This window comes from Cyrtonyx montezumae, unplaced genomic scaffold (genome assembly GCF_038088225.1).
Source record: "Cyrtonyx montezumae isolate F1298 unplaced genomic scaffold, pur_monq_1.0 scaffold_9, whole genome shotgun sequence".
Lineage (NCBI taxonomy): Eukaryota > Metazoa > Chordata > Aves > Galliformes > Odontophoridae > Cyrtonyx > Cyrtonyx montezumae.
In genome coordinates, this window is record NW_027072100.1 from 8,603,539 (window position 1) to 8,890,079 (window position 286,541).

At 43.5% G+C, this 286,541-nt stretch overlaps 9 protein-coding genes across 12 annotated transcripts; 6 read left to right on the forward strand and 3 right to left on the reverse strand.

Annotated features, from left to right (window-relative positions):
- The first annotated feature begins 4,023 nt into the window (after positions 1 to 4,023).
- On the forward strand, positions 4,024 to 48,204 carry NTSR1 (neurotensin receptor 1). Its single transcript, XM_065754249.1, has 4 exons — positions 4,024 to 4,680; positions 35,392 to 35,593; positions 44,857 to 44,947; positions 47,281 to 48,204. The coding sequence occupies exons 1-4, from the start codon at positions 4,024 to 4,026 to the stop codon at positions 47,528 to 47,530; spliced, it is 1,200 nt and encodes a 399-aa protein (XP_065610321.1). The 3' UTR covers positions 47,531 to 48,204.
- Positions 48,205 to 96,874: 48,670 nt separating this feature from the next.
- MRGBP (MRG domain binding protein) lies at positions 96,875 to 99,971 on the forward strand. Its single transcript, XM_065754267.1, has 5 exons — positions 96,875 to 97,151; positions 97,499 to 97,620; positions 98,140 to 98,221; positions 99,230 to 99,304; positions 99,778 to 99,971. Exons 1-5 carry the CDS (start codon positions 96,929 to 96,931, stop codon positions 99,966 to 99,968), a joined length of 693 nt encoding a protein of 230 aa, XP_065610339.1. The 5' UTR covers positions 96,875 to 96,928; the 3' UTR covers positions 99,969 to 99,971.
- A 1,323-nt stretch (positions 99,972 to 101,294) lies between these two features.
- On the forward strand, positions 101,295 to 111,347 carry OGFR (opioid growth factor receptor). Of its 2 annotated transcripts, XM_065754603.1 has the most exons (9): positions 101,295 to 101,575; positions 103,361 to 103,414; positions 105,682 to 105,729; positions 106,293 to 106,355; positions 106,657 to 106,741; positions 107,018 to 107,096; positions 107,538 to 107,604; positions 107,837 to 107,985; positions 109,053 to 111,347. In XM_065754603.1, exons 1-9 carry the CDS (start codon positions 101,360 to 101,362, stop codon positions 110,416 to 110,418), a joined length of 2,127 nt encoding a protein of 708 aa, XP_065610675.1. In that variant the 5' UTR covers positions 101,295 to 101,359; the 3' UTR covers positions 110,419 to 111,347. The 2 variants fall into 2 exon arrangements, with proteins under 2 accessions (XP_065610675.1, XP_065610676.1); XM_065754604.1 differs by lacking the exon at positions 103,361 to 103,414.
- A 2,678-nt stretch (positions 111,348 to 114,025) lies between these two features.
- Positions 114,026 to 145,592, forward strand: COL9A3 (collagen type IX alpha 3 chain). The gene is made up of 32 exons (XM_065754605.1): positions 114,026 to 114,198; positions 115,400 to 115,468; positions 119,823 to 119,858; positions 120,465 to 120,536; positions 121,309 to 121,362; positions 125,131 to 125,166; positions 126,320 to 126,343; positions 126,792 to 126,845; positions 127,503 to 127,556; positions 128,291 to 128,332; positions 129,643 to 129,699; positions 130,261 to 130,314; positions 130,781 to 130,834; positions 131,393 to 131,446; positions 132,120 to 132,173; positions 132,767 to 132,820; positions 133,393 to 133,446; positions 133,726 to 133,779; positions 134,428 to 134,481; positions 135,220 to 135,264; positions 135,895 to 135,948; positions 136,182 to 136,235; positions 137,745 to 137,798; positions 138,289 to 138,360; positions 140,468 to 140,503; positions 141,234 to 141,278; positions 141,773 to 141,805; positions 141,916 to 142,062; positions 142,685 to 142,739; positions 143,169 to 143,351; positions 143,574 to 143,651; positions 145,035 to 145,592. The coding sequence occupies exons 1-32, from the start codon at positions 114,133 to 114,135 to the stop codon at positions 145,208 to 145,210; spliced, it is 2,028 nt and encodes a 675-aa protein (XP_065610677.1). The 5' UTR covers positions 114,026 to 114,132; the 3' UTR covers positions 145,211 to 145,592.
- A 985-nt stretch (positions 145,593 to 146,577) lies between these two features.
- Positions 146,578 to 151,630, reverse strand: TCFL5 (transcription factor like 5). Its single transcript, XM_065754509.1, has 6 exons — positions 151,074 to 151,630; positions 149,523 to 149,706; positions 149,247 to 149,409; positions 148,380 to 148,623; positions 147,839 to 147,980; positions 146,578 to 147,147 (listed from the first exon to the last, which is right to left on the reverse strand). The coding sequence occupies exons 1-6, from the start codon at positions 151,628 to 151,630 to the stop codon at positions 147,001 to 147,003; spliced, it is 1,437 nt and encodes a 478-aa protein (XP_065610581.1). The 3' UTR covers positions 146,578 to 147,000.
- A 3,093-nt stretch (positions 151,631 to 154,723) lies between these two features.
- Positions 154,724 to 201,152, reverse strand: DIDO1 (death inducer-obliterator 1). 3 transcript variants are annotated; one of them, XM_065754601.1, is made up of 17 exons: positions 201,046 to 201,152; positions 188,965 to 189,163; positions 187,505 to 187,615; positions 186,308 to 187,217; positions 185,701 to 186,019; positions 183,064 to 183,276; positions 182,173 to 182,398; positions 171,257 to 171,716; positions 168,429 to 168,588; positions 167,663 to 167,779; positions 167,335 to 167,442; positions 166,966 to 167,101; positions 166,298 to 166,844; positions 165,313 to 165,466; positions 164,527 to 164,616; positions 163,670 to 163,865; positions 154,724 to 158,109 (listed from the first exon to the last, which is right to left on the reverse strand). In XM_065754601.1, the coding sequence occupies exons 2-17, from the start codon at positions 189,059 to 189,061 to the stop codon at positions 154,736 to 154,738; spliced, it is 7,218 nt and encodes a 2,405-aa protein (XP_065610673.1). In that variant the 5' UTR covers positions 189,062 to 189,163; positions 201,046 to 201,152; the 3' UTR covers positions 154,724 to 154,735. The 3 variants fall into 3 exon arrangements, with proteins under 3 accessions (XP_065610673.1, XP_065610669.1, XP_065610670.1); XM_065754597.1 differs by lacking the exon at positions 201,046 to 201,152 and adding an exon at positions 190,268 to 190,453; XM_065754598.1 differs by lacking the exon at positions 201,046 to 201,152 and adding an exon at positions 190,268 to 190,453 and having other exon boundaries at positions 182,173 to 182,394; positions 183,060 to 183,276.
- A 4,405-nt stretch (positions 201,153 to 205,557) lies between these two features.
- GID8 (GID complex subunit 8 homolog) lies at positions 205,558 to 211,797 on the forward strand. The gene is made up of 5 exons (XM_065754596.1): positions 205,558 to 205,640; positions 206,762 to 206,891; positions 207,780 to 207,976; positions 208,485 to 208,682; positions 208,953 to 211,797. The coding sequence occupies exons 2-5, from the start codon at positions 206,774 to 206,776 to the stop codon at positions 209,124 to 209,126; spliced, it is 687 nt and encodes a 228-aa protein (XP_065610668.1). The 5' UTR covers positions 205,558 to 205,640; positions 206,762 to 206,773; the 3' UTR covers positions 209,127 to 211,797.
- A 3,233-nt stretch (positions 211,798 to 215,030) lies between these two features.
- Positions 215,031 to 228,795, forward strand: SLC17A9 (solute carrier family 17 member 9). The gene is made up of 13 exons (XM_065754056.1): positions 215,031 to 215,159; positions 220,604 to 220,801; positions 221,662 to 221,801; positions 222,139 to 222,238; positions 222,792 to 222,922; positions 223,640 to 223,736; positions 224,414 to 224,510; positions 226,076 to 226,163; positions 226,444 to 226,478; positions 226,564 to 226,679; positions 227,026 to 227,081; positions 227,372 to 227,401; positions 227,483 to 228,795. The coding sequence occupies exons 1-13, from the start codon at positions 215,047 to 215,049 to the stop codon at positions 227,644 to 227,646; spliced, it is 1,365 nt and encodes a 454-aa protein (XP_065610128.1). The 5' UTR covers positions 215,031 to 215,046; the 3' UTR covers positions 227,647 to 228,795.
- Positions 228,796 to 260,898: 32,103 nt separating this feature from the next.
- Positions 260,899 to 262,463, reverse strand: BHLHE23 (basic helix-loop-helix family member e23). The gene has a single exon (XM_065754287.1). It carries the CDS (start codon positions 262,461 to 262,463, stop codon positions 261,801 to 261,803), a length of 663 nt encoding a protein of 220 aa, XP_065610359.1. The 3' UTR covers positions 260,899 to 261,800.
- Positions 262,464 to 286,541: the final 24,078 nt, after the last annotated feature.

Here is a 286,541-nt window from a genome sequence, read left to right on the forward strand (position 1 = left end):
GTTGAGTAATGCAATGTTTGTAAGTAATGATGCGGTCAGTATTATAGTCAACAAAGCTGATATACACTCACTTTTCTATCACTTCTTTCTTCCTCACTTTCTTGAATTAGTTTTCCTTCTGCTGCCCAGGATTGTATCCTAGTAACCCACCTTAGACAACCTTGACTTTCAGGAATGTTTGAATAAGGGAGTACCTGTCCCAGTGATTTCACCGGGATCTGACTTTATAGGTTTGAATCAGGAACCTGGTCTAAAAGATATTTAGTGTGGGGAGCTGTGACCTCAGCAAAAGGCTGACACTGTCTTTCAGTGTCTGCTTTTAGCACAGAGCTTTCTCTTTGCTGCTTTCAGTGTCCTTCAGAAAAATCCCACCTGGAGAAATGAGACTGCAAGAGGGTTAACACAAAAAATTCCTACTGGTCCGAGCTGCAAGGGGAAAAGCAAAGAAGAAAAACACTTGGGTCAACATAAAAGGAAGTAAGGCAACCTGTGGGCCTTGTATCCTGGTCACTGTGGGACCCTCAGCTCACAGTCCAGGAAGTTTTAATAGGCAAGGTCTTTAGATGATATTTTCCTGCAAGATTTTAAGTAAATGCCTTGCCGTAACATTTGAGATCAGGAGCCTGTTGGTTTCCATGAATCTTTCCCTTTCTAAGCCACAGACACACACATACAAAATATATTAAAACGAGCCCAGCTTAGCTAAAAGGTCGGCTAGTTCAGAAACAAACAGCAGGGATTTAGGCTGGAAGCTTTAGCGCACAAGAAGAAAACGATGCACCTCTGGTTCTGCTTTTGCTTGGAGGAGAATATGGATTACATCCCTGCAGGGAACAGAGGCAAAGGCAAGAAGACATAGTTTGGCATTCATTTCAGTACCCCACACAAGAAAGGGGACTGCACGTAATCCTCAGGTCATGTCCAAGCAATAGGGACACTAATGGTGCGTTGGGAGATGTTCTCCATGAGCTGGTGACTTCACTTGGCACTACAGCTCCACACATTCCAAGGGAAAGGTTTTCAGGGATCAGTTCTGGACCAGAGCTAGGTGTCCAGCTTTGTAAAAGTGTTGCAAGGAAAGAAGATAGAACGGAAAGCTTCTGTAAAGGCAAAGGGACCAACAAAGAGATGTTACAAAAGGAAGGAAAATAATGCTCACCCATCTCCAAAGATTTAGGTGCACAGGGAAAGAACTCCAAGAGGGAGGGCCTCTAACAAGGAACTCTCACTTAGTGGCAGTCAGCCCTTTAATGAGGCCTAAGAGAGGTTGAGTCTGGCTCCAGCCCTTCTGGTCACACAGGTGAATTGCTTTCACCTATGCTTCCAGGGCTGACCATGTTTTTCCTTCAGGTGCTCTATCAGTGGTTCAGGCCGTGACCCAGCAGTCCCCATACAGCTTCCAATAGAGATATGAGGGAGGTTGACCCTTTTCCATCTGGTGATATGCTAAGGCTTTTGTTTATTTTCTTTGTTATCAAGTGACCCATGTTTCTGCGTGGGGAATTGCAAGGCTGTATGTCAGCAGGCAGACTCTGGGAAGCCAGAGCACTCAGGCTCAGCTAGGGAAAACAGTGATCAATTTGCCAGCACCGGTGTATATTGGAAAGCCATACTGTGATTTCAAATCTTGTCATGCACTCATGCTCTCTGATGACTCTGCAAGAGGTGCAAGCTAGCTAGTTGGGTTTATAGAGGAGTAATGTGTTGTCATCCTTCCTAATTAGCCTCATCTGCTAGGAAGAGCTGAAAAAGAGGTACCCTTGCAATGGGCTTTTAAGAAAGCAGAGATTTGGCAGTTGACACAAACTGCACCAGCCTGCTGAAGTGCTGATTGTAAATCAATAGCTACACTGATTCCTGGTAGCTGATATTTCAGATTGTAATTAGAATTCTCATTTAACTATATCTCTGGGTATTCTCTGCCAGCATTTGACACAGAGGAAAAGTGGAGGATGTAGTACCTGGAGCACTCTGGAACAGCTGCTGGGACAGAGCTAGATGCGATTTCTTCCTTGTCAGCAGCCGTGCCTGCATTGTCTGTGTGCAGAAACACGAGGCAACAGAATCCAAAACAGAGCATTTCTAGAGACAGCTATTGATATAAACGTGCGCACACATGCTGTAAAATTAGACCAGCAGATGGGTATCTAGTTTATGGCTACAGCAATTGCTTTCCACAAGGCCAAAATGAAGTTACAGGGCCAGGGAGGGACAATAACTCTTTGTTATGTACAAGGATCCCAAAGGAACACTTTCACTGCCTCAGGGTGAAGTGCTTTAGTGTAGGAGCATGGGTTTGGGCTTGGACCATAAGCTCCTGCAAATGGGGGGGGGGGGGGGGTAAGAAATAGAAAGACTGGGAACCTGGGAAAAGAGCATACCCCTAAACTGCAGCTCTACTTGAGACAGCAGCCCAAGGACCTGGATCAAGGGCTGAGAGCAGCTGGGGACCCCAGCCCTGGCAAACTCCTCTCTGCTGACAGAGACCTCATAACAAAAGCTTGTAGATAAAAGGAACATTGATGCTAAGAGATTATTAGTCATTCTTTAAACCAGTGTGGGATGAACGCTGGAAAACATTTCTCTCCGTATTTGTATGACTACATGAGACTAAAGAAATCTGATTTTGGTCAGCTTTCTGTGGTGATCCTGTCAGCTGGATTCAAGACAAATTTGGGGGAATGTTGGCTCTTGGTGTTTGGCAGTGTAAAGTTCACTATATGCATGCAGAGATTATTCGATTGGCTGCGGGATTAGATATCTTCTTGCATCAAATAGATAAGTGGTCTGCAGGACATCAGTACACTCAGAGCCCACCTGTGTTTGGAAACACATCTGCCAACAAATAAATTCAGACAAGTGATGGCTGCCTCAGCCAAATCAGTGGATGGGAAATCACTGGATGAGATTTCCTAGATCTCTGTGCAATAGTAAAGAGGTTTATCATAAAGACAAGTGAGTAAACAGCTCACTGAGGTTTTAGAATGCAGGAGCCAGATCAGCACCATGAACCTGAGAAAGTTACCCTCAGTTACCCCCATCCTGGGTGTCCATTGCTGTTGGGGATCCCTTTATCACCCTCAGCATCTCTGTGGCTTCTTCGTGCCCCCTGCAACAGAGCAGCTCAGGGAAGAGCACTCATCCCCAAACTGGAGGACATGGAGATAAGTGAAAAGTGACATATGGGGATCAAAGCAAAGCAGCTCGCTGCTGATGCTGCTGAGCTGTAGGGCTGAGAAGTCTTAGGGTGGAGGTAGATATTTTTATGTATTTTAAATGTATTTCTCCTAGAAGCAGCAGAGATTGTGGGCATTTGGAGGCTAGCAGGTCACGGGGATGTCCAAGAGCATGTTGCTGGTCTCTCTTGACTGAGGGACCGAGGTGAGGGGGTAATAGGGCTAGGGCCCCTTCCCACCCCCCTGCCGGCCCTAACCTTACAGCCCTGCCTCACGTGACTTTACATAGGATGGAGAAGCGGGGCTCCAACGGGAGGAAGGGGACCCAGTCCCAGACCCCGGGGCTCCGCAGCCTCCTCTCCCCAGCCCAGCCGCTCCTTCCCATGGCTCGAGTTCGGGCTACGAGCTGGGGCTGCAAAAGCGTCTTGGCGGCGGGGATGGGGCAGGGGGAGCGGGTGGGGGGGTAGGGGGAAAGGCAGCGCTGGGGGCGGCGGTGCAGCGTCTGCCGGCGGTGCTGTGCGAGGCGGCGGCGGTGTGCGCGCGTGTGTGTGTGCGTGTGCGTGTGCGTGCGTGTGCAGAGAAGCTCCTGCCGTGCCCGGACACATCTGGGCTCCGGGGAGCAGCGGGGAGGAGATTCCAGAGCTGCGGGCTGCACACAACGCGGCGAGGCTGCTCCGGTGCGTGTGTATCTGTGTGACACGCTCACACGCGCACAGCAGCCCGGCAGCGGCAGGCACCTCCTCCCCGCAGCATTAAAACGAGCCAAGTTTCCTTGCTGGGGGCAGCGGCACTTCGGGGCGGGCGGTGGCTCAGAGCTGCAGCCCCGGCGGGGCGGATCGGCCTCGGGATGCACCCCAACGCCACGGCCCCGGCCGTGCCCGGCGGCTCCCAGCACCTCCACCCCAACGCCTCCAACCGCTCCGACTTGCTCTCCAAAGGACCCGACGAGGAGGATCTGGACGTCAACACCGATATCTACTCCAAAGTCATGGTGACCGTCATCTACCTGGCTCTCTTTTTGGTGGGCACCGTGGGGAACTCCATCACGGCGTACACGTTGGTGCGCAAGAAGTCCCTGCAAAACCTGCAGAGCACCGTGCACTACCACCTGGCTAGCCTCGCCTTCTCCGACCTCCTCATCTTCCTCCTCTGCATGCCCATCGAGCTCTACAACTTCATCTGGGTCCATCATCCCTGGGCTTTCGGGGGGGCTGTCTGCAAGGGCTACTACTTCCTCCGGGACGCCTGCACCTACGCTACGGCGCTCAACATCGCCAGCCTCAGCGTGGAGCGCTACATGGCCATCTGCCACCCCTTCAAAGCCAAGAGCATCATGTCCCGCAGCCGCACCAAGAAGTTCATCAGCTGCATCTGGATTGCCTCCTTCCTCCTCGCCATCCCCATGATCTTCACCATGGGGGAGATTTATGCTAAGAATCAGGATCCGGATTCCATCATCTGCACCACCATCGTGGACGCCTCCACCCTGAAGACGGTCATCCAGGTGAGGACCCCGAGCAGCCGGGGCCGGGCAGCCGCCTCCTTCCCTGAGCTGGAAAAACCCAAACTTTGCCGAGAGAAGGGCGGGGGGGGTGTAGGGAGATGAGGCGGAGGAGCCGGCTTTGCGAAGCGGGGGAGCGGAGCAGCCCCGGCGGGACGGGATGGCCCGGGGTGCGGATGGGCGGGGGGGTTTGGGGAGTGGGGGGATGTCGTCTCTGTTTGCTGTGCCCCATGCTCCTCCTGCCCACCAGCGCCGGGCTGCGAGCCCGCACTGGGGTGAATCCCACAGCGGGGTAAATCCGGCCCCGGGCTGGCGCAGCCCCCCCGGAGCAGCTGTCCCCACTGCCCGCAGCCCGCCCTGTCTCGGAGCGGAGCCCTGTGTCCCGCACCTCTGGGAGTTAATTGCAGAGATCCTCAGCCTTTCTTTACATCTCCCCTTCGGCTGGAAAGGGACCGGCAGCATCGGGACAAATAAACCCATCTTTCTGCTCTCCTCCCCATCTCAGCTTCTTGGGATGACCAGCAGCTCATTTCATCTGTGAAGGAACAGACTGATGCCAGAAAGTTTTGGGCAGCATAGGCAGCCAGAAAGAACAGCAGCTGCAAAGCTAGCGGCTGCTATTCCGGCTGTCTGGGGAAAGCCATGGCTGGTTTAACTGGCAGCCCCCCCTCCTGACTTCAGGAAGGCTTTGCTGGTCTCCATGCACTGCTTAATCTAACACTCCCATGCGTGGAAAGGATTTCAGCATCACCACTCACAGCGCTCTGAGTTGGTGAGGCATTTGTTCACTGGAGCATTAGGCTTGAAAAATGTAAGAGAAGTGGAAGGAAAGGCAGACAGAGCAAGACACCAATCTCCGTAGCTCCTTTGCTGCCAGGCTTACATGTGATAGCTTCTCAATCCCCTGTTTGGAACTTGAATTTCAGGTGGGTCTCATCTGTAGGGTTCAAAACTGCAAGTGTACTAAAGCCTTCAAAATGTTCCTCCAGTTAGAGGAAAAGAACTTAAATGGGAACAGAATGATTTCTCTCAGTAAAAGCATGTGAGGGTACAGACAGGAGAAAGCCCAGAGCCTTCAGATGTTATGGGATATCTCTCCAAGTTTCCCACTGCACTGCTGCTCCAGTAACCAAAATCCAGCCCGCACATAAGCACTGAATTCCCTCCATATTTTGTCTCCACACATAACTTTCACTTTCAGATCATGGAGGCTGTTCCTCCTGAAGCTTTTTAGCTTTTCTTAGTAGCAGCCCAGCGTGCTTAACCCAAATTCTCTATTCTCTAAGGAGGTGTGAGCCATCTGATTCAAGAACAATGTGGCTGGAGTGCATTATTTCCACTTATCTTCCTTTAAGGATTAAACCAATGCTTTGTGTTAACACGATAGGGCTAAGGAGAGCAGATTATTTCCTAGCCATATCTACAGAGATTGAACAATTCTCAATGTATTTTACAGCCTTGCAGTTATTCAGGAGCTAACTCATCGTGTTATCTGAGTAAAAGATGGGCAGACGTGAATGCATTGTGCATGAAGTTTGCCTGTGGCCTCTTCCTTACATTTTTATTATCATTTCACTTGTGAATATACTGAAAAGTAGAAGGAAGGAGGCAGCTGTGTGGGCAGTGGGGGATCAGCATACCTTTCCTTCTTGGGGTACCTGGTTGTGAACATAGATATTGCTAAGATAGGAGCTAATTTCATGGCTGGGGGCTCATTCCTCCATACCCAGAAGCAGCACCCAACATGAAGCAGGGCCCTGGGTTGGGGAGGGCTGCAGTGAGTAAGCAAAGCAGCTGCAAGTCAGGTTTGAAGTGCATTAAGGGAAACCACTGCCCAGTGTGTGATCAGGCATTCTCACGTTGTGAGCTGTGCAGGGGTTTAAAAACATGAAACGAATAATGGAAGACCTGTGAAAGAAAGGGCAACAGTAATGTGCGAGAGTGATGCACAAAGGTCCCACAGTTCAGAAATCCAGAGCCCTTGGGTTCTGCAGAGGACTGAGGCTGCTTCAGAGCAGGTCTCTACATCTCTTTCGTTCATTTTCTGCTTTTAAATTAATCAGAGCAATGATACATTTGCTCGAGCTGGCAAATCTCTTGTATTAAATCACTCAACATATTTTACTCTTCCTGTTTGGCCAACTGCCTGAAGTAAATTGGGATTATTATTTTTTTAATTATTTTTTATTTTTTGTCACCATCGGTTCTCCGAGAGGTTTCATTTGGTGACTAATTGCAAGCCAGGCCCTGAACAAAGCCAGTGCAACCATTTATAGACTCAGAGCCCAAGGGTGCACTCTGCTGAGCCCAGGAGGATGCTCCTCTGGGCTGGAGCTGCCTGCCCACGCTGAGTATTGGGTGCTCTCCCTGAAGGCTCTTTCTGGTGGAGTTCCTCACTCTTAGCTTTCCTTAAGTTCTGATGGACACTCCCAAAGGAAACTGTACTGTGTGAGCAACCAGAGAAAAAGAATGAACCATTCAAACCACACGCCGCACATTCCATTTTTTCTCATATTACTTAACGTGTGTGGCTCAAATCGTGCAACTCTGAGAAGTAATTAGCAGCATTCCTCTAGTAATTACAGATGGCTCAGTGAGGAGCACGCTGCTAGGCGGGCGGAGCGACACATGAGTGTTCTGTGGGGTGTCACCCATCAGCACCACGGGGTGCTGAGCATCTGGCCTCGTGCCATCACAGCGTGAGCTCCGTGCGACCCCTGGTATTTAATTCCTTACAGCAGCACCGCTTCCCAGCTCTGTTTATCAGCAGCCTTGCAGCTGCTGAAGTCAGGCTGTGAACCTGCTTCATGATGTTCTCCTCGGTGCCAAGCTTGCCTGTTCCTTCTGTCTGTTAGAGGCATCTGGTTTGGATGTTGGCATCGTTTTGGGATCTGGTCGCAGGAATAAGTCCATTATAGTACATCATTTAGGTCTAGTTAACACTTTAACTGGCACACATCCTCTAACACACACTGCAGCCAATTTTATGTTTTCTTTTCTTTTTTTTCCCATACAAATTAAGCACCTCTCAAAGCCATTTCCATACAAGTAAATTAATGTTTTCATGCCACTTCAGCTGGAGGAGGTTATAACAGCTGCTTGTTGTGGCACCACTAGATAAAGAGCTGCGAGGCAGAGCGACACGTGTGCTCCGTTCCCCTGCGGGTCAGCCCTTGTGCTTTTGGCTGCTCGTGATTTTGCTCTCAAAACAGAGTGACTGCCCCACATCCACCAGCGTGCATTGTTCATCCTGTTCCAAAAAGATTAAAATTTTAATGTCTGGGCAGCAGCACAAATACTGTTTTCTTTCAGTGCCACAGTGTGGGACAACCTGGGCTTGGTGGCCTTGCTGCAGAACATCCCCCAGGCTCTGACTGGGCAGTTCACGTTCCCCCTTTCCAAACCCTGGCTATTTGTATGCCTGTGTGGGATGTCTGACAGACACTGATGGTTTATTGATGCAGATGGTGCGAACCCATTTATTGAAACACATGGCAGTAGGCCCTGAGCCTCCATAAACCGTCAGTGCCATGGTCTCCAGGTTGATTTCTTGCTGGGGGATCCTCTTGGCAAGCACAGTGGGAGCTGTAAATCTCTCACTGTTTTGGGTGGACATTTTCCATGCTCTGCTGTGCGTCATCCCACTCTTGTGTGGCTGCAGCTCTCCCACCCTACAGGTCCATTATTTGTTTTATGAAGGCTGCTCATGGTGGAATAAATAACACTGCACATGAAACAACTGTTTGCCTGAGTAGGTACTCTGCTTTATTTCTTCTTGCATTGAAGTAATGTGCTGAAGGGCTTCAGATCTGATGGGGTGGGAAGGACACGGGCTGGGGATGGAGGAGCTCTTTCTTGTGTGCAAGATCCCTCACACAAGGCAGCTGGCCTGAACACTTCCCTGGACCTAAGCATGCTTCCAAGTTCATCTATTCAACCCTAATTTATCCAAGGGGCCCAGCATCCCATGCACGATGTTGCAAACACTCCCTTACACCTCCTGCAGTGATGACATGTGGCAGGATGCCTGGCAGGTCCATGGGGCCCTGCAAATAAACCTAGCAAAGGTCTCTCCACAGCACATGAAAAACAGTAATGAGTAAAACCAAAGGGCTGAATTCTCTCCGTGTTTGCTTGCATGTCGTATCCAGGATTAGTTGGTGGCTTCAGTTCAGGAATTCTGCTTTTATACTAACATTGGCTTAGAGGAACTGAGGCTGGTTTCTTTTCCTTAAGTCACAGCCAAATTCCTGCTATGGCTTTTAGAAGCAGGGCTGTTTTCAGTCACTCGCACGGTGATAATCCTACCCCTGGAGCCTGGCTGATAAAACTATTTTGGATAGAGGCACAGGGTCTCTGCCCACCAGGGGAGCCCATTTAGTAGCAGAGTGGGTCAGCTCCTTTAGGACAGGTCTGTGTCCGATGCAAGATTCTAAAGGTCTGCCTTTTTCCACAGTCCATGATTCTTTAATCCAGTAGACACAGCCCACCCAGTCCCAGCCCATTTACACATGGTCCATCGTACAGCTAGATCTGACTTGAGTAAGCCCCCGTGTTTGCTGCTTTACATAACTGCTTGGCCTGCTGTGTTCTGCCAGATCTTACATAATTTCTTCTCTTTTCCCCCCCCCAGTTGATTTTAATTCGCTTGATATTTCTTCCTCCCCCAGCCCCCTTCTCGAGATGTCAGCTGGAGGGAATCAAAAGCGAGGAAATGTGGCCGATCAATTCAGCTCTTACGTTTTCCTCTTAACAGCACTTTGTAAAAGCAGATGAAGGTATTCTAGAGGCTCCTCTTCCCAGAGAAAAAAAAATGCAGCTGCCTTTAATCTCCTTCCAGATCACTTAAAGCAGCTATTTAATTGTCTTCTCCCTGCTTCCCCCTCCTTTCCCTTAAAGGCTTTTTCTATCGTCTCCACGCAGCATCTGCTGGAGATGTGCAGATGGCACTTGAGCTGCCTGTGTCCTGCCCAGCACACCTGATGGCTGTGTCTGCCATGGGACACTGGGCACGGATGGGGGCTCTGGGCACCAGTGGTGTGACCATCCCATTTCCCAGCTGTGAAATCACAGCTTGGTAAGGGACACGTTGGGATGGGTGCTGTAGTCAGGAGGGCACAGCAGCTGAGCGGTGTCCAGAGAGGTTGGGAACATGGTAAGACCCTGAGCTGGTGAGGTCTGAGGCATTGAGCCCTAAAGCAGGCATTGTTATATGCCAACACAGCGAGCCCTGGTCCTGGCATTCATCCTTTCACTGCACAAAGCAGGTAAAGCCCTGTTATTGCACTCCCAATCCACCTGGTCGCTCTCCCACCATGTGAAGCTGGAGGTGCTTTCAACACCCGCGCTCCCTTATCTCCACACCCCACATCCCTCTCACTGTTCAGTCTGGTGTGGCAGAGAAAAGCAGATTATAAGCTCTGAGCTTCCCCAGCCTTTTTTTCTACCTTCATATGCACGTGAGCACCCTGTGGTCTCCCATCTGGTCCCTGTCACCCTCTGCAAGGACACCCCCGAGCAGAGGGTTTCACAGAGACCTTCCCCTTCCCCAAGTGATGCATTTGGCAAATTCAGTAACATCAGCCCACAGGTTTTGCCTCCTGTGGGTGCCATTTCTTCAATCTAATTTCAAAGCATCATAGGTGTGGGATTAAGAAAAAAAAAAGCTGACAATACATCAGTCGAGCTGATGAGTTATTCAAGAAACAAGAGCCAGGGGTTGGGTTCAAATAAATAGGTGTACCAGCCCTCTCTGGGAGGCAGAAATTTCCAAGCCACTGGTTCAGTCCCAGTATTTCCCTGCATTCAGAGTGTCAGCTGTTGAATTTTCTGTGGGTGGGAGGGCAACAGCAGTGAGACACTTTTGTATCCTGTGCTCAATCCCTGTGAGTGCGCTGTGTGTCCATAGGCCTCCTCCCTTCTGGGCCACCACAAACCTGTCCCTCCTGATCCTATGGGGCAGAGGATGCTGCAGGACAGGGCTGGACATGGCTGTGTGGTGTGCAGACATTGTTTGCTTCTTGTCTCCTGTGGCTTTCCCACGTCAACATTTGCCAGTGCAAGAAGTGTGCTGCATGGCACGGCTCCATGGCAGCTCATCTCTACCAAGGAAATAAAATAACAGAGTGGTCTTTTTAAATGAACTCTTGTTTGTGAGAGGAAGGTAAGTTTCTTTGAAACTTTTAGGTGATTGTCAGCTGAAGACAGGCAATAAGATTTTCTAGTTTAAATTTTTAAAGCATAACTTCTCACAAAGTCTTCCATGCCCGAGCAGGAGGCATCTCTTCTGTACAAAGCACTCACCTCTAAACTGTAAAGCCACACATAGTGAAAAGCCCTTTACATCTCAGTAATTCAGGGGTGTCAGAACAGCTGCTGGGCTGGGGCTGTGCCTTGGGGGCAGCACTAACCCCCCCCCCCAATCAGTGCCCACCCTCACCCCATACTCCTTGCCCACCATTTGCAGCCAGCCTGCAGGTTTACATCTCCCCAGATACTGCACCCTGTGCTGTAAATCTCCCTTTTATAAAGTTGTCTCCTTGCCAAGCGGATTTCTAAATATACAGAAGAGGAACAGGCAGCCTAGACAGGGCTGGGGATATAATCTGATTTCAGCAGTGTGTTCCCTTCTCTTTGCAAATACCCTCTAGTACTTCCTGCCAACTACTACTCCCTCTAGATAATAAAGAATAAATTTGAGGCTGTTGCTGCTGGAGCCAACTTGTGCTCCTGAAGCAAACCCATTATCTTGCTCTTGGGGATCGGTTCCTCCTTCAAGGAGCTCTTCTGTTGCAGAAGCTGTTTTGAAAGGAAGGAGATGAGGACCCTGGAACTCTCTGTGGGCCTTCGATGCAGCCACTTGGAGGAACTTGATGACCACATTGGTTCCCTTCCCGTGGCAGGCTGGTGTCTCCCTCCTGCCCTGAGCGATGCTCACCTGCTGGGCTCACTTCTGCTGCTCAACCATCTCACTGCCTTCCTCCTTCAGCCTTGAGGCACGAGGTCTGCTCTACCAACTCATCTTCTCCAAGCAGATCTCTGCAGCACAGACTGCACAGCAGCAGGGAGCACTTTGACACAGGGTGACATATAGCCCTGGTTTTGAGCCCAAGCAGCTACTTAATGGGGTTGTTGAGATGCCACGTCCCAGTCACTGCAATATAATTAAGAACAAAGCAGGTCTGTGGAGCTGAACTGCATGAATGTGGTCTCAGTCAGTGGTAGGACAGCAGCACCCTGCTCTCCCAGAGAATGGGTTTTGTAAGCCCTCAGGTATCTGGGAATGTTCAATACCAATTTCATATTAATTTGCTTTTCACTCCTCTTCTGTGATTGTTTCGAAACCATCTCATTAAAATGCAACACATGCAACCACTGTTAAAGTTTAGCTCATTGCTTACATCATTCTATTGATTGCTTCTTACATTTTATCCTCAAGAGGACAATTTATACATTTAATTTACTCGTTTCATTCAAAAGAGAAACTCACAGATATGTCCCTCCCTGCAGCCCACACTTCGCTCTTTTCATCGCTGTCAGTTACAGTCTTACGACACTGCCAGTGTTCCTCATCCTCCAGCTCCAAGTGTGTGGTGAAGCACTGTGGGAGAAAGGGTTCACACCAGAGCAGAGATATCTGACAGCACTCACCATCCCACAGGGCTGTGTGAAGAACTGGAAGATCCCTTGAGATGTTACAGAGTTGGGTCCCATCAGTGCCACTGTGCAAAATGAGGTGCATGCGTTGCGCCGTGGCTGCATGGTTTCCATGAGGAAAGTCTGCCAGCAGAGCATGGGGAAAGCAGAGGGCCCGAGGGTCGTGTTTCTGTAGCAGGTTGGTCAGCAGTAAGCTCTGAAAGCAGCTCAGGGGTTTAAGGATGGATTAGCAGCAGGGCAGCGGCCAGGAGGGCACCGGGACATGGCACAGCACTGCTCCGAGGTCTGTCCTGACCTCGGAGCTCCGGAGGGAGCATCTCCGTGTGCCAGGTCTGAATCTCACACCACTGCCCAAATTCTCCCCTGGGCCTCAGCCCTGCTGCTGTAGTAGAGCCACACCACCCAGCTCTACTGTCCCCATGAAGTGGGTTAATGTCCCCAGATTGAGTTTCTCAAAGCTTTGAGGGCAGAACTTGCTTCTACCGTTTCCTCCAGCGCTGCATCTGTGCTTTTTGTTGTAAAAAGAGCTCACACCAGAGTCTGCTGTCAGCAGTGGGACAGTATTTGACTTAGCTGTGGCCTTTTATTTATTTATAACTGCATATCCAGCAGTTGGTATCATATTTAATGCAAACAACATTCAAGTGAAATCCCCACCGAGAGGCACATTATGAAGATTAACAGCCTGGCTTTTCTGTTACTCCGATTAATACAGTGCTGATTTGTGCCTGGTACTTCACAGACAAGTGATAAGGATAGCTGAGTGAGGGAACCTGAACTTGAAGCTGTCGTTCTGCAAAATCAGTGCCTGACATCCTGCTCAACAGCTGGAGGAAAGGGCCCAGAGCATAAGGGCCTCTGGGAAACACTGGCATCCACAAAAGGAGGAGAAAAAGAGTGCTGGGACCTGCAAGGTACAGCACGAGGAGAGCAGGTGGGCACTGCACAAAGTCACAGTGGGGGAATGTTACGTTTTGCAGCCCTCACCCAGGGGACAGCCCCTCAGCCTCATGTCCCCAGCTGCCCCCAGAAAGGTAAAGGTGAGCCCTGCTGACCATGCAGCATGCCGTCTGCGTGGGTTTTATTTCTTTTAATTGCACAGCCTGTTTCCATTTTAAACAAGCTGTCAGGAAAATTAATTTCGCCAAGCTTAAGATGCCATTGAACAAGTTCTCGTGCCCTGCAATTATCTGGAGCTGTTTTATTCCTTAATGTATTCATGTGATGAATTTGTCAGGTGCAACGCTGCAGGCTCAGCACCTCTTTAGGAACTTTATTAATAGGTTTTTGTCTCGTCTTCTGTCTGAATACTTCAGCCTCCTTCCCACCCTTTGTAATCAGATTACTCCTTCCCCCAAATTCTTGTCCCATTCTCCTGTGCATGTGCATGTGTCATGGAGGAGAACTGTGGCCAAACCCCTGACTGCTGCCAGGACAGGGATCTGTTCTGCTTTGTTTTCTACTGTGGATCAGGCTCATGTTCCAGCTCTGCAGAGAAGCTGCTGCGGGCTCCACGGTGCTGAATAATGCAAAGGGGCTCTTGCAGGATCTTGGCTCTGGTCTCAGCATCTCTTCCAGCAAACAAGGTCTCCCCTCGTCACTGCCTGTGTGCTCTGAGCTCCTCTGAAACGGATTGGAAAGATATCTTCCCCAGGGGATGGCTGTGTCACAAGGAGACCATGCAGGAGGTCTTCCACTTCCACGAGTGCTCCCCTTCCCTTCTTCCTTCCTCCCATTTTATCAATGGAGACTTCTCAGGAAAGGTCACCCACATTCAGTGATGTTACAGCAGGAAGAAAGCTGCCTTCTGCCTTCATTATTCCGAAACAATTCTGGTTGGGAAAGGGAAAATTACCAGGCACACTCTAGAGGTTTTCTTATATCCTACATTGCTGTGTTCAATTCCATCCCTTAAATATTACCCAGGCAAAAATTGCTTTGGGGGCTCTCAGGGCTGCCCCCATGCTGCAGAGGTCTGCCTGCTGCTCCTTCATGGAGGACAGTCAGAGCGACATCTCTGTTTCCTGACATGAAGGTTGCTGATGTCTTCTGTATGCAGTAAAGGAAACTTTGGTTAAACTCATCAAATGCTTACATGAAAAAAAGTAATTTTCTCTGCTTCCATTAAAAATAAATAAATTTAAGCAATAAGGAAACCACTGCCTGTCTGAAAAAAATAAAATAAAATAGAAGTAGAGACAAGGACAGAAGCATGGCAAGAAGTGACAGCTTTATAGACCCTGCTGGCTAGTGATAGAAGAGCACTTTCTGCCTGCAGAACAAAGCTGGCTCTGAGGGCAGCTGGTGGCTGTAGCACGGCACTGAGGCCACAGCCTGCAGCCAGGGCTTGTGCTCTTCCCAGTGTTATGGGGAAAGTTTCTCCCTCTCTGAATGTCACGCAGGAGCTGTTTGAGGCTCTGCCATGAGCTCCATGGGGATCATGGGTGCTGTATGTGTCCCTTTTCATTGCAGGGGACTTGGGCTAGATGATGTTTAAAGATCACTTCCGACTTGAGCAATTCTATGATTCTATGATTCCTTGCTTCCCTGCCCAGCCTTTGGACAACTATTGCAGAAAGCTCCAGGGAAACTCACCCTGATGTCAGGGTGCAAGACTTTGCAAGCACATTTGGCTGCATCACACAGAGCCATGACTCTACCTGCTGGTCCTTGCTCTCTAAATGCAGCATCCCCTTAAGAAGTTGTGCTGTGCTTCTGCCAAAATGAGCTGGGGCATTTCAGGTCAGCAGGAAAGCAGTTGGGTGGAGAATGGGTTATTCTGCCTGATTGCCTCTACTTATCAACAACACAGGGCTGGTGGTGTGCTGGGCAGAGCTGGGTGTCTGCATGTGCCCACTGCTTCCACCACTGACCCCAAATGGAGCCAGACATGCTGTCATCATGTCGCACCACTTCGTTTGCTGGTACAAAAGAAGGAGCTGCACCGTGGGGAGATGGGCTGCTGATGGGGAGGAAATCCCTTTGCAGAGGGAGAGCCTCCTGGAAATTGCTGGCAGCCTTGGAAAATGACTCTGCAGCCCAGGACCAGGGATGCTTTGATGGAGTTTTCATACCTTACTCAGTATTCCTGTGAAGTTTTGTTGGAAAGAAGTGGTCTTGTAGTGAGCAGGCTTTTGTGTCCAGTCAAAAAAAAAAAGAATTGTCAAGACTGTTGAAGAAAGAATAATTAGCCAGGGGGAGATAAAATTCAGCTGAAAATACACATGGCTTTGTCATTAACAGTTCTAGCTATAGACTGTCACAAATCTGGCTCCAACAGGGACTTAGAGATGGAAAAGGGGGGGGACTTAGTGATGAAATGTACATTTGTCACCCGTAAAACAACAGTTTGCTCCAGGACATAACCACCAAAAGTTTCCAGTTTCTTCTGCTCACAGTATTCAGCAGAACTTGTGCTGTTCATGCTGACCCTCCCCCCCACACCCCTTTCCAGCCTCTCCCAGCTGCTGGCCAAAGTCTTGTGTTTAAATTGCTTGGAGTTGCAAGAGACAACTTTGTCTGGAGCACCAGCATCAATCCTATGGCAAAGACGGACTGATAAAATAAACAGAGATTTCCCTGGTTTTAATGATGTTTAGATAATTTTGAAATGCTTATTATTCAAATAAATGAATTACACAGCCTTTTCCCCCAGTTTTGGCTCAAGAAGGAGTGAGTGAATTTCCTTTTTCAGAGCAGAACATTTGTGCTTTTTGCTGTGATTCAGGGAACAGCGTTGTACTTTGAAACCAGGCCCTTCACAGCAACACATTTTGTGTTGGCAGAGTGCTGCATCTTCAGAGCCTGTGTGCACCGTGTGGTCCAGGCTGTGCCTCCCCAGAACCTGTGTGTGCAGCTGGAGCATCCCAGGGGGAAGCAGCTGCAAGGAGCTGGGCCCTGCAGCACACCGCTCTGTGCCTTGCAGTGATTTCAGGTCCATCATGGCTAGCAGACTCCATTATCTTTTTCTCTCTTTCATTTTTTTTTTTAATTAATTAAAGCAGTTTGGAGCTGTAGGGCTTTTCTGTTTTTCCATTTTAAAGCAAGGCAGGTGATGCAGCAGGAAGGCAGGAGCATAAGTCCCTTCTGTTCTCCTTCTGCACTGCTAGGAAAGTCATTTCCCAGAGGAGCTGTTCCTGGGTTATATCACTGTAAGTGAGAAGAGACACAGAGTAGTGCTTAAAGTGCTCTGGAAACTGCTGCTCAGCTCTCCCTTTAGGGCCTCATCCACCCAAGTAATTACATGTGGCTCAGGAACCTCACTGTCCTCTAGCATTTCTGTTTTCATTTACTTAAAGCATTCATGGTCAAGTACTGGCACAGCTGCTCAGGGACGTGGGGGGGTCACCATCCCTGGAGGTGTTCAAGAACAGTGGAGATGTGGCATTGAGGGATGTGATCAGTGGGTGTGGTGGGGTGGGATGGGGTTGGACGTGGGGACCTCAATGAACCCGTGGTTCTATGTCATTTTGGACTTGAAATAAGGAGACAAGGACAGAGAGCATTTGATTGGTAACTTGTTTTATGCATGAGTGAAGGTAGGCATGAATCACCATGTCACAGTCATGCCTTCTCCCTCCTTATGCATATCTGGCATTTAACTGAAGATAAAGGGGAGAAAAAGCTTGGGTGTCAATGACAGCTGGTTGCTTCCTCTGTTGGGTCTCTCAGAGGGACGGTGACATGCCCTTGGCACTTTGAGAAATGAGGGAAATTTAGTCCCCAAACGATGCTCTGCTTTGGAACTCAGTGGTGAGTTGAGCACATGAAATGAGAGTGGTGGTGCAGCGGGGAGCGTGGCTGGGTTTTTGGGGCAGAAAGCTGCAAGCTAACCATCCCAAATCTGCCCTGCTCCAGGTGTTTCCCCAGCTCTGAAGCATGTGCTTTGCAGGGGATTGTTGCAGGATATTTTTAGCATGCTTCAGTTTAGTGCAGGTTGCAGAGAAATAGAGCATCAGTACGTGGAAGAGCTGTCATTCCACTTCCAGTCTAGCAGGAGTAACACATTGACTTATTTATGAGAGCAGTCAGCTCCCTTCTCTCTGTGCCTAAAAATCTGCTTTACCACTCCCAGCACGGAACAATAATGTTACTGTCAACATTTCTGCCATCATAATAAAACCTTAAATCAGGCTAAGCAGGATTTGAGGGAAGTGGACATGTTCCCAGTTTATTATATTTTTCACTCTTTCCAAAATATTCCACTCTTTCACTGTCTAAACCATCGGGCAGCAAATCACTGAGCTGGCCAAAAGGAGGGAGAGGAAATGATTTTTCAAAGCATGAAGACTGCTGGATAAACCAGTGGCTGTGACAGTTCCCAGTGGCTTCACAAGCCTTTGGGCATTCACACTATGCTCACTTTCACTGATTTCCTCCTGGTGTGGATGTTGCACCACCTTCCATCTTGGAGGGAGGGCTGGCAGGAGCCCAGCATCCTCCCCTTCCCCTCCATCCCCCTTAGCTGCACTTCCTTGCAGGAGAGGAGCCTGAGTGCACAGTAAACATCAAAATATTCATTAAATCTCAAAAGACAACATCCCGATGCTTTGTGCTCAATAGGAGAGGCATAATCTGTTAGCTGGAAAATGCCCACATTGAGAACAACTGATTTTGTACCTGGAGAATGAAGATATTTAATGCTCCCTGCAGCAAAGAAGCAGGTGGACGCCTCTCAGTGGCACACTGCACAGAAAGAAGGCATGAAGAGCTGCAGGGGAGCCAATGTAGGCGGCCATGAAGGCTTGCAATGCCCACCTGCAATGTCCAAAGTCATTCTGAAGTTTGATGTGAATTTTCTGCCTGAAGTGGAGATTTGGGGACTTGTGTTTCTGGGGATTCCAGATTGATCTCATGGATTAGATTTTGGTGGTGCATCAAATGATGCCTGCCGTGGGTATGAACAGTTCAGGATGAGTTACTAAGGGTGATGCAGATGGGGCTGATGAACAGAAAAAAAGGGCTTGGCTGGAACAATGGAGATCCTAAGTTGAAATGTCCCCACTCTTTGTCAATGTAATAATTTTCATGAAAAATGCCAGTTCTTACTAAACAATTGTCTGTCATAATTGTCTCCAAAGCTGTCATTGCCAAGGAGTCAGCTGTCATTTGCAAAGATTCGCTTCTGGAAATGTCTCCGCCTATTTCCAATGAGGTGACCCCGCAGAGCACTGCTGCAGAATACAGAAATCACACTGGGGTGCAGCAAGGGTGGAATAGCTCCATCCCAGTGCTCCCCAGATGATGCTCTGGTGTCTTGAGGCTGTGGCAGCAGAGCCTGATCCTCAGTACTGCTCTTCCTTAGTGCTTGTCACGGGAAAGCCAGAGTCAAAGGCTGCAGAGATGTGTCCGCTCCTGCTGGCCAGAGCCACGACTTCTCCTCCACCCTCTCTTTTCCAATGGAGATGTTCCTTCTCCACTCAGCAGAACAACGGGGTTTGTGGTTTTGTAGTTAAATGGTTCACTCTCACAGGAAAAAAATGTGTTTGGGTCGAGATGAGAAAAAAAAAGAGGTGAGGAATTTATCAGGGATGAGATAAACAAAGCAATTAGTTTGGGGTCAACCTGCAGCACTCTGTGAATCTTTATTCACAGTACTGAGTTTGAGCTGAGGTGAAACACTTCATTTCCCCTTTGACTTATAACCATCTTTGTTTTTTATCTCAGAACAATTCTGAAAGAAGATGGAAGGTCAGTGTGGCTTTTTTTCTTTAATATGTTAAAAATAAATGTGCTAGCACTTCTGAAAAGAAGTTTGTGTTTAAAAACACTGGCACTGTTCACCAGTTTCCCCATTTTCTTGGTCCATTCACTGCCTTACAACAGTGTGCAGTATACCCCTACATGCACAAAGCTTTTAAACTACACAAACTTTCTGGTTATATTTTTCGTACAGCTTTTACAGTTTCACTGCACTGAGTCAAAGCATTTCTGGTCTGGCTTCATCTCACACTGAGCCAGGTTCCACTTCTTTGAAGCATTTCAATTAATGCATAATAGATAAGTAAACAAAGGCATAAATTGTCCCCTAGAAGTTAGGTGCTGTCTTCTTGGCATTCTCTCCTGATGCATTTTGTTTCAAGTATCTCTCCTCTAGCATGCCTGTGTTTTAGCCTGCTAAAGATCAGATGTCTTCCCTAGTCTGTGCTGGGTATTCACCAGGGAGATGCTGGAGGATGAGTATTTAATAAGCTTTCTAATAGGCCGTAAAGATAATAAACCAAATAGCAATCAAATGGTGGTACCTCTCCCTTTTTACATTTGGTTTGGGTCTTTTCTTTTTGTTCTGAGGTTGTACATGGACTCAGTGCCATTAAACACCAGAAATCCCCTTTTCTATTGGTGCAATCACCAGCAGCTGTGCAGCAGAGCATGGCACACTTCACAGCCAGCTCCAGACAGGTCCCCACCTGTGAAATGCTTTGACACACCAGTTGGGTGGCATAACACCATCACTGGGGCTATGCTTCTCCAAATTAAGCAGCGCAGGAAATAGAAGTTTAGATGAATGAGAGCTGTAAGTACAGGAGAAGAGGTGGCAGTGCAGTTGTGGCTGGCAGTAGAAAGTTCCTATTCAACAAATAAAAAAAATAATTAAAAATATACTATTAAATAGAGCTGGTTAGAGAGAAATTAAGGCAACCAACAGCCAACACAGTAAGATGCAAAGAATCAAGGAAGGCAGCAAATAGAAGGCAAGAGAAACATGCCTTGATGGGGAGCTGGGCAGGTGACCAGCTGCGATGCCTTCTCTGTGCAAGCAGGGAGGCAGCAGCGTGCCTGAAAAGTCTCCAAGGAAAAACATTTGCAGCTGTGATTAAGTAATGCTCAGCAAATTCCCTGGGCTGGCTGAGGTCTGGCTCTGCTTTGGCGATTGTCCTCCTTGCTGGCGATCACTCACATGTTGATTGTACACAACTCCCAGCAGGGAGCTGAATCTTGCAAATGTTTAATTTCTATCTTAAAATCAAGTAATGCTTCCCTGAGCTGGGAATTAAGTACAAGCCAAGCAGAAGGAGTGACTCATAGGAGTGTTTCCCAGTGCCACAAGTTTTACCTGCAGAGGTTTATCTTTACCAGCTCCCTTTAAGTGCATTAAATGTGAAGAATGCAACATTCACATCTTTGGTTACACCGTTTTTTGAAGCCATGTAGACAGCAAGAGTGTACCAGAAGAGCAAAGTGCTTTCACCCTTGCTCCTTTGCTCATGGTGTCCTTGGCTGAACCTTGCTTGGCTGTTACACTACAGCTCATTGCCTCATGAGATCAGACTGGTGTGCAAAGAGCACCTCACTTCATCCTTGCACACTCTGCTCCAACATCCCTGCTCCTCCATCATCACTCTCAGTGCCAGTGGAATAATCAAGGACACAGATGTTTAATTCCCATAACTTGGTTTCAGAGTGCATTACATAAGCCAAGTAGAAGAGTCACTCTTCCAGGCTTCCAAGAATTCATTTAAAAAACAGACATTGCTAGCAGGCTAATTTCTCCCTGTCTTGGTGGAGTGGGGTACTTCTTTTCCTGAAGTCTATATATTGCTTTATTCATTTATAATATCCATGTATTCAGTCTGCTAGTCTGGCATTTCAGCTCCCCTGTGCTTATTTTTATTGCTTTTTGTCAAAGCAATATTACGTGGGAGTTAGAGTGAAGAATGGAAAGTCAGACTTCACAGGTCAATTTAGGGCTTTATTTTAAAATAGACTTTGCTAGAAAACAGAGAAATTCATTGTGAAAATGCTCGTGAAGAAGAGGTTTAGATCAGAACTCATTGTTTTCTGCCTCAGTTTATTAACTAGAAAAACAGGAATAAAAAAATCTTTCTTGTACCCAGAAGGGAATGGACGGTTTTGCTTAATGAACAGCATAATGGTTTTGTCCATAAAATGCTGAATAAATTCAACTTTTTTCCACCAGTTCAGCACTACACATGCTATTCTATTCCCTCCCATGAAAATTCATCACAGTACCCGAATACTGAGAGATAATGAGAATTCTCTGCACTTAAAGGGATAAATTAAAGTATCGCAATTACCAAACTGTCTTCCATTAGATGGAATTATTTATGAGAACTTGTCACTTAAAAGACTCTGGGTTTTTACTGAATCAGAAATCAAGAGGTTTAAGGCTGCTGTCATTTTTTTTTCTACCAGCTTTGCACAAGAGCGCTTCTTCCTGTATTGCAATGAATTGTTTGAGAGAGCAGAGTTTAGGATTTCTGGTGTCTTCTCTACCCACTGTGGCTCAGGTGGAACCTCTCAAAACAGCTCAGAGCTGTGGAGATTCATCCTCACACATTCTGGTGCTCACCCTTCTCATGACCAACTGGAGGGTCCTTCATAGAGGGTGAACCTGGGAAGATTTAAATTGTTTTGAGATTGGATTCAAATCTCAAATTGTTTTGAGATTGGATTCAAATCCCCTGACCACAGGCAATAATTACATTTCTCAGTATTTTTGAAATTGAAATCTCAGATCTTTTGTGCCCCTTTTCACATACTCAAAACTTGAAGACACAATTTCTTTCCATCTGGAAGAGGAAAATAATATTAGAAGTGCTTCTGTAATCCACTCTGAGGCAGGATTTTAGATGCAGAGAGAACACCTTTTGTGAGCACAGCAAACAGAGCAACAAGCAAGCAGACACAAATCTGGGCTACGAGGTTCTTTTATTTCACATAGAGCAGACACCTCAGTTCCACATCAGATGATGCTGGGATTATGGCAGCAGCACTGTCCAATATCTTCTAAGTAGCTTTTTGCAAATAAACATAAGGAAAAGAATCAAATGATGATTTCACCATCAAATCTTTGTCACGTGGGCTGTTACATAGCACTGTCAGACACAAACGTGGTGTGTCAGCCTGCTTGCTGCAGCAGAGCCAGGTGCTCTATTTCCCTGTGCTTGTTCTGAAACCGGTTTCTAAGGAGTGAATTAAAAGTTAGAAAAAAAATTAAGGACTAAATACTCAATTGTTGGCTATGAATATGTATGACAATATTGGACTTGCAAATCTAAGGTAATTTAAATGTCAAAACCAGTGTAAAGTCCTACCTTTAGTGGATAAGTCAGAGAAAATTTATCTTGATTACAAGTCATAACATAAGGAAATTAGCATCCTAGGCATCAGTGATAAACACTTCTGCACTACCCTCTTTATGAGCCGTGTGCTCTACAAAGATGAGAATTAACTTTAATAAAAAAATCACCCCTTCATTAAACAGTTAGATAATTAACAGGGAAATCCTGGTTGCATTCATGACACTGTGATTATTCCATCTAGCTAAATCACCTCCTCTCCTGCACAGGAGCTGTTTGAAGAAGAAGGGTTTCTATTTGAGTCATGTTGTGTCTGAGAAACTTACTTCAGGGATAAATACAGAGATTTTTACAACTAATTACTTATATTTAAAAAGGAAATTATTTTAATTAATGCATAGGAAAGACCAGCACAAGCAGAGTCCACCTGCAAGCATGGGAAGTGGCTGCTGTCATCCTCCACAGCCACACACCCTGAGCAGGACCAGGAGCTGCTGGGCATCTGCAGGGACTCCACTCCTGATTCCTGCACTGAAGAAGTCAGAGCATCAGGAGGAGGTTCCTGTTACAGCTTATAGGTCAGCATGTTTTTCCATCCCTCCATGGATTTTTTGGTTTTGAGAAAGGCAAATCTGAAAAACACCCCTACTGTTAGCAGGCTGCAACTTGCTATACAGGAGGCTGAGCTGACACAGGGAAATGGGGAGTTTTCTAAACCTGCAATCAGAATCTGAATTTAAGGAAGAGCAGTTTATTACTTTGCAGGCAGCTGAGCCCCATACAGCCCCCAAAGAGTTAACTGACCCAGCAACTCACACTGGCCTCATCCATCAGACTTATAGCCAATCTCCAACACTGGCTACAGCCAGCTGCTTTGGGATAAGGTTCAAAGAAATTAAGAGCAGCAAAGAAACCAAGCCACTGGCAGAATATCTGCCTCCCACCACTCATCTGGTGGCTGGATTAAGCCTCAAAGCAGAGGTTACATAAAGTCTGTATTCAGTAATGACTCCTCAGCAGCTGCACCAGAAACGTATCTGACATTTGCCCTATTAGTCTCATTTGTAGTCTTATCCTGTAGCATTTAATTCCACATGTTCATTTTGCACTTTAAATAATACAAAAAAAAAAAAAAAGAAAAAAAGAAAAAAATTCAATTCTGAGAAATGGATGTGCAACTGGGACTTGGTTTGCAGCAGAGTGCCATGACCTTCTTGGTACACATTGTTCTGGGATCGTTTCCTGAAGAGCTGTGTGGATTTGGAGTTCTGGTGGTGTTGCAGATCCCCACTGATGCTTAGGACCTGCAGATCAGAGACCAGCTGGGGCACGCTGGGGCCTGATCTGCTCAGTACAGTACATTTTAATTGCCAACAGAAGCACTACCAGAAAAGGAAGGCTCCTCTGTCTGCTCTCCTCTCCAACCACATTAGGTTTGCAATTGCTTTCCCTGCTCCCACCTTGAGCCATCATGTACTTTCTCTACTCTATGCATATTTACCTCTGTGGTTTCTGAGGTGGCAGATCCCCTGAGATCGGTGGAGCTGTCAGATTTCCTACAGCTCCTCCATTTGCTTCATCTCCCCCACAGAATGGCAAAACGTTCCCCTCCCTCTTCATCATGACATGTGTAATTCTACAGTAAGAGCTGCAGTTTGCACAGTATTACTGTAAAAATATTGAGTAGGCCCCTTTTCAAGTAGTCTGTACACCTGTGTGTGAATAGTCACCCCATCTTTCTTAGGGAAGTTTATGGTTTCTGACATTTCAAGATCTAAAGCAACGATGCTACAGCAGCCCCACATCCTCACTGCAGCACAAACATCCCTCTCAGCAGCATTTAATGCTTCTGGAGGGATTGGCTTGGGGTGGAGACATCCAAGATAACCAAGTCCACCTGGGAACCTCTTGCAGCTGCTCTTATTTGTTAAATCCCTTCATTTGTAGTGCTGAGCAAACGTTCCCCAATGATCTCTTGTGCCTGGCTGTGGCTACAGTTCCCAGCCAGGTCAGCCTTTGTGCCTGTTTTACACAGAGTGACCTGGCTCAAACCTCCAGGTGTGGAACCTATTCACTCAAATTTAAATGCACAATTGTTCCCGGTTCTCAAAGTTGCCTTGAAAAAAATAGCTCTGAGCATCTCTGCTTATCTTTCTTTCATTTTTGTCCCTTTCTGCCTTTATCTGAGCTATTTGTGTGGTATCTTCACACAAGCAAAGAAAAAAAGAAGGTGATACACACATTGATAGAGAGTGAATGGGATATTTCTCTCTCACTGGACAGATTTCTTTTTCTTCCTTCTCCAGCACTTCGCATCCTCAGCTCTCCACCTCTCCCTAGCTGCAAATATCTTTAGCAATGGATGGATAGTACAAATGTGCTGAGGAACGCACAGTAGAAAAAAACCAACAGCCACATTCAGGCCACACAAGCAGGGCAGAGAAAACGCCTGCAAATCATGCAGGTCATCAAAGAATGAGAAGCTGTCTGTGCTTGAGGCTGCTGCTCCCCATGTAGACAAGGCTTCCTCTGCTAGGGCAGGAGAAAAGCAGCCAGGGCCACCAGCTCCACTGAGTGAAGGAGACAAGGTCCTGGTCCCCTGCTTCCCCAGGAACAGCCCCTGAATTCAAGCACTGTGACTGCAGTGTGCACAAATTCCATGCTGCTCTGTTTGTTCAACAGTGGCCACTGTATGTACTCTGGAGGAAAGACACTTTATCTCAGTTGCTCCCAGACTAGCAGGAACAGACCTACAAAAATTGACTATGATATAACAGCAAGGTGACACATGTGGTCATTCAGACTGCCTGACAATGGCATATGTGCCAATGCACTCCTATTCATGCTGGGAACATGGGAAGTCACTCCCAGTTCACTCTGTATTCCTATTCTTGTCTCTTTGGCATTCAGCTTGTGACGTGGGGGAGGAAATGTAATTAATGGAGGACACAGACTGTGGCAAAGGAGCACAAATCTGGTTGTGTATTCTATTTAGGCTTTACCCATGGCAAGAGTGGGAAAAAAATGTATTTGGCCAGCATGAAGGTGGTGTTCCACAAAATACAAATGTACTTTCCTCCTTCAAAAATAGAAACTGCACAGAAATGATTGAAGTTTTCTCAGGTCTAGCAAGATCATAAAAGCCCCAAGAGCTTCCTGAATAGTCCCGTGATCACAAATCAGGGAATTAAGCCTACCAAAAAAAAAAAAAAGTGCTGCTTGATTTGCCTTGGTCGTGCAGTTCAAGCGCAGCAGAAAAAGATAATTTTAGACTTCCTAAAGATAATACCTAGTCGGCACTTCTTCCTGGTAACTCATCCAATCACCCTGATTAAAAGCTGCATAGCTATGTCTCTCGGAGCAGCAGGGAGATGCAGGAGAGCCACGCACACATGGTGCTTCTTGACCTTGCTGAGTTTTGAGAGGTCAGCCACATTTCTGAGGCAGCAACGCATCTTGAAGGAGATGGAGATCTCTCCATCCCACTTCAAAGCCTGATGAGAAGAGGGATGAGTACTGCCTCCTGGGAAGGACTGCCATAGAAATGGGGATTTCAAGAGGGTGTTAACAGCTTTAACTTACTCAAATGAGAGCCCAGCACTCTGCTGGATGTAATGATTGAAATCACAGCTTCCCCAATCACCTTTTCCCATCCCTATTCCAGAAAAGATTTAATTTCCTCAGTGCAGAGACCCAACCTTCTGGAAAGGCCTCATGGCAAAGTCCTGCTGTTACAATAATGCTGAAAATCCACACTGCCAAATGTCATCACTGTACCAGGGTCTGCTTTTATGTGGATTAGGCATTGCTTTGTGCCTCATCTGCTGGCACTGCTTCTAACTGTAATTAATTTGTGTAAACTGGAAAAAATATAGATAAATTATCCGCCACAGCTTAATATTACGATTTGGGGAGGAACTGACATATTTTCTTAGTAAACTGAGGAATGTTCCAAACTTCTGAAGTTCAGACCCCCAGAGAGATTGTTAGATTTTAATTGCTACCTTAATCAACATTTATTAGTGCTAACCAAAGCTCCTCGTGGATTTGAATTTCAACCCATTTGTCAACTACTGATTATTTTAAGTAGACAAGCTGTTATTTTACCAGCTATTTTAAATGTGACTTTTCAACACATATGAAATATTACTAAAAGCTTCAGGAATTTTGTTTATGAAACATAAATCAACAGACAAAGCATTCTTTGCCATGACCTCACTTGTCTCTCAGACATCTATAATATCTCTTACCCTCTTCTATCTCCATCTCACCTGGTGGAGATTGTAAAAGCAGTATCAGGTCCCATGTGTTTCAGGAGGAGAATGATTTGTTCTTTCTATTTGATTCTAAATTAACTCTCCTTTGAATCCCTCTGTGGCCTGTGTGCCTCATGCATCAACAAAAAGGGTTGGCGTGGTTTATAGCAAAGTTTCTTCCTCAAATCTTCAGGATTATCTGGGGGCTGGAGCTGATTTATTAATTGCTGTACTCTCACTCTGAGCGCGTGCCTGCCTGTCACCTAGCTCGTTTCACCTTGGCCTGCATCCCTTCACTGTGGGCTGCAACTCCACTTCCCTACCTTGCCTCCAGCAGCAGATGTGTCCCCACCCCTCCTGCATGGAGCAAGACCCCAGTGTTCAGTGCTCACACCACGAGCTGGTGGCCCCTGTGAGAGCAGAACAGTCCCATGTGTTTCCCTAGCATAATCCATCTGCCATACATTGCCACAAGAGTGTAGGAAGAGAGAAAGAAACGACCCCTTGATTTAACTCTTCTCTGATTTTGCAGCTAGAAATCCTTGCTTCTTACATATGCTGCCATGCTCCTGCCTTTTGCTTACTTTCAAAACTCTGGCTAGAAATTCCCAAGCTGGCCTGGTCCCTTTAATTGATTTATTGTATACAGAGGCTAAAACCATCCATTTTGATTATCAGGGCTGAAATGACTCAATATTACCAAATGACAGAACAAGAAAAGTTGGGAGATAATTGACTGTTGCCATGGTTTGGTTATTTTTTGACATGCTCTGTGTGAGACAGTATCCAAGTATAATAGTCTCATTCATTACGATGACTATCCCAAGCGTGAACTGAAGAAATACAGAATAACAAGCAGACATTAGGGAAGCAAGGCTTGCAAAAACAGCTGCTGTGATTTATTTACATGGCGATACACCAGCAAGACATAGGCGTAGCCTGCACCCTCATTACGTCTGCAGCAGCTGCTTCTGCTCCTGTCCCAGCTACAAAACCTACACTGCAGGAGCAGGAGCACTGGATATATTGAGTACTTGCACTCATGGCTAACGACATGGGAAAGAGAATGATTTTCTTGGTTTTGACAAGGATTTCATTAGACACCCCCAACAGGGAGCAGAATGCTGGGGAGGCACTTCCCATGGATGAACATCCACCACGTGAGCACCACTGGTGTGCACTGCAATGTAGAAGGGTTATGCAAGGAGATGGACAGCAAATAATGGCAAAATTTGGATTACTGTGACTCAGATGTCAGAAGCATGAAGCACTACATGAACATTCATTGAAATATTTAGAGGGCTGACAAGCTGCAGGGCTGGAGGAAAAGAGATGTATTGTGATAGGTGCTATAGGGCAATATCCCTTTGGCAAAAGCCCAGGGATATAGGAGCCCAGATACCAGCAGATAGCAAGAACCAAAATCCAAATGCACTGGTAAATAATTTAAAGCATATTTCCAACCTGTCATCTGAAGCTGAAGTATTACTTCCCCTTCAGTAGGATATAGCTTGAGAGGAGGGTGAGAGGGAAGGAGTAACAGCGACCTGCACATTCAAAGGGAAAATCGTGAACATTATTCACTGAGCTTTTGTTCAACCAAAAATATTGGCCTAAATAGTGTAATGGGTAACGAGATCTGAGAAGCAAAGCTGAGGCCAGTAGGCATTTTGACAGCAGACAAATTGACTTTATTATTGTTGCAAGTAAACCAAGTAAATTTAATTAATTTACCTTGTAGCTCAATGCACACAATGGAAGGAAAATAAGAAGGCCTGAAGGAGGAAGGGCACAATATTTGAATCTTTCAGGTTAATGATGATGTGACAGAGGAGCAGCAGTGCTGCCCTTTCACTTCTTTCCTCCTCAGTGGGAACAGGGAAGAGCAGCCATGCTGTGCCAAGACCTTCTACACATCCTTCAAGTCAGCGGCAGTAGGCCTCAAACCTATCTTCATCATCTTCATCAAGTGTCACCCTAGGGAGGTCGTTTAGGTTGGTTGAGGGGTTTTCTTTTGGTAAACGTCTTATTTTGTCTCATTTTCCTAAAAAGATGTTCTTCTGTCCTTCAGTTTTACAGAGAGGTGAATGGTACAACAAAGCATCCTGCAACACACTTGGCAAACCTTAAAACTTTCCCATGTGCCCAGTTCTCCAGCATGTTATTTTCAGGATTTCCTGAATTTCATAGCTTTTCTCTACCTTTGGGAGCCAGAACCACAAGAGCCATTCAGATATAAGATTGGTGTCCCAAAGATTAGGAGAGGTGGAAATTTTCTCTTATGAATATTTATAATGAAGGTTTTCTGACATTTAGCAAAGTAATGAGGAGCTCTGAGGTCCCCAGGGGCTTTCATACTTGGATATTACCCTTGTGTACAATTAGGAATAATAAGCCTTATATCAAACACTTATGTGTGAATCATACCTTTCAGCTATTACTTATCATAAGTCTGAAAATAACTGAGGTCACAGGATTAAAACTATGCATAGAAACGGGGTTAAATTACCTTATCAGGTATCCAGTCAAGCTCAGGAATGCCACCATCACTCAGTGCTGTGACATCTTTGCCATCCCATCATAGGCAAGAGACATGTCTAAGTTGTTCTGCATCAGATGTTGTTTTTATGAACAAGTGATTTCTCCATGGAGGGAGATTTATGAATGGGAAAGCTGGAGGAATGTTTTTGCCATGGAGATATGATGGATTTTTTGTCAGTATGCAATTTATTTCCATCTGTTCTGTATCTGATTAATTCCTGCAGAGTGTGTGATTAAGTTCATTTCTCAAGATCATTAGCTGCTCTGCATTCCTGTTATAGTTCATCAGTGCAGGACCCCACACAGGCTTGAAAATCTTACACATTGATTGTTTTTAATGTTCTGTTCCACATTGACTGGTTGTTCTCTCATGGTGTCCTTGGATCCAAAGAGTGCAGGCATGTCACCACACCACCGCTCTGGAGCAAGCACAAGATGCTAACGATAATAGATTTTAGGTGGAGTGAGATATAATATAAACTGAAAACAGTCCATGCTATCACTGTTAGCCATGTGGTAATGTGTTTTATTCTGATTGAAATATCTACCCATACAAAGCCTATAATTTCTTAATAGGGGCGAGCAGCCACAGCTCACATACAGGTCTTCTGTATCACCCTCTGAGCTGCTTTGGAGTAGTGGATAGAATAAAACCCATGAATAGATGCATCAGTAACTGAGGCTCATGTGTCCTTGTCACACAATTAATTCAGTCCCATTGATATGAACGGATGCAGAGCAGTAGCATCATGGGGACAAGACCCCGTCTGTTTGCTTGGGAGCATCAATCAGATCCATCTGACAGTGTATTCAGGCTTGTGTGCACTTTCCCTTTACCTAATCACCATTACCTGCAGCCTCCTATTTCCAGACTATATCCGAAACAAGAAGAAAGCAGACAAGAAGAAAGAGATTTCTGCAGAGCTCTAAAAAAGAGAGGTTTGGCCAATTTGAGCTCCTGCAGCTGATTCCAGCTAAGCTCAGCAAAACCTGCTGAGTTATTTAATGAAAAGTGTATTGAGCAGGATGTGTCTGTATTTGAGGTTTACTTGTTGTCTTTTCCCCTGAAGGACACATTTGAAGGCTTCCACACCTTCAGTCCCAAAAGTAGAGCAGTTTGAGATGAGATTAGAGCAAATCACACAATCACACTGTCACCTTGGGCATGAGATATAGAGTCCATACCCCCCTATATCTGAACAGAAATACAGAGCTTGAGGTGTGACAATAACCAGAGGTTTCTATGGCCATGTCTTGTCTTTGGCCATCTGCTACGGTGATGATGAGATATAACATCCCACCACCCAGACTGACATTGGATTTTTACATGCTCATTGTGCTCATTTCACATGGCTGAGAAAGTGCCGGCAGGTGACGATGGTGTCACACTGCATCACACTGTCAGGGCTGTTTCACATTGCAGCACCAGAAATAAAACATGACAGGCAAGCCTGCTCAAGTTAAAAGAGAAATATGCAAAGATAAATTCCTGCTTAAGTGCCCTGTTAGAGCTCCAAACCTGCCCAGCATTCAGCACCTAGCCCTGCTCCTGTTTTCCTATCATTCATGTTTCTGTGCCTGGATGCGCTCCCTGGGATAAGGCTGCACTGCACATACCTCAGTGTGAGGCACCTGCTCCAGCAGTTCTGGTTCCTTCCTTTCCCTCAATTTCATACACTTTTAGGCTTCGTCTTTAGTGTGTAGATTTAATTTAGATATGTATTGAATTAATGATCCAAGAGAAGAAAGACTGGGAATACTCTGTACTAAAATCTAATGCTAAATAGTATGCTCTGAACCAAGCCATGCTGAAATTACTGAAATGCCTCCAGATTTTTAGAAGATCTGAACTCCCCTTCTCAGCTGTTTTCCAGCTTTCACATTCCTTTTTGTCCCAGGTAGTGGCTGTGAAAATAGCTGTTGCTCTGTCACCACTTACACAGTCTCTCCTCCCCCATTGTATCTAAGGAATGGCACAGAGCTGCTCACTGTGAAACACTTAGCATGCATGTTTGGAAAGCTGTGCAAAGATAGGATTTAACTAGATAGCAACTTACTTATGAGGGGATAAAAAGATGGGATTGTTTAATCAGATATGTCCTGTGAACATCAAACACAAGTGCCAAAGCCAAATGCTTCTTTTGGCGTGCCAGCATCACGCACACCTCCTGGTTCTGCTTTGTATTCCACAGGTTTCTGCACCCATAAATGGGGCAGTGTGATCATCAGTGCTGAAGTTATTCACTAAGTGGTTAAAAAATGTGAATTCCATCCACCAAGTGAGAAAACTAGTAATTTTTCAACTATACATAGTCAAATAGGATTGTTTGGCAGCCAAATGTTGAAGGATGTGCTTTTCTGATTGATATATGCTAACAATACAGCCTCCACAGCCAGGAGGAGGAGAATTTGCTTTTCATTTCCATTAGGAATGAGGTGAACCATAATGTAGTAGATTGTTAAATCCCAGAGACGTTTAATTGATGTGCTCAAGAGCATAACACCCTGCATCCTCAGCTACTCCATCATCACTGCCAGGAAACCAGCAAGGCAAATCTGAGATGCTTGCCAGCTCCTTTGGGGCCTCACAGACATCTTCCTGGTGTGTCCTCAGGGTTTGAGGGGTCTCTGCGACAGCTGAAGATCTCTGCACTGAGAATCCCAAGCATCTCAGCTCTCTGCCATGAATCAGGTGTCATATACAAGGGCTAAAGCTGCCCCAAATCTCAGCTGTCCCTTCATCCGCTCTGGGGTCTCATCTGTGCTGGTAGGGACCTTGGCTCTGTTCCTTGGGACCCCTGGCTGCTGCCTACATTTCAAGCTTTGTTTGCTTTATGTGACTGTTTATTTAGAGAATAAGCCCACCTGTACAAAAGAAAAAGAAAAAAAAAGAAAGGCAATTTCAAAAACATTACTCTTTTATTATCATTGAAGGTGCTTTTTCAGATAAAAACTCTTTCAGTGGAAATATTATGAACCATTCTTGTTCCTGGCTTGAAATATTTGCAGTGGATGTGTTTTATTCACTACCATCTCTCCATAGTTTATATCATTTAATCACTTGAGTGGTCTAAGACCTAGTCAAACAACTTCTAATACCTGCTAACAGCTTCAAAGCAGTGCTGGACCACAGAGGCAGCCAATAACTGCAGCACAGGGCTCAGAAGATTGGATTTTGCTGGCAGCAGAGATTATTTGCTGGAAAAAAAAACTTCCTTTTGGTTTCCCTTGGCTTGATAAGCAGGAGGGGAAAACTCCTTCCAAAGAGGCCTTATCTATATATATAATTTTTAATGGAGAGGAGAAACTGCCTGAAATCAGTGGCAGCTGAGATGTGGCCAGAGCACTGTGCTTTTGCATTGTAACAGCCCTGAATACAGCAGTTCTGAAGTGGTATTGCACAAGGTGTCATTTCTGTGGTAAACCAGCACATAGCCTACGATTTTCAGATGAAAAATGAAGCTGGATGCCATCTAAATCCTCCTTCCCAGTGCTAGCCTGGTCTGTAAAGGTATGCAGGAAACCAAACGAATGAACAGCCATAGGTGTTCACTGGCAGCTATTGTTCCACTGATCTGAAGAGAGTCAGCACTAATGAAAATCCCATTAAACACCTATACAAGTCCTCCTGCTCCTGAAGACTGTTCAGTATGTAGTCTTGGGATCCCAGTCCAGCTCCTCCTGACGAAGAAGGGAAATTGGCTTCAAAGTGCTGTTGGAGGCAAACCAGCAGCACTGCTGTGCCTGGTGCACAGCCCAGAGAGAGCCAGGGAGAGCACTGAGCACAAGGGCTGCGCTGGGCGGAGATCTGCTTCTCTGGCTCTTATTGTCAGGGAGAGTTTGCATTTGAAACTAATTTTTTCCACAAATTAAAACTTTCCATCTCTTTGAATTTTGTTAACTACAGGAGGGTTTCAGTGCAAATCAGGACCAGATAGAAATCTTTAAATGGAGCCTTTCATAGGATGCATGCAATTTTAGCACTTCTACCGTAGCAATTCATAAAAGTCAGTGCTATTCTTGACAGTTTCTCAAGCTCTTTAAAAACTTCACAGTACTGGTAGGGAATGAATCAAAACTTTAAAGAAAGCTCAGAATAGGCTTTTTGGTTTCTCTGTGATTCTATTAGGCAAGACTAATTTTTAGCTAGGGCAAAGCTATTGAGTTAAATTCAATAATCTCTGAATCTTAGGTGACAGAGTCAAGAACTTCCTTTTGCTCATTTGCAAATGCTGCTCAGTGGTGACACTGGACATTCAGCAGCTAATGCAGACAGAGAGCTATGTGGGACTGCAGGGCTCGTTTCCATCGGGTAAGCATGAGGAAGGCTTTTCATCCCTGTGTGTGCCAGCTCAGCACAGCTGCATTGCAAAGGTTAAGTAAAGCAGGTTCTTTACAAGAACAGATCACTGCTCTCACTGTGAAAATGTGTTATTTTGTGCCAGCTGAGAACGTGCTGCCTACCACTTAATGATCTTTTTTAACATCTTGAAGCGACTCCAAAAGATAACTCTACTTTCTATGCAGCAGGCTGTGAGAAGTGCTATCTTTTAGAAGACAAGGGGAGCTTAGAATGCTATATATTTAATAAAGAGTCCATTAACAGTTTTCAATGGGGGAGTATATCTAGGAATTTCCTCTGGAAATTGTCCATGATGTAGCTCTATTATTATTACAAAGTATAAACCAAGTCAGTGCTCTCACAATGTGGACTGCTGGAGATGAAACCCAGCTGGTACTTTTGCTAAATGCATCAAGCTCTGGAGCATAGAGCTGCACAGAGACTAGGTCTAAAAAAGAAAACTTTGGCAACAACGGCACTGCCTGTCTTCACCAAAAGACAAGTTGCATCTTGCTTAGATTTATGAGCATAGAAACTTAAGTGCTTTTGATCGTCAGTGCACCTGTTACCCGTATGCTTATGTTCTTTGTTTTATGCATCTCATGTTGCATTAAGGGAGTTTGGAGATTCTTCGTTTTTCAATTTACCTCTCTATTTCTGAATCCTTCCAGAGCAAAGAGTACATACATCTGAACTAGGTATTGGGGGCAGAACAGAAACCTGGGCAGTGTGGTGATCTTGATGTGTTGGAGAAGGGATGTCTCTTCTCAAGCTGATGAAGGACTCATTGGTAGATGAGTTTTCCTGGCCTTCGCTCTGCAGAGGAACATGGGTTTGTCTCAGGGTGAGGGGTCACTTCTGTGTTTTAAGGCACTGATCTGCAAGAGATGTGCCCATTTGAGTGGACAATGATTGCATGCCTCACAGCCTTACCACAGGGCAAGGGTCCCTATTGCTTTTTGTGTTTTATTGTTGTGGCTGTTCGTTTGCTTCTAATAAAATTGCTTCCACAATGATTTGCAGCACACAGTTCAATTCTTGTTAATATTATGACATTTTAAAGCTTCAAGGCTTTAAGGGAGTTTTGCTCTTTCACCCACTGATGTCAGTGATGTGCTGAGCCCCCTCCCAAGCCACCCAGCAGTGAGGATGTGCCCCAGGAACACCCAGCTAATCCTATCCCCAGGATGTATTGCTAAACTGAGCTCCAGTGAGTTTCGAGGCAGAAGGAGGCCCTCTGCTTTTAGTTGACACAAACAGTGACTTCCACTTGATTCAATCACTGCTTAATTTGATCCTCCATTTAATTTTATCAAAACCGTAGTAATCAAATAATTTGTACTAAAACCATTATAACTTCCACTTGTTTATTCTGATCAATTTTAATCTTTTAAGGCACAAGGTTTATTGGACAATTTGATTACTGGCTAACAAAAAGCTGTCATTAAATCTACAAAGGAAGGCCAGAGCTGAAATATCCCGAGTAGAGCTCATAATAAAGAAAAAGTATAACAACATACATTTAGAAGTCATGCTCTGTGCAATGAAAGCTACGAAGCATCCTGCCACTGGCAAGATGAAAAGATAACTATGTCTTGACACTTCTGGCAACGAGCCGCCCTGAAAAGGGAAAGACACTGTAATTGGATGTGAGTGAATTTGCCTTTTTTGAGTGTTGACACCTCTAAATGAACACATGTCAGTGGTGTCTGAGCTTTCCCTCTGTGTAGCAAGCCTTCAAAACCAAAGGCAAAGACCAAGAGAAAGGAAAATATTTCCACTGCAAGCTGCTACTCTTGCAGTGAGAAACGAATCACAATCTCCTTCCTCTCTGACCATTCCAGTCCCTTGACCGTGCCTCATTTCTTCTCCACAGGTCAACACGTTCATCTCCTTCGTGTTTCCCATGGTCGTCATTTCTGTGCTCAACACCATCATCGCCAACCAGCTCATGATCATGTTCAAGCAGGCTGCCCAGGAAAACCAGGTGTGCACCATCGGTGGGCAGCAGACGATGCTCAGCATGTCCATGGAGCCCGGCCGCGTGCAAGCCCTGAAGCACGGCGTCAGGGTCCTGCGTAAGTAGTGACGTGTTTGGACACTGAACTGTCTAGAAGTGCCTCTGTAAATATGATTTGAAGGGCTAGGTTGAAAGTGGTGAAGGCTTTATCAACACAAATGAAAAGGAAGGCTTTTTTGAAATTCAGATTATCCCTGAGAAATGCTTTGAAATTTGCCATTGTTGTCCAGTTCTCAGCTCAAAGCCCCACATTTTGGGAAATGAATTTGTTTCTTCTCTTGGTCTCTTTCCTTCTTTCTCTTGCTGAGACAACAAGAGTTTCTTAGGGAATTTCATCTTTTATTTTCCTTTGTTTTCTTTTTCTCCCAGAGACACTTTTCTGAGTCTTAATCTTCCTTTAAAGGATGAAAAAATTCATTATAGAGAAAGGAAGCTAGAGAGAGATTTAAGTATTATTTAATTCACTGTTCTCAATGGAGAAGAATTTGAGAAATGAACATTCCAACTTTAAGGAAAAACTATATATTCTCTGAGATGGAATGAACTTGCTAACATAAAGCTCTTCCTCTCCTTTTTATGTCCCTGGCCACCTCCAGCCTGTGCACCTCTCTTCCAGCTGGTGCTGGCTTTGGGGTCTGTATACTATGGGGGAACTGGTGTAGTTTGAAAACCAAAAGTATTTTGTGGGGTTGGGTTTGAACAGATCATTCCATGGCTCACGGCCACGTAGGTGTGCAAATCCCTCTCAGCTGCTAGAAGCAAAGCATTGGTCTCCTCCCCTTTCCCTGCAGGCAAAAGTAGGGGCTGCTCTGATGATCTCTGCTTCACCAGAGGGGTGTGGAAAATTGGTTTTCCCCTGATGGCACACACACAGAAATTAGTTTCTTGCAGTCACAGCTTTGATTCAGATTTCAGTTTTGCTTATTTTGATGGGAAAAATTCAAATAGCTGAGATTTAAAGAAAAAAGATTCTTAATCAAATCAGACTATTTTTTCTCTTCAAAACGCTGACTTCCAATTTTAATTATGAAGCAGTGTTAAAATGTCACTATTTCTGATGATGAGATAGCAAAACGTTTCTCACTTCATCCAAACCTGAAGCAAGGCAGTGAGGCAGTGACAGACAACTGCTGTATTATCTGCAGAGAGAGCTTTCCTTGTTCCTGTGCTGCACACAGCCAGGGTCAGCCAAGTCTTCCCTGGTGCTCTGCTTATTACAGCAACAGACGATGCATCACCTTTCCCCTCAACTTCAAAAACCAACCTATAGAGCACTGTATAAACACACTGCTCTGAAGATTATATCAAACAGGGCTAAATATGGAGCCCTATTGACTGCTGGTTCTGCTGGGAGTGGCCCCTGCATCTCCTAAAGTGTGCATCTCTGGGGGAAGGTGAGTCTCATCCATATGCTTTCCTGGGGTCCAAGGTCCCACTGTCACCTGAGAAGTGTTCCCAAGTGTCACATGTGCACTCCTTCATGAACTGCATTTTGTCTGCTCCCTGCCAGATTTTGCATCTGGTGTTTTGCAAACTTTGGCCAAGCTATTTGTGATATCAGAACGAAGACATTGCATTCCATCCCAAGCCAGATTAGAGATTTAGAGTGCAATAGAAATTAAAAAAAAAATAAAAAAGAGTCTCACAGGATTTTTATTAAATTTTGCAGGCCTCAAAGGGGCTGCAAACTTATTTTGGATGAATTCCTAAGTCCAGTTATTGAAAATGCCTCTATCCATATTTCACATGCAATAAAGGGTTCACCTTTGTACTCATAATTAATGCAGTCTCTCAAACAACATTTATAGCTGTGAGCACAAATGGCCGTTTATGAACTGATGGATGAGAACTACCATCACAGAGAAATGAGGCAGAATTGTGATCTCCCTGGATGAAGACAGAAAGAGATTCAGTATTTTATTCTTCTTCCAAACAACCACAATTAGAGTGGTAACAAATAATCCTTTTCTTTTGCCTTTGCTTGCCGATATGTAAAGCTAAAGAATAGACCTGCTCTCACACACAGGCTCTCTGAGGAAGAGCTTTTGAATGGGTTCAAAAGCGAAACTGGCTCAGCATTTTAATGACTCCTTCAGCAGCAACTTAAGGCTTAAATATCTGGCTTTATTCCCTTCCTTTTTTTTTTTTCCTCGGAGGTTTGGTTCAGACAAAGGTTAAATAAAAGATCCTGCACCCAGGAACCGAGCAGTGCTGTGAAATTTGGGACGCCTTAATTAAGCAATCTGAGGAAAAACCAAAGAATCTGGTAGCTTAAACTGACAGATGATAAAGCAAAAGCAGTTCAAAAATAGCACCCTAAAAATCTATTAAAATATGGCAGTTCAGGTCTTATGCTGCGAGGGCCCTCATGCACATGAAAAAGCCTTCCAGGTGTTGCTTTTCATGGCAAGGTTCTTGGTGGCTGAAGTGCTTTGGCCAAGTCCACCTTTTTCATAGGGAAGGAAATCCAGGCCCTAGAGAACCCACCAAAAATCCCACTCCCTATAGTGTAAGTGCATCCCTCTCCAATGGGTCTGGGTTAATTCTTGGGCACTGGTGGCAGCCATTCCTTCTACAGGGGTGCATATCATCTGTGCTGGGCTCCACGGCAGCCAAAATCATCTATCCAGATTATGGGACAAGAAAAAATGGCACTTGTCCACACTAATAAAGCTGTTGGTACAAAATTAGACTTTATGAGGATTAAGGTATTTTCCATTTTCAAAGGTAAACTTTGGCCTGAAGCACAGAAATCTTGGTTACGTTTGAAGGGTGAAATGTTTCAGAACACATACATCTAGTGCTTAGGAAACAAATTTTTGCATTTCATGGTGTGCAGAGTTGGATGGGAGCAAAGCAGCAAACACTTTCCTTCCTCCTTCCAAATCTAGAGTTTGTACTTATTTACATTAAAATAGGAGCCAAAATTGTCAGGCCAACAGCTTCCTTCAAATGTCCACAGCATCACTCTCTTCCTCTTTGCTAGCATGTATTTGTTTTCTTGGCTCTGTCTGACTCTGGTCATGCACAAAACAATTAAGGAGGTCAGGATCGAGGAACACGTCAGCCCTGCTTCCTGTGAGCCAGTTCATTAATTCATTAAGTGTGGGATTTCTGATTGTAATTCCCTCCCTGCTGTCAGCTTGCTGTAGGTGTGAGGATCCACATTCCGAGAGCTCCAGGAACTGGTGGCTGTCCAGCTCCTTTGTGAGGATAACTGGGCCTTATCTGATCAGTGCTGCTGCTAGGGTGAATCTGCTGGTTATGTATCCCAGCACACCAATCATGCGATAAGGAAGAAAGCTACCTACGTAAATCTGAACTACACACAAATTCTCAGACACACACACAGATACACACCCTTGATAATAAGCAGCTTTCATCAGATAAAACCTTGTACGTGCTGCCCAGACTATTGCATACTTCATCCAATATAAGTCTTTCTGGGGGCATATTATTGAGCTTGGCTCAGTTTGGAGGCGCTTTTTGGCCAACATCTCTTCTTAAAAGGAGACAGTTCTGCTACAAAGACTAATTGTCTCCATCAAAGCAGCAGCCTGCAGCCCGTTCAGCAACTGCAGATAGGAACGGCCGTTCTTCCAGCAGCCCTCACTGCCTCCATGACTGGAGTGAACTGGAATGGAGTTACTGAAGGGCACAGCCAAGTAATGACAGCAACACCAAAGCAAACTGATGGACAGCGAGGGCAGGCTCTGTGCGTCCCTGGGTGGATGTTGGTTAAGCTCATTAAAGTGTGAGCATTCCCAGGTAGCATTTGCTCTGTTACAGAAGCTGCTTATCTGAAGCAATTACAGAGCATTTAGAGAGGTTTAAAGAATTAAAAGAATATCCCTCAGCCTCCCACAGTTGGCTGGTGGATGCCTCAGTATGATAGGTTTTAGGAAATGAAGTCGCACCGTATTTGTTTACTGAAAGACTGAGAGCATTATAATTATGGTTCTGGGGCCTCTACATTTCTTCAAGTAATGCCAGGAAAATGCCAACTATTAACAAAGCATCCGTGCATCCTATGCGTTTCATTACTTTGTGTGTGAACAATTCCCCTCCAGAACAAACGTGCTGAAGAATTCGTCCATTTCTTTTTTCAGATGTTCCAAATTTGAGGAGAATAATGCTATGAGATGTAGTGTAAGTGTCCCACAAACAGGAGTAATAAATAGCAAATACTCTGCAGCCACAAAGGTCTACAGAAGAACCACAGTCTGAAAGTCTGCTCCTTCAAGACTTGTCCTTCCTAATTCCTGTGCTCCAAGGAAATCAGACCTGTGCATGAATCACTTTGGTTGCAAGAAAGGAACTAAGTTCACAACAGTCTGTATCCCTAACAAAAATCTGAGTGGCTGAAAATGGAGTCCAGCAAGACTCCATTGACGTTAAGCACGGATAGATGTTGTGGATAACAGCTGAAGTGTCACACTGAAATTCAGGAGGATAAATGAGCTACATAACAGCTGTATATGTTTCTTGGAGGTGTTTGTATGTGTAGGTTTACTTTACAGACTGCCAAGTTTCATAAAGAGAGTTGTACAGAGCACTCTGTAAACAGCCTCTGAGGAGCAGAAATGCAGCAGGGCTGTGCCTGTTGGGAGATCTGTGCACCAGTTCTGAAGCTGCTGGGCACGGCTGCAGGGATTTGGGCTCCTAGGGCTATGGGAATTCAGGTTCCCACTGCTGCATCTCCAAAAACAGCACTAGGGCTGGCCAGGCACAGCAAGCAGATTTTCCAGGTATTAGGTCCTGCCTGTATGAGTGTTTAAATACCAACTGATGCATTTTTTAGATATGAATTCTGGCTAGGCCTCTGTGACTTCAGAATGGGATCCCCACAGCAAGCAGAAACAGCTCAGGGAGGATTAAAGGACATGTAAGACTAAAAACAAGAGGAGAATGAAGAAGGTGGCTGCAAAGGATGTCACCGTGGGTTATACCCAACCATAGTGAGTAGAAAGAGTATCAAATGGTGTGAGGAGAAGCCTAGAGCCCTCATCTATCCTTTGAAGGGGAAAATTTCTTCTTCTTTCTCCTCTAAACACCCTGACACCCTTAGGGGGAATGACATGAATGAAGCCTAGATTGAATCTAGCAACATCTTTCTTTTCACAAAGACTAATTATCTTAGAAGGGAACTTGGGAAGAGTCCCTGGTTTGCAGCATGTTGGCAGGGATGGGCTGCTTGCTGAGCCCCGTTCTTTGGTTGTCTTTTAACCTTCATATTCTGCCTTGCTCCTTTTGGATGAAGCCAGGTCTCACTGGTGCCAGCGGATGTTTTAATCACACTGCTCAGCATGAATAGGGCCAGGAATTCACATTCATTTTCAGATCTGTCAACTGAATCCACTGAACATCAAGTCTGGCGAATATAGTCAGAGTACAATACTTCGGGGCTTTTTTGTGCTGAAAAGGTTTCTCTGCTGTTTGCAAATAATACAGGAAAATAAAAGCAGATCTCTGGCTTCAGAGAATGGAAAGTAAGGAGTCAAAACTAATGATTACACTGCTCTGTAACATGTACAAGAGAACAGGAGGACTGCACCCAGCAAATGCTATTCAGCAGTTTCTGAAGGAGTTGAGGGCCCCCTGGGTCCCTTCTGTTCCTGGTTTCTCCTTGTTTTACTCTTCTGGGCAATACTGGGGCATACTGGTTGTCTCCACACTCTGCTGGTACTTATCGACTTTTATGGAAATGCTTTCTTCTGCAGCCTTGTGACCCAAATACCAGCACAAGAAGTTTTACTTTTACTAGGCTCCTACTTACGTTGTAAGTGGCACAACCCCTAGTTTGGGGCCTGCTGGTGTAAATATTGCCAACAACCTGTCAGGTACTGCATCACTTCGCATAAACAGCGGCCTGAGGTTTAGCCAGGCACTGCCAGCTGCATCTACACTTGGCCCAACTTTCTCCATCTCTCACATCAAACCTCACAGTGACACTTGTTCACCGTTGTGATGGATTCTCTTGTAATGACATCAACTAAATAAGTGTACAAAACCCCCAGGGCTTTGAGTGCTCAGGGACTGCTTCCCTAGAAATCAATATCAATACAAATTACTGAACCCCGTTACTCTGCTTTATACTTGATTCAATACCCCACTTTGTTCACATCTTGCTGCTGTGGAAGGTATTAATAACACTGAGGGACAAACAGCCTGAAAATATCTAAAAACACAAGAGAAATGATAAAAAAGAATAGCTATAAGCTGGGCACAGAGAAATTATGAACAAAATAAGATATAACAGCGATAAGGAACTGTTGATGTCTGGATCAGATGATCAGATGAAATGTGCATTCCTTGAGCAGCATGGGAGATGAACAGCTGTTGATACGCTGAAACTCAGAAAAGGATGAGAGATTTTGTTCTGCTCCGTCCTCCCAGACACAGACAGCTCCTGTCTTTGCTCCAAGCTTATGACATGCTGTCTGTTTTTCAGCTCCCTTTGAAACACAAAGAAAGAAGTTGGCCAAAACTGTCTGAACAAAGCTATTGAAGGCTGGATTTGAGCTTTTCTGAGCAGCATTTCTCTTCTCTCTGTTCACCAGGCACTGCCAGGGCTCATGTGCAGGTAATGTACTACGTGCACATTGCCAAATTACTGAGACCTTGGCCCTGGAAAATGGCCACTTTCCAGCCACAACCGCAGGATATACACATGATGAAATAAAATACTCAGTGCAATCTAATAAAATTTAGCTTCCTGGTTTCTTCCACATCCAGTTAAGTCTGAAAATCAAGACTGGCACAGTTTAAATATTCTCTTGCACAATGAAGAAGGCATCGCTCAAGGTTTTTGTTTCCCTCTGCAGACTTCCTGTGTGGTATATGGGCTCACTCCTCAGCTCCTTGGGATGCTGTTCCAACAGGCAGGGAATTGAGTGACAAGACAAAATAGAAAATCACAGGATGCAGTAATTCAGGTTTACACTTTTAAATTATAAGTTTGATTTAGAAGTTAAACAAAGGCCCATTCTGCCTTGTTTTGAATCCTTTCTCAGTTGGTGCTCGGCTCCACCAGGCTGTCCTGCTCCATCTTACAACACCAAAGAAATCTGTGTGAAGACTCAGATGATGAAGAATAGGCTCTAGGAGTACAACAGTAATAAAAAATTATTTTGGCAGCAAAGTTGCCCTCAATATATCAGGGTTAAGGCTGACAAACTCAGGTCAGGGCCTTCTAACCCATGCTGCACAGAGCCTCGCAGCACGCTGCCCAGCCAGGATTTCAAAATCAGCCCCTAAGTGCCTCTGTTGCACTTAGCCATGTGTTTAATACACTTCTGATTGCAGAATGATTGCTTGGGATATTACAGAATTACCACAGATTATTTAATTGATTATCTGTTTGCTGAGGTCAAGTGGTTATTTCTCTCAGTGTGTGTTTTTGTTGGTATAGACCCCCACCTCTGAGCTATCTGGCACAGCACTGTCTGAGCCACAGAAGCAGAGCTCCTTTACAAGGAGGAAAACACTATCAATTAACATGTTGGGAGATTTAATGGGCAGATGTGCAGCACCATTGAAGTTGGCTTTAGAAAGAATCCAGGCCCTGCAGTGCTTGAAGAGCTGCACGCAGAGGCAACACCTGGGGCCTGTCAGTAGATGTAGGTTTCTGCAATATCTGGATGTGATGCAGGTCAAATTCATCCACTTGGTGGTGTCTTTTAGACTGCTGAAGAGGTGCAGACCCTATAGCAACGACTTACATCTGTGATCACAATGACACTATAGCAGCCAAAAAATACTCAGAGTGAAATAATGAATTCACTTAGACAAGAGAATAAAACCAGCCCCTCTTGCCTCCTTTCCAAAACATGTTCTTTCAGATTTTATTTTTCAAATTTTAATCCACAAATGACTTCTGCAGTGTTCCTGCTTTCGTACATCACACAGACTGATTCTAAAACAATTTAGCCATCTCCATTGTTTGTGATGTGTACAGTATATGAGAAAACCCGCAGGGTTGAAATAACACTGTGAGTACAGATCTGGACACCAGGAAATATTGAATTTCTTGCCCCATTGAGGGGATCCATTTACCAGAGCCTCTGCTGTGCCTCTGTGCTGTATAACAGTGATGGGAGGGTGCAGCTGCAATCAGCCTTGCTCCCCATGGACTGTTTTTTTGAGAGATGCTCATCATCTGCATCTCTCCTCTCATAGAGCTGCTGAGAGCTGCTGAGTTTGGGACACAGCTTCCTAAATATTTTCAATATGAAAGCAGAAGGAAAAGCAGCCTCCAAATCCACATTGCACTGGTGGTACATAGCTCGGCGAGAGAGCACTGCTGCTTCCTAGTCCTTACAGGTCACATAAAGGACAAGAGTGATGAGGCCCTTACTGTCTGTAGAGCAAATCTGGGATAAAAAATTTAACATAATTATTTTATTTAGTCTTAATTTTCTTATTGGCTTTTATTATGTTATGTTTTAACCGAGATTTCTTTATTTCCTGCTGGGATTCTGCCAGAACGTTGTCATTTCATACAGAGGTTGAAATACATATTGCAAAAGGAAACAAATCTTTCTCTTGATTGCCTGATGTATCTCCTTTTTAATTTTGACTGATAATTCCTCAGCACCAACAGAGCTTTTATCCTCCAGACTTGTTATGTTCTCTTTTTCATTGTTTGATATTCTTTGGCTAGAATCTTGAAAGGAAAAAGATATATATAATCTTCCTCTTTTTAACTTAGAATTTTTATTATAGAAATGTCCAGACCCAAGAATCTCGTAATCGTTGTCTCAGGTACTGCAGAAATGTAGAATAAAAGGACAAACTCTACCACCAGAAAGCAGCTCCTGAGGCTGTTTAATGATCCCCAGCACTGTGGGGACTGTGGCCAGTGGCTCCACGTAACAAACTAATGAGATTACTGTGTCCCTGCTTTCCTGTCTACCTGGATGAAAAACACACACTAGCTGCCTCTGTGAGTATTGTAGACAAAACTCCCAGTGCCATAAGGGCATAAAAGGCAAGGATAGGTGCAAATACAGTCTGATTTCATGTGGCCTCCATCTGATCCAGGCATCGACAGTTCCTTATCGCTGTTATGTCTTATTTTGTTCTTAATTTCTCTGTGCCTAGCTTATAGCTATTTTTTTTTCTATTATTTCTGTTGTGTTTATAGATATTTTCAGGCTGTTTGTCCCTCAGGGTTATTAATACCTTCCACAGCAGCAAGATGTGAACAAAGCGGGGCTTTAAGAAAGAAGTTTACAGTGATAAACACCCACACAGACAGGTTCCTTTTCACCCTTGAGGAAGAACTCACAAAAAGTAATAGGATTCTTTTATTTCTTACAGGTGCTGTGGTGATTGCCTTCGTGGTCTGTTGGCTCCCTTACCACATACGGCGCCTCATGTTTTGCTACGTCCCCTCCAACCACTGGACAGAGTGAGTTGTGATGTGGGAGATCTCCCTGTGCCGGGGTGGGGCATGGGGCCAGGCTGGAGCTCAACTCTGGGTGATAGCAGGCTGGGGATGGAGGTGGGGACTGGAGAGAAAAGGAAGGTAAAGCCTCCTCTTCCTGATTGTAGTGTTGTTCTTCTTTCCGGATTTCTTACCATGATTAACAGCCAAATTAAGAGTCATTGCTTTGTCATCTAACTCCCCCTGATGTGGCTGAAGGAAGCATTAGTTTGAAGCAGAATGAGCATCAGCAGCCCTTCTTTCTGTGGCTACAACCACAGAATCATCCCTGTTGACAACAGCAGTGGATATTCACTTCTGACAGCCCTTGATGAAATGACATTTCACAGAGGGGTTTATGCAACCAAAGGGGATTGCTGTCTCTGTGGTGGAGATATCGATCACCATCCCTAAGATAGAGCAGCTCCTGTCAACACCCAATTTAGCTGCACAGTGCCACATTTCCTTAGTGAGAGGAGAGATTTCTCCACTGGGAAAATATCTGTGCTGCTCAGAGTCTGGGGTAGGATGTTCACTGGGTTTTATAGGGAGTGCAACTAAATTAAACACTAGCGGTTTTCACCGATTAGAAAATGTCCAGGCTCACAGACAGCGTAGGGATACATACCTGCATGCAGCTGCACACCTACACTGAGCACACCTCTGGTGTTCACAGATGAGCAAAGGCACACAGACAGCTACTTGCAGCTTCTCTGCTGCATCAGGCCAGGTTCCTTGGCAAGGCAGCTGCAGAGCTGATTATTCCTTTTAAATATGCATAGCACTAACACTGCCTAGGGATCTAAACACAGGTAACCCAAGAGAGAGAGGTAACATAAGAGGCTCTCGGTGTAAGATGTCTCTCTCCTCCCACAGCATTATGCCCCTGTTCACTCCTGGTCTGGATCAGCTTACTGCAGTGAACAGGAAAAGAAAAATTCTACGATACCAATAAGCAGAGAAACAGTGAGACATTAAAATTTCATGAATACCAAGCATAAATAATAGTAGTTTATCATACAGCAGATTGCTGAATGGAAATGTACATAGTAAAATCCAAAATCTTAGATCGTGAAAACAGAGCTCTAGCAACACACTAGGGCAAACTGATGTTTGTTTCTTATTTGCTTTCCTATATGTAAAGCACTTCAAGCAGCAATCAATTATGTAATGGCTGCATTTGCTTTGAGCCAAAGAGGTCGAGAATTCTGCTAGCAGTTAGTGTGAATTTATGCATTCTGGTTGCATTTGCTTTTTTTCTTCTTCTTTTAAAACTGAGTGACTTCAGGGAAATGTTGAATTTACAGGCATATTATGAATGGTGAATGATCTGTATGGAAGCTAATCAAGAGCTTGCAGCAGCTCAACATAATCATTTATAAATGCATGTGTCTGCCCCTGAAGAAATCTGTGCTAAGTTAATTTTTCACAACTACACTGAGAAACTTGGCTTGTAAGAGCTGGATGGGCCACACGGTACTTGGCATTGCTGAGGGGGCCATGGGGAGCTAATGATGTACTCCAGCACTCGTCTATTTATCTTTTGTTAGACAGTGCTCAGACTAACAAAAAGGTCTGCGGTTTCCACTGAGATAAATGAACCTGGGGAACATCTTCCTGAAAATGAGATCTATGTTGTTTATAAACCCTTTACCAGCCCAGAGCTGATGATCTCAGTTTTCCCAAGGAAAGATATTTCCAAAAGAAAAGAAATAAAGCCAAACATTCTAGTTGAAAACATCATCTTGTGATGAGGTTATGTTCCAAAAGCATACTATTACCAGCTTGCCCCCAGAGTTGAGAACACCATCCCAGAGTACAGGCGAATCCCAACCCAGGGACCCATTGAATGGGGGTGATGTAGCTCTCACTGCCCACGGGAGGAGATATCTGGATCTGTTACAAGATCTTGGCTCTTCTGCAGGTTCTGTATACCAGAACTGCAGCCAGAAAAGTCAAACTAATGTATATGCATTACACAGAAGCAAATTTCCATCTGGTTTCTCAGTTTCAAGCATGTCTATTTTTAAAGGAAAAATGAACACAAGGAAAATATCCCCTCCAGTCTCAGTCCAGTCCCAGAGTATAAATCAGTTTCTATCTGGCAGCGACTGGGAAAGACCTTTGTAAAGACATTTGACCTACACTTGCCCAGTCTCAGCTGAAACCAGCGGGTGTCTGCATTGACTCCCACTGTCAAGATCATGTCCCTAACAGAGAAAGGTTAGCAGCAAGAAAAACTTATGTTTTCCTCACACTTGTGTCTTTTATTTCAGTTCTTTACACTCTACTTAGAATTCTTTCATTTCTTCTTCTAGTTTCCTTTACAACTTCTATCACTACTTCTACATGCTGACAAATGTCCTCTTCTACGTCAGTTCGGCAATTAACCCCATCCTATACAACCTGGTGTCTGCAAATTTCCGACAGATCTTCCTTTCTACGCTCACACTCGTGTGCCTGCCATGGAGGAAGAAGAAAAAGCGACTTGCCTTCACCAGGAAATCCAACAGCATTTCCAGCAACCACACTTTTTCCAGCCAGGTCACAAGGGAAACCACATACTGAAGCCAAAGGAGGAAGAGAAATGTATTTCATGGAGTCTGAACTTGAGAGAGGCCTCCATGACCTTCATGCATGGTCTCTGAATTCATGTAACACAAAGCAAGTTTAGCAAAGTCATTTTTGTTGGAGAAATAGGCTTTATTCTGCCAGTAACTTTGAGGTTATTTTAAAGCATTGGCCTTGCCTTCTGTGAGTGATGTCTACACGATTTGTAAGTTGTCTGGTGTAAATCCAGGTACAGTGTTAACTGGGAAGCCAATACATGTTAAATTTAGACTACTTCAACTGTATTTCATCCTTCTCTCAATGCAGAGATGCCATGTTCACATCCAAAGGTTTGAGATCATGCCTCTTGGTGGCACTGAGCTGAGTCTAAGGAGGAGAAAGCAGTTTCAGGGTTGTTTTTGGCAAATAGACGTGCTCATCTATGGGACACTCAATGAGCAAGGAGTGAAAACTCAGGGAGTCAGGTTGTTGTTTTAGAATTACATCTAAATTCTTATGAATAAGATTTGGGTGCTCAAGAGAGCCATTCTGGCTCCTTGAACTTAAATACCAACAGATGATGCCTTATTTAGAATAGAGTGAGGGTAGCCTGAGGGAATTGGGATCATCTTTCACTTTAGAGCATGCATAGTGCCTGGCCCAGGGAGCCCCACTCTCTGATATTGGTATATTGCAACACCTATAAGTAACAGTCTCTGGCAAAGTCAAGAATGTAGACATTGTGCCCAGCTGGAGTGTTAAAAAAGATCAGAAACAGAAACAGAAAATTTTACTTAAGCCACACAGCCAAACTCTGTTTCTCTTGCCAGGGAAAACAGTTAGCTGGTCTGCATTAAAGAGGCAAGAAAACAGCAGGCTGCTGAAGGCTCCAGTCTGATGATACAAGAGCAACTGGCCCAGTTCTGTAGGACTTTGAGATTTTTCCCGTTATTTTCACAAGCTGATATCTCGTAGTCTACTGGCTGTAGGCACCTGGGCCTCTTTTTCTACCTTTCATTTCTTTTTGCTACCAAAACTGTTGGCACACCGATCTGTACACACAAATCTTCAGATGGTGCAAATGAAGAATACAAGGTTTAAGCTGGGGAGTTTCAGCTCTAAAACAATTTTCTCTTAACAAGGCAGAAGAACAGGGCTGAGACCTGCTCATGGCAAAAAGTTTGGCTCAGTCAGGGTTGTTCTGAACAAAAATCAGGATCAGAATAAGAGGACATAAAGTGTATCTTCTCTTCCCTGTATTTTTCCCCTTGATTTTTGCTTTGAATTTGAAATTTCCCATCTGGACATAATAGGTAGCATGATGTATTTTCCCTATATTGTTCCACCTCTAACAGCCAACTATGAGATGTAACAAATTGCCCAAGAGCCTTTGGCACCAGAAATCAAGGGCCTTTGGGACAAGCTAAAGGGCTTTCCCTTCTGTCACAGCACCAGATGGTGACCTGCGTGAACCTGGGAACCAACCCATCATCTTATGCAACCTGCTGTGATTTTGCTGTTAGTGACCTTATGTCCCTCTTCACACCAAGGCAGAAAGTAAATCAAAGCTGTCCCTGCTTACATCCTCCTTGCCAGAGGCATTCCTCAAGAGCCAATTATGCTCTCACAAAGGTGAGCCAAACACATCCTATCAGGGAAAGCATGCATTTTGTTAAAGGTCTGGCCTTTACAAAGTGATGCAGTCACAAACCATTAGGATGAATTCAAACATACTCTAAAATAGAGGTGAGCCATGTCAGGGGCATGGGGCAGACTGGAGAGCGTTGGTAATAAGGTTAGGTTTTAGTCTTATCTGCAGTTGCTGTGAGAAGGGTTACTCTCCATTGTGGCAGACATTGCTGTTTCTTTCTGCTGCTCGGAATGGCTGTGGGAAAGGAAATGTGGATCATTCCTGTTGAAAAGCACAGAAATGAAGAGATTCTCCATAAAGAGAGTTCTAGTGGGAGTTCTGGTGAAAGGAGGCTCTTTGCAAATCCCTGCACACTTGCATGTCTCATTAACAGAGGGAGTTTGCTTCTTTATGATGACAAACTAGAAATGATCCTTGGCTCCATTCAGCTCTCCAGCTTTGCCTATCCCCTGTCACTCTGCAACTACTGAGCACTCATGGAAGATAGGACTAGTCTCAATGCGGGACACGTGCTGCTGGCCCCATGGGCATCTGTGTGGGCCTGCAGATCTCCACAGGGTCCTCTATCACACAGCAATGCAGACCAGTTCCTGATTTGTTCAGTACCAGCAGCATCTCATGAGTTAGGCTCTGCTGGGCTCAGGACATAGAGATAACATCTCTGGGGCATTTGCTGTTTGCTGTGAGTGACAGCTCTCTGCTCCTGGGGCACTTATAACTGGCGGTGGTACAGAGCTAGGTGCATGGTACATCTGCCTGCTGCCAGCCATGACCTCCAACCACACCTAACAGGGACAGGAGATTATTTTAATGCCTACTACAGAACTACTGCAAAGGAAAGGGCTCAAAACAAAAATCAGTCGGACTTTAGTTCCTTCTGATTCTGCCAAACTACAGGCTCCGTCCTGTCATGCCTTCTCTTAATTTCTCGCCCTAGTTGTACAAAACATAGGGCAGAGTTTACAACTGACAAAGCACTTTTGTTGCTCATGTGCAGTTGATTCCTCTTTGACAAGGAAAAGTGGTAATGGGACACACACACACAAAGGAAAAGAAAAAGAACAGAGGAGACTGGCTTCTCTTTGCAAGGAAATCTGTGAGGAACCAGTAAAGGTTGTCATTGTGTGTGTTAGAAATGGCTTGGGCAGATTGGAAGTTATAGAGGATCAGTACATCCTGCATCATGGACTGTGTAAAACACATAAGAATAGCAGCAGAACCATGTATAGACCTGTATATTCTTGGTTTATTCACTGTTACTACCTTCATCTAATACCTGTCCATTACAGCTCAGTCAAACTTTTATGATGTTTGTAGGGGACTGTAACTGAGGGCAGCAGTCCTAAGGAGATGCAGATTTGCACAGGCACAGGGGGACACAGCACTTGTGGCACCTTGAGAGCTTCCAGCTGAGGAAGGTGAGCTGCAAACAAATTAAATAATTCATGGACATCATTCATAATAGACCCTACAAACCAATCATCTCCACTGCTCTCACTCCTCCTGCACTAGCGAAGTCCAGGTACAATGAGAAGAGGAAGAGAAGTCTTTATGTCACACACTTAGTGCTGGCCTTCCAGGCAAGACAACCTTTAAATAGTTCCAGAGAGGACCTAAACTTTTTAACTGTACTTCTAAGTAGAGTCAACAGCTGCAAGGTGGTTTCTGAAGCCTCCCATGTTGGCTGTAACTGTGTGTTGCTTTGTCTTTCATTAGGATTTAACATCCTGTGTTGCTTTTCAGTATTCACCTTTGAAATGTTTAAGGCTATCTATATGCTCATTGAACACCAATCTGCTGAAATGTACGTGGTTATCTTAGGAAACACGGTATAAAAATAGTCTCACATAAGATGTTTGGCTTTGATTTTTATCACTGAGACACACTGGCAGCTTATGGAACTTCTGATCACAGCTCAGTGAAGGTGGTGGTTTCATTTTTGATTTGACACGAAAATGGGAACAAGTTGGAGGGAAAATGAACTCATCATAAAGTTTTTCAGCAGTGTTTGTTGGACTGATCAAGTCCTGAAGAGCTGCCTGCAATGGGAGATATATCCAAGCAGTTTTCTGGCTTCTATAGCCCTGTTCCTGCAGTTTAATGTGGGAGCAGGCCAGAGTCTCTGGCCTTAACTTGGGACTGCAGCTCAAAGCTACCTCTTCCACTAGGCAAATCTGATTTCCCGAGTTCAGAATTGGAAGTTACAGCAGATTTCATCTTCATTCCCCTCTTTGCCTAATTTTGCTATACTCAAAATGGAGTTTTCATTTCCCTGAGCTAAAAGAAATAATGATGTCACTATAAGACCTGATGGTTTTGTAAAGAAAAGCATGGTACTCTCCTGAAGAAAAAGGTACCTAATACCCAGTATATACCTAGGACATGGTTCTCTTTCTTTCCACACCTTCTAACAGTGGTTGAACTGCTAACCCAACAGGGTTTAGCTTCAAATCTAGTGGAGTATAATTGGCTTTTGCCATTAAACAAAATGCATCCTCCCACCTTGGTATTCCTGTCTTGTCTGAATTTTCTTTTAGGGCAGAGGGGTGAGCATTCATGCAGCATGCTGTTAACCTATGCAAATTTCCTGTAAGTGATTAAAACAGTTTGTTTCGACTAAAAAAATCTGCAGAACCCACAGATGTGAAGTGCTGCCAGATGGATTCAGAGCGATTCTCATCTAAGGAGAGTTTATCAAGTGACCTCTTCAAATACACTTCTGTGGTTTCGTTTATCTTCACAGTCTTCATGTCAGGGCCGTCTATTTGGCAGTGTGTGAAATTAGATTTCCAAAGTCATTATGCTGTTCAGAAATCTCCCCCAGACAGGACTTTCTCACCGCAGGCCCCACACACAGCGGCGTTTGAACGCTCTGCTGAGCTTGTCTTGTTGTGAAGCGCATGAGGTCTCGCTTCAGTGACTGCGCCTGTAAAGAAGAAAACTAAAGGGAAAAATTGGTGAGGAGGGTTAGCAGGGCACGTGCTAGAAACACAGCAATCACAGGACCTTTGCATTTACAGCATCAAACATTCAGTGAAATAAAAATCTGCTATTGCTGAGGACAGCTTGTGTTGTGGACTTGAGCTGAGCATCTGTGCAGCTACCATTCGTGCATGCCCTCAGTGGGGGCTGAGAGCATCGGAGTTTTCCTGTGCAACGCGTTGAGTGTTAGTCTGATATCTTCCTGGTTTTGCTGTTCGGTAGCTGTTTAAACAAAGCTTTATCTGCTGGAGCTCTGTCTGAGTCTTTAATTTACAGATGAACAACTTCTGTTTTCGGGTCGTACTCACTGAGTAGGGAAACAGAAGTTGCTAAAATTATTGGTGCTGTGTCCTGGCTTTGCGATCAAGAGTCCTTCCCCAGCCGTGCCACCTGGTAGTCCTGCACATACTGTGTTTATGGAAAACATTTCTTAAAGTGCACCTTTTGTTTGTTTGTTTTTTTCTGATGTGCTTTATTTTCTGTGGCCTGTTGTGCAATGGGAAAAAAATGAATGTTCAAAGTGTGTCAGCGTCTTCTTTGTAAGATTTTCTGTGACAAAGGGAAGGAAAAGGGTGTGGAATCCTTTTGTATAGCAATGGGAAACACTCTTTTGATGTAACATGCTATTATTGGTACTGTGTTTACTGATCAAACTGCAATGAAATGATTACTTCCTGATATTAGCCTTTGTACTGTACGGTATTTTATTTTATTTTATTTTCTCATTAACTGAACTTAAGAAATAAATATCCAAATATAAGTCTTGGTTTGATTTTCCTTGATCTGGTGGTGGCTGTGCCTTGGGTCACACACGCTGCTCACCAGAACAGGCTGCTGGCTGTGCTCCAGCCATGTGAAAACTCCTGAGATCTGATAAAAGCAAAGAGAGTCTGTGCAGGTTCACAGCCCAACCTGCTGCAGCATTAGGAGCAGCAGCACAGAACATCCAGCTCCATCCAGCTGAACCCCGGTGCTTTGAGAGTGTGACAGGCCTGAGGGATGGGAGTGGAGATCTTCCAGCCTTCAAGACAGGCCTGTGCGGCAGAGACAGATGCTGTGCTGAGATCCAGCTGTTCTGCAAGCATCCCACTGTTTTCTGAACTCCTTTGTTTCTCTTTCCTGCTTGTTTTCCTCTATTGTAGGGCAAGCACTAAAAACACTGAATCTGGGCCATTATTTCTACAGCAGCCCTGCCTAGAGCACTGAACAGATCAGGGCTTTATTGCACAAAAAGGCGTGGGTACACTGTGAGAGAGACAGACCTTCACCCCAGAGAATGTACTGCTGAAAGACCTTAACTCTGAAATCTCCTTTCCTATTTCTTTCTTCCTCCTTTTTCTTTGGCATGACCCACTTCCTCCTGGCACTGATTTTTCTAGCACAGATGTAATACTGTAGGAACAGGATACTAAGGTCTTGTCTGTTGTATTAAAGCATCTTTACACTTCATGTGCAAAAAATGAGGCACCTCCATTCTCCCTGCAGCTCCCCATTAAATCTGTCATAAAGTAGCTCAGCTGAGCAGCAGAACAACCCACATCTTTGTAATTTTTTGACCATTCCACATGATCATTCTGATCTCTAGCAGCACGAAAAGTTGCTTGGAAAGCAACACCAAAATATCATTTAAGTATTTGGAGCCATTCACGGATACAAAATCCATCTTTTAAAACCTCTCTGAGATGTGCTACCTCTCCAAAAGCATTTTGGTGCTGCACTCAGATGAGAAGAGCAGGATTTCTCTTGTCCCTACATCATCAATTATTGAAGAATCCGACCATTTATTTGATAGATCTTTTTATTTGGTCTTTAGCCCTGCCCTGTTAAAAGGTGCATTTTCAGTCAGCTGCCCACAGAGCTGGAGTTTAACTCTTCAGCAGTGAAAATCCACAATATGCAGCAATGTCCTTTTTTCTGCATGAGGTTTTCATGCAGAGCAGGATGCTCCCAGCGGAGTCTCCATTGCTCATGCAGAATACTCAGACCTGGTTCAAACTGAGGTGAAAAATGTTGCCCTATACTCATAAATTGTCTTGTTCAGAACAATTCTTTGAAAAAGCAAAACGCTCAGAAACCAGTGAGCCGTGCTCCACTGATGAAACCTTCCCTGCCAGTCTCGTGCAATCAGAGCACACCCCACTAATGCAAAGGAAAGCAGAACTCTGAGGATAGTCAGTGAGTTTCTTCCTGTTTTAGAAAAGGAAAAGGGCTGTTCTTCAGTCAAGGATGAATGCTTTCAGTTTGGCCTGTATTTCTCATTTCAATTATAAAGGTTCCATAGTTCACAGAAGGAATATTTCAGGTGCTTTTTGAAATAAACATTGCAGTTGAGTAAATGGCTTCATAAAACTTAATAAACATCCACCCAGGAGTTAATTTATTTAAAATGTCTTTAAATCCTCCTCTGCCTTATTGAATTCATTTGAACTGTAGATCAGGTTGGAGTATATCCATGAGGGTATTTAAGCAGTAAGGCAGAGCATCCTGGCTATTGATGTGAGCCCCATGTGGGCTGTGAAGTATGAAGCAAAGTGTGAAGAGACCATGGGCACTCACATGCAAAATCCTTCCTGCAGTGCATGAGCACAGATACAGCACCGAGTGCTGCTGGTGGCTGCACCCAGAAAAGCTGGAGAAAAGCTGGTGTCAGCAAGCTTAGGATGAGACATCACAGCCCACTGGGGACTGTGGTTGGTAAGGAGTGATGGAAGGAGCACAAAAAACTTATGTTTGCCTCAGAGATTGTCAGAATACTGTCACAGGTGTGAATACCACAGCCACACGCTTGTCCAAGCATACACTCACCAATTTTCAGTCTTTCCAGTTTAGGCTTCTTAGTCTTGCTTGAAAGCTCAGCTGGTTTGTGTTACCAGTGACATGACATTTCATTACACTTGGCTGCTTCCTCACAAAATCCTGAAGAAACAGGAAGCGATATCTTCCACTCTTTTAACACAAAAATGTAAAACCACCTTGTAAAGCAGGAACAGTCCACTTCTTCTCCTTTCACACTGCTGCTGTTCTGCTGTACACAGCTGACATGGGTAGTGTAAAATCTCAGCTTCACTGTAAACTGAAGTACAAAAGGGAATGATTATGAACACGTGGCCCTGTTGATGATCTGTTTCAAGATCTCCAAAGGTACAGAAAGAATAAAGAACTCCTCATTTGTGAGTAACATCAGTATCTCAGATGCATGTTTCATCCTCCTTCATCCCAATGATACTCAGTATGATGTTGAAAGGATGGACACACTGTACATTGCCATGGCCCCAGCTTCAATCACATTAAAGGCTGAACCTTCTTTGTCCTTTTCTTCTTGTTGTTCTTCTGTCTTTGGAAGATATTTGTTAGGAAGAGTATGTCCAACATGTACACGATGACACATTCAGCCTCAGGCACTCAAACACATCACAATTAATCAGATCTGAGCCCTCTGCAACTCATCACTGTTACTTAACTGCATAAATTCCAGGGAAAGCATTTGCATACCATTTTCTTCCTATAAATGTCTCAGGACAGCGTAGGTATTTGCACTAGGTAGCTCAGGTCCATGGTTTGTGTCCTTGTCAATGAGAAATGTGCAAGGGAAGAGTCCCAGAGTCAGAGCTCCATGGGAGCTTTGTAAAACTACTTTTTTTTCTGTGTGAAGGGAAAGATGCTACCCAGCCAAGTCTGTGTTAACGTCATAGGTACTCTTAATAACCAGAGTTCAGACTGTACAATTTAAGCTCCTCAAAATCATTTTTGCTGATGAATAGACTGCTGGGATCAGCTGAGAACAAACACTCCATGGGTTTTGCTATCCAGTACCTGCACACTGTCCACAGTCACTTGTGGACTTGCCAACACCTGAGCATTTCAGGAACGTAACTGAGTTGTAATGGCAGTCATTAGCAAGGTTTAACAGTGTTAGCACAATGCTAACAACCTAGCAGACTCCATCTCTTTGCTGTTGCAAGGGGCGCTCTTATTTTATAGATATGGATTTCAGGAACAGAGAACATAATAAGATTCACTCAGGGTCCCTAACAAGATCTTCCTGCACACCAGCGATTCAAACCCCAGTGTTTCCAGCCCAGTCAACTCTGATTCATCTTTTCCTTCATTCAGCATAAACATAGTCTGAGAGCTATATTTAGCCTCCATTCCAAGAGGTGTATCAGCCAAACATGCCAACGTTCAACCATTTAAAAGCAACTCCTGAGGCTGTCATCAACAGCAACAACCTTGGCATTGCACTTGACAGCTTTCAAAGTACTCTTGCTGGAATAGTACTACAGTGCTCAGTGTCTGCTTCCTTACAGAAAACATATGCACTTCAACAGGTGAAGCACTGTATTCTAAATCACAAAATATCCAAACAGAAACATACTCTATTAAATAGGAATGGCCTCAGCAGCGCCACGGAGAACTATTAAAGAATTTGTGATACCTGACATTTCCAGAGGTCTACCTCTTCTGCTTTAATTGTCAGCAGCATTCTCAGTACTGCTCCCACACAGATTATGCATTCTTACGAAGTTCCACACTACTGCAACAAATTATTGTTTGTCTTCCTTCAGACAAGCAATTGGGATAAGATTTATGCATTCTTTACCATCATCACCAGCATGAAATTAGATTTTTCAGGACCATTCCAGAAAAATATTTTAAGTAGCCAGTGGTGTTCACTGTCTCAGAGTTTTTTACCCTCCTGCTTCCTCTGAGCTTGATCTGGATTGGGACAAGCAAAGGTAGAGGGATATTGAAGCTGGTCACTGATGACACCACAGCAAGGTAGCCAATATTCTTGTCCAGACTATGACTGTCCTTCCTGGGGAGGGCAAACACAAACCTATGCACTTTTGATATAAAATCAAATACAGATTTGGGAAGCATTTGTAAACCCAGATGAAGGATCATGTACACAAGCGGTATAAATCAGCTTGGACCTGAAAAGAAATGCAGTTTGTGTTCATAAGTGACCCAGTCTAGCTTTGTTTCTCATTTCTACGGCTTTCTTTTTTTAAAATAACATTTAGCAGGGGAAAAATAAAACAGTTCATTATGTTAGCAGCTCCACAGCCAATCTTAAATGCCAGAGGCACTGATCAGATTAAAACAAAAATCACATTTTGTAGCTGATGTGTGGAAGGAACAAAGACTCTGGTCCTCATTTTGATTGAATACTGGATGATATCTATTGCTTACTGTATATATTACAACTGCAAGGAAGGAGGTCGTTTATCACAGCATGCTTCAGTGCTTTTTAATATACTGTTTACCATAAGGAGCTCACAGAGCATCCTTGCAGATTTCACTTTGTATCTTAATAAGTTTTTATGGACTTGTGAAGACAGAGAAAAATATTTGTTCCCAAGCTGTCACCCTCGCTCCATTCACGTGCAGTCAAAACCAGCTCTGCACCAAAGCCAGAGTTTTACTGAAAGAAAAACGCATGTAATGGTGAACCACCATTTCACCAAAACATTTCATCAGCAAGCTTGAGAAAGAATTTGACTATTAGTGGGAGCTCCACAGCTGTAGTGAACAGGAAAAGCAAAGCTGCCTACAGATGAACACCAAAACTGAAATTATGGAACACTGTCTTTGCTCCACCCCTCATTCTGAAAGGCAGATACAAAATTAATGAACCTCTGTAAACGGAAACAGAGCTAGAGAAGTTCTCTGCAGGGAGATTTTGATTTGGTCTCCATTGAAATGCATGCCAGCCCCAAAGCTAATGACTTAACAGTGCTCAGCTTAAAGGAAGGTTGTGTTCTATCAGTTTAATATGTAGGATAAAAGGTTCAGTGAATTCCAACTATCATCAGAAAGAGTGGGAGAAATAAATGTACAGTCATTATTCTATTTGCTTTCACTGTCTCGATATGCATCATGTCATCAAAAGGATTTGCAGACATTTTAGCAGCACCATCATCTAGTGAATAACACTGGAAAAGGAAAAGAAAGCAAACAAAACTCGTATTCTTTTCATGTCTGATTTTCACATATTCACAAATCAGTCAAAAGCCTTTCCTTCAGCCACAATTTCACTCCTTGTTGTTTATAACAATTCATCCCTCTGTGATGTTCATTTTCCTTACGGATTGCCTCAGGGCTCAGGGTCTGTCCATTTTTTATATCCATCTCTCCAGGAGGCACCGTAGGGTTTGAAGATCGGTTGTCTTGATCAACATGAAAAGGCTTTTTTATGTAAGAAGGGGCTGTGAGTCACAGCAAGACTCTGATGAGCCCAATAAACTTTCTTAGCAGCTAGCACCAGGGTAATAGAGAATTAGGAGCTACAGGAGTTAAATGAAATACTGAATCAGATAGGATGGGAAAGCTGTTTTGTTGGGGTGACAAATGATAAACCTGAGGACACTGCATGTTCATTTGAAATGGAGCCCGTTTCTTGTGAGGGATAATACAGATTTCTCAGGAGGCTGTTTATTTGTGCAAAGACAAAGAAACAAAGAAGAGGACAATAATCAAAATGAACTGGAGGGGAAAGAGGGCTGATCTCTGTCCAGTGCACTGGGATGAAGGCAGGATGTGGGCACAGCCCTGCTAACCTGCTGCCAAAGAAAGCTTCAGAGCTTGTCTAGCTCTGTCCAGTACCCCCCAAATCACATCTATCTTTTCAATCACAGATATTTTCAGTCATCCCTTTGTAACATTTGGGGAAAAAAAAAACGTGTGCTTCAGGCACTTAAAATTAGAGTTTAAGAGGCACTTAAAAATCCCCCTTGCAAATATTCACATCTTTCCAACCAGATCCTGTTTTGGGTGATCAAGTAGAAGTTTCACGTGAGCAGCTGTTGTTACGTGCCATGGATGTTTATATTGAAGATAATTTGTTTTCCTCTTCGTAGTAAAGTATCTGTTCTATAACATGGCTTGAGTCAATTCTGTATGTTTATTCTTTGTGAACAGAAATACTTCTGGCTTATTGGCCTTGCGGATTTATTCCTACCTTCATTTCCTTTAATAAGATTGTTACTTTAGAAAGATTTAAATACCGAGAGTAACCGTACACAGATTTCAAATAAATTTGCTCACCAATCGAGGCACAAAGGAGAAAATTTATCAATTAAATTAAATATTATTTTCTATTCTCTGTTCTACCAGCAGTAATGAATAGTAGTCAGAAATACAATTCAACTCTAACCATAAATATTCATAGCTAAAAGTCCTTATTTTCCCTTAAACTGTTCTGTGCTGCTAGCAAATGAGAGCTCATCATAACTAGATGTACCCAGAAAAACTGAGATGCAGTAAAGTGTATTTCATTTCAAATAAATCATGAACTGTGGAGGAAGCAATACTATATACTATGAGTTAATGCATGAAATTTGCATAGATTCATAGAAAGCCAATCCAAGACAAGCAAAACTGGGAACATACATTCAGGATTAGGTGAAGACACAGATCTGCAGCCAGATAGTCTAGCCATATCTTGGGGATCATGAGCAGTGAAGCGTGATCTAACTTTTGCATTTCATCCAAAGGACAGCAGAATGCTAAGTAGAGTTCAGCTTCCCTTTAAGCATGATTTTGGACAAGGAGCTCACTTTTCAAGTGAAGATGTTGCCTTCTCTAACACCCCAACTAGCCTCCAGCCCTGGTTTCATGCAAGAGCTGACTGTGGCAGGCACCACTTAGATGGTATGTAAGCAGCCCAGATGTATTGTGACAGAAGAGTTTCATTGCTGCCAATGAACTTACATCTCCCCAAGGGCCAGTTGTGCAGATAACCATTAGTAGTTTTTTTATAAATAGGGATTAAGTTCAAACAGCCAGGTTTTTGGCAATGCACTCAAAACTGCACCAGACTGCTACAACTGGAAACCATGAGCTTTTACTGCCTGAGCAGTTTAAGGCCAAAGGCAGCACAAGCTAACACATCCTGCAGCATTATTCCGTCCTGATGGCTTGCTAGCACAGAGGCTGAGGATTGAAGGTGTGATGCCAAGCAGGTGTGCCAAGCTAGCTACTGTCTGTGTGGAGCCTGAGCAACGGAAAAACAACTAGAAAAAAACCTGGTCTAGCTCTGTAGGACAACAAAATTAAAGAGGTGATTTAGGATACTGGTGCAGAAACGTTATATTTACCCCTCTCTGCCCCCATTCACTTGACCAGAAGCTTACCATTCCCAGAAATAAGGTAGCCTGGGATAAACACACATTGAAACAATACTCACACTTTAGATCTAGAGGCAGAGGTTATTTGTTGTGTTCATGTTCACAACTACAAGAGGAGGGGGAAAGGAAGAAAGAGTCTCATAAACCTTCAGACAAACGGGAAGACAAAGCTAATTCAGTTAGTCTGCACAATGATGTTACCAAAAACAATGAAGAACTTAAGTAGATAATAGTTGATTCTTTATTTTCATTGTTGATTCAAAGTTAATACGATTATTTTGGTAGGTGATGTCTCAGATCTAGTTTACATGAGGGAACAGTCACTCTTGTCTTTTACAAACTTTTAATTCAACATGACAGGTTTTACCTGAGAACACAGATCATGTCATCTCAGCTGACAGTTAGCACAAGGCTGGACCAATACATTCTGTTTCACTAGTTGAGGCAATTGTGTGGAAGCAGATCTCAATCAGGTGACAACGGTACACAAGGGGAATTTCTTCCCTTTTTGTTTTCTTTTTGTTGTAAGATAAGTAAGTTGCACTTTCCCTGTAACTTGAAGTTATGATTCCATTTTAGTTTAGTTTCAACTCTTAATGTCTTTCTTCTATTACAGCTACTGTAAGGGAAAAGATATGAGAGGAGATGACATCTGCAGAGAGAACATTGGAGTACAGTTAGACAGCATGGCTGTGGTTGGGCTTGTCACTCATCTGCTTCTGTTCTTCTACAGTTAGCTGAAAATAATTGTTTCCTTTCTTCTTTAATTGCATCTGACTCTCAGTTGGGAATATGCCCGTTCATGCTTGGATCCCAGCTGCCTCTTTCCATGAGAAGAAGCAGAGGCTGTACCAAGAACACTCATTCCGTTTTAGGGAGTCATGTTTAAATTTCTGGATATTCTCACACAGACCCTGACAGAGGATCCCTTTGGACATGAGCCACAGCTACCTGTGCTCCATGGTTTTGGGGTCCAGAAAGTACATACAAGAACTTTTGCTCTTACCTGAGCAAGCCTCCAGAGCTGCATGACCTCAAAGACAGGACCCCTCAGGGACAGGGTGGCTCAACTCTTTCTTCCCTGTATCCTCCTCTGATTTGATTTGATTGTAACTGCTTTGCAATTTTTCCCAATTGTCTGTGCTATATTATTCCACTAGAGAGAGAGACATAGTTAAAAGAGATGATTGTTAACACAGATGCTGTGGGTTGCAGTGCTGAATTCATAGAGGTCCACATACTGCTATCCTCAAACTGCCTGAGAAATGAAACATTGCTGCAGGGGCCATGTTCAAACACTTGAAGCTTTCAAGATGGGTCTCTCTGAAGGAAAACTGGAAATAACAAATGTTGGGTGTTATCAGCCACTGTGTACCCTCAGTAAACAATTCCTTTGCCTTATCAAACTTTATGGATCCATCTCATCACCTTTTTTATCTTCATGGACTGACTGTAGAGCATCAGCTAAATGAAACTACCTTCGTTAAAAGAAAAACATGTAGAATAAAAAGAGAATTCACTTCACTTTAAGAGCTCTCTATTGACATCTTTTCTTAGTAGTCCCACTCGCTGGTAGAGATGAGCATACACTTGTTTATGGAGTACAAGGGAGAGGAAATATAAGCTCTCTGTGTTACAACTGCTGCTTCATGGTCTTCACTTCTGAGAACAGCATCATTTTATGAGGTTTCACACTTTCCCTTTTATCCATTATTGTAGTAAGCACATTGGCTTGTTCTCTTTTCTATCTGACAACCATCGTGCACAAACAAATACAGCGGTACCTAGGACTTTTTGTAGAAAGATAGATCATCCTGATCATCCCAGCCTATCTTCTCAGATGCATGAAGTCATAAAGCACCTGCACATCTCAGAAGCTACTTGAACCTAAAGGCTTAGAGCATCATTGCAGACTCTCAACAGTATCCAAAGGAAATTATTCCCAAGCACAGATCAGACACAAAATATCCGCTAGTAATCAGGGCTGTGGGATGCCTCTTCTCACAACTCCTCCACTCCTGCTGACAGCGGATGCTGAAATAAACTTGCTCATGTACCACATTGGAGTCTGGAGACAAACCAGCAGGAAGGGAGGAGGTGTTGGGGGTGGATGAGGGGGAAGGATTTTTTCTCTCTGTGCAAACATCCAATTTCACCACTGACAAGTCTGACAGATGGAAACCAATTAAAAAAAAAAAAACCTTCTGCTTGCAGGTGCCAGCTTCTTCAGTGAAGTTCAGCAGTTCTCTCCGCTCATTTGTAGTAAGTGCTGGGTGCTCACACACAGCAAGTGAGTTAAGCAGTCTTGCAACCCAGTGTCACTGGCTTCTTGCTTAAATGGGGAGTGTGCTGAGGTAGACGTCAGCGCATGGGTAACACAGCCACAGTCCCTCTGCTTCCACAGCTTGTGGGGACACACACCAATAATGCTACTGTCCAGATGCTGGAATAAGGTAGCACGCAGTTTGGTTCCAGTCTTTTGTTCCCATTTTCCCATGAGATACTAATGAAGTGTCTCAGAAGAATAGAAGACATTTTATCAGAAATGATACTATGAGTTGGTCCTCCTCAAGAAAACATTACCACTGTCAACAGCAACAACAGAAAGAAGTAACTGAATTTCCTCAGCCCACAGAGGTCTCACCTCAGTAATGTCGTCCAGATTCAAGTACAGAAGGCTTTTTATCTCCCTCCTATGGAACTGTCAGCTCTTTTTACTTAGCATTTGTTCAGGGATGCTCAACAGGGCTCTCTGAGGCTGCTTCTCACTCGTCCTTGCTCACATGAGGTTTGATGAGAAACCTCATGCTGTGAAACCTTTTGAAAGATTTCCCTCTTAATGAGATCCACTTCTCTGCAAGGAGCCACTGTGGCCTGGTGATCAACATCCATCATCTTGGGTAGAGCTACTTCATTGCTATACTCCCACCTTGCTGCAGTGCAAAGCTCATTAATACAACTTGCATTCATCACTGGCCATTACATGTAGGGTTGACATTTTGAAATGCCTGGCAAATCACACAGCAAGGTCCCCTAGCCCCAGCTTACTCATTCCTTCCCTAAAAAGGATCTGCAGAATAATGACAGACAGAAGGTCTTATTCACCAATCTCTCTTCATCTGCACTCATAAATTTTTATACTAGCACCTTCCTCACAGGGCTTTCAGAATGCTAAACTGATTTTATTAAATGTGACAGGAGATAACAGCACCTTATAATAATTGCTTATTCTTTTCCATCATGAAAACTGTATAATGTGGCAATCTCAAGCTCACTGATGAGCAAAGGGATATCTTCCTGATTCACAGGCTATAATGTCAGCAAGTCTACTAATACTCACTATGTCCCACACAAAATGGATGGCTCAGGAGGTTAGCAGTGGCATCCAAATTATCTTATGATTCAATTAGTCCCCTTATGGGCAACAAAGGAGAAAATAGGATAGCAGCAGAAACACACTGAAGTGCATCTCCCTCCTGAGGAACATCCTGCTAAGATGGACAATGAGGAAAATGGCTTGCCCTACCTTGTAATTCTAATCTGTTCTTGGAGATGGGCTATTAACTACTGGATAATGCTAACAAGGGAATTTTCTCTCCATGGCAAGGAAAAAGCCTGACTTCATTTGGGAGACTCCAAAAAAATTAGTTGCTGAAAAGTCATCCAAAGCCAAAGAGAAGTCTTGTGAATGCAACATCTGCCTCCCTGAGATGGGCATCACTACCAGCAAGGTATCAAAAGGGCAGGAGATATAGCAAGTTGAAACATGGAAGGCTCGAGAACAGAGGAGCTAGTTCCATTTATATTTGAGTTGTGTGCCAATTACCACAATTGTAAGTGTTGATCAGGCACTTAGATACACAGCAGCTCCTGGGAATGTCTGCAATTCACGCTACAAGCACAGAATAAACTGCTGCAAAATGTGTTATAAGAAAGAAGGTTGGGCAACTTGTTGAAAATTAAAGCCAGACCAGCAAGCAATATCATTCATGAGCTCTTCTTTTTACACAAAACCATTGGTGTGGAGCTATCAGTATCCTAAAAGAATGTGTGCGTACTTCATTACCTCTTTTCATTTTCATCATTCTCCAATGACTCACAGTTTGCCCCAGTCATTGTTTTTTTTCATTCAACAATAATGAATTTTATGCTATTATCCTTTAATTTGCTGCACATTCTAAATACATTCTTGGAAACTGATACAGAGAGTGTGCTGCTGTCATCTGGAAGCAAGAAATGGCTAAGGGGCTTATAGCAAGTCCTGAAATTCAATTCCCTGGCTTAGCGCAGGGAATTCATTCATTCAATTCTTGAATGAAGAATTACAATTGCAATGGGAAGACAGAAATCTTTCCTGCAGCCTGTGGTACTCTAAGCTCTAAGGAGACCATTAGAGACTTGCACATATGAACACACTGTATATGCATACAGGTACGCATTTTGTTACACCATGGTACAGGTTTCATGTATTGAATAATCAATAAGTGTGCATGGAGGCTTGGAAATGCATGTGGCAGATTGGCTTTCTGACTCACAGCCCATGCCAAACTTTGGTCTATTTGTGCTGCCCAGTTTGGTGTTCTTTGTTAGAGATGCTGTTCTCAGAAAGATGAGCTTGATGTTTTATCCTCATGACGTCATTCTGCACATTTGACAGTGGGAAACCACAGCAAAGGAGATGCAAAATTGTGTTAATGCTTTCTTTTCTTAGCCAATAAGAATTCAAGCTTCTGGAAAAAACTCTATGTCTCACTTGATTTTATCATGTGTCCTGGATTTGACTGCAAACATCCTTTGCCATCTCTGTTCATCCTCCTCATCAGACTCCAGATGCACATGTAAGAACATACATCAGTCTTTCCCTGCTATTTTGGCTATTCCTTAGAAGGCACCAGTTTTTAGGGAAGCATCGATGATTGCTGAGATGCCAGAGGGCTGCTTAAATGAAGCTGGACAAAAATATACATCCAGTTAAAAAATATTATGCTGTAGCTATATTAATTAAGATGTAGTGGTTGGAAGAACATGTCCTAACATCAGGATTTAAAGAGATGAGAGAAGGATTTTCTTCTGAGAAGTTGTTCTGGGGAAATGATCCCCAGTTTTGTGTACCTACAATTGTCTACAGATTTTCTGTATCTTTGCCTATTTATTGAAGTCAGCTCCATTACGTATTTGCTGAGCCTCCATGTTTTGCTGCCTATTCAATTGGTCTGTGATTTTTCTTCTCTCTTTCTCAGTGGTTCTACAATCCACTTTTTGAAGTTCCCATCATGGGTTGGAACCAAATGCGAGTGACAGCATGATTTTGTAACACACAATTACATAATGAGCTTCTTTCCCCACACCATTTCATTTCAAGCATGTTCATTCAGAAGTGGAAGCCTCAAAATAGCACTACTGCCACAAGTTCATACTGAAAACTGAGGCCAAATGCACAAGGAGTCTTTACAAGTTTCCTTAAGTGTTAGCAAGCATAGCCTAGGTTTTGAATCCAGGATAGAAGGAGGGGACTAGGAATACATAATAACTGTTGGTCAGTGACACTGAATATAGTACAAATATTGTTGTGAGAGACCAGCTTGCAATTTTGACACTGAGCCAGTTGAACTCAAAGGGTGATTTCCTATCACTGCCAACAGGTTTTGGGATCAGGCCCAATTTGCCTTAAATCAGGCATCTGGCACTTAAATAATTAGAATTAGTTCAATTGGAAGGGGCCTACAAAGACCATCAAGTCCTGTCACCTGACCACTTCAGTGCTAACCAAAAATTAAAGCATATTATTAAGGGCATTATCCTAATGCCACTTGAACACTGGCAGGCATAGGGCATCAACGATCTCTCGAAAGCCTGTTCTGGAAATTGTTCCTGATATCTAGCCTGAATATTCCATGGTGAAGCTTTGTGTCATTCCCGTGTGTCCAGTTTGGGTCAATAATATGGCAGAAGGAATTTGATGCATAAAAGCTTTGGATATTAGCTAGAAAAGGCTGTCCTTACTATTTACTCTGTTTCATGACTATCTTCAGCTTTCACAACCTCTTCATTCTCAGTGACACAAACAGTTCCTGTCATGTCTTGTTGATAATCTGGCTGGGATAAAACCCCTTTTACTGTTATTAATCTCTCATGTGGAACAATGCAAGCAGAGCTCACAACTTCACCGAAGTTTGTTTCAAAAGCCTGTGAAAGCAGCTCTCTTGTTTGATCTGGTCCCATAACCGGGTTTCAAATACAAGAACAAAATGTCAAGTTCATGTTAATATGCATAGATTTACTACAAATTACATATACTAATATAAGCTATGTGGTTATCAATTACTATTACATCAATAACACCTGCAATATCTTCAGCTCTAATTACTTTGAATAAACAGCACAGAAACAAAGAAAAAAAATCAGTTGCTGAATACAATGAAAGACTTCTTCCATTTCACAAATGTGGTTGTATGTAATTATAAAGATACAAGTTGGCCCATAGTGGCCAGATTGTATTAGGGCAGTGAGCTGCCCTTTGCAATTTCTATCATCTATTAGTCCTGTCTCCCTCTGCTCATGCCTCTACCAGATTTATAGCAACAGCCGCAGAAAGAGCTGCAGAATCCTTGAGCTTTCTGCCATTCACTTTCTTCTTCTGACAAGAATTGGCTGTATCAGACAAACCTGGCGGAAGGTTCAGGACAGAGAGGCAATTAGCAGTCAATCTCATGCAATGATGAAGCCATTTAAACTTAAGCAGTTGTGTGGAGGCAGCTGGAAGTAGTACTGTATTTTTTATTTTTTATTTTTTCTCCTTTAGAGGAAACAAAATCTCTCCATGTGTTCGTATCTTTTTTCAGCATCTGTGCTTGAGTCTTTTGGCAAAACAGCTGGGTCTCCTGGCACCGTTTCTCCCTCCCCACTCTTGACGAGGGTGTTTTTCTAGTAGTAGCTTGTTTCATGGGTTTTGTATTGGCTCTGTTCTGTGTAAAACTGGCATCTCAGTCAGACGTGAAAGCATTGCTGTTATCTTTGGAAAGCAGAGACTTGAAATGCATATAAGCTGTGGAAATTTGATGTGTCCCTCCTGCCACACCTAATTAATAAGAAAAACTGGAAGAACTCTTGTACTATGTATGTCTAACTGCTGGTAGGATTTATTCCTTGCCAATATTATTTAGATTACGATAGATTTGGAGATAGCTTCAAAGCCAGAGTGACTCTGGGTTTGTTGTAGCTCCAAGTCAGACAGTCCCTTGCCTACATTTAGAACATCTGGATTTCCTTGTCCCCAAGACATAGAAGCATTAGATTAAAAGTTTTGTTTTGTGCTCATCACTGTGACAAGCAGGCAACATTTCTTCCATGGTCTGAAGAAAAGTCAATTTTTATCTCAAGTGTCAGCGTAACTTTTACTGAGACTTCACAATACAGATTCTATTGTTTAGTTGTTGTTGTTTCTAGAAAAGGAGTGATTGTCAGTGCTGATGTGCACTGGCATCTCCTCCAGACTTGAATTGAATGACAAATCTAAATTAACAGTTTGCTATAAAAATGAAGAGATTGCTGCAGCTGTCATAAATCTGTCTTTCTGTGAAAAGCAAAGAGAGGTTTGCTCTGATTTGCAGATGGTAGATCTGAGTTTCAGACCAGTACATGAAATGGAGCTATGCTGAAGTCCAATGAATTAAACAGCAGTAACAGCACTGGCAAGAGGATACAAACCTATTCCCAGACAAAAAATCCCCTTTTATAATCTAAAATTTACCAGCCGAACTATTTCCACCTTGTTATTTCTTCTGTCTCTTTGTCTTGCCTTACTCTTAGGAGGCTGCCCCGTGAAGTTGTGGAGTCTAATCCTCCAGAGACATTAAAGAACCACTTGGACGCCTACCTGTGCAACCTGGTCTAGGGAGCAGCTTTGGCAGGGGGGTTGGACTCGATGATCTCTAGAGGTCCCTTCCAACCCCTACAATTCTGTGATTCTAAGGAATAACAGGATGAAAGATGATGGTCAGTATGGCCCTAGGAGGTTGCTTGGAACAGTACTGAATCACTTCTCATGGCCTCCTTTGCTGTCAGACCAAAACACATGGGGGGAAAATCCCCCATTGTAGAGAGACATAAAGGTGCCATAGATGAAAATGACTTGCAGAAAGCTGCCAAAATCTAGAGATAGTTTACTGTTACCACACTAGGGAGCCATGAGTAATGCATTTCTATCCCAAATAGAGATACGATGTGGAGACTGTGAATTAATGAGCAATCAAGACCCTGCAATTCTAAATACAGTGGGGCATGTCATATAGAAGATATAGGCACCCAGATTTTCCAGGTAGAGTTGTGCCTCACTTAAACTTTATGTTTAAAGGAAAAAGGAATATAAAATTAAAGGAGCTGCTGACAGATTGAAATTCAGAGGAACCAGGTGGTCCATCAGTGTTTTCTACCAGGCCTACAACACAAAGAGTACATCTTTGCCTGGTATTTCCTCTGCAGGAGGAGAACAAGGGAAAAAAAAAAGATAGAAATGCTGTTCTACTATTGTATAACATCTCATAAAATATTACATCTGATGTGATAGCTAGGAATGAAACTGGGTCACTCTGCAACAGCAAGTGGCTTTAATTAAACTTCTTGGCAGAATCCATGCAGACTCTGTGCTCACACCTCTAATTTAATCTTGTTTGTGTGGCTTCATTCAGCCAGAGAAACTCCCCTTTCTCCCTGGCATCCTCCATGACCTCCTACTCAAGCAATCCATTTCCATGTAAAAGAAGTTAACAGAAGTTCAATGACCTCATTGGCAAGGGGCTGGATTGGTGGCATCTGGGGTACTCAGGATAGCCCTTCTTCCCTCTGTGCTCTCCTGATAGATGACCAAGAGAGAGGGTGGCACAGAAGCAAGCAGCTGCCCAGCTGATACCATCAGGCACTTAAATCCATTCTGCAGGCAATAGACAGCCTCTATTCATTCCCCTAAGATATTCTGGTGGAGAATGGGCGCTTTCCAATAAGCCCTCTACAAAATTTTCCAGGATCATTTATCGTGGTATTAAATACTGAGTTGTGTCACGGTGCCTCCTACATCACGTTGTATTAGATTTAGCTCAGCTGCAGGACAGTGTGTTACACAGTATTATTGTGTATTAACTTGAGTTTGTACTTAGTGTATGTGCATCATATGGTAATGATTTGCTGTTAGCAAAGGTTGTTTGAAAGGCGAAGGCTATTAATGCAGGCATAATGAAAACAGAGACAGAGGGAATAATTACAAGCCTTAGTTCTTGTCATAGGTCATCTGGGGCTTAGAGAGTGGCATGTACAGCCTGATCAAAGCAAGAAAGGATCAATTATTGGGATTTAGAATGGTGGGATAAAGGAAACGCTACAGAAGTTGAAACAGGTTTTCTTCTTTTTATGTTAGGAAGGGTCATACTTTGCTTTCCTGAAATCACATACCATCAAGTAAATAACTATTCATCAAGATGCTTTTTGGAAATTGCCTCACTGAGAAGCTCTGTCCCTGCTAACAAAAAAAGCTTTTACTGGGTTTATAGGAAGACCACAGTGTTTCTTGACAAAGTTCTTAAATTTCAACCATCTTATTTCTCCTGTGTCTTCTAGGTTTCTCATCAGATGAACAAAACTTGATTTACTGTTCAGTCACTGTCTATGAATCACCTATAATTTAGCAATCACTGATTTACAGAGACATCAAGCATAAATGGACATGGAGTAATAGCCAACATACAACTAAAATTTTTTAGAGACGATTTATAATACTGGAAACAGGACACAGCTGATTTTAAAGTGATCTCACTCCAAGAAGCAGCGAAAAACCTGTTGATCTGTATTTTCTGCAGATACATTTTTGATATACATATTCAGAAGAACCTGGAGAAACTGAGAAAATAGAACAGGTTCTTAGTATGCTACCTGACAAGAGAGTCTTAAGGTCAAGATATTTGACTATGAGCTAGTTCCTGGCTCTGCAAGAACTGCTCTCTTTGACCTTTAACATCTCATTTATTCTTCTGTCTCCAGAATAAATAAAATAAGAAAAATCTTAATATTATTTCCTGGTCTGCAAAGGGTACTATAATAACAAATGCCTTCCTGCCTCTAAGGCGCTGAACTAATGCCATGACTGCAGCCATATTAAAACAAAGACGGATGGTTTGTGCTTCAGCCCACCACTCACCTACAGGGCACCAAGTTAATCTGTACCCTATAGATGGAAGTGACAGTTGCACGATAAATTGCAAGGCTGTAGGAAATATGGATGTGTCATGTGCTTTCACCCCTATCACCCAGCCTCTGTCCACGAATACACCTATTTTAAATTTATATCCTTCCCCATCTTTTCAAGCTCCAAACTGACAGCATTTGACAACTGAATCTTGATTTTGGTAAGAAATATCTAGGAAACTGTTCTGTAATAGCTGCAAGAAGAGCACTATTCAAATTCAGCAGATATCAGTGCAGCAGGGTGGGAAGTGTCTCTTGTCTTCTCTGTAATTCTACCTAAATTATTGCTTTGCATCTAAAGAATATTCAAATGACAACCCAACAACCAATTTCATTTCCAGTGGAATGGACTAAGTTGCTGTACACTGTCAATAAATGGAAAGAGAACACAGTAGTGTAGACAGAAACATTATTCAAAAGGAATCCAAGTAGACTCAAATGGAATAATACAGCACAAAAAGATCACTGCATCTGCTCCCATCACCAGACATTTGTCGCAAGCTCAGCATCAACCACACTACCCCAAGGCACCTATCAGGATCAATGACATCTTTAATTAATCCAGTCAAGATAAAAACATAACACAAACAATTCTGCCTTCAATATTTTCTTTGAACACTGTGTATCCCGCTGACTTTTGTAAAACCTCAGAGATGAGAGCATTGTGATGCATTCTGCTACCCAGACATTCATCCCTGCCCCACTCTGAGCTCAGACTTACAAACCCCATATGTCCCACCAGCTGAGTGACCAACATGGGAAGCAGTTTTCTGCACCGTACAGGTTGTATTCATGCCTCTTCACAGATCTCAAGATTTCAGGTTCCAGTCATTTAAGAGTCTGAATGATTAACCAATATTTTATCAATCCTTTGTCGAGACTCCCTGAAGTTTGTCTTACCTTTCTGCTGAGGACATTCGTGTGCTCTCAGTAGCCAAACCGTGCTTCAGTTTCTCTGAAGCAATCCAATGAAACATATTAATCTCTCAGTCTCTAGTCTTTAGCTTTTGTCTTTATTTATCTCCTTTATTTTGTATTTCACATGAGAAAAGAAACCACCAGAGGCTGAAAATTTAATTTGAGTGGATCGTGCACCTAAATAGACCTAATAAGCCAGTGTGTTGGCAACACTACCAGCCTGGAGACAACGCTGCAGATGACTGAATGACCTCAGGTAAACCAAATTGCTATTAAGCATGATCTCAGAGCAGCTAATTCTTCAGAAAGTAGAAGTTAATCAGGTTCTATATTGATATTCCAATCTCCAGCAGTTGACAGAACAAACATAAATTCATCTTCTGCCTGACTGGGTAACCCTATGCTCCTCTCATGTTGACAGATCTCATCTGAAACACATTTTCAATTTTCTTGGCAGATACGTCAAGGATTTTTGCCATCTGAGCTCTCTCAGTCCAAATTAATTCCCTGCCATATATGTACATGCTCAGCTGATGTCCCTGGACACACTACCTCCACGCTGGGAAACACGTGCTAACTGGTAGGCAAAAGAGGACCCTCCTAAAATCTAGGTAACCCCATCACCTAAAACCTAGGTAACCCTATCACTCAGCTCCAGAGTGTGGCTCCAGTTGCGGGCACTGAAAGAGCAAGAAATTTTATTCATTTTTCCTTATACATGTCTGTGGATGCAAAGTTATGTATAAACTCCGACATACACATAAGCAGATGTTTGGCTTTGTGTGCTGGTGCACATCCACACAAAATCAGCCTTAACTGAGTACTACATGAAAGTGATTGGATTAAAAAGTACATGATTGAAATTAAAAAAAAAAAGTAAAAAAAAGTAAAGATTAATAGAAGGCACTCAACAGCCCCATCTTCCCCACATGCATTTTGCTATTCTCATGGGAATTTTTCATGCTATATTTGGAGTTGCTGATGACTTCAGATGGTTTTCTGCCTGAACATGAAGAGAATGGAAAGTCTCTGTGCCCCTGCACCATGGGGTTTCATGAGTGCAGCAATGAAGACCATTCAGGTACTCAATGGCTTCAAGCAATGAGCAGATTACCCAAGGTACTTGGTGAATTGGAGATGGTCTAAGGGACTTGAGGAGCTTCTTGGATTTAAAATGTGATAATAATGTTTTGACAGAAGTATCACCTTGTGCTTGCTCTTAGCAAGACTCTGTCTTGAAGAACCTCTTGCTGCTTCCTCTTCACACATAGTTCTCACATTGTACAAAAGCAGGGCTTACTCAGACTGCTTGGTTTTCTGTGGTTATAAGAATACACAGAAAAGCAGATGTCAGTGGAGAGCACTAGCAGAAGGGGCAGAAAAGGGGTTTCTTATCAAGGGAACTGTCTGTTCAGTGTTTCTGCTATATTCACTGGGATTTTGTGTATACTGCTAGTATATTAATATAACCAAACACAAGGCAGGCATCTCATCTCAAGGCTTCTCATCTTAATGGAAAGAACTCTAAAAAGCTGTGAGTATTAGCTGGTCACACAAGTGGAATTGGCAGCAACTCTATTAGCTAACCCATTGTTATCTTTGTGTTAGTTCCCTCACACCTGATGAAACACTGCAAAACACTATGATAAAATCAAAACTAATGTCAAAGGCAATCCTTGGGTGTGTTTTTATTGAGACTTCTTTTTTTTAAAGTTTGTATAGATCTGCCTTCTATAAGAAACAAAGTCCTTGTAAGAATCTGAGTTTTTGAATCAGTGAATCCCCCATGAGGGACTTTCATCCTGCACAGCATTGGTGCGTGGCAGCCACTAAAGCTGGGTCAGTTTCCAAACACTTGCTAGTGGTTGCAACACTACTGTTTTGTTAACTTCATTTTGGATCCCGTTCTGTTAACTTTTGTGATATGGGATATAATTTAACTCCATATATCATCTCATTCATACTCAGAGAGCCCTATGCAAAGAGCAAGTCACTAATTAACTGGAGAGCAAAGATGAAATCTGGCCTTTAGAAGGAGATGGAATTAAAACGGGAAAACATGGGATCTCCAGAGAGTTTAAAGTGTCTGTCAAACACAAACTAAAGCTCCAGTTAAGTGGGCTGTGGAAAGTTTAATCGGGTGGCATTAACCCAAACTGAATTCATTTGCTTCTGTGTAATGTTAATGAACCTCGGCTGCTCTTGCTGAAAGTAGGCTGTGAATGCACACTATTTGGAGTGCACGCATTAGCCACCACTAGTTCCTTAATTAGTTTTTCAAAGGCGGTGTCTGAATGGAGAGGTTATGGAATAATAAGTGATAAGTGGATTCTCATTTTACTTAGAGCTCTTTCCTGGTTTATGGTACACTAAATAGTGGTAAAGAGAAATAATTTCTTCTCATCACAAGGGTCTATGCTGTGGGCAAGAAGAAGTACGTATGGTTTCCACTAACTTAGATCCAGATGAGATTGGCTTTGATGGAACTCTCTTTTCTAGGGGCTATTTGTCTACTAAAGAGGAGTGTATTTTTCATAAAGCCAGCCTCACTGCAATCCACTTGACTGATGCTCCAGTTCTCTCTAAAGAGCAGATCTGCATCTAAGCTACTTCAGATGCTGGACAATAGAAACAGTGAAATTCCAAGAACTGAAAAACCACTGAGGCACTGGCAAAGGCTCTGATAATTATGAAAAGACATGGATCAGAGCTACAGGGCAGGCTTTAGTGGAGAAAGAGGATGGCTTGGTGGAAACACAAGAACAGGGTTTTAAACAAAGGCAGTGTCCGACTTCCTGTAGAAAACAGGAACAGTTCTTGTAAGCAGTTGTTTATTGTTTAAAAAAAAAAAAACACAAAAAAACCCAAGACTATTTATCTGTATTCACAAAAGCAGAAATAATGAAATACCCAAAAGAGGGAACACAGTCTCTCCCCACTGAGTGATCTCCTGACAAAGGGATGATTTCCAGGCCGGTTTCAGACTCATGAATGGCACTTTGCAAAATAACACAATGACAATCAGCTTCCACTGACATGGTTTATGCCTTGAGAATAAATGACTTAATAAAATGGTAGCAGTCATTTCTGTTTGTATGAATCACTTTTCTGCATAAGAGATCCCTGAGAACATTCTCACAACAGAAACAGATGAAGTGCAGGCCTGCTCCTTCTGATATGTTGTTGCTGTTCTGTTCACAGCCATTTCCTTCACCTGCATATACATCCTCTTTTACCTTCTCTTCCTTTGCCATCACTTCCTTATTACAAACTCCCAACGAAGCAAAGCATATTTTCACTGAATGCATTAAAAAAATACATAATTGTGCCTCTATATAACTGTGCTGTAGCTGTGCCAGGCTCACTTCTGCTTGTAAGGGATCTATTTGCACAAAAAGGCTTTCCACATCTTTGCTATTTCTTTTTGGTTTGTTTTATCACTTAGAATGAAATGTAAACACCAAAGCCTCTGTGTGATTAAGTATTTCATTGTATCTCATTTCTGCACTTCAGATTTCCTAGCAATTCATTCTCTCTGATTTATAGCATTAGAAAAAATAATTGAGACAAATCTGTCAGCTCTGTCACTGAAAAACTGACATGTTATAATGTCCAGAGAGTTGCCCTTAATCAAACAAGTAGTTCAATTGCAGTGTATTTAATTATTGGTAAATTTGCCAGATAACAGTAGCACAGAACAGTTGAGATCCCTTCAGAAGTAATTTTCCCTGGGAAGCTCTTTTCTTCTGCCAGGATAATATTATTTGCCATGTTCAAACTTCCCACTCTAGTTTAGTAGAGCCTCTAATGTAGACAAGGATTACTGTAATATTCGAAAATGTATTCACCAAATGCTGATGCATATATAAAGCAATATATAAAGCAATATTTTTTTTTGAATGTCTGTGATATACATTAAACCCTGAAGGTGATGAATATCATCCCTGTTCTGAAAGTCATGAAGGGACAGATGCTCTTTCACTTGAAACATAAATTAACTTTTTTAGAGCCCTGGAAACACTCTCTGGTAAAAGTTTCATTCAAACTGTTGTTTGTTTGTTTGTTTATCTGCATTCTTTCACACACACAAAAAAATAATAATCTGTGTTTTCCAACAAAAAAATCCTGATCAGTTGTGCTCACACATGTCCCAAACATGCATAAGAAGCCAGAATATTCACAACAGTGGCCAGTCTGTCAACTCAAAAAATGCCCCAGCTATTCCAGTGTTTGCCTTTAAACTCAGTAGAACCATACTGTGGTCCTATGACCATAAAGTAGTTCTGGGCCAGAGCTTCTAGTGTAATACCATGGTGGTGTCCAAAGGGCATGGTGAATTTGTCGTGAGAGAGAAATTTGGTTCCAAAGACCTTCTTTGTGAGCTCCTGTTCAGTAAATTTTCTTTCCCAGAAAATAAATTTCTTCTTCTGAAAACTAACTGCTGTACGTTTCTGGCATCCAACGCAGAGAAGGAAGGAAACATATGGAAATTTCATGTAACAAACTTTAGAAGAAAGACTGTTTTTTTTGGTGCTGGATGTTCTCACTGGAACACCTCCAGCTCCTCACTCAAGGCTCTTTTTGTCTCTTCGGTGGAAACATTACAGCAGTACTGATGTCCTGGTGGATTAGACTCAATTTCTTAATAATTAATGACAATTTCCCTGTGCAGCTTGGTCAGCAACCCACTAAATAGCACAAAAACCTCACAAATGAGGTATCAACAACAAAACAGTTAACCAGTGGGCAATGCAGGGCAATAACTCTGAGTGTTGTTTAATTTCACCATGTACTTTCAGATTGCTAGAGCAGGAAGACTGTTGCATTTTTAAAGTAGGCTATTAAAGACTATCACGAAAATAAGCTTAAAATTTCACTATCAATATTATCCCCTGAAGCACTGTAAGTTATGTTTCTTGAGTGCAATATCCTGTATCAAATCTGCAGAGACTTCATCACTGCAGTGTACTACTCATGAAGAAAATACATAGATGGGGCAGACCTGACAGTATTTCTCACGTACCTTCTGCAGTCGGTTCACTTCTGCAGGGCTCTTGGTCGGTGGGAAGAGATAAGCAAGAGGGCAAGCTGTAGGGAAAGACTAATCAGTAGGTTGAACACAAATTTCACTAGTTCAAATTGCTCTCTCAACTGAGTATATGGAGACATAGGGTTGGTCTTCCAACTGAAATGCTCTTTACAGACACCTAAAGAGAATATGCCCTAAAGCCTTCCCTAAAGCCTGTAAAAAGTCCAAAGCAGTCATCCCCTCCACGCTGCCCTCAGGCCTCATCTCCACTGCTTCAGATCTCCCTCAACAGACAAGAGTATTCGGGATTGACAAGGAGATGAAGAGACATTACGTTGCCATTAGGGAGGCAATGCCTTATTAAATTATTAATACACCGCTGTTTTTTTCTGAATGATATTGAGAAATTATTGTTTGGATAATTTAGGATAAAATATTAGGAAAAAAAATCAGAATCATGAGGAGTTTGTTCCCACAGACTTTGGTTACTCATTTTCACTCTTCTACTTAAGTGCTCGAAGCTATTATTCCAAACTTTGTAGTCTTCCTGAATATAGAAGCAGAAGAAAATTATAAATACTGAAGACATCAAAGCCACATACTGCAGGAGGTAAACATACGAGGAAAAAAAGAAAAAAGAAGAAGGGAGAGTTGGATTTGGAAATACTTATATTCTGTTGCAGCTTAAAACCTCATTCTTTGCTTCACACAAAAGATCAACATTGGGTTCTGTTTCAGCAGAAAGAAGTCTTCTAAACCTGGCAACAAACTGTGTGCTGAGTGAAAATTTTTGTTACTTCAGAGATGCACAGGGCTGGAAAAATATAGATTTGAGATCTGCCTCAGATCAGTGTATTTAAACTTCTTACACTGTGATCAAGTTCAGCCCCGAGTTTAGGATTAAGGTTATGAAATGTTAAAATTATGTAATCAGAAATGACGGCAGCAGATAAAGTACCAAGCTGTTAGGGTAAGAGGGCTTTTCCGTCTACATCATATTTGCCTTCATTTTATATATTCTCCATGCAGAATTAAAAGATCTCTGTATCTGGAGATGCTAATAAAAAATCATAGGCTAGATCCCAGACTTGGAAGAATAGGGCTCTTCAGAGCTGCTGTTACTGCAAACTGAGATTGATGCTCTCAGTTTGGCTAAGTCCTATGGGATTTTTGACTCCCAGTCCCAAGTAGTTTTTGCAGTATGACCACTACAGCCAGAAAGACTGGCCACCCTTTTCTACTGAGTGCGAGAATTACAATGAAGAGAACTGCCTTTTTTTTCCCTTGAAAATTCTCCAATTCTCATGCATTGCAGGTGCCTACATTGCCATTTCACGAATAAGTAAATGTGGTCATTGATTAAATAGGAATTTCATGCTGTTGTTTTGACAAAAAATAGTTGAAACCTTTGCTTTGGCAAAACTTGGGCTGTTGTGAGTTAGATTAAACTGTAAGTGAAAAGCCTGAGTGCTACCACTGCTGCTGCAGCCCCAAGTAGCACTCAATCATCTGCAGGTATTATAATTAATAAGAATTACGGAATTGCTTGATCAAAATCAGAATTCCTTGATTCCAAGCAATACTCTGAGCTTTCATACACAGGGGACAAAGAGGCAGATCCATCTGCATACAGAAAGATACGTGGCACTGAGGGCCAGTACCATGTGTGCTGTATAAAGACTTGATTGTCATTAAAATGCTCAAGTACCACGACGACTATGAAGCTCACTGAGGGCTGGAAAATCTCCCTGTGGAAGTTAAGTAAGCGTTTGAGCTGTCAAGTAAATTATATATTTGGGCAATGCCTCCAATTACTCCTGATTTAACTAGTTAAAAAGTAATCTGGTTAGAACTGTATAACCTGACAATTTTTGTAGTCTAAATATAATTAGACATAATTAGGAAAAGATGACAGCTGGTAGATAAGATTTAAGCATAGGTATCAGTTAGAACCATTTCGAACAAGAAGGGGGCAGTTAATGTCAGTCAGTTAGTTGTTCACAATTAACTGTTTTCTCTCCATATGCATTCATCTCTGCAGTGCATGGAAATTTCATACTCCAGTTCATCCAGTGTTTACCTTTTGAGGCTTGCCAGTTCTGCTATAGCTAACTAACTTCATAGGTTCTTAAGGCTGTCCTTATCTATTTCTGTTCTCGAGACGAATCCTGGCTGGTAGATGCCATATAAAGATAGAAAAGAAGATGAAGCACTGAAATAAATAGCATTGCCCCAGGCTTTCAATTTGCCATAGCCTTCCTGCCATTGCAGTGCTCTGCTCTTGGACAGTTGCCTGCACTGCTCTGCAAGCTTTGCCTTGATTGATGACTCTTGCACTCTTCTCTCTGGGACAGAAGATGCACAGACACGTGCCCAGCACTAGCCAAAATGGCTAGAGGGGTTAACTCACGTCACTTAACAGCCTTCCGCTTGGCTGACTCAGGAGTGATGCTGAGAGGTTTGGAATGTGGCTTGGACCAGCCATCCCAAGCCCGAAAGACATGAATTCTGGGAAAAAGTCATAAATTGGAGCCATGGAGTACAGCAGGGAGGAGATTCCCAGGTTACAGAGCCCTGCAGGAGATCCTGAAGGAGCAGGGAAAAAGTGAAAGTTTCTATTGCTGTTCATCAAGCAGAATAATCAGCCAGCAAGCTGAAGAGAAAAAACTATGCCATGTTCCCCTGTTCAGTAAGATACCTGCTTCATAATTAAAGACTTTCACAGCAAGTAACATCGCACTGTGGATTTTATAGCAGTCTATAAAGATGCAGAAAGTTTTGCCTTTCAAGCTCAGCTGGGAAGCATGTACTCAGACAGGAAAGATGTTTAACTCAGCCTGCTTACTTCTTCCTCCACCTAACACCTCTGCTATGAGGAGCTCACTTACAAAACAAAGCCTCTTATTGGTCAAGGCATATGATGAGAGCTAGGGAGAAGAAAACTGGATGCTCCTAGGATACTCATAAACACACTCCTCTGTGAGCAATGAATCCCTACAAACCAGTGTTTCATGCCTGAGTTTTCTACATTTATTTAGGTATGTTTTCTATTTGAAGTCTTCCACAAAGATGTCAGTATTTATAATCACCCTTGCATATCTTCTCCATTGTCAGCTGTGCTCATACTACAGCTGTCCCTTCATTAAGAGCCCTAATAAAATACATCCTCCTTACCAGCTACCTTTTGCTGAGAGATTTGTCAGACTCGCTTCTTCAGGAATGTTTCCTGACTTCTAAAATCCAAAATGGATCATTTGGGAAACAAATGAGATTCAGCAAGGCCTAGTGCAAGGTGCTGTACCTGGGCCAGGGCAATCCTAGGTATTCATACTGACTGGGGGAAGCGCTCGTAGAGAACAGTCTTGCAGAGAAAGACTTGGGGTGGGGGGAGTTGGGGGGGATGAGAAGCTGGACATGAATCAGCAGTGCTCGTGTGCAGGCTGGAGGGGCAACTATATCCTGGGCTGCATTAAAAAAGAGGTGGCTAGCAGAGGGAGAGAGGTGACTGTCCCCCTCTACTCAGCTCTTGTGAGGCCCCATCTGGATTACCATGTGAAGGCCTGGGAATCCCAGGACAAGAAAGATGCAGAGTTCTTGAAACAGGCAGAAGAGCCACTGAAATGATCAGAGGGCTGGAGCACCTATCCTATGAGGAAAGGTTGAGGGAACTGGGTGATTGTTTAGCTACTGTATAGAAAGGGACACTCCTCGTACTGAATCCATGACTGCATTGTATAGATAACTTAAGTATCACTTATTAAGTTGTCAAAAGGAATGAAGGTTTTCCTTTCTGTAGGCCAGTGTTAGTATGTGCCAGTACATCACTGAAGAACCACTGGATTTTTTGGGATTTTTTTATCCAGAAAGAAACAATCAGAAAAGGTAGGCAGAATAAATACTGTCTAAAACCAATACAGAATGGAGTTTAGGATAAATGAAGGGATAAAAAAACCAAAAGCTCATCCTAAGGACACTCTAGCTACTGAAGAAACATGTTAATATAACAATTCTGGGCTCAGATACACATGGAATATTTTTGCCAACTATCTCTACGGGTGTACTTCACAGAAACTGTGAAGTACACAGGCGTAGCACCCAGTGGGACAGTATTTACTCAGAAAATGTTTCTCACAGGAAGCCAAATCACATTTCTTCATTTAACCCAGACTAGTTAAATTGGTATTTGCAAAATGAGTACCTGTTTTGTCATGATTTTTTGATCTTCTAATACAAATGTTTTATGGTATGACACATTTCCATCTCATGCACAGATTCCCCATTCAGAATGGTATATTACAGTATGTATAATATATATATTGCCTTAAGCATGCATATATGTTACCATGAACATATATAATATCTTAAGCATGTAAACTTACTTATAAATATGCATGTTTCAGATTCATAATTTGCCTGTACCAGTAATTTTAATGAAAACAAAGGCAACCTACTTTAGTGCAAGTCCTCTTCCTTGATACTAGATGGTACTTGCAAGATTTTATTTTTTATCTAGTGTAGAGATTAATCTTCAATACACAGGTGTGACTATGGACCTACTTAGGTGACTGCAGCAACTATCACATTGATCCCAATAAGAAGATCTGGACTGTACTGACTTGCCCAATGTGTCACAGTGGATTTGTGACACAGATGAAAAGAAAATCCATAAGTCCTGATGCACACCCTGCTGTTCTCCCCATTACACAACACTTTGTTATGTAAAACTTTATTTTTTGTTTGTTTTAAAGAGGAGGGAAAGAGAAAGATGGAAAAAAATAACATAATTTTGATCGGAAGCCAGTTTTCTGTATCAAGATGGCAGCAGCGTGTGAAGTGAAGCAAGATTTCCTTATAGCACCATGTGACAAGGCTAATCAAAATAAACATCCAAAAAAATAAAGAAATTAAGGATGAGGTAGCAGACTGTGGGGAGAGCAGATGGTTATTTAAAACAACAGCAAAATTCCGCATGCCGAGTTCAGCTCTAGCTCTTGTCACAAAATATAGCTGTTAATGGCAAAAAAGAAGGCAGAAACATCATCAGGGTATTTTGTGAAGCTGGCAAAAGCAGAATGATGAAAACTAAATGGAGAAGAGGGCATTTTAGCCTTCTGTAAAATCTACCCCAAATATTGAGAGTGCTACAGCAGAAGACAGGGAAAAAGAAGTGCAGTAGCTGGAAAAAAAAGCATCACATGAATTGAATTTGTCACACAACATAGAAAGTCTCTCACAAGCACAGAAATCAGATACTGAGATAAATACGAAACTTTTGTTTTTGTAGATATAGAAAAATGTATCATCTGTAGTTTATAATAGTTTGAAATCCAGGAAAGAGAGCTCAGTCCCATAGAGAGGTGTGCCAGGTTATTTTAGATTATTCTAGAGGATTATTCTTATTCCTTAGGGCAGGGCAGCAATCACACCTGACAGATGAATTACTGCCATAGTCTCTCACAACTGCCACTCCATTCAGGTGTTACTCTGAGCTACTGCTGCAATGCAGACTGCCCCTTGGTTTTGCAGTGATGCATGGCAAAGAGAGGCAGAGATTACTGCTAGACTGCAAATAACATTAAATAATAATTAAAAAAAAATAAAAGCTGACCTCCTTCTGCAACAATTTTTAAGACAAATTGAACTGCATGAAAAGTACTTCCCTCTGTACAACTAACTGCTCAAAAACTGTAGGCAGGTGGGTGGGAAAGGGAGAGGAAGCTATCTTAAGTAGTCCAGGAATACCTGTAACTTCCTTGCTGATCCTCTGGTACAGAGTGCAAGCAGAGTGCTGCACCTTGAGATTAGCCATCCAAGTGGGGCCAGCTGGGCAATGACATTAACTCAACAAAAGACATATATGCTTTTCTAAGTACACAGAAAATACCTGTTTTCTCCCAAGGCTCAAACTCCGAACTGCTTTTTACTCTCCCCTTCCAAAGCAAAATAATAAAAATAATAATCACAGGCTGCAGGCAAATTGCTTCATTTCTCCAGTTAAAACTTTCAGAAGTGAGCTGTCAGCACATTGAAAGAATGGAAGGCAGCCGGCTCTGCTCTGCACTATTAAGTGTTTTTAGCACACCAGACACTTTAGGATCTTGGCACAGTGAGAAATAAATGCAAAGAAGCATTTTTTTCTGTCTCTTGCAGAGGAGGGGGAAGTAGAAGGACATACTCTAAAGCCTCAAAATCTGGAGATGACAGTGACATAGAGGATGCAGCTGTATGCTTTTTCCAAGAATGATGGGTTTCCATGGAGTTCACACCACACATCATCTGCTCTTTTGTTGGCCATGTGTGGTACCCACCCCTGTCTGGCCTTCTGGATGCAGGAAACCCTGCCAAGACTGAGTACATGTTAAAGATGTAGGTAGAGCCACACAGCCCTCTCTCTGACACCTGTGCTCTGATTTTGTAATTGTATCTGTCAAAAATGTGAAAACTGCCTGGTTGGATCACCCCCAAGGTCCATTTAATCCACTCTCTTTCACCAACAGCTGCTTTGGAAGAAAGTGAAAAAAAATGCCTTGAGTATGGCAGGCTGGGCAGAGACCCTCCGATCTGGGAAAACGCCATCTGCCTTATTATCCAAATGTTCCTATCCTTCCTGTGGGTTTTCTGCCCTAATAAAAATGGCTGTGCTTTCCAGGGCTGTGAGACAGCTTTTCCATGAGTTGTTTCACTCCTTTGCTGGGGGGAGGGGGTGGAGAAGGAATAAGTTCAATTTTTATTTTATTTTTAGATGTTTCTATTCCCTTATTTAATATTGCCTGATTAAAAGGGATTTACTGAGTAGAAATACTGTTTCGTAAAGCTGATCGTATCTGCTGGGACCGAGAGCAGGGTGAATCTCATCACTGACAAACAGAATAAGGATATTTCCAGGGTTATGATATGCAGGTGGTGAAAAAGATGCAGGTAATCCAGATCACCATCCCACAACCCTGGTCTGTAAGGCAAGTAAGCATCGTTAGAACAACCCAGGACAGAAAAGAATAAGGAAAGCTGTAGGAGAGCTGACAGAGCCAGTACTCAATGCACACAGGAAGCTCTGTCTCCTATGTTTCACAGGGAAATGCAGTGAGTCATACTGCTGTTGGAAAAGCAGAATTATAGATACATACACATGTATAATAATAGCCAATTTTCCAGTTCCTGCCAGGGCATTTGACTAGAGCTCTTTAGTCTGTTTAATTCAGTTTTGCAAATATATCCTACCTCAGTAGTCTAATGAAACAAAATATTATAGATTTCTTCATTGCCCCAGTCCTTGAAATTCAGCACAGAAACTTCACCACAGAACCAACTTACCAGATTTCATGAGAGTCCTTCAGATTTAAACAATGGGCACCTGGTGAGCTGCTATATTAGATTTACAAAACTTATTGCACTTAGCAACATTTTGAATAAGTCTATTTGCAAATTAATTGGCATTGTGATTAATTTCTTATTCCTGTGCTCTACACAATGATTCAAGCACCCATGTGAATACGGAATGAAGCATAGGATCACACTAAATATAAAAGCAGAACAGGAGCAACAACCGGCGGTGTTTTTGTGTTTTGTTTTGTTTTTTATTTTTCTTCTGAGATTACTGTTCTTGCCAAGTTCTAAAGCTCAAAAAAAAAAAAATACATCTATGCCTCTAATGCCCTAATAAACATTCGCTTTGCAAAACATCCAGACTTGAAGATTAAACTAATAAGTGTAACACTGGATGATGTTATGGAGGCTACTGCCTTGTTTACAGGTTTTGAGGGGTTTTTTTGGAAAAGCAGAAAATCTCTCCATCAGTGGTTGTCTGTCTGTAGGCTGCTGGCTTGCCCAGGTAAGTACCAGCCAGGTTTCAGGTAACATTCAAACTGCTTTCAAACCATTTGGCTTCAGGGGGCCTGAGTGCTTAAAATATCTTGCCCACTCAGGCACTGTTCTCTCCTCTACCTAGAGGACTCAAAAAAAGGAAATGACCAAGTAAATTTCCCTCTCTAAATTAGCATGGGTTCCTTCTGCACAGTACCACATCACTAATCCATCACAGGAAATATTAGGACTGGAATTAGAGGACCTTCTGAAAGGAAGTGCCCAAATTAGCAGGTATCATACTGTGCCTGCTTTAGAAACATACACAGAAGTGCCCCCTGCCATCTGGCTGGTAAATAAAACCACCTAATCTGCAGACACCTTCCTCATAAACAGCCTGATCAACAGTTCTACTGAGGTTTTGATCCCAAGCTTGGAGGCGATGTGGCCCCTTCTGAAATTTGGCATATTGTGCTCATACCAGTGCTAGCTGCCTAACATTACAAAGCATCACCAGCATTTCTGTTCCAGCAGTGATGGCAGTGCGAATGTAGATACAAATCATCAGTGTCAGACAACACAATAAAAACAAGTGATGTTAACTGCCCACTTAGCCTGATGAGCAGCACTTATCTTGCTCATCATTAAGGGAATAATAAAGCAGATTTGGATTTGATGATTTTTACCAGCTGCCTGCCAAAAACATCATTTTATGTAAAGTCAGCAATTGTTGTCAGTGCTCAGGTGCCTGGTCTGAGCAAAGCCTCCTCTTGGTGTCCATCTCCAGACACCTGAACTGGAAGCACGTTTCTCATTCACCTTCCTGCTGCCCACACAGAGCTGCTGTCACTGATTCCACTCAGTACCAGCCATCCAGGTGTGGGAAAGCAAATGTAGAACAACTGTTGCCATGCCAAGGCTCTAGATTTGCCTAGTGAGCTTCCAGCAAAAAGTTACTGTCATTAAAGCCTGCTGTTTTCACAACACATCTAGGCACTGCACTTTGTCATTTCCCTCTGAGTACTGAAATTGTCACTCGGTGCTCTGTCTGTCTGACTCGTGTGGATTCTGGTGTATGGTTTGTTAGCCATAGGAACAGAGAACGCAAAAGCAGTGTCTGAGAGGGATTTACAGCCGAAACAGAAACACTGTGTTCTCAGCAAGGAAATGGAGGAGATGCAAGAATGAAAACGGGGGTTGTGGGAATACCTAAATCCTGTCTCACTTGAATACTTGGTGTGGTATTAAAAAGGCAGTTAGGTGTTTTCTTGTGTTTGCTCAATTATACAATACTGAGATGTTCCTATCTGTGAAGCATTTGAAGCTTCCCTATTATTCCATTGTTATGAATTTTTACTGCGATTTATTTTAAAATCCTGTGAGGAAGTTTTTTCATCTACAGTTCATCTGTGGTAAAAACTGGAGAAGGTATTTTAGATCAGACTTCTTCCCAGTAACAGTCCAGCAGCACCAGGAATACAGCCCATTGCTACTGCAGTGTACAAAACTGCAACACTCTAAGAAACACAACTCAGAATCCAGATCCTTCTCCTTTCTGCAGAAGCTCTAATGCCTTTTTTATAAGGTGTCACATTCAGTATGCAGCAGGAAGGCAGCTGTCACCTCCAAGTTTGCAGAAGTCCCAGCTAAATCCATCAGCCAGGGCAAGGTGTGAGGAGCTAGCCCATAGGCAGGTAACACTCAATGCTGCAAAGCCTGCTGTTATGGAAGCAATTACACCTCTAAGGCTGTTTCCAAATGATTGCTAATGCAATAAAGGACACTAAAAATAAGTGTTTTGTTTGTAAAACAGCAGTCGCAGGCAGTTCCAATTAAACACTGTGAAGCCAAATATTTTCCAGTTATGATTACAGCCAATAATGGCACTTCCTGATGTTGAAGAAATTGGAGTCCACATTCAGCCTGCATTACTAAAATCTATTCTAGCAAGAATAAAAACCAGAGCATAACTCCAGTAAACGAAGCTCACAACATCCCTGGGGTGATTCCTACCCTCATTACCATTTGCACTGCAATCACATCCCTTAAAATCCATTAATAATCATATCTGTGTGGGTAAGCCAGAGTGGACGGAGACTGGAGACAATATACACACACAAAAAAATGGACTGATTTAACAGCTGTGGGGCAGTGGTCACCTTTGAAAAGATTAGAGAACTAAAACATCCAGATTAGAAAATATTACTCCTTTGCTCTATCATACACAACAGTACCACAGAAAGGACAAGTACAAATTAATGTAAAGCTATGCAATTGGTGCTGCTAGTGCAAATTCCTCAGTCAGGAGAGATATGGTATCAGAGAAAGAAAGAAAGAAATCTTGTGAGAACTTTAAAATGCACTGAAATTCGGGTATGCAGGTACCCAGCACCCATTATCATCTTAGCAGCCAGAGCATTCTTAAAAGAAAGCCACTTTTACATTACAAAGTCAGAGCTATGTTTAATTACTCACAAAATTAAAATGTGGAATCTTGAAAGAAGGGAGGAATTGTCAGGGAGTAGAAAAAGACAAGTAATCAGTTTGTATTAAGCTTTGGTTGCCCTCATTTCCTAAGAGGACCTGAATTTGTAAGTCATGTGAGCTCTGAAATCCATGTAAACACTGGGTCAGGCCATGTGGATTACAGAGCGAGGCTGAATGCAAATGCACAAAAATGCTTGTAATGATTGTAACATTCAGGTTTTCAGTTGTTGACATCAACAGAGCCTATAAAGCAGCAAAAAGGCATCTCTTCTGTCAAGCAGAATCCATTTGATACCTGATGCTTGATCTCAATTACCTTAGTTATAAATTTCAATTAATGTTCTAAAGAAAAAAACAAGTATAATACAGTATCTCTTGGCAGAAGACTCAATTCAACAGTAAATTGAGGAAAAAATTCAGACTCACAATGCAATAATAGTCATAATGAAAAGCTTTTTTCCCTCAGCTGCCCTCTAGTTATAATAGGTCGCATCGTTTTAAAATTACATTATCTTAAATGAACAGTGGTGTTGGTTTTTTTTCTTTGCAATGTAAATAGCAATTTTTATTCCAAGACAAAAGGAAGCATTGTGTATATAAAAAACTAACTATAGGTTATGAACTGTGCTGCCACATAGACACAGTGTCTCTTTCTGAATCAAGAGAAATTCCAGTCACTGAATTTACTACCTTTAGTTCAGTGTCATAAAATAGAAGATCATCATCATGTTCAGTGGTCTGTTGATTAATGTACTGTATGTTTCCAACAAAAGAGTAAAGAGGCATATATAGTATATTTGTTGTTTCAGTAAGACTGATTTTAAAATTCATTTTCTGGAAACATGTCCATCACTGAAATGAATTATGAACCTGAATTTTATTTGTTTTGGACTCAGAAGTTTCAAATAGCTGTTGTTAGAATTAGTTTTATAAATTAGTCTGGAAGACAAGTACGAAGCCAACTAATCAGCAATTCTATGCAATAAAACTGATTAGAAGAGCATGGTTTTGCATATGTCTGCCTTGGTCATGGTGAGAGCAAACAGAAACTGTTCTGAATTTGAACAATGTAGAAATAATCCCATCAAGACATAGAAATGAGTTAAAACACTAAAGTGAATAGCAGCAATGAAAGGTAGGAGAAGAGAGGGAGAGGGAAAGGAAGGGAAAAAAGAAAGAGGATTGTTTTTCTTAACAACCCAGCTAAACTGACCCAAAGAAGAATTACTTTTTAAATTTCAAGTGGTGAGTGCACCTTATTCTGTCTCAGGTTCTGACTGCAGGTGTAGAGGAAAGATCATCAGCACTGCCTGCCATTCCTACCTGTGTTGAAGGACATTTCCATAAGGAGGTACAGAAACTGCTGAATACTTTTCACTAAGGGTGGAAATATGCCTCTAACAACCCACCTTTGATCATGGAGAATATTCAGATGGAATCAATTAGACTCCCTTTAAGTGGAAATAAGTCAGATGATTGTAGCAGAAAGAATCTTTAAAACAATTTCAGAAACTCCTTTACACAAAATGGGGGGAAGCTGCCACTTTTGTGCTGTGCCCTTGTTGAAAGCCACCATAGATCATCACAGCTGGACATAGTCAGAAAGGCAGTAGCAGATTAAACGTTCTGTACAAGACCAGAACTTCTGAAATGAGAATAACATCAAAATAGCCTCTGAGGATGAAAGTCAGGCAGCTGTAAAAGGACAGCAGTCATGCTAGTCCCAGACCTTACTCTATATTCATGTTCTAACACTGAGGAAAATTCTTCCCCCAAAAAAACACCAATTATGAGAGCAGTTTGTAGGGGATCCTTTAACAAAGGCAGTAAATGACCTAGCATTTTAAATTTGCTGCAAACCTTTTTTTTCCACTCCTCATTTTAGATCTTTGTCCTTCTTGGCTGCTGAGCATTTGGCCTTCAGATTAAGAAATAAAACGAACAACTGCAGAGCCAGATACAGGGGGAAAAATGACAGAATAAAAAGGGAATTTCAGAGAAAATAAACAGGTTTTGTGGAAGGCTCCTGTACTCAGCAGAGCTGGATGACTTCACCCCTTGACCAAGGACAGGTGATTGTTCTAAGGTCATACAACTCTTCGTTTAAAAGCATCAAAAAACGTTAGCAGATATAAATTCTATTCTAAAATTAACACAATTGTAAATATTTTCTAGTGGAGGCTTAGTCACTGGATTGAAAAATTGCAGTGATTATGTTTAACATCACCAAAAGTAGAAAGCACTTCAGGTAATGGCTTCCAAGGAGGATAAATAAAACACTGGGAATAAAGCCTTTCTTTTCATCTTGTAAATATTTATCATCATTGCAGGAGAAATTCAGCATTCTGTTGTGCAATGTTAATAGGACCCATTATAGTTCACCTGAGCCCCAAATTCCCTACTGTTGTAGCAAAATGGCTTTTTTATTATTATTATTATTTTCCTAAATTACACTGTACTCTATTATATGGCAAGATGTGTAGATTCCAAATGAAGTTTCATTTGCTTCTAATAGTGAATAAGAAGAACTTTTGAAAGACAGAAATCGATTGGGAGTGCTAGTAAACCTAGGGCCTAATTTAGTGTCTCTGAAGTTGCTGGGAAAAAAAGCCCACCATGAAAAACAACTGTTTCTTTCAGGTTTTGTTATCTCTTAGAAGCAAAGAGAGCTGGGAAAAGAGCTGTGTTCTGAAATACCTGGAGTTAGCTCTGAATGTAAATTTCACGAATGTAAATTAAAGACATCACATTTCCCTTCACAGATATACAGCCTCTAAAATACAAATGCACAGATACCTGATGTGAGGCATGTGACTTCACAAAACATCCTTCAACCAGGATGATGTTAGTAGTTAATGAATGCACTGATATTGTGTGGAAGAAGGGTCAGCTTTGCCATTATCTCATCCAGATAGAGGGACCTTGGCCAATAAGAAAACTAGCCAGTAAAGGCAGATTAGAAAAAAAAAAAGGAGATTTGTATCCTCTCTAATTCTTTGCCCATGCAGTACTATCTCTTGTATGCTAAATGACCTTCAGGGCCTGAGATTTACAGATAAATACAATGTGGTTGAGGGAAGCACAAAGCTTAGTGTTGCCTAGGAAATTCTTAAATTACTTATATCTTTCAACAGTAAGAGGACAATATGTAGCAAACACTTCTCCTTTATCTCCCATTCCTAATGGCTTCCTGAGGGCTGATCTAAAGTCTCCTGAAGCCAGAAGAATGACACCCACAGGTATCAGTACATTCTGTATCAGCATTTCTTTTGGACAGGAGGTCTTTTTCTAATGAGAATGTAAGAAAAATGCAAGTTTTATGAATGAGGTAAGAGAAAGAGGTATTTGATTACTCTTACCTGAACTGCAGAATGAGTCAGTAGCACCAGGATGTGTGGGTGGGATCCAAAGCCAGCCTAAGCGTAGTCTTTCATGTGTCAACGTCATTGCTGCAATCTACAAAGAATAACTGAACTTTTAAACGTATGCCCAACACATATGAAACAAAATCAAATAGATAATTTTTGTAAATGTATCACAGAGCTAAATGATAAAGTTACAGATTGTGAAGGAAACTGGGGCCTTCCTATCATTTAGAAAATTGCTTAAATGTGATACTTTACCTCTGATATTGTGTCAAGGAACATAAAACCAGTGTGAATGGCTGAGGCAATTGAGAAATCCTAAATAGGAGAAGTTCTGTCTCCTTCCAAAAAGCTTACAGTCACAGCTTGCTGGGAAAAGCTGTCAAAAGTGCTAACTGGCTTTGTTGCTAACGTGATTATGCAAAGTAGATGATAGTAAGAGTGCTACCCTGTCATCACTTACAATGGCATCTGCTCTCTTTCAATTTTATGTAATTTTCATTGAATCTGGGTCCGTCAGGTTGCCCTGCCATAGAATTTGTGTGAAAATGAGATCCTTTTTCTAAGCAACTGATGCAGTTGAAGGAACAGGATGTGTTAAGGCTGCTATCCATTATGCAAAGGGAGGAAGATTATTCCAAAAATGTAAAAAGATTAAATGTATTTAAATGTGCAAGGTTTCGGTTACTTTCATTCCAGAAGAAAACTGAGGCAACTCTAAAGAAGAGGTCTGTAAATCACAGCTGGTCCCAAAATACTCAATATATGAGTTCACATGGGAATTATTATACATACATAAAACTGCTTATGGCCCTGGCCCTGAACATAATGCTTTTGGTAGGAATCTTAGATGGAGGTTGGAGTTAATGTAATTGCTGCTATCTTTAAGTAGCAATTTTGGGGTAGGGAACGCTGAGAAAATAAACAATTGGTAAAGCAGGACCAGTAATTTGAAGACAGTGATCACAGCAAAGCAGTAGAGCACTATGGCCAAGTCAGTGTGTATCAATCCACTGTAAGTTCTTCCAAGACCAAAGACAGGATTTAATTATGTAGTGCTTCTTGTAGTATGAATAAGTGCAGAAGGCGATAACTGAAATTTTGGAAATGAAGTAAGAAGCTACTGATCCAATGAGAGGCTTATGCAATTAAGCCTCTCACAAAGGTAACACAGAATTTGCCAGACTTCTTAAGCAATAGCTTATTGGCATCACTGACTTTTACATCAGCTTATATCGTCTCTGTACAGTTTATAAAATCACTGATTTCACATACAAGCAGCAAAGCACAGGAATAAAGTTCTGCTTGCTAAATCAGAAAACAAACAAATGAAAAAAAAGTGATGTTCTCTTAGTGAAGGCACTGTAGAAGACAGGATATCTTCCAGTTCTTCCTCTACCACCATTTTGCACACTGGCAGAGAGGGCCAGAAACAGAGCAGGAGTAAGTATGCATTTTACTGTCTACTGACTTGCTAAATACAGCTATAACCAACAGGAACGACACGGTAGGCTTCTCTAATACAAATAAATCCCTCATGTCATGGGTGCTGCAAACCCAAGGTCTTCTAGCCATAGGAGGTGCTGGGGAACCACAGGCAGGTAAAGGCTGTAATAGCTTCTGTTTTGTTCTACAAATGACAACTGGATAACACATTGGATGACAGACCATCTTTGCTTTGAAAGATGGGATTTAAGAATGATCTCCTTGTATTTCAGTAATATTTTCATACAGTGATATCAGTCACGACAGTGTTGACTGCAGCTTTTCTTTAAACCTGTTTATTTATTCGAGGGTTTTTTCTTCCTGAGATGCCCTAGGCATGCACATGGTGCAAAATGACATTTCATTGGCTGTGAAGATGGAAACACTTCTATGCTTCAAATCTAATCCAAATACTTAAATTACTGCTATGGTTTATCTGGCATTTCCGTGCTGTTTTAGAAGGAATAACTGGCTTTGAAATATGTGCTATAAATTACAAGAACAAAAAAGTAAGAGCTGCTTGCCTGGAATATAGTAAACTGTCTCTTGTCTCGCCTTACTAATGTCCCCTTAACAGCTGACTAAGTAGAGACAAGAATACAGCCTATATGAAATTACACCTTTGCTAATATCAATGGATTTAAGTCCCCTTAACACCTAAGCATATATTTTGCAGTTGGTTTTAGTATTCATTAAAGACAGTGGTGGATTCATTGGCAATAATGAAAGCCAAAACTCAAAGACCTTAGGCAACTCCAACTGAAGCTCTCCCAGTCTGAGACAGTAGCACCTGTCTGCTTGAAAACAAGCTCTGACCTATGTTAGAGCACCTCCTACCAACAGAACCACTGTAGATATTTCTTGGAATCCAATTCATTCTCCATGTGATGGACTTTATTTCATATACAGTGAGGAATTTGCTTCAACAGGTCAAGCCCCATTATCAAATATACTGATTGATCAAGTATTCACTTCTGTAGGTAGCTGTATTCTTCGCATACGAGGAAAATATGAGAATTATACAGCTCTAGCTTGGGTCTGTAAATAAGACATCAGGTTTAAAATTTTGGAATCAAAATGGAAGTGTTTGTGAAACAAGAAATAGGACAGGTCCATTCTCTATAACTAATGAAGAACTCTTGTTCCTAAGACACGTTAAATCTAGAGCCATATTTCTACACACTGGGTAAGCTCAGACTTTCCTTGAAAAATCAACTTGTGTTAGTCCTGGATGGTGCTACTGACATCATCATGGCAAGCCAAATTTCAAACTAACCTGCAGTTTCCACGGATTTCTGTAACAGCATTGCCTGTCCTGCTGCAGCTGGAGCCTGACACATCATTGCTTCCCAATGCACTGGATTTATTCTCGGAAGCAATCATAGCAATGTTTATCACCCAGATCACCCACTAACATGCTGCTGAAGGGTGGTTGAGAATGTCCTCAGGTTTTCAAAGTTGAAACACAAAAAAGGGCCTTAACACAATCCACTAAATCCCTGAGTTGCATATTCCCATACAGGCTTGTGTGTGCCTATAGGAGTACATGTACTTTGTGAAAATCTGCTGCCACCCTTTGCCACAGCATAAGCCTGAGTATGAAGTGCTGTTGTTTTATTGTGAGCTGGTCAGGTTTAGTATTTGTCTGTTGTACTTCTGAAGATTTTTTAAAGTTTATGCAAGCTCTTTTTTTCAGTTTATTTTAAAGCAGTAATTCTGTTTTGAAAGATGGATAAAAAATAGTGCCTCAAAGAAGAAAATGGTTATTAGAACAATCCCAATTGCAGCACTGTAACTGTCAAGGAAACAAATGTCCTTAAATTTATACTGACCAGATTGGATAGTGTGAGTTTAGCTTGGCAGACAATTTAGGCACTATCAGTAAAAATCACCTTCCGTAAATTGTGCTGTGAAGTCTTTTAATGTTGGCTTGAGACATCCAGGCATTCATGAATTGATTCTTGTGCTCTCCTTGAATTGGTTTATGCAAAATTCTCTGGTTCTTTTTTTGTGCCTCTTTGTAAGCCTGGGACACGATGTATGTTTTAAACTGAAAAATAAGTAAGATGGCTTTTCTTTTCCCACTCCTCACTCTGCTCCGTGATGTTTCAAAGCATAACAGTAGCAATAATGAATGCCTCTGTGCGTGCTTAGAGATAATTATTTGTGCTGTTTTCAATCTATTTTTCTAAGGCTTGCCATCTGATGCCCATCTAATATGTAGCCTCTCTCTGCTGGGAGAATGAGCACAACAGATCACAAGGGAAAAGTTCAACTAAAGAACATATGTCTCATCAAACAGAATGTATCCTCTGTCTGACAGCTGCTTCTCTTTTTTACACTGCTTCCCCATCAACACCTTATTTTGAACCTAATGCTGTATTTTTGCCCCTGTGAGAAGATTGGTAGGCCAAGTCTAAGAGTGCACTCCCTGTTCAATATTCCTGTTTGAAACAACCAAACACACCTTTTTGCTGAGAACTTGGGTAATTGGAAGAAACCCAGGGAGCATCTTCTTGCCTCTTGACTGGAAGAAGCAGTGCTCCTCTGAAGTGCTCTGTGTGATAGGACTCTAACAACACATAGGCTTCTCATCTTTCTCATTCTTCCTTCTTGACAGGTCTGATGGGAGAAAAGCAGATCTATTTCAAACTACCACCACCGATAGTTCCAAGTCCCTATCCAGTTCTGCTAAAGCAAAACTTCCCACACATTTCACACTGAAATAACAGATTTTGAAAGTACAGGAAAAGCTTACAAATCAGATCAGGACTCTTCAGGAGGTCCTTATCAGAAAGAATATTTTATTGGGAAAATATTGAAAGATGTCAAGGCACTGAGATTACTTGTCTTGTTTGAGGGTATACTGGCCCCTGAGTGATTTGGGCCAGTTCTGGTCCCAAATGCATGCATTTCTGCATGTAAAAATCTATGTATGTGATGAAAATTGGCATAATATTGTAGATAATTACCCACTCTGTCAAAACTGAAGAACAGCTATGGCCAGTAACACCCACTCAACATTACACAGAAATTTCTGAGCACGTACCTCAGTTTTGGCAGTGAGACCTGTCCATGGTCTTCAGCAAAATGCAGTACTTCTTCTCAGTATCTACAGAATAAATGGTAGTGTTCACTAAGGGTCTCAAGAGGTTTCATTCACTTATATTAGAAAAATTACATTAGATTCAATACCAAAGATACACTAAAATCAATAAGCAAAGGTTTAACTAACTGATTTTAATACAAAACTATCAAATGTTATTCCTTTTACAAATGTCCATGTGACATACCAAAAGTTACCGGGTATTCAGAGTGAAATTCTTATTACAAGCACTAACACAAGGTGATCAAAAATAACAACAGAAGAAGTTGTAGCCATACTGCTTGTCCCAGAAATCTTATTCTTCTATGGAGAATGCCGAACTCTACATATAATTGTCACTTGTTCAGACTTCAGTGCCTTATGACATATCATGTTTCTCTGGGGGCTGAGCACCCTTAGTTGGTATAACAGTAAGCTGTATTTCTAAGAACAAAAATGGCCTAAATTTTGGGAAGAAAAGGAGAAAATCTAAATTACCCATGTCTTATATTGCTGATGCCTACTTAAAACCTCAAGCAAGATTTAAACCTGAACAATCAAAGGGTAAAACTGTCAGAACCTGAAAAATCTGTTCAAGGAAGGGAAAAAAAATAAACATCTATAATATAGAAAGAGAGAAATTTAACTCTGGTCCCAAGCCATGCAGTTGCTGTAAATGTCATAATTATATGCTCCCTTTTGTTTCCTAGAGGCATTTGAAGAAACAAGGAAATTTAGACACAGGGAAATGTAATTATTTGTGATTGAAACAAAATAGCAACCAATTTATGTATATACTCTTCCTGTTGAATTAACGTTATTCTACTGAATCAAATTACTCTCATATGCTATTGTACTTTCAGAGGTAGCCATATGTTTTTCACATTCTGTTTCACATTCTACTTTTTTTTAATCATCAGAACTCAGTGACATAAAAATTGCTATCTGAGTTAATATAGTTATTCCCTCTTGATGATAGCATTTAAGCAGAAGCACAATTTGACAGATGAGAGTGCTGAAGCTCAGCATTTCACACAGCCTTAAAAAATATATATATATATTCCTGTAAAACTTGGAAAAATACTCTATTGGGGGACAATTTTTCTTCTCTGTAATTTACTTTCATTTCTTTCATCCTTCACTTTTCTGTGCCTAGAAACGTGTATGAAAGCAGGAATTTAGTTGTTCAGGAACTCGTTTCCTCCTGCTGTGCAGTCATCGCAGGAAATCATAACCCCCTCTTGATAGCAGATTAAGACTAGGTAGCAGCAGAGATCAAATAAACACTGGAAGTTTAAACAGGTCTGAGAGCTTTATTGGATTTAGGGCTGGATTTAACAGGAAAGTACGTGGATTTCTACTGAAGATCTGCAAATTCTAGTTGAGATATAATTATGGCTCGAAATCAGGAAACAATTGTGAAGGCAAAACCACGTGAAGGCAGATTCATCACAATCACGACATGGGTACAGGGCCAACAAGCAGACAAGAAAGGGAATTTCTGGAGAATTCTGTTGCCCTGATGTGCAACAGCCATTCCTGTACAATCTCTGTCACTGTGATTCAGGCTGTCAGAAACACTGATTCCTGGAAAACTTCAACACCATCTGAACAGGACTGAGTGAGAGATTCCTCTCATTTTCCACCTGATCTCAGGTAGGAACTGGAATTTGTATCCAGGCATTCATATACAGAGTCATGGAATGATGGAATCAGAACGGCTTGGGTTGGAAGGAGTATCAATGATCATCCATTCCCAACCTCACCCTTACCTCTGGACTTCCCAGGGCTCACATATTTTGGGTTTAACTCATTTCAGACGTTTCTCGAATGTTAATCTGCTTGAGGTATGAGCATGGCATCAGGCCCCAAAGAACTACACGAATTAGTTAATTCTTTGAGTACCAAACATACAGAAAATTCCCATTCCTGAAAGTCGCTTTTTCACCTTCTTACTGCCTATCATTTGGACAATTTGCATGAAGATGTCTTTTCGCTTGTCAGTTTCTGCCCACACTATTTTATTACCGACTCAGTGCGGTCTTTCTTTACATATACCATCGCCATTTGTTGTTGAACTCGTTTATAATGTCACCAAAAGGATTAAGATGAGCAACTAGAAAACCCTCCGGCCGCCAGGAGCCGCTGCAGGAGGCGGCGCGGGGAACGGCTGACGGCGCCGCGCGGCGGTACGGCCCGGCCCGGCCCGGCCCGGCTCGGCTCGGCTCGGCTCGGCTCGGCTCGGCCCGGCCATGGGCGAGGCGGAGGGCGGCGCGGCCGCCGCTTCGGAGAAGCCGCCGCTGCCCGCGGGCGGCCCCGGGACCGCCGCGGCGGTAGCCGCCGCCGTTGCGGCCGCCGCGGCGGCGGCTGCCTCCGCCCCGGAGCCAGGCGTGCCGACGGAGGAGGCGGTGGTGGTGTGGAGTCCCGAAGTGGAGGTTTGCCTCTTCCACGCCATGCTGGGCCACAAGCCCGTAGGTGAGAGCAGGCCGCGCCGAGCCTCGGCCTCGAGTAGCGGCGTTGGCCGGGGAGGAGAACCAGGCGCCGGGGCCGCGCGGGCGCTGCGTGGCATTGCTGCCCATTGCGGCCTCCACGGCCCGGGCGGCACCGACCCCTCCCGGCCCCCGCTCTTCGAGACGCGGAGCCCGCCCTCCTCGCACCCTTTCGGTGCCCCGTTTTCCTTCGGCTGTTCATCTCTCTGTACGGCATGGTTTCTGTGCGATTATACGTGTTTCTTTTAATGATGATTGATATTATTTTGCAGCACAAATAAAGCTGTTAGTGGTGTTAACTGCACTGAGTTCTTTCCCCCCCCCCCATCCCAGGTGTGAATCGCCATTTTCACATGATATGTATCCGAGATAAATTCAGTCAGAATATTGGACGGCAGATTTCTTCCAAAGTGATTTGGGACCATCTGAGCACCATGTATGACATGCAGGCCCTTGTGAGTATAAGGCAGCAGGGGTTCTGATTGGTCATCGTCTCTGGAACCTGACAACTCTCAAGTTACAAAATGTTATGTGTGTTTCAGTGAGATGATGCAGTTTTTCCTGTTGGAAATTGTGTTAGGTGGGAGGCAGTAAAACTCCTAGTGTTTCAGCTTTCATTTTCTCTTGCCTTTTCAGGGATTTTATTTTACTTTTATGTTTAATTGCCTAAAAGCCGATTCAGCCAATGTTTACAAATGTACTTAGACACCAAGCAGACAGCTTATATATATTTAAGAATTTGCTATGATCTGGTTCCAGAAATGATCTTTTATGGTCATGAGTCGTGATCTCAATTAACTTAGGAACCAGTTTGACATCAGGAGCATCCTTACTCTGTAGTGTCCCACTATCTTGTTAAGAGTTATTTAGCTACTATGTGCACTTAAAATAGAGCTTGAGTTTCTATTTCAATTATGTATGTTTGGTTTTTTTTTACCAAATCAATCATAAAAATCTTTTATTTTCTTACAAAGCATGAATCTGAGATTCTTCCATTTCCTAATATAGAGAAGAATTTTATTCTTCCTGATGAACTGATTCAAGAAGTGAGAGAAGGTAAGATATGTTAGCAGTCTTCTATTTTTTTGTTGCTCTAGTCCCATCACAGAACAAGTAGCTCCCAGAAAAGAACATAACAATGTACCCTATTAACATAAATACTCAGCTGTTCTTTCGGACTGGTATATTGGGTGTACTGATGAAAAAGAAGAGAACAGATACATCTTTTGAGTCTGCTGGCAGAAGGAAATTACCAGGGAGAGGATCACTCTGCTGATGTTGTTCGTATTCCCCATGTATTGGCCTCTGATTCTCCACTGTAGAAAATAGGCTAGTGGGCAAGACAGACCTTTGGTCAAATTCCACACAGTGTTTGTTTTCTTAAATATAATACAGATGAATGCTAATATGGCACAAACAGTTTCTATTTATGGCTTGTAGATCCATCTTGCAGGGGCAGACAAAAGATACCCATGCTTCACTGATACCTGTTTGCAGAGTGAAAACCAAAATGTGTTTCTTTGCAGTGATTAGTCATTTATTCTGAGTTTTTTGCATTTTGTTGAGACTTCTGTAGGGTTAAGTTGGACTTTTTTGCTGAAATTGATAGTCTGTGCACTTCATGAAGTTCATTTTAAAGCAAGATCTTTTTCAAAGAGGCTGTGGGGCAGACTGGAGCATAACAACATTTCTCTGTATACTTTGTGTATAATATTTCTGTGACTGTATGTTGAATGTGAATGATTAAGGCAGTTGAATAGCACTTCAGCTAATGTTTCAAAGGGTACACGAGGAATATACTTTTACTGTATAGCTGTCGTTTCAGTAGTAGAAGAAACTTCCAATACTTGTACCAAATGCCTGCTGCTGGTGTAACCATTGCATTTTTATTGCTAGGATATGCTTAATTATAGTATGGTTTATATGTTTTAATTCTAAGAGTATTACTGTTTCATTGTGTCTGATGGCTGTGCACACTGCACATATGCTGAGGCTGCTAGTGGAGAAAACCTACGTATGGTTCTTCCAGACTATCTAACCATTACTTGATGGCCATGTCTGTAGGAAAAGTGATGATTGAAGAAGAAGTGAAAGAGGAGATAAAAGAAGAGATGGAAACACATGCAGGTCCAGAGGAAGGTAAATTTGTAACACTGTGCTGTGAAATGAGATTAAAAAACAACTGTAATTCTGAACTAATTAATTAACTAATAAACTGAATTAATGTTAAAATCTAAATATCATATATGGTGTATTTTGTGATTTCTGCTCAGACTGAGCATGTGCTTATTGTAAAGAACTAGAGTAATGTAGGAATGCACAGAATAAGCAGTTGCCAGTATCTGGTTCTGCAGATTTCTCCCTTGCTCCTAATTCATGTGTGCAGTTGTACAGCTTTGTTGTTTTAGCATGTTTGGTTTCTTTATGAGAAATTAAGGCCTATAAATCCAAAATTGAGATGCTTAAATGAGAAGGAGAGCAGAGGGGGGGGTTGGGTTTTGTCTGTGCTTGTTTGTTTGTTTTGCATTATCTCGCCTCTTTAAATGAGTGAGAATCTTACTTAATATTTTGCACGAGTCTGATCTGGACTCATTCCTTTGCTCCTATTTCAGTATTTGCACCCTCTGGAAGTTTAGGAAAAACAAGTGAGAAGCCGAGCAGCAAAGAGAAAGAGAAGACTTCATCAGATTCTGGATCCAAAGAGGGATCTGATAAGAGGAAGCGCAACAGAGTCACTGAAAAAGTCCTCAATGCAAACAGCAACCCATCGAGCCCCAGCGCTGCGAAGCGGCGCAGAACATAAAGCTGGGAAGACAGAAGTAACTCCCTGTGGAATGCGAGGAGGGAGTATTAGAAACAGATAGGAAGAGTGTCATGATGTGAAGGCTTTTCAGAAAGGAAATGGCATCTGAGCCACGTATTTGAAGGAGCTGCACGTTGCCTGTATGCGTGCAGGACTTCCTGCCTGTCGTCCTTGATTAGTTCGTACCGTGGCACCGAGGAGCTGGGTGGTGGCATCCTGCTCAGGGCATTCAGGGGTTGTGCAGTGTTCATGTTTCCAATAGCTCCTGAAACAAGTGTTCAGTTGGAACGACCTCAAGTCGTGGAAGGTAGAGGTTGTTTCTATAAATTCTGAACTGGTTGTTTTCGCCGTTGCTTTGTTGCTGTCTTTGGATGTTACAGACCCTCTGTGGGTAATGTTGTTTGGTCATTTATCCAAACATTTGTATCAAATGTCTGATTCCGTCGGTTCAGTAAAACCAACACTTTTAAATACAACTTCTGCCTGAGGTGTTCTTTCACGCCGTTTGCTGGAGGAAAGTTTACTTCTTTTCCCTTTTACTGATGTCACTTTCTTTCCATCCTGCTAAGCTTATATACCTTAACTGAAGTGAAACCGATAATGCCTGGAGGGAGGAGGACTATTAACAAGTGGCCTAAATTAAATAGCTGCTGGTGTCATGTGGTTTTAAAAGAGATCAGAGCTATGCCTGAATTTGGAGTTGTCACCTCATCCATTTTCACGGCAGCAGTGTGTATCAGCAGGTTTTGTCCTTCACTGTTTGTTTTGTAAGCAGTTTTAGGTGCAGAAATGCTGCTGCAAAGCGTTGTTCCTGTTCTACGATTTAAAATTTTTACTGAGATTTGGTAGACGTCGCTGCTTTTGAGTTGTGAAAAGATGGGCAGCAGCCAACCGACCTGTGGAGTGGTGACTGAAACAGGCTGAAACACTGCTGAATCCATCTCACCCCATTAACCAGCAGAATTTATCAGCATTGCCTTTGAGGTGAGGAACCAACCACCTCTTAGCTTCCTTTTCACCCCTCTTGTGTGGGGGTTCACATGCACTCCTGCTGCTGCAGCAGCGGTGTTTTTGCCGTGCCGGGGACACTTAAACACCGCATCCCGTTGCCACCACCAACCTTTTAACGAGGTTGGGAAGAGCGAAGGGGCGTAACCTTCTCGGGCTGCCCTGCTCTTGCTCGGCGCCTGCAGCGTGCTGTTCCCGCTTCACTTCCTCCAGGCGGACTCAGTGGCGGCGGGCGGGCGCTAGGACCGCGCGGAGCCGGCTGCTGCAGGAGGGGGCGGGGTGTGCCGGGTCTCCTCCTCCTCCGCCCCGACCCACGTGTTCCGGCTTTGTGCGGGCCCGGCCCGGCGTTCCTTTCGCTTTCCCTTTCCCCTGCCCTGCTGCCAATGGCGACCTGGTTCAGTTTCAGGGCGGAGGAGGACGACGATGGGGACGAGGCGTGCTTCTGGAGGTACGACTCCACCTGGGAGGAAGACGACGATGACGACGAGGAGAATGGCGATGAAGGCCAGCCCGAGGGAGCGGAGGCGGCCACCGGGGAGGAGCCGGAGGATGCGGAGAAGTCGGTGCTGAGCTCGCCGCCGGAGTCCCGGCAGGGCCAGGTGGGTGCCGGCTGGCACGGCGGGGCTCCTCAGCCCGCTCGTTCCTGGGTGGGAGGCACTGGGGCCCAGCTGCTTTTTGTACTGCCTGTATTTTTTTGGGGCCCCTTTCCCCTCCCTGTCACGATTTGCAACCGGGGACTGGAGCAGCTTGAAACGTTTAGACACTCGTGTGTCCTGGCAGCGATCGTTAGCACGTCTGTCCTCATCTTGAAACCAATCTTCTGACTTCAAAGAGAAGAGGCAGTCCGAGGCCCATTTAGAAATAATGCCTTTGCAGCTCTTAGTGATGGCAGAGGGCTGTTGGAGCTTTCTCACTGCCTACCTTTCAGCCTGCCCTGTGCAGGGCTCTCACATTTTCTTTGACACCATACCCCGTGATATGGCTGCTTTACCCCATAGATGACATTTTGTCTTCTATATGGTGCCAGCGTGTGTACTCCATTTCTTATGGATGCCAGTTTTTGATGCAATAAGACCATGTCTTCATCAGTTCCTTGCTTTTTGCTGATGTCCTCTGCAGCGTCCTTTCTCTTTCATGCCATTGAGAACTGTCAAACCTGTTCACTTACAGAAATGAGCTGTAAGTTTTTCTTTCCTTTAGCCTGTTCTTTTTTTTTTTTTCTTGTGGGGAAAATTATATAGTAACTCTGAAAAGATCCATTGATGTTTTCAGAACTGCAGTTGTATTCTGCAGAGTGTGAACACTTGTCTCCATTTTCTTACGTGGAACCAACTTTATGAGGAACCTGCCTTATCTGAAGCTCCTATCCTTAGCATGGGTGTTCTTGTTGGACAATGAGTGTCAGTAATTTCTTCTACAACAGTGCTTTGCAAATGCAGAACTGCCACTTTTTCAGCCTTCTATGGATCGGCTGAAATCTGTTGTCTGTTAACTCCTCCTCTTTTGGGAAAATGAAAACTGGTATTTTGCTTTTAGTTTCATTTCAAGGATGCATCCATATCCTCAGAGTGGAAACAAGCAGATAAAGCTTTCTAATCAGTATCTTTAAAGTAGTTCAGTATTAAACTTTTAACATTTTTTCTTCTATAAATGCTACATGAATAACCTTTTTTCTTTTTTTTTTTAATTCTATGCAGTGCAATATTCCAAAATTAATGACTTTGAACAAAACCACACCCTCTGTACTTCGCAAACAAAGTTGAAGTATAAATAGAGCAGATGGGAATGCACATCTTCATGGGGTTGTCTGCAGGGAAGGTAGTGAGGCCTTCAGCTATGTATGCAGGTCTTTTAGAGATTGCAGGTGTTGTAGGTGGAAGGAAAGACCCTTGCCTGTTCTTTTGAGTGGTTTATATTGTTTGATGGCACACTATCGATTTTCTGTTGCTTGTGATTAGAGCTCTGGTTTTGTTTACAAGTTTTAGAACCTGATAAAATTCCTTGAACTTTCAGATCATGCTTTTTCAATGTTTGTTCTTCAGATTTTTTCCCTTAGAACAACTTCTGGATCGTGGCAACAGTAAAAGCAAGGACTCTTTTTTTCACTTTGCCTTGAGGAGGATGCTGTCTCTGTGACCTGTGCTCATGGAACATTGTTCTTCACCTTTAAAGTGGAGTTCTTCCTTCAGTGATGAATGTGCAGTCACCTCTGTCTTACAGTGCCTGATCCCTTTTTAAAGGCAGTGAGAATGGGTACAAAAAGAAACAAAGCATCTTCGGGTATAAGTCTCTGCCCTTGCAACTTGCCAAAGTCATGAGCCAGTTTGCAAAATAAGTTCCTATTTCTGCTTATATTATACTAACACTAATTCTTCTTCCCTCAGCCTAGATGGTATACTATATTCCTGAAGCTGCTAATGTGTTTATTCAATACTGAGGTTAGAGGTGTTTTTTTTTTTATTATTTTCACTACATGCTTTAAAAACCTTTTTCAAATTCTTATGCCTGCATGCCACTTGTTTCTCTGCAAATAGTCCCATATTTGTAATTAAAAATCTCTGCAGGTGTCTTTTTAACTCTTTTGCACTCCAGTCCTTTAAGCTTCATCTTAGAGTGAGAACATCTGGGGGCTTATGCTCATTTCCAAAGATTACTTCTTCATTTGCTGTAGTGAATGGGGTTTGTGCTGCGTTGCTCAGGGCCACATAACAAGCCCTGTTGTTCTGCCATCTCCGAACTATCCCCAAGTGGAAGTCTCCCATCACTCCTCTAAAGCTGTCTTCTTTCTTGTTGATAATCTATGCATTCTTTCAACCCTTTCAGTTGGATTTGATTTCCAGTTTCCAGCCAAACACAGTTACCCTCTTCAGCTTTGTTCTCTGCTCTCCTCACGCTCATTGTAAAGCAGTGAACGTTCTGGTTGATGCATGGCAGTGCTGGAGATGAAAACCCACCTGAAATTGTTTGAGTGTTATGAGAAATAAGGTTTGATTTTTATATGTGCAAGTTTGTCTCTCTAATCTGGAAAAAAAGTGGAAAGTCACATTTCTGTGTGGCTTGAACTGAAGTTTGTAGGGACCCAGGAACAATGCCTCCATGGGCAGAGGGCTGAGTTCTTGCTCTTTGCTTTCCTGTCTTGTTCCTCATGCTGTGCTCCAGTTTGCTTGCTTTTTATTCCAGCTTCTTTCTGAAGCAGCCTGATGGCACCTTACACCGCTGTGTTGTGTCTGTCTCTGTATCTATGCTTATTCTTCAGCAAACCAGTCGTTTTTTCAGAATTAAAACTAGTTTGCTGTTAGTTCAGCCCAGCTAACTGTTAAAGGGTGTTATTTTTGATTCTTAAGTGTAAATAATGTCTGAAAAATGATTCCTCTGTATTTGGCTGTGAAGTTCTCATTAATTCTTCATGTATCATGATTTAACTTGTGGAGCTCCAAACTTACAGTTAGAAGTACTGATGAAAGTGCTACATCTTGGTCAGTGCTTACATCTTGAATGAAAGAATAATATTGACCTGCTCTGGCTGAGTAGATATCTCAGTCTTTTGTTTGCAGCCACGTTTATTTTCCAAATATGAGCTGCATAGCACAGCTTTTTACAGGGATGTGCATCCCCAGCTGTTGCACTAGCAGGGGAGGTTACAGTGATGGGATACCAGTGCTTGATTTCTAATCCTGTGCAGAGTATGTGGCTGTGGGAAATGTATGGCAAGGTAGACAGGCATTACTTCAGGTCACATTGCAGGCTGTTACATTAAAACAAACAAACAACAAAACCACAAAATGCTGGAGCTTTGGAGGGTTGCTTGTTTGTTGTTTTTAATTCCTGTCACTCGGATATGTAGGGACCCTAGTGTGTAAATGAGTATTTAAATGTAATTTTAAAAATCCTTTGTTGATCATCTCCCCACTGCTGTGCATGCTCCCTGATTTTAAGTGCTAACAGTGGACAGAATAGCTGAAGGCATTACAAGGACGTGTTAGGAAATCCAGTACTGCTCCTGCATTAGTGGAACCAGTTAAGGGTGTTCATGGCTCGATTCAAAGTGGTTTTCCTTTTATTTTTCTCGAGGCAAAGGAAGTTAAGAAGTAGTGGATGAAGCTTACAAATAACTTGAGAGACCAATTACTGCTTCTTTCCTTTAAGTTTCTTAGAAGGTTATTGTGCAGCATGCTGCACACCTCATCCCTGTCTGCAAAGGCTCAGCTCTTGTTGGCTACTGCTGAACCCTCTTGCTCCTGTGTGCTTTGCATTGGGCGGATCCTTTTATTCACAAGTAATCTTGCTTGTTTTGATGGTTGTGCCTTGACCTTTGAGAGTGCTTGTCAGTGTTCTCATGGTTTGAGACAAGATGGTGCAGCACTTGGCAAGATTCAGCCTCTGTTGCTTGTGAGTTGTAACAATCTCTTACCATGGAAGTGACCCACTGAAATACAAATAAATGTTTTTAAATGACATTATGTTTGCAACTTGCACTTCCATGAAGTTCAGAAGAGGAAATAAGAGTGTTCTTTGTGATTTCTTTGTAAATGTCACAAGAAAAATGAATCCAGCATACATGTGTCATGTTAATTCAGTTGTAACTAGGTAAATCTGTCTCTTGGCAACTAACAGGGATTGTGTGAATTACTGCTGTGGGTATCTTTGTTCAGTGTTATTTTGTTCAGTTTCAGTATGCTTCCTCCTAAATGCCTTCTCTTTGTAGGGACAAAGAAGATCAAATTCGTCACCATTGTTTCAGAGGACTTTTAAGGTAGGCTTGATGGACAGTTGGGTTACTTAGGAGACATGAGCAGCAGTGAAAATGATGATTGTTATGGGAATAAAATCAATGCCTAATGTTGACCATGTGATTGTCGTTATCTAAATGAGCACAGTGCCAAATCAGCAAGACTGCTCTAGAGTGGAAAGCAAAAATGAAGAAAATGCTACCTTAATAATGTCTAGAGCAAGCAAGAGTCATGAACTTAAATGATCTTTATGCATTTGAATTCTACAATTTAAACTGTGATCTCTCTGATGACTGAAGCACGTAATGATTCAGAGACAGGCAGGTAGAGCTTAATTTGTCTACTTAAAACTTTGAGTTAACAAACAAAATGACATTTTATCATTCAGGGACTTTCCAGCTAGCTCTGACCATTTCTGTAGGAAAACCTGTCTGGGGTAGAAGTTAGGCATCAAGCATGAGGAGCCCAGTAAAACTGGAAAGAAACAAACTGGTGGTTCTTGGGTGAGAGATGCTGAGTTCAGACTGGATTTTTATTTTCAGAAAACCACATTATCCTGGGTGTCTGATCTGTCACTTTTCTCTAGTTTTCAGGCAGACGCAACTGGAATGCAGCAAGAGACTTGCAGAGATACAGGCATCACTACCCGGTATGGCCTGCATCGTAGTGCACGTGCTCTTGTGGCTGTTCCTCATTGCATGCTAAGTTTAGGAATGTGTTCTAGGTTTGAAGACACCCTTTTATCTTTATATTGAATCTCACAGCTTTAAAGGATTTATTTATGAGGGGAAGGGGTAATGTGCATGTGGGTGCATCAAAAAGAAAGCTGTTATTTCCTGGAGGTTTCAAGTACTTAGCCTGTGCTCCGATCTTGAGGGAAGGAGAAGTGCTGAGATGAATACTGCATTTTGAAACTCTGGTGCTTGTTGAATTCTCATTATCATCTCCAGGGTTTGATAGAATCGGAAACTGATGAGGAAGAAGATATGTGGAACTTGAGCTTCTACAAAAATGAGATTGCTTTTTTGCCCCATGGTGAGTACCTTGCTTGACTACTGCTCAGTGCAGCTCCACAGCAGCTGTTGGGGTTGGTGGAAGAATAGCATGGTCCATGTGGGATAACCATTACAACAAACAAACAAAAAAAAAAACCCTCAACAGTTTCCATTTTAAAATACTTTTTAATTTTTCTCCCTTCTCAGTGTATTTGTCCAGTAGATAAACTAATGCCTAATGAACTGTCTTGGATGACTGGCTAACTTCAGTTTTTGTTTGTTGACGTTTATTCTTGCCTCACTCTTATGTTTTCAGGTTTGCATATTGAAGAGCTGCTTGAATCTTGGTGGGACAACTTTGAAGTTCTGGAAGAAAACCACTCATACATACAATGGTAAAATACCTGTCAGTTGTATTTGTGTTGTTGAGTTCACTTTCCCAAAAGCCTGGAAGTGAAACTTGCCTTTTTTTTTTTCATTTTTTCTATACCTTTGGAAGCAATGCTTTGGAAATCCTGAAGACACAGGTTCCCAGTGCAGCTGTGATAATAGGTCTCAGTAATGCGTGATCTTCTAATGTACTGCAGAACAAAGCTTTATTGCGCTGAGGGGTGGAAATAAGTGAAGTGTGCTGTTAGTTATCACCTCTGTGGGCAGTTCTTTTATGGGACGGATTTGTCTTCTAATTAACTATTTCTGTGTTCATAGGAATATGAACTCTGCGTGAGATTCCTATGATCTCACAATTTCTGGAATCTTTTGAGTTTTAAGAAAGTGGGTTCCCTGGGTTGGATGTCACCTTTGCTCATCAGGGCTGACAACTTTTTTCTTCTTAGGCTATTCCCTTTACGTGAACATGGGATGAATTTGCGTGCAAAGCCACTCACGTGTCAAGAAATTGAGGTACTTAAAGCTTATGTGCTTTTTTCTTTGAAATCTGAAGAATGTTAGAATTTTCCCTATCAGTGTAGCATTAAAAAGCATTTGTCTGTCTTGTGTGTCTTCCAGTTGCTATCAGCAGCAAATGAAGTGAGGAGTGACATAATTAACCTTTGCTTAAAATTCAAAATGCCACTTATGGATGTGGGTCACTAGGGAATTGCAGCTTGTACTCATTGGTCTCTCTTGTTTTCAGGCCTTTAAGAAGTCCAAGGAAGTTATGGAAAGGTTTATACGTGCTTATCAGCTCATGTTGAGATTTTATGGAATAATTCTAGTGAATCAAAGAACTGGAGAACTTGAGAGAGCAGAGAATTGGACTGAAAGATTTCTAAACTTGAACCGGTGAGTCTTTGTACAACTTTTTATCTACTACAGCCATGTACTTGTTTGAGAAGGAAAAAAAAGCAAAGTCAAGAAAATCTTCAGTCCCTGATGAATGAAGGCATTTGTTGACACATTAGCTAGCTGATATATAAGGAACTCTGACTGTGGGTGGTCACACGCTCTGCCACTTAAAGTGGTAGGTATAATCATTAAACCAGTTGAGGATGTGTGAGTTGTGCTTTTTGCATCTGATGCAGCTGTTAACAGCAGGCTTTTTTCCAATTGTCTCCTAAAGAAGTCTTAGGCTTAGAGATGCTGTTGCTCTGCAAGAACTTGTGTTTAAAACTGTTACTTTAAGCAGAAACCACTGAAACAATTTAAAAGGCAGTCAAATCACCTTTCTGTTAAGCTACAAAGTAGGAACATACACATTTCCCTTGTTGTCTATAAGGCTGTCTTATGTTATGTGAAAGACTTTGACTCCTTGGTTGAAAGGCATTCTGCCAATCAGCTGTAGTGTCATATTACTGCAGATCGTATCATAGTGATAGTAATGGCCCTTAATATTCCTGTGTCCTTACTGATGTTAAAAATGTCTCTAAAAAGGGCGTTCCCATGGAAGGAAAATCGATTTTTAAATGTCAAGTGTTTAAAAAACAACAACAACAAAAAACCCAAACATTGAGTTTGTCTTAGGTCATGAATCTCTGGCAGCATTCTTACATGCCTGTGCTCTCATGTTTTTGTACAGGCTTACCAGTCAGGGACAGTGTATTGGGCTGCATGGGCTTGTATGTGTGACCCAGAATGGTGGCTGTTTTCTACTGGTGGGTGATGCAGGAAGTCAGAAAGTTTCCAAGCAATTTAGTTATTACCAAGAAGTCCAAGAAGGGTTAGAAAGGTACTGCTGAAGATAGATGTCTGCTGTGAGTGCATTAAAAGTAGAACAGCCTGTATTTCCATCTGCATTGTGAAATTACCATTTCTCAAAATGTACACAAAACATTCTGCAGGTGCCCCAGAGGTTCATTATGACTTCAGGCTTGTAAAGGCTTCTCTTAACTTCGATCATCTCTTTGTCTCAGGTTTAGCCACAACAATTTACGGATTACTCGCATCCTGAAGTGCCTGGGGGAGATGGGTTATGAACACTATCAAGTGCACTTGGTGAAGTTTTTCCTAACAGAAACTCTTGTTAATGAGACATTATCAAATGTCAAGAGAAGTGCCTTGGATTACTTCCTGTTCACCATCAGAAGCAAGCGGAAGAGAAGAGAACTAGTCCACTATGCTTGGCAGCACTACAAACCTCAAGGGAGCTTTGTATGGGGGCCCCATGACAAACTCTTGAAGTACAGGCCCTGCTCCACTAAGTCACAGCTGCACCAAAAGGCTGAAAATAGACAGGGAACACCTGCTAAAAAGATTGATGATTTAGTGGAAGAGGGTCAGAATCAGTCTCTGGAAGAGGAACATGAGGCTGGAGATGCTGCAGACTTGCAGCCTGAAACAAATGAAGAGGACGTGAGAGAGAAGTTAAGTGACTGTATTACAAAAGGAGGGGATGGTGAAGATGAGAAAAAGACTTCATTTGCCCAAAAGGAGAAGGATTGCAACAGTGACGCTGAGGTGCAAGGTGCACCAGAGAATGACTGTGCAAAGGAAAGCAAGAAGAGAAAACTGGGTGCAAATGTGGCAGACACCAACAAGAGTGGGCCATTGAAAAGCCCTTCTGACATTGAAAAAATCTCTCATAATCTGGGGGAATGTGCAATTGATGCAGAAATCACTTTGGGTCCACTCTTAAAAGCAGGCCAGGACCAAGAAACACCAAAAGAAGAAAATGCAAACGCCAAAGATTTAACGGTGCCAGAGACTGGTGATGCTGCCATAAAAAGGAGGAAAGTTGATAAAAGAACACAAAGAAATAAAACATTCAACTTGGCCATAAATCTGAGCATGGCTCCACCTGCCCACCGTGCCCAGGTGCATCCATCTGTTTCAAACACTAAGACTGAAGATGGAAACGTCAGTGAGAAAAAGGCAGCTGTGGAGGAGATGAGTGAAAAGGCTGAGGACAATGAAAATGGTGGGGCTCTGAGCTCTTCAGATGTCTCCGTGCTTCCCAGTACTGCCCAAACTTCTCCACTGAGTGATGGTGTGGAGCCAAGTGCAGATCAAGTCACAGCAAAGAGTGATGAGCTGCACTGCAACAGCACCCTCCTGGAAAGCAACACTGAGTCAGATGGGGTAGAACAGCATAAAGATGCAGCAAATGTGAGTGAAAATGAGGGTGTGAATGCCACAGGCAACAAAGCAGTTCCAGGGAGGCCTGAGCAGAGCATTGCATTCACTTGTCCTGAACAAGATGGTGCTGAGGTTGCAATACAAAGAACAATTAGCTCTGAGAGTGTGGCAGAACTTGGTGAAGAGCACGTAGCAACAGTGTGAGAGGAGCATGGTGAGCACTCAAGTAAGCAGAGATGCACTGCCCTAACTGCTGAGAGCCAGCTTCCATGAGCTGTACTCTATGGAGAAAATAAACTCTGACTGGACTGATCCTGCTCCTAGGGACTAGCCCCTGTCTCTCATTTTTACCCTCCTTCACTTTGATAAAATCATCAGTAGTGACTTTGCTGAGAACCAGCGCTTCATTACCCTAAAGAGGAAAACTTCAGTGATCTTCCTAGACAAGCTGTGTTGTTTGTGTTCCTGGTTTTTATCTGATATTCGGAATTCTCTTGGAGCAACAGGGATTTTTGCACTTTGCTTTGGTTCTGGTATGTCCCTTTTTAATGAAGAAGAATGTTAATTAGTTTCCTTGTTTGAACTAGTGAAGTATTTAATAAATACATGAATTTTAATGTAAGATAGCATGATCTCATTTGCCAGAACTTTCTGTTACCATATGAATTCTTGGTTATTTTGGATGGCAGCACCTTCCCAGAAGACTGCAGAGGTGTCTCTCCTGGAGCATTTGCCTGAAAGAGATGAGAGTATCATTTTGCATCATGTAAGAGTGTTGTTGCCTCTCCTCCTGTAAAAATGAGTTTGATTTAAGATTGGGATAAAATGTATAATATCTGTGTGTCTCTGACCAGAATTAACCTTTGTGTACAGATGGTGTTCTCCAGGGTGCAAAAACATTGGATTACTTGTTTTCTTTATCCTCTGCAGATGTTGTTTCGTAGTGCTTGTTGAATTTATTGAGAATACAAATTGTCTACGGGTTTCTAAGAAAGAAGCTGTGTGGAGCTCCTCTTCTCCCACTTATTCCACTGTGTTCAGGACCTTGGTAGTCTTCCACATAAACTCACACCACTGCCGATTCAAAGGCCTTTCTTCCTCAATTGCTAAAATGGAAACGAATATTTCTGTCATTGTATCTTGGCTGAATTTATTGCTATTTGCAGTGACCTGAGGGGCCCTTCTGCTGGTTGAAGCTAGGTGTCTCGAATCTAACCTGCATCCCAGTTGTGGCAGGATCACTGTACCATAAATGATCAGCTTGTCAGACTGTGAGGTCGTGCTGGAGTGCAGCGTGTCTGGAAACCACTGGAGCTTTGTTGTGGGGCACTTAATTGAAGCTTTAATTGGAGGGGGATATGCTTGTCTGGTTCATTCATTTACAGCCATCAATTTACTTTCAGACCTCACTCACTGTTCTCCTGCCTTTATGTTACTGACCTCTCTGCTAGCTGTTCTTCCTGACTTGGGTAGAGTTCAACCAAATCTGAGGGGATATGAAATGATTTAGCACTTCTGCTCACAGAGATTTACAACAGAGGACCCGTTTCATGAAGCAGAGGGAGCACATTCAACAGCAGCTGAGCAGAAAAGTCCAACATGCTGTTTGCTCAGATTGTTTTAGTTTGGGGGGTTTTGGGTGGTGTTTGTTTTGTGTAGGAGACGGCTAGGAGCTTGCCCACCTCACCAGAGAGCGTGTGCAGCAGCCCGTGCAATGTTTGCTGGCCTCTCTGCTACGGCATTTGTTTGTTTGTTTCTTAGAAGCTTTATCTTTCAAGGAATTTGATCTGTGATTTGCCTTCCCAAGGCTGTAGGCCCTGCTTCGGCACGTCATACCCACATGTGTGGGAATAGAAGTCTGCAGGCTTAGTATTCAATGGTGATGGTCACACATGTGCTGGAAAAAGGCTTCAGTAGTTTTAAAACATTTTCTTTCTTATGAAAAGATGATGTTAAATAGCCCATAAGAATGCACTTAGCTACAGATAGAAAAACTTGAAGATGTTGAGTGAAAATTATTTCATAAAAGAGTTGTAATGAGTTGTTAATCATGGCTTTTTGTACAGAGTCACAGTATTTTGTTATTTAGTGCCATTTTCATTGTGAATGTATGCTCAGTTGGGGCATAGATCATGAATCTCGTGCAGTGATGTGCAGTTTGCTTTCTGTTTAATGTCACTGTGAGCCCAGTCTGGATTGCTCAAAACAAACCATTCTCTGTTGTGTTCAGTTTAGAGTTTTGGCTGTAGGTGTTTGCAGTGAGTTCACAGGATGTATTTTCCAGCACTCAGAGCTGTGCGACGATCTGTTGCGTTAACATCACCTATTAAAGCATGTCTTTAATACATACCGGTTTCCACTTATGTTTTTTGCCTTTGAGGGCAGGATGTGACCATAGATCTGGCCTACCAGCCCATCCTGTAGCCATCTGCTGTTGCTTGGGGTCCTCCCAAATGTATGTGATGGAAAGCTACATTGATGCTTGGTAGAGTAAACCAGAACTTCCCCTTTGAGCAGTTTCCAGCATGCATTTGGAAGCTTTAGTTCCAGGGCCTCTCCCTTTGGGACACAAGATAAACAAGGTAAACCCTTTCTGAGCTGAAAATATCGTCATCCTTCCCTCGTCTTACTCAACAAATGCATGTTATGGCTGCTGAGAGGAGCTGGGGAAAGCTGGATTTGCTTTCAGTTGGTCTCAGTGTGGAGGAGGAGGTACGAACTGTGCAGATCCTGTGGCTGCAGTGGGGTTTGAGCTGTCTAATAAAGCATTCCATTTACTTCTAAGCCGTCTGAACACAGACAGGCACACGCTCCCTTTCTGTCCCTGGCTGACGGTTCCAAAAATTCCTGTAGATGCTGGTAAATGTTTGAGCCCTCTAACCCTCTGTTAAAGCTGGTGGTGAAATATGGGCTGCTGGAGAGCTGGGCAGGCATGCAGTGTTTGCTCATACGCACCTGGCGTAAGGATGTCAAATAGAAGTCTGGGATTTCATTTGTAAAGCTTAGATTTTTGTACTGCTCACCTCTTGCTAACCAAATTAGCTGTGTTATTCCAGTCCTGATGAGCCCTCCTGTTTAGTCTTTCCATTTCCAGGCGTTGCTTTGGATGAAGTTGTCTTCAGTTATCAAAGGGAAGCCTGAAGCTATGTGCTTCTTTGTGAACAGGCTGCTGTTTGGGATCACCTTTTGGGGATCAATTTGACAACTGTTGCACTGTTTCTTCCTTGCAGTTATTTCAGAGGCAATTCTTCCTTAGTTTCTTGTAGCTGCAAGAATTTCTTTCTGCTTGTGACTTTGTGGTCATCTGTCCTCAGGTCAGGATTCATTGCTTCCTCAAAAAGTAAGCCTGGTGTTCTTTGTGTCTCCCTTGAGGAAAAACAAAAACAGTTGTGACAGAGCTAACAAACCATCCCACAAAGCAGTAAGTGCATTTCTCTGTAGTTCTTGTACTTGTTACGGGTACAGTAATTTTTCTAGTAAAATCAAGTAGCCTCGGGCAGCGGATGGCTCTTACTTTTTCATCTGTCCAGCACTGAAGTGGTGATGCGCTTTGAGAAATGCCTCAGCTGAGACCTCAGGAACATGGTATTTTCAGCTGGAGGTGCAGAATTCTCTCCTCTGCGTGTCTATAGTTCAGCTGTTCCTTATGTTCCTTCCCTGCTTGCTGAGGCTGCCCAGCAGGGCATGAATGAGAGCCTCTCTTCATGACTGCCTGCTGCTCCCCCTCCTGCTCCCACCTCCTTGCAAAGCCTTTCCTCTGGGCTCAGCCCCTCTTGCCTGTGCTCCTGAGCTCTGCCCCTCCAGTGGGAGCTGCAGGTTTATCTGGAGGTGAGGACTCTCATTTGTAAGCCGAGATCCAGGGGGAGAGAAGTGGTTTGGCTGCCCAGGAGTAACGAGGAGAGACAGAGCCTGGGCACGATGACTGTATTCCCCACTCTTGGGCTTCTCTTGCTTTGTCAGCTATTAGCCACAACGTCAGCTCAGGTAAGAATTTTTGCTTTGGTTTTATGTTCAAGAAATGAGTGCGTAAGGGAAAGATATATTGCAATGTCCGTATGTTGTAACTACAGGATGAAATGTGGAAATAGCAGCTCGTTAGTCTAAAGTTTATTTAAAGCGTGCACTCTCCGTGCCTAGCAAGGAGCTGTTTTCATACCTGCATCAGTAGGCTTTTCCTTTGTGTCCTTGTGTGCAGGAGCTGCTGCTCAGTGCTTTCTGTGCAAGTATTGGGTTTTTTTTGTTTTTGTTTTTTCAATTAGAGCTGCAAGAGATAAAGCCCTAGGAAAGGAAGACCTGATGATATAAGAAAAACCGTTTTCTTTCATAATGAAGTAATGAGGTGCCCATGAGACTGGGATCTCCTGATCTGGTTCTCCATGAGTCAGAGAATATTTTATTCTTTCCCTCTGAATTTTTAGAACTTTCAGTTTATGAAATAATACCCCTATTCGCTTTGGTTGTGAAGCTGTATTAACCTTCCCTGCACAGTGTTAGTATTATCGCCTGGGGAAGTAACTCCTCAGTGAGGTTTTTTGTTGTGCCAGTAAGGAATTTTTGCAGTCTGGCCTGGGAATTCAGAGCTGCCCTCATCTGCTGTGAGCAGAGCTGCTTCCACAATGAAACCTTTGTTTTGCCAGTGCTAAAACAAGTTGCTCTCTAGAGTCCTCTCAATACAGAAGTCATTTATCAGACCTTTATTTCCTTCCCCCAGCCTTACACATCCAAAATCCCAGATTTTCAAAAGACATCTTGCTCTGAGAGCAGGTTTTTTCCCTTTCTTATTCTGATTTCAAGCAGTGTCTGTCTGTCTCCATCACCCCCATCAGGCTGGGACTGAGTGCATTTTTAATAGATGTCAATGCGTAGCATTTTCCACAGACCCTCCGCTTTCCCTTCTGCCCCAAAATAATCATTTCTATAGGCAGTGTGGTCCAAAGCCTGTACAACCAAGCCTGGTTTCTTCCCAGCTCTCCTTCTTCATCTGTTAAAGGGGCTGGGGACCCTCAGGCTGAACTCAAAGTGTTTTCTAAAGAGCCTTGCTCTGAGCTCCTCTGAGACTGCCCAAGATGGGCACCGTGAGGTGAAGTAGCTGTGGAGCTCAACTGTTGCTTTCTTATTTAGTCTGTGTGTTTCTTCAGTTGGAAAAATAATCTCTTTCTTCCTCTTCACCACCCGATCCTCTCAGAGAGTAGGACCACAAGGCCCTCCTGGACCCCGAGGACCCCCTGGACCATCTGGCAAGGACGGCATAGACGTGAGTGCCACACGGCAGAGGGAGGGATGGGGGTGGAGCAGAGGCAGAGCAGAGAAGTGCTTCTTGTCCTCCTTTGGGCCGTGCTGCAGAGGTGGACGGATGTGGAGAACCAGCCCACCTGCAAGAGATCTTGTCCTGCAATGGAGAACCGTGAATAGAGGCACTGAGTGGCCTCGGTGTCTCTGCAGGATCTGTATCCTATCTCTGGAGAGTTTGGGATAGAGGCGGTGTGTGTACAAGGATTCACAGCCCTGCTTGCAGGACTGTGCTGTCTGGAGAGGAGGGGGAACAAAATGTGGAAGGTTGAGTGCATGGCTGTGATGTGGATCAGTGTTGCTGTGCATTCTGCAGCTGAGAGAGGGATCTGTGATACTTCAGAGCATCCATGTTTGTGAAGAGCGTGAAGAGACTCGACGTGGATGGTGCTCTCATGTTTTATTTCAACAGAATCAATGTGGCATCTTCCATCTACAATGACATGTGCAAATCTGGCCCTCTGGTTTTCAGACATGAGTTGCCTTTAGTGGCACAAAGAGCGAACAAAACCTTTATTGCAGGGGGCAGTTCCTTAGGTACACTCATGTCCTGTGTAGGTAGGAGGCTATGTACCCCAGGAGTTATCATACAGGAAAAAAAGAACTTGTCCTATTGCTTTTAATTGCTGTTTCCATAGAAATTAAACATTGCTTCTATGAGTCTGTTGGAGAATAACTGTTTGCTCTATAGGTGGCAATGAATTATAGTATCACATAAATGTTCAGCAAGACGGTATCGAATACGGAAGGCCAGTTTCCTGTTTTGTTGCTCCTTTTGAGTAGTGCTTGTCTCCGTAAGCTGCTTTTAGGTATTTTAAAACACATCAAAAGTGAATTTATTGCAATTATACCTTTCAGCAGCCTTGAAAAACTCTATTTGCTCCCTGCAGGTCATTTTCTTTTGGATAAGAATGTACAAAAAAATGAATAAATACAGATAGACATTAGCTCCCTGGTAGATGGTGAACAAGGAGCTTTTTTGTTTGCAGTGGTGAGCTTTCACTGAGGCTGTGTGAGCAGTGCTGGTCTGAAGAGAAAACCTCATTGATTTGCAGCTGTTCCCTCTAAAGTATCCTTTCAATTAAAGGAGGCTGCTTTCCTGGAAATCTCACTCTGGTTTTGTAGCACATAAAGTTCAGAGCTGATAGCTCCCCACTGTTTTGTTGTGGGTCTTTTTTTTTTTGTGATGAAAGACCTATGGGGATGAGGGCAAAGAATACACATTCCCTTCAGCTGCAGGGAGCCCGTGGAGTCTGTGCCCAGCAGACTTTGGGGAAAAGGGACTGGTTTTGTATACAGAGGATTTCTTTATAAAGAGGAATTTGGGAGGGACAAAGCCCTTCAGACTTCAGGTTGTAACCGACTTCTAGGTAACAGCATTTGGAAAGAGACAAATCCCTGTGATAGTGTTGTTCTGCTCCTTTCTACAGGATATTTTACACTATTCAGGAGCTTCATCAACACTGCTCCTGACCGTTGTTGGAAATGGGAACCCAGGGAACCATATATAGTGTGAATCTACCCCTTTTTATCCACTGCTAAAAGCTTCAGATAGTTCCAAGTGGGGTAGGACTAAATAGCATCTAATTATTGTGAAGAACCTAGTCCTAATAAATCAAACTGCTGAGTAAAGTGTTGAAAGCACTACGCCTTGCAGTCCCACCTTGGGACTTGGAGCTGTGACTACGTGGGAGTGCTCTGTCATTTGAACAGACTCAAACTACACTCCTCATCCCGATTCGGGTTGAGTCGGGTGCCCTGTTAGTGAGGTGATGCCAGCTGTTCAGGGGCAGCTTCTGTAGTTAATCAGACAGTCAGACCTTTAAAGAACTGCACAAAAGAAGAGACTCACGGCTGTGGCTAGCGCTGAGCACACTCAATTCCAATTGAAGGGCCACTATTTTACTGACAGTATCCTCCAAGAAGTTATGCCATGTGAAATGCAGCACTGGATGGAGCCTGAGTAATACTGTCAATTCCATAAAGAACAAAGTCACTTTATTGTTTTTTCTCTAATGGTGAAACTTTTTTTTTAAAGCACAGTCAGAACTCTTCTGGACCATATCTATGCAAGTCCTCTGAGTTCTGTAGGCCACTCCAGCTGCATTGGCTCCCCAGATGGCTTTGGATGGATGCTATGTGGGAAGAGTTGCTTTGAGACTGCTGAGTGGTGCCAAAATGCTCAGTGGTCCCTTACCATAGGCCCAGAGCTGTGAGTGGTGTGTGAGGTGCAGCTGAATTAGTCAGGATATCTCAGAGTGAACCCCATAAGTTCAGTTTTCAGAAGCTGCTGCTTTTGTTCCTACCCTCTCTGGGAGCCACGGCGTTTAGTTCCTCTGAATTCCTTATAATTATAGCCTTTAACATGCTTCACATTTCATACTCAGCACCAAGCAGTCTCTCCCTCCCAAGAATAGGAACAGCATGTTGTGATCAAAAGAATTAGCACCAAGTTCCTGTGAGTTATTTCTAGGAATGTAATTCCTCCAAATTGCTAATAAGCAATTGTTGCTGTTCAAAAATCAAGCTTTATTCTTTTTCCCCACTTTTCATCTCATGGGTTGACTTTAATGCAGACTTGCTAAGAAAGAGTGAACTTACTTCCTTCTCATGAAGCACCCAGGGGAGCGCTTCCTTTTGCTGACAACTTTTGCCTCTAATTCCCAGTGATCTGGCATTAAAGGGTATAAACACACTTATTAGGCCTTTGATTTGTCTGACTGAAGTTCTGGGGCTCCTGCAGAGTCCCACAGGGAACCTCAAGGGCAGGATCAAGGTCTAAGATGGTCCCAAACAGCATTTGCTAATGCTGTGACCTTGCTGTATGGATTGCCATCACAGGAGTGAGGGGGAAGAAAGTGCAAAGGGTTGGAAATGTAGTGTGGTGAAGGAGGGACGCTGCCCTTTCCAAGCCATTCATTGCAGAAGAACTGCCCCTTTCATTCCCTTGGCAAAGGACCTTCCTCACCTATGATCACGATAACTATTTATGGAAAGTCTGCGGGTAATGAACAGCAAAAGAGTTCCTTCATCAAGCCAGAGCACAGTGCCACCTCTGTGTAATGTCCTATGGTCTGAGCATTGATCAGTCACCAGCGCAGCGTGTAAATCCATGGCTGAGCAAATCAAAGCAACCAGTCTATGGGAGAGCCCAGGGACTTCACAGCTGCCAACGCAGTAAATGCAGAAATGTGCTGTAAATTGCATTCCTTTGCTTACTGCCCAATAACCCCTAATTATCAGACCCACGGTGAGGGTAGGTTATTTCTAACCTTGCTCAGTTAGTAACCACTCTTTTTCCATATAGATTTCTCCTCTTCCAGGACATCAGTGTGCCCCATACCCCCCTCCTCACCCACAATAAATGAGCTGCTCACAGTATTAACACTTACCCTAAGGCCAGGAACAGAGGTCTTCATCCAGAGACCTAAACTGGGACGTGGAGGAGCGAAGCAATTTGCCTCCGGCCAAAAGGAGGAACTGAGCTGAGACTGTCAAGTTTCAGCAAGCTCCTGTCTTTTGTAGACAGTTGTTTATTTCAGAGACTGACAATATAACACAAACATCTTGTTGTCTGGGGTCCGTGTGAGCTCCTGAATGATGTAATGGGCAGAGGAGCCATTTAAAGGCTTTTTAAGCATTGTCTTCCAGCACCTTTAATTCTGTTCCCGTTAGGATTAGAAAAAAAAAAAAAAAGAGCACTTTTAAAAAAGAAATATTTTAATTATTTTTTGTTTTTTAATAAAACTTGGATTTCATCCAGACTGTGCGATTGGATTAGGTTGAAATCAGTTGGGTGTTCTGTTCATTTGCTTTTCCTGTCCAAGTTTAGTCATACGAAGAAAACTGCTTGAGACTGTTGTTCTGTTTCTGTTAGCTCTGAGCTTCTGGTAGCACCACCATTTCGTGGTGTGTCCTGGAAACGTGGATCTCATAGCATCCCTCTGTTTTGTCACGGAAGACTTTTGAAAACCATAGTAGCCATCCAGCTTCCTCTGTGTCTCGCTGCTGTGTCAAAGTGCAAACAGTTCCTAAGCATACATGGAAGGAAATGCAGGTGCTGGGGATGGTTCAGGACTCTTCAGTTTTCTCTTGTGATACCCACGTGCTTAGCCTCCCAGTCTGCTACTGGAAATGTAAAAAAGGTTACCCAGGTTCACCCAGCTTTAGGTGGTGTCACCTTCTTCATCCTGAGCATCTTGGAGTGGGCATGGAGGGAAGTCTGAGCACTGTGAATGCTGTGCATACCACTGTTGCAAGAAGACAACGGAAAGGAGGAGTTAATCACTAACGCTGATGTCTTTTCTCTTTTTATTCAGGGAGAGCCAGGCCCTCCTGGTTTGCCAGGCCCACCAGTAAGTATTATCTGGCCGATGCCAACCTGTTTGTTCTCTTAGGAAGAAGCAGTGCACGGGAGCTAAGTTCTGAGACTCCCTTTCCTCTTGATCTGCAGCAGAATTCCCATAAATTAACTCAGCACTGGTTCTGGGGGGAAACAAATTCTCTTGCTTCGTTGCAAGAGGAGGATGTGCCTGAAACACAGCTTGCCCATCAGCAGGGGAAGAAAAACTGGCGCCTAGCCATGTGTGCATGGTTATTTTTGGCATCAGTTTGAGTCTGCTTCAACTCCCAGTCTGTCACACGGTGGTGAAAAGTGCGGCATAGCTCTCTGCTTCGGGTCGTGTATCCTATCCCTTTCTTCCTTTCTCCTAGAAACAGCTTCAGGTTAGCTGCATCTGTAAACGATTAACAGGGTTGCAGAGAACTGGGCTAAGGCAGTGAAAGACATTTAGGATTTGGATATGAGTTCATGACAAAATTCACCTCTCTGGAGTAATTCTTCCACGTCGTACAGAGTGAGATTAACACACCGACAGATGAACTTCCATCTTGTAGTCTCTATCAACACACACCACATTTAATTTGCTATGTTGTAAAGAATTGCCTGTTTTCTGATTTAGGGACCTAAAGGTGCCCCAGGAAAGCCTGGAGCAGCTGGTGAAGCTGGGTTGCCTGGCCTTCCTGGAGTAGATGTGAGTATTTTGTCATCCTCTCTCAGGCTGTTTAAATGTTTCATATAAACATGACTGCTGCCCTGGTGTCTCATCAACTTGCTCCCTATCTACTGGAGAAGCAAAGTGGGTACTGGCGTTACGTGTCTTATAAATTAGAAAAAGTTCTAAGAGTTGAAAGTATCTTTAGATTGAACTGAGGAGAATGAGAGCAATTTGAGGATGCAGAACTGATGGGACAGCACTGTTACAACGAAATATTGCAGCTCTTGGGAATTGTGCTAGACAGGGCTGGAGAAACACAGACATCTGTTGGCATTTCAAAAGCAAACAAGTGGAGCCCTATTTTGGAAATCCAGTGTTCGTTGTTTGCTTGAAACTTGCCTGTTTTCCTGTATTAATTCTGTTCAGATCTGGATAGGTGGCTGTATATAGAGAAGTTTTCACGGCTTACCAACTTAATGCCATAGTAGGTGAGCACAGGCAGTGCATTTTCTTCTACTTCAGGCTAAGAGGAAGCTGCCACAGCTAAGCTGATGGATGGCAGCTCAATGCACTTCTAAAACGAGATCACTTGGTGGTGTCCATTCATACTTTCAATGCAACAGTGCAAATAATTTGCTTCCAGTCTTCTCGTGTTTAATTACGGAGAGAATTGAAGTGGTTAGGCTTTCCTGAGAGTTTGACGTACAGGTGGTATGTGACAGTGTCCGGGATTTCCTGCAGCTCTTGTTGCTGTGTTTCTCTGTCTTTATCTTTTTTTCATGTATGCTTTTTTCTTGTGTTTTCACAGGGTTTAACTGGAACTGATGGCCCCCCTGGCCCAAATGGGCCCCCAGGAGACCGTGTGAGTACCACATTGCGTCCCCAGTGCCTTTAAATGGAACATCGCCATTGCTTACATTGACAGCTCCTCCTTCCTTCATGAACTGGTGAAGCTGGGGTAATGATGATGGTGGGTTATTTATCTGTGAAGCCTTGCAGAATACTTAGACCCTTGAAAGGAAGACCCAAATGTTTTTTCTATAGGTGCAAGGCATGGGATCCATCCTTCTTTTGTGTGATTTTGAATGAGCTTTGGATAGTTTGAGTGCGAATGCCAGCACAGAACAGCTCTTGTGGCATTTTGAACATCCAAAAAAGCAATCCATACACTTAATTAAAACATTTATCAAAGTGAAGCTATTTGGGCCTTTATTTTCAGCCTGAGTACGCCGTTCTGTTATGGATATAATTACATTAGCTGTTCAAGCTTCTGTTAATTCTGAGGCTGTCCATGTGGTTGATATTATTAGCTGCTTTGGAATAGATTTCCCTTGTCAGTATAGAAAGAAATAAAAGAAAGAAAGAAAAAAAGGGTTTTCTTGCTTCCAATGTATTACAGCTCTGCTGAGGGGCACCACAGGGAGAAATGACTGCCTGTGATGCTATAGGCATCCTCAAGGTCATCTGTAATGGGGCCAGAAAAATACTTAGGCCTCCATTATGACACTGGGAACAAAGCATAGGTGAGCTGTTCAGTGCAGATTTTACCTAGCATGGCTATCCTCCTCTCTTCTATAACAAGTCATTAAGGGCTATATCCAGAGCTGGTCCAAGCTCTCTTGAACTTGGGGCTGTGGTGATGGGTTAAACACAGATTGCAGGATGTAGAGGTTAAAAAAAGAAAGTAGTGCTGCTGGTGAACTTCTCTAATGTGTTCAGTATTTCTCAATATTTTTTTCTTTTTGCCCCAGGGACCCACCCAAAGCTCAGAGCTGTGAGTTGCCTTAGTCAAAGCAGTGAGTGGTAGGGCCACATGTCTTTGATACACTCTTCCTCCTTTCCCATGTGCAAGGCAAAATTAGCTTGGGCACTGGGAAAGTTGAACCCAAGCATCCTGACCACAGCTCTGAGCTTCTGTTCATCTGCGCTAGAAATCCTGCATCCTGCATTCTTCTTATGACCAATGTGTCTCCTCAGAGTTCCAGGGCTGCAAAACCCCAGCAACTCTCAGAGTGTGGTGAGAGTCCAGCACCTTTGGAAAACTGAGCTTTGATTTTAAAATTGGAATATTAAGGATCACACAGAAAACTGAGTTTTGTGCCCATTTGGTGGTAATGTTTGCATGTGCCCACTTCAGCATACTGAGTTTGTAGGGTAATGGAGCAGATAATTCCTGGGCACAAGAACTTCCCCTCCGACTATTTGGTAGGAGCACACAAACAGTGTTCTAGCACATTGAGTTACTGTAACTATGTGTTCTGATTTGGAGTGATTTCCCATGTCTCTTAACTCAGTCTGTCAGCACGGGGCAAACTTGGGGCATGTTGTCATTTATGGGAGTTTTTTGAGGTCAGTGATCTGTCTGGAAAATTGTTTTAATTGGACTAATAAAGGCCTGGAAAAAAGAAAAGAAGCTCTGAAAGCTCCATCAAAGGGCAGTATCGTTATCCTGACTTTCTTTCTTTTGCATGAGTTTAAGAAAGCATTTAGATCCTTTGGGGATCACTGAAAGCAGCAGGTGTCCCTTGACTGTGTGGGATTGAATTCATGCATAGCACCGTGCCTTGTTACAAATAGATATGTATTTCTGAACTGAAGTGCTGAGGGAAGGTGCCTGGCTTATGGAAGTGGGCCCCTTAGAAGGCAGTTTTTAGCTTTATATTATTGCTGAATGTTTCCTCTGTATGCCCCACTTCATTGCGGCAGTGGTTGGTGCCTGACCAGAGCCCATGCACTATGCAGTGGTGTAGCAAAATGGCTTTTCTCTTAAAGGCTTCTGCCACTCACAGCATCCATTACCTTTCCTCATGGTTCTGTTTACAGACTGATCAGATTAGGCCTATTTGCTTTATTTTTCAATTAAAGAATCCTCCATTTTTATCTAGGAACGAGCTGGGTTAGTTATGGATGTCTTGCTTTGGAAATTTTTCAAAGGCCATTTTGATGTTTGCTGCTCTGTACTGAAAACAGTGAGGAAAACTTCAATAAATCAGTGGGTTTCAGAGCAATTGACAGAGCTGGTGCTTGAAAACGGCATAATAGCTCACATTTATTTATGAACTCCTAATGCCGTATTAATCAAGTATTTCCTGCACTCAATAGTTATATATTCATAAAGCATATTGCTTTAAAATGGAAAATTGTGGTAAGATTGTTTTCAGTAGAGAAAGAACATTGTTATCAGGAGAATGAGTTGAGTCACACAGTGTTATTAAAGTAGAGGTGTAAATTAGAGTTTTTCATTTAAATTTAATGGAATCACATCAGCTTGCTCAGGGACTCTGTGATCCATGACTGCATCAAAAATGTTCACCACTGAGTGCTCCACCTCACACCCTCAAAATTAGGGAGAGGAAAGTGCCAACACTTGGTACTACGAGTATAAAGCCAAAGCAGGAGGGGCCTACTCAGCTTTTTGTTGTGGGGGAGGGATTGAGGGCATAACTCAGTGGATGCTGGAATGGATGCAGTGTTTTTTACAAGAAGAGATCTCTGCTCATCCTATAGGCAATGGTGCTTATAAAGACTTCAGCCCAAAGATAAAAGTGGCTGGTTGAAAATCAGAGTAAACTACAGCAAGAAAAATGAATGAGCTGACATCTGCAGCAGAGCTGATTTTGATTGGATTACAGTCCTTCCCTCACAAGATGATTTTTAATGAGGTGCTTGGGTCCTCAGTATCTGTCTCTTTAGCCTTAACAAGGAAAAAGGTTTCTAATCTCATTCAGTACAGCCAACGTTAAGAAAGGCCACAGGCATCCTTGGGATCACAGTGAGCAGCTGTGTGCTGGGATAATTTCTGGGTCTGCCCATCTGCCTTGTCCTTGTGGTCTTGGGGATAGATGGAGCTTATTTCCAGCTCTGGAAATCACTCTCAAAATGTTTTTGGTAGAGCATCCTGAGAACTTTTGGGAAGCAGGTTTAGTCAGTGCAGCTGCTGAGGGGCTGAGGAAGGCTTTGCAGTGCAGTGAAGGTATTGAGAGTGATCTGGCTAGCTTATTATCTTTAGATAAGAAAATTTTGACTCAGTAATTTTAAGAATGATTCAATTGGAATCTAAGACGTAAGCTTGACTGGAGTTTGGTGATCTTAAGAGGAAGAATGCAAATGGAGAAAAGGAGATTGGTCACCGATTTGACAAGGAAACCAGTGAGAGGGCAGAATCTGCCCCATCAAGACCTTTGCCTGCATAGAGATGTATGAAGTGATAATATTCACCAGAATAAATCATGTAAATGATTCCAGATAATTTCATCACTGGATCTATATGATGATAGTACTACGAATGAGGATATCTGAAACGAATATAATTGCAGTTTGTGAATGTTCAGGTATTCATAGCCAGCAAATGGGGGAGGAAGCTGCTGGGGCCAGTTCAGAGCTTAGCTCCCTACTATCTTAGAAAGTTCTTCAGTCAAGTGATTCAGGAATGACAGAATTGTCATTACCCGTAAGTGTCAGTCCTTGTCATTGTAAATTTGGCTGAGTATCTCCAGCTGTGTGCTGCTTCTGTTAGACACTGCTGGAGTTTCCAAGCAGAGTATTATCAAGCACACAGACGCTGATGTCTTGCTGTACGGGAGTTTCTGATTGACCTGCTGATTTGCACTCTGTTGCTTTACTCCTGCAGGGTGCCTTAGGACCTGCCGGGCCTCCTGGACCAGCTGTAAGTAACTCCCAGAACTGTGCAGGTAAAGGTGGTGTGTCATTGTATGCCAGAATCTGCCTTGAGAGAAGAGGGGAAGCCTTGTAGCCCAGATCAAGAGATCTAAGCCTGAATGAGTGAAAATATCATTTTAGATACTTAAGTATCTGTGTTTGAGCTGTTCAGGTGACATGGAGCCAGAGATGTTATAAACTAACCTAGCTTCAGATGAAGACTAATGCATCAAACCTCTCTTCTATTAGATAATGTCTTTTGTAAGTAAACGAAATAGACTTTCATAGACTAATCTATTTATTTTGCTGCCCAAACATTGCTGGTCATTCTGTGCTCATTTTGAAATCCATATTGCTATGTTAAATGTCTCATCTGCTGGCAAGACATATTTAGCTTTGACGTCTATATTGATGGAATAATAGAAGAATCATGCTGAGTTCATAATGACCAGAAGCGATGTCTCTGTAAAAGCCCCCTTAAATCTTTTCCATCAAATCAAGTGTATATCCATATTCAGCATCAGCCCTAAGGGTTTCTGAACACAGCTGCTGTTGCATCTAAAAAGACACTCAGTTAATGCTAAACAAGCTAACACCCTTCTCCAGCAATTATCAGTATTCCTGTTTCTTCATGAAGCTGAGCTCGTCTGCAGAGCTTGCTGTGCTGATTCGAATGCCACGAGCAGATGTATGTCCTTCCCAGACATGGCAGCACAATGTGCATTGGTGCTCGTTTTGTTGGATGGCCACAGCTAATTCCCTGACCCCACACCTGGATCTCTCATCGCAGGACAGCCAGAGGGTGTCAGCTGAGATGAGGTCTCAGGAAGCAAACAGATGTATGAAGATAGGGAAAGCAGATGAATAAATTACAACGATTTCTTCATAAATGACTCTGTTCCACTACCACGTCACCACTGCATGTGGCTTAATTTAGAGATGTCTCATCGGTAACAAGGATGTAAAGGGAATACAAATCATTAGAGGCAAGAAAAGGATTCATTAAGACTATGTTCTGATTGCAAATTACAGTAAGTGGGGGCAGGAGAGTGCTATGAAAACTGAGAGAGAAAATTAAGAAGCGTTTTCTGAGGTACTGCTCTTCCTGTCATGTGTTCAGTGTTTAAGTGGTCTTTAACTGTCTCAAATATTGTTTCCAGGGTAAAGGACTGCCAGGACCTCCAGTAAGTAATGCGATTCTTTTTCAAAAAAGAGGTTTAAATTACTATATTAGGGGTGGAGTTTTTTTGTATTGTTTTTTATTAGTCTGGATTCCTTTCTTGTGCTGGGCAGCAGGATATGGAGTCCTGCAGGTTGGCAGCTTTGTGGACCATTTTTGTGTATCCTTATCGAGGCAGAGCAGCCTTGTGATTGCTGGAAGTGGCCATTTCTGGAGAGCAGTGGGCTCTCGTGGTGTCTCAGAGCTGAGTTGGGAACGTGTGGCAATGACAATAGCATAGTCCATGGGAAGGTGGAGCAAGAAGGAAGTACATTGGTAAACCAGTTGTCTGGGTGTGAAGCTGGGCTTCCCTGGGTGATTAGTCAAATGAATACAACCAGACTGTTTGGCCCTGGGCTTTGAGAGCTGTGTGAGGTCGACAAGGTGTAAGGCTTTTTTTCTCTGTTCAACAGGGGCCACCAGGACCCAGTGGACTTCCAGGTGGAAATGGATTTCGGGGTCCTCCTGTGAGTTTTTCTCACTTAACAAACATATCACAATCACAGAAGAGTGAAGTTCATTTCTGTTTTCTTGACCTGTTCTGAAAGCGTGATGTGTGAGGCACTGCAAGCTCTACAGATGCCCGTGAGCAATGCTATCCCTTACATCAGCTTGTGTAGGGTCACCCTTGTCTACCGGTGCAGTGCCAAAGGTGTTCAGTTGCTTGCAGCCAGGTCTTCTTTTACCAACAATGAGTAACAGCAAAAAAGCAGCCAGTGCCATGAGAAGAGAGATCTGTCCCCACTGGCATGTGCCTTCAGCAGCCTCAATAAGAAGCTGTTGAGCAGAAAGGGTCTGATCAGAGGGAGCCCATTCCATAGAAGCATATTGTCATTTTTGGATGCCCATGGCTCCACTGGAGAGGTACAGAGCCAATAGAAGCAGAGATGTAGGTGCAGAATATATTCTTCCGTCCTACTACTCCCTATACTTGCACATGCATTTGTTATTCCCTTGGCAGCTCTAGAATCCTCTGCAAACAGAAAGAGTCTATTTAGCCTAATCTGAGATACCCTGCCTCACACTCACAAATATACAGTAGCATCTGATAGCTATCCCTCCTCTCTCTTCACATTTTCATCTAAATGATTAAGAAAAATTCTTCATATTTTTTCTCTTTTTAGGGGCCTTCTGGTCTGCCAGGATTCCCAGGGCCTCCTGGACCACCAGGACCTCCTGTAAGTTGTGAATGAATGTGAGAAACTTCCCATGGGGAGTCCAGAATTTACCTCCTGCTGCCAGAACATGTGTGTTTTATTTGCTGCAATTACCATGAGCACTACTCCCTCTCTGGGCTGACTTTCAGCAACCTCTGAACACGGCGCCCCAGGGAGCACAGTGATTTCACTGGCTGTGCTTCAGTGTGGGGATCATCTCCTGTTTGTTTATTACTTGTTCTGTTTGTTGCTTGCTTGTCTCTTGATGGTAAAGTGTGTGCCAGAGACGTTATCCCTGTCTGGGATATTCATATACACAGGCAGATTCCCGCAGGAGCTCAGATTGTAGGTGTGTGTTCTTGTTGTGCCAGCACAGGGTCTTGAAACCAGCAAGACTTGGCTTTGCTGAGTTTCTTTGGAAGGTCAGATAGGACCAGGAGGGCTTTCCCACAGTCTCAAAAGAAGGTCAGGTACAGCTGCTCTCCTGAAATTGCTGCCTTCACAGCCTAAGGACTCAAGGACTTTTCCCAGGCTCATCTGTGCATCTCCAGTTTGAGTCTGCCGTGTCCATTTTGGGGGCCAGTGAAGTCCATAACTAACGCTCTTTGTTCAGGGGCCTTTTAACACTGCGTGGCAAGGTGTCTGCCCTGTGCTAAATCAGCTGAGCTGGGTTTGTAAAGAGCACTTTTTGGAGATAACATTTCTTCCTCACGTTTGCCTCGATATGCTTAAAGACCACTTTTTATGAATTTCAGGGTCTTGCAGGCATCATTCCCGAAGGCGGTGGGGACCTTCAGGTAGGTTTCTCTTGATGTAGCATGAGAATACTGACATAGGTGGGGGAAGGTCAGAGCACTCAACATGTACCATCCAGATCTGCAGACACAGGTCTAGCATGCTGCTGTATTGCAGGATGCATAAGTGTTGAATGAGTGGGCAACTGTGAGGCTGAAATGTTCTTGCAAGGAGGTAGATATATTAGTGCTGTTTTTTTCGCTTGATCTTTGCTTTCCAGTTTGCAGGTTTTGCATACATCCTTCCTCTACAACTTTAGCATTTGGCAAATGGCAACAGATTTTCATGCATCTGTTTCCAGTCCTGCTTCTCAGGAGAAAAGGTTGTGCATGTTGCACTGTTTATTTCTATGGATGATGGCATGGAGCTCTTTTGGGTATATGCTTTGTTTGGACTTTCTTCTTTATGAGGATGCCTTGATTCCTTTCTTTCAAGGGGATGAAGGAAGTGTTAAGTCCATGAATGATGGAAGTGGCATTTGCAGATTTCGCAGCTGTTGTTGTGACAGCATCTCTGGTTTTCTGACTGGCATGCCCCAGAAAACTCAGAGTCAGTTCAGACTGCTTTATGGAAATCACATGGAAGTTAAAAGTAAAGAATACTATTTCTGCAATTTTAATGTAAGTTATGCTGTGGAAGATACCAGAAAATTAAATTCTTGTTCCATAGATGCAGCCTGAAGTTTTATTAAAAGAAAATAAAAGCTGCAGAAGAAGATCTTGTTCCTATCTATGCAGTTCTTAGTGGATGGTTTGGGACCCCCACTAAATTTCCATCCATGCTGTGATTCATTCCCACTCAAGCTAGGCTTCCAACCAGGAGCTCAGCCAGCACCTGCAGGTGCCAGCTTATTATTATTGGGGTTAATTTTCTATACAGCCCCTTCTGTTGAGCTTTAGTGCTTGTTCCTTTTCAGTTAGGTGAGGTGTCTCATGGAAATCAACAGGGGGGTCAATGCATGCGTAGAAGTGCTCCTAATGATTCCAAGTTATCCATGCTGCTCTGCTGTTCTCCAGTATTTCTGGAGCAGCTGTCAGCCTTCAGAATTCCTCACAGTCCATGCAAGTGTGCTGTAAGTGAAGCTGACCAAGCAGGAATCACGATTTTGTGAGTTGCTGTGGGCCTGAGGACCTGTTTGAGGACCCCTTTCCTATAAGGAAATGCCACCAAATGGATTATACTATGAATGAATTAGTGGATTTCGAGCCACAACCCACATGTGCTTCCAGACATGGCTTTTTCCCCTCCTTTAGTAATGAAACCTGCTTCTATGTGTGTATTTGCTAACCCAGAGTGCTCCTGTTTCTTGCAGTGCCCAGCTCTGTGCCCACCAGGTCCTCCTGGTCCTCCAGGAATGCCAGGATTTAAGGTAAGAGAAGTGCCATCTCTATATACAAAGTTGTCTCCCAAAATAGATGTCACTGTGAACCCCGGGCAGCATTCTGTTTGCTCAGTTGTGGTAAACAAATTCTAGGTTGCAGCCCTCAGGAAACCTCACTCAGTGGTTAAACCTCTCTTTCTGTGCCCTCCTACTCCACAATTCATGGAGAGATACTCTCCAGCAAGCCCCATGATGCAGATAATGGTTTTCAGAAACATCTCAGCCCCATGTTCAAAAGAGATGGGAACCAAGTTCTGGTGACTGACCTGTAAGTGAGAATTGCATCTGTAGCCTGCTCTCCATGCAGCTCATTCATGAGAATCGAGTTTGGGTATTTCCTGAAACAAGGTCAGTTTTGACATAGTGATACCAAACAGGACTGGCAGGAACAGGGCTAGCTGACCCCAGAAGTGACCTTAATTTTCACAATTGCATGTATTCCCTAGTTCTTTCCACTGTGTGGATTTAGGTCTTGCAGTTATCTGATAGGATTTAAGTTCTGTAACAAGACTGTACTGGAAACTGGGTAATTTGAGCTCTTATTTCCAGGGACACACTGGTCACAAAGGAGAACCTGGTGAAATAGGAAAAGAAGGAGAAAAGGTAAATTTCAATCTAAGGGGTTGGAGGGACTTCGGTATGTAAAAACACCACAGCAAATAGTTTCATCAAGAAGACAGGAAGGTGTAAGGCACTTGGCTGGACAACAAAGGGAAGTTATGTCTGAAGTCTAATTGCTTCCATTGCTCTGCATGAATGTCTGTGTGTTGGTACTTCCAGGAAATCCATCTTCCCAACAATCATCATGATAAGATCAGTTCCATAAGTTAACTTCTATTGTTCTGTATGCAGAGATGCCAGCTCAGGAGAAAGCCCTGCACTGATCACCCAGATAAACTCCTGGCTGATCCAGGGCTCTTGCATGTAGAAGAAATTACAAATGATATAGGAGCAAAACCTGCAGCAGAAATGTGGGTGGGAGAGAGCTCAGGAAGGACTGAGAAATTACTGGCTTTGGCCAGCAGGCTCATGCTGCCTCTCCTCTTCCTGATTAATTTTTCTCTTCCAGGGCAGCCCTGGCCCTCCGGGTCCTCCAGGCATCCCTGGCAGCGTTGGCCTGCAGGTAACACCTGCTCTTCAGGCTGGTTCCCATGACGTTTTTGCTGTGAAATTGCATGCTGCCATCAATTATTTTGTGTTATACAGACAGCTACTGCCTCTTTATAAAAACATGTGAGAAAATTGAGGGGGGGGGGGGGGGAAGGGAACGGAAGTAAAATTAGATTAGATTGATATAGCTTTAGTTCAGGTCTTGGTTTTGGTACCTCACTTTGGATGGAATGTCCAACAACAGCCACTGTCCTGGGACTCTGATAGAGCCCTGAATGCTTTGCCCCTTTCTGGGGCTGAGCACCGGGGTGGCTTGACAAGCCTGGCAAGTGGGCTGGAGAAATCAGGCAGGCTGAAAGCTTGCCCACGTGGATGATCTCCACTGTGTCACTTGCTCTGAGGTCATCACCGAATGGGGCAGGTACATTTTTGTGCAACAGGAGACTGAGCTTTCTGCTATTCCCAGATGTTTCTTAAAGTTTTGTATGTGGATGAATCCCTGTGCCATTCTGTTTCATCATTTTGTGTTTTAGCAGCGATTGGGTTTTAACTGATTTGTTTTCTTAATTAGGGCCCAAGAGGACTAAGAGGTCTCCCTGGTCCAATGGGTCCAGCTGGCGACAGAGTAAGAAACACCTTCTGATTTCAATCCCTCCACCATTGAATTGTCACACATGAAGTCTGGATGGCAGGTGTCCATTTTTCCTTAATGAAGACCCCTGGGGAACACATAGAGATGCAGAGTGCAGTCTCTTTCCTGCACACCCACTGAGAAATCAACCTTCCATTTCAGGACTGATAGCACTAAAGAATCTTTAAAATATATATCTATAAATCCCTGAGAAATCTATCATGAACATTTCTCTTTCTGTTCTCTCCAAGAAAGAGTCAAAGAACTGTTGGTGAACAAAGATTTTCAGGATGTGGAGTCTCTTCAGTGAGAACAGAGTCAATATCTTATCATGGCTTTGGAAGTTTACCAGTGTCCCTTGACTGTTGTCTTAGAGGCTGAACGGTTTTGAGTTTGATAAAATCATGCATTGATTTAGGACCAAGAGCAAGATAATGAGGCTGTGAATGATATCACTGTGCTACAAACATAATGCTGGGGAGATCCAGAGTAAAAACCTGCTTGTCCAGAGGGGGATCTTTTTGCAAGTCTTTATTACAAAATAGTATGAGATATGAGGTAGCTTTCCAGGGTTTTGTGTGTTTTCTTTGACTTTGGGCTGAGGTAGGGATATTGTTACTTACCCTCTGCCAACAGCAGCATTAGGATGGCGTGTTTTTCTTTGCAGGGTGACATCGGTTTCAGAGGGCCGCCTGGAATCCCAGGACCTCCGGGGAAAGCTGTATGTAGCTGCTTTGTGGCCCACCTTCCACAGCCAAAGCCTAATGTTTATCCTTTCTGAACTGAGCCCTCTGCTGCCAATGAACAGGAAGGAGATATACACACTCCGGAAGATTATTCCCATCACATTTTTCCCTCCAGTTAAACCAGACCCAGATCTCATGGTGTCTTTCCCTCTGTCATGCCCTGATCCTGTTCTGTGCACTTGCCTGCAGATACATCCCTGTGCCCTCCTTAGTGTGCCCAAATGCAAGACCAGATCTGCATCTGCAGAATTATGGCCTCTCTAAGAGCATTTTCCACTAGTTTTTCTCCTACACTGTTTCTGGTGAAAGGAAATGTTTCAATAAATGAAGGGGAAGGTGATCTCTGCCCTGAGGGATTGCTTGCAGAGTCCTTGCTGCAATTCATCCGTGTGTCAGGAATTACAGAGTGTAAGAGAAAGTACAGCCCAGCTCCTAGGGGAACTAGCACGCTCACACCTCTGCTAATGCTGGCAAACAGCACAAAAAAACCCTTCATCATTTACACTCTTGAAGCATTAGACTTCGAGAGCAATGAAAATACTTAATGGCTTTTCCCCTTTTGTCTTAGGGAGACCAGGGAATCAAAGGACCTCAAGGATTCAGAGGGCCCAAAGGCGATACTGTAAGTGCAGTAAAACCTCTGTCCGCTCCAGTGTTGGATGTGACATTCAGAGCAGTCTGTCTGACAGGTTTACTGTGGCTTGTCCCCCTTGGTTTGTATTTTAGCACTTTGCACTGTCCATTCCTAAAGCGTGGTAGAATATGAGAAGCCATTTGTTAGTGGCTGAGAAGCTGCTGAAGGGAGATGGCAGTGGAGGGGGCTATCTGGCCGTCCTGCCTTGGAGAATGTCTTGCTCTCAGTGCTGTATGTTTTCTAATGTTTTATCTAATTATGCCTCTAAAAAGGGACTAATTGTTCTTTTGCACTCGTGGGTACTGTGAATACAAGTAATGACAGGGATCTGATCTTGTATCTCCATTGCCTGAAGCAGTCCAGAATTGGCTCAGGCACTGCAACCAGCACTGGCTCATTTTTCTGGTGCTTGACAAAGGAAGCACCATAACTCTATGAACAAGACAAGGAGTTGGTGCAAACTGAAGGAAACATCCCCACAGTCTGAATGTTGTCGTGGCTTACTGATTGTTCATGAGGGTTGTGTCCTGGATAATGCAGGATTTATTGTTGTTTTCTAGGGTAGACCTGGACCGAAAGGAAACCCAGGGGCTCGTGGACTCATAGGAGAACCTGTAAGTTGATTAAGTAGGATGTAGGTGACAAGATAAAACAAGATAGGAGAAATCTTGCATCTTAAATTCTTTGTTACCAAGCTTCTGCTCTGTGAATCTGCATAACCTTCTGTGTAATCCTGGTTGGACCAAACCCTGGTTGCATTGTTTTTAATGAATAATTTCCCAGTTTCCTAGTACAATTGGAGATCCCATTGCCAAAAGATTCTTTGTTGTAAATGTATTTTGTAACCACAATGTCTGCCTTGTAACCTTAAGCTGCACTGTGCATGATTGCAGGGCATACCTGGCAAGGATGGGCGGGATGGAGCTCCTGGACTCGATGGTGAGAAGGTTTGTAAAGTCCTACTTACACACTGTGCAAGAAAGACTTCTGTTACTGTCCCATGTGTGTTGCAAAGCTTCTGGTTCTTGTAAAGGAGAAAGCATGGCTGGAAAGCTTTTGCTTTTAGAGTTTTCCAACGGTGTGACTAGTGAGGAAGAGTGAACTTATATTAATTAATCCCAAGGAAATTCCCTGAAGAAGGAAGATGCACAATAAGGGCCATGCAAGTATGATCTAAACTACGTCCCTGTGCTCTGTGTTTCCTCCTTGCTGACTCTAGGCCTTCAGAGCTGCCTTTTCAGAGCTGTTGATGGAGAAATCTGTTTATTTTAATTGCCTGTAGACCAAGTGCTGTCAGGTACTCGTTGCCTGGTGTTTGAATAGTGATCCCACAGAAGCAACGTGCACCGCGTGCTGCCAAGGACTGAAAGTTCTTGGATTATGAAGATTGGGAGTTACAAAGGAACTTGGGAAGCACTGGGGATCTTTGAGCAACCAGCAGTCCTTGTGTTCAGTGGGCATCCACCTCCTGTAGACACAACACGCTCTTGGTCCTGCACGTGTTGGGTGGGAGAAGACTGCAAATGCATATCAGGGAATGTGTCAGACTATTTTCCAGTGGCAGGAGGTCTCTCCTAACCTCTCAATATCCACAGGGTGATGCTGCTCGTATGGGTATTCCTGGAGAGAAGGGGCCAAACGGACTTCCTGTGAGTATGGCAGCATGAGCACTCGCCTCCGAGGCATTAAGGCAGTGTGGCTGGGAGAGGGGAGCTTCATTTTGTGCACTGTCTCACAAAGGGCAAATTTAAATCAAAAGGAAGTGCGTTTTCCCCACCACACAGACAGGGAGTGGTGTACAAGACGGGATGGAGAACATCTGGACAAGCACCAAACAGTAGTGCAGTAAAGCCCTGGCTTCTCACCATCTGGCCTAAATTAAAATCTAAATCAGAGAGGGATTTTCCCTTTTCCATCCTAGTGATGAGTTTCCCTTATGCAGGAAGGTAAAATTTGGGGTACAGCTGACTACGATTCAAAAGTGTGCTGATCCCTGCCTCACCACTATTCATTGGCAGAGTGTTTTGTTCCTCCAGTCTTCCAACTATTTAAATAAAGCATTTCTTTCTTCCCCTCTTACAAAATATTTTCAGCACCCCAGGAGGGAGGTTTTCACTGTGCAAAATGTTGCTGCTGTTGCGTTATTTGTATATTTCACTACTTTGTTCTAATTGTAAAGGAGTACTGTGTGTAGAGCAGCTAGGACAGTAGACAAAATAAAAGTGGAAAGCATCATTTCCATGGTGGAAACCACAGAAATGTAAATTTCTCCGTTGTTTCAAGCAAAGCATGCTTCATGTGAGACAAATCAGACCAGAATAATAAACTTAATAGCTTTACTTCTTCTGACACCGCTTTTTTTTTTTCTTTTTCTCTTTCTTTTCCAGGGTCTGCCTGGAAGAGCAGGGATTAAAGGCTCTAAAGGTGAACCAGTAAGTGAGTCAGTCTCTCTAATGATGGGCTCTGCTGGGGAAGCCATTAACCTGCACAGCAAAAAGGTTTGATGCCCACAGGTGCACCCTGAGGGAGGGCTGACCCTCGTGAGTGTCTGTGTTCCTTCCTGGGCTGTGTTCCTGACACTGAGGAGGTAAAGCAACAGAAATGGCCCTGCTTTTACTGAGACAGCTGCTGCATCTGGCTCACTGAACACATACCGGGTGCACAGGAGACTCAGTGATCATTTACTGAAGCTCAGAAGTGAAGCATGGCACATTTTGTCAAGGTCCTGAGAGTGAAGTTCACCTTTGGGAATAGAAGAGCTGAGCGTTTTCTATCAGTATTATCTTTCCTTCTGGAAACTTTCCCCCACTGCCTCAGGAGAAAAGCTTCTGTGGAGCGTTGGAGTGCTGCCTGCACTATGTCCCAGCACAGGACATATTGGTCCCCCATTGTTTAAGTGTCTGATGGATTTCTATTCTTTGTCCTCAAGCTATAAAAGCTTAAAGCTGTTCTTATTTCAGGTCTTAACTCCCTCCTCCGTTTTCCAGCTTGTTGCTCAAGATAGGACAGAAATGGATCTCTGAAATTGTTCCTTAATGGAGTGTTTGCTTTTTCCTCTGCAGGGCAGTCCTGGAGAGATGGGAGAGGCAGGTCCCTCTGGAGAGCCAGGTATCCCAGTACGTATCTCCATCATTTACATATCCGCTGAGTGTGCTTTACCAAACTGAAGCTGGAGCTGATGTGCTGCTTCCCTACACAAAGAAAGCTTTCAGAAGCAAGACAGGCAGTTGGAGTGGCCCATTAGACTGCAGTAATGGGGGATCCAAGAGTGTGTTCGGGCTCTGCAGTGGGCTGGGGAGGGTGGAGTTGCTGCTCCTGATTGCCAGGGATGACTTTGGTGTTGTTTCAGGGCGACGTCGGTATTCCTGGTGACAGAGGTCTGCCAGGACCCAGAGGAGCAACTGTGAGTACAGCACTGCTTGTAAACCAAACAGATACCAAAGGAGAGCTCAGGACACAGGATAGTCTCTGCCTGAAACAAATGGCCACTTTCTCTAACCACATTGCTCCCAGGCAGTTCATATTTGGCAGCAGAGCAGTCACTATCCTGTAAGCTATTTCAATGGATGCTGCCGCCAGCATCATTGTCCCATCCCTGTATCGCTTTCCTCACAGTAGAGGAGGACTGGATGATCCTGTAGCTCTCTTGCAACCTTGGTGATTGTGTGATTCCATGAAATAAAGATGCGAGGTGCACTGCAAAACCTGGAGCTATCCAAGCAGCAGCACTGCTGCAATGCTTTTCAATGAGTGCTTGAAAGGATCCCAACACTCACAGCCACATGGTGCAAAGCCAAAGCATTTTTCAGGTGGGAATCTGTTGTCACATTTTCTTGCCCACACCCTGCAGCAGTCCCATCTTGCTGTGGGTGTGGAACAAACCCAGATACCGCTCTGTCAGTTTTCACTTTTGCTCTCTGTACTGACAGCACTGTGAAACTTTGGGCTGAGGTCCTCAGTGGAGCGTTTTGTCCCCACGAGCACTGCATTCCCTGCAGCATTCCTAAGAAATGATTGTGAAGCTGACAATCAGTGCCTGGTGCATTGCTGCTGGACAGCAGGAATAATACACAAAAAAAGTGATGTAAAGATGATGAAGACCTCATTTTGTTCATAACACTAAAAATTCTGGGACACCATTTATTTTCTTCTTCCCCTGCTACTGCTGCGGTTGGACCTGACCTTCTGGTGGTTCTTATGGGCTTTTTTGTTTTCTTTTTATCCATTAATCTCATTTTGAAATCCAGAAGCCTGCAGTCTGACATGATTTCTGGTATGTGCCACTTGGAAGAAATTGAACAGGGTCGTGATTTATTGTTTGCGTGCAGTTACTCTTTAGATGCCCAAAGAGAGGGAAATCAGCCTTAGAAATGAACTCTATTCATAATATTTGCTTTTATGTCTGCAATTTTTCATCAAAATTGCCAGTACCACAAAAGATATTGTGTTGTTGTAGCTGAAGAACAAGTGAAGTTCAGCTAATTAACTGCTGCAGACTTCTGACATGGATGCAATAGGAGCTGAATCCTTGGTTATTTTTAATATTGTTTTCTTATTTCTGGCTTGTGTTATTAGAGTTCTAAGTTATACCAAATGTCCTTAAGCCTGGGCTGTTCTGGGAGAGAGAATAGATAGCATGCTTTAATCTTTTGCTGCCACCGATCTGCACTGTTCATGAGTAGGATATGTTCTTAACCACAAATATATACAAATAAGCATTTTTATTCATAGTAACAGTGTTAATAAATGTCAGTAAAAACACAAACAGGCACCACTGTAATGGCTGTTCAACAGCAGTGCTGCTGGGAAAAGTGTTCTGCAGTATGAAACTGCACGTTTCCTCTGTTAGATATGAGCCATCTAATGCCACAGGTGGGTTACCTGGCCCTGAAGCATCTCCTTATGTTTTCAGGGCCCCGCTGGTCTCCCAGGCCCCATTGGAGCCCCCGGTGTCCGAGGTTTCCAGGTCAGTGTGCAGACAAGGGTCACTTCACACACATCACATTCTGGTTGACTGTTGTGTTCTGCATTCTGTGCTCACCGCTGCGTGATGGCAACAAGTGAGGGAAGAAATGTCTTTCCCCTTGGTGGGATCATCAACGCAGTGCCGTGGAAAGAATGTAAGGGTGGATAAGCTGCCTGCTGGAACTGATGATGTTTAGTGTATATATCAGAAGGGTTTGAGTTTGAGTGCTCCTGGGAGTCACGGCTTGCTCGGGAGATGGGATCTTACTAGCAATGAAACTGGAGCACCTGGTCTGTGTGCTCAACCAGAAGTGAGAGCAGGCTGTGCCAGTCAGTATACGCAATGCCAACAGCAAGCAAAGGGTCCCTGGGAAGCAAAGGAGGGAGGGGATGCAAGGCAAGGCTTCCAAACGTGATGAGCTCTGGGGATGTCTTTCAGGATTCCCTGTTGCCCTAAGCTGTAGCTCTCTTTTTTGCTGTTTTCCTAACAGGGTCCCAAAGGTGCCAGTGGGGAACCTGGCCTTCCCGGCCCGACTGGAATTCGTGGAGAGTTTGGTGACAGGGTAAGGAGAAGATGACATCTGTAACTCCTTTCTGTTTGGGAGATGTGAAATTAGAGCTTAGCAGGTCCCTGACACAGTACAGCTGATGTCATCACAGCGAGTGGATGCAGACTAGCACATGAGGTACCTCCCCACCACACTCCTCCCGCCCTTATCATGCTGCATGCCCAAGCGGGGCCCCAGGCAGCCAGCAGGATTCATGCATCTGCCTCTTTTCTGCCTCGGTTCCCGTTCCTGCCCTATAGGGTGGGATCCTGTCAGAGCTGGAATAGATAACTGTTGTTTCCTGCTCTGCCACTCAGATGCCTTGATGAGGGTTTCAGGATTAATATCTTTTTTAATTACAGTTTGCTCTGTGATTCCTTTCTGAGTAGCACCACACCCGGGCCCCACGCCTCAGAACAAATGCGACCTTTTTGTGTAAGCATATTCCTTCTCGTTTAAAAGAAGCCAGCAGGGCAAAGCGAATGGCGATTGCTCGGGGCCTGCGGGAGAGCAGCAGCCGTGTGTTGGGCAGCTGCCTTGACTCCAGCTTTGAGGTGAACTTTGTGTGTCAGCGATCGCTGTGCACCGTGGGGATTTCACAAAGGCCCCTCTGTGTGGGTTTGAAGAAGGGAACGCAGCCTGAGGTGTGAGACAGGAGCGGCATTGTGGCCATGCCCACACTCAGGGCTTCGCTGCCGTGAGAAGCGTGTGTTCTGAAGGGGAAAGAGGCCCCTGCACTGAGCAGCTTTGGGGAAAAAAAGTCATGCTTAAAGCAAAAAGGGAAAAAAAAAGAAAAAGTAAGGTTTTATTTCTGGCTCTGGAGTTGAGCGTCGTTGCTCTGAGATGTAATTGCTGGTTATTTCTTAACCCCCGCAGCTCATTAACAGTTTTCCCCAGGAGAGTGTCAGGTCTGGGTAACCCCAGGAGCTCCCCAGCTCTGTGTGCAGCTGGGATGTGTGGTGACTTCCCACGGTGCCACTGATGTTGGTGACAGTCCCAAGTACCCACTGTGTGGGGAGAATACAATAGGGTTAGTGCAGCTTACCTTCCCTGGGCCTGCTGTCTGAGGCAGCAATAGGCAAGTCTGTCTTCCCAGGATTTATGTCAACGTCAGGTCCTGCATGCAGCAGGATCCCAGCAGTCCTTCAGTGAGAAATGCTGGCTGTGTTCAGTGGACAGAGTCATCCAGGAGAGGACAGGTGCTGGGTGAGCAACTGGCTGTGCTCAGGGCCCCAGAGGTCACCTCCTCCTGCTGCTGGGAGCTATGAATGCAGGAAATCCCACAGTCTGGAATCAAAACCTTTTCAACAGAAGCTTTTTTTCTCAGGGAGTGTTCCTCACAGAGCCCCCTTTGGTGGCTAAGATGTGTTTCATCACCATAAACTTCCACGGAGCCTTGGGACTCTGAGAAGTTGGAGGCATAGATCAAGATGGTGATGCTCAGGAAAGAATATATTGCCTTTGCTGCTGGAAAGCACAAAACAGGATTTATAGCTGTAGTCATTTCTGCATTTCCACATGCTATTGTCTGTTTTGCCAAGAATTATTTCTTCTTTAGTAGAAATCCTCCCCCTTCTTTCTTAAACTTATTCAGTGTTTGACTTGAGCAAAATGCCATGCCCTTATTCTATGTCTGTCCACCTGTAAGGTTCCTCCTGCTGAGCTGTCTGCAGGTCTGGTTATTAAGGAAAGATCAGATTGCAGGTGCCAGCTTGATGAATGTGTTGTGGAAACCTCATCTGAAGGGCAGAAGGGTTCATTACCAGAATGCATTTTGTTCCTGTGGCCGTGTTGTTCTGTGAATCTCCAAGTGAGAAGCACCTGACTCTGAATCTCTGAGAGAACTGGCACTCAAAAGCCTTGAAATGCCCTCCTGTTGCTCTTAGGGTGTAAAACGCAAGGGCTGAGGCCTGAGCTTTTGGCTGTGGAGTGGGCTACAAGAGCAGCACGGATGCATTAAATCTCTTCTTAGCTCTGAGAAGCATGGATGAGCTTTGGTCCCTCCTACTCGGCAGTTAGGCTGACTCCCACACTGCTGCTGTGTGAGTGCGTGTGTGACACACCAGGAATTCCCAGGAAAACAACACATTGTACTCATTTGCCTTCTTTTACTTATTCTCAGGGTCCTACTGGTGTTATTGGTGCCAAAGGTAACCAGGTAAGTGACACTGCTCTTCTTTCTGTGATGAGCTTCACGTTGAGGCAGAGTCCCTGAGACCTATGAAGACAGTTCATCCTAGCCCCATGTCTTGTCAGCCTTATAGGCTCATTTATTTCCTCTTTTACTTTCTGCTGCTTAGCTTCTGTAGCTAGGTCTGTCTCAGTGCTGAGCTTTTTGAGATAATTTTCATTGGATATACAAATTAGGTCAGTGCTTGACTTTGTTCTTGCAGAAAACAAGTCCTTTTCCAACAAGCATTGCTTGTCTGTTTCCTATCTTCAGTGTCTGTGTGGTCTCTGTGTTGTTGCTAAGGCAAAAGCCAACCTGTCCTCTGTTTGTCTTGCATTAACTTTCTCTCTACAGCCATAGAGTCACCGTAACAGTGCTCATTATCTGCCATAATTGCAGTGTTTGAAGCGAGCTTTGCTGCGCAGCACTTGGAGTGGTGCTGGAGCAGCAGTGTGCAATGGTTTGTGTTGCCTCCAGCACCTTCCATCAGGCATCCAAGGGGCATCTCTTCATCCTTGTGCAGGCTGCCTGCACTGTGCACTGCTTCAGCAGGGCAGCTCCTGGGCAGTGCTTCTCCTGGGGGTGGTGGATAATAAGCTGCTGAGTGTCCTCATCTCCCTTAGGAGCTGAGGTTGTTCAAGTCTCAGAGTGAGAGCCTTCTTGCCAGTAACCTGTGTCTGTTGTTGGGTGCTGTGTTAATCCTGTCATCTGCTTTCAGGGCATTGCTGGAGCAGATGGTCTCCCAGGTGACAAAGGAGAACTGGTAAGTGCCCTTTAGTTGGGTAGAATTGAATTTTAAACAGTCGAGCAAAGTAGAGAACTGTGAATCAAGAACGAATACGCTCCAACCACCATCACTGCACCACTGGCTGCAAAAAGGAGATGGCAAGCCCAGGCTTCCAGCCACAGCATGCTGGATGTGCACCTCCTGCTCCTCTGAGGAGGCACTGCTGGGCAGTGTGGCCTTCACACAGCACTGCCATATCAGCACTCACTGTCATTTTGTGGGGCACGGTGGACGTTTTTCTGTCCATCTCCAGGACTCTCCAAGCTGGGAGAGTCCATTAGTGCCAAGGCTGAATCTGGTTTATGACATCCCATTATTATTCCTGGTCCCTTTACTTGTGGCCCACTGCATGCCACATGCGTGTCATCGCTGCTTCCCAGGCCTTGCAGAATGGGAGACAGGACTTTCAGTGCACATTTTTTATATGATCTTTCATATTTCCCTTTCATATTTCCCTTTCTTTCTAACAGGGTCCCTTTGGTCCTCCTGGCCAAAAAGGAGAGGTATGTGTCAGGCATTGCGGACTCGTGCCACGTAACATTTGGTTACAAACATGCTTAGAGTGATGGATCTCCTTAAACTTTAAGTGCTGTATTATTTCTCTTTATTATAGCCAGGAAAAAGAGGAGAACTTGGTCCAAAAGGTGCCCAAGGACCCAACGGGACAGCTGGAGTTCCAGGGATCCCAGGGCACCCTGGACCCATGGGCCATCAGGGGGAGCAGGGTGTTCCTGGCATCACAGGCAAACCGGGGCCTCCCGTAAGTATCGTCCACTTCTGCACCGTATTTTTTCCCTGCACTGAATGGAAGGATTGCAGGTTTTGGATGATCATTCAAAAAAGAAGGTTGCATCCTTCATTTGAGCAGACCAAAGTAACCGTGCAGTCTTACATCAGAAGTTTTGCAGTGGAAAAAGATCAGTGGTTTGCAGGTCTTCAGAATTACAACCCTCACCCCCCCAGACGTTCACCTTGGAGAATGAAGCTTCTCTCATGGTGACATACAGAGTGTCTGTGTCCCTTGGAATGGGCTGTGAGCTGTTGTTGTCATTACAAAAGTGAGTTAGAAATTGGTCATTTAAAAATGCAGCTCCTACTCAGTGCTCCAAACGTTGGATGTTTTGACACTCAGGAGAGGCCCAGATTCAAGAGCTGCCCTGAAATGTTAGCATTAATCTCTGCCATCTGTGTTCTGTCACAGTTTCTAAATTGAAGCCGTCATCTCTTGAAAGGGAGGGGGAAAAAAAAACCCAACATTTTCATGCAGGATCCTTTGCTGCTTACTGAGCTGCTGGAAATGAGTTTCAAGTCATGATGCATCTGTCAGTGATTATTATCAATAACATGGTTGGTATAAAGCAGGATTTCTCCATTAATTGCAGGGCAAAGAGGCCAGTGAACAACATATACGAGAACTCTGTGGGGAAATGATCAATGGTGAGTTTTGCTGGGGGAAAACTAACTTCAATTACTGTATTTGGCTGAAGATGAGGAGATCTTGGACGTGAGATGGGATGAGAACGTGTTCTTTTCCTACCTTACGAAAAACACTTTGGCTGGAAATGGATTCTTCAGGAGCTCGCCTTGTTGTCTGGGATGTCTTTCATTTTTTTGAAGCTAGTATTTTTTAATGATTCATCGGGGCACAACACAAGGCGTGCTGGGAGAAGCTCTGATATCCCCTCCTGCATCATTCGGAGCCTCAGCCCCCACGTCCCAGCTCTCCTCTCCCCACTGTGGCCAACCCCACCCCCAGAGCAGGGCTCCAGGCAGCTGCCAGCAGGTTTCTGCCCAAACGGCCAAGAGTGAAAATGTTGGAGGTGCACTTCTTAATGGAGGTGTTGTTATTCCGCTTTCGTTTTGCAGATCAAATTGCACAGTTAGCTGCTAATCTGAGGAAGCCCTTGTCTCCTGGGATGATGGGTCGCCCCGGCCCAGCTGGTCCGCCCGGTCCTCCCGGAGCGACGGGAAGCGTCGGACATCCTGGTGCTCGTGGTCCCCCTGGGTACAGAGGGCCAACAGGAGAACTGGGTGATCCTGGTCCCAGAGGTGAGACTGAGCCAAGCAGTTTCTGTCTTGTGCCCACTGAAATAAATTACCAACTTGTACTGATTTCAGCAGTAGAGGAGAAGGGGTCAATCATTGGACAGACAGAGTTCTGGAGGATGGTTTTGCTTGCATCCTTTAGGGTCCTGTGTGAGCCAAGATCTTAGTGACCTGAAGATTTTTGATTTTACAACCCATTGCTGAAATTGTTATTTATGATTCAAGGTGACACTGGTGAAAAGGGAGATAAAGGACCAGCTGGACCAGGAATTGATGGGCCTGATGGTGACCAAGGACCTCAAGGTAAGCCTGTGCAAATAATGCAGTGAGTCACAGCGAAGTAAAAGCTCAGGACAGCTCTGCCTATTGTAGACAGTTACCATTGATGTTGCAGTAGGATTGTTTCCCTCTGGGAACAGCAGGTACGCACAATTTGAACAGCAGATCTCACCCGTTGCATCCCAACTTCTCACCGCTCCCATCTCACCCTGAACATTTCAGAGTAATGGGGCAGCTCCACTCTGGTTTCCTTCCACGAAGGGTTAGGAAAAGTCAGGAGCTTCTGTAGGAACAGAGGTAAAGCAGTTTTTCTAGTTGTGATTACCTCTTCACAATGAGTAGGTTGGATACAGGCACCAAAACCAGGCTCAGCATCCACATACTGACATAAAAACAGAATACTTAGATGCAGTTGTCTCTCACATTCTTCTGTAAAATAACTGCAGGAGCACATAAACGTTTTCCTTCCTAAAGTATGTCAAAAGATGCCATTTCTCATATATTGAGTACTGAGAGCACTTCTCTCATTCATGAGGTGGAGTGAGATCAACAGCAGAAGCAATTCTAACTCAAAAAGGATCAGGCACCATTTGTGGATCATATTTAAGTCAGGAACGCAGGTTTATAGGTACAGCTGTCCCTCAGGGAGACAGCAGCTCATTTTATGGTATTTATAAAGCTTCAGTAGCTTGTTGTTATGGGAATTAGTGTCTTGTGAATTACATTTGGCATCTGAAAGGAAAAGAACAAAATGAAGAATAGCCTGCCCCAATCCCAGATTGTTTCTGCCAATAAACAAAACGTGAGTTTCACCATGAGGAGATTTTTGAAGTCAGACACATTACAAAGGGAAGTTCCTTATCTTTCATGGCAGTGAGGTGTTCTGCTACAGTCAGACTTTGGGAAGTGCAATGAGTTGAAGCAGCTGAATGCCACTGCCTCCCACCAAGGAGGGATCTGGGGGAGCAGGAAGTAGGGGTGGGCACTGAGCCAGGAGCTCACACAGTGGGAGAAGCCCTTGGGTAAACAATTCAGGGACCCTGCAGAATAAATCTGGTTACAAATTCACCGCTGTCCTTCACGGAGCCATGGACTGAGGCAGCAGCAAAGAGCAGTCTGGTTCTGCAGTGGTCAGCAAAAGTCAAAGCGGACACACACAGTAACAGCATTAAAGATGCAGTGTAGTACTGAACACCCACCTTCATAATTCCAGCAAAACCCCAAGGGACCCCCTCCCAAAAAATACAACACACATACTGCAGACTCGGGGTAAATTTATTCAACATCTTGTATTCAACAAGTCATAACTAATCTGATAGACAGTTAAAGGGTTTTAAGTTACATATATATATAAGGAAAGTCAGGAAATATTACATCTAATCCTTTTTTTCCCCCATTCTTGTTTAGGACTTCCTGGTGTACCTGGAATTAGTAAAAATGGTCGGGATGGTGCTCAGGGTGAACCTGGCCCTCCAGGGGATCCTGGTACTCCTGGTGCTGTTGGGGCTCAGGGAACTCCAGGCATATGTGACACGTCGGCGTGCATGGGAGCCGTGGGAGCATCGACTTCCAAAAAGTCATAGAACAGTACAAGAGGTGGAGAAGTGACTGAGTATTTAAATAAACAGCACATTGTAAGAAAACAGACAATCTTCCTAGTGATAAGTGGACAGATGTTCCTTCTGTTATTTTAAATGGAGACTTTGACACAATAATTCAGTTCTATGAAAAAGAAAGCATCAGATGAAAACCGTAACTAAAGATGCTTTATGAGTATTTTATCCTCCTCCCCCAGTTCTTTTCCAGAATTTTTACTGCTAAATCACCTCAGCTTCCCCGCCTCCCTATGCTGAAGAGACCTGCAAGAGGAAGTGTTCCTTTTCACCATCATCTCCCAAGCTGTACTAGAACAGCTTTTCTGTATAAACGTTTGAGCCCTGTCAATTGAATCCCTCAGTGCTGCTCCCACTGACTCCAGTCGTGCAGCTTTGTGCACCAGCATCCACAGTGTTCAGGTTTCAGGCCTGCAGCAGTGGCACGAAATAAGGCATCGAAGCACCCAGTGCTTAACACCTTAATGCTCCGGGCTGAGACCACAGCTTAGGTACATGCTGCCTGTGATCAGTATTCAGACTGCACCTCAAATATCGGCCCAGACTGGGAATGATTAAGCCTCTCGCAATCAAATTCTGCAAAAGGTGTCATGTATATGTTTTAATTTACAGGGGAGAGTTTTTGTATTTCCATACGATAACAAAGGAAGTTAAGAAACAGCATTTTTATGACCTCAACTTAAGCTATTTGCACAGTAATCATGAAGGAAACCCCAAATAAGAAAGGATTCTCTATTCTAAAGTTCAGCCAACAAAGATTTGTATGAACTGTTTGTAAAAATAAAAGGAGATTTTTTTTAACCTTCTCTTGGTGATGTTATAAATGTCGTTTTACACATCAGATGCTCAGATGAACTCTATATTCCAAAACTGTTTTTCCTAGGATTGCTTGGAAATAAACTGCTGCAAAATTGTCAGTATCCGTGATTTCAAACAGTATTTACTTTGGAAGACCTTTTTGTACTTCAAAACCTGCTGGCATCATCTGTTAGCACTGAAATGAATAAAAGCCCATACACTATTTCTGCCCTAAATGCTGAAGCCTGTCAACAATAGAGCCATCTTAGTCTTTAAATATTAAAACAGTTTGTGTGTTTTAACCATCTGCTGTTTACAATGTGCCATCTCTGGACTAAACAATACAAGAAACTGTTGGACAGTTGTGTGAAAGACATTAAAATAATGCACCATTCTAAAAAACGACACCAATAGCTTTGTATTAAATCTTTGGGGTGAAATAAGTTAAATGTTAAAATGCAACAAACGAACTCCATCACAGCAGCACTATGCACTTATTCAATTAACCTACATAACTTCTAAACTAATAATGAAAAGAAAATGGGCATTGTAATACACTACCTTACATTTCTTTCTACACTTAAAGGATAAATATGCATGGAGTCATTGTTCTACAACAATTCTTAACTGTAGTGTTATCACCCTAAAGGAAAAAAAAAGGGAATAAATCCAAAGCAGAAGCACAAAGAAAAGAAGAGCAGAAGGAGAAAAATCATTAATAGCTGTCGTGGCATTCTCTTGTTTCCTCTAGTCCTAAAGCCCCTTTAACAGAACACTGATTTATACTGCTGGCATTCAATTTACATTTCCATTTTGAAAGCTGAATGTTATTTTTAAAGCTCTGTTTGTGTGTTTTTATAAGTTATAGTTTCATAAGTCACTCCCAGAGCTCATCAATAAATTAATCACAGTAAGACAAAGCCCCACACGTAAACAGAGAAATATACAATTGGGGTCATCCCTTATTTATCCACACTTAGACAACTGAAGGCCATCTGGTCTCCGTAGCCATGCTGCAGGTTCTCCTGAACTGGACACGTTACAAATGATTCTGATCTTGGTGCTTTCAGTCTCCTGCCTGTCTTGCCACAGAACACAGTCTCAAATTCCTAAAAATCAAAGTACAAGCAAACACAGACAAAGTTTGATGTAGGCATTTACTTGAAACATACATACTTACGTTTTTGTTTCACTGGTGTCTGGAAGAAAATTAATAGACCTTTAGTAGTAAATGCCAAGAGGCAAAGCAGGATTTCCTGCACACACTGCATCTGCTCTCCTAAGATACTTACAGCAAAGGCAGAATTGCTCTAGGGCTGCAAGTAGGGCTGAGCTAGCTTAAGGGGCATATAACCCTTCAGTGCTCTCAACTGCTTTAAGATAGTGTGGGCACACAGGCAGCTCAGAATCCCATCGTGTAACCACTGGCTCATAAAAGCCATCTAGAGACATCTCTGTGAGTAAGTGGGGAACAGAGAAAATGAGGGGAGAAGAATAGGACTGACAGAAGGCCCTAATTCTTACAGACAGCCCCATTCCTGAGGGCGATGCTAGCTAAAAAAAATGAGTAAACCCCATCTGAAAAGTCTAACCAAAGACAGCCTACAGTACCACAGTACTGAGCTGAAGCTGCTGTGAGGAGAGCTGGTCAGATAAAACAGCTTTATAAAGGACAGTTCAGCGATGCAGTGGCCCTTCCCCTACAGCACCCAGAAGCATTCCATGCACTTTAGCTATGTTATGACAGCTTTAAAATGTCTCACTATTCGATGCAGAACAAGAAGGAAATTAGATGCGAACCTGTTTCAGAGAATCGCCGTGCTTTTCCTTAATGTACTTCAGAAATGCAGCTGTCCACTGTAAGGTCGTTGCTTTATCAGTGTCTGCAGTGCAGAACGGAACCAGGAAATTCAGTTCATCACAGGAAATCCGGATTCGGCGCCTACAAATACAAAGGTTATCAAGATGGAAGAGAGGGAAAAATGTAATAGTAACAATAACAATTAAAGGATAATTACTCACATCTGATACAAGCCATGACCTTTGGGGACTGCTTTTTGCTTTACTTTAAGCTAACTATCTTAGTTTGCTACAGACTACACTTGTAAGTTCGTGTATTAGCTGTGTTATATACAAGTCTCATCTTTCTAGAGCAGCCTGCAGTTAGGCACACGCACCTCCTAACAAACACCAAACCCTCACCACTTGCACTGCTTTGTCTTGTAAGTAAAACGGAATACATCAGGGGTACCTTCTACTCTGGAAAACGATGGGGCTGTTAGAGGATCAGTATCTTTAGGCTTCAAAAACTCTGCATGGCAGCTCCTCAAAGAAGAATTACCTTCTTTCTCTCTCCAAGCGGTTATGTCTCTCTCTCCGCTGAGTAACTCCTTCCTGCGTACCACTCTGTACCTGCACACTTGAATTTGACTGTGCTGACTTCCAGTGGCCCTGTGCAGATGCAGTACTCTGGCTATTTCTCATATTCTGAATTTCACTAAGAGGTTTGCGATCTACGTTTGCATCCAATGGACTTATTCGGCTGCAACTTCTTTTGTTTACTGCTTGCTTGCATAAGGTGTCTTCTTTGCAAAACAAAGAGGAAAAGAACCTATTGATAATCTTCCTACTGATCATGGAAAATATCGAGCATAGAAAATTTATTTTCTGTCGCTTTATGTGGAACAATCTTTGAAGCTTTACGGCCACTCTTGGTTGACTCTTAGAGCAACACGTGTCCTAAACCCAACGGCCCTGCTTGCCGTTTCAAAATCCACCTAGCTTCCATTTTCTCAGAGAACTTAACAGAGATCATGCCTACCTTTAATTAGCATTTGAGGAAGTCCTTTAAATGCTCTTCAATTTGATAACTGGATCTGCTCTATCAACTTTTGGGTCAAAAAATGTAAAAAGAAACCAGTTACTTACTCTAGACCCAGAATTTGAAAGATACTTTACAGCTTCAGTTTTTTTTCTCACTTCAAGCTACAATGGCTAAACGCTTCTGTAAAAACAGCTTAAGTTAGAAGCAGCTTTTCTTTTATTTTGTATCATCTGGTTCTATAGTGCCCACAGTGGATCTCAAAGACCACAGCTCGTATGATTCACTACACTCATTCACTGTGAAACATATGCACATGAAAAACAAACAAACAAACAAAAAGGATCTGAAAGGACAGAGAAAGCTAAGTGACAAGATATGGCTTACCTCCAACTTTAATCCAAAGTTCCTCAGGCAAAGCCTTATTCATAGCACCTCCTGTGCGCTTTGTGGATTCCAATTTCTGATGGTAACAGAAAGGGAATGCTCTGGGAATCCCCATCTCCTGATGTTTGGCAGATTCCAACACAGTGCAAGGTGCTCCAGAGGCCTGTGAAAATCAAACCAAGAATGCTAAGGAGGACAGCTCTTGTACAGCTGAAGACTGACACGGTTAGCACCTGACCTTTGCAGAGTACAACTGACGGAGACCACCGGACCCACCTGGGCCTGCGAGGAAGCAGCAGCTCCAGCAGCAGCACACGTGTTCATACCGAACAGCGGATACGTGAACTGCGGGGAAGGTGTGGGGGGTGAGCTCCTGTCCTTCAGCAACGCCTCACAGTTCTGCTGCTGAGGAGCGGGGACCCCGACCAGCTCTGACGGCTGCCGAACCAATGGTACCGAACTACGTAACAACACACAGACACACAAAGGTGAGCACTTGAAGATGAGGGGCACAGAAGAAACTCACAGATACGTATCCTCTGAGAGCTATCACAGAGAAACCACTTCCATTTACTGCAAGAATAAATAAATAAATCCAACAGAGGGAAGGTATTTCATCCCGAGCAGTAACAGCCTCAAGGACATGCTTTGGCATGATGCAGTTCATAAGTTCATAAGGTTGGAAAGGACCTATAAGATCATCTAGTCCAACCATCCTCCTATCACTATCTCTACCCAACTACTAAATTAAATCCTTTAGCACCTCATCTAAACGCTTCTTGAACAGCGCTAGGGATGGTGCCTCACCCGCCTCCCTAGGCAGGCCATTCCAGTGCCTGACCACTCTTTCAGAAAAGAAATGCTTCCTCAGGTCCAATCCAAATCTTCCCCGGCGCAACTTGTGGCCATTCCCTCTCGTCCTGTCGTTATTTATCAGGGAGAAGAGGCCCAGCCCCTCCTCACCACAACCCCCCTTCAGGAAGTGGTAGAGTGCAATAAGGTCTCCTCTGAGCCTCCTCTTCTCCAGACTGAACAATCCCAGCTCCCTCAGCCGCTCCTCATAAGACTTGTGCTCCAGACCCCTCACCAGTTTTGTTGCCCTTCTCTGAACACGCTCCAGGGCCTCAATGTCCTTCTCGTAGTGAGGGGCCCAAAACTGAACACAGTACTCGAGGTGCGGCCATACCAGAGCTGAGTACAGGGGGATGATCACCTCCCTGCTCCTGCTGGCTACACTATTTCTAATCCAGGCCAGGATGCTGTTGGCCTTCTTGGCCACCTGGGCACACTGCCGGCTTGTGTTGAGCCGAGCATCAACCAACACCCCCAGGTCCTTTTCCTCTCTACATTCTTCAAGCCATTCTGCCCCAAGCCTGTAGCATTGCATGGGGTTAATGCAGCCACATGGACAAGGCCGTGTATGTTGTATAAGATGACATTCCCCCCCCTAAACTAAACCTCTAAGTTACATCATCCATTACAACGATCAACTGCCCGTTGATATCTTTTAGCATCAAAAAGCTGCCTTGCTTTGAGTAAGCTGCAAAACCAGGCAACGCCCTTCGCTCACCTTTAGTTAAATTGCAGGCTGTCATCAAGAATAAAGCTGTAATTAATTTTGTGAGTACGTTCTGTGCCACTGATGCAATAGGCAGAAGGGCAGAGTGCAGCTGCAGCCACGTGTGAGCGGTGCAGGTCAGGAAAGCACAGCTTACGGTATCACCTCGTGTAACTCAGTACTGATCGCAGGTTTAACTTACAAAACCACTTCCGACTCTATGAAAACACATAGCTTAGCAACGGAAACTGAAATGAAGCTCAACACACTTGTTAAGGGTTACTCCCGATTCTTGGGGTTCTTGGCACCTGGGCTTTTCTGTCTGGATGCCGCCGGCTCTGTCCTCCAATCGAACTCTGCTCTCGGCCGCCAGCGCCAGGTGCTCGAGCACTACGCCGTCCCCGCGTCCGGCCCGCACCGAGCCGTGCCCCGCCGCTTCGGCAGAGCCGCCCTTGGGCGTCCTGCCTGCTCGGCCGGCAGGGGGCTGGAGCTCACTGCGTAACATCATCCTGAGCTCCTCGTCCTGCAGCGCGGGGCTGCCGGCCGGGAACGGAGCCCCGGCTTCTACTTCGTTTTCAGCGGCCGGAGCGTACAGCGCGCGCTGCAGCTGGCCGTACTCAGCTTCCGACATCCCCACCAGGCTCAGATCCGCGGCGGTGAAGCTGAAGCTCTGCTCGCCGAAGGACGCGTCCCCTCCGGGCGCGGCGGCGGCGGCGGGAGCGGCTCCGGGAGCTCCGGGCTGCGGGGCGGACCCCGACACGGCCACGGCGCCCCCGACGCGCGGCCCCGCGCCCCAATCCCGCACTAACCCATCCAACCCGTCCATATCGCGGTCATCAGCCCCGGGCCGACGCCCCGCGCATCGCCTCCCCCCCTCCCGCGAAACGGCGTTCACCTGCTCCAACCTCCGCCGGCCCACGGCTCCCTCAGCCCCGCGCCGGCAACCCGAGGGGAGCGGAACCGAACGGGAACGGAAAGGGGAAGCGGAGCGCGGCCGGACCCGACCTGGCGCTCGGTGCGCGGACCGCAGCGGACTGACCCGGCTGCCAACCGCCGCGCGCAACCGCCCGCCTCGCGCCTGCGCACTGCGCGCCGCCAACCGCCCCGCCGCGCTGCCGGGAGCGCGCACGGCGCACCGCCCCCCACGCAGCGGAGCGGAGGCGTTGCCGCGGGGCGGTGCGCGGCGTTACCCGCGGCCGCGTACGGCGGGGTTAGAAACGCGTTACCTGTTGTACCGGACTCCAGAAGCAGGCAGAAAAATGCTCATTAAAATAAAAAGAAAGAACAAAAAATACGCACGCATCGGTGTGTCCTGCGTGGAAGCGTTACGCCGCTCAGCAAGTTGAGAAAATAAAGCTTTCCCCGCCTCCCTTCGCTGGGCGCTCAGTGGAGGTGACGCGTGCGCTGTGCAGCTGCGTCCTGCCTGGAAAGGGCTCCGGGAGCTCCACAAACCGAAGAGGAACGCTGAAACGTGCGCACGTTGGGCTCCGAGCGCTGCTCCCCCTCCTCTGGTCCCGCGCGGACTCCCGTAGCAGTCGCACGGGGCGTAGCGCAGCCGCCACGCGGCTCGCACACTCGCGCTGTCCCAGCGGTGTTTCACAGCACTTCCCCCTGAGGGGTTTTCCCTTTCCGTTCCGATTTTATCGTCCTCCGCAGTACAGAACGCGGCAACGTTAGTACACAGCCCAAGTGCAGGGTGAGCGTTATGAATTAAATACAGCTAAGATTAACGAAATGAAATCAGCCATTAAGCATCTCTTTGTGTGTCTTTTGCCACTGTATTTCCCGACAATGAAAGGTCTGGGAATTTATAAGCGGCATTGATCTGGTCTCTCAGAATTTCAAAGTCAGCGTGAATTGTTTAATCCTTCCTCCAGATCTTCTCAGTGTTCAATCTCCAAAAAACGTCAGAATAAATGAGGGCACGGGTTAGAATTGAGAGGAAAGTCCTACGAGCAAACTTCCCTACGCTTTCTGGAGCTGCGGGCAGTGGGCACCAGCGGGTTACGGTGGCATCCTGCAAAACATCTTTCCATGTGCCATCAGCCTCGTGTGCTGACTGCTGATGGGAAATCACAGGCACACACACACTTAAGAATCAGACAAAACTGAACTGTAGATGTTTATTCTACTTACAGTAACAAAAACCTGTGAGCTCCCATATCTTAATGTACAGTGCTATCTTTTGCCATATAAAATACAATTTACAGAAATTTCTATCAAGTAAACCTAAACAAACACACTTGCTTTTTTGCATACTTTTATGTATGTCTTTAAATTAGAAACATCTCATTAAGGAAAAAAAAACAACAACCAATCTTACACCGTAGTAGATGTTTGCATTTCATAACACCTCTCTGCATTTTAACACTTTGCTTACAGGTTTATAGGAACAATTGTTCCAAGCAGCGAATCCGCGCTGCGGGAGCACCTGTGAGACACAGTATGAACTGTAAAACCTACGGTGAGATACACGGCATCTCTGCTACTTGTAATGTAGAACTCAAGGTGCAAATATTTGATCTTATGTTTTCAAAACTAGTTTATAAAAATATGAAAATACTTAAGGGGCTATTAATTTATGTAGTCAAATCATAAAGTAGCAGGGTTTCCTTATTTCATACTTAAGAATTACGTACTTGAGGAATACATGAAAAGTAGCTGTGTAATGTATTTCACAGTAACAACTCGCCCTCTGGAATCGTGACATCAGGCATGACCGGTCTTCTTTCCAAGCTCAATGCATTTATACAAGTTTTCACTGGGCAGACTATATACAGTACCAGCATGAGCAAGGGCTGACAAACAAAACCAAACCAAAACAAACCAAAACAATCAAACAACAAACAGTGACACTTTTGTGGTTTTTTTGTTTTTTTTTTGTTTTTTTTTTTTTTCTCCAGGAGCAGAACACTGTTAAGAGTGGAAAGCATAAGAAAGCAGAGGCGTCTCTTACAGCTCTGGCAGCGTTCTGCAAAAAGAAAACAAAACCCACAGAAGGCCCCACGAAAATCAGCTCAGACAAACAGACGAACGGCCTGCTTAAGAAACTTCTTTGTCTTTCCTTTGGTATCCCCGTGCTTGTGTAGTCTTGACTCTGTGCCAACAGATGTCTGATGCTTTTAAAGGTTTTGCTGGTTGTAAAGGTGCTACTCTTTATATGCTCTGTAATTACACGTTGGTAAAGACGTGGGATTTAAAACTCCTCAGTCTCGTGGAAAACTACTCGTGACTTGTTTCTTCGTCGGACACTCAGCAGATGGATTCCAAAACACAGTTGTATATAAAAAGGAAGATAGTGCACTTTAAGCTTATAACATTCCGTTTCCAAATCCTCTGTCAAATAATCACTAACACTCTTCTTTTCCTTTTCCTAAACACACACAGTCTCTGCATTGCAAAGAAAGACAGTGATATCGGACTCCTTCTTTAAAGCGTGTGCTGTAGGAACAACTTGGACAAAATATCACATAAATGAGATGTAAAGGTATGGCTCCTAGGATTTTTGATTAAATTCTCTTATAAAATTACAATTCAAGTTACTGGAAAACATAACTTTATAATTTTAAAAAGCAATATGCTCTTCTCAGACTTTTCCCATTTCTGTACCGTAAATGGAAATTTTAAGATAAAGATGCAAGTAGAAAAGAAACAACATTTCAGAACAGGTAATGCTGTGAATTTTTATAATAAAAACGTTATGCACAAAATGCAGCAAGTGAAAGTCCAGGACGTTCTTGCCGTTCACGTATTTGAGTATTTTCATTCACAGTTGTTCAAAAATTACTAACTTGTCAGTACATTTTATAAGGCTAGATTTACAACAGCACTTTTGTAAAGGTGAGAATATACAGTATATACAGGAGAGACTCAGTACTCACTACGTTGTCAGAGTTTCTTATTCATTGAAAACACAGCAGCAGTCATATTTCTAGGACTGATTAGTGGAAGATGAAGCTTCTGTCTCTGCTGGTTTCTGACTTTCCTTAGGTGTTTCTGGCTTCACCTCTTTACCACTTTCCTTAGTTTTGCTCCGATCTTTCCGATCTCTTCCTCTCTCACGATCTCGGTCCCTCTCTCGATCTCTTTCTTTTTCCCGGCTCCGATCTCGGTCCCTGTCTTTATCTCTGTCACGATCTCTGTCTCTGCTTCTTGATCTCTCTCTGTCACGCCTTCTGTAGGAGTCTCGGTCCCTGGTTCTGGCTCTGTCTCGGTCTCTGCTTCTTTCCCAGTCTTTAGCGTGCTCGGAATCTTTCTCTCTGTCTTTGTTTTGGTTTCTGTCTCTGTTTTTATCCCATTCCTTGTCTCTGTGTCTCTCCCAGTCCCTGTCTCTGTTCCAGTTTCTGCCACGGTCTCTTTCCCAAGGTCTGCCATGTTCGCGATCCCTTCGTCTTTCCTCAAAGGGTCTACCTTGTCGATTATCAGCTTGCTGAGGCTCTGGCTGATCTAAACTCTTGTCTTTATTTCCTCCCTCATATCTCTCTCTCTGTCTCCCTTCAAATGTCTGGCCTCTAAAGTCAATATTTTTGCCTTCTCGGAAGTCAGATGCTGACCACTGTCCTTCTGACTCAGGCCCTTGTCCAGAGACATTGGAAAGAGATGCAGATGGTCCAGCCTCCTCCCACATCTCTTTTCTGTGGGCTGACAGATGGCCTGGCAGGTCTAGGAGTGGTCTTGGGGTTGACTTCATACTTTGTTGTGACTGACCTTGGAAATGAAATCTGGAAGAGGGAGGTTCATTTTGCTCTGGAAACAGTGCAGGTGAGGGTCCTCTTGGTCCTCCATACTGCGGTGGTGCTGGACCTCTCTGGTTGGCAAATCTGGGTGGGGGACTCCCTCTCCGTTCTTCAAACGGCTGTGGCAAAAGTCCTCTTGGGCCGGGTACATGGTTTGGAGCTGGACCTCGCTGCCCTTCAAATTGATTTGTGTGAGGCCCTCTTGGTCCCCCAAAATGACTAGGGGCTGGACCTCTTGGCCCTCCAAACTGAGGGCCTCCTCTCTGTCCCTTAAACTGAGATGGTGGAGGTCGCCTTTGACCTCCATAAGGAAAAGGTGGAGGTCCTCTGTTTCCCATAAACTGAGATTGATCAGATCCTTCAAAATGTCCTGGAGGCCTAATCATCTCATTGTATTGGGATTCTGAGAATTCCCTTTGTTCCATGTGAGGCTCCATATGATCTTCATACTGAGACGGTGACATTCCTCTTGGAACACCATAAGATGGGGCAGGGCCCCTGTTATCACCAAAAAGAGGAGATCCGTGCTGGGAAGAAAATAAGGAAGGGATGGGACCCTTTTGACCTCCAAACCTTCCAGGGGCAGGTCCTCTTTGCCCATCACTATTTGGAGAACCGTGCTCTTCTGAGAACTGTGGTGCTGGCCCTCTAAAATTAGGTCCATGAGGTCCTCCAGGTGCATTGTGCATCGGTGGTTGTGGAGGTCCTCCTTTCTGCCCAGATAAAGAATATGGAAGTCTGTTTTCTTCAAAGTGCTGTGGAAGAGGTCCACCCTCACCCTGAATTGATGGAGACTCGGTTTGTTCTACAAACTGATGAGGCTGAGGGTTTCTTTGTTCTTCATACTGCAGTGAAGAAAGACCCCTCTCTGGTTCATAGTGACCACCTGTGTTTTCCTGAGAAGTAAACATTGCATCTGGAAAAGAATCTCTTCCTATTGCTCCCTGTGGGTCACTTGACCATGATACCTGATGCATATCTTGCAAAGACTGACTGTCATTTGATGTGGAGAAATTAGGCTGAAAACAGGTAGTCGGAGGTGTCGGAAGCAGCACTTTGCGTAAGGGTTTGGTTGTAGAGGGTTCACCAGGAACTGTTTGACTCACATTCTCCAAACTAACTTGAGCAGTGTTTTCAAATTTGCTGCTGGACACCTCTTTCTGTGACACTGTACAAGCCACTTCACTCGAAACCCAGTTATCACCAGTATAACCAAGCTGAGGAGCAGACATTAATGTACTGTCTTCCTTACCAAGTGAAGCTGACAAAGCACTTGGAAAACTTGCTGAAAGAATTTCTCTTGCAGGTGTCTCATTCTGTACTGCCTGTGGCTTTATTCGAGCTTCAGTATTGTCATTTATTTCTGTTGCCATTCTTCTGGCTTGTCGAGGATCTCTAGTCTGCCGTGGGTCAGAGCCCTGGTTTAAAACTTGTGCTTGTTGATTTGAAGGTAAATCTCCTTTTTGTGAAGGTTGCTGGCCCTGTTGGAATAATTCACTCTTTATCAGGGAAGATTTTGGTGGTGGTGACATTAAAGCATCAGACACTGAAAAATGAGCCATTGAAACACCAACAGCTGCTCTTTGTTGTCTGAGGGCTTCTTCTTGCTCCTCTAGTTGCCTTTTCTGTTCTTCTATTTGTTTGTTTAATTCTTCCAACATTTTTTGTTGTTCCACTAAGGACGAGGATGCAGATAAATCAGGTACATAGGAAGCAGATGTTTCTGTAGCACTGCTTTTAGCATCTGTGTACATTTTGTTAGGTAAATCATCAACAGCAACTTTTGCTTCTTCCAAGATAGTTTCATCTTCTGGATCATAGGCCTCATCCTCTAGTACTGCTGCATTACTCGGCTTTGCCACATCATAGAGCTTTTCACTTTCACCAGTCTGCATTTCAAAAGCTTTCTCTGGATCATATTCTTCCTCAGGATCATATGGTCTGTCATCTTCCTCCTCTTCTATAGCTTTGTCTTTTGACATCTGTCCAAACTGTTGGACAATGGGATCTAACAGAGGAACAGCTGCCATACCTCCCTCAGCAGCTGCCTGAGCTTTCTGATGTGAAGGCTGGGCAGTTTCAGAATCCTTAGCAAGAGGTTCAAAAGATTTCTTTTTCCCAAAAAGTGTCTGTAGGATGTGCTCGAGAGGCGTGGCAGTTTTTGAGGATGAAGAAGGCGTAGCAGTAACACTTGCAGAAGCAGTCGCTGAAATTGGTGGTGGTGTAGTAGTTGTGGTTCCACTTTTAATGGAGGACAGTATTTTTAACACTGAAGGTGTAACCGCGGAACCTTCTGGAACGGGAAGCGGGGGTGGAGGCGGCGGAGGAGACCCAGGTGGTGTTGTACTTACAGTCGAGTCTCCAGAATAAAGTGTGTATTTTGGAGTTTTCTTTTCTTGAAAAGAAGCTACTGTCCCCTTCGAGAACTGTGATGGTTCCGCGTCCTCTTGAAACTGAATCCGACTTCGCTTTTCCTCTGTTTTGTCTGTTTCCATGCCAGTAGCAGGGCGCTTCCCTTTCTGGCAGATAACCAATCCAAGAATTAAATTTGGACGTGACGACTCAAGACCTGAAAGAGAACACAAAGACTCTATATGTAAAAACTATTTTTATCAGGGCTTTCAATAGAAACTTATTACATTACATAGTGGTAGCTACAAATGTCGCAACAGTAAGTTCTTCTGAATTTCACGTGATGACTTATTGGCAATTCTGTTAGTCCACATACATATATATAATTACACTTATTTACTAATGATATATATATATATATATTTGTATATAACAATAAATATTGTAATCCCTTCCTTGATATATTTTTTTATGTTATAGTAACAGGTATGGCAATCAAAAGGAGACTTTGCTAATGTTGCTACTGTTCAAAAATTAAAGAAAGTTCTCATTTATTATTACTTTTATTCTTGTTCACTCCCACTCATTAATCAAATAGTTCTGGTAAAATAGTTTCTAAGTTTGTTGTACACACAGATATTGGACAAGCAATCCACCTTTCTGTAGGCTGAGCTGGAATTCAAGAAGCACGACTAAAGAAAAGAAAGTCCTAATGCTATAAAAAAACCTTCCTTTGTTTTCTGTTACAGATAAAGCACACGGCACCGTTAAACTTCATAACGATAATAGCCTCAAATAAACTGTATTTATAAACAGTATTAAAGTTTGCTACTGACAAATTATTTTTTTAACCAGCTAGGTATCATTTTTAACATATATTAAGTAGGAAAACTGATTACTAATAAACCAAACCAGCATATGAGAGCTTAAGCAGATAAGAGTTTAGCGTGTGGGAGAAAGAGACACTTGGTATGTTTGCTTTTTCGCCAAGAAAACATTTAGTTGGGTATGAACTTGGCATGCAGAAAATCAAGTTGATTTTTAACCCTCAGTTGCAGGATTCAGTTTGATGCCATAGGCACTGTGAGCAGAACTGCTCCACTGTGAAAGCTTCTGACTAGAATCTTTGATTTTTTTTTTTTTTAATCCAAAATCATCAGAAAGTTTCTGGAAAGAGGGAAAACACAAACATCCGTACATCTGTTTCATATCATTGTGTTTCTTCCCCTTACATTCACAATTCCCACGGGCAATTGTGGCAAATAAATACAGCCAGAATAAAGGGCAGGGAATGAATCCTTTAACGCACAGTCAGAGGCAAACATTGAAAAACTGTTTGAAGAATGACTTCCTTAACTTCTGTACGTCATGACTTAAAAGAATCTTCCTTTAGGGTCCACATTAATTACTATCTGCAACCAGCTAGGAAGCAGAAATATAAAAACACAAAACAAATGGTAAATAACAGTGCAGCTAAATGGTAAGGAACCTAAAACCTACACTGCTCCTTCTACTCATGAACCTGTAAGAGCTTCAAAAGCGTAAGATACTGTTTAATGCACATCTTTGTTGCTCTCTCAAACAAAACCCTCTGCTCACTAAGGAACAGTTTACACCACTGAAAGCTTCTAGATAACAGCAAAAATAAAATAAAACCCATACTTGCAGATAAATTCTATTTGTGAATAAGAGCCATAAGTTGTTTCGATGAAACAACTGAATGCAAAGCTTTAAGGGGGCTCCTAAATTTACTCATTAGAAAACTGTATCAGCTGTTTCTATTTATATAGCTGAATTTCTATTTGTGTCTAATAGACCTCATCATTCCAAAGTGATGGTTGTTCAGTTTAAACTTGGGAATAATTGAGATGAGAATATTTTCAATAGAAGCTTTCTAGGCGAGAAGATACCATCACGTACAGGTTATTTTAAACCTAGGTTTTTCAATGTTTGTTACACATTTCATTTAGCCTTAACTTTTGTTAACAAAGCCTCACCCCCATCATCAGTGCTTACATTTCTTACCCTCAAACATTACTCCATTTAAACCTTACTTTCCAGAAATGTAACTGTAATTAACAAGGACTGTAATTTTTCCAAATAAAGTCAATTAACTTGAAAGCCTTGAGATCCCTTCACAACTGAGGAACAAGAAGCTCTCCTCTGAAACAACGTTCTTCTGACGGTAACTGGTAACAATACAGTGCATCTGTTCTAACCATGTAACCAGGAGAGCAGCAAAACCTGCAGAGCCACTAGAAGTACTCTTTACAAAAGGCCAGAAAAACATTGAGGCCAGCCTAAATTTTGCTTCAGATTTCAGATCAGAAACAGCTCTCACTTTAAGTATGATGAGAAACTAGAATAACAAAATTTGATTGAATGTATTCTAGATCCACAGTTGACTTCACAGTTCATTGTTGGGATTTTACCTAACTGGTTGAGAGGACGCTCGACACGCTGCTTGAAGGAATTATTTTCCAATCTGTAGTATATGTTATTTCCTATTTGTACACTTAAAAATTCATTTTGGAAAAAAAAAGCCAATTTTTTTCCTCCAGATATGAGGTTTTGGTGTTCCGTAAGGTCTGCCAGTTTTTACTTTCTTTCATATTTAGAAAAAAATATATATAACTAACAAATATGTGAAGAAAGTGAACTAGTTATATTATCCAGACTGATAAGATTTGCTAATAATTTAGTACGTACACAAATCTGCCACCATAAGAGAGGCAGGGATGGTGAGATGAACAATAAAAGCAGGCAGGACAGGAACTAAACAAGTAATTATCTTCAGTGAATCCCAGGTTACCTGGAAAGGACCATATGAATTCTTGTCTAATCCAATTACAGATTCATTTGCATCCTTTGTCTAAAATCAGATCTAGCAGTTCTGATCACAATATATTATATACATATTAATTTACAGCCTCAAGGCATAGTTCAAAAGACAACTTCAGTGGGAAAAAGACTGTCCACAAGGTACAGTCTGAATGGGCTCAATTGCTAGGCCATGGTTCACACTGAGTGAATTTGCTTTACATTTTTATCAGTGTGTGAGTAATGACTCCACATTTGGTCAGTGTTGACCAGTGCAGAGCAGCTCACAAATACGTCTTCTCCTCAGAATTCCTTGCAGGCATTCATAGTTCTTCTGTCATAATCTACTGCTGATATATTTTTATAGAGAGACTTGTGATTTACACAACTAATCACAACATGCATCTTAAGCACTGAATAATTAAAACAAGCAGGTTTCAAAAATCCATCAGATCATGTATCTAAAATTAAAGAAATCATTTCTGAATCCCAGTATGAATCAGATTGTCACTAAAAAGGGTGAAATTTAAGTCAGTTCAAGATAAATGCCAATGGTAAGTTAACAGCTACAATTTAATCTGTTTTCGTTTAGGCAGAGAACAAACCCTTTTTTTTTTTTTTTTTTTTAATTTTGATACTGTAATTGCACATGAATATTTAAAGTTTGGCACAACCCAGTATCTCAATCCATTCACACCAAAGTGACCCAACAGGAACAGCTTACTTTGGATGGAAATACAGACTAGAATGCTGATCTACACCCATATCTGCACGTCCAAAAACAGGTTTCATGAACCATAAATAGGTCTTAATTTTAGGTAATAATGAAAATGCTGGCTGAAGTCTCGAACTACTGCTCAGTAATTACCTCTCACAAGCCAGCATTTTAAGTGCTGCAAGCTAAGTTGGCAGAGCTTTCAGTGCTACATTATTTATAAAATATTTAACCCTTTCTGACTTGAAGTCCGCATGCTGGTTTTATTGTAACTAAAGCCACTACACAACATGATATGTTAACTATCAGCACTGGACAGAAAGTTGCTTTTCCTGCCTTTAAATACATTTTTTCATAAAATCGGTTTTGCCACACTTATAATGGCCACAAATTTTATCCATTTTTTGGTGTGGTTTTTTTTTTCCCCATTTTTTTTTTTCCAATTTTAAGAGCCTTCTAAATAGCACAAAGATGCTTCAGGCCTTCATGCTGTAAGAAAACACACTTCCAGTTTTAAACTGTCAGAAGAAATATCAACATCTGTGGAACCTCCTTTGCTAAGGGCTTTCATTAAAATTTGTCTATTTGAAATACATATCTGGTACAATGCTAGATTTCCAGCACTGCCAATAAAGCCCTCAGTAAATCACTCTTTCTATTGGGAACTACAATTGATCATATTTTTTTTTTCCCCACGAGGTGCTCTGAAATCCACATGTGAAAAGTGCTAAATAACTTAAGCGTGTATGTGAAACAGAAAAGTAAATTCACATACAGTAAATTATCACATGAAGACAACATAAAATATCCCAAACATACATTATATCCGGTCATAAACATCTGAATGGCGTAAATAAATGTGAATTTTCTTCCATTTTCCTCTGTTTCTAAATCAGCCATTTCAATAATTTTGGAGATCTTCTATGTACTATAGCAGTTCAGAGGTCCTCAGTTGCGTTCCAAATCCAGTTCATCAGAGAACGGGAGAAATTCATAATCCATATGTGCCTGATGAAACTGGCTGATACAGCAGGAATACCTACTAACCAGGACTTCTGGAGTGACAGGGTTTTATGGTCCTCTCCCTCCTCCCCCCTCCAGCCATATTTATCAACACATCTTATGCTGCCTACAGCATAGTGCTTTTAAAGTGCTTTCAAGTCTGTTACAAGGCACACACCTAAATTTAAGGAGACAATGACCACTTTGTATAAAATATTTTTATTGAGTAGAAAAAAACAAAGCAGTGAATTCCATCAGATGTCATTAAAATAGTATGGATTACATGTATTTTATGCTATGATTTTAATACATACACAAAAAGCAAGTACAGCTTACCTGATTTTTTTTCCCCCATATACTCTGCTTTTAAAATCTGAATGCAACTTCGCACAACTATGAGGTACAGCTTTCTACAGCAGCTTGCAAAAAGAGTGAAGTCTAAGTGGGTCTTCCATTAACTAAAGGTCTCTATACCTTTGGAACCTTGCATCTATCACAGAGTTTTTATCACAGTGCTTTGCCTAATAAATGTGGATTTCAATTTGCCTCAAACATGGAGAAAATTCAAGCCAAACATTACTTCCGATGATTTTAACTATACAGGAATGTAACATAACCCACCTATACCAACTACTGTCTACCACCTCCTACCCAAACAATACGGTTTCCTCACTCCCAACAAACCAACCTTCAGAAGTCAGTGATTCATTTAGTTGGCTCTAAAAAGCACACGCCACCTCAAACAGCTTGTGCAAATGTGCTGCACGAAGCACCGTGCAGAGCAGCCTAGTGGCCAATATAGTGAAACCACTGTAAATACTACCTTTGTCTTCACAGGCTTCTCGACTCCGCTGAGGGCTGTCAGTTTCCTGCTTGATGCAAGTGATAGTGCATCTTTTGTAGGAACCTAAAGCTTTGTGGATCTATGGGTTGCTGAAAGTAGGGTGGGTTTATTGGTTTGGTTGGTTTTTTGCCATTGTTTGGTTGTTTGTTTAATACAGTGGCTGTTCTATGTACACAGCATTATAGCTAAACACATCCTCCTAATAGCATGTATGGAACTTGGTAGAAAGGTTATGTGAGTTTCTAACTATTTTACTTTGAGATGGTTGACTTTGCAAATTTTCCCTTTACATGAAATATATACTTTTAATAACAGGTTAAGCATTCCACAACTCATTGCTGATTCTTGGTTTGTGATTTTACCTAGTGTTTAACCTCCCCTGTGTTTTGTGCTTACCTGGTCCCTCAAAGGGCAAGAGTTTGGAAGGAATTGGGTCCTTAGAACTCAGTGGGATCAGGTAGAGATCCTTGACATGTCTGTTGTTATTAGCTACAACACCAAAACGACCACGACTGCTAAAATAGGAGTAGAGAGAGATATAGGCCACTTCTTCTTCTTCTGTGGCAGGATGGAAACGAATCAAACACAATTCCTGTAATACAAAAGCAAAATGGAAAAATTCAACCTGTAACACATCAGCAAATAAAAAGGTAAATGGCAAATTCCAGGGTTAAAAATAAGTTGTGTATTTACTGACCAACTATTTTTTCAAGGGATACTCTAGCTTTAAGAGAAAGTTGTTGTTCAATTGGCAATATTAAAACAGAATTAGGCTTGTCGTTTTCAGAAATACTAATTAATTATGTATCTCACTTCAAGCTATCCCTCTTGAGGTTCTGAATACTCAAATTATGAAAGAAATGGGAAAAAATCTTAATTTCATATATCTGCATGCTGTGCTTCAGTTTTGCCACTTCTAAAGTGGTTTTAATAGTAAAACTTAATGTCCTAGTCTTCGAAAAATGGAATTTCTGTCTTCAATACTGACTATATAATTGTTTATAGTCAATCATTAAAGAACAGTAAGTAGTATGAAGATTTAACTGCAATGAAGGGGAAAGATGATCAGCAGCTTAATAGGCAAAACTGTTTCTTCAATAAATCAAAAATTTCAAAGCAATAAGTGGTGTCAGTAGTTTTCTAGGTATGATCTGTGGCAGCATTTCCTGATTATTAACTTAAATTAACAAAAGTTGTCATTTGTCATTGCTGCATATTCCTTCTGTATTATGCAAAGGATTTTAAGTGAATACCTTTGAAAGCGAAGATTTGAGTTTGCCAACATAATCCCAGACTGTCTTCGGTGAGATCCTCCCACCAATATGAATTGTATCTGGTAAATCCTAAACAAGAAGTATTACATGGTAGTATAAGCCAAGAGACTACTTTAAAATAGTGCAGATTGCCCCATCCCAGCAGCCCAGGGGATAATGCATTATTATATTTTAGTGAACTTGAATATATATAACTTCAAGCAGCTTATTTCCAAATTTCAAGGTGTTAATTATAGCGTGTCACCAAACAAAGACAGCAGTGGAAGGTCAAGTACTTCCGTTCACCCACCAGCTAGTTCTCAGCTTTTTTTTATAGGAAAGCTGTCATTTGTAACATAAGTTTTCTCCACACTTCTGGTTTATAAAAGTTAATAAATTAAGGACAATATTTTTAATGAACGACTAGTGAAATATTTTAATTGACCACATCAGTGATCGTTCCTACTTGTGAGCAGAAGGTGGCACCTTTTTAAAACATTGGCTATGAAACTTCTTTTCAAAACCTGAATGTGCAATAAAGTTATTATTCCATGGCAGATACCAACAAATACATACACACACGTTAAGACGTGAGAATTCTTCACAAATCTGTGAGGAATCTTTTAAAGGGTTTTTGTTTTTTTTTTTCCCCTTAAGCTACTGTTCCTATTTCTAAAAGGAATGCCAATTAGCACTGTTTGACTTCCAATATGATACACTGACCACAGCTTTCCTAGAAACTGGAATTGCAATATATTCTAAGCACATAAACATGTCAGTGCTAACCTCACTAAGATAATCAAAGCACCCGGAGACAGGATATGCTTTAGTGACAAATTTGGCCACACTCTGCATGTTAATAAATCCTTTCCAAATGGTGTTGAGACGAGAGAGGAAGAGGGAAGTGTCGCTGTCTTGAGGTGAGCGTGGCTCTGCAATACTGTAAAACAAATCCAAAACAGAAAAGTTACAGATCACAGTAATAATGCTCCTTTCCTTTTTCTTTTCTCCCCTCCTCCTAAATAACAATCCTCTGTAATTGCTTTGTTAGGCATCAATGGGAAACGTGAGGAATATTAAAAAATAAACCTGTAGCTACAGGCAAGCAAAAAAAAATGCTGAAAGATATGATGTTTATAGAATTAGGTTAGCTCTAATATTGTGATCCTGAGTCTATACCTAATCTAATTTATGTAGCTCCCGCTACATAATGAGACAACAGTATGCATCTGAAATGGAATCTCATACACAGGGATTGGACATGAATAGAAATATTTTAACTGCAGCTCTGTATGTTTTGCAGTACTTATTTTTTCTATTATATACATACTCAGAATACATAAATAACATACCTCCTTCCAAGCTGATCAATTGGTTAATTTTAACTTATATTCATAAAGTCAGATGTAACAGTATTTTATTTTCATATATTAATTTTAATAGAGGATGAAAATCTGAAGTACTTTTAAACCATCTCTCATATATGCTCACTTTTCTATACTTGAATCTGTATGCAGATTTTGACATCAAACACTTTTATTTCTGTGTCAAAACATGTTGCAGAATCTTTGCTGTCAGCATACACTGATGCTCAGAAAAAAATGACCAATGAGAGAAGGCAAACTCAGAGATTATGAATTAGAATTCTGAATCAAGTTATTTGCATTCTGATTAATGGCAGAGGGGGGTGAGAGGAAGAGGAGGATAAACAAACTTTGAAGATAACTAGGCTAAAGATTCAGTAGCATAGCTTACTACTAAATATACGCACTTGATACTGGGTAACTGATGAACAGCTAAGTATCTTCGATCTGGTGAAGACGATGGTTTTGTCAATATTGATTTGGGGACCGTTGTAACTGGTTTTGACATTTCCTGCTTTGATTCTCCCACTGAAACTTTCTCAGATGCAGGAGCAGAACGTGGGGCTGTCGCCGTAATACCAGAGGAGCTGCTCAAAGCTGTCCTAGGGTCTCTACCAGAAACTGTTACAGTTGTGACAACTGCACCAGTGCAAGTGGCAGGAAGAGCTGAAGCTTCTTCAGATACAGAAGAGTCTGTATTGTTCTGGACTTGAGTCGTAGGAATATAAGATCGTTCTAAGTTTGACTGGGAAACTGCTTCTTCTGCAGGTTCAACATCAGTTTCCATTGCATCTTCAGTTACTGCCTCTTTGGCAGGCTCTGCTGCTGCTGTTGGTGCAGAACTTTCATACTTTGGCTGGACTTCTGGTTTCGGTTTTGACTCCACCTTTTTAACAGAAGCCACTATCTTTGACTTCTTAGCTACTACTTCATCTTCAGATGCTGAAATCTGACCTGTAAATTCATTTAAAATGCTTCTGGTTACTATTTAACATTGAAAATGTTATAAGAGAAAAAAACAAATAAACTTGCAAATAAAGCTCTTAAACTTCATGCGAAGTCAACGTGCAGATACCTGTACAAATTTTGCAGTTCAGATCAAAAAGATGGGCTCGGTGCTGACTTGTTGTATCCTTCAACATACTGCTAAAAACATCCAGAGAAGGAGCGCTGCTTAATTTTGGTACGCTTCGTGCTGACTCTTGCTGCTCCTAAAAACAAACACAAAAAACATTTTGGTTGATCGTCAACTTCAACCATAAAGAAATGCTTTGGAAATGTAATTAACTTTTTATGAAATGAAAATGCTCACAGTACACTGACTAGGTAACAGTCTTACAGCTCACTGAAACAAGAGACGTTTCTGAGGAAAAATCTGAGGCCCTACTTAGTTACCACTGGACTCCCTTGATGTCTTCATACTAAAGCAACAACTAACACTTACATCAGAATCAGACACTGGTGGAGAGTCTTCCATAGTTACATCAGGTGCGTGCTCCCGTTTCACAGCTACTTTCTTGATCTCATGTGATTTTTTTCTTGACTCTATCACCTGACAGAAACAAAACCACTTCAGTAAGAACACTGTGCATTTATTTTATAATTGCTTTCTGTACTTCCTTATCAGTTGGCTAATGGAAGAGAAAAACTTTTCTGAACTTATAATTCTTCCTACTTTGTTAGAAAGAAAACAGTAATACGAGTGGTAAGGGCTGGTGAACTTGCTTTTAATTCATACTGAAAAACATACTGGGAAAATGTATATCACTTACTGCTTTGGGTGGTTTCTCTTTCCATACAGACAGTTCTTTAGATAGAAGTTCTTCTGGTTTCATTCTCACTAGTTTTGACAGAGAGATTTCCCCATGAAGAACACGATGAAAAAGTCCCTAAAAACAAAACACACACTGTTGCTACGCTGAAGAGAGTTAGATAACACAAAAGATTTGCAGTGCTGAACTGTCAAAACATGCACGGATTTATTAATTCCCTATTAAAAAATACCAATTAATTATAAGCAAAGTTGGAAAGGTACAGCAACCAGAAAACAAGGATGAAATAAACAACAAGTACAAATTTTCCTTATTATCATAAAAAAGTCAATTTAACTGAACAGTCATTTCAGAAGTTGAATGGCAGAAATTAAGAGGGGAAAAAAACCACAAAAATTAAGGGTTCTCTAGTCAATATTTCCACCTGGAAAAGTTTTTTTCCTTCTAAAACAGAAATGATAATGTACAGAAGTAGTATTGTGATACATACTACAGAACATCACAGGAGGAAGAATCAAGTCTATATTTAAGAACGCTGTTCAGTGAATAAAAACTCCTAAAGCCCAGACTTAAATGTACACGATCCAACTGAAGTCCAATCCCTACTAGATTTATTTTTTTTTTAATATCTGAAGGGATTTAAAATAATCTTGAATTGTATAATTCGTAAGTCTCCATCTTGAAACTCAAAATGTTCAAGTCAGATTTCGACATATTAAAAACATAATATATTTCAGCACATTTACTGTTTAAGGAAATTCCAAACCTGATTTTTTGGGTCCTTGAGGTTGAACATGATGCTACGGTATTTACTCTTGTATCGGTTGTCCGTAACTTGGAACAAATTAAACATCTCCTTCTCAATATTAAGTGCTACTTTCCCTACTTCACTCTCTGTCATGACCAGATCATCGCTATCATTGACTCTGTTAAAAACAAGAAAGGGTATGCACATTTATGTTAGGCATGAATCTTCAGGTAGCATTCATAAAAAATAACTTTCCAAAGGAAGGAGCTAACCTGAGCTCCTCTTTACCCAGCAGGGACTCAAGTCTCTTTTAAAAGACATCTCAAAACTGAAGCCTATCTGAGGATCTCAAGCTGTGACAGAAGCAACCTCTTGTTACTGTCTACAGATGACACAAAAGAAAGCCTGAATGAGCTGAGGTCAGCCTCTGCAACTGCTCCTGGCACCAAAACACAGCTTTCAGTCACAAGCTACATAGGAAGCCTAAGCTCTTGCGTTTTTATCTCAGACTTCCTACTGTGAACAGCAGTTCTAATTCAGAGGTGCTACCAGAATGCAGCAGTGTACATCTTGACAGCTGACCACAGCGTTAAAAGCACTTGTGGGACAACTTGTTTCAGCATTCTTTTATTTTTTATATATAAATGCTAGTTACAAACTTTTTGCTGTGATATTCCCAATATTATTTTTTTGGTACCACCTCTACACCTGCAAACACTGCCATCACCAGATTTTAACTTCAGATCATTTGCAATGCAAATGTAATCTAATTCCTCAGATGTAACTGCCTCGAGCACAGATGGGCTACGGGCTTTGTTGCTTTCTTCTTTTAAGAGCTTTCATAAGTTCATAAGGTTGGAAAGGACCTATAAGATCATCTAGTCCAACCATCCTCCTATCACTATCCCTACCCAACTACTAAATCAAATCCCTTAGCACCTCATCTAAACGCTTCTTGAACAGCGCTAGGGATGGTGCCTCACCCGCCTCCCTAGGCAGGCCATTCCAGTGCCTGACCACTCTTTCATCCCCGGCGCAACTTGTGGCCATTCCCTCTCGTCCTGTCATTATTTATCAGGGAGAAGAGGCCCAGCCCCTCCTCACCACAACCCCCCTTCAGGAAGTGGTAGAGTGCAATAAGGTCTCCTCTGAGCCTCCTCTTCTCCAGACTGAACAATCCCAGCTCCCTCAGCCGCTCCTCATAAGACTTATGCTCCAGGCCCCTCACCAGTTTTGTTGCCCTTCTCTGAACACGCTCCAGGGCCTCAATGTCCTTCTTGTAGGGAGGGGCCCAAAACTGAACACAGTACTCAAGGTGTGGCCGTACCAGAGCTGAGTACAGGGGGATGATCACCTCCCTGCTCCTGCTGGCTACACTATTTCTAATCCAGGCCAGGATGCTGTTGGCCTTCTTGGCCACCTGGGCACACTGCCGGCTCATGTTGAGCCGAGCATCAACCAACACCCCCAGGTCCTTTTCCTCTCTACATTCTTCAAGCCATTCTGCCCCAAGCCTATAGCATTGCATGGGGTTATTGTGGCCAAAGTGCAGGACCCGGCACTTGGTCTTATTGAACCTCATCCCATTGAGCTCAGCCCAGCTGTTCAGCCTATCCAGATCCCTCTGAAGGGCCTCCCTACCCTCAGGCAGTTTGACACATCCTCTCAACTTTGTGTCATCTGCAAACTTACTGAGGGTACACTCAATTCCCTCGTCTAGGTCATCAATAAAGATATTAAACAAGATGGGCCCCAAAACTGACCCTTGGGGGACACCACTCGTAACAGGATGCCAGCTGGACTTAACTCCATTAACCACTACCCTCTGGGCACGGCCCTCCAGCCAGTTCTCCACCCAGAGAAGACTGAACCTGTCCACACCATGGGCTGCCAGTTTCCTTAGGAGAATACTGTGGGAGACCGTGTCAAAGGCCTTGCTGAAGTCCAGGTAGACTACATCAACAGCCTTTCCCTCATCTACCTGTCTGGTCACCCAGTCATAGAAGGAGATGAGGTTGGACAAGCATGACCTGCCCCTGGTGAACCCGTGCTGGCTGGGTCTGATCCCTTTATTGCCATGCACGTGTCGTGTGATTTCCCTCAAGATCATCTGTTCCATAACTTTCCCTGATACCGAGGTCAGGCTGACAGGCCTGTAGTTCCCCGGGTCTTCCTTACGGCCTTTCTTGTAGATGGGAGTCACATCGGCAAGCCTCCAATCTTGTGGGACCTCTCCAGATAACCAGGAATTCTGATAGATGGCAGAAAGTGGCTCAGCAATCACCTCTGCTAGCTCCCTCAGCACCCTTGGGTGGATCCCATCTGGCCCCATGGACTTGTGGCAGTTCAGATGGAGGAGTAGATCTCTGACCGTCTCTGCTTGGATCACAGGGGGTGCATTATGCGCCCCGCCCCAGACTTCCAGGTCAGGGCAAGTACCGTGTGGACAACTGTTCTGTCTATTAAAGACAGATGTGAAGAAGGCATTGAGAACCTCAGCCTTTTCCTTATCATCTGTGGTTACATTGCCTGCCTCGTTGAGTAAAGGAGGGAAATTTTCCTTAGTTTTTCTCCTGCTGTTAGTATATTTGTAAAAGGGTTTCCTGTTCTCCTTTACAGCAGTAGCCAGTCTAAGTTCAAGCTGGGCTTTAACATTTCTAAATGTGCACGTTGATTTTAGATCCAGACTTCTTATTTTTAATAAATTTCAAACACTAAATTTATTTGCACTAGTTTCCAATGTAAGTTAAATCCCTCAATTTTGCTCATCAAGAAATAAAACTGCAGGCTTAACATTTACTTCCATGTATAGCTTCCTATATAAAATAAGTGCTTTGAATTCCCACCTCTTCCACAAAATTTCTTTTAGGGACCGCCGAATATTTTGTCGGATCTGAGAGTTGGGCTGTGACTGCATAGAGACAGCCGATACTTTTGCTTGACTACTTCCAGATGCAGAAGAAACAGAAGATGGAGCAGGCCTTTTGAGTCCTGCACCCAAACTGGAAGATGCATCTGTTTTTTTGGGAAGTGACGAGCTAGATGGAGAAGCTGAAGGCTTTGAAGGAACACTGTCTGATGAAGGCCATGGCTTCTTGGGAATTACACCTTTGAAACTCCCAGTAGAAGGTTTCAGTGGCTGTTTAGCTAGTGACAAGCTAGAGAAGGTTGGGGCCTTCTTTGGAATAATACTTTTAGTGAGGGAAGATGTCTGTTTCTCAGCCACAGATGTTGAAGCAACAGCTCTCTTCGATGCCACTGTGTGCTCTGCTGCTTTGTCTTCCTTCTTTTTCTCTCCCTTTTGAGCTGTCAAAACAAAGAAGAAAGTACAATACTAAATAGCAAGTTATAAACATAAGCATTTACAAAGACCATTTATCAACCTATAAAGAAGCCTGTGAAATGATACCTCTGGAGAATAACTACCTAGGATACAAATTTGGCAGGAAGAAATGCGCCTTGAATACTAAAGAGAATACATCTTGCCAGACTAAAGAGTTTAACAGTTCCACCTTTGGTGTACAGGTTGAAAATCTTATTTACACACTATGCAAAAAAAATTGAAAAAGGCACCACCACCTTCAAAGATTCACAAATTGGATTTCATGATCAAGCTTCAAAAGAAGCCCACGCTTACACAAAATCAATACAATCTGTATCTTACATTTAAATGGAAAAATTCTCATAGTAACTTGCAGAAACTTTTTATTCCAGAGGTTGACTTGACTGGATTGCATGAGTTTGTGACTGAATTCAGTTGCTTTTTCATCCACCCACCTTCTGGAATCAACAGGAACAATCCAGGATAACAAAATAAGCTGAAAACAACCCCTTGGCACACAAACAAGATTTGTTCTACCTCAGCTTACCAGAAATATCATCTAGAAATGTTAGGGTTACAGTGAGCCTGCACTAACACACACATTACAACAGTTCAAGCAACGATGGGCTCTGAGTGAACCTACCTACTGAAATAAAACATTTCCAATTAAAAAAGACAAACATTCTCCAAGTCTTTTTTTTTTTTTACCCCCTCTCATAAAACTGCAATTAGTTACCAACAAATTAACATATTTTTATCTGATGCTTTCAACTACTAAAGGTTCATCAATGGAAGAACTGATCCTGAAGGTCTAGATGCAAAAAGCTGTATACTTTCTGGAAAAGATTCAGGAATTTTAGATAACTTCACTAAAGTCAATAGGTCCCTCTTCACCCTCCTCACCTGCTACAAGAGCAGAAATTATCAGGAAAGGTCTGATGCAGCCCGTGTTCACATCTGTCCTGAAATAGACTGGAAATGAACAAAGGTGGCACAGCTGTGTAAGAAACCTCCAAGCAGCATCCATTTTGAATGGAAATATAGCCACAAAAGAGGAAGGTTTGGATTGCTTAAGGAACATAATGCAACTGCTCCCATGTGGCTGAAACCGCCTCCCGACCTTTCCCTGTGGTTCAGTTCTAGTTGACCCTGAACACTTGTACACTCCTCCAGTAGAAAGCATGCCTGTAACAGCTTTGTTACGTCTGCTCTTATCATCGCAGTTCCTCCACACACAGAAACTGGTGGTTCAGATGAACTAAAAATAAACATTGCACCTGAGCTTCCATTAGGCAAACTACAGACACGTGTCTCAATGGGAACACAATGGGAAGATGGGAAGCATCGTATACTGTCTGATTTTGTTGTGGGTTTGGGTTTTTTTTTTCCAGTTTTTGTTTGTTGTGGAAAACTGTATTATCACATTGTATTTTTCAGAGTGAAATTTCTGAGGTATAAAATGAAACAGCTACCAAAATACATCAAAACCTTTTGAAGAACATTAAGATCTTACTCTAAAGTAGGTTATTATTCTCATGCTATTCCTTAGTCTAGTCTCAGTCACTGTCAGACTGAGCACAGAGCTAGGCAGACCCTCAGCAGGACCCACACTGACTTTCTGGTGGTCCCCCCACAAAGCCTACCCCACTAACCCCACTTATTTGTCAGGTGGGGTCTTCAGCTATCTCAAGAGGGATCAGAAACTGTTGCTGATGGGATTGGTTTGGTCAAATTGGGCATCCAGAGCTAAAAGATGTAAAAAGCCAGCCTATTCAGCATTAACAGCATTGAAAAGAGAGGATGAACAGCCAAAGTGTGTGTATGGTTAAGTGCAGGAATTGCTCTACTTCTGTTCCCTGGCTTATTGCATCTTCTGCACGGACTTGCATCTCTTCAGTCAAGTGGGACAGCAGCACCTTTCTGTGACTCACTATGGAAGGCAGGACAGCACAGCTCAGGTTTCAACAAAATGACCACAGTACAATTCAGTCCTCAGTGCTAAGAGCTTTAGTTGTGTGCAGCATAATTACAGAACATTAAATACTAAAATTGTACTTTATGCTCTCCAGTGATTTGTTCAAATTAGTTAACGAGAAGCATGCTGATGAAGCTAACTATAGCACAGCCAAGACGTTGTGTTAAACAGATGTTGTTTATATTAAAAAAATACATCTACTCTAAGCCTTCCTTACATTCCAAACAACTACAACATGGGTAAGAATATGTACATGTAACATAAATAAGTGGTACTAGTGCCAAGGTAGGCTGAACTTCCCCAGGTTGGTGGACAGCAGAAACATATGCACTGAAAAGGTTTCCAGTGTAACACATATGCTATTTAGCCAATAGGGAATGTGCAAACATTTCAGTTTTGTGAAAGTCTAACTGTTTCACAAGCCAAAACAGTAGCTTATACCATACACTATCTACCTAACTGTACTTGACAGTACTCATTCTGTGGACACCTCACTGTCACTGAAGGTTATTAAAATGATGTGTGCACTGACAACAAATCATGGGTACTTAAGTCCTGTATATGCTAGTAACCTGCCATGACAGCAGACGAACCTTATCTTCAACTCATATCCCATACTGACTTTGAGAATGCAAGTCTGACCTATCGAGGTTTTGGTTCCACTTGCAGACATCCCAGCCGCACCAACTCACTGTGCCCTTGGTCAGGTCTTGCAGTCAACACACAGGAGGCAGGAGCTGCAGTTGAGCATGGGGAGGGAGCAGGACTGCCTCTTCTGCCAGCAGCTCGCTGCCCTATATAGACTCAGTTGCAATGTCAGCACAGCCCCAAGGCTTGTGCTACTGCAAGAGCGTGTTTGAGAAACTTAACAGAAATGTGTACTCTCTCTGGTGAAGGTATGTTAACATTTGTGGAATTTAACTTCTGAACAGATGTCACTGTTGCTCAGCAAACTGCTGCAACAATAACAAGCAGGTATCCGCTCAGCCCCTGAGTTTCAAATCGCTTTGCTTTGCGGTTCACCAACAGCTTGAAGACACAGACAATGCTTCCTACACAGGGGCTGCTGTGCTTTGTTCTGTGATGTTTCCAGTCCTTCTTTAATCATTAGCTCCAGCTTACCTACAATAAATGCTCTTAAACTGATTTTAAAATAAAGGCTACTACAGAACATCAGCTTAACCATCAGCTGGAAAAGGTTTCACCAGACAAAGGTCGGTGCCAGAAGGAAGCATCTGCTGACTCTTCCATGCAACACTTCTGAATCCCTGGGCTGGATGTTAAAGACACTTTACAAAACCAAACCAAACCCAACAGTAAATTCCCATATGTTACCCACCCTGCCTTGTGAGCTACATAGACAGCAGCAGGGTTCTTACTGATTGAAAAGAGGCATGGGCTAAAAAGACGGAGGTACAGATGGAGCTAATGAGTCGGCTCATTGCCAGAGAGACCCAATGAGCACAAAGCTAGAAAGGTATTGCTTTTTGTTTTTAAGGCTTATGAAACAGCATTACGGTTATCTTAACTACAGACATTACCACAATCTCTCCCACTAGATGTCATCAGATACAGAACACCTCCCCAAAGGAAATTCCTGTTAAAGATAAGCTAAATATTGCAACATGCAGCTAAGAATGAAACTCCTTTAAGCTGTGAGTAACTGCTGCATTATCTGATGTGTTACCGATGAGCCTGTTGGAAGTCTGATGTTTAAGTATACTTCATTTCTTTAAGGTTCAGCTCTGATGTTTCGGCATCATAACAAAGGTTAGATTCAATTCAAGAATGATTTCCACAGTGTAGCACTGATATTTTTTCTGTGAAGGATTTGCAGGATGCATTTGTGCTGTAATCCCTCACCTGCACAGGGAAGTTGTGTTTTGTACCACCACCACCACGAAATCTATCCACAGGAAACTTTGTTCTTCCCACAGCCTCTCCAAAGTTTTTCTGCAGAGATGGCACTCAAGCCTATTTTGGGTCTCTCTTCTTCACCCAAAAGTTGGGAGCAGCAGCTTTAAAAAGCCACTTCAAATAGCCACCACCCCCTCACTGCCCCTATTTAAATCATCTATGACACGATGTTTTGCTGGAGACATTACCTAGTTATTCCAGTTCTTAAACATCTGGAGAAACGTAATGTATTTTAATACTAACTGGACCACAGCTCTTCAAAGACTGCCAATTTCTTGCTCAAGTTGTAAGCTGTGCTTCACGTGAACCACAGCCAATTGAAAAGTATTTTGCAATGAGTTTATAAGGCTTAGATTTAAAACAAAACCTCACAACAGTGACGAAGTATCAGAACTAGCAGTCCAGAACACTACTGAAGTTGGTTTTTTTTCCATGAATAGTATTCTTGCAGCCATAGAAGTTATTTGCTATGGAGTATTTATAAGAAGTTTCCTACAGAACTAAAAACCTTCAGCACGAAGTTGTTCATACACAGAACTACAGCCTCTACCATCTAACACAGTCTAATATTAGACGTGCTCTCCCTCCTCCCCTGCCTACACTAATGCTTCAGGTTCCTTCCCCTCCCCCATGACAGAATTCCCTCAGCAAAGCACAGGGAGGATGGGATGATGGATGCACCTCACTCAGCTTACTTAAAACTTCTTCCTACTACAAAATAGTGACAAAGTGAGCAGGACCTCACTAACCCAGCACTGCCTTGCAGATCAGCAAGCCTTCATGTGCCCACAGTGCAGAGGCTGCTGGAGCAAGCCATGGGTTCTGTGGATACTCTTAATTCTCCCTGCTCACCAAAGCGAAGAACTTCAGAAAAAATATAAGGCATTTTCAAACATATGCACTGCATGCAGATGCTGTGAGCATTAACAGCACGAGAGCTGGTGGCTAACATTCAGTAACTTGAGAAATTTTGTACAATTCCACTATATAAATCAACCTAGAAAGCAGTGCGCAGCTTTCTGTGATCCACCTTGTGGATTGCTTATTATACCCAAAAGGATTTGGGCATCCTTTTCAGAGAAAAAATAGTTACAGCAAATTGACAGTATTAGTTTAGTTTTGTGGTTAATAAAGCAAAAATATCTATTAGAAGGTATTCTCTGAAATCCTGTGTAAACTGAGCCGAGTAATCGTATGTTATCTCTAAGGACTGGAAGCAGCACTCACCCTACTCATGGCTTAAACATCTGCTAGAATTTTGTTGTAGAAGTATTTAAGAATTAAAACGCACCAGCACTGGCCAGTGAAGTTGCAGACGGCTGTGCTGCTCCTTGCTCTGAGGTATGCAGCAGCTGCACCATCAGTTTTTGTCCTGCCACTCGTGTACTGCAGCTGTCCAGTCTGAACGTGGCTCAGAGATTAAACATCTCACTCCTATTTATCAATATTTAAGTCCAGGAACAGCAAGTTTACCTTGCTAAAATGCTGAAATGGAAGATGGGAAAAACCTCCCCAGCCAAATTTAGCATGGCTGTTTTCTCAGCAGCTTCTCTTCGTCATTCAGCCCGTGCCCTGTACAAACTTGTCTCACGGCTGTGGTACGACTGACCCCCCTCTGAATGACTAGTGACAGAGATAACCTCAGCACAGCAGAATGTAATCTCTGTACTTCAATGCAGTGGCTGCTACAGAGCTTAAACCCATGAGTTTAGGTGACATCTTTTGATGCATTACCTAACTAAAAACTGAACAAAATACACGGGTCAGCTGGTGCTTTCGATGTCAGTTATAAAGCACTCCACAATGGGAAGTTACTTACCCGTCAAGGGGAGCTCCTCAAGTGCAGCCTTTGCAGTCACACTACTGGGATGCATGCCTGACATCTGAGCCTCAGAAACTCGTCGAAGAGCCAGTCCTGTTAGGTGCCACTGAAGCACCCTCTTGTGGCACTGAGCACTCAATGCCCAAGGCTGTGAAGGTGAGGCGTAGCTCGTAACAGCTCCTACTACGTGGCCGCGCAATTGCTGCTCTCCGGAAGCTTGGGGCTTTCTCAGTTGGTTTTCTTTTTTTTTTTTTTTTGCCTTGTCATTTCTCTCAGATTGCTTAGCATTAGTTTCAAGTCATTCAGAAGCACTGAACTATTCTTAAAGAGGTTTAGGTGTTAGTTTCCACAGCTAATTGCCTCCAAAACAACGTGGAGAACGTCGCTCCTTTTAAGATCAAATCGAACTTTATTACCAAAAACTATCATTTAAGAGGTGTGTCTCCTGCCCTCTCTTGTCCCTTAAAAGCATTTACGCATTATGATCTACACAGTCAGTTCATAATTAAACTGACTGCACATTCAGGCACACAAAGTCAATCTGACATTAAAATTAACTAATTTAGGAAACTCTGAGAAGGGGCTTGTCTGTAGTGGTGATCTTTGCACTCAAGCCAGCACTATAGTTATCTTCATGCAAATCTGGAACTTAGACACGCAATGCTTTGATTTAATCTACATGAAATTATGACTTATTCTAGGTAACTACCTCTTCATAACTGTGCCAACTCCTGAGAGAAAGAGAGGCACTGTCTACTGATAAAAATGAGAGATCTGCTTGTTTTCAAGAACCTTTTCTGGATCAGCACCGTCATTCGTTGTAGGGACAGGCCATCTTCAGGTTCCAAGTTCAGTACAGAGATCAGCACAGCGAACCATCAGCACCAGTATCAGCAGCAATACTTGACTTCAAAGTGCAAGGAGGTGGGTCGCAAAAACAACCCTTTTATTTGGGGACTAGCAGAGGAAAACCTTTTTCACCAGCTCTCCAGTCAACAGAATAAGTTCACAGAACTAAAGCAATACTAGTGAAAGAACGCAAAACAGCAACAGGGGGTGGTGAGGTTTTTTAATCAAACTTGCATCACTTTCAGTTTTGGTGACGAGAGGTAAACCACCCTGATAGTCACAGTGCATCTGTAAGTTGTACCACGTGTCTCCCCCATCCCGTCCCTTCCCTCCTGTGACAGCACCTCACACTGAAATCAAGCACCCATCACGGTGCTTCTGCTGGCATTCTGTTATCCAAGTGCCACAAGGGTGCTGGGTGCTTGAAAGGCACAACAGAAAATATGCTAGCAGCAGGGACCTTCCTAACATAAGACACACAGCAGAAATCTTCAAGTGGCTGACAGCCACAGGATGGATGTAACATACCTGGTAGAGCAGAGAAGAGGAGCTCCAGGAGTTCACAGGCAGGAGATGATAATTGCTCCCCAAGGATGCCACTGCTCCTTTTAACAGGCTGAGTCCCAGGGGACGTTGGCTTCAGCAGCCAATACTGGTCTGCCTCACTCCAGAGTCAGGGTTCACATTGCCCAGCATCCTCTGTGCCAGCACAGCACCCACCACACTCACGAAGCAAGTTTGGCACTGGAGCTGTGCTACACCAGACAATCCTGCTCTATAATCTTTCCAAAGCCAACTCCAACATACTTTCTCAGCAGTTCTGGCAGATCCATCATTAAGTATTCAGATCATCATTTGATCCCTCAGCAACTGTTCTGAAAACTCTTCTAGTTACAAAGGGTTAAGCCTAGACCACATATACATCAAGCACATCCTAGAAAACTGCTGGTAACAGAAAATTAGGAGCTCTTTTTATTCCTTTGGTACTGTTCTATAATTAATGCCTCTTAGAACAGGCCTGTTTTGCAGAATAAATGTAGCATTAAGCTAAGATAGCTCCTCAGTTTCAAGGTCTCAACTGAGGTACCTGAAGTAGTTTAGTTGTCAGCAGTAGGGAACCTGGCCCAGGTTACTGTATAATCTCATAAGGGAGCACTCACAGTAAAATAAAAGCATCAAGTTTAACAACAAATAGTCATGTCCTTGCAGTCAAACATACTTATGACTTATACTAAAGTAAAGTCCTTTCCTAGCATTTAAGCTGAACCATACCAGTGTATCTACATACTCAACTGCAGAGTTGCAATGTAAGCAGGTACAAACCTGCCTGAATAGGCAGCAGCCTGTGCAGAAATGGCCTTTTTTGTTCTTTCTACAGTGATACATTAATTCCACCACCTGAATGATAACTCCTCTGGTCTTGAGTACAGATTACAAGGGTGGAAAATGTATTATATGTGGCATATGTGCTGCCCTGACACTGCATTACAAAAAAATCATATTTTCATGCACCCATTGAACTTCCTGATTACTGGATCCTAGTATTACTGCAATGCCCTGACAGTTGCCATATTTTGTTGGAGGTGTATAGGAACAAAGCAGTCCAGATGTCTTTTGAATGTGGGACCATAAGTTACACAAGCAAGTACCATTCAAACTGTGATTAGTTCTTAAATGCAGAGAAGATGAACTACACAAGAACAAATGGAGAAAAGTGAAGGGGGATAACAAAAGCGAAGTGTTTTGTTGTTGCTTGGTTTTGATTGATTGTTTTTTAAATAGACAGAGCTAGTGCTCTGGGAACCTTGCTGCCTCTCTTCCAGAAGGTGGCAGCATTACGTTGTTTCTCCCCAAATCACTGCTGTAAAACAGGACAGGAGCATCACAGGTAGTGTACTTTGATCATCTTAATGGAAGATCTCCCCAGAGAGTTCCACTCATTAACAACTCTAAGAAATATGAGATACTGCCAGTTTAAACCACCACAAATACTCCCGAAGAAGATGCAACAGCAGCTTCTTATGAAGATGATGATAGATTACATTTGTCCAATCAAAAAGCAGGACAATCTTTTTATCCAAACATACAAACATTTCACCTGGTATTTTAGTAGTGCCACGGTGTCCACATATTAGCACAGCTTACCTTAATAACAGCAACGTGAAGTTCTTCACTGCATTTGATATGAGCTTGTCATCACACGAACTAGGCTGTTCTCATTACTGAAGTCTGGTATAAACAGATTTTTTGCACTAATTTAACAGTTTAGATAAGGGGTCCAGTTTTTTTTTTTTACTGGAATTGGTTCAACCAGTGTAACTTGCTTTAAAATTTAACAGCAATCCTCTTAAAAATAAATAAAAAAAGCCCTGTCTCAAGATCAGTATTCTTGCCTCCAAGGCAAACAGAACTATAGTATTAACAGCATTTTAGGAACTATGGTTGTATCAACATCTGCAATCACATCGAGATAGAGGGTGTGATATGAATATGACAAGCAAATGGGCCCCTGTAGTCCCATTTGGGTCTCTCCAAATTATGAGTTAACATTTACAACAATAGTTTCTGATTTAAAAGGTAGTTTCTTTAGAAGAAACTCAAAATGCAATTTATAAAAATATCTATTTTAAGACTTCCTTCTAGAAAAAGGCACAGTGTATTTTTTCAACCAACAGTACAAAAATATGTAAGGAAAAACTATAACACTTTAAACCTTCAATTTGGATAAAGAAAATTAGCATGGGCCTAGTAACTGCTATAGTAAAACTGAGCAGCATAAGGTAGGCAGTGTTCTGTGTTTAAAAATTAGAGCTTGAAAATTTAGAACTTATCAGTTACTTTTATATATAATATCAAGGTTTACCAACTATGTTTATTTCTAAGTATAAAAGTTGGCTGAAGTGTGGTTAAGAAAGCAGAGAGCCCTGAACTCCTGAACTCATTAATTTTCAAGTGAGAAAATATTAAATACTCAGTCATGTGTTTCAAAAATGTGCAATGTAAGATTTCATCTGAAGTTCTATTACTGCATCACAGAATACTTAGTTGGAGTAAAAGAAAATGTCATTAGCAAGAAGACTTGTTCAGGCTACAAAGCAGTATTTACTTACCTTTAAGTGTGTTACAAGGATGTTACTCAAAACCTGCAAATAATGCAATATTTCTGTCTAATCTCCACTTAAGATGTGTCCTTGTGTGTGTGGATAATGTGTGAAGTATGAACATATAAATAGGAAGGTAAAACAAAAAAAAAAAAAGCACTTCCTCCCCCCAAACTTAAAAATAAAAAATGGTCCTTAAATTATTTCATGTAAGGAAGAAAATCAGTAGGAAGAGCTTGAATATACTTGACAGTTAAAAGCAGCTTGCAGAAGTGTAAAAGTACTGTTGGACACCACGTCGAAGATTTCCTTTTCATCACTAACAATGAAAATGTAAGGCCTGAGAGACAGGTGAGAAATCTAAATCACAAAAATACAATTCAAAGCAGTACAGTCAGTTGCTGATTCAAGCTGCAGACTGTGAAACCTTTTTGTTAAACTTTAAAAATGTTGCAATACTTACCTTTTCTACATTACAAACAGGTACTGTCTTTATGGAAAAAATTTAAAGCATAATCATGAAGTCTGCATTCACAAATCATCTGAGTAGACTGATAGGCTCTTAATCAGACAACTGTCCCACATACAAGTGAAATTTCTGCTAGTGTCTCCATTTACGTGCATCTCTGCGTGTGAATCTTTGAAGGTGGAGAAAAGCTTTGTGCCATGTTAAACAATCAACCCTAACCCTAAACTCCCTAGTCTTGCAGAGCCAAGAATGGATGGGTATTCAAAGAAAATGTGGTTATTCATGAATATCCCTATGCGATACATACATTTGAACAACAGTGAAGATGATATGGCAGCAGTCTTTTCAGGCTTTACAGCATTGTAATTATGATCGCTTGCCCATGATGGTGTGGTGTTTTCTGCTGCTGGCTCTCTAGCAATAGGTTGAGTATTTGCCTCAGTCTTGGCAGCTGACAAAACAGTCTTCTTCACATTCGTTTCTTTTTTCTCAGGAAATTGTCTTTTCTGGTTTGAAAGAGGCTTAGTGCCTGCCTGTAGCAATTGAAAGAAGCTTAATTACTAACACTCATCAAATACATTGTACTTCACAAACAAGCAGTGATAAAGTTACACACAGGTAAGCAAACTTATTCTACAGTAAGCTACAGTAAATACAACTGACAATATGGAATCTCAAATTTAAGTCTTTAAAGTAAAACATAATACACTGCAACTTCAGCAGCAGGGAATGATTTAAAAAACCTCCTGTTTTCCCTCCTCTGATCTTAAAACTACTAGCAACTCTATAGCTGTTTCAAAAGGAAGGAAAGGCTATTTTGCTTCCTACACTTACAATACAGTAACACAGTAATTCAGAGTTTACAGTAATCCAAAATTACTGCCCAGTGCAGTAACTTGGAGTTAAACAAAAACGAAAAACTTATTTGCCATTGAATTTAAATTAAATGGTGTACTACTCACACTTCTTTGCATTAAATTATCTAAAAGGTGCTCCTAAAGGACTTCTACAAAGTCCTTTCAATAAACTACCTACCTATTCAAACAAGTTTCAAGGCAACAATTTGTATGAATAAAAAAACAGGCCAGAAAACAATAAAAGGATGTTTCTCTTCAACGTACAACTTTGTAATTTTATTTATCTAAAACAAGCCACTATTCTTTGACACAGTGGTTTCAGATCACAAATATAAACTTACCTGGAGATGAGATTTTGTCACTCCAGGTTTTTCAGATTTTGGTTTGGTCTTCTCTTTAGGTTTTGGCTTTGTATCTTTGCCCGTACTCAGATACTTCATGGTAGCTGCAGCATGTTTGAGAATGCAGTCATTGCTACAATACACAGAATCAGGCTGAGCCACATTGAAACAGCCAGGACCGATGCACTTTGACACGCCAGGAGCTTCAACTACCTGAAGATTGAAGTAGAACAAGGTCAAACTTAAAAACAAGGCAACAGAAAGACATCTTTACAGCACAAAAAATTACCTATGTAAAATTTGTTTTCATTCTTGAGATGCCACAAACAATCCATACAAACTAAAAGGATTTCACGCTTACAACAGTGTTTTTAGAATGTTTAGAATGTGTTGTACTGGTCACTCTGCTAGCAGTGAGCTAAAGAAAAGTGATTTTCAGATCCCATGAATGCAGAAATGCTTTTGCTCATATCCTCCACATAATGTGAGGCACTTTTAACAGCACAGAGCTGGTTTCACAAGATTTTTGAACCACATTTTGTTTATGTACCACTACCAGCACCTGTCTTCAACCAGACACACACACAAAAAGGCATTCAGCCTTTTTTTTTTTTAGGGCATACAGGTAATTCTTGCTGAAGAGGCTTACCAAATTTAATACTAGAAGTCTTCGACTGACATAAGCAGAACCATTCTCCTACTTAATTTTGTCATAGTCTAGTACATATTGAAAACTTCACAAATGAAATCTGCATTTTCTCCTACTTCACACTACTCTCAATGTCACTTCATCTCTTATGTTAACATTTAGAGTATAGCACCATCCCTCAAAAACAGTACATAAGGTCAGTATCACTTGTTCCACCTTCTAGATTACTCATAAAAATGTTATACAACTACATTACACAACTGACCTAATACTTGAAATTGCTGTGGATGGGGACAGTCTCTCCTCTTCCATAAATTGCATTTTCTAACTACCAAAGTAACAGTTTCTAAGCAATATTTCCACTAGAACAAATCATCTTTACATAGCTTAGCATCTTTCTCCCCAGAGTCAAGGATTAGTTTGTTGATGTGGTCTGATAAAAGCTGAATTTGGGATTTTTCCCATAAAAACTGAGATTATGATTTATATTTTTTTCCATCACACATACATTTAACTGGGAAGTTCAGGACAGAAGTACAAAATTCCCCTAGGAAGCACCTCAAACAAAAAAGATAACTGAGCCACCATTAATTATTAAGGACAATTACTCAAGTGATGACAACATTTTCATCACTGATGTTTTTATTTATAGAATTCCTAGGAGTTTTGATCACGAACTACTATTCTTAAATAACAGGTGCTTCTAGATAGCAACAAAAAGAGTAGCTAAAATATTGGTGGATTTTCCATACCAGGCAACTATAATCTTTTTCTTTCACTGCAAGAGATGTTTAACCCATTCAGATAACATGCTAGCACGACACTACCAAAGTAGAAGCAGTACTTGAAATTAATACTAATGCTGTCAGTGAAATGCAGATCCCAGTACACAGACCCTCAGAACTGTTTGTGTACAAGTATACATTCAACACAGCTGAAACTGTTTGCAAGCATTTAAGGTAAATATATTAAATGTTTACTCAGAGTATTCAGAATACACTAAGCTGACACTGTTCTCATCTACAATTAAGTTCACTGTGCTGATATTAATAGCTCTGATATTTAAACTGATGAGTTTGTTTTTCATAAATATTTTATATAAAAGTTTCTGCAATAGATTCCTCCTAAGAGAAGCTTATAATCAAAGTCATCAAACTTACTCTAGGGATGACACCAGAAGTCAAAGATTGTCAAAGAACAAAATCACACAAAAATCTGAACAGCTGTAGCATTCTGATAACAAATATACTACATGTGGTCTTCAAGGCATAATAAGAAGAGGAAAATGTTGGCATTAATATGGTAGCTTCCGTAATACAAAGATGATCACTGCAGCACAAAGTTTCACATTTGCATGCCTCGAGCTGAAGCAGCTTCTCTGGCTGTATTTTAATTTGAGCGTGGAATTTGATATTACAGAATTTAAGCTTATTTTATATTTAATGTCAGAATTCACAATCAATTTTAAAATGCACGTTTTTATCTTACTCTTTCCATATAAAACAATTCTCTATGTACATATAACTTGAAGGAACATGACAAAAAATACCAGAACTTTAACTAGAAGTACAGATGTCATTGTAGCAGTTGGTACACAGAGACACGTGCCAAAATTAAGTAAAAACTTCCACTATCATGGAAAATGTAAAAAAATTGAGATTTCAAGGCTAGGATAAGATGGACCAGAATTTTGATTTTTATTTGATTTCCAAAACAGAATTAAGAGAAAATGTTTGTATGGCATTTCCTTACACCTAAATATAAGTTTTAAATCACCACTTTCAAAAAACCTTTTTTTTTTCAGTTTTACTTAGCTCTTGCACTGATATAACTACACATAAACTACTGTTCAACAGTAACATTTAGAGAGTCGGTAAGATTTATATTTATCTTTAATAGGCAAAATTGGAGTTACTGCTGTACAAGTAAGCTACTGCCTCGATGTACTCCATGAAATATGAAAAATACTGAAAACCTAAAATACTTACAGGTTGAAATATCTTGAGTTTTTTCTTCCCACTTGGATTTGCAGCTTTTTCAATCCTACCCTTGATCCCTTGGTCCTCAACAGACTTGTGTTCAATTGTTCCTATGCTCGTGAATTCTGTACCATCCACATTTACTTGCCCTGCTTTAGCTTCCTGCTGGTGTGTTTCTGAAATAGACTCATCCTGCCCTTGTAGAATGGTGCAGTTTGGACAGATATAGTCCTCACCATTCCTTTCCAACAGCCGCCCTCGAGCCTCAGAGATACCCACACAGTCACCATGAAACCATTCCTCACATCTATCACAACAAATCATGAACCTGAAAAAAAAAAGCAACAGTAAAACATTATAAAATAAGACTACAATTAAAATGTGACTTTTTACGCAAAAGATATTAATTATCCTGCTATCTTATCAGTATAATATATGAAATGGCCTTGCCATTGATTTGTTGATTATTTTATCCCCTTGAGTATCTGCTATAAACTCACCCAAAACTTCAAATAAACCCAAGAGCTTGTTTAAACATATCCAAAAAGTAAACCATACCTGGAAAAAATAAACCAAAAGCTAACTGCTTGCATTTTTAACTGCAAGTTTTGCCCACCTGTTGTTATGAGGCTGACGGCAGATACAGTATAGTGCATTAGGGTCATAAATCTCAGACTCAGGTTTGCTTTTGGGCAATTCTTCAGGTTCCTCATCACTAATTCCTTTTGCTCCAGCAGGAGGTTTGATATCCTTTTGAACCTGAAGCTCTTCGGTGTTTTCTTCAGACACAACAACCTGACTTGCAATCTCAATGTTATCTACAATCTCAGGCTCCTGTTTGATAGATATTTCAGTCTTAACTGGTTGATCAGACGGGACATTATCTGTTTCTGTCGGATCCTGCTCTGAAGTTCTTTTTCTCAAGCGATTCTGTATTTCTTTTAGTGTCAGCTGAGCAGGTTTCTGTTCAACACGTTTGTTTCTTAGTCGATTTTGCAGTTCCTTTAGTGTTAACCCATCACTGTCACTGTCAGAAGTATCTTCCTCCTCTTCCTCCTCTTCATCCTCCTCCTCTTCTTCCTCTTTTGTGCGTCTGCTTTTAGAGCCTTTCTGATCCTTACTACTCCTAGTGCTAATCCTGCGAGTTCCAGGCTTTGTATCGGAAGCACTTTCAACGCTATCTTCTGATGCAGTTTCAGCATCTGTAGCTGGACAGGATGCAGGTTCACTTGAATCTTCCAAAGCAATAGGAGCATTCCTCCTTCCTCTGCGCCTTACTGTTGTTAGGAATTCCTCTACTCTTTCTGTTCGCTTCGGTTGTCGCCCACTGCGCCTGAGATTTAAGCTCTGCTGCTGCTGTTGTGGCTGTTGTTCACCAGAGTCCATATCAATGTCCCCAGCACCTTCTCTCTTGGCAATTGTAGTCCTCCGAAAACCCCAGGTTTTCCTGAACTCTTTGCTTGTAGGCTTGATAGACTTCTGTTCCTCCTCATTGCTCTGCTCACCCTTTTCATCCAAAGCTGATGCTAAAAAATGAGAAGTTACTGAATTAGTGGTGGTGATGAATGTTTTTTCCTCAACATTTTTCCCCAACAACATACTACTATTTTCTTAGTAGCATCAGATGTACATATCTCCACCTCATTTTATGGCCTTGAAAACAGATTAATAATTCCTTGTGATGGCACTGCCACAGCTAAACACTGTACCAAAATAACCCAACTGCTATGGTCTCCCATTTTATTTAAAAGCACATGTGTATGATGGACAAATGAACTTATTTTCTGCTCAGTTTAAGAAGGAGAAATCTTACCAGGGGAACTGTTTTCCATGTTGTCAGTATTAGATTCAGATTCCAATGACACTGGCTGTATGCTTATAGCTTGTTCCATAGTACAGACACCACTCTCCCCACCTTGAAACACTGAAGACAAACACAAGGTTCAAAATTTAGACTGAAGAAGACATACAGCCTCCACTATTCACTACCAAGGTTTATTTGCTAGGTGAAATTATACAAAACAGTAAAAAAAAAAATCAAGGTCTTCAGAAGTATTTCTCAAAGTAAAAAAATCATCTGAATCATACTTGAGAAAGGCTGCTCACTGCTTTTATTATTGGCGAGGAGGTTTTTGGTCTACATGATCTACCAGAACGAGGGGGAGGCAAGGGGAGCAAAACCCTCCAAGTCTTCCCCAGTGTGCCAGAAGTCTATCCTACTGGAGAAGCAGCAGCAAGTCACACGAACAAATAAAACAAATCTGAGCCTACATTTTGAACATTCAGGAATAATCTAGTTAAAGTAAGTTTTTAAAGTTAGTATTATATCAGTCTCATGTTTTAATTGAGTTGTATGCCATGTAAATTGCACTCCTAGAATTCAGGAATCACATTTTGCAGCCACTGCAATTATACTGCTCATGTAAGATGATAACATGCAGTAGTAAATACACCAAAATGAAATGGATAAACAGAAACAGTATTTTCAAATCGTCAAGAAGAAAAGCTAACTATCTCTCAAACATGTTTCTGGAGCAGACACACGCATTTTCCTGGCACAAGAGTTGCCCAGTTAATCCCAAAGGGCACGTTAAAGAATTCCCAAGTAACAGTAGTTACTGCAAGCATCAGAGCTGTTTACAGCTGCATGTTCTCAGAGGCATCCTTCATCAAACTTTTCAGTCTGTTTCCAACGTTGCAGTGTGTCTCAGTGATAAATGCATCCTTATTTCACACACAGCACAAAAGTAATGCAGTTGATGAGGTATCACATGATCTCCCTACGGTGAAATTCCTGTTTTCTATTATTATATTTTATATAGTGTTAAAACAGAAGTTTAACTATCACTGCTATCAACAGAGAATTTTAAAACCCCATATTTATATTAAAAACTAATATTTGAAGTACAAATCAAGTCCTTCAGTGAAATCCTATGAATTTAGCTATAAAGATAGAAAACTACATCAAACAGTAACTGATTAATATGAACACTCGATTAGTAGCATGAAACATGAAATCCCTTTAAATTATCAAACCAACCTTTCACTATAGTTTTTTGTTCTGTCTTTAAGGGCAACACTAAAATTAGACCCACATCAGAAAAAGGCTGCAATGGAAGCAAGAGCAGAACAAAATTAAATAGTTAACATTCACATCTTTGTTTACTATGGAAGGTGAAGACATGCTAAAAATTATAGGCAGAGGTAATCTCAATTGAGATTTAAAATCCAAATAAAATGAATAGAAATGAGTCTCTTTAAATTGCACCTTACCTGACACAGCATTAGAGGTTTGAAAAGCTTCTCCGTGTTGAGATGAATTAAAAGGTGAGCCAGAAGAGGGCAGCAAAGGATCACAGTCATTCAGCATTATCCTTGCAGCACATGCTGAATTCCCCGATTCAGAAGCTTCAGACTGAAGTTCTGAGCTGTTGGCAGGATCAAATCCCAAAAATTCTTTTTGTGACAACTCCTGGAAAAAATGAAACAAAAAAAATTGAATAAGACACCAATGTATTTATGAAGTTATCTTACCACCAAATACTTAAGCTTGGAATTGTTTTATATCCATTATAAACCAACTTTTCTTATTTTGTCTTTTTGCCAGTTCTCCATTTTCAGAAAGACACTGAAACGAGAATGAAAAGCTGAAGTAAAACAATACTACCTCCACCACTTACCAACAGATGAAATTCATCAATGCATGGAGAGTTCACCAAGATTCAGAACAGTAAAAAGCTGTATTCAACACATTAATTTCTAGTATTTAAGAATATTCTGAGAGCTAAATTTACAAAGTATATATTATGCAATGAAAACACAAACAGTATTAAACTACACCAGTATGCCAAGGTTGACCAGTAGGTATGATTTACCAGTTTGTTAAATTCATTACAGAAGAATTAAGGAGTACTCCCTACCATTGTCCCTATCACTGAAAAGGTTTGCAATGCACAGCATTTCAGAAGCTTCAGAGAACAGAAGGTGACATTAATAATCACTTTTTTTAATCCCCCAAAAATGACCCCATAAAACATTTCAAAATCAAGGTATTCATATACAGTATTGAAACAAGACCAATATTTAGTCCAAGGCTCCCAATTCACATTAAGAAAAGCATTACAAACACTGATTGTTTGCTTCTGAGTTAATTTGGCTGAAAAATCTCATGGAAAAAAGCCAACAAGACTTCTAACACCCTAATGCAAGCCTGGAAGAGAATTTGGGAGGAAAAGGAAGACCTGATGGAGGAGATAAAAGTGTCCCTTTTCAGCTGGCCTTTAAAGAACAGCAATACGGGCCAGATTCTGCAATTAAAGACAGAGGGGAAAAGCCATACTAGGTGCAGGAGATCAGTAACACACTAGTAGTTTCTCCAAAGCATTAAAATCAGACTCAGGTAGTCATTTGCTGTTTAGAAACATGTTTTACTTACTAAATAATTGTCTCTGGGTGTACTCCAATGACATGGGGAAAGAACTCCCACCAAAATCGTGACCGTCAGTGAACCACTATTATCCCATAAACAGTTAATTTCAGAATCTGCCCTAGTACTATATCTCATGACATTGAATACCTGCTCTAATATGTATTTTGCTCCAGTGTCAGAACCAGTGATTACATCCAAGGAGTCTGTCAGTGATGTCTGAAGACAGTCTGAGTTATTCACAGTGCTTTCTTCCACGCTGCTGCTCTGTAATAACCTCTCAATCTCCCTGTTCAGAATCTCCAACTCATCACACATCATGAAACTTTTAAGTGATAATCCTAAAGGAAGAGGGAAAGTCAGCTAATCACTTCTTGTTCAACTCTAACATTAAACTATGAAAATAAACTATATTTCTTAAACAGACAAGAAGCGCATATTATTTGAATAACTTATCCAATAATATACTAAAGATAAATACTAAATCTATACTAAATCTAAATAGATTACTACCCTCATATTCTACAGTTATACGTCAGTGTCAGGGCTGCTTAAGCAACATGCTCTTCACAGTTTTTGTTCTGAGCCTCAGAGCTGATATCACTAACTTGCTTTCCAAGTGGAATCAGCACCTTCTTGGAGATATCCCAGCTCATGGAACACAATACACTTTTCAGTGTGACAGTCATACCCCACCAAGTGGCAAGGCTGTACAGTACACAGTTTAGAGTTTAACGTAACATTTTCTTAACACAATTTTAAATCAAGATATTCCATGTTAATAACATGGATGAGTTTTTTATCTTTGTTTTAATTGAAGACATGATATTATTACTCACACTATTACATAGATGAAAAATCTCTTAACAAAACTAAAATTTTAAAATAATTTGAAGTGTGGTAGGCATAAGAATTTGATATGTTTAAACTATTCCCCACATTTGCTATGAAAATGCATGGTTTTCTATTAAAACATCCTTCCTCCCACGTCTCCTTTAAAAGGGATACCACCTGCCTCTAGAAAACTTTAGACCACAAAAAGATTCGACAGAACAACACGTTAGTAATAAATCTGTTTTGTTATGAAGTCCTGTAGTAAGCAATTCTCCTTTTGAAAACACTTAAGCTTTTAAGGCTAACTAAGAATTAATATTAGAAAAAAAACTCATGAATTTCTTTAAAAGGCAACAGCTCTTTCCTTTTCACAGATAAAGTAAGCCTTGACAGTAAAACCTCAAGGTTTATTGATTTCAATGGTAAAGTAACAAAACAGTTCTTCATTAAACAATGGATTCAAGTAATTATTCAATCCACAGTTATGGACCACGAAGAATAAAGCGTAAGCCTAACACTATTTGGGCTGCTACTGTCACACTGCCTTTCCCACCCCACCCCCTACCCATCCCCACTCAGTTACACATGCTCACATGTGGTCTACATCACATGCACCCATCCATCCTCAGACAGAAATGTCCACATGAATTCTTGTTAAACAGACTGGGTTTTTGAATCCAGCAGATTCAATCCCCAAAGATCAAAACAATCCCCAAAGAGCAAAAGGATGAAAAATTAGTATCAAAACTACTGCAAAGACATACAAGAGAACGAGAGCCCTTTTAAGCAACAACAGCTCAGCTGCCACTCAGCAAGACCTCACCACATCTTAACCAGATGCACTTCCCCACCTGCCCCCTCAACCGACATTTACTTTTCAAATGCTGATCAACACATTAAGCTTGCAAACCATAGTGCGAGCATTCCAGTGAAACAAGCCACTCGTCTAGAAGTAGCAAGAAGTTGACACAGAGTATCCTAAAAAAGAGTATTTGCCCAAGGAAACATTTACAGAGGTCTTTTAATACTCCGTTACTTTGTGGGAAAACGTCTGTATCTCCCTGAAAAAGGCACATTAATACATTCTGGGCCTTAATTTCAAAAGCAACCGATGTATCCTAAGCTTTAAAACAATAAATAACCTTGTTAAAAATAAACACACAAAACCCTCACTAAACAAAACATATAAAACTCCAAGCTTAGGCAAAGTTTCCACTGAACAAAAAGAAACAACAGTAAAACCATTTAAGGCCTAATGGCATTACAGCTTTATGTGACACAAGTTTGCAGTTCTGCTGTGATTAACTACTCTCAAGTAGTGAGGAGAAGAGCGGGAAGCCAAGAGTCACATTCAGCATCCTTCTGGATGCCATCCTGCATCATTCAGTCTAAGGGTCCTGAAAAAATTCCAGAGCATCAGCAAATGGTTTAAAAAGAAGCAGAAAAGAAATTCCCAAACTCCAAATCCTGCTACTGTGATGCATCTGTTCACAAACACACTATACACAATAAAAAACATAAATGAAAGTCTATAATCTCCTTTTTCTTTTCTTTAAATCCACTATCATTCTCACGTTCAGACAAAACCTCAAAAACATACTGCCATGTGCTGTCATCTTTGTAACCAAACAGCGCACAAATGTCACACACAGAGTGAAGAGAAGTCAGCTGCAACAAGTTACTCATGGCTCAGAGCTGTAACTGCAGAAGGGTACCTGCACTGAGCTGTTTCAGATGCCTCGATACAACCACCACGTTCACCCTGACAGAGCAAACCTGTCAAAGAAGGGCTACATTGCCCCATTTTTCTCATGTTTCTGTGTTTTAGACAAAGGTCCATTTAATAAATTACTTTAATTATCTCCAATTCACTGGCCCTGAAGAGGTAATAAGCATCCAATGGGTCCACAGACTGCATAAAAACTTTGTCTTTTTCAGAACTTATTTTAATTGCATGATGAATTTCCTGTCTCAATTAACCTGGAAGACCTCACTTGAGGGAAAAAAAAAAAAAAAAAAGATACTGAAAGGCAATTTTGTAATATGACCTTTAACATGAATTAAGGACAACCAAGACAGCTTCTCCCTCATCTGAGGACTTGAGTACAAACAAAAAGCAAAGGCAAACTTCACGGTAAATTCTCCAATTTCAGCTTACCAGCTATTTACCTCCTGAGGAATTTTTCTAGGAATAATGTTCTGTATTTTCTCATTAGTGCCATCCCTATCGATGGCCTCACGTAGCAAAATATCCTGCACCTTACTGCATGCTCTCAGATGACAGCTACTCTATGTTCAGACAGTATGCTGCAATTTGTACAAGTTCTCACAGCTATAATACTGTTTTAGCCCCGTGATACCCAGCTACTATTAGTTCTCGTCTCTTTACATGCCTTTAATTCTCCATAGAAAAAACATATTCATTTTGAAATGTCTCACATACAACATATCCCTACATAAGCATAGAAAGCAAGGTTAACTGCATATTCAAGACATATTACAGATGTTAGCACCTGCAGGACTTGATTCATTTAGTCCTGCTACCTAACACCAGGGGCCAACTTCTGCTCCAAAGGAAGGCAACGGCTTTGGCTGCTGTGCTGAGCCCACTAAAACACCACTTAATGCTTCAGATACATTATTATTCAGTGTTAGGACCCAAAGACACATCAGAGACCTCCAGCAATCAAAACGATCAACATAAGGTTCAGCAAACTTCCAAAAGCTAGAGTTAGTAAGAATACACAAAGGTACTTGCACCCACAAAAAAAAAGTAAAGTATAATAAACGTCTTACTTCTATTAAAAGTGAATATTATTAATCAGTGACCAATTTTAACTCCATATCCTGACAAAAAACCAGTCTGGGCCATGATAGATAAGAAATCAGCTTCAAGTAGAAGACCTCAAAAATTCCTAAGTGAATATGTTAATTATCACGAGAAAAATGTGACTGTCTGAGAAGTCGAATAAGGGCATAATTTCTGATGCAAATAAACCAACTGCTGGCATAGTTCAGTGGATGTCACTCCTCACTGGATGATCGATTCCACTGAAAATTACTTTTCATCCCCAACTTGTTGAAGATGACATCTGGGAAATTGCACTCAGATTTCTACTTCTCATTAGCAAAAATTATTTAGTATCAACAAGCATCACAAAGGCAGTTCAGATCAAGTCAGCAGTGCAAAATGTATCACATATATAAAACAGAAGTTTTATCCGGGAAGTAGACAAAAGGTAAAATTCACTGATCCCTAAGAACCACAGGAAATAGGTTCTGCACTACCAACAGAAAAAGCTGCATACACACAAGGCTGCAGTGCAGTTCCCCCCACCTTCCCTTTCAGGACAGATGCAAGAGCTGATTACTTACATGAGAAGCAACAGACACTGACTGTGAAGTGTTCTACCACTTCTCCGCAGAGGACTCGGTCCACACCTATCTCAAAGCTGACAGAGCCCTGGATATTTGCAGGTCTATGTCAACATGTACAGATCTGACAAAACCAATAGACCTATGCTAAGAAAGCTTTGATTGCACAGCTTACCATCTTTCCCCCATATGTTCAACTAGTCTACTTCTACATAAAATGTACTCTCTAATTACTAATTCAGATACCATCCTTCTGAAAGAAGGAAATTACCTTCCCAAGAGTTGAGAAGAGGGAACGCTGCAACAGAAGAGATGTAGTAAAGGAGTGAGAAAGGCAGCAACTGCAACACTTAACTCCAGATGTAGGGAAACTGATCTGAATTATAACCCCCAAATCCACACTCTGAATAATTTATTATCTCACTATTTGACTGCTACAGACACACTGTGGCTCAAGGTCACTCAGACATTCCTAGGAAACACATTTTATACTAGTAAAAACTTCATATTTTGAAGTGGTTAAAAACACAATTTAGTTCAGTGTTTTACATCTAATAATAAGCAGTGACAGTGTAAGAAGCAATCAAAAATAATGCTCCTGGTTATTTATACTAAATTGATTCCAAGACTATAACAAGCCTACCACATTATAAACCTAAAGTACTAACAGCTCAGAAGTGGAAGTGAACTGCTTCCTATTCCAGAGTGAAAACACTATTTACCATTAACAATTTTTACTTTATCACACTGAGTAATTTCAACAATGCATATTCAGTAACACATAACTCAGTAATACAGCCACATTCCCCATAAATACCCAATGCTAATTAAATGTAGGATAGACCCTTCTTCAAGGATTTGAGCTGCATGAAGGTGTAATATATCTAGGCAAATATGCACACCAACACCAAGCATCAAGATCTACTTTCATGGCAGCATTTACTACTACGAAAGTATTCAGTCCCACATACAAGACATATTTATTTGTCAGATGTCAGAAATAACATCTACAAACCTTACACTACACTCTTCCACTACTGCCTGCTCCTGCCTCACCTCTCCACTGACCTTTACGAAGGCAGGCAGCAATATTCATACAGCCTAACTGCAGTAACTGGAAAGTGCTGTGCAGCACCCCTACTAAATTCCTAACAAAAGCAACAGAAGAGAACAAACATGTGTGAGATTACACTGATCCAAGACAGAAATTGATGCACTGCAGGACAGGGGAGAATCTGTACCCTTGGAAGATCAGTTTCTCCACTTCAGAAAGGTATCAAGAAACAGAAAACAAAATCCACTAGCAAACAAAACCAATTTGGCAGTTCACTTAAAAAAAAAAAAAAAAGAATTAAGAAATAGATTGATTACAAGAATGCATACTTTCATGTGGTGTTTGCTCTTGTAATAAAGAGCCCTTCCAAATGAAAATGGCTTCAGTCGCTCATTATTTTAAGTCCCTCTACTGTGTGTTCACACCATAATCCCTGCCATGATTTGCATCAGGTTATACACTTACCTTTATGTGAGTCTAAGAAGGCCACTGCCACACACAGGACAGCAGTCCTGCACACCCGCACTGAACATGGCACCTCCAGGAGTGTTCCATTCATTGTGTGAGCACAAAGCCATATCACCATGGACATACAGTAACCAACAGTAAGACTCCAAAAAGACAATGAGCAGCTGCAGAGTACAGCACAGCTACCCTAACTAAAACAAGTGCTTTAGGCAGTTCCCTGGTTTATGCAACACAAAATGCAGAGATTTAGGTTTATTTGGATGTCTCAGGCTTTAAAATAATTTTCCCATGCAAAGCATTTGAAATGTCCTTCTTCTATTGGACTACACAGTCAGAAGAGCAAATGAGAAGAAAGGATGAAACACTCTGTAATGGAGCACAACACCGAGTCATACAAGTTTATTTTCTTCCAAACAAGTAGCAGAAATGCACTTCCTTGAATCAAAGTGAGCTTCTCACAGCTCAATTCAGTTAAATAACCATCTCTCACAAAAGTTATAAAGGTGCTTTAGCAGCAAGTCCACCACTGTCCTGGCAAACATTGAAATTTTATTTAACAGAACTATGAAAACATCTATACTATAGTTTTTTTGTTTTGTTTTTTTGTTTTGTTTTTTTACTGTCACAATTGCACGAGTCAGAAATGTTAAGGGGTACAATTCCTAATCAACTGGGCAGCACTGGCTGGCATAGGTTCCTCACACAGAGGTAATGGCACCATTAAAACTGCACTTTCACCTATACGTTGTGTTTATAGGGTGGGGTGGCAGGTGTGCACCATCCCAGTGCAGTACAGCTTTATCAGCACGGCTGCACACTGAATGTGAAAGCTTTACCAACTCGTCAGTACAGGCCCTTTATGTAAAGCAGGCATTTATCTCAGGAAGAAGCAAGACTTTGAAAGTTCACTCATTCCCTGATTGAATAAAGCTGCATAAACAGAGTTCAATGTATCTGTGTACGTGAGTTTCTGTCAGTGTAACTGCCAATAGCTGGGAAAAGAACTGCAAACTGCAACCAACACCGTTCTGACAATTTTAATAAAAGCCAATCCTCATCTTAAGGCACTTGGACACATTGTGCACATCTTCCAAATTGTAGGTCCATAACCATGTCCATAAACAGAGTTGATACTTAGGAGTTTCAACATTTAGGGATACAGGAACTAATTTTAAGTACTAAAGAGATGAGATCAGTAGTTTCTACCCCAGAACTTCACACAGAAGGCAGAGATTTTACGGCCTTACTGCCAAAGCCACATTTACCTTTCTTACTACTCATGTAACACTGCCTAAAGCTTTTGTTCACACACTTCTGTGCAACCCAATCCCAGATCTACTCTAAACCAAAGCAGTTTACCCAAAGCAACAGAAATAAATTTTTGATCAGGTTTACTTCTCAACATCTGAATAGTACAGTCAAAAATGACACAGCAAATAGACTGTTAATTAAGAACCACTGTAAGCACAATCACAAACAGCACAGACAGTACTGCTCTTTTTACCCTTTTATATAAAAAGCAGGGAGAGGGTGGAGGGGGGAGCACTTCCCTGTGGTCAAAAACGTATATTCCAAGAAAAAATAAATATAAAAGCATCTCCTTAAATGAAGCCTCCAAAACCATGAAGCCAATTTTGTAAGCCACTGTCCTATGTTTAGAAAACAGATAGCAGCTACAAACTTGGATTCATTGGATATTATTCCCTATACAATAATCTTTACCATTCCTTTTCTACCATTTCTAATGGAAATATTTTACAAACACACATGACCTTTTTTTTAAAGGTTTAACTTCTGCTGCAAAACTTGACCCCTTCAGCAGCACTGAAAATGTATTTTTAGCAACTGCAAAGGAAACAAAGAGCTTTGGAAAACTGATTCACACAACCCAATATTCCTCCACTGAAGTACCAATTAAATCAGCTCTTTATTACGACTTTTGAATCTTGGGTTGTTAAGTGCACAGAAACAGTTCAAGATCCCACTGCTTGTTTATTTCTAAACATATGATAGTGCAAGACTACCAATTGTGAAATTTCAGCTTGAATATTTACACTGTACTCAAAATCCCCTCTTCTCCTTCAATAGTTTTATACTAATTAGCAAAGTTGTGCAGGCTGTTTGTCAAATTGCCACTAATACAGCACATAAACTATTTATACTTCCTAAAATATATGTAAAAATCTTAGTTTTACACTGATCTATCTGTGTCCTCTGGCACATCTAATCATGGCTGTCAGCAGAACTAAGTGTACAGAAATAGCTGCAGAGCAACTGCAGGATTACAACTTCTGACCCCAGCAGCGCAGCTGTCGAAGAAAAACACTGCTTTTATACTTCTTTCATTCTTACACCACCAAAAAAGTGTCATTATGAAACAAAATAATAAAGTTTGCCTTCAGAATTCAATGAAGTATAATAATTACAGTGCACTGATTATATTACTGCACAGGAAACAGTTCAGTTACCAATTTCAATTAGGGTTTATCACAAGAATGCACTTAATACACATTTAATTTTTGTGTCTTCCCCCTAGCAGGAATTTTAAGATGCTTAACCTCAAAGCCTAGCAATGCTTTTGAGACTAACCCTACTAAAACTCATTAAGTTACTTTATTGCTTATTTCAGAAGTTGTATTATATATAAACATAACAATAATACAACTTTTAAAGCAAAACAGCTTTTAAAGTATACTTGATGGTGGATCTAAAATGGTCCAAAGGAGGAGGACTGACAGCAATTCCTGCATAAACCAAGAAAAATTTACTTGTATCTTGTACTTCTCCTGCCACTGTCCTACTAGTTGAACGACCAAAGGAGGCACTGAGCAGAAAAAGCTCATCAGAGAGTTCAACTAGCACAGATAGTACCACTTCTGTTAACTTGAAACCATCTACTCTTACTCCTGCGTAGTACAGTCCTGTCTCTTTCCATTTTTATAGTTATATTTCATAATCTTCCAGACTAATGCTTGTAATCCTTCCCCTTCCTCTCTCTAGTTAATATTTCTGGCTGAAGTTTCAGGCTGGAACTAAAAGCATGGAGTTAAAACTGTAAAGACGGAATCTTAAACTGGAATAATAGAATCTACTCCCATAAAATCTTAAAACAGGACTGAGTAGAGACAACATTTTTTGTCGAATCCAACATACACTGGGAAACATACTCGGTTTTGTTTGCTATTCTGTGCTCTTCAGTTCTATCAGAATTGCTTTTAGAAGTTTTTTTGTTGCACATTTTCCTGTGTTTTTTTTTAATTCAAATAACAATACAGAACATGAACTCTATGTATCACCTTACAATTGATTTTTTTTTAATCAATAAATACTTTGTAGTGTACATAAAATTGCAGCAGGAAAAGTGCTCATCTGCACACCAACAGAAATTAAAATACCCCCAAAAATTTAAACTTCACTCTTGAATTCAACCATTATCTGATCCGCAAGTCACTGAAGCCATGCAAATCAAAGCAGGCTTAAGGCTAACACGAGTTGTTACTCTTTCACCAAAGCTTTGTGCAATGTTTCTGGAACCATTAAGGGAAACATTTTAAGGCCTAACTCACAAAAGCTATTTTGAGCATACTACTGTATTTACTCCTATAGAAGACCTGAAACGTCAAAGAATGATAACAAGCAATTAGCACACAAAGGTAGTACACAACTCAAAGTATCTGTTAGACAACTAACACAGTAAATACTACACTTACACAGTAACTAACTATGTATTGGCATTTTTCATTGACCAGCAATCCAACCTCTTAAACGGCGAGTAAATTTCTTATATCAACAAGACATAGCTGAAGCTATACTTGCTGAAAGTAGCGCTTAAATTAAAAAAAACTCTTTTATATAAGAGATTTAAGTGGAAAAGTTTTAGTAAAATTTATCAAGAGAATATGCTTAAACAAGGCTGAGATGATTAAGCACTGAAAAGACATCTGCATTCTCAAAAAATTATCTAGATTTGAAAATTATTTATATCTTTAAAAAGGAAGAAGAACGCTACACACATCCTTTCATATTAAAAAAAAGGAATCAGTATTTTTCCTCGAGTTCAAAAAACAAAGAACAAAACCAGTGCAACAAAACAAGAACGTTACACTGTTTTTAAGCAATGGATATACAGAAGAGTGTAATCAGTACATTTTTCAGTTTATTAAAAAGATTGAAGTGTTCTTTCAAGTGTTCTTTCCAAGTTAAAAACGGCAGGCTAAGGTCACGGGATCTTATTCATCCGCTATTAAAATGGAGCTATTGCTTGGATAACTGTATGAAACAGAATTTGGTCATTCCAGCAGGTTCGTGCAGGGCATTTAAGCAGCTCTAAAACATCATTACCTCCCAGGGACAGTACTGAGTTCATCAGAGGGAAGGGAGGAAGGCAGACCGTACCAGTCGTTGACTGGTTTAAATACTCAAGACCTTACTGGCGTTATCTAACGCTGCAACCCCTTCTCCTTCCTCTGCAAGAAAGGCACCAGAATATGCTAAAATCCTGCTTTTGTTAATGAACTCACCACCCCTGAGGTGCCACGTCCAGCACCCAGCGCAAAGCCCCGTAACCCCGTGCCAGGACCCAGCCGAGCCCCGGCCCCGGGCTGCACTCAGGAGGAGCGCCGAGGAGCAGCGCTCCGCCCGCACCCTGCCGCGGAAAAACCCTCGTCCGGCAGCGGGATGCGTTGAAACGGACCGTAAAGGCGGTTAGGTCGTTTGAGGGCTCAGAGAGAAGCTCGCCGCCGTCAGCTCGAGCCATGACGTCGATCGGCTCAGCGCGCGCCCGTCCTCTCCTTCTCTCTCTCCCCCAAGATGGAGGAGCCCGCCTTCCTGCCCGCTCCGCCCGCGGAGGCCGTCCTCTCCGCCGCGGCCCAACCACGTCAGGAGCTCACGGGGCGGCGGCTCGGGGCTTCCTCCGGGGCCCCCGCACTGTGTCGCCGACCTCCTCTGGAAGCGAGCCAGGCCACCGATGTGCCCTCGCCCCGCAGCCGCACCAACGGTCCCCTGGAAACAGGCCGCCCCCCCACGCCCCCGCAGCCCTGCGGCCGCCCCGGCCCGCACCGCCCGCCTCCATTTTCTCGTCGAGCCCCGAGGCCTGAGGCGGCGGCCGTCCCTTTTCCGCCACCCCTCCGCCGCAGCGACGGCCCGGCTCCCGCTCTCCTCCTCTCGCGGTGCTTCTCCCGCTGCCTCCCTCACTCACCGTGGGGAGCGGGTGCGGGATCTTGCCGCTGCCACCGAAGCTCTCAACCGCGCCGCGCCGCCATTTCCTTCTCGCAGCGGGTCCGGAGCGCTGGGCGGGGCCGCTCCTCCCCCGCTACCATAGAGATGGACATGGCGGCCAACCGCTGCCTAGAACGGCCACCGCGCATCGCTTTGCGCACGGCTCCCGGAGGACTTCGGCCGGTACAGGCTCCGCCTCCCTCCCAGCAGCGCGCGCTCCCTCCCAGCTCGGCGTTGGGCGGGAATGCCGCGGCCCCGCACCGCCCCACAGGGCGGGGGCAGAGCAGGAGCACGGAGCACCGAGCGGAGATGTGCTGTAGCGAGTCCTGACTGCTGCTTTGCTCACAGCGATTTGTCTCGCACGGCAGCGTCAGCTCTGTGGCTTATTGCATCTTTTACCTTCGTTCCATCCGATTTGGAAACATTAAGTGCCGACTGGTGCAGTAATGTCTACCTGTGGGTGGGCTCTGTACTGCTGACCCCCTGCACAGAGACTGCTCAGTCAACGCCCTTTTATCCCAATAAAAAGCCCTTTCAAAATGCCTACTCTCCTAAAAACACTCTAGGAGCCAAACTGCTGCAAGCACAGAGCAATTACACAATATAGAAATCTACATTCAAGTGCACAATATGAGACTCCTGGGACTAAAAGCTAAGGATGATGCTAAAGCCACGATAGCTATTTTTTTTCCCCTTAACTACATAGACAACCTCTCCACCTGTAAACAGGACTGTATTAATACTTACTCCACACAGGAACACCAAGATGTGAGATGGATTCCTGTACAAAAGTATAAGACTGTTATTAAAGGCATTTAAGTACATTTAAGTAGTTAAACTTTCATTCTGCAACTACAGAGCTACAATAAAAGAAAGGCACAAGGAAGGGAAATAAATACCTTCTGATTTAGTAGATCAAGTCCCTCAGTGATTTATGCCTGGGAAAAGCTAACAATAACATTAATGGTCAACTCCAGCATCCAGTTAGTGCTCATAACAAGGAATCTATGCCAAGGCAATGTGCAGAACAAGGAGATGCACACCAGTAGTGAACAGGAGAGCCACAGTGAAATAAGGATTAATTTCCTCTTACACACATTTGGTAAGAGGCTTTTACCACCTTAATGTAATAACTCAGTGTGCACACCCAGTGAATACCAACTAAAGCACGTCATACTTTTATCCCACAAAACCCCTACATCTTTATGTTAAAGACAGCCTTCTCACCAAGTCCATTATCTATCCTTGCTGACTGAACACCTGCATCACCTTCACTTGACCAGTACATTCAGCACCTCAGCTCTTTTTCTGCTTCATTCAATTCTTTTCCCTTCCCTATTTTTTCTTCCTGTTTTAAAACATGATTTCCCTTAATTTAGAGAATTTGCTGGGTGGTTTATGCCTTCTCCTACATAACGTAATCATAGTTTCTAACTGAAATTATAGTTAGAGCTGAAAAAAAAAAAACCAAGAAAAAAACCCAAAACACTGGGAAATCCTAGCAGAAAGATTAATGCATATCAGTTAGCTTGTAGAACAGTTTAATAAGCACCTTATCCATCTATCCTTAAGTACCGGAAAAGCTTATGCTAGGATAGCTACCATGCCCTCAGCACTACTTCTCCTTAAACCCTTTTTCCGTTGGTTTTCCAAATCTTGTCTGCTATTAGGCAGTCAATGCTTGAGTCTTTCTTCTGAAGCTAATATATCTGTGCTTGACTACCCCTGGAGTTTCTCTGACTGTATCTTTATTTATTTGTTAAGAACCAGAAAACAACAGATAAAAACTAGAGAGTTAGTCTGCTAAAAGAGTAGGGATAAAAGCTAGTGAGCAAGTTTTCATCCCTACTCCATCTCTTTTTAACAGAAATATTGATCACTTAAGTCAGAGGAGACTAATGTTTGTTGGCAGTGCTCCAGCTTTACCTTTTTTGATGTGCAGAGAAAGGCTTTTGTCCCCAGAGTCCTGGGCATCAGCCAATATAGATACACCAGGTATCAAGGTAGCATATCCTCTGGGTACTTGATTCTGCAAGGCTCCCAGCACATCATTTCGTATAAAGACTGGATGAACAGATACATATTTTTCCAAGGGTTATTCATATTCACTAATACCAATCTCCTTTACCTGGTGGCAGAAAAGTAGAGCTTTTTCTGCCCCGATTCTAGGTAAACTTCCCCTCTCTTCTCCCCAGTGCATGTCCTTCTTGCAAGGAATTTTTGTACCATCTACATGAATCTAGTGATCTTGATGTAGGGTTTTCCCTCTATTCCAAATGTCAGCCACCAAAATACCCTTCTGAGTAAGAAACAACTTTCTCAAATCATAAAATATCCAGAAATTCTATAAAAGGCACTGAATTACTTAGACAAGTATACAAGTCACTTTTATTCTAAGTTGCCTAGTATTTCTCAAAAGTCAAATTTCCATGCTATTATTGGCCTCATTACTGTAAGATTCTCATAAGATTGCGGTATATGAAAGCCAAAGGTAACCTTCAGAAAGAAAGATAACTCGCTTCCATGTATTAGAACTTAACATCTCACAGAAGAATACTGCAATATTTTCCTTAAGCAGTAAAAAAAAAAAAAAAAAAAAATTTGGTTCCAAATTTTTGGAGGTGAGGGCTTTTAACAGAAGTTAAGCTTTAACACTAAGAAATTATGTGGGAAGTTTGTGTCTGAGATTGTGGCAGGAAGATAAAACTATTGTTGCCCTACTCTCATCTGTGAAGCGTAACAAAGAAAAGCTGAGCAAACAAAATCTCAGTCTCTAACAGATTTGACATGGGGAAAGCATAGGTAAGGGAAAAATGCATGCAGCAAATCACAGTATCCTGCAAAGAAATTACAAATTTCTTTCTAATAACACTAAGGTCATAAAAGCCTACTGCTGAAATCATCTGGGTGGAAAAAAAAAAAAACAGCAGTAACAAGCAAGGCTACAAAACAGGAATTGTTGGCTCTTCGCTGTTGGCTCTTTTTTCAGATTTCTTTAACTAAGGGACAATAAAGGGACAAAGGGAAATTCCTGTTTCAGTTAGCCAAATATCCCAATCTGTGAAAAAACAAGGTGCCACCACTTAACAATCAAGCATACTGCCAAAGAGCAGCGCAGGTAGACACTGAATCAGTTAGATTTTTGGTTTACTTATTCAGTATATATTCTTTCACTTTTTTTTATAAAGCAATTACAAGCTAATCTCTGCTCTTCACCTGTAAACAGCAGCTATGGTACGAGTTGCTCTCACGTGTCTCCTCTTTGCCAGGGCGCACCTCCCTCAATAGGAAACCCTCCCGGAGAGGGATGCCCTTCTACCCTCTCCCTCTTTATGGAAATGCACTGCGAAACTCCACCTTGTCGGGGGAGGAGCTGAGAAGAGTCGGGAACGAGAATGCGAAGATTTTCAAGACTGTATTATCGAGATGTATAAGAAATAGAATCGGAACATTTTGTCTTTCCCTAAGTGTCAAATTCGTTGCGAGGGCTGGGTGGTGTTTTGATTTCTTTCTGTGTTTGTTTGATTGCTTTGATTTAAGCCAGAGGAAATGTAGGAACAACTGTTATGGAAATGAGTTTTGGAAACTACATTTTATGGTACGATTACAAAAAAACAGGAGTAAAAAATGAGTAATTGTATCCATACTCCCACTCAGCATAAGTGAAATTGTATGTCCCCAAGAAGTATCATTTGCCAAATTTCATATGCAGATGTACCTCTTAAGCCCGGCTCTCTGATTTAAACACACAAATAAAAGTGTTTCATTGTCTTTGTGCCTTGATTCACAAACCTCACTGGATCTGGCTGCAGCAAATTTATGAATTCTCAGCAGCCAATATAGATGTTTTCAGAGATTGTAAATCAGAGCCCTCAGCCACTGCAGTTCAGAGCCGAGCATAGCAACAAACATCAGTTGGTGTTTCGTGACATGAACACCCCAGGCTGTGATCTAGTCACACACTGGTGACTTTCCACAGATGCTGTGGTTGTTGCCGCCTCTTCCAGATGCTGCAGACTGCAAGTTGCTGTCTGCGCCCATAGCAGGCCGGCACTGTCACCTGACGCATTAAAATATCAAAGAGCAGCAGCAGGCTCTGCAGCTGGGATAGGCAGCATGGCGGTGCCAACACAGCCTGAAAAGGTGGGAGCCAAACAGGGGGTGCAAGGAAGAGACGAGACCAACTCCCCCACTTCACGCAGCTTTGCCGCCCCCGGCGCTACTCGCCCTAGCCCACCCCGGCTACCAGAGGCGGCTGGGCGGCCATCTTGCGGCCTGGCCTCCACCGCTCTGACTCTATGGTACCCCCGGCGGGAGCAGCCTCGATCTCAATGGCACAGAGGCGCCGACCGCCTCCGGTCTCCTCTGTGGTACCAGCGCCCCACTGGACGCGCGTGTATGTACACAGTGTACGCTCTGTCCCGCGGCCCACCTCTATGGTTGCACGGTCTCGCCCCTCACTGGGCGCTGATTGGTTGAGAGAGCAGTTCTCGCGAGATCCGCACGCCAGCGGCCTGGCAGAAGCGGCGGAGGAGCCCGCGTTCGTGCGTTGGAGCCGGTGCCGCAGCGCGCTCGGTAAGATGGCGCCAGCGGGGCCGCTCCTTTTCCCTGGGAACGGGGGCTGCTGCGGTCCTCGCCTCGGCCCGGCAACTCGGTCCGTTGCTGATCGCTGAGGAGGGTGGGGAGGAGCTGGGCCTGTGGCGAGCGGAGCCGTGCGCTCGGATGGCCCGGGCCCGCGGAGGGCCGGGCCGGGCCGGGTCGGGGGCAGCGGCTCGCAGGGCTGGGGCCGAGCGGGGCGTTGTGTGGCGGAAGAAGGTTATGGTCCCCGGCGGGGCTCGAGCCGCAGCAGTTTGAGGGACGCCGCGTGGTTGGGAGCGCGGGCCGGGAGCTCTCGGTCTTTCTGGTGACTTCGGTTGTCCCCCGCGCCCGGCACTGTTGGGGTCGGCGCAGCTTTGGCGAGAGCTGGGGTAGAGAAAGAGCTGTTTTGTTGGGAAGGGGCGGGGAGCGGCCCGCCGCCGCTCGGGGTGGCGGTGCCTGTTGCTGTTGTCGCCGTCTCTCCTCCCCCTTCCGCTGCCCCTGTCAGAAGTGGCCAAATACCAGCTTCAGTTTTAGCCGAGTACTCCGTTTCCAAATCTGAGAAAAACACCAGGAGATAATTTGGTAGCGTTGGCAGGAGTACTTTTGGGACGGTCACACTAAGCGTTCTGGTGTGCACGGTGCCACTCACTGCTTGCTGTTTTGTAGCTGTATGACATATGTTGCTGTTCAGCCAAAGTTGTTTTGTTTTGCTTTTATAAAACAAATATTGTTTGCGTAGGTTTAGCTTTGGAAATTTGTTACAGATTTTCTGGTTAGCTGTCAAACTTTGATTCTTTTGTTCTACACTGTGATGCTGTGGGTCCTGTATAAGGTTTAGGCAAGATTTATTTAGATTGGATTTCACGACAAGAAGATGGTATTTGAATTTTGTATTCTGATGATGCATGAAAGCAGCTTTAGAAACTGGGTAAGGGATCTGAAAGTGCAGGAAGAAGGAAAATAATAACGTAAAATGCTTGGAGATAAAAAGGTCTTTTGGAATATTAATTTAAAAGATCTTATTAGAAAGATGTAAAGATAGTAGCAACAGTGCTTATACACATTAAACCGGCTTTTAATTGAATTGTGTTGAATGAAATGTTTTTCTCTCTTTGTAGTAATAAACCAGGATGAGTTATGCAGAAAAACCTGATGAAATCACAAAAGATGAATGGATGGAAAAACTTAATAACTTGCATATTCAGAGAGCAGATATGAACCGCCTTATCATGAACTACCTTGTTACAGGTAATGCTAGGAGGGTCTTATTTCATTAGGAAATGCCATTTTGGTTAGAATATGGTACTGTAAGGATGAAGTTAAGGACTAAGGGTTTGGTGATTGCTGTTGACTTTTAGCAGTGCTCAGGTGCTCTTGTATTCTCTTAGGTGGACACTGAATCAATTAGATTAAAACAAAGACCTAGCAGATATATTGAAATAGAAATTACACTGACCTTAATTCTTACGCTAAAAGATATAGAAGAAAGTATTTTTCGATTGCTGTAAACAGAAATAGTCTGCTGCACTGTGATGTCCTTTTTTTGTGCCATTAAGACAGAACTCAAGTTGGTGTTTTTATTTAAAATAAAAACACTCATAAATTAAAATAAAAGCACTCATAAAGCTTCGCTGACATTTATCAAAAGCAAGTTTTAACTGTCTAGAAGGGTAGACTCTGAAAGAGCAGTGTTGTCAAAACAGTTTGAGACCAAAAATATTAAGCCCTTCAGCATGTAGCCTAACTTTATACTTACAGCAATCAAAAACACTTGGGAATTGTCCCTAGCAATTATGATGCATACCATCACAGTAACCTATACTAGGGTGGAGGCATTTATATTTGATCTACACCCCTGTTTACATTGGTGTGCAACTGGATCTTCTGAGTTGAGAGAAGAGCATCTTAGTGGCGTAGTAAAGTAAGCTAAATCGTTTGTATGTGTACAAAAATATAATTTAAGATTCAGAGTAGCCATTAAAACTTTCTTGATCAGCACCTAAGTTTAGAATTCAGTTTTCAGAATTAATCTTTGAATCATAGAAACGTGCAAGCAGTACTCAGATCTTTTAATTGAAACTGATTTCTTAAGGAGTTTTGTAAGACTGATTTGTAGGTAAAATACTTCTATTTCAGAGGGCTTTAAAGAAGCAGCAGAGAAATTTCGCATGGAGTCTGGAATTGAACCCAGCGTTGATTTAGAGACTCTCGATGAAAGAATAAAAATCAGAGAAATGATACTGAAAGGACAGATTCAAGAAGCCATTTCATTAATAAACAGCCTCCATCCAGAATTGTTAGATACAAACAGATATCTTTACTTTCATTTGCAGGTAAGGACAAGTTTTATTTTTGTTTCAAAAGTAGTTAAAAAAACTCTGAAAAAAGTGTGGGTTTAAGAGTACATCAAGGGATTTGTGGCCAAACATGGTTGCAGTTTCAACTGTTTGCTATTGATATCGTTTTATAGCAGTGGGAAAATTTGTGACATGGTCCAGCAACTGTCATATACAATTAATTAGTAACATAAAAACTTTAAGCAGTGGGAATGATCTGTGATATACCAACTGTTAATCTCAGTTTTCTAGAAGTTCCTTTAGTAGCACACATTCTCAAAGCATGTTCTTTGAAAGCAACAGACTACCTTTTCTAGTAGATCTTGTTGGCAACTGTGTTACTCCTTTTCCCAGACATTTAGAATTGACCTAAAACTTTCATATTACAAATTGATATTTGTCTCAAATTACATACTAATGACTGAAGATTATGATCTTGAAATACTGAAGTTTTGCTAATTTGTTTAGCTAATACTGCTGTGGGGTTTTTTTTTTTTGCATGTAGCAGCAGCATTTGATTGAACTGATTCGGCAGCGTGAGACTGAAGCAGCTCTGGAATTTGCTCAGACCCAATTAGCAGAACAAGGCGAGGAGAGCCGGGAGTGCCTGACAGAAATGGAGCGCACGCTGGCTTTGCTCGCCTTCGATAATCCCGAAGAATCACCATTTGGAGACTTGCTTAACATGATGCAACGACAGAAGGTAGTGTTTTATTTGTATGTGGTGAAATGTCTTTGTGTCCAAATATTTTTGAAATTCTTATAAAAATGTGTATGCCGTTATGCAAAAGAACAGCATTCCAAAAACTGGTGCTGCAGTGATCAGCTCTTTGACTTCCTTCTTTGTTACTCTGCTGGTAGTATGTGGAGCTTTGTCCTGACTTCATTCTGAGAAATTAACAAGCTGTCTGTGTGACATCACAAGTATTAATCGTAGGAAAACTATTACTAAACTCCAGTATTTCTTTTCCAGGTATGGAGTGAGGTCAATCAAGCTGTTCTAGACTATGAAAATCGTGAATCAACACCCAAGTTGGCAAAATTACTGAAACTACTACTGTGGGCTCAGAATGAGCTAGACCAGAAGAAAGTGAAATACCCCAAAATGACAGACCTCAGCAAGGGGGCAATTGAAGAACCTAAATAAAATGTGTGCAGATGGACATCAAACAATCATAGTACTGCACAGTATACATTTATATCAGTCTGTGACTGAAATATTTTTACTACAGTACAGCACTCAATTCAGATTTTTCAATGAACATCTAATTTGAAGGGAGAAAAGTCCCTTTTGAATGCTGCAAAAACTGCATTGAAAGGCGCTGTATCTCTTTGAAAGTCTGACTTAGGCTATGCACTATAATACATTTTTAAAAAATACAATGAAACAGGACAGGAAAAATCACATTTTTAAAAGTACAGAATTCAAGCTTTCTAATTGGCTACTGATGCTTAGTTGAGTGGTCAGTGAGTTAATATGGAGTTACATTGGCAACTGTTCAGTTAACTTTAACTGTCTCCTGTTTGAAATGTGTATATAGAACAGTGAATATTTTCTACCTTTAAGTTATAGCAAGATATACATTCCCCTTAAGAGTAACTGGTCATGTTTTCATCTATAAACTTTGCAGTAAGGTCAACCTTTTGCCTAGGAAATAGTGTACAAACTTGTAAATCTTAATTTAAGAACTTTTTTTTTCCTTGTTTCTGACTTTTTGGTGCTTTATATGGTGAGAGCTATGTTCATAATGGATCAGTGACCCATCTTTTTTCGTGATAAGTATTATTGGAAATATTTTTTTTCTCAATTTTCGTGAATGACCAAAATGGCCCTCAGAGGCACTTGAGATTTTTTTCTTACTGGGGACCTTTCCCCTCTGTATTGAATTTGCAGCTGCAGACACTGCAGTGATTCCAGCAGGCTGGTAGAGCTTTGAGGGCCCCTGGATTTTTGTAAACTGAAAGACATACTTGTGTTAGGAAATGAAGTGGGGGGAGAGATACTTACGGAAGCCTCTGATGCATCTTGTGCAGGATCTGCCTTTACTCTTGTTGAATAAGAATCGTAGTTTTAGATCTACTTGGGCTGTTTTTATGCCTTTAGCTGAGCAGAGCAGGGCTGTCTTTAAAGACTGAAATTTCTTTTTTTTTTTTCGATTCTTCCATACTTTTCTTAAGAGATGCAGTTCATCTTCACCAGAATTACTTTGTTTACTGACTGTCCTCACTCCAGTTAGGATTCTAGTTTTAATGTTTTCTATGTGAAGTCCAGACTTTCAAGTCAACAAATTGCAATCTTGTGGGTATGGGATGTTCAGGTCAACTTAATTTTGCAGCACTGTTCACTGAGATGTAGCCAGTGGTAGTAAGCACTAATCTTGCCAAATCAATCTGTAGGCTTTTAGGTCTGTATATCAAGTTATTAACGATTTATTGAACAAAGATGGATCTGGTGGGTGAAGTAGCTTAACATCACGATGCACTGGCAGTTGTCGTAGCAGTCCCATACTGTACATAATCTAGTCTTGTATGGTAGATATTACCCTGTAGAATGAAACTTAGTTTTCACTTAATTTTACTGGAATACGTATGCATTAAACTGTATAAAGCTTTGCAGATACACCTGACTTATGGAAACTAAAAAAAAAAAACAATCTGTTACTGATTGCATTACTGTGAACACTGTTTACTTGTGTAGCTTTTTTTTTTGTGAGGGAAATCCATTGTTTGTTAAGCAGCTATTAGAGATGCAGAGCACTAAGTCTAAGCTAGATGATGGATATAACAAAATGAGTTGTTCTCATTTATTATTGATAGTTTTGTTCTGCACTTTTAAGGCATTCGTGGCATGGAGGTCTCAGAGTTTATATGTAACAAGCAAGCTATCAGTTGCCCCCAACTATGGCAGTGGACTGGCTTTCCTTCTCCAAGACTGGTTATTTTAACACCAGGATTTTAACAGTTGTTTTCTTTTTCCTTTTTCCCCATTCGGTTGACGTCTGAAAACCATGTACAACTTTTAGTTTGTGAGAAACTGTGTGGTTAATGTCACTTTGTTTAATAACAAACTGCAGAAGCAAAACTGGAATAGCTCTAATTTCTTCATATGTAACTGATCAGCTTTTCCTCTGTTCTGACACTTATGTACTAAATCTCATCTAATGCTTCTCCCGGATGAAGTGGAAAGTGGTGCGGTTTTGTGGCATGATGAGCATTTTTCTCCATGAGAAATGCAGTATTTCAGTCCTGGTTGAGAAGTTCACTGTACTTCTGGAACGCTGCGTTAATTTCACATAGCATTTGGGCAAAGAGTGAGCATAGATTACTTGAATTTTCACTAGCTTGTTTTTTTTCCATTAAGAAATAAACATGTTTTTTAAGGGGTTTAATATAAAGTTAGTATAGATCTATTTCACTTTGTTTTTATGAACATGCCACATTGATAAGCAGCTTTAATCTGTAAAGTTTTTTGGTAACTGCAAGAAAATATTCGAAAGCTATGCATTTTAGAGAAAGCATAAAGGTAGTCATAATGGTACTTCTAAGGATCTTTATATTAGTGTATATAAAATAGTTTGCATATACAAATATAATATATAATCTGTTTGAAATATTCTTGAATGGTAGGGGCTGTGAAACATTATAATTTATGGAAATATTGTACACAGTAAACAGACCTCTGTCAGTACACGAATGGACTTTTGTCATATGCATGAGAAATGTCTTATTTGGTGACTACTAATGAATGGGATTTTGTTAACCCATTTTTGTTAGATAACCACTTTAACAAATATTATTAAATGCCACTTTGAACAGTTTGCTTTAGTGTTAAAATACATACTTTTTTCCCACTTAATTTAGAACAATAAGAGAATAACTTTTTGTATGAAGATTTGTTCCAAACTCATCGGTGGCAAACAAATGTACACTACACTCATTGTCCCCTCAACCTTTCTTTTGCTGAAAGCAAGTAAGATTGTTTTCTTCTCATTCATCCTCTGAACACAAGCTGAGTTGTGAAATACTTTCTCTTACATGCATCTGCCAAAGGGATTTATGTGAAATGTGTTTTGAGTAGGCTACAGTCTCATTCTTTCTCCAGAGTCATCTCAGTAGCTGTCTCTTGGCTGTTACCACGTTTCTTTTCTGCCTGTCAAATCTAAGCTGAACTGGTTGCTTCCTTTGTACAACGGAGTCGTTTGTGAAGGGTTAGGGATCGTGGGTTTCCACGAAGATGAAATACTGGCAGTACTTTCTGAGGAAAAAGTTAACTGAATTGTTTAATTTATATAGCTGGAAAACCAGAGGCTGCTGCACAGAAACTAACAGCAGAATTTTGAGTAAAGCATTTCCTCTCCAGGCTTTTGAAGAGGCAAATACACGGAGCTTGAAACCAGGAGCAGTACCTCTCAATCTTGAGATGGTTTCATTGAAACACTTCCTGCTCCTTCCACCTGCGTTAAAGGAATACTGAAATGAATGTGGAGAGCACTTTTGTAGCATTAAAAATGTGTGAAGTTACCTGGAAATAAATGTCTCCATTGTGAAGGCATTGCATTATTCTAGGATAATTTTATTGTTTCTAATTGATAACATTTATGCTTTGTATGCTTGAGTCTAAGCTTAAAAGCAGTACCTAAAAAAAGATCCTTGACTAGTAGATGAGTGTTGCTCAGCTTATTTCAAACCATTTTCTGTCCAAGTTCATTATGAAGCTTATTAAATCGATTTGGAGCGTGATCCTGTGTGTCTTCATGGGTTGCCAGACCTCCTGTTGTTATCAGCAGCTGAGTGCACCCTTCAGGTCATCACCTGAATAGCAATGGAGAAGGACTGTTTTGCCCTAAGCCTGCCTTTACCTCTGCAGCAGGGTGGTGGCTTCTGAGCCAGGCTGTGCCCCTCTCCCATGTAGAAACAATGTGACTGGTGACTATCAGCTTCTGCCATCAAGTTCTTGGTGCAAACAGCCCAGTAAACACTGCGGGCAGTGCTGTCTCCCCCAAACTGCGTTGGAGTTTCCCTTCAGGAGCTGGCAGTTGTCTTTTATGGAACGTGTGACTCTATTACTCCTTCTCACATCCCCTAAAAATGCAGAATTGGGTCATAATTTGTGCTTCACTTCATAAAAGCTTCAAATAACGCAACCATTGTGTGGATGAAATGCAGTGCTGGTGCATGTCAGCTCAGGTATTATCCCAACGATCTTCAGTTTGGTTTAATCTTTCGGCTGAAACAACACAGGAAAAACTAGAGGAGATTGTGTTCCTGAAGTTAGCACCTGTCTTCTGAATTGTTCCTGTTTGCCGTTTCATCGCCCTGATGGGATGTTTGCCTCCAGAAAGCAATGCAGCAGTGAAGGGAGCAGTGTGCCCGTGGTGGATGTTACAAGTTGGCTGCTCATTTTACCTGCAGACGCTTCTTTAACCACAACTATTTTTGAAGGTAAAACTAGCTCCTTGCTGTAGAAGTGAGTTAGTCAAGGTACGTACTCGCTGAGGAGGTGAGCAGCAGGGAGGAACTGAAAGAGTACAAAGACAGATATGCTCAATTCTGAGGCTCAGTGACAATTTCAGCGAGGAGCCAGCGTTGCAGTGCCAGATGCATGTGTGTCCTACAACAGATCTCAAAGTTTACATAGTAGTGACTCAATGGAGTGTAAGTGGGTTTTCTCCATCTGTGACTGCGGTGCTGTGCCTGAGCTCTTCCCTACTCTCTTAGGCTCATGACATACATTTCACTTCTGTGCTTCTATCAGGAGTCATCTCCCCTCCTACCTCGGCTTAACTTAGCTCTGAACACCACGCTATGACACGTACCCGCTCCTCATAACAGACTGAAGGATGCTGTTGATTTTTGGCTGTGTTTTCTCATGGCTTGGCTCCCTCTTCTGGAAACAGACACAGCAGCCGAGCAAATAGAAATTCCTCCTTTGCATGGCTTCCAGTTTTGTGTCCAAATAATTGAAAGAAAGCCAACAGCTTGATGAAGGCTGAGCCCCGTGGTTCCTCTGCGTAGTTTGCACCCACACCAAAGCGTGTCAGCGTCGTTTCCTTTCCCTGTGGATAGCAGGCAGGTGGCAGCGTGTGATGGGTTAGCTTAACAGCAGTCTCCTTAAGTTTTGTTTTTACTCAGCATTTACAGGCTCCTGGTTTTCCTGGCTGTAGGTAGGATACACTGGCCATGCACACCTGCACACTGTGCTTTTTGGTGTGGCCAGAAGCTTCAGCGCCTTCCCCGAGGGCTGTGTACCACCTGGCTGGGCTGTGCAGAGCACTCTCCACCCTATGCTGACCCCAGGTTTTGCACATCCAAGCTGCTGTTGGACACGCAGTCCCCTGAATGATGTCTTATCAATGCTCTTCCACCTGCTCCTTCCTATTCCTCTTGTTTTTGAGTGAGCTAACCATTATTTTAATTACCTATTTCCATAAAGAACTGATTGTACCTGGCATTTAAAGGAAGATCTGTCTGGCAGGGTTAAATCGAGCTGCAACAATACCAGTTTCTATTCATTTTCTCCCTAAATTGGGTGGGAGTATCAATTCACTTCTAATTTTACAAAAGCAGGGCGAGATTTCTGCTTGCACAGCTATGAAAGGCAGGGGAGTGCTGTCCCACCAGCAGTGCAGGCAAGCATTGCACTTTTTGGATGTTGAAGGGAGAGGTGTGCAAAAGCGAGATCGTTTTAGTTCTTACTAATAAGCTCCCACGGTGTTGCTGGTGAGGGGTTAATTATTTACCGGGAGATAAAAAAGAAAAAAGATAAAGGGGAAGGGGAAGGAAAATAACACCACTCCAAAGACCCAAGTTTGAAGGAGAGCGATGGAGACTCCACGGCCCCGCCGGCCGAGCCCTTCCCCGGGCACCGCGAGTTCGGGGCTGACTCGGGGCGGGATGCGGAGCCGGGGCTTCGGCGTCACTTCGAGCGGCCCCGGCATCGTGGAGGGCGGCGGGACTTCCCGGCACGGCCCGGCGGGGAGGTGCTGACACGTGGCCGCGGCTCGGCAGGGGGAGGGAGCCGGCGGCCGGGGCGATGTGAGCCGGCGGGGCCGGAAGGCGCTGCCCGCATGGCCGCGGGAGGCGGCGGGAATGCGCCGCTGTGCGGAGGGGAGCGCGGCTCTCGGGCCCCACAGCGCGACGGCATGAGGAGGGATGGAGGCGGCGAGCCGTGCTGGTCCAGGTAAGGCTGGGGAGTCCCCCGGGCGAGCTGGGCAGGCACAGCCAATCCCTCCGCCGTTCCTGGGGCTGCCCCTGCAGCGCGCCGGGTTATGGATGAGCGGTTTCGGAGATGCTCGGGGGGGGGGGGATCACGCGGCTGTTGGGCGGCGGAGGAAAGCCCCCGAAGGGCGAGGTGTGGAACTGCTACGAAACACGGGGCAAAGAAATCTCTCCAGTCTGTTTCTGGCCTGCAGTCAGTTATCTAAACACGCCGTCGAAACTACGATGAGGTTTATCAAAGTGTGCCAGCCGGGATGTTTGCACCGCTGATAGCCTTATTTAAGATAAAGCCTGGAAAAGCAGGAGCTCATCAGCTCGGACCTATTTCTGTTGTTTTCCTCTCCCCATCCCGCCTTGGTACGATGCGCTGAGGACGAGGTTGGACGCAGTGAACTCCTGCATGGGAGGCAGTTTGGTTAGAAGCAGCCTTCCTTTTGTCAGCTGCAAGGAGCGCCAGGACACTGCTCTCAGGTGTAGGGTTTGGGTTTGGGGTTTGCTGTGGGGCCGGGAGCTGCGCTCCTCAATCACTGTGGGTCCCTTCTGACTCAGGGTATCCTACATTTCTATGGAAATATTTAGTACTCCTCTTAAGCCCAAAGTTGCCTCCCAAGATCTGCCTGCACTGTCGGTTTGAGAAGAGATAAGCGGGCATCTCGGCGGGTTTGTTGTGCCATCTTTGTTCATGCCACTTCTTTTGTCTTGTCTTTTCTTCCTCATTCACAGTTCCCCCATCGTTCCCCCTACCTCCTCAATTGCCTTTCTCAGATTTTCTGGTAGGTTTCCAATGGCTGTGCTATCGCACGTTGTTATCTCTATTGTCTTTCTCATCCGAGAACAACTCCTGGGGGTTTCTGTTTGGAGCTTGAAAAAATTTTGTGTTTGTAGCACATCTGGACATTCAGATAGCATTGTTTGTCTGGAGATCTGAACATGACAAGCAGGGCCTTCTGCTTGGACTGATGGGAAGGCTAAAGCTCCAAGAAGAGAAATTTATAGCCAGAAGTTAGAAATAAAGCCACAGGCAGATCCAGCCAGTGACATGGAGACAACGTTTTGGATGATGCCTCCAGGAGAGGAATACAGCACAGAAAAAGCAGTGTGTCCTGGGAAGAAACCAGCTCCTGAAACCTCTCTGCGTCTCGCAGCCTCTGGCTACACCTGAAGACAAGGGGCTATTATAGCAGTTTCTCTCAGCTTCTCAGATGAAAGGAGCTGTACCACTGGCCACGTGCTGCTCTCCCACCTCCTGACTGCGCTTCCTGCCCCAGAGATCACGCTGTGTTCCTGGGCTCTGTACCCTCTTCTTTTGTCAGCCCTGTGTTGCAGCTTTCATTGCTGGTTGCTTTTTTTTTTATTATCCAAGTTCCTCATGCTGATTTAAACTGTGCCCTTGCTGAGAGCTTTACACACGGAGTATGCAAGCAAGAAAAGCACTTCATTTATGGCTGATCCATGTACATCTTATATCAGTGTGCAGAGCGTGCGTGTGCTTTGTTATTAACATTTTCTCACCTTCTCCACCTGGACTAAACAACTATTTCCAGCTCATGAGAGCAGCTCAAATCTAATTTTCATCTTTGCTTTTGCCAAAAGCAAGAAATGAAGAGAGGGAATAACCTGGGAGCTGTGCTTGCTGAACACCGCTTTGTTGCCATCTGTAGCTCTGCAGAAGAAGTTTGTGCACAGGAGGCGAACAGGAAATCAGCAGGTTTCCCAGTAAAAAAAGCCCTGTGTCCTCTGTGCTCTGGCTGGAAAAAAGCCTCCTCTGAACCCAAACGCCGCTTTTGACAGCAAGAAATCAGCAGTGTGGAGCTGGTCTGCAGCATGACAGCATCAGCTCGAGAAGGGAAGAAAGAACACTCCCAGGATACGCGTGTTGGGTTTTCGAGGGAGGGAGGGAGGAATTGGTAGGAAAAAACAAAAAGAAGTGAGAGGATTGTTGAACCAAGTTAAAAATAACCACCTGGGTGTTATTTCCTTGGCCCACGTCAGGCTTGCGCAATTATGTTGATTGCTGTCCCTCAAAGGAGGCGGTGGCTGAGCTGGGACTGAGGTTTGCTGTTGGGCTGTCCCCCCCCGCCAGGTGACCTGCAGTGCCTGCAAACAGAGCAGTGGGCTGAGGGAAAGGAGGGAGCGCATCAAGAGAAATAAAAGTTGAATCAGTATTTCCTTTGTGGCACCTACTGCAGAAGATCCTCCAGCAGGATATCAGGCTGCAAATAAAGATAACCTGTGCTGCTGGCCCTTCTACTGTGGCTTCCCTTAAACATTGGTGACAGCCATTGTGCCCTTGAATGGGGACACACAGTGGGATCCGACCCCCGTGGCGTTGCTGGGTGCCCCTGAGCAGAGCAGTGACCTGGTGCGTGGGGCTGTGCTGGGGCAGAACCAAGGGACATCCCCAGGGCTGCTCCACCACAGCACTGCTGCTGTACAGACAGCTGCTCAGAAAGAGTCTTTAGGGCTCAATTACAGTCCTCATGCTAATTATAGTCTGTCTGGGTGGTGGCAGGAGGTTTGTGAAGTAGGAAGTGTTTTCTAGCTGCATGACTGACCTGTCTGCAAATCGGGTCCCAGAAGGGGATGCAGCTGCATGTGCTGTTCCTTGCATGAAGGAGGCTGCTGAGCGCAGCCATAGGTTTAGGCTGAGATGTGCTTCAGTCTTACTCAGTTTGGTTATTTCCAGCACAGGTTATTATTCCCTCATCAGGGAAGCAATTAAGGTTAATTTGCTAACACTAGTGAAACTGCTTCTCAGAGGGCAGTGGTAATCTCCAAAACCTTACATTTGATCATTACTGCTTAGTTCTTGAAGCAGAGCTTTATTTTTTCTCCTTTCTACTAACCCAGGCTTCTCCTGTAACCTTTGCTGTTGTTTTCTACTGCGCAGGACACTGACTCATCAGCAGCCTCTGTGATAACTATAATTAGGAGACAATGCGTTTACAAAGCTCTTTCCTCTGATGTAAGCACATCGTTGTCCTTGCAGAGAAGTAATTCTTGCCATGCTTCAGGTGGGTGTGGGCACACTCAGACTGTCAGTGGATTTTTCTTTCTGGATATGCTAGCTATGGAGCAAGTGGGAATCTGCAGTCCTTGCAACAGTCCATGCTTGTTTTGAGTGGAAATCTCTACTGATAAAAATATAGGAAAAGAGCATAAATGCAGTGGAGCAGTGATCAAAATGTTCACTGTCTCAGCAACTAAACAATAGTAAATGTTGACACTTATTGCAGGTGCTTTACTTGGTCACCCCAATTGTTCAGGTTCATTGGCTCAAATTAACCAGCATTGTGCTGCTGCAGATAAGAGGGGAGATTAGGACTTGAGGCTGGCTTCAGAATGAGGTTGGTAAGAGCCGCAGCTCTGCAGGTGATGAACAAACAGCCTTTGTATTTACTGCAAGTTAACGTGTGATCATTGAATCATAAAATCACAGAATCATGGACCACTAACATCCTCGAGTCCAACCCCAGCCCACCCCACTGTGCCCACTGACCATGTCCCTTGGGGCCATGGTTCTGGATCACCTCCAGGGATGGTGACCCCCCCACCTCCCTGGGCAGCCTGTGCCAGTGTATCAACACATTTTCCTAATCTGACCCCCCCTGGTGCAATGTGACCCCACCACCTCGCATCCTATCACTGTTATATGGGAACAGAGGCCAAGCCCCACTTCGCCCCAACCTCCTCCCAGGGAATGATGAGGTCTTCTCCAAGCCCCCTCTTCTCCAAACTGAACCATCCCACCTCCCTCAGCTGCTCCCCATGGGTCTGTGCTCCAGAGCCCTCACAGCTCCACTGCCCTTCTGTGGATGCACTCAGAGCCTCCATGCCTCTCTTGTAATGAGGGGCTCAGAGCTGAGCACACCACTCCAGGTGCAGCCTCATCAGTGCTGAGTGCTGAGTGACAATGTCCCTCTTACAGCACATGTCCTTACAGCGTAAGACCAAGAGAGTGTACATCACCTGGTTCAAGTGACCGAGGCAGCTCAACCCTTGGCTACTCATTCTTTCAGCAAAGATAAGTGAGGTTTTCTAGTTCCTGTGCTATTCAGCGGTGTGTGTACACAGCAGGGACAGGTCCAACCTTCAAAGCTCTCAGTTCCTCCTGCCGGGGGCTGGCATGGAGCTGCTTGTTTGCCTGGTCAGGAAATAGCAGTAAATTCACCTGGAGTGGCCCAGCAGCTCCGAGTGCTTTCCTTCCCATTGTTCCCTTGTCTCCCTCTGTGACAGACACGTTTATAAACGGCCTTGTGCTGTGTGGGATTAACCTACATTGGTCATAAATCCACTACAGGGGAACAAGTGCTCGTTTCAATATAGAAGCAGCACAGGTTGTTTCCCACGGAGACAGCGGGGTGGAAAGCACAGAGGCTGATGACCCACTGCAGTGAATTTCACAGTCAGCCCTGGAATGGTGAGAGCCTGCTTGCCTAGCACTTTGTGCTCTGCCCTTAACATAGGAGGGTTGCTTCAAAAGTAATGCCTCCAATTTATTTCCGTGGAAGCTACGACAGCGGTGAAGAGCACAATAGCATCAATTGTCAGGGCAAATTCTCAGCTACAAACCAGCAAATTTTCAGCTTGTCACCACCATTAGCTGTGTGTTTTTGCCAGTGATGAAAAAGAGCCTGTATGCCACACTTGGATAAATCTGCACCACTCACCACGCACACATCCGCTGTTTGGATTCCATCAGTGTTCAGCAAGCATCAATGGATGTCATTGGGTGCCATTTTTGTCCACACGGTGGAATTCAGTTGCACACCTTTGCTCTATACACACTTCCACGTGGGGTGCTCCTCTGCTGCCATCTGTTGCACGGCAGCAAAATGTAATGGAATATTGAGAAGGTTCAACCTCTGCTGCCATACCACCAACATCCACTTCTGATTTCGTGAGCCACTGTAATAAAATAGGAAGTATTACTATCAGAGCAGCCCTTGTGAATAGCATACGTTCTCACTGAGCTTATTTTTTCTCAGACACTGGGAGATGCAGCCAGCAGATCAGGCAGGAGTAAATATCCCCTTCTGCAGGAGCGCTTGCCTTGGGGCTGAGTGCTCACGTACCAAAACTGAGCACGGGCTGCCAGCCCACCCTTGCTTATATGCTGGGTTACTCTGCTTACCACTCTGGGCTGTTCAGCCCCACAGTGTCCCATTTCTCACTAAAACACTCTTCCACCCACATCACAAGGGTAACATGCAACCTCCCTAGTGAAGGGGTTGGTGTGCCAAACAACAAATATTTGCTTCCAGCACGGTGTGTCGTACGCTGACCTTTCCTTTGTTACCCTTGTAAGAACAATTCCCTTTTGAGCTTTTGTTTGGGACAGAAAAAGACAGCTCTGCCAGACGCATTCACTCAGCCATTTCCCCACCTTCTTTTTGCCCCGTGCAGGTCAGAGTGCCGCGTGTGGACGGCGATGCTGCTGCTGGGGACGTGCCTGCTGTACTGTGCCCGTGTCACCGCGCCCATCTGCGCCGTCGCCCTGAGTGCACACTTTGGCTGGGACAAGAAGCAGTCAGGCGTTGTGCTCAGCAGCTTCTTCTGGGGCTACTGCTTGACGCAGGTCATCGGAGGACACATCAGTGATCAGTACTGGGAGTTACTTCCATGTCTATTTTCTATTTATTTCTTTTTTCCATTTTCTGTTTCTCCACTTTCTATTCTTTCCATTTCCATTTTCCCCTGCTTGGGCTTTCTCAGTAGCGCAGAGCTTGGTTTTGACCTCTCGCTTCAGGTTTTGGTAGTGCTGTGTTTCACCCTATGACAATAACAGGCCGAAGGGTGAAACCTGTTTGTGGGGAAAGGATTGATGGGTTTCTCCATCAGCCCTGCCCTGGGTCTATAGCCCTGATAACAGAAAGTATGCATGTAGTTTTGACTATTTGTTCTCACGCCTGGGTCTTAAAATTGGTGCTGTGTTTATAGTGCACTGTGCACCAAAGGACTTTGCACAGCCACAGTCCCCATCAAACAGAGGGAGTGCCCCAACCATCCCACACAGCTGCCAGAAAGACCTATGGGTGTGTAAATGGACATGTAGACCAGCGTGGTGGTGGTGGATACACAGACCACATGGTTTCTTTTCACCTTTAGACAGTGAAGACCACTTTTATATCACCGTAATTTTTTTCTGATGAAAGTGGCTTTTGATGATGATTCAATAACTGCAGTGAAAAAAAGCAAACCAGCAGCTTGGACCTCCCTGCATAAGGGCTGGCACAAGCCCTGCACAGGGGCTGCTCTGGGGCTCCTGCAGGTGGGGAGGAGGAGGCCAGTGTGCTGATCCCACTCCCCCAGGGCTAAAGGCTTTTGTGAGAGGAGAGGAACAGGTCAGACAAAAAATCCACTCTTAAAAGCTAGGTGAGCTGGGAAGAAGGCTTGAGCTTTGCCCTTTTGCTTTTGCCCCTTTGACTTCTACTCATTTTCTGTATGTGTTCTTTTCCTTACAGAATAGGGGGTGAGAAAGTCCTCCTCCTCTCAGCATCAGCATGGGGCTTCCTGACGTTCATTACCCCGCTGCTCACCCAGATCACATCAGCACACCTCGTCTTCATGACCTGCTCCAGGTTCCTCATGGGGCTGCTGCAAGGTGAGAGCCATGTCCTGAGCACAGGCAGCGATGCATGAAAGTTCATGAAGGTACATGAAAGAATTATAGAATCATTTGAGTTGGAAGGGACCTTTAAAGCCCATCTGGTCCTAAAGCTGATGGTAGCAGCAGTGACAATGACATGGGATTACGGAGAATCACAAACAAACCTTCCATGGCAATGGGATCCTTTATTTTATGCTATGCCCCTGTTACAAATTCACCCAAAATCCTGTTGCTTTATCTCAGTGCTTAGCTCCTGCTGGAACTTGTGAATTTGCTTTCAGCTTCCTGCTGAGCCCCCCTCACCCTGACAGCTCCCTTCTCTTGCTTGCAGGGGTCTACTTTCCATCCCTGGCCAGCCTGCTGTCCCAGAGGGTCCAGGAGAGCGAGCGAGCCTTCACATACAGCACAGTGGGGACTGGCTCACAGTTTGGGTAAGTTCAGAAGGCAGATGGCTTTGAGCAGTGAGTGACAGTCTCAGGACATCCTGGTGATGAAAGGACTTTAAATAGTTGCAGGCAAAACTTCCAGCTTGAAGTGCAGGCAGGTGCCTGGGTCCTTGAGGATGCCACCTGCAGCTGGGGAAGCCTCAGGCAGTGTCTGTCTGTGCTCTCACACACACATTGCTGAAGACTTTGTGTTCTCTGAAGTCTGCTGTTTGCTCTTGAGCATGTCAAGGATTTCTGTGTTGTTTTGTTGTTGTTTTTTTTTTCACTTTCCTTCCAAGACAGACTTTGAAGAGTGTTTGCAACGTTTAATAACTACGGGAAGCAGCCTGATCCAGTAGGAAGAGCAGGAGTCAGCCCAACACTGCTCGCTGTCCTCTGACAGATGACCGTAATAGAACTTTCCCATCTCTGCTCATTTCCTTTCTAAATGGAAGGGCTGGTTAAAAGCCAAACAGTGATTTGGTTGTGTTTAATCACTTGCTTACGGGGGTAAGACTCACTCATGGGCAGACCCATGAGCCAGTGGCTTGCCTTGCAGGACGCTGGTGATCGGAGCTGCGGGATCTTTGCTGCTGGACTGGTACGGCTGGGAGAGCGTTTTCTACTTCTCTGGTTTGCTCACTTTGCTCTGGGTTTACTGCACCTGCAAGTACCTGCTGCCAGAGAAAGGTAAACCAGCTCTCCCACCTCGGGTGGCAGCTTTCAGCAAATCTGCATTGCCATGGGTGTGTTACACAGTGGGTTCTCTGGGTCCATTAGTATCGTATGCAGTGTCTGCCTGAAGATGCTGAACCCAGAAACAAGAATTAAGAGCTTTTGCTTTGCTGAGCTTCTGTTCCCAATCCCATGCTGGATTGTATTGCTGTCAAGAGTTCTCCTTGACTCCTCTGTTCCTTTAAGCACTGGTGAAAACACCATGCAGAGCCTGATCTGCTAAGTGGATTAAACTAAAGCAGGGCAAGATACTTATTCCCAACTAAGAGCATCCGCACACAGAGCTTTTACAAACCCATTAATCCTGAATATCTCTTGTAAATAACTCTGGGAGTAAATCCACACATAGGCAAACGATGACACCTGGATGTAGTGTTATTAGTGTGGGATGCAGGGCCCAGCTCACGTTGGGCCTGGTGCTGCACAGAATCCAGAGCTGCCCAAAGGGATATTGTGCAGACATAGAACAAATGGTGAGGGTGGCTGGATGGGGCTGTGTGTGGGTGCAGTGGAGGAGCTTGGTAAATGTAATATGAGCATCCAGTGCTGGTATTACAAAGAGAAATAGAATTAGAGGAGATTAAAGGTGCTTGTACAGCAGTCTGTCAAGGCTGGTCCAGCTGCACAGAATATCTGATCAGAGCTTTCCTTTGACTGTTTTCATCCCTGCAGATCTTGTCATCCCCATAGACTATTTAGTGAGAGGCATCTTGATCTCAAGGCAGAGCAAAGTGCCCTGGAAGCAGCTGTTTAAGAAGGCTCCGATATGGTAGGCAGCTGGTGGAGCACTGTGCCAGGGCAGTGGGGCTGAGAGCATCCTCCTGCCAGGGCTTCTCACCTCACTCTGCTTGTTTGCTCCATGCATTTCTATTTTGCCCTTTTCCATTTGGGAAACATCACCAGCTTTGCAAGCTGCTCCCTGGGTGAGTCCTGTGCTCCTTCAGAGCACTATTCCCAACCATGCTTGTTAGAAATGCTGCTTGCAATGGGCTCCTAAGCAGTGCTGTGCAGGAGCCCTGCATTCCCACTGTTGGAAAACCATCTCTTTACATCTTTCGTTTTTTTGGGGGTGGGGGTTGTTCTGCATTGGGCACTAAGGCTCATCAGAATACAGCATCAGGTTCCCAGGGGCTGCTAAGAAGGGCACAGGATCTCAGTGCTCTGAATAACCGTGGGCCATCCATCTGCTGATGGCAGAGCCTTTGGAAGCCCTCAGTGACTCCTCCTGCAGCAGGGTGGTGAACCTGACCCGAACCTGTGTGCTGATGTCAGGCACGGAGAGAGCGGAGAGCTGCAGTTATCTGCTAAAAGAACTCTGGAAGCAACTGCAGCACTCACAGGGATTTACTTACAGACCAGGAACTGAAATACTGCACTGCTGGGATGGCCCTTTCACTCAGCATCACCGTCGCTGCTCACTGCCCCCTCCCCACTGTATATTCCCAGGGCTGTCATCATTGCTCAGCTGTGCACGGCCAGCACGTTTTTCACTCTCCTCTCCTGGCTGCCAACTTTCTTTAAGGAAACATTCCCCGAGTCCAAGGTGAGCACAGTGCTGGCAGGGAAGGGAGGGGAGGGGAGGGGAGGGGAGGGGAGGGGAGGGGAGGGCTGCTTCGATGCTTTCCCAGGGAGGGGTGTTGACGTAGCATAGCTCAGAGCTACCTGCAGAAGTGGTCGTTACCATTGATAATGTGCACTCACTGGCAACGCTTCCCCCTGCCCAGCACAGTCATTCCCATCTTTCAGAGCCCCTCTGGGCTGAGTGCTGACATCTTTATCATGTGCTTAGAAATTGAGATGGCTTTTTCCACGATAGCTCTGTTAGGTGGCTTTTGTTCCTTTTCTTTTTCTTTTTTTTTTTTTTTTTTGTAATTTCCAGAGCTTACAAATGCCTTTTATTATGACATCTGTAAGGCGCTTTATGGCATCCTTGGTATTTATATTAAAATCATGTATTAAACCAGCAAACATATTGTTGTGACGAGATCTGTGCACCTCTTGTAATATGCTTGCAGCAATAATTTACCATCTGCTGTGCCTTATATCATGGTTCCCTTATGTAAGGTGCTCTATATAGTGCTCCTGCATCCAATAATCGCTTCATATATTTTAATAAACTGGGCTTGACGATGCTTGATTTTAAAGGATAATCCTTAGCATGGTAAAACTGTGTCACCTGCTGGTCAGATGCCCCTGCTGCAGGTGAGATGCCTACACCCACCCCCAGCCCACCTGGATGGATGGAGATGGAGGAATATTTTGGCAATGGGATGAGAAAAGGGTGGCTTTGGTGTGCTGGGACCGACTGTGCTGAATAACTGCAGCTGGTGCTACAGGATGCACAGACATCACCCTGCATGCCCTATGGTGGTACATTTATGAAAGTGACCAAAAATTACAATTTCAATGGTGCTGAGAGATGCAGATGGGCCCTGGTACAGTTCCAGGAGCAGCTAGAACAGGATTAATCAAACCAGGAGCTCTCAGCCCTCTGTGCATCCCACTGCTGCTGCAGGATGTGTCCGTGGGGTTCTGAGCAGAGAGGGCGAGCTGGAATGAATGCAGCCCAACACAAGTTCAGTTCCCAATGGGATCTGGGCAGTAAATGCCTCTGAGCAGCAGTAATCCAGATGACGAGCAATCATCTGTGATTACAAATGTAGCAAGCTCGCTGAATTGAAAATAGACCAAGGCATGTTGCTGCTGTAATGTTACCTAATCCTGGCATTACAAAATCCTGCTATATTCCCCCAGCTTCTCACTAATGCTGCTAACGAGGCTGAAGCCACTGCTGGAAGCTCTGCCAGCATCTTTGCTGCTGACCCGCAGGGCAGAGCTACACCCACAGCTCCCAGAGCTCCCTGGTTCTCTGCACATCACTTCACCACACTCAGTCCCTCACTGCTGGGGTATAAAGAGGGACAGAGATAGCAACACTGCTGGCTGCCTGGCCTGGCACGGCGAGCCTATGGGGCTGTGCTGTGGGAAGGCAGTAGAGACCTGTAAGAAGTCCTGCTCCCTTTGTTTGTTTCCTTTCTGCAGACTTTTGCAAAACATTTGCAGACAAACTCTGACAGCAGCCCTCTCTTGACTTTTGCTGTCTTTCAGGGCTGGGTGTTCAATGTAGTTCCCTGGCTGGTTGCAATTCCAACGAGCTTGTTCAGTGGATTTCTGTCCGATCATTTAATTAACCAGGGTAAGAGCCCTTCTGGCTTTTTCTCAGCCGTGATTTTATGCACTGTGGGAACAGAACTGGGAGGAGGAAGGAGAGAGGCTTGTTGGGAAGAAGTCCCAGCAAACAGACAACGTACAGCCCTGATAGGACAGCGGTGGAGTACTGCCCCATCCATGTTCTTGGAGCTCAAGATCCATCTGGGGATGAGCTCTGGCCATCTGAAATCACTCTGTGCTCTCCTGGTTGGAAACAAGAAGACCTGTTGAGCTACTTTTAACTGGGACTCTTCCTTCTCTTCCAGGGTACAAAACCATCACCGTTCGTAAGTTCATGCAGGTAAGAGGGCTGAAACCATGGGAGCAGCTTGAACTATCTGCTCGTGGAAAACTCAAAGAGATATTTAATTTTTCTCTTTTTCCAGGTCATTGGCTCTGGAGTCTCGAGCATATTTGCCCTGTGTCTGGGCCAGACATCCAGTTTTTGCAAAGCTATAGTGTTTGCCTCAGCCTCTGTTGGGCTTCAGACCTTTAACCACAGGTACCCACAGCCCCTCAGCTCCCACCCCACACTGCTGGGGCTCTGAGCAGCCTCCTCCATCCCACCATCAATGCTAACCCTGAGCATCACTGGCTGATCCGTGTGCTGCAGTGCACACGGGACTGAGCAGCCCATGGGGGCACAAAGCAGGAGGTGGATTGCATTTCATCCCCTCTGAGCACTTGGAGCTGAATCCTAGATTGCTCCACTCGCAGCCTCTTCCTTCCTTATCTTCTCTCATCAGTATTATCTGGGATCCTTTCCTTTGCTTTGGTCAGCTAAACGATGAAAAAACAGATCCTGTTCCGTTAAATCTGCCATTTCCCTCCTCTCTGTTTCTCACTAGTGGGATTTCAGTGAACGTACAAGACCTGGCCCCATCCTGCGCTGGCTTGCTGTTTGGTAAGGAGTCCTCTGGGCTGTGCTGGGACAGACAGGGCTTGGAGTGTTGAGCATTGTGCCTGCAGCCTCAGCTCCTTTCCGTGCATGGAGCTGCAGAGGCGTGCTGCTTCATTTGTCTGTTGGCTGCTGGCAGGAGGGCTGAAGTGTCGGTTGTCCCCACCATCTGCACGGCATGTTGCTGTGCATGCAGATCGAACGGGTCGGGTTGGCAAGCCAGGTGAAGATGTGCACATCTTCACATTGTTAATACCCAGTTCCTGGGTGGCATTTCCCTTCTCTTCTCTTTGCAGGTGTTGGAAATACAGGCGGAGCTCTGCTAGGTAAGGCACTCCCTGCAGCTCATCTTGTGGGTGGGCAGGGTGCAGCCCCTCTGCATTTCCATCTCTTCCCTCTGTGCACAGGTGTGGTTTGCGTGTACCTGGCTGGATATCTGATGGAAACGACAGGCTCCTGGATTTCTGTTTTCAATCTGGTGGCTGCTGTCAACAGCATCGGTCTCTGTGCGTTCCTGGTGTTTGGAGAGGCCCAGAGGGTGGATGTGGACTCTGCCTACATTGACCTGTAGCAGTGAGCCCAGCGAGCAGTGGAAGGAGCGGGCTGTGTCATGTCTGTGTGCCAATGATGCACAAGTGCCAAAGAACATATTTTTTTGTTGTTTTAACGGGGCAAAAATGACTGGGACCGTTTATGAGGTGGGTCTGAATGAAACCCGCAGCAGAAGAGAAATGCAGAGTTCCTGTTTTGCTCAGGGCATGGCTGGTGGTCGGTGGGGCCATCCAGCTCAGAGTGAGAACGTGGCCTTGGTTTGCCCCGGGCCCTTTCAGGTTTGGGATATGCAGATGGCTGTGCTGCTGGACGGGGCTGCAGTTTGCACTCTCAACTTATGGAGTGCAGAGTGTGGGAATGGCTGTGCTCAGCTGCCCTGCAGCTATGTGGGGGATTTCCAGTGCATTGCTTTTTGTCTGGACTAAAAGGAAAATCCCAAAGAATGCACCTCTGACCTTAACCGCCCCTCGCGTGCCTTCGTTCTGCAATCTGCTCTGCAGGTCCAACCCAAGTGCAGATGGGATTGGGTTGTGAGATGGATTTGAGCCTTCCTTCAGAGCAAGTGAGGATCCCTGGCTGGGAACCCTGTGCAGGAGGTCCCATCTGCACTGCCTTCACCATGCTCCAGCTGAGACCTCAGAGCCCAAATCCCTCACCAGTGCTGTGGATCTGTGCTCTCCCATACTCCCTGCTCTGTCAAATGTGTTCACCATGTGCTCTTGAAGGGGTGTGGGGGCCTTGCCAAAGAGCCCTCGGTGTGCACAGCTTCTGTATGAGGTGTAAAGCCAATTCCTGCACTGGGGATCCATAGTTCTGGATGTGGATCCATGCTGTTCGCTGTGCCAGGGGGAAATACTTGGCTGTTCACGTCTCTGAGCCTGAATGTCTTAAGTTATTTATAAATATTTTTAAATTTAAGAACCAAATTCTATATTTTATGTACTTGAGGCCTGATTCTGCATGCCTGTTTTCTGTGGTACTCCCAGCAAAGCCCATGAGATTTCTAGAGGGGAAGGATTTACCAGCCTACAGCTTCTGCTTTTGTAGGATCTATTTTCCATGTGACATTTCACATTAAAGTAAGTCATTGCTTTTTCTCCCACCCCTCGCTCACAGCTCACCCAGCACTTTGGTGGGTTGTCTGCATTATCTGCCTCTGTTAACCAGCCAATAATAGATCTGAGGCCAGGTTCCACGTTTATATATCCTCTGTAAATCACTGAACCCCTTTTCCATAGCTATACGATTATTACTTTATGCAGCCTTTGCCAAAGCTTGCTATCAGAGATTGTGTTATGGAAGGACCTACAAAAATAAAGGCAGCATATTGTTTGCACACTGTCTGGTTTGCCTTGGAATGCAGAGATGCTCATTGAGACAGAGCTCAAGTGCATTCAGTGTCACCAACTCCTTGGGGCTGGTGAGGGGGTGGGAGGCTGTGCTGGGAGGAGAGTGGGGCTGGCAGATCACAGCATCCTCACGTGTGTGTTTTTTCCCACTTACACTGGAAAAACGACCAGCAAGCTGTTTTCTGGACACTCCAGCTTCAGGGAACACGGTACAGGGTTACTTGTTGGAGTAATAGCACAGACGAACCAAATCTGCTCTTGGTTGGTACATGCCCTGCAGACAGACCATCTTCTGCCTGGAGGCTGCCTAAAAAAACCCTCAAATTGCCAGCTTTTGTGCATCCGCGTTGATAGGTTCGTGCAGATGCCAACAGAGGGAGCTGTTAGATTTGGGATCTGGGAACTGCTGCCAACCCAGAGCTGCTCCTCCTGGCACAGCTGGCACAGCTGGAATGGGTGCTGCGCGTGGCACTGCTGGCACAGATGGTTGTGCTCGGCAGTGAGCAGAGCTGCTCTGACCCCTCTGAGGAGCACTGAAGAGCAGATCCACGTCATCAAGAAGATGTCTCTGAGAACTCTGGGATCCACTAATTTTCTCCTGCACATGCTTTGAAAAGAGACCATGGAACTCAGTGCTGTCAAAGTGATGCTGAAGTCAATTTAATAGCATGTGTGTTGTCTTCAGCCCTTCCTATCCTGCTCCTTTGCTTAGAAAGATGCAAACCAACCTCAGGCAGACATACTTGAGCTCTTTTGGCCTGAGAAGGTCTGAGTGGCTATGGATCACTCCAAAACCTGCCCCGTTCCTCATCGTGGTGTGAAAGGGGATGGAAATCTGCGGCTGTGCTGATTAATTGCAGGTACATTGCATTGCTGTTGTGGGTTAGAATTGCTGGGTCAGTTTGTATGTAAGTTGTTCAGGGCACATCCAGTAGCTGGCATTGTCCCTCGAGCACTGAAGAAGCACTGTCTTGTTGCAGTTTGACAAACATTAAATCAATTAAATCACTCAAGCAGATGAAAAGCAAAACCCAGGAGTAAAGCGGCACTTTTTGGAGGGGAAAGGAGATAGTAAAGAGCACTGCTTGCTCATACTTCCTCACTGAAGACACAGGCAGATGCTCTCACAACAGAGCCCTGCTCTGACACCCACCTGCCAGCTCCCCAGGGTCAGGATGTGCCCCTGAGGCATCGCTGTTGTGCAAAGGGCACCGCGCTGTCACGAGCAAAATACCACCAGTTATTGCAGCCGTGACCTACTGCACGGCACCTCATGAGGAATTTTCCATTTCAAACTTTAATGCGATAATTAAGATGTCCATTAAGGTCTTTACAGTTTGACTGCTTGTAATTAAGGAGTGGGGGGGTGGGGGAGGAAGGAGTTACAGCCGAGGGCATCAAGCAGCTTTATGCACTCTCCCCATTGCTCTGTTTTGTTTCTTTCCTCAAAATCGTTTTCCTGCCGATGTGAGGTGTTTCTGGTCAGGGTGATCCGTGGGGATGGGATCCCTGGGGCACAGAGAGCCCTGTGATAACTGAAAATCCTGCCATCGATGTCAGTAATGGGGCTTTGTGTTTCAGTTCCTTTCTATACCAAGGGAGGTCCCTGCTCACAGAGCTCGTGCTACAGGATTAAGGGTGGGGAAGGCTTTAATCCAATAATAAAATGATAAGAACTGCCCCCCCACCCCCTCCCTAAATCCACATCTTCCAAAGTGCCTTTGCTCCTGAGAGGCCAAAGTTCTATTCTCCAGTAATAGGATTTGGCCTTCTAGTGCAGTACTGAAATACTTGCAAAATTTTGGTTCCAAATTGCCAGATTTTTGTAAGGATTAACAGCAACTAATGATGTGACTGTGGAAGTAGCTGCCAGAAAAGCTTCGGATGATCCCTTGAATCCCTTCCCAAATTGCATTCCCCTGCCCTGCCCAGCCTGGTACCTCGCTCTCGTTCATCCAAACACAGCTCCTGGTACAATCTCTCAGCACTTTGGCATCAATTATTCTCTAATAAACTGTTCTTAATTTCAGCTCCATAGGAGGATAAAAAAAAAACCCCACAACCCCTTCTATAGGAGACAATGGGAAGTACACATGTAACAATTATCTGTAGGATTTTACACAAAGAGTTAGAAAACTATTCGTGCATGTCCTGCATTCTCATTACAGGAGCAGTCTGTGGCTGGCAGGGGATTTTCCTGTGCAGCCATTTGGGCTCATTGCAGCTGTTAAATTCCTTTCATGTGTTGTTCTTTTTTTTCTTCTTTTTTCTTTTTTTTTCCCCACCAAATTTCACACAAACCCACACATTTACAACCTCTCCCATGTACCCGCGTGAGGTGCTCTGCTCTTCAGAACTGCTGCTGAGGTGCACAGTGTGGGGTGGAGCAGGGCTGGGCATGAGCCTCCATCCCCACAGTGTCACGTATAGAACCAAACAATCTTGGAACCACTGAGGTTGGAAAACCCCTCTAGGATCCCCAAGCCCACCCCACTGTGCCCAATGCCCACACCCCTCAGTGCCACACTTCCATGACTCTGAAACACGTCTGGGGATGGTGACCCCACCACTGCCCTGTGCAGCTGTGCCACTGCATCATGGCTCTTTCAGAGAAGAAAAACCACTGAATCACCACTGCCCTTCTTGTGCTGAGCTGCAGGGCCTTTTCTGTAGCAAGATCAAGTCATTGCTCTCAATTAAGACCCCGTTTTCTTTCTTTGGTTCAACACCATGCCATTTTTATCTCATTTTGTTGGTGTCTATCTGTCCTTGCACTCCTCCTCCTCCTTGGAGATTTTTGGATTAAAGAATAAAGCACAGAATTGATTTCCTGGACGCGCATTAGAGTGGATTACTCCAGGAGACTCATCCGTGTTTGGTGGATTAGCAATTCCAGGGAAGGACACCCCCCATCTCAAGCATTACTACTCTTAATATTTCCTGAAACATTCTATTGTTTTAGTGAGCACAGAGAATGCCTGTAACAGAGAGCAGAAGTACACAGTGTTTGAGCTTCAGTACTTTTTGTAACACCATCATTTCCCATACAAACACAAGGAGGGTATTTGGTAAGAGTTCTCTCTTTGCTCTGCTGGGCACTGCCAGCACCAGGGAAGTTGGGTGTGAGTCCATTTGGGATCACAGGAGTTTCCCCCCTCAGCCCCAGCCTGCAGGGCAGCAGTGCCCCACACCCACACCCAGACCTTCCTGCCTTCTTCAGCAAAGCATAGGAGATTTCTCTGCACCTATATGTGCCTAAAAATAGGGAGAAATGGACAATGTTTATTTTACTTTTCTCCCAATTTATTGTTCTCTGTAAATTAGGCTTTCTTTTTTTAAAAAGTTTCTCCCCCAACCAAAGGCTGCTTGAAAGCAGCAGCTGTTAAGAAAAATAATTTGGGGTTCAACATGGACATACTCCTCAGAAACTTCTCTTGCAATGAGAAGGCTGCTGTTCCACCTTTTCCTTTTCCTTTTCCTTTTCCTTTTCCTTTTCCTTTTCCTTTTCCTTTTCCTTTTCCTTTTCCTTTTCCTTTTCCTTTTCCTTTTCCTTTTCCTTTTCCTTTTCCTTTTCCTTTTCCTTTTCCTTTTCCTACCTTTTCCTCTTTTCCTTTTCCTCTTTTCCTTTCCCTTTCCCTTCCCCTTCCCCTTTCCCTTTCCTTTCCCATTCCCATTCCCATTCCCTGTTCATTTTCCTTCTTCTCCTTCCCCTTCTCCTTCCCTTTTCCTTTTTTCTTTTTCCTATTTCCTTTTTCCTTTTTCTTTTTTCTTCTCCCTTTCCCTCTTCCTTTTCCGTTTTTGTTTTCCAAACGACATCCTTCAAGCAGATGGCGCCCGAGAGTTCTCCGCAGAGTTCTCATTGTTTTGGGGACTCGCAGAAGTTGTGCGGCCCGCAGAGCTTTTCCTCCCTCGTGCCTTGGTGACACAGCTCCGTCATTAAAACCTGTGCTTGGAGATGACTCCTCCAACCCGCGGCTCCTGAGCTCTCCAACACGGCGCTGGGAAACTCATCCAGCCCATGCCCAAAGCAGTGTTGGTGCGGGAAGGGAAAGGAATCGGGGCAGCAATGTCACGCACAGCCCCTCAGGAAGAAAGATGTCATGAGAGCATGTGCTGGAAGCACAGCCTGGACGTGCAGTAAATGCTCACCCCGTGTGGCTGCACTGCTTGCTGGAGAAATCATGCTCCAGCCTCAGGTGTCAAAGGACTAAAACAAACCAAAAGGAAGCCCAAGGAAAAAAAAAAGAAAACAACACTTATTTTTTTTTCCCTCCTTCTTTCTAGTTATTTCTGACAAGCTGGAAGAGAACAGGGGTAGAGGGAAAGGCTGACGCATGTTTGATATACACTTTTGACAGAGACTTTGCTTTATTATGTTTAATTGAAAAGTGTTAACGCCGGCCGACATGAATATTCAGCTGATGCCTTTTGGTGCCATTCCAGGAGTTATGATCGCCTGTGATTCCACCACGGCTTCTCAGCACGGAGCCCTGTCAAAGCTGGAGTGACAGTGGGGAAGCTATTAATTGAAATAGCTTCATTAATTAGTAATTAACAGCGGGGTAATGACTATGTCACGCATCGTATTTCAATGAATGCCCTTCATGTGTTATGGGGCCTTTAATTAAAGAATATGCATTTTAATTAAAGGCAAGTTTGGCCCTTTGGCCTCTGGAATACAAAAGATGTTTCAAACTTTCAGGACTCCGAGGAGGAAAGGTTGGATCAGGGAAAAAAACTGAGTGTGAGCTCCCAAGTTCAATCCATGCAGCTGCTGTGCCCGGGTTGGCTCTGGGGACGTGGGGCTGAGCACTGTGCCTTGCACCAGTGCCCTGAATCCAGTAAGTTGCACTCATGCCTTGCTTGGGAAGGAATGTTTGGGGAAATGAATGCCGTGCTGTTGCTGGGTTTTGAAACAGCTCAGGCACAGTTCCAGTCCCCCACAGCAGTGCTGCAGAATCACAGAGTCATTAAGGTTGGAAAAGACCATTAAGATCAAGTCCAACCCCAAACCATCCCCACCATGCCTGCTGAACTATGTCCCTCAGTGCCACAAAGCAAGTACCAATTGCTCCTGAGACAGGCACAAGAATTAGAGATCATTTCAGTGGACCAAAGGACATAAATTACAGCAGGTTTCTGTCTTTTGCCAGCTAGTATTTACTCCTTGGTACACTGGTGGGCACAGTTTGGGTTTCTGTTGGCTGTATGAGCAGCTCTTTTGGAGTGATCCCAAGCTAAGGCTCAAAAAGACCATTTGTATGTTTATATGAGCTTTACATTGAGCATTGAGGGAAAAACTAGGACAGCAGACCCAGGGTGCAAGAGAACTACATGCACTCCCAAGGAAAAAACCCAAACTCAAGCAAAACAAACAAACAAGAAGAAAGAAAAGAACTCAAACCGACCAGAAACAACAGCCAAAAGGACTACTTTTTATTTTTATAAAAAAAAAAAAGCATTTACATTTTCAAAACAAAAACTTCAAAATGGGCTCTTTTTAAAATAAACTCTTCTCCCCTGACATCTCGATCTGAAAGCCTGAAAAGAAGCTTCCCAAATGTGATGAGGATTAGACGAGTGAGACATTGCATTTCAAAGAGAAAATGGCACATCAAACGTGCGGGAGGGCCACATTGAAGTCCTCACCCAGGAGAGCTCCTGCCTGGAGACCCGGGCAAGGCAGAGGCGGCCAGAAGTGCTGGAGGAGAAGGTGGGAAGGGCAGGAGGGAGCCTCTGTCCTCCTGAAGGCAGCTGGCTCTGGATCAGGCCTGCCCCAGCTAATGATGCCATTGGTGAGCTCCAGCTGAGGGGTTCCCAGGAGGCATCCCCCTCTGATTCAAGGTGCAGTGCTTCACATCCCACCTGCCTCCCTGCTCTGTGCCCCCATGGGGCTCACACGAGGTGCTGCTCAAAGGCGTGATCTTGTCAACCAACTGCAGAAAGTAATTTAATAATGAGCTATGTAGCTGAAGTGTGTCTTCCTCCCCACTTGGCCATTTCTGTTAGGTTTGGGGTTCTTCACAATGCCAACCTTGCAGGCACAGCCTGAGTCCTCAGCCCATGGCTTGGTGAGGACACTGTTTCCCTCAGTGTTGAGATGTTGTCTCAATTAATGAGCTCCAGCAGAAATTCCATTAGAATGTATTCATAAAAAAGCAATAGTGGCATTGAAAGTAACAGTGAAGTGAGGACCACCAGGGACAGATGGCTCCACCTCATACCTCAAGGCATCATTGCCTTGTCATGCACCAGACCTTGGATGATGCCACCAACAGCCCCATCGAGGTGACAGCTGGAAGGTGGGACACACAGGTATGTGCTGAACTGAGACCACGTGGCTCCGGTGCAAAAGAGGAAGGGGATGAGGTCTGGGTCAAAGTGCTCTGGGATCACGAAATGAGAGATGGGTGAGAGAATGGATGGAGACAAGTGGATGTTTAAACTCAGTGCTAAACTTTGCATGGGAAGCTGGGGAAGAGAAAATCAGTCAGGGTATCTGAGAATGGTAATTCCTGTTAATAACATTAAATAATTTAAATGGACGAGCAATATTGTATATGATATTTCTCTGGCAGTTTTACTAGTGTCACACAGGGTTTGTCCTTGCATCCTGGATCGGATGTTCACCACAACAGTTATTTGGGAGTGAGGAAATTTTAAAGACAATCTTTTTTTTTTCCCCTGTTTTTCCAAAGTGTAACTCCACCTTTGAGACTCCCACTCAGGTGAGAATGTAGATAGTGTGTACACAACAGATTTATTCACTTTCCAACAGCAGATATTTGGGCAGTGTTGGGAACACAGACCACGCTGTGGTTCACGATAAGGTTTATGTGCATACATTTTGCTGCTACATTTGCTCAGACTCTGCAAATAGCACACCTGAAGCATATTTTCACCTTTCAGCCCTACATCCATCCAAGCCCCCCTGGGTTTGGTTTCACAACCCATTGCTAAAGTTGAGACCAAGCTGGAGGGGGGAGTGTCATCCCAGTCTGCATCAGAAATGGCCCTCGGTCCCACGGCGACGGTTGTTCGTACGGCTGCTGAAATGCTGCTGGTGTGCTCAGCTGTGTGCAAAGCACAGGGACCAGGTTTGTCTGCTGAACAAAGCTGCTTGAAAAATCTGATAGGAATGGCTAAAAGGAAAACGGCTGCTTAGGTAAATACAGGTTGGCAGCACACGGAAGAGCAGAAGATGCTACAGCTTTTGTGAAAAACAAGAGCCCAAACCTCCTGTTTGCCAGTTATCCAATTTGGATAGGATTCACCTTAAAGGTGAATGCTGGAAGGACTCACCTTAAGAAAAAGAATAACAATAATGCAATTCTCATTTTCTTCAAAAATTCTCACAAAAATCTGATTCTGATTTAGCTTTTGTTTTGATGCAGGGCAAAGAGATGCTCAAGGCATCCTTAGATTACAGAATCAGAGAATAACAAAATCATTAAAGTTGGAAGGGACCACTAAGATCACCAAGTCCATCAACCTGTCACCAACGCGCCCACTGACCATGTCCCTCAGTGCTGCAGATGATGCAGCTCTTTGCATCTGGAGATATAAAATTCAATAAAATGCAGTCAAATCTCCATTTGAATGCAGCACAGACAGGGGGAGAGGAGCATGGTTGGGCATTGTGGCACATCAGGGCCACAGCTTCCCTGTTTTTGGGCCCACATGGCCAGGAAGTCCTACCTGGAGGTAACCCCCTCCACGCAGAGCACTTTGGACCTGAATGAGCCATGGCTGTGTTGCAGCTCTGGTGTTTCCCAGGGAGAAGAGCTGGCTGTTAGTTGTCTCATTAGGTGCAACTCGTGAACACGGCTGTGGGGGGATGCTAACAACCCAACCACATGATGCTCTGGAGCAAAGCCAATGCCTTTCAGTGCCTGAGTCCCACCTGGGCAGAGCACCGTGGCCACAGACGGATGGATGGGCAGACAGACAGACTCATCCTAGCACAGGTTTCCATGAGATTCCAACATCCCCCTGTGTGCCAGCATCCCGTGGAAGTGCCTGACCTTGCTTTGCTTTCCCGCATCGCACTGCAGTGGGATGGAGCCAGCTCATTCCTTTCTTCCTCTGCTTTCTTCCCACACCTTGTTTGTTGTGTACCAGACGTCGCCTCATCACTTTCAAATCAAACACTGCCTTCCTTTCTGCTCCCAGAAATTAAAATGTGGCAAGGTCTTTTTTTTTTCTGTTGTTTTTGAACAGAGAGATTAAAAGTTGTTTGAAGAATAATGTTTTCCTAAGTTTTAGCTGACATTCAATTTTAATGACTTTTTAAACAAAGTAACTATTAACTGTGCATCGTTTTATAGTTTCCTGATGTCTGACAGGTGTTTTTGCCCATGTGGGAAACAGATGCTAATAACATTTTCCCTAATAGCTCATAAATAATAAGCATTTAGCATTTTCCTTTGTATACTGCTCTGTCAATAGCCAATTTACTTTTCAGAAGCTGCAACGTTTTCCTGTCAATCAGTTTTAGCCTCAGGCACTTTTTGGTGATTAGAAACCCCTTGGAGAGAGAGAACTCCAAATTAGTTTTAAATAAAAAATAAGAATATTCATGCTGCTGAACATCTAAAGGTAAAAAAAGAAAAAAAAAGATCTGGGCACACAGATATCACTGGTGGGGTATTAATACTTCATAGAAATAGAGTGACCAAGTGCTCTCGGGAGAAATGCGGCAAAGACAAGCACATGACACAAAGAAAGTAATGTATGCAGGAGAAAAATAACTTCTTATTTAAAAAACAAAACAATTTCGGAGTTCGTTCAAGAGACAGAGCTCTGGAAGAGCTCCATCACCTTCTCATTTGGGAAATAAGCAGTAAGCCAGCACAGCACTCAGTGCTTACTGCTGTGCCTCATCCTCTCAATAAGTCTTGCTTCTAGTACTGATATTTTGTCTTCTTCCAGACAAGAAGATAGGGAAAGCAGAGACCTTTCCCTGCCAGGAGACAGCAGGTGCAGAGCAGGGATGTTCTTGGAGGGACACTGGAGCCACACAGTGCCTGGGGACACGGGGACTGGCTCCTGTGGATTTGTCTGTGGCAGCTTATCCCTGCAGGATGCCCTCTGCAGTCACTCAAAGTGCTGAATAAGGGCTTGGGAATCTCCTCTCAGAGCTTTCAGGCTTCACTATAATATCCATGCACCTTTGTTTAATGATCTTCAATTTAAATTACATTTTTCCCTCAGTGATTCCAACCAACAGTACTTTGGAAGAGAGAAGAGCCTCATGCACTGGGAGTCAAGCCTGCTTCTAGGGAACTGACTTATCAACATTTTGCAGTTTATTGGACTTTTCAGAGCAGTTGGTTCTGGTCACCACTGGAGATGGGACACCAGTATGGATGGAGTTTGGTCTTTCCTGCATAAATGAGCTGAAATTCACTGATTTCACCGTTCATTAGATTTACATCGTCACATCATCATTGCAGTATGCAGCTCAACCACTGGACATATTTTCTCATTCATTTTGCAAGAGAAATGAGGGGATGCAACGTTCACCAGCCAGTAAAGGCAGCACTATTTTGTGAAATAGTGGCCTCATCTATTCTAACATATTGACCTGAAACTCCACAGCATGCTGACATATCTGCAGCTGCACAGAACACCAGTAAACCCCAAGGGGTGTTAGTTAATCAGATGTAAACATGAATAATGCAGTGACATAAAACGCAGGTATCACATCAATGCGAGACTAAGGGTCAGAGAGTGGGCAGGTTCTACTGGCTGATTGTTCCCCTTGAATGAAAGAAATGGAAACTTTTGCCCTCAAATGAAGTGGTTTTGCAGTCCTTACCATCAAACATGACAACAGTGATGTGACCCACATTACTTTCTTTCTTCACACAGTCATTTTGTAGCAGCTGCAGTGCCACATCCACTGCTTTTGAAATGACAGCAGTGAAAGGGTTAAGGCACTGCTAGATGATGAGCCTGGCCTTGAATTAAGCATCAGCACTGAGGTGAGGAAGCTTGGGTTTCTCTAAGCACTTTAGGCTGCCTGGCTGCCCATGCAGAAGGCAAACATGCTTAAGATTTCAATTTGCATGTGGTGACTTTCTAATAATAAGGGATGATAATTGGGAATAGAATAATACTAGCAGGTGAGTAACAATTACCTGACATTCTGGCTTTCGCAAAGCTTACCATGGCTCATGCATGCATAGTAGGCTGGAAATCACTGTTACATATCAGATTTTAAAGCTATAAGGTGAATGCCTTGGAAGGAAATGAGCTTCTAGATCCGTGCTGGGCCAGCACCCACTGCCCCAGAAGACTCCCAGCAGTATGGGGGTTGGTTTGAGCTCAGGACCTCCCGTTCAATTCCCAACAAGGCGGTCTCCATGAAGAGTACCACCAGGAGTAACTGGACCAAAGAAAAGCCAATGCTTGAAATTGTTGGCATTGTCACTCCCTTTCATGGGTTGCGTGCTGATGGACCACCCAAGCTTGTGGGAGGTTTTGAGACTTGTTCCTGAGGTGGTGTTGCATGGGAATTCCCCTTGCTGAGTAACCAAGCATTTAATACAAGAGGTTTGAAAGAAACCCAGAAAACATGTGACCCTTTTCTGTGTTATTCGTCATTCACCCATTTCTTGGCAATCTTCTCCCATGTGTGCTTCTGCCATCCCCACCTGTCCCAGCCCCCAGTCTGCTCTGGATCCCAGGTAGGAATAGTCAGCCTCCTTGGCCAATCTCAGTGGTCACAAAATGAGGGAGAAGCCCTTAAAATCCTCCCACATCATTATGAGACTTCCTCTTCTACATCGGAGTGATGGAGAGGGATCAGAATAATCCCAGTGAGATATTCTGATGTATTTAACCTCCATTCTCTTTGCTTCTGCACTGGTGTTGGTTTACGTCTCCTCCATTGCCTCTTTTTTGGCTTCCTCCAAATGGTAAACCACTCCAAACAGCTACCTCATTAGTTTTTCCTCTCTGAGCAGTTGGGTTGGAACATATGCCATTGGACCTGATGTCCCCAGTTAAAACCCCTGTCACATCACTAAATATTTCAGCAAATAAGAAATTTTTTAAACACGCGGCCAGATGTCCACATTGACATAGTGCTTAAGGCATTCGACTGATAAAAAGCCAGGGCCCTTGGTAAGTGGGGATTTAAAAACATGTCCTGAGGCAAGTGTGTGATATTAAAAACATCCTGGGCTCTTTTGTATGGAGATTTGCATACGTTGAGGTTTTAAAGAGAGTGTCCATCTGTCACTGAGCATTCTCCCAATACAACAAAGCATTGATAAATATTTTGAACCCCAGTCACTTTTCAGCAGGCACCAGCAAGGAAGCAGAATGGTTTCAGCTGGGATATCCATTGCTTTGTGCAATAAAAGGAGCTGTGGTTTCACTTGGAAGCAGTGTTTAATATTTATGAGGATGACAGCCCTGTACAAATACAGAACTATAACCTGGCCCTCGAGTGATTCCATAAAAAGTATCTGCCAGCCAGAACTAAATACGAAAACTAAAGCTTTTGTTCTGGAAAGTCTGGTTGCTGAATTTAGTGATGTGCCATCAACGCTCTTCAGCAACTGTGGCAGTGGAGCAATGGGAAGACTCCTGACAATTTTAACAGGCCCTGGACCAGCCTGGATTCATCTCAGTCATCACCAAAGTTGTCCTTAGCATGTGATTCAGAAAGAATGGCCAAAAATTCAACTGGCTGCAGCTCTGTCCAGATCCATTGCATTGGTGGTGAGTTTGGATGCTTGGATTGAATATGTTGCTTTAAGTCTCAGAGTGGGATGCAAGAGAGCACAGAGTGGCATCAAGAAAGGGAGCAGGATGTTCTGACACTACTGCAAGGCCCAGTGGCATCATACAGAAGGAAAAAACAAGCCAGCATTGCTATGAGCCTTGTGCAGCTACCAGTCTCATTTTAGATGGAGTGGTGTGAATGGCCAGCTCTCCAAATTCAACACTTGTGAGTTTTTTGGGGGAAGCTGACATTTTTAAAGGAGGTGATATATTCCTCAAGCATCAAGAAGATCTGACAAGTCCGGGACAAGACAAAGTCACCGCACAACGTATGTTGGCAGCAACTATTGGAGTTCATTAGACAATTACATTTTAGGCACATGAGCATCTGAACAGATTGATCATCTCAGCAGATTTCCAGTCTGTCCTTCTCATATTATTTCTTTGCTTTAATCCAAATCCAGTCCTATGGATTTCAAATCCTCCTGCCTGACCAGTGGCCTTTCTAAAGAGCTGCCCAGAAGTAGGTGGTGGTTTATCACAGATTTCTCTGTTTCTCTTTCAGAGCTTCCTCTAATAGTGCAGTAAGTATTTTAAATAATAAGGAGACTTCAAGAAAGCAAGAGGCAGACAGTAACAAAAAAGAATCTCTGTTTCATTTGTGGAATACATGTATTTATTGGGAAGGCACTGATTTTTTATCCTAGCAGGTAATGCATGTTTACTGCTGCTTGAAGGCAGCAGTACTTTATTTGCAAGCATATGCTGTTAAAGAAGACCTTGACTTCACTGTCTACAAATGCTTCTAGCTGAGCCAGGGACACTTGATATGCTTTGGGATGAATCCTGTATGTCTTGATATCCAATGGATGTGGTGTTAAATGGATGATGGCTTTGAAGGACAGGAGGCTGTGACAGAAAAGATGGCTCAGGACCACATCAATTTCAGGCAAAAGAGTGGGGATGAAGAGGATAAAGATCAGGCAAAGACATTTGAGTCCTAAGGCCAGGTTTTGGAGAAAGTTAATGTTCACCTGCTTGATTAATCTCTGCTTGAACTTTAAGCTGTAACATGCACACTGGGACCTCAGTGTTCAATTACAGCTCACAAACTTTCAGCGGGCTCTGATGGGACAGTCATACTGGCAGTAAGATACACAATCAGATGGCTCAATTCTGAAAATGAAATATCATATTTTACTCTTTGCTTGTCTTTTGGGCACTGATTTACATTAGAAAGCCATTTTCCCTTTCAGACTTTATCTCTCACCTTGGGAGCAAGGACTAGGTGCAGCTGAAAAGAGCTGTAAGCATTCTATGGACATCTTAAAGGCTGCTCAGCACCTGAGAGCTGAGATCCTCTCTGCTTTTCTCCCACAGTGATTCAAGCTGCAGGAAGAGGCTCTAATTTGGGTAGAAGCATTTCAGAGGAAAAAAAAACAACAACAACCACATCCCATGTCCTCAAAGCTTGCTTACTGCCAGCTCCCTAATTTATGTAAACTGGTCGGCAGAGCTGAATTAAAACCTACAATTAGCAATCCAGGAGGGCACGGCTGTAATTCAGACAGATGTGCCACTTACAAATATTTACATAAAGCTTGTGGAATAGCCAGCACTCCCACGGGGAGCACGCCAAGCTATGTCCCCAGAGCCTGCAGGACTTGGATCTGTGACCTGTTTACAATCAGCTTCAGCCATTGGGTCAAAAATGTCAAGAACTGAAGATGTCAAGAGCCCTAAAATTTTTTTGGCCTGATAATTATCATTTTCACTTTTCCAGCTGCAGAAGTTCACATTTAATGTGAAGAAACTTCAGACTGGAAAAAGGAAAATAAAACTTGGATGATATTTTGTTGATATTTGCTTGCCACTTGAATCACACCCAGTATTTCCTGCCCCGTTACTGGTAGCCAGCACCTTCTTGGCACTAATGTATTCCAAACTGACTGTAAAAGCCCATGAATTTACTTCAAATGTTTATGGAAATAATCAGAGTACTCACAGCAACACATGAAAGAGGACTGAGTACAGATTCATGTGCTTCCTAGCAAAATAGAGAAAACAAAACAAAACATAACAACTGGTTGCCCACTTTCAATCCCATTTCAGCAGTGGTCTGCCCAAAACTTTCCAATTTAAAAATATACTTTTATTTCAAAATGGAAGTGATGTACACAAAACTCGATTCACCTGCTGGCCTTGGCATGTAGAATATTCCATCAGTGGGTTTGCTTTGTTTCAGCACAATGGAAGCTGAAAAAAATACTGCAGACGAATTTTATTAATGCAGCTTTTATATGGGACATGAAAGCTTACTAGTTTAATACAAAGTCATTACTGCAGTTAAAACCATTAAGTTAATTAATATGGACATTTATTACTGCCGATAAAAGATAATATCAGGGGATTTATAGAAACAATATATCTGTATATTCTTCCTCCTAAAGTCTCTGTGAAGACAGGACTCTCAGTGGGGCAGAACACATTGCAGTGGCACATGTTAGTAGGCTTCCACTGGGGGTAGGTCATGGGGAACAGCTGTGGTGGGGTCATTAAAGAAGTCTGGGCCCTTCTCTGGACATGCTCCAGGGCCTTGATATCCTTCTTGCAGTGAGGGGCCCAAAACTGAACACAGCACTCAAGATGCAACTTCACCTCCCTAGTGTGCTGACTGCACAGCAGGGCTCAGCAGGAACAAGGTGCAGAGCCCTTGACCCAAATTAATCCCTGCGCTCACCTGTACAGGGAGAGAAGAAGACACCATAGGGTTTAGGGGCTCAGCAGCACATGGTGCGATGGGCACAGGGCTGTGATGTGACCAAAAGGGCAATGGGGTGGAAAATCAAGACCTGCTGTGAGCAAGTCCTCCACTACCACATGTGGGAACAGTGCTAGCTCCCATTCACTGACATAATGATATCAGTGATGATTTTGCATAGAGTTTTAAAGCATAGGGTGAGAAAAGAATGAAGCCAGCTCTGAACCCCTCCACCTCCCTGGGTCTACAAAACTTCAAGTTGTCCCTGACCGCTCTTGGTCATGTACTGATTCCGGATAACAGTTGGGAAACACAGTAATTTAATAAAGCTTTGCAAATGTAGACAACTGCAGAATGTGATAGAGGGGCTGTATCCATCACGGTAATGACAGACATTAGCAGAATGCCAAGTGTTTTGGTCTCAGCAGATCTGTCACCGGTTTGCAGCCGGCAGTTGTAAGCACAGGTCTGTGCGATGGCCGCTCTCATTTAGCGCTGTCTGCAAAGCTGTCACTTCAAGAGAAGATTTATTGGGCTGATACATGTGATTTATGTCAGACGATTCCAGCTTTGCTAACTTACGGGTGACAATAGTAGTTAATAAACAATTAAAATCTGTGATCCGTAGTGGTGGAAGAGATGGGATAGTTCCTTGGGGCTGTCCTTCAGCACCACCCCCTTGAGAACCCTCACTTGGGAAGCTGAGGGGACCTCGGGATCTGCCCTTCTTGGCCTGCACCATCTCTTCCTCTTTTTTAAATGGTGTGAATGGGCACATCGCTAATTCTGATCTTCTCTAGATTCACATTCCCCATGGCTGTGCCGTGACAGTCTCTAGGAGATGGGAGACACCTTCGTTTGCATTGATATGCCTGTGGTCTGCCTGTGCTGTGCAGCAGCCAGTGGGGAGGAGCATTAGGTAGAAAGACAAAAGCACTGAGATAATGCCTTGTTCCATGGCAAAGCCCAGTAAGTCTGTTCTCTGTCAGATAATCTCATCCAGGACCCCTCTCCCAGCCATTCCCCATCCCAAAGCTAGTGGTGGTGGTGACCCCATGGTGCCATCCCCACACACAAACTGGTGCCATGCCCCATCCTGGGAGCACTCAGACAAAAGGTTGGTGCAAAGTGAGGCTGTGAAAAATCAATATTCCGGACCCAGGATCAATTCAGATTGAGCACTTCGGGCAGCATTTCTTCCTGCTGGTATCTGCAGCCAATGAGCAGTACCAACCCCAGAGCCTTGGAACAACCCCCTGTTCCCATGGGACTGCAGCCAGCCGAGCTGAGTGGAAGCAGGGTGAGCCCGTCTGTGCACTGTCAGGAACAAAACTCTTCTAAATTAGATGCCATTTTGGAAATAATTAGCCTCATTGCATGTACACAGTAGTTCTGCTATGAATGATGTAAGCTTAATTACTAATGGCAGGGCTGTATATTTTTTTTTGTGTCCTTCTGTTACAACTGTGAATGACTGTAAGCAACCACCTTGATGGGCACTTTCACCTGCTGAATGCTGCAGCCCTTTCCTCCTCTTTCTCTATGTAGATGCTATATGAGAGATCAGATTTTCTTCCCACTGGGAAGTGGGTACAGGAAGACAACGTGCTCTCCAATACTTGGTGTATGTTTACATGTTTTTCTCTTGTTTTATGTGACGGCTTCAGTTTGTATTAGAGGTAATGTATTTGGGGTTCTGTGCTTTGCAACATGTTAAAATCACAGGGAGATCTCTTCTGCTTTGACTGAATTCTCAGATGCTTTATGTGCAGGAGTGAGTTCTTCCAAAGCAGCAGTAGGGTTGCATCAATGGGACTGTCCAGTATAAGCTGCACTTACCACAGCAGGATGAGGCTGTTGGAGCAAGGACATGGGTGTGAGGACTTAGCTCAGGTGAGCAGCCCCACACCAGGCTGGGAAGAGGGAAAGCTTGCTTAAAGGGAAGATAAAAAACCTCAGAAGCCAAACAACCCCTGGAAAAAAAAAACTACTCTTGAGCAGAGGTGATCCAAGCTGACATTGAGAATTGTTTGATTTACAATAACAGGGAGATAATATTTTGCTAAGCCTCCCTGTAATACAATGTGTGTCATTTTAAATTTCCCATTACACTGAGCAATCTAATAAATAAATGCCCAGGCTGCAATAAACATGAATCATTCAGTGCAGAGAAGCTCTCACCAGTCCTGTAACGAATATCTTCTTCCTAATGGTCTTTGGAAGTCACTGATTAATTTGACTTTCAGCCGACTGGCTCTGAAGGCACAGCCAGGCGGGTGCTCACAAGACACTGGGTCAAACTCTGCGGAGATTTAGTGACAAATCAGATTTACAAATTAGGGATGTGCCACTCGGTAAAGAATACGGCTCGAGCCGTGTGATTAGCAAGTACACGATCAAATGGAATTGGCTACTGGGATTTTTCAGGGTTTTTTTTGTTGTTGTTATTATTCTGGGAAACAAAAGCAGTTGCTTTACATGCTGCAGCGATGAAAGCCGCCTTCCGAGAACAAGAAAGCGGTTCGTGTTATCTGTCCCCTAATTCCTGCAGTTAACCTTTCCCTGGATTACGTGCACGTGAAGGTATTTTAACTACCTTGTGTCCTCATGCCAGTATTTGTTAGAATTTGGGATTGAATTTAATATGAGTAATGTCAGGAGAAACAGGTCAGGGTTTCAGATTAACACCAATAACCATAATGAGAACAGATGCTTATATCCATCTGGAATGTAGATTTAATATGCTAAATTCATAGCTCAGCCCATGAAATGCAATCATCAGATGTTTACTGGTCCCAATTTAATGAGCGATTTTGGATTAAACGGGGGCCAAACAACCGGCCACCAATCTATATTAAATCTCTGCAAAATGAAAATTGCAAAGATTTACTTAGGGTCATTACACAAGAAAATTTAATCACAACCTCATCCATAATGTCACATCGTCATCAGACTGATAATTGAAATGCCATGTGAGGGATTATGAATAACCCTCTGTTTATGAAGATAGCTTTCTGATTATCTCTGTGTCCTGTGAGCAACATAAAATATGATTTGTATTAATGTACATAGCCCTTGTCTAAAAGAAACCCACTGGGGACCGGCAGGAAAAGTCAGATTTTTTTTTACCTTCACTGGAGATGTTCTTAAGGAACATTATTGCCACAGTTTTCGAGCTGTGGGGTGAGGGGAAGCCCTGAATGCAGCCTTGCTCTGTGCTCCGTGGAATTGCTGGAGGTGCAGTATGCAGTACCCTGCAGCTCTGTGGGTGCCATAAAGTATTGAGCACAGGATTTTAGTGAGCAAACACTGGTTTGTCCAGATTCAGTTTTTTCAGCTGTGTTCTCTGGGGCAAGAAATGTATCTTCCAGTATTTACTGGAATGCTCCATACATTCGGGATGTTAATAAGAATACGTTTTAGGTTTTGGTGTTGCAAAATATTCAGCTCTTGGATACATGGCAATTGCATAATTCTGCATCGCAACAGAATAGAGGCTACAAATAGCCAAATTTCTGATGGAATTTGGTTCTGATATTTATAAAGTGTATGCTGAGGGGCTGCTCCAGCCCTGAAGGTGAATTCTCAATTGAGATCCTCAAGAAACCACACAGATGAGCAACAGGCTGCTGGGGGGAGCAAGTGCTGCTGGCATACATGTGCCGCTACCCTCTGCGCTTCCAGATAATGCACACCTCCAAATGCACATCCACTCCTTTGCCCTGGAGGGCTGCCACAAGGATGCAAAAATGCACTCTCCTCTAAGTAGCCCAAGCTTTGTCTGAGCTCAGGGTTCACCTCCATCCACAGGTTTGGAGTGAGATAAGAAAGCAAGTGGGAATGTGTCTCTTCTCCTGCTCGGGGATGATTTCTGTGCCACCTCGTTGTCGGTGCTGCAAAACTGATCACGCACAATGCGTTTTAATTGCCCTGCGTATGAATTAATTAGCCCCTTTGTCAGAGAATAATTAAGTGGCAAGCTCAGGAACATGAATAGAGAAGGCAGAACAAAAAGCCGTGTCCTGGCCACCCGTGGGAGCCAGCAGTGCCTGAGCTGAGCATCCTGCAGCCGAGCTGGGGGAACGTGGGCTGTGAGCAAGGGGTTGGCTTCACTCCCCACGTTGCAGGGATTTGCCCACCTTTCAAACAGCACGTGGTACCAGGCTGAGCTGATACACGTCCATGTGGGCCAAGGTTATGTGTCTCTCAGCCCACACTGAGCCTTACGTTAAACCTTTGAAAAACTTTTCCACCAGCTGAAGAGCTATGTTACCTGGGGATAGTATCTGCAGGCCATGGGTTTCCAAGCAAATCTGCAGTCTTCTTTGACGACCAGAAGGGGAAGGGCTCTGGTTTTGCACCAGCAGTTCAGCAGGAGGTAGAAGCAAGGCACACACTATGTATATAAGGGTGAAACCCAAGGGTCTGATAAATTTGTTGAGCTGTCAGTGGGGGTAAAAAAAAGAAAAAAAGATGCTGTGTATTTAAAATATGTGCCTTCTGTAGGTAAATACAGTGTGTATCTGGAGGAAGCTACACCCATGGACCCGCATCACTTACCAAGGGCAGGTTTTGTGCATTGCTTTGGCTTAGATTAGAAGATACTGGGCAGATTGATAGAAGTGCAGACAAAATGAGTGTTGCAAATGGCAGCTGTAGGGCTTTTTGGTAAACATTGTCTGAGTTGCTCACCCTGAGACTCACACCAGGGTCAGGTCCTGTGGAGGGGAAGAGATGAGGGAGCATGGAACAGCACTAATACATAACCGATGTGATCGGATGCAGACAAACAGGTAAAGAATTTCTCTCCATGGGTCAAGGTAGCAGAGGCTGCTGTTTTAGAAGTCCTTGTGATATCTCCAGCAATCTAGCCACTGGAAAAGCAAGGACCGAATCCCAAGCAGTGGGATAGTACTGAGGGTTGCAGATAATCAACAAAATCACAGCAAAGTGCATTTCGTAGCTGATCACGGTGTGAACTTCTTTCCTAAGTCAGACATGAATCGTCATGCCCTAGGGCATGAGCATGCAGTGGATCTGGGTGCTGGCAGACCACGTGGATGCAGAACCCCATGGGCAGCAGTGCTGCTTCGACAGCATCACTTCAGCATGATTTGCCCTGCAGACACACAATATCCCCTGGGCCTCACCCTCAGGCTGCTCAGTTCCTCTCTGGCTAATAGCACTTCAGTTGTGGTCAGTATGAAGGAATGAACTGGGTGGTCAACTGTGCAGTGTTTCCATCAGAGATCCCTGACAGGTGACAATGGCACAGTGACACATCCCAATTGTTTCCTGCTGTCTCTAAGGAACAAAATCCCTGCATTTTCCCGAGGCTTGTGTGGTGAAGGTGATGCACAGGTATGGCATTTTCCCATGGTGACATGTGAGAACCACATGACTGTGCCTGCAGGTGTTCAACCACAGCCACCTCCCGGGTGTGCTCTGCTGACAGATGCCCACATGCCAAACTGAAACCTTGAGGTCCCAATCCCACAATGACCCATTAGGGAGGGTCATTACACATGAAGCAAACCTAGGTGTGGATTGATGGCTTTCATCCTTCCCTTCCTCTTTTCCAAACCTGGGATATGTTATTGAGTTTTTCCAGACAGCATAAGGTGCCGGAGTGCATTCAGATCTGTGGTGATGACAGGATGCTATCTGCTACTCTTTCATTGAACAGTTGGTCTCAGTGTTGCTGCCTTATTACTGAGGGTAGGAAAATAATGAGTCATTATTAGTGGTAGCTGCCATGTGGGCAGAGTTCGAAAGGTGCTGGGTGAGGGCCAAATGGAGCACATGCCCAAGGACCGTGGGCACACAGACACTCTCCTGTCCCCCCGTAGCTACAGGGAATAAGAATATTAAGGCATATTCAATGGGGACAAAGCCTTGATATAGCAGGATGCTTTAGTGAATCCCATCCCATAAAAGTCGTCATCTGAAGGTGACAGCAGCCACAAAATGGAGGTGTTAAAGAGAGCTGACGCATCAGATAAACTCCAGCTGTCGCCTGCAGTCAGTGCCTCTCCCTGTTCCCCTGCCTGGCCCGCGTCTCTTGGCTGATATCCTAATGATTAGGGCTGAAAACACTTTTTTTCCGCTTTTGTTTTCAGCCTCAAAGGTTGCTCTTTCTTTTTCTTCCTCCCCTCCTTTACCCACTCTCATTTTTCAAAGAAGGAGTAATTGAAACCCAGGGAAAGTCAGCGTTTTGCTGCTTGACCTGTTTTTCTTGAGGAAGCTGGTAAGACACCCTTGGATGCCTTTATGTATCCTCCAGGTAAACACTGCTGCAGACCGTGCGTTCAACAGTTTTTTTATTTTTTCCCCTTCTCTCCCAGTTTGCCTAAAAGATCAGATTTGAAGGTATTTCCTTGCTCCAAAATGTCTCACATTACAGACCAGATCTCAGCCTGACTTTTCTAAGGTCACAGTTGGGTCCTGCTGCTGTATTCTCTGGTTGAAAATTTGGTGAGGTGGTGAAGTGTGGCAACAAGCTATTTTTATGAGCTAGTTATTACAGCAGCCCCTGATCCAAAGGTTAATTAAACTTAGTAGTCTCTCTTCATTGAATTGTTTCCTAGGGTGACTTTCTCTCAGCTTCACTGTGGCTATGGCAAAGATGAGAGTCTGTTTGCAAAGATAATCCTTAAAGAGCCAAAGGATGCTGCAGGAAGAGAGCCTGGCGGGTCAGCCCACTGTGTCAGGGATGGAATTAGTATTTCTTTCCTAAGTCTAGAGCAAAAGATGTAGTCGACATTCCGCCAGGTACCTGAGTTTGATATTAAGATCTTTATTGGCTCAAGTCAGGAGGTCAAGACCTCCTTCTTCATCATGGGGTAAGGAACTATTCCATGTCCATATGAAACTTTGCTATGATGCACTCGGACTGCTGAGACCGCTCCTTTGTGCCGGGGTGAAGTAATCAGGACCTTTTTGGATGCTTAATTTGGCTCCAGTAAGCCCAGATGCACCAAGATAGTGCACGTTTGTTGTATATAAGATGATGGGGTTTAAATGGACAAACATTCTTCGCCCTGCTGCTGACAAAGTGGCCAGACAGAGGTACATAAATCTCCATTAACAGATGCTCTGGTCAATCACTCAGTATACCTTAGGATGGTATTCTGTGTTGAGAAATAAGATCTTTTAAACTAATTTCTACCCTTGTCTCAGGGGTGCAGTGCAAAACTACCCCGTAGTGAAGAATGTCACTTAGTAAATTCTTCTTCTGTTCAAACAAAATTGTTAATAAATTAATGCAAATAATCAAAAGTATTTTGCTCTAAGTGCTCCACCATCAGCTGGAAATCTAATCCAGAGAATGAAGCAACGAGAAGATATTTTAGAATAGATCCTTTGATATTGCTTTTTTTCCCCAGTAATAGGTATTTTGAGAATATACCCTGCTTACTCACAAAAACATCACAAAGAGAAGAGTTAAAAGTGGGACATTATCTTTCCAATGACATATTTAGCCAGTTATTCAGGCTATAATGAAGCTGCGTAATGAAGTCAATGTCCTTGAAAGTTCTTCATCAATTTTTTTCTCATCTGTCAGCATATCCACTTGCCGACACAATATTAATTAAACACAACATTTCCTGGAGTGTTGAAGTGAAGTCCCATCACTGATAATGAACAGGTTTAGGAGAGTCACATCCCAACAAAATTACTTTTTAAACCAGCCTTATTAAGCAGAAAATTAGACCTAAATCACCCTACAACATCCTCATTAAAAGCCACTGATCCTTGGCTGCTTCTATGTTCTAACATCTTTAATTAGCAAACTGCGAGTCTATCTGCCACGATAAATGCTATTAATCTTACCTTTCATTCGCTTTCTCTTAACCTATCATTTGCCCACTTCAGGGAGATGCACGCTTCCACCAGAGCTCATTTCACTGTGCCTAACGCCCTTGTAAGGATGAAAAATGTGGCAGCCACGGGTTAAACACGATGACTCTCTCCGCCCTCACTCCATCACTGAATTTCATGATCTGGAGGCAGCTCAGATGGCAGAGCTGCTGTGCTTTTGGGGACATTAAGGATGTTTTCCGTGGGATGCTGCCATCAAGACTCGACAGTAAAATGCCGTGCCAGCGTGGGTCAGTGCCCTCTCTGCTGCCCTATGGGACACTAAGAAGTTACAGACACCAATTAAAAAATCTCCCATCCAGGGAAAGGAAATGCCTTAAAAACACGACTGTGCTTAGAATGGTAGCAACCAAATCTATAACCTGTTAGTAGCCTTTATAAAGTGTGACAGCTTCACAGCTTCCTTGGTATTTATTCGCAGGAGCCCCAGAAAATATCAGGACAAATAACATACTGCGTTAGGCCACATTCACTTTACATTAATCAGAAGTAAACTTTTAAAGCACTGCTATACCATAGATTTTGGGATCACTGCTGTGTTCTCAGGTACAGAACCACCTTATACATGCAGTTATTTTTCCTGGTTTATATGCAATCAGGATTTATCACTGTTTTCTGCTTGCGTGTGCATCGTTCTCTTATTGCAACAAACAGCATTACGTACAGCTCACAGCTGTTGGGCAGCAGGGAAGTGCAATCAGAACCTCACCCAACCATATATCCTGTGCCACAATCCCTGTGTGTGTGATTCAGCAGGGCTTTCCAACCCGCTGCTGAAGGAGTGCTCTGTGCTGGGCACTATGCATCCCACCTCCTCGGAGAGCTCAATCTAAGACTGCTCAGCATAATTTGCCCATTTACCCCTACTCATTAATCTCTTTCACTGTTATTATCCCGTGTTATCTTCTGACCATACGTGCTCCCTGCAGATATAAACACTTTCCCTTGGTGGCTTTCATGAAAGCTGCTTTTTAATTTCACGTTGCCTTGAGTTATTCTTGCTGCTGATGGGCTGCTTTGCAGAGGGGGGCAGTTTATTCTAAATGCTATGAAACCACAACCTCTCAAATTCTCACTGGCACTCCCAACTCCAGGAGGAGGCTGCACGGCAGGGTTTCTCTCGCTGTGTTTAGATGTCTGAAAATAGTTCTACAGTACCTGTGTAGTTTCTGCAGTCAGTGTCAAGAGCCGAGCATCCTCAGGAGGTGACCTGTCCACCTATTCCATGGTGAGATGAAAAACCCTCGGGAACAGTTATCTGCTATTCCTCAGGATGGAGACAGCCCAGGCTGAATTATATGTCTGACTTCTAGATGCTGAGTTAGGTACAGCAATCTGACTCCCAGAGACCTTTTTGGTCTGTAGGGGATGCAGGAATCGTGTTTGTCAAGCTGCTCTTTGCTAATAAAACCCTTCTAAACCTCAGTATGTTTCCATTATCTTTCCATCAGAAAATAATTTTTTCTCTTGCTTACAAAGACAAATGACATGCTCATTTACTTGCACACAAGCAAAATCAGAATAACTAGACCATAAATTAGTTAAAAGGTTTTCCCAGAGAAAATGAAGAGGCAGAGAACGAAGAGGAAAGATGTGTAATTATCACTACTTGGCTGCCAAATGAATGAAGACACTCTGCTCACTCTGCCATGGGACAGACGACTGAATTGGGACAGACAGGTTTAAGTGAGCAGAGGGTCTCCGGTGTCAAACTGAGAGGTGTGCAAGCACAACCACCTCAGGACAAGAGACAGCAAAAAGGCAGCCTTAAGCACAAAAGTGAGGCTGGAGAAGGGATGTGACACAAAAAACAATGTTCCAAATGCTTGCTTTGGTTGTAAAAATAAAAATGAAGAGGTGTTCAGCCAGTAAGAGCATCTCCTGCTCCCAGTGCACGTCAGTCTTCTGTCTCAGGGTTATCAGCTTTGAGCAGCACTCCTAGGGCATAAGCCTGTGGCTGAAGCAGTGACAGAGACGCAAAGCAAGCAGAGCCAGGATCTTGGGCAGAACCTTTGCCATCTCCAGCAAAGGGCATTCAGACACGAGCTGTGTTTTGCAGAGGGCAGGGTTCTATAGCACTGCGTTTCACAAACCCTGGCCCAGATTCTCCCCCATGAATTTACTGCACTCAGTGCAAGATAAGGGCTGGCAAACAAAGGTGGCTTGAAGCCACCTTTATGCTTCCCCACTCTGGAAGCAGCCAGGGACCGGCTGATCCCTGGGGCACATCGCCTCGGGCTAACACAGCACCAGGACACTGCTAGAACAAGCCACGGTGCAGCCACACCTCTGTATCCACCGGCTGTGGCTGCTGCAGAAGGAATCATAAGGTGACTTGAGTGACACCACTGCCACAGGAGTAATTCTCCATGCCCAGGTACCCTGAGCCTGCAGAGTGAGCAAATGTCCGGGCTGGAGCTGCCCATGTGCAGCCTGCTCAGGGAAGCAGCGAGCTAAGATTAGTTGTTCAAATATGGCAAGCTGCTCACTCAAGTCAGTGTGTGTCCATGGGCTAATGCCTTGATCTTTTTGATGCCTCAGGGCAAGGCAACCGGGGAAGGACGTGAAAAGCAACAGAATTTCACTAAAATGATCAGATAGAGGTTCCAAATTTGGCTCGACTGTAAAGACAAAACCAAATATGTATGGTCAGAGACACTAGCATACAGCACTCAGTGGCTGAGCATCATTGTTCACATATTCATCCAGAGACTGCTCTGCACGCTGGATCAGAATCCCACTGAGGGATGCTGAGGTTACAGGGGAGATTATTTGCTAGAATAAAGACTGATACAAGCAGCAGGGTCCTAACAAGTGCACACAACAGCTCAGAAAGGAAAGTAAAATCTTGCCTGAGAAGATATTTTGTTTTTGATTTCAGTGACACATTCAGTATGAAGAACCTCAAGCAACTGCATGGGTGAAGCACGTTTCAGCAGAGGTACTCTTTGCTGCATTGTTTACCCCTCCAAAGGGTATTTGTGAGCTGCTGGAAGCAATCTGGTGCTGCTCCACAAGCACAGAGAGGAGCCAAGACACCGAGGAGCACACCTGCCTGCTGCGCAGGCTCCAGAGCCAAGATTATTCTACTCAGTGCCACGTTCAATTGAAGAAAGCGATGTTAGGAGTAATAGAGCTCCTGTAACTAAAGTGTTTTCTGTCCTCCAATCTTTCAGGAAGCTGATTGAGGCATGAGAGGGAAAAAGCCAAGGGGAGAAAACCTGTTACAAGTAAAATTGTATTTTCTTGGACACTGGGGAGGATGTAGAACTAACCCAGAGGCCTCCCAGTCAGCAGCCATTTTAACACTTTGCGAGAGACTTTCATCTTTTTCCCCTACAGCCCCAGTTCTGCTGTAAACACTGAGCATTCCCACTATGGCTGTCAGCTGCGTGGTTTCCCTTACACTGAAGCTGCCGGGAGATAAAAAACACTTAAGGTAATACAATTCTCAAAGCAGTGGCATAAAGGCTTCTCCATGACATCTCTGTCGATAGCGCAATGTATGGCACTTTTACCTGGCACCAAGCAAATCAATAACAGCAGGATGCATCCACTTGGAATCCAGGAATAGCAAAGATAACGCCAGCTCTCCATCTCCTGCCTGCAAAACTGCCGATCACAGAACAGGAGACAAACAGCCTCTCCTCCCAAAACATCTTTTTAAAGGGTATAATGAGATGAGAGCTATTACTCATTGATTTGTCGGCCTGCGCAGGTCGGAGCAATTTTTCAGGAGTCCTGTGGATTTTGTGCAGGGACGCTCTGTGCCGCAGCCAGACGACGTTGCTCAGAGTCTCGTGCAAACACAACAGCACTGCAGCAAAGCTACGACAGCTGGGGGAGAACAGACAGGCAGGGTCAGCAAACGATAGGGGCTCAATGCACGCCCACCTGCGTGCGGCGTAGGGGAAGGCGCTCTAAAGACACTTTCGTACGGCGTGCGTGTGGATGTGCAATTCAGGCTGATATAATTCTGTGCATATAACCACATACATCAGGGCAGCCTCATTCTAAGAGATATTCCCATCGACAATGGACGTTGCTCGCTTGAAGGCGAACACAAGCACAATAAATTTCCTTACTGGTGCTGCGGAAGCAGAGGAAATAGTGCTACGGCGCACAGGGAAGTTCAGCACTGGTAAATTCTTAGGAACACCATTACTGTGATTACTGTTTGGGCAAAGATATGCCTGCCTCATTGTCATGTCTTATCCTACATCAAGCGGAGGCTGGTGGGGACCTAGCACTGCTGTCGCCCAACTGAATGTGACCTTTTTTGGGTGGCCGTGCTGCGGTGAGGGCTTCCCCGCTCCTCTGTGAAAGCAGCAATAAAGAAGTGCCGACCCTGGGAGGTGGCGTAAGGCTTTAATAAGCGCAGAAATTAAACGGATAATCTTCCTTTGCTTTTAAATGTCAGCACGGCAACTTCTGTGCCATTCGCAGGAGAAAACAGAAGGGGCTAAATATCTCGGGAGGTGGGGAGTTCTCAAGCCACGTAACGATGGCGATAAAAATCCGTCATGTCAGTTGCCTTGTGGCAATCAACAAACATTTCGCATTATGCTTGCATCTTAAGGTTTGCGGCCAAAAAACAGATTTGCCTCTGTCTCATTAAAATAACGAATGCAGTCCGAATGGATCTGCAATGATTCACTGTACGTCACACTAAATCACGACGCTCTTTGGAGCCAACTGACTATGGCCTCATTACTTTAGACAAAAGTGGGCTTGGAGGAAAAAACTGGGTGATGGTTTTTTTTTTTTTTGCTAGGCCATGTTTTTCCCTTTGAAATACTCCAGGCAAAAGAGCAGAGGTTTTTCCCATTGGTAGCTGAGGAAGGTTGGGTTATATTCACAGTGCAGTTCTACAGTGCTGTATATAAACACACAGAACATCAGTGCCAGCATCAGGAGACAGAAATTAAGCAAATACAAACAGCAGTAATGAGGCAGGCTCTAATGAGCATGAATCACTGCTGAAATTAAATATTTACAGTTAAAATAAGCTGTTAAACGATACACATTTTAACTGCTCCACTAGGGCAGGGAGTTTGAAGACCAACACGCTCCCATTCCGATGTACGAGATCTCAAGTACGTGAGGTTTGTCTTCCACCAATCTTTGTGCTGCTTTCAGTGCCTTAAATAGAGTGAATGGAGTAAATACTAAAACCAGCTCAATATCCCTATAAGTTACTGTTCTTCCGCACTAACACTGAAGATTAACACACTTGGCTTTGAAGAAATGTTGGGTTATGCTCAAAAGCATTTCAGGAATAAATATTAACTGAAGTTTCACTGTTTATAATTGCAGGAAAAAATATTCAGAAATGAATAATTGGATAATTTAAAAACTGTGTAATCATAAAGAGAAAACATTAAGAGTTCAAGGTGATGGGCAAATAATAAACACTCGTGTAAATTTGGACTTGGAAAAGAAAGGTCATGGGGAAAAGATCATTCAAAACATTTTGGTCAGTGGTGAAGAGCTTTCAAATATATTCTTTGTTTTTATAATCAGTTCCATTTTTCCACGTTTTTTAATACAGAGGGAATGCCAATGTCGAGTTATTTTTCTCAAAAATGAAAAATCAAAACCTGTGCAAACACAGCTATTCTGATAGCAAAACATTCTGTCTCATACGCGTTGTGAATTTATTTCATGGGGGAGAACAACTGAATGAAAAGCGTTCGTGGAATAACATTTAAACGTCATAAATCCCCGAGTTTTTCATCTCGCTTTGAACAGAATGCCAAAGGGGATTACGGACTGAAGACATATCACAAACAAATTCACATTATTAAAATTACTGTAATCAAGAGCCGTTTCTTGCCGTAATCGGGATTAGATAAAACAAAGCAAAGCGTTTACTGCGCAGTACTCATCAGAATTCTACCGAACAGACAGCGGAGCAATAGTGCTCTAGAAAATGAGAAATATGGGTTGGTGCATCCTGTCAAAATCTTTCCCTTTGGGACCTGAGCAGCGCTTGCTGCGCTGACAGTAGGCAACGAGGACAGGTAAAAATCACACCACTAAGCTCCAGTCACACTGCAACGCCTGAGCTCTTGTTTTCAGGAGCACGCAGAGGAAACACTTGTGTGAGCGCATCTCCTGAACTGTGAGCGCAGCGATGGGAGTCGTAGAGGACTGGAAGGAAAGCTGCTGTCCCGGGTGCTGCGGTGAGCGCGGCCTCCCGACGGGCACTGCAGCTCCTGAGCAGGCGGCAGTAAGCAGGTTTCCCGGCGAGCCGTGGAGGCGTTTAATTGCAGCCTTTATCCACCGTGCCCTATGCTTTACAGTTATGCTACAATGCTGATGTGGTGAAGGGATCAAGCTTGCACAGATCTTTCCGGTCCTGCAGAGCCTCTTAAAGAGGGGAGCAATATTCTGGTTTCAGAAAGCATCACTGGGCTCTGGAGCATCAGGCCCCCTCTTATTTTCACTACCATCACCAGAAATACCAGCAATTAGTAACGCAGCAGAAAAATTGGACCCTGCATTCCTTTCATCCCCGTAACGTGTCAACTTCTTTTTTTGAAGTGGAAAAAAAAAATAGAAAAGTACATACAAAGAACTATCCTAAAAACGATCTGAGAACAACAACCAATTGCTTCATAAAGCCTGGGAAATGAGACCAGCAAAGCAATGGCATGAAGATGTTGTGACTGCCCATCAGAAAACAGGCATGGGGACTGAAGGAACTCTGAAGGACTCCCACGGCTCCTTCCTAGAAACAACTGGTTTAACTTTGTGCTGGTACCTGAGGAAGGCAGGTGCAGCAGCATCTTTAAACCTGTTGCTTTGCAGTATTTGGTTCAACAACATTTTACCTTGCAAGCTCGAGACATTAATACATTGCTAATGTCAAACCTCAACTCACGCAGGGCAAACTGACAGCAGTTTCCAAGTTGCTCTCAGTAACATTACACTGGATTGTAAAACATGAGTTGTGGTTGGTGACTGGAAGAACTGCAGAAGCAACAAGCAGGTGAGCAGCATCTCCTCTTCCTAATGAGACGGAATGCTGGCTGGTTTTGCAATTTAAATAAAAACCCAAGTGAGGTTAGAAAACAATATATTATCTTTAATTAAAATTGGCATTGTCTTCTTCTATTGAGTATGAACATACAGGATAACAAGGAGATTAGAACACATGATCTGTATTTCAGTTCCATCTGAGCATACGCTGTAAATCCTTCTTTATAAAAAGCAAACAGGAATCTTAACGAGGACATGAGAGCAGAAAAAGAGATTTCAGCAGTTTGAAGTTCTTCCTTTATATTCTCTGAAACACCAACCAAAAAAACAGAGACATAAAAAACCTTACATGGAACACAATATATATATATATATTTTCATATGCCAGTGGGGGAAAACCAAGTGAGAAGCCATGGGATCTCCTCCCCACAATAACCACGCACACCTGCAAGGTTAACAGTGATGCTTCACACACACAAATGCAATATTCAGAAGCCTGGCTTACCCCCTCTCAGCAAAGCAGTATTAGGCATTCGTTTGGCAGCAGTTTTAGCAGCAGCTCAACACAAAGCGTACATCATCCCGAACTAGATGCCTTCCTGTCAGCAGGGAGCACCGAGGGCTCTGTATGGGCTCCAGCTCTGTGTAAAAAAGAGTGAAAATCCTGCAAGCCCACGGTGGCTGGAAACAGCTCACAGAACAGAACCTCCAGAGTGACAGGGGAGCTGGTCAGCTCGTAGCTCGGCAGTACTTTGTTGCAGGCAGGATCACGAATGGGCTTCCTTTCATTTTGAAAGCCTTAAAGTAAATGATTATTAAAATCTACAAGTTCCTGTAGTATTGCTTTAATAATCTCTGCATTTCTGTTTTTAATAGCTAGCCCTTAACAGTACTTACTCATGCTTTCTATCTTGTTTTTTTCCTATTAAAACTTCCTTAAATAAAGGTTTAACTTCTGCATTTTAAATTAATTAATCACTTAATTCAAATTGGTTCTCAAAGAGCCTTCTGAATATTTTGAGGACCCTCTGAAGGTTGATTTCAGGATTTTAGGTAGATATGGTAATATAAGCAAGCTTTTTTTCTCACAGAAATTGCAGAAGTTAATCACTGTACTAAAAATCATTGTTCCAAAAATAACTGTAAGACTGTGAAGTCTTTCCTCAGCTCCAAAATTACAATGAGACACTTTTCAATATAATTATTTGAGAAAAAAAACCCCAACAATTATATATTCCATTGTTACAATTTTTTAACCAACACTAACTCATGTTTAATATCCAGCTGTTGAGTACTTTATACTCCAACTATTTAAGCTTCGGTGAAAACTGCACCATTCAATCATTCACCATTTAAATATTCCCAACTGCTCAATTTTTACCCATTTTAAACAGAATTAATGATGGGTTAGCTAAGAATCATGACTCTCTGTTAAACTAACCCCCTCCCCCGAATAGTTTCTGACATCTCAGTCTGCAAAATATCAAATGACCTTCTCCGATTTGCAGTTTCCAGTTATTTTTGTTTCAGTTATTGGTGTTGGTTGACTTTCACTTCATCAGATGCCTTTTAAGAATAATTTCAAGGCTTTACTGAAAGAGGTACAACAGAGAAACTTATCTGGTTTTGGTTTTGTTTTTTTTAAAGAGGAAATGAATATACAAAAATGGAAATGAGCAAGAACTAATTCTAAGTATGTATTTATGAATGAAGCTTAATCACACATTCGTTTTCCCAGACAAAAAGTCTTCTGGATAGGTATTAATTAAAATTAAGTGCCACAGACGAGCAGCTTTAGAGGGACGGCAGTCCTTTTCAAATTAGCATAACACTAACGACAGCCATGGAAATTGGTTTAATAACCCTAAATAGTTACACCCCACTCCTAACACAAATGGCCACGGACAGCTCAAGCCCCTCAGGCTGCAACTGTACCAGTTTATGTGCTTGCTCTGACATGGGGCGGGTATTCCGATCTGAACAGAAATCACTGAATGTACCTCAATTACGATTATATAATGATTAGTGAAGCATACAAGGCACCAAAGCTTTAAATACAAGCAAACAAAACCAGAGTAAACCAGCACAGAGACATTAAAAACTTGGCCAGCAAGGTACCCACTTGGTAACTTGCACTAACACAGTCAGTACTTGGCGAGATTATTTATTTAATCGCAACATTATGCAGCCCAAACCACACGCAGGTCTAGGGTCAATGCAGGCAGAGCAGAAGAGCAAGCCAAAAGGAGGAGCAGAGTCTTTAAGCAACTTCCTTCCCTGCCACGTTTTACACAAGCATCCTCGGAGCTAAGTTCTGTGCTAGAGCTGCCCCTTCTAAACACAGCTCCAGCGCTGGGGGCAAGGCAACCTCCAGCAAGCACTGAAACACACAGCCTAAACCTAACATACTTACAGACTGCTTAACTGTAAACGTCAGGCACAAGCATCTTTTGTGTGCTTGGGATTCATGAAAGAAACTGGAGAGAAATCCCCAATCCCTGCTGATAAGGAGCTGAATGTGCAAAAGCTTTTTAAAGTACAATTGTTCACCTAACTTCACGCTGATCCCTGCCAAGCACTGCTGCATCATCTCCTCTTTACCTGACTTCAGCAGGGACTGTGCTCTGACTGCCAGCTGGCTTTAGAGACATGTAGGACAGAGAAAACAGTTATTCATGTCTTTTATTTATTATAAATACATATAAATATGTCAAGTGACTTTTTTTGTTTGTTTGTTTATCATGATGAGCAAAGGCTTTGGAAAACTTGACCATGCTGAGAAACAGGCAAAAAGCAGGCATTAGCATACAATCAAGAGTCCCTTCAGTTCAAGAATGTTTTTTTTTTAAAGCATGAGAATGCACCTTATTCTGAAGCATCCTTAATTTTACTAGGAGCACCAAGCTGCCTCCCTCCCATAAGCTGAGCAAGTGACATCTGCACTGGGATTTGTGGGTGCAGTAAAACCTCATCTGCCTACACAGGAACCCCTAGCTTACATGTCATTCTGAAACGTTGCATAGCTTTGGGCTGGGTTTTGTTTCTTATAAGCTGCTTTTAACCCTCACACCCCCCAAAAGACCCCACTGAGGTTTCCATCCCCAGATCTTTCCCTTTCTGTGTTTCTAGAGTTCAGTTTAAGAACTGCTCAAGAACTTCACAAGCAGAAATGGTATGCTCACAGTCCACTAACAGCATGGGAAGGAAACGACTCTATGGATGAAGTTGTACAGGGGAAGAACTAAAAGTTAGCAACGGGCGTGCTTTTTGGGTTGGAGCAATGGCCAAATGTTTCCAACACGATGTCCAGGGGACAGGGGAAGGTAGAAGAGAAATGAACAGAAAGAAAACCCAGACTTAACTGACGGTTGGAAGCCGGGGCTGATGGCAGTGGAAAGAATAGCACGAAGGTAAAAGAAAAATGAAAAATAAACCCGAGAAGAAGCCTGAAGAAGGCAGGAGTCAAGGCTTGTCGCTGCAGTGTTTGCAGAGGGCGGAGGCGGCTCCTGTGAAGGCAGTGCATTTCTCGGGGCAGCCGGGCAAGGCCGAGCCGGTGAAGGGGTACACGGCCGACTGTCCGAAGGGGTTGAGCGTGGCGGGCAGCGGGGCACTCAGGGCCTGGCCCTGGTTCAGGTAGGCCACCAACCGCCGCATCTCCTCCAGAGCCTGCGCCTGCATGAGGATGTAGTTCTTGGCCAGCAGCAGCGTGGCGATTTTGGAGAGTTTCCTCACCGAGGGGCTGTGGGCGTACGGGATGACGGAGCGCAGCCCGTCCAGCGCGTCGTTCAGGTCGTGCATCCGCCGCCGCTCCCGCGCGTTGATGCTGAGGCGCAGCGAGCGCTGCTCCTTGGGCTTCTTGCCCAGAGCCGCCGCCTTCAGCTTGCCCTCCCTCTCGAAGGCCGCGCCGCCCTTCACCCCGGCCTCGAAGCCGTCCTCCTCGTCGCCGCTCTGCTCGCCGCTGCTCTCCGCCGACTTGCCCAACGCCCCGGGGTGGAAGTCCGCCCCGTTGCCCCCCGCGTAGGCACCCCGCGGGCCCTCGGCGCCGCCGTAAGCGAAAGCCGACGGGCCGTAGCCCGGGGCCAGCGCCAGGTACGCTTCACCTCCCAGCGACTTGAGCTCGGCCATCGCCGCCGACCGCAAGCGGGAGGAGGCGGCCCCGCCGCTCCGCGCTGAGGGCGGGCTGTGCGGCGGCGCGGCCCCGCAGCCCCTTATATAGCGGAGAGCGGCCCGGCGGGATTCCCCCGCCGTCCAATCAGAGGGCAGCGAGGGGCAGCGCCCCGCTGCGGGCACTGAGCGCCCCGCGGCCGACGGCGCTGAGGCGGCGCCGCCTGAGGCGGCGCGGGACGGGGCGGCCGAGCTGCGCGGGGTCCTGCCGTCCCTGTGGAACAAATAATGACAGCAGAGCGCACACACTGGGTACATAGCTGGGAAAGCGGCCCCGCACTCCTCCTCCCCCAACGGGCAGCGCTCAGCTGTGCGGCTGTGAGGGAGACGGTGCTTACGGAGATGGGTCCCCGTGCCCCTGGGTCCTCTGGATGAAAAACGGGGGCTGGACGGAGGAAACAGACGGAAAAAAGGGGGAAAGTAAAAGGCTGCCAGCACCTCTGCACTGCTTTGGTCCACGTTTGACAGTTTCTATTGTTTCTATAGTGAGGGTCCAGGGATGGAGGAGGGCACGCTTCAGGATTTTGGGGGGCGAAAAAAGCAGTGAAAAACGAGTGGGAATTTCCACTGCCATGGAAAGCCGGAGAAGTGAACACCCCCCACTCCCTCCCATCCTCACAATTGGGCTCACCAGTCACTAAGCAGGATGTGCTGCATTGGAGGAAGAATTATTCAAGGTCTTGGCAGTGGTTTGCACGGCGTGCTGGCCCGGTGGCTCTGATGTGGGCAAGGATGACAGAGGTGGCAACCGCTGTGCAGAGAGATTTCCAAGGCAAAGCCCCCATCCTGTCCCATTTTCTTCAAAGGCACCCTGCGCTCCTTCGTTCCATGTACGAAAGAAATGTGATCCTTTGTGACTCAGTCCAACTCTGAAGGGATTCTGTCCTTCTCTGTTATGAGCACTGGTAACTGAGTGCTATGCTCAGAAAGGAAACAACTCCCTTTTTCTTAACTGTTTTAGTTGCATAGTGGCCTTCAGTGAGAGAAATCAGCCTTGCCATGACTGGGAGAGGGTCTGGTCCACAGGGAAATCTTATGGAGAATACAAGGTGGACACTGGCAGTGGTGAGAGCTGCATAGAGAAGGATAAGGAAGGTGCTTTGTCCTGTATTCTTGCACTGAGATGATAGAGAAGGCCCCATTTCAATTTTATTTTATTTTTTGGTCATCTGATGCCATGTCTTGTGCTGATCCAGGCCACTCAAGTGTCTGCTTGGACGGGATATTGCATGAGTGCTAACTCAGAGGCGCAGTGGGTAATTGCCCAAAGGCAGATGCAACTAGTTGATGCAGATGCACCCGGTAGGTTATTTCCAGAAGTAAACACTAGCTTGAGTATTAAGGTGACACAAGGATTATTCAGAACGTGTTCTGTTTGTATCAGACCCTCTAGATAGTCAGCTTGTCCTCTTCCCATCACCTCCCTTTCTGCAATGTGCTAACATGAAATGACGAGCTTCTCTCTTCCTTCTCTGCATCAGAGTCAGGAGTGCTGAGATCTGCAGCGACAGATGCACGCTCACCCGTACTAGCCTGAGAACGAGGCTGTTCCCTCTGTAAATGTAAATCTGGAAGGTTGTGTTTCCACATTTCAGAACAGCAGAGTGCATAAGACTTGCTGCTGTGAGGCCTGGCCCTCAGCCTGCGCCCAAGTTTTGACCATCGTACTTTTAACTGATTTTTTCTCACCTCGCCTCTGGTGCCTGAATCTACAGTCGTGTCTCTTCTTTGCTGCCCTTATCGGACTTATCAGACCATGAAGACCAATTACTGGTTTTAGTCACTTAATTGTTTTATGAGAATTGGACCACTCAGATACTCCTGGGACAGATCACTGTACACATTCACGGTGACTTTCAAATACAGGTGAGCACAGCGTAACTCTGTTCACCTCTGGGATCACTCCAAGACTCCAAGTGACAATAGACGACGAAGGAGGTACTAGAAAATTATCACTGGTATAAATCATTCCCATGAAAAAGATGTACAGGGACTGCTAAATGCGGACTGTCCCCTGCTGGAGATGATTTACCTTTTTTATGATGTGCTGAGAACTTGCAATGAGAAAGACTGACTGTGTGACAACATTACAGGAATTCTAATTATGAAGGCTCAGGACAAGTAGTGCTAACTTTCTAAGCATGTCTTGTATAGCTATGGTAATGCTCAGAGAAGGAGTGAACTGAAAGTTAGAAGTAAAATATTTTTATGCAGACTCAGAGGTACTTTGACAAATAGATGAGTTTGTTAAGGATTTTAACGACTACAAGAGAACAGAGCAGAAGGATTGTTGCCTAATATAATTTGGAAATACATGTCTAAGAGAAATCACCTGAAGCCTACATGAATCTGAAATCAAATGCATGTGGAGGAATTAGTTTTCGTCCTCACATTGCAGTTGTGAATATGTATCTTTGAAAATTTTCTGTGTTTTCTCCTTGAAAACTGCTTTGGTTGTTCTCTAAGAAAAAGGAACATCTGATTTGGGGTTTGACGTGTCAGGCCCTTCAGAGGGATTTGGATAGGCTGAACAGCTGGGCTGAGCAAAATGGGATGAGGTTCAATAAGACCAAGTGCCGGGTCCTGCACTTTGGCCACAATAACCCCATGCAATGCTATAGGCTTGGGGCAGAATGGCTTGAAGAATGTAGAGAGGAAAAGGACCTGGGGGTGTTGGTTGATGCTCGGCTCAACATGAGCCGGCAGTGTGCACAGGTGGCTAAGAAGGCCAACAGCATCCTGGCCTGTATTAGAAATAGTGTAGCCAGCAGGAGCAGGGAGGTGATCATCCCCCTGTACTCAGCTCTGGTACGGCCGCACCTCGAGTACTGTGTTCAGTTTTGGGCCCCTCCCTACAAGAAGGACATTGAGGCCCTGGAGCGTGTTCAGAGAAGGGCAACAAAACTGGTGAGGGGCCTGGAGCACAAGTCTTATGAGGAGCGGCTGAGGGAGCTGGGATTGTTTAGTCTGGAGAAGAGGAGGCTCAGAGGAGACCTTATAGCACTCTACCACTTCCTGAAGGGGGGTTGTGGTGAGGAGGGGGTAGGCCTCTTCTCCCTGATAAGTAATGACAGGACGAGAGGGAATGGCCACAAGTTGCGCCAGGGAAGATTTAGATTAGACCTCAGGAAGCATTTCTTTTCTGAAAGAGTGGTCAGGCACTGGAATGGCCTGCCTAGGGAGGTGGTTGAGGCACCATCCCTAGCGCTGTTCAAGAAGCGTTTAGATGAGGTGCTTAAGGACTTAATTTAGTAGTTGGGTAGAGATAGTGATAGGAGGATGGTTGGACTAGATGATCTTATAGGTCCTTTCCAACCTTATGAACTTATGAACTTATGACTAGAACAACAACAGAGAGGAAAGACAAAAAAAAAAAAACAGACAAAAGGGGGTAACCCATGGGAGAACATTGAAGAAAATCGTCTACCTTCCAAGTGGTTATCTTGCCTAGCATCTGAACTCCTAGAGAGCAAGAACAAGATATGGAGCTGAGATATTTACTCAGAGCTGTGTGTTACCTGGCACATGATAGATAAAGACCTCAGAGTTTTCCAAGGACCTATTACTGAAATGATTTAAATGATTACAATGACTGCCACAGTCAAACATTAGTTATTTTGCTGGATTTTACATTAGCAGCATTTTGATGGGGGATCAGTTCAGATGGATATTGTTCTATTAGAAAAGAGGAGGAGAAAAATTCTATGTCCATCCTTACCTGACAGATTCTTGTGACAGGGGAGAGTAGCAAAACAAGAAAAGCTCGGTAAGAAGTGCGTTTGAAAGAAATGGCATGGCCCTGTGCGTCGAAGTCCCACGGTGACACCTAGCGACCAGCAGAGCCCAGCAGCCCACCAGCAGCCGTCCCTGCAGACTCCGAGTCCCAAAAGCCTGCTGGGAAATTCCACGAGTGCTTATGGGTTTGGGGCTGGAACATCACACCCTGGATTTTGCATACCTGCCCTGTAGATAGGGCCCTGTTCCTAGTGGCTGCTGTCATTGCAGTCTTTGGAAGTTTTCCTTCTACTCAAACAAACACAAGGACAGCAGAAAGTGCTTGAGCATCAAGGTGTGGGAGGGGGATTGTCTTGTGCTTGGATAAAAATGGTGCTGAGATGAGCAGAGTCATCCTGCCCTGCTGAGGGAACACTGTCCACTTTTTCCACCGGGTGTGATGGTAGAAAATCGGCCTGGGAGAAAAAGTACAGTGTATGGCAATGCTGTGCTGGTTCTGGCTATTTGCAAATTGTGGGTTGGCAGAGGACAGAAACTCAGAGCAGGGAAAAGCAGGCAGAGCTCGTCCTGCTGGTCTGTTGGTCTGTCATTTCTGCCAAGTTCTGGACTATCACTTGTCTATTGTTTCTGGGAAAAGACACCTGAAGATGCAGGCATGCTATTCTTACTGTAGAGAGGGAAGATCTTATAGTTAAGGCGCAGGGCTTTGAGGATGAGGCTCCTGCTCTTGATCCTTCCCGAAGCCCACTCATGTGCTAAGAGGTTTGATTCTGGCTGTAAAACCTGCCTGAGAAGTGTGGTGGCTGTGCAACAAACCTGCACTTCGTGCCACAGCGGCCGTGCTAATTATGCATGCATAATAACATGGAAGACTGAATTCCTCCTTTACAACCCGATCCTGCAAAGCCCACCAGAATTATCAGAGTTTTATAAATGCACCCTGAAGAGTTTTGACACCGTGAAACGAGCAATATTGTGTCGCTCTTCAGATACAAGTGAGCACCAGCAGCTGTACCCCAAGGATGAGAAGGAGATGGTGAGTGAGCAGAGCTACATGCAACCTGGAAGGTTATTTCAAGGGAGTTGATGTTTGTTTGTTTTCCTCCAAAATTTATTTTAAAAGTTGGGGCCTCTGGGATAACATTTGCTTAAGCGCTCAAATACTCAACGTGAGAGCTCAGATACTTCTTTCCCTTCGCTAGGTGGCAGCAAGGAGATGGCTGACACTGAGGAGGAACGCTTTTTAACGAAATTATTACTATTTTTTTAATACAGCAAACAGAGTTTATAATTGAATTCCTGTTTGGATGCATTCATTGAGCAGTCCCTGCACACATACCACCCTAGGAGCAAATTTACCCCGAGCAGCAGCTGAGCTGCCTGAAACGTGTCCCTGTGCACAGCTCCGGGAAGATTACTCGGTCTGCAGTTCCCTCTGCTGGCAAACCGTCTGCTTGCAGCAGGCAGGCTCAGGCTGAGCTGCACCTTCTGCATTCTTGCTACAGCTCTCGTCGTTACCCTTGCTAGGGGGAGGGCTATGCGTGCTTATCACCACATGTCACTGCACGGAGAAGGAAGCACGTGTTTTCAGGAAAAAGTTAGAATATTCATGCAGAGTTGCATCCCAGGACATGAAACGTCTACTAAAGAGCAAAATGAAAGTGCAGGGGACCCCAAAAGCCGAAGAAAAAGGTTTCTCTATGAAAATCAAAGCAACTGCTAAGACAGTTAACAGCTGTCAGCTAACAGCCCCTTTCTAATACTTGCATCTTTGCAACTCTGGCTGGCTCCGAGCAGCTCTCCTGTCAAGTCTCTGTGCCTTTTGGTAGCTCTAACTAGATGTTCCTTCCAGGGTCTTCTCCTGGCTCCAGGGGGCTGATTGTCTGCAAGAAAAAGCCCTGATATGTGTGCTGGCAGGCAGAAAGAGGGGATGCACCTGGATGAGGGTACAGCCGTGGGCTGGCTAGTGGGGTGTGCAGGGTGAATATGTGTGCACAGCCAGCTTGGTGCTGAGGTGTGCAGAAGAGAGAATGCTGTCAAATCTGCAAGCCATACAGCCTGTATGGGTGGGAGGTGCAGCACTCTGTTCTTAACTGCTGCCTTTCTAAGACATTGACTTCTCTCAGCAGTTATGCCTGCCTGACTGCCCCTGCCTGTAGAACCGACCCATGCATTAGGAAAGGTGATGCTTGAGAGGCCTGGATGTGACAGATGACTTTTAGGAAAAATCGAGATGGAAAGATGTCCCAGTGTGTCTCCAAGCTGATAAAGGTTGCAATGCTCATTGCTATTCGCAGAAATGAGGCATGGCTATCTATCAGTATTTTTTTAGAGTAGGGATTTGGGTTCAGGATAAGATCTAGACTTCTTTCTCGAAGACAAATGATGTATTCCCTCTCCTGACTTTCACAGGATGGAGATTTCTGCTTTGCTGGGTGCTTTCAATTCCCTCCTGCAGTGTGAATATCCCAACCTAACATGTGTGGGAAAAGTTGGCTGCTCTAATAAGACAGGGGAGCAGTCGAAAATGGATTAAAAAGGGATTGAATGTGTCTTGTGAGAGCTTGGCTATTGATTTCTAACCCTCCCATTCTGATGTTATTGCAGAAATGATTTTCTTCTGCACCGTGCAGAGATTAAATATTAATAAATAGAAAATTAAAAAAAAAAGGGGGGGAAAAGACCATATCCCAAGACATTCTGCAGCACAATTAAAAAGTAAATGAAGGATTTCTAGCATGAAAAACTTTGTTTCCTCAAGTTTTCCTGAGCCCAGAGTAGAAACATCTGGTGAGATCATTTGTAATATTTCTCTGTAGTGTTTTGTAGCAGGGTTGTGTGAGTGTGAGCCACATCCCATTGCAGCAAGTTCATTATGGCCACAGAACAGAAAGGATGGAGATTTACTTAGATCCCATCCATCAGTGACCCATTTACTCACTGATGATGAAGTAAGGGGGGACATGCAGGTCTGCTTTGCCTTCACTCACACTGCACCCTGCAGTCAGACTAAATTCCATTAGGTGTCTATTTATTATTTAAGAAGAAGAGATGAAAGTCCAGGCACACCGAGATGATTTTTACATCCTAGATGTTTCACTTCTCACAAACCCTGAGCCGCTGTTTCCCATGAACCCTGTGGCTCCTGAGTGCAACCCTATGTCCTCAAGGCCCTAAAGCAGGAGTGGCCAGATGACCTTCATTCCTAACGTGTGCAGGAAAACTGCTTGTATGAGATTTGCAGTTCTCATGATGCCTCATCTCCTTCCTCATTCTGCATGAGCTGGGCAGTATATGAGTGAAAAGACAACATGATGAGGATATCCCATCCAACTTCTACAAGATCAGTATTCTTTCTGCAGCAGGATACATACAGAGTATGGAAATAAAAGTCTGAAGGCATTAAATATGGAAGACCATTCTTTTTTAAGCGAGTTGCTATCATGAACAACTTGCTAGGGCTCGCTTGGGTCTTATGCAAAGGCTGTGGCAGTGTATGTGTCTACCACCCATCATTCACAATCTCTGTGTATCCTGAAAGATTGCTTATGTTGCCACTGTACATTGTGCAGCAGAGCTAAAATAAGATCTGTGCACAATCTGTTGTGCTTTTCCTTTACTTTTTTCCCTTCTTTTTCTGTCTTTCTTGCAGAGATTTCTTGCAGTATTCTCAGAAAAGAGGAATTCTGCTCTCAAAATGTGTGAGTGTAGGAACCAGCTCTGAACTTGATGGCTCCCTGAATAATACTGCTCTCCCTGTCAGTCTGTTTCATTGCAGCATTCTTACTTCCAGCAGCAGCATAATTGCAAGATTTCATGGGCATCCCTCAGCCTGCAAACTCCAGTTGCAGGCAACTAGGTTGCACCAGACCTACTTCCCACAGTCCCAGCTGGGGATTCTGGAGTGATCTTGTGATGCTGGCTGCTTTTCTGGCAATATTTTGTGCCAAATATATGGAAAAATGAATGCCCTGGGTTTTAGATTCTGCTGTAGGGTTGAGCAGAGGAGGTCTGCTCCTCAACCCTTTGCAGATTTGCTAAATGCCTGAGGTCATCCAGGTCCTTGAAATCAGTGGGAGTCAGGAAGCTAAAGGTTTGTGAGACCCTGCTTACAAAGTGCTGGAGCTTCTGTAGCTTAACAGGTGACAGTCTGTCAGCAAGGCTGGAGTACCTAATCACAGGCACTCTTCATCTGCTCTGAAAATAAAACACCTTGCATTGGAGAGTGGTCCAAGAATGCTCATGTGGACAGTTATTAGGGATCAACTGATGGGTGGTAACTCTGTAAGCCACAGTAAATCAATTGCTTTCTGTTATTTCCCATCCTCTCAGCTGCTTTCTGTGTTTCAGTTCCTCATCTTCAAAATAGCAGTGTTTGCAGTCCCAGGGTCTGAGGAGATCACACACAAATGATTGTAAAACACTGATACTGCGGGCAGTGATGGAGTCCCATAGACATTCTCCAGTGTCGCCTGCTGAGATGGTACAGTAATAGAAGAAAGTGAGTAAATGCCCTTCCTGGGTGTATAAACAAACTGTGCAGATTATCCACCACGTCACACCTAGGTTTAGAAGCGCCATATGGCACTGCTTGGCAGACACTAGGCAATATTTAGTGACTATGCTAGCTATATATAATGGAATTACAGAGGGTGTGAGAAAGCAGCACCTCCTCCCATCTGCCCCCTTAAGGGAAGCAAATGCTTTGCTATAACACTGTTCCCTGAGAGCTAGAACTTTAGCAAATAAGGGTTGTTAATAAGATTTCATTTTCTCACTAATGCTGTGGTGCTACATTATTAATTTAAAACTGTATTTAGCCTGACATGCTAAAGTGCTAGGCCTCATTATTAATGCATAAACCCATGCCTCTGTTGTTTAATTAAACACTATGATTATGAAGTTCTGATGTGGTTTAATGATAGCAGGCTGGAGTGGCAGAACATTCCTGTGCTCAGATCTCCCCCATGCCCCCCTCCTGCCATGCTGGCCTTTCATTTCCCTGTAAAAGCACAAATGCAGTTGCTGTTCTACTGAATAAACTCCACAGGATGGATGATTTTGGTCTTTCCAAGGTGACACACGATTGTATTTTTATTTCCCCAGGCTTATCTTCTAATTGACCAGAGATTTCCATCCTCCCTCATTTTAATACCTCTGTAGGGAACTATTCCCCCAAAAGACTACATAATAAGAGCTCCCAGGGAAGTCAGGAGAAGTTTGCAACTGATTCCAAGGGAGCAGAGTCTCACCCAAGGGAGAAGAAAGACCCAGAGAAGAAGCCTAGACCAGTGTTGTGTATGCCTGTTTAAACCTGGTTGTTTCTAAACAGCTGTAGTCCTGGAGATGCACCTTAGTCAAGGGAAGATGATGGGAAGATAATTTTATACTGAAGCATGAAAAAATTATGTGGATCCAGACCAGGATTTGCACGGACATCTCCTTGCTTCAATTTCTCCACCCACATCCTTCTGAATTTGTCTCAGGTGTTCTGCTTCATTCAATATTACTTCATGTAGCCCAGAACTTTTTATATTCTCCTTTTCAAGACCAAGAGTTTTTGGGCATTTTTGAGTGATTCTTTTTTCTTTTTTTTTGCTATGTATTCTCTCCTTTCTCCCCTCAAAATTTGGCTTCATCATCTTACTCCTCCCTGCTCTTTGTGGCAATTCTTTCTGAACAGCAGCTCACTCAACCTGCTTACAGAACCCCCTACTTTATTGACTAGGAAAGAATAAACATATTGTCATGTACTTTCCCTCTTAATAAGGATTTCAGCAGCTCAGCCCTTTTTTCCTCTGTTTCTCTCCATACCCCTTGCCTGTTTTTCTGTTTTTTAACAGGAAGATCCTGGCTCTGGAGCCTGCCCTTCTAAAACTGTGGGGTCCTCCCTCTCGTTGGAGGACTTTGCTATCCAGGTGACACCTTACTTCTTAGCACAGCAGAGCCCAATTTCTGTTTCAAACGCATCTTTGATTCTTCTCCTTGTGCCTCTCAAAGAAGAAAATTGTTGCTTCTAATCAATCTTTGTGTTCTTGCACTGGACATGAGTGCACAGATCTCTTCTCCACAGGTACAAATACAACAGAAGTATTACCAAGCTTAATTCTTCTATAATTTAAAATATATGTGTTCAACAAAGTAACCTTCCTCTAACAAAGAGATGACCTTCCTGCATTTATGTCATGCTTGTTGCTAGGATTTAGATCTTTGGAGAAAGCTGTTATTTCTCTAAAGTACAGAAGAAAGTGCATTTTCAACTCCATTTGGGTAAATTGTCATTTTCTACTGTTCACTGCTTTTCTCACCATGGAATAATAATTTGAGGTTCAGTGTGTTGGCTTTTTTTTTTTTAAGCGAATGCATTCCAGGAGTGTAGCAGGGCCTGGGAAGCTCTCTGTGTTTGCTGGTAGGAGGAGGGAAAAGGCTTCTGAAATATTTAAGGTTTCTGAGCACTGCAATTGCTCAGCTTCTGCCATCAAATCACATTCAATTCAGGAGGGTCATGCAGGTATTTTATAATCGTTCACAAAAAGCAGCCACTGGGTAGCTGAGAAGCTATACATGTATTCATAATATATTATTTTTTGGTGATTGCACTAGCATCCATGGGAAGCCACTTTAGGTAGATTTAAGAGGATTCTGTCCAACTGTGATACCAATGAATAACAGAAATAATCTAATATTACTCTTTGTATATCTGTATTACCAATGCTATTACAAATCACACCATTAACACGTGGTACAGGAGGAACACTGGGCTGTAAGAGAGAGTCAGACACCTGTATGCAGGTTACTACATGAGTCGTAGAAACCAATACCTTTCCTTGAACCATTTCTCATCTTAGTTTCTGTGGGTAGACAGAGACTAAAAGGTCCAGCTGAGCTAATGGGAATAGTCCCTCTTTATATCCTCTTTCTCTGCCTCATGTGCACTCAGAACAGAGAGAGCAATCGATGACTTTGCTCACATTGAAGCAACTAAAATTAACCAAGTCCAAATCCTTCCTATCTGAGTGATCACAAATGCAGCTGGATCAGAAGCCCTCAGTTAAGCAGCTCCTGAAAGTCTATCAGAAGTTTATTAGGATGGTAATTTATCTGGATAAGCACATAAATATGCTAATTGAAATGCTGTGTTTTTTTTTCTTCCTTTTTTAATGTATTATTTTTTAATAATAAAAGGTTGGGAGTTTTCTAGGAAGAAAAGTAGGATTGTCACGTTTCATCGTGTCATCAGGTTATAATTTCATCATTCTCCTCTGTGTTGTTTCACTTAAAAAAAAATATTTAAAGCACAAAGTACTTGAAAATCCAAAGATTTGGGTCTTGTTCTGTGTCTGGTTCTGGTCTTGATGCATGGAAATAGGTTGAATTAATCAAACTTCTTCACACTGCTGTTTAATCGGGTTTACAATTAGCTGAGGGCTGCAGGTCTCTGGGCCTATCAGCTGTGTGAGAAGAGCTGTAATACAGCAGCTCTGCCACCACACACTGGGGGTGCCTTACAGACCAGATTGTCATAATGTGGCATGAAATTAAAGCGTGATGTTACTTGACAACAGCATTTCAATTTTGTCTTTCCTCCCCACCCCCCCCCATCTTTCCCTTTAACAAAGTCTCTACCTAGAGATAGGCCTCCCTGTTGAGTTGCACCCACCTGCTCTAAGCTACACAGCTGCCTTCAAAAGAGTTTGTGATACCATTAAACCAATCTGTGTTCCATTACCGTCGTTCTGATATTCTTCCCCGTCTGCTTTCAATGGCAGATTATTTTGCTGTGAGGAACTAATAAGCATACAGCTCTTAACTTGTTTCAATTCTTACTCAGATGTATTGATTTCTTCTCTCCCTGTCTTCTCACAACACGGGATTTTCGCTGGTGTCTGTTCTCCTGCTTGTCAGCCCTCCTCCCTGCCCTGCTGCAGAGCATTCTGTTCAGCTGAGCAAACACTGTGGAGTGGAGAGTTTGCACCAAGGTTTCCTTCCGTCACCCCTCAGCTCTCGAGGAGCAGTGTGGATGCACAGTTAGGAAATGGGATTCAGAATTGTCCCTCCCACAAGCAAGTCAAGATCTCGTGAACAACAATAACAAGGCAAATTAATTGTCTGGGTGTTGACGATGTTGTGTTGTTTAGGAAACCTGTCATTGGAAGAGTTGAAAAGGAGGAGGACATAATGAATCCAGAAGGGCTGGGAGGAAAGAGGGGAGGATCAGGTCAAGTGGATAATAGAGGATGTTATTCCCTCCTTGAACTGACCTGGAATCTAATCTAATTCAATGTACACCTTAGAAATCAATGGGCGGATGATGAAGCGCTCCCTGCAGCCATAAAGGAAGAGGTTGAGCATATGTTAGAGCTGGTGAGATCTGACTGTGTGATTGCTCCCAGGCTCAGCACAAGGAGCTGTTGGAGAGCTGCAGGACAGGGAGAATCACACTCTGGGCTGAGAAGCCTGACAAAGTGCTGGTCCTCCTGCACGCAACAAAAGAGGCTCCTGCAAAACCAAAGTCTGCCCTGTGATGACACTGTTGGCCTTCTGTGGACCACAGTCATGGTTTCTGGTGATGTCTGGAGGTCTGGGAAGTGATCAGACCTGCTGCTGCTCTATCTCTTCAGTCACCTGGATTACCACTTGTAAGTTTTGTGCTTTTTTTTGCAACCCTGAATTATAGCAATTGCTTATGTTCCATCTCTTCTAATATCAACTACTGAATTGGAAAACAAATTGTATTTACAGAACAACACCTGTAGATAGGCTAAGAGGAGAGATTGGTGCCAGACAGAATTACATCTTCTACATTCACTTTAACTCTATCTTCTACCTGAAATAGCACAAAGCTACAATTCTGAGAGTTATTTGACATATTTAATCAGAGCAGCCTCCATTTAGTTATCAAGCATGGGAACAAAATGAGCTCGGCTTATAAAAACAACAACAACAACAACAACCAACAAACTGTAAACCTTTGTCCCCCATTGCTCTTCATTCTTTCTCCTTTCTGTGTGGTGCTGAGCATCTCCTAAGGATTCAGCGGTTATTCAGAAAATTGATTCTGCTCCCACTGAAGGTGATTACTTCTTCCCTGCTGAAATCCACAAAAGCACAATCAGGAGTGAAACCAAGGCAGTTATAAGCATTTGCATCCTATACAGGTTGGCCAGCAAACATCTGTAGTTTTTCTGGATGTTTATGGGCATAGGGGGTATGGAAAAAAATCAGTGAAATTTAAGTAAAATAAATTTAAAAAAGGGAACTTTTGATTGAGAAAAATCAAGCCTAAGGAAATTTCCCTCAATTTGCTTACACATTTTAAATTAAAAGCAGAGCATAACCTCTGCAAATTACTGTAATCATTTCCATCATTCACTAATTCATAGTAAAAGGTGGATGGAGTATGGAATATCAATCAAAGGTCCCTTCTAGGAAGTCAGCATCTCTGTTTTTCCTTATTTTATTGGGACAGAGTCTCTGGGACTGTAGAGAAAAATGTTTGTGTGTATATATATGTATATGAATATTTATGACAAGCTTGGTAGTGACAGACCAGGCTGGCCCTGCAGGCCCAAAGGAATTAATGTAAATTCCAGCCAACCATGAAAACCCACTAGAATTGAACTGTATTTCAGCATGGTGGATAAAGCACATCAAAGTGCAGAATTTCTATAAGATAATTACACACAATGCAACTCTAATCACAGAAAGACTGTGGATATTGCTGATAAAGCATAATAAATCTTTTATGACTGTGCCTTGTTCTGCTGAATCAGCTTTATGTTTCTATTGCACTGAACTCCAGATTCTTGCCCTTATTTATACATTTACAATGTTGAAAAACACATCAGCTACCAATTTACTGAAGCTGCTGTGAAAGGTTTGGGTTTATTTAGTTGTGGTTTTGTTGTTGGTTTTTTTTTTTACCTTGGTGAAGTGCAGTTAGATCAACAACAGCAAAGTATTCCTCTCTCCTGCTTGTCAGGTCTGTGGAAATAAATGTTCTATAGCTAAGAACACACCTTTCTGCTGCGTTTTAAGAACTCGGAATAATTTCAGTTTTGACAACTCCAAGTGCTCAAAATTCAGGCTCCCTCCATCATGCTCTCTCTCTAACATCAGGAATTCATCTCGCAGCATCACAGGAGAGTTAGGATAGGCAGGGACCTCTGGAAATCACCCAGTCCATGCTCCTGCTCCATGCAGGGCCTCTGACAGCCCAGGACAGTGTCCCTTCAGGCTCTGAATGTCTCTGAGGATGGAGACTCCACAACGTCTCTGGGCAAATGGCTTCAACATTTGCCATTCTTGTAGTGACATTTCCTATACTTTGATTTGTGTCCACTGCCCCTTGTTCCTTCACTAAACATCATTGAGAAGAGGCAGATTTCATCCTCTTCCCTGCCTCTGGACAGTTATTTATGTATCAATAAGATCCTCCCTGAGCCTTTTCTTCTTGTGGCTGAACAGGCTCAAGAACATTGGAAGCAGAGTTCATATGTGGGGGATTGCATGTGCTTGATTTTCAATTTTGAAGATTTCTTAATGTTTTCAGGCCATCATCTCAACAAATAACAAGTTTTGCTTATAAACATAAGTAGCTGTTTTCATTTAATAGCATGACTCCAGGAGCTGGGTCACTGACTGGCTCCAAGGGACTCACTGAGTCCCACTGTGTGGATCTCACTCACATATTGAAACTCCATCTAAGCACCAACTGATGCATTATAGAAGGCGTCCTTGTTATTCTTTAATGAAGAAGCAAAAGTTTGCCTTCTTCATATGAGCTTTGCCCTTCATTTGTCTTTCTGGCATATGGGCAGCAGAAGGTCTCTGCTTCTGATAGAGTGGGATGGTTTTACATATGGTTTAATTACAGTAAATTATCAGCAAAGGGAAGAATTTGCAAGGGGACAGCTGAATCCCACTCATGGGTTCAGTGAACGTCTGCCCAAGATCTCAGTTCTCTGCCATGCTCCACCCCAGAAGACAACTGCTCCAAGAACATCCATCCCTGGTGCTGGCCCTTGAGGAAAACCTTCCTCAAAAGAACAGCATGGGAATTGCACAGCTCCTCCATCTGACATCTGATTGCTGTGCTCTGGGTGAAGCACAGAGAGGAAATTGACAACAGATCTGATATTTCCTATCTCCAGGTTCATGTCCTTCTGATTTCAAAGCTTGGAAGCTGATGTCCTCGCTAGCTGTTGTCTGTTAAGTCTACAACAAGTTTAGCATGAGCTGATGCATCCTCTTGTGAGTAGCAAGATGTGGCACAGAGGGACATGCTAGTGGGCATGGTGGGGAGGGGATGATGGTTGGACTTGGTGGTTGTAGCAGTCTCTTCCAACCTTGATGATTCTATGGTCTTCTCTTCCATATCTGTTTTGCTCTTCTGATCCCATCAACACACATGCATTACTCAGGTTATACTCAAGGCTTCCCATGTCCTTTCCCTTCAGATTCCTATCTATATTAGTAGCATCACCCTAGCTGTCACCCAATGGGAGGAATTTCTTATGAACAATCCACCAAGCAGACGTGAAAGACCATGTCAGGACAATGGAGGGCTGCAGGATGCAGATGTTCGTTCTTTGTGTGATTTACATCACATCCCTCCCATGACAGAGCACAGCGAATAAACAAAGTTCCTGGGGAAATGGTGTACAGTGTTCAAACGTGGCACTGAACTTTAATGTTCTGGAAGTTGTAAGGAAATGACTACAAAAGCATTGGAAGAGCAAAGGAAGAGACTTAGCTGAAGGCAAGGTGATATTCCCTCATTAAAATCTGTTTGTGAGAAGTTAAGACGTCAAAGAAATTTCATTCGCTCCAAGAGAGTATGAAAGTCCGTGTTATTAGTGATCAGAAGGGACTCAGGAGTCTTGTTTGCCAAAGAGAGAGGGGTAGTGAAAGAGAGGGAAAGAAAAAAGGAAGAAGTATTCGAGCATTTAATGCTGTCTGAGAAGAATAATAACTTCAGCTGCCTTAAAACACCAACTTTTGTCCCCCAAGAGTGGATCATAGAAAACATTTTTCAGGAAAATATCTTTAAAATGTGGGTTGAGCTTCTGCACAGCTCTCCCAGCTGTGCTGCTGGTTCTGAGGACAACAACCCTGTACCTTTTGCCCATTTTCCCTTTCAACCCTCAGGGCTCTGCTGCAGCCTTGATTGCTGCTTGAGCGAGAACTGCTGGGGATGCTCATAGCACACACTGAGTGTTGTGTTTGTGGTTGTTTTTTTTTTTGTTATTTATTATTATTACTATTTTTTTTTTTTTTACCCTGAGAAATCAGCAGAAATCTCCTATCTCTACCCAGGCCTGCCTGTCCATCTGCTTTGATGGCTTTTTTTATCACTAGCAGCCATGTGAGGGATGAGCACATTATAAGGTAAGGCTCTCTGTGCTGATAGCAGCCGAGGCCCTCCCCCAGCTTTGCATTAATGTGGAGCTGCGACGTGGCCACGGGCTGATTGCATTTGCTAATGTTAATCACCAAGGGGCCAGGCGAGGTGAAGAAGTGAACTATATTTTATGCAGTTTGACAGAAGGAGGAGTCGAATGGAAATGATTTTGCTCTCTGGTTGTGGCCGACCTAAATTAATGCTACCTCTGGTGTTGAAGGGCTCAGGAGAGCAGATGTCTGCATTCTGTGCATGATGCTCGGTGGGGGATGGTGATCCCAGTCCTGCACTGGGCTGCACAGGGATGTGGGGATGAGGCTGATCTTTTTCCTAGTTGCATGGGTTGCACAGCCTGAAAGAGGAAGATGTAGGAAACAAAGTCATGGGTTGTTTTGCCTGCTTGAAACAAAGGATGGAACTGGAGTTGGATTCCAAGGGTTAGAGGAGTGGATGGCAGCTCCTTTACTGTGACATGTGGATGCCCCATCCCTGGAGGTGTTCAAGGTCAGGCTGGATGCGGCCCTGGGCAGCCTGATCTGGTGGGGACAACCAGCCCATGGCATGGGGTTGGAGCTCTGTGGTGGTTAAGGTCCCCTCCAAACTTAAGTCATTCAATGTTTCTGCAGCAGAGGGAAATTTTTTTTAGCAACAGTTTAACAAAACACATCTTGCTATCCTGGCAACAGTGTGGCACCATAGCCATAGTTCATCTGTGTTGCTTTCAGCTGGATTTGCTCTCTCAAAGCCTGCGACTGTCCTCACCCACAGCAGTACCTCAATTTTTGAAGGTTCAGATTAGGGGCTAATTATCAGCAGGGGTGCCCAACCTTTGCCTGGCCTGGAGCACACACTGTAAAGAGAAATTGCCTTGGGCTGCATATAAAATGTATGACATAGTTAATGTATATAAATAACCAAGAGGGCAAGAAAAGCATGAAACTATAGGCTTGGACACATATGGGCTAAGATATTTCAAGGGGCAGACATTGCTGCTGCTATGCCCAGATAGGAGGGAGATTCTTGGAGTCCTGGCCAGGTCCCTGTCCCCAGGTCCCTCCTGTCACTGCAGCAGGGCCTGGACTGCCTGCCTTGTGGGGATACTGGGAGGGGAGCCCAGCAGGAGCAGAAAGCCTTCCCCACATTGCACCCAGTGTTTGATTCTTGGGGTGAAAAAGGGAAACGCAGTGCTGATGGCAGATGGGGTGAAAACACTAGAAAGAGGAAGGACAGCAGAGGCTTACAGAGATTAACCCAGTGAATGAGGCAGTGATGGGAAGGATTGTAAATGGGGAAGCAAACGTGCTAATTGGCAGAGTGGTGCCACCCACACAGTGATGGGTGGGTGCTGGGGGTAAGGCAGGAGCACTGAGAGCACATTTCCATCCCTTTATTCCTGGTATCACTCTCATCTTTCTCAGTTCAAGGTCTGATCGAGTCTGACTGTCTTCACCCCATTTTGCTGTACAGACACCTATTAATGTTGACAGTTTGGGTGGCTGGGGGATGTGGTATTAGTACTGACAAATGCTGGTAATTTGCAAGCGATGTTTTCCCTCTAGCACCAGTGGGAAATCACCTAACCTCTGCAAATAATTCTCAACATAACTCACAAAAGCTCATCTACTATCATTACGAGGAGCAGCGTTTCTGAAAATTATCAGCCTCTTCCTGAATTCAGCCACACTGGATATACAACGGAGGTGATATTAATCAACATGTGAGGCTCACTCCACTATTAAGGATTCTCTTACAGGATCTTTTCACCATATGCACTCTGACATTAAGCTCACCCGATTATGCTTTCAGATCTCTTTCCCCCCCCCCCCCCCCCAACCTGTCCCATCACTTGGCTTTAACTACTTTTTAGCTGTCATTATTATATTGATTCCTTTAACCATAATTTGCTTAACTTGCCTGTGGAGAGCACTTGTGTATGTTTGTGTTTTAAACCAACACTGATCAATCACTAACTTGTGAACTGGTATAAGTTCAATTGGCTGCAGTGCAGGGAGTGAGCTGGGAATGTGCTCTGTGTCTGGGCACTGAAGCTAAGGATAAGATTTTCAGAAGAGCTGAGCTTAGAGCAGCTCCCATGGAGGACACACAGAACAAAGTCTTTAGCAAATCTTGCCAAGTGAGAGAATATGCAAAGAAAAAGGAACAACAGTGCTAGAAAACATCCTGGCACCTGTGCTGTGCTGAGTTCAAATAGAGCCTGATCTTATTTTGCACAAGCTGTGGCCAAACAATGCTGATAGCAACTGTCTTTAAAGTGGAATTAAAACACAATGAGGGTGGGAGGCAGGGACAAGCCAGCATGGACCATCTGAGCTGCTGCAATTCCAGAATTCATCAGTGCTGCTGAAAGCAGAGAGTGGCTGTTGTGTTATTGATGCAGGGGGAGAGAGAGGTTAGTGCATTATTGACATCCAGGAGGTGGAGAAAAATTACCATGTTAGCAGTGGTACAAGGAGTGGGATTATCCAAAAGCAATAAGCCATTGTTACAACAGTGACATTTTTTCTTGCCTCCCCCCCTTCCTATCCCATCCTTCCCACCTTCTGCCTGCAGAATACTACAGGTCAGCAATATCCAGGCAGATGGTTGGGAGGGCTCATGGAAAGGGGTTGCTTTCCTTGGTCATTTATCCAAACTGGTGGTTATGTTCAGAAAAAAAAAAACCAAAAAAAAACATTTGGGTTTTCTGCCTAGGATTAACTCATCCAAATGCAGCACAAGGCAGGAGAGAATGTGAGTTGGGAGACTGTCCTTTTCACTGACACCTCCCCTACTCTCCACGATGGCTCTGAGGAGCACGACTGGAATAACCAGGGGATAAATACCACTGGGTTTTGGCTCCTTATTTAATAACTAACTTCACTAAATGTTCTTTGGAGTAAACACCTCGAGGAGGGTCTCTGCAGTGTGCTGATCCCCAAAGCACTCCAATTGCTCATTGGGAGAGCTCTCAGGCTATTTTGGTTGCAGATGAAACCCATTTTCCCTTGCTTATATCTGAATTCCCTGGATTTACTTCTGTCTCCATCTGGGACTGCTCGTTTGCTCTTCCTAATACTAAACCAGAACTGAATAAATCCGTGGCCCACTGCAGGGAAAGTGACTCACAATGTGAAACACCCTCCCTAGAAAATGCATCACGCTGTGCTCAGGAACCAGGCCTGCAGTTCAGAGAAGTTAATGGCAAGTCTTCCCTTCGATGGCAGGGAGTTTTGGAGCCAGCCTGATGTGATCAGCTCATCTCCTCCCAGATTTAATTGGGTTATGGGGCCAACTTCTGATCCCCACTCCCCAGGGATGGAGACGCAAAGATTGCCATGTCTGCAGCAATCTCATCTGTCCACGGCCGCAGTCGGGGGGAGAAGAACGGCTGCTTAATCAGACGCACCATCTGAAAATGTCACATTATTATTTATGAAGTGTTTAATAATCACACCACAATCATTACGTGCAGTGAGGTGGAAAACAAAAATGTCTATTTCCAAATAATAAATTCAAATTCTGTTATTTTGGGAGTTAAAAAAAAAAAAGGTACTAAATAACTGATTTCTTTTAATTTGAAGATACAGTCAGTGCTGGTTTTGCAGTACTGCCTTGTTTGTGCCCGAGTCAGATGTGTCACACAGCTGTGGCAGTGCTGAATTTAGCATGGAGGATCAGGTGGCTGCATCCCTGCCCTGCACACACGCACCTCTCCGTCACTGCTGTGAAACCCCCCAAAGTTTGCTCAGTTCTGAGCACTGCAGCCCAAACTCTGGGCTGAAAAGTGCAGGTGTGCTGTGCCTGTGAACGCTGTCATCTCTGGCTTTTAGAAAGAACTAGAGCATAGCAGTGTTTTTAGCTGGGATAAAGAGACAGCTACCATAAAAATACTTTACATTGGAGTGGATACAGAGCTTTGAGATTGATGTGGGTCTGGGCAGGACTGGCAGTGTCTGGCTGTGTGCATGTGCAGGCACCTGCGCTCACCGAGGGAGGAAGAGGAGTATGCAGCCTCCGTTTTCAGCCAGAAATGTATGTGAAAAAATAAAATGATGCACCACATAGTTATTATACACATACAGACATATTTGCCTGTGTATCTCACCCAATATCTTTTCCACCTTTGTAAGCAGGGAAGCCTTTTGCAGAATAAGCTTTTAAATATCCTCTCTCCCTGTTATGCATCTTTTCTTTCCAGTCTGGCCTTCTGTCTCCTTACTGAGGTGCTACTCTGTTTTCCTGCTTTGCATTTTGGCTGTTGCTTGATGCAGGTGCCCTATGAACTGATTACGGTGCATCCAGCTCTCCAGGTCTATGCTCTGTGCTGGTTGCTTGCGAATTTGGGCTCCCTCTGTTGGCTGCCTGGCTCTGAAGCAACGAAATTAAAATAAAGTTACCAGGCTCTGTCAGGCAGAAACAGTTCCTCTGTTTCTAACTGACTGCTGACCAGCAAGCCAAGTTGTGGAGGACATCACCAAACTATTCCCATTCCTTCAAAAATTCCTTCTGGACTTGGTGCATTGCAGGTAATTCAGGAAACAGGACACTGATCCATTTAGTGCATGAATTTGGTGCGTGTCTGTGTGGGGAAACACAAGGACTGAGCTGGGCAAGGAGCACTGCAGCCAGACAGGTTTTCCACCCCAACTAGTTTGGGGTTCATTGCAAAGGTGCTGCAAAGCTGCATGCTCAGCCCCATGGCAATGCCAGCACTCAAAGAGCTGCCATGTTTCATATCTCTGCCAATTAATGCAGCGCAATCAGCAGTTTATTATGTTACCACTAAATACGTTAATTATATTATTCCTTTCTGACATTGCAATCACTAGATTTTTATTCTTTGATATGGAATCTGGCAAAACTTTAAATTAGAGTAATTAAACAATTAGCTGCAATAGGTGACAAGCCGAAAAAACGGTTGCTGCGTTTTATTATCTTGCTATGACACCGTTGTTCTGTTTGTGTACCGGTCCTTGAGGGGCAGAGCACACTGAGGAATGCCAATGTCCTCCAGAGCCAGAGATCTCATCCAGAGTCAGTTTTGAGGAGTAAAAAGCCATTTGTGTTGCCTGGAGCTCCAGCAGCATCTCGCCATGTTTTTCTGACTTCTGTTTTCTTTGTCTCAAAGATGCACTTCGCCAACACTTTCTCCTCGAGAATTATTTCTGCTCCTTTCTGAAGCTCTACTGTTCCTAATGGCTTTTTCCTCTCTGTTTAACCTTACACTTCAGTGCACTTATTTAAGCTTTTATCTTTGGTTCAGGGCTCTGTCGGGTTTCTGCATGCCCCCCTCACCCTCTCTTTTTTTTAATGTATATATATGAGCTGCCCAGCACATCCTTGCCACAACTGGAAAAAGAAATACCCTCTTTTCTTAATGCCTGAGGAGCTCCTGCTGGGAAAAAATGGGTCAGCTGAGGTTTCTCTACGTAGAACCAGCAACCTGAAATGTATAGAATAAGACAGCCCTGCAAGAGAAATAGATCTGTCAGTGCCACGTTGAGGTATGCTCAGAAATCAAGTATCAATTTAGATGAGCAGCAAGATGTCTAGCTCTCCTCCTCTCCTTCGTTTCACCTCTTTGCCTCTCCTCCTGCTCCCCTTTATCCATAAACCCCCTGAGTGCTTGGGGAGTCACCAACCACAGCACATGCTGTGTTGTACAGTCCTTCTGGAGACCACAGAGGTGTAAGTCAACACACAAAGTCCTGTGGAGGATTTCAGTCCTTGTGAAGATTTTAATGTTTGGACATCCTTATACGCTTATAATGGAGTCTTTGTTTATTCTTTCTTCTTCTATTACTAATGCCAGCTGTTTCCTTACAGGACAGTGCCTGGAGGAATCGCTGTTCTTGTGCTTTATTTGGGATGTGATAATTTAGGTGGCAAAAGATCCACCCTCTGGCCCCTGGGCAGTGCTATTGCCCTGAGCACTGTGGCCAGAGGCAGAATGAGGGCTCCCACTGTTCCCAGCTCCCCCTCAGGACAGGGATCAAACACCTGGAGCAGCACCCAAAAGCTTTTCAGCTTGTGCAGTCCCTCAGCACACGGGTATACGTGTCTCAGTATAGTGATACCCTGCAGCAGAAACGTGCTCAGGGGCCCTCCTGCACTTCCCACACTCCCCTATTTACAGCAGCTCCTCCATCCCCTGCATGCAGCCCCAAAGTGTTGTACAGACCCACAGAGGGCGAGGAGAAGCAACAAGAAACGTGGCTCTCATCACATAAGCGTGCAAACTCTCGGGGGTGATCCAGGTGAATTTCACACTCTGTGATGGGTTTTTGTTAGTTTATTTTCTCTCTCTCTCTCTTTTTTTTTTTCCCTTACTTTTTTTTTACATCTCTGCAGGTTCTGAGCTACACTTTTTTTTTTTCTTATGGGTAGCTTTATTTGCTGGGTGCAAATCCAGCAGTGACACCCAGAGCTCTGCCACATAAGAACAGGGCTAAACCTTTCCCTGCTGCTGTTTTTCTAGCTAGTCAAACGCTGTGCATAGTCCTCATGATGTATTTTACACCGTGCTTACATACCTGGTGTCACTGGTTCCTGAGATGCTGCTTGCTGTAAGCTCGGTGGGATGTGAGCTCTGATGGCTTCCCTGGGGACAATTCCTTCTCTCATTTGTGTTAAGGTCTTGTTTTAATTAACAACAGGAGTGGTTGGGAGTAGCCCCGCAAAGAAAGAGATACTTAACAAAAAAATAAGAATGCGAAAGGGAGTCATTGAGCAGGCAATTTTTGTTCACAAGAAGCACCGTTTTATGGATTTTTAGCACAATTAGCGGAAATGCAAAATAACGCTAAGAGTAATTAAGGCACTTTGCTACTAACTCCTCAGGTAGTGGATCAGCTGGGCACTCACAGCAGAAGGTGGTTATTGGTACAGGGGGAGGTCTGCAAAGTAACGTAAACCAGGGGGAGGCTTGATGAGCTCTGGCTCAAACAGACGCCTTTCAGGGCACTTTGCAGCAGCTCTACCTTTCAGCCTGCCATGGGGCAGCCTGTGTGCAAACCAGTGGGAGCTGTTGCCCATCACCTCCAGTGCTATTTATATGGGTAATTTAATTTAACACCAGCAGGAGGCTGCCAAATAACTCTCCCCAGCATGGGAAGAGAAATAACCTCTCGTGCATATTTGCACAATATTTCTGGCCTGCAAGGCTGACCATGTTGGGGTGTGTGTGCATTACTCTGCTTGGAGGAGAAATGGAGCCAGATATGTGTCTGTGCTCTTTCTGCTTTATTTAAGGCATTTCCTGATTCTCTCTTCTCATATCTGGGTCTCTGGGGATTGCTGTGTCCCTGCTATTTCCATCTCCTAGCTCTTGCTTTTGCCATATTAAACTGCACAGATCTCTTCTGCCTTTACAGCCAAGTCTGTGTGTTGTTTTTATGGTTATTTTTTGACCATTACACAAACCCAATTTCAATTAAGTCCCTACAAACAATTGTAGTGACCCAGGTGCAGCATGTGTGGCTCTTAGGGGACAGGGAATTGGTAGCTCCAGTCCGTGTCCCTGTGCCAAGCTGTGTTTTGGGTGATGATCCCTCTTGTTTTGGCTATCATGACATTAAGCCTCAATGGAAAGATAACTGCAAACACGAGCTTTGTGGAGGTCATAACCCACCCATTGCAATATGGTGTATGTCTGCGTAGAGTGAGGTTTTCATAGGCTTGTGGAAAGATGCCACATGCTCGCCAGCCAGTGAATAGAAATAAGAGAGTACTAATTAGGTCTGTGATGTTGGCAGATGGATCCATGTGTCAGGAAAAGAAAGCACTGTGCAGAACAGAAATCCGGCCATCTTTCAAGTGCAGTCATCAATATATGTAAACCAGGAGGAAGAGTTATTCCACATTTGAAGAACACAAGACAATTTTTTTTTGCCAGGCTCCTA

Excerpts from the sequence above, each read along its gene's own strand:
- BHLHE23 (XM_065754287.1), bottom strand. The coding sequence starts at position 262,463 with ATGGCCGAGCTCAAGTCGCTGGGAGGTGAAGCGTACCTGGCGCTGGCC.
- OGFR (XM_065754603.1), top strand. The coding sequence starts at position 101,360 with ATGGCGACCTGGTTCAGTTTCAGGGCGGAGGAGGACGACGATGGGGAC. Across the intron at positions 105,730-106,292 it reads TGTTTCAGAGGACTTTTAAG|TTTTCAGGCAGACGCAACTG; the intron begins GTAGGCTTGATG and ends ACTTTTCTCTAG. Across the intron at positions 107,605-107,836 it reads TCACGTGTCAAGAAATTGAG|GCCTTTAAGAAGTCCAAGGA; the intron begins GTACTTAAAGCT and ends TCTTGTTTTCAG.
- GID8 (XM_065754596.1), top strand. The coding sequence starts at position 206,774 with ATGAGTTATGCAGAAAAACCTGATGAAATCACAAAAGATGAATGGATG. Across the intron at positions 206,892-207,779 it reads CATGAACTACCTTGTTACAG|AGGGCTTTAAAGAAGCAGCA; the intron begins GTAATGCTAGGA and ends CTTCTATTTCAG. Across the intron at positions 207,977-208,484 it reads ATCTTTACTTTCATTTGCAG|CAGCAGCATTTGATTGAACT; the intron begins GTAAGGACAAGT and ends TTTTGCATGTAG.
- NTSR1 (XM_065754249.1), top strand. The coding sequence starts at position 4,024 with ATGCACCCCAACGCCACGGCCCCGGCCGTGCCCGGCGGCTCCCAGCAC. Across the intron at positions 35,594-44,856 it reads GCACGGCGTCAGGGTCCTGC|GTGCTGTGGTGATTGCCTTC; the intron begins GTAAGTAGTGAC and ends TATTTCTTACAG. Across the intron at positions 44,948-47,280 it reads CCCTCCAACCACTGGACAGA|TTTCCTTTACAACTTCTATC; the intron begins GTGAGTTGTGAT and ends TTCTTCTTCTAG.
- SLC17A9 (XM_065754056.1), top strand. The coding sequence starts at position 215,047 with ATGGCCGCGGGAGGCGGCGGGAATGCGCCGCTGTGCGGAGGGGAGCGC. Across the intron at positions 220,802-221,661 it reads GGAGGACACATCAGTGATCA|AATAGGGGGTGAGAAAGTCC; the intron begins GTACTGGGAGTT and ends TTTTCCTTACAG. Across the intron at positions 227,082-227,371 it reads CTGCGCTGGCTTGCTGTTTG|GTGTTGGAAATACAGGCGGA; the intron begins GTAAGGAGTCCT and ends TTCTCTTTGCAG.
- COL9A3 (XM_065754605.1), top strand. The coding sequence starts at position 114,133 with ATGACTGTATTCCCCACTCTTGGGCTTCTCTTGCTTTGTCAGCTATTA. Across the intron at positions 133,780-134,427 it reads CTGGACTCGATGGTGAGAAG|GGTGATGCTGCTCGTATGGG; the intron begins GTTTGTAAAGTC and ends CAATATCCACAG. Across the intron at positions 140,504-141,233 it reads TTGGTGCCAAAGGTAACCAG|GGCATTGCTGGAGCAGATGG; the intron begins GTAAGTGACACT and ends ATCTGCTTTCAG.
- MRGBP (XM_065754267.1), top strand. The coding sequence starts at position 96,929 with ATGGGCGAGGCGGAGGGCGGCGCGGCCGCCGCTTCGGAGAAGCCGCCG. Across the intron at positions 97,152-97,498 it reads GCTGGGCCACAAGCCCGTAG|GTGTGAATCGCCATTTTCAC; the intron begins GTGAGAGCAGGC and ends CCCCCATCCCAG. Across the intron at positions 99,305-99,777 it reads ACATGCAGGTCCAGAGGAAG|TATTTGCACCCTCTGGAAGT; the intron begins GTAAATTTGTAA and ends CTCCTATTTCAG.
- TCFL5 (XM_065754509.1), bottom strand. The coding sequence starts at position 151,630 with ATGGACGGGTTGGATGGGTTAGTGCGGGATTGGGGCGCGGGGCCGCGC. Across the intron at positions 149,707-151,073 it reads TCGGGAGTAACCCTTAACAA|TTCGGTACCATTGGTTCGGC; the intron begins GTGTGTTGAGCT and ends GTTGTTACGTAG. Across the intron at positions 148,624-149,246 it reads ACTTTGGATTAAAGTTGGAG|AAGACACCTTATGCAAGCAA; the intron begins GTAAGCCATATC and ends TGTTTTGCAAAG.
- DIDO1 (XM_065754597.1), bottom strand. The coding sequence starts at position 190,438 with ATGATGTGTGATGAGTTGGAGATTCTGAACAGGGAGATTGAGAGGTTA. Across the intron at positions 189,164-190,267 it reads CAAAATACATATTAGAGCAG|GAGTTGTCACAAAAAGAATT; the intron begins GTATTCAATGTC and ends CATTTTTTCCAG. Across the intron at positions 167,443-167,662 it reads AAGAGAAACCACCCAAAGCA|GTGATAGAGTCAAGAAAAAA; the intron begins GTAAGTGATATA and ends TGTTTCTGTCAG.